At 41.3% G+C, this 268,045-nt stretch overlaps 1 protein-coding gene across 6 annotated transcripts; it reads right to left on the bottom strand.

The window, feature by feature from the left end:
- Nucleotides 1–27,760: 27,760 nt before the first annotated feature.
- MICU1 (mitochondrial calcium uptake 1) lies at nt 27,761–260,085 on the bottom strand. Of its 6 annotated transcripts, none has more exons than XM_030568415.1 (14): nt 259,992–260,085; nt 235,541–235,702; nt 196,573–196,753; nt 186,338–186,500; nt 175,383–175,426; nt 166,031–166,042; nt 149,587–149,592; nt 148,531–148,645; nt 131,594–131,676; nt 123,059–123,256; nt 68,447–68,584; nt 61,969–62,077; nt 40,591–40,680; nt 27,761–34,006 (listed from the first exon to the last, which is right to left on the bottom strand). In XM_030568415.1, exons 2-14 carry the CDS (start codon nt 235,699–235,701, stop codon nt 33,846–33,848), a joined length of 1,461 nt encoding a protein of 486 aa, XP_030424275.1. In that variant the 5' UTR covers nt 235,702; nt 259,992–260,085; the 3' UTR covers nt 27,761–33,845. The 6 variants fall into 6 exon arrangements, with proteins under 6 accessions (XP_030424275.1, XP_030424276.1, XP_030424277.1 ...); XM_030568416.1 differs by lacking the exon at nt 259,992–260,085 and adding an exon at nt 259,903–259,981; XM_030568417.1 differs by lacking the exon at nt 259,992–260,085 and adding an exon at nt 244,598–244,712.
- Nucleotides 260,086–268,045: the final 7,960 nt, after the last annotated feature.

Genomic DNA, 268,045 nt, shown 5'->3' with positions numbered 1-268,045 from the left:
TTATTCTGGATGAAACCACACCGAGCCATGTGGTAGAAGTTACCAGAAGGTCGGAGCAACTGATGAGGGTTAAATTGTGTTGGCAAGAGGTAACTAGCTACATAGTAAATAGGTAGGCACCACTGTTAGGAAAGGATCAAAAGGTAAAAGAGGAGTTTCTTAAATTAATTGTGCCTTATTGGAAACGTACCCTGCAACAAGAAGATAATTATTGGAGCAGACTGAAATGCACATGTTTAACTGTAAAAACTGGATCTGAAACAGTCCATGGAGGGTATGGCATCGGAACCAGAAACTCCAACGGGGAAATGGTCTCACAGACTTGTCTGGCACGGGACATTGTGATTGCAAACTCACACGTTCAGAAGAGGGAAGTCTTCTCATAACTTATGCCAGTGGAAGACACAAGTCCCAAATTGATTTTTTTTAATAAGAGGAAGAGAGAGATCATGAATAATCAGCTGTAAGATAATACCTGGCAAGTGCATTGTAAGTCAGCACAAACTTCTCCTTATGAACTTCAGCATGCAGAAACCTCAGAAGCATCTGAACCTCTGGACACTGGAGAGGCCTAAGTGGTGGAAAACCTTTCAAGAAGCAGTAATGCATAGACTTTCTGACTACACAGGGATGTGTAGAGAATGGCTAGTTCAAAATAAAGTCAACTTTGCTGGAAACAGCACGTGACGTCGTAGAAGTGATGAAACCATTGCTGAACAGGATAAGAAGAAAGGCTTGGGGCTGGAATCCTGAAGTTAATGAATTTGTTGAGGAAAAGAAAAGGTAACCTTAAAAACAAGGGAGGCAGATAAATGGCTTCAGCAGTGATAAGATGGCAACATGGAGGCAAAAAAAAAAGAGGCCAAAAGATGTGTTGACAGCTAAAAGCATAGCCTGTGTCAAGTTGTAAAACTGAGTAGGAGGATATAAGGGAGAGAAGAACATCTATAGATTCACCTGGGCAAGAGGGAAAATTATGAGGAATGTGAATGAGTTTGCTTACATTAGAAACGAATATAGTCTATTGCAAAGAAAAGGTGAAACAATCAAAGTTTATAGTGATTATTTTGAAAGAGTGATGAATGAGTAGAATGCAAGGGGGGAATTAAGAACATGTATGCCAGACCCGGTTGTGATAGATTATGTGCAGGAGGAAGAGGTTGCAGCAGATGTACTTAGGAAAATGAAAAGAGAGCACCTGGCCAGATGAAGGACTAGTGGATGCATTGAAGTCTTTGAGAAGGGAATGCATTAAGTATCTAACATGTTTTTTCACTTATCTTCTTAAGAAAGGGAAAATGCTGGATGAAAGGTATAAAAGCTTTGTGGTGCCTATTTTTAAACATAAACAAGATATTACACTATGTGATAGTTGCCCAATTAAGTTGACATTACATGTGCTGAAAGTATGGGAAAAGTTCATTGAAAAACATCCATGTGGAATAGTTGAAATTTGGAAGGGTCAATATGGATTCATGCCAGGAAAGAGCAGGTTTTGTGATGCCCTATTTGCACTACAAATCCTCATGGAGGAATTAAAAGAAAAGATATGACAAATGAATGTGGCTTATGTGGACTTTGAGAAGGCCCAAGATTGTGTACCAAGAGAAACAGTTTGTGTACCAAGAGAGCTGATATGGTGTGGAGCGATGTAGCAGAATAAGATATGTCTGACTTATCCAGGACACGTATGATGGAGTGACTATGGTAGTTAAAATTAAGTGCGGTTACAGTATAGAATTTCCCGTAAATGTTGGCCTGCATCGGGTTGGCATTGAGTCCTTTTAGTCTATAGTTGTCATGGATGTGATAAGTACTCCGGGGGCGATTCTGAGTGACTCTGTGCCCACAGAAAACAGCCCTCCCGCAAAATTCCTGTGCTTCCCTGCTGAAAATGGCAGGTAAGCAAAGAGAAGACGGACAGGGTGCGTGGGGGGAATGACCATGGGTGCAGTTTTATCAGGGGGATTGCTCCCCCCCAAACAGAGGTGAGCCATGGAGGGCTATTGGGTTATGTGCCACTATCCCCCTCCTCATTTCTGCAAGCATGGAGCTGCCCAACTGAAGGAGGCTGCCTCTCCCGTCCGCTGACTCTGCAGTTTAATGCCTCCTGGGTCCTAGTGCCAGTCTTGCTCCCATTCTGTGTGCTGGAAGCCTTCCTGTTTTCTGTGCAACAATGAGTGCCCACAGTGGGCTGGGTAAGGAGGGGAGGGGAATGGAGAAGAAAAGGGAGTAGGGGAATCGTGGCAGGAAGCGGCATGTGGTGTCCCCTTGGCAGCAACTAGGGCTCCCCCATTAAGCAGGCCCATCAAACACTCATCCTGACAAGCCCCACCTACTTACACCCGGACCCCTCTGCTGAGTTCCAACCACCTTCATCTGGCTCCTCTGCAGAGTCCCAATGCCCCTGCATCCAAAACCTCCCAATGAGGCCTTGTGCATCCACTGAGCCACCCATATCCAGATTGCCCCACACAGAAACCTCTCACCCCACACCTGGATCCCCCCACACTTGGATACTGCTGGGATGAGCCTGCCCACTCACACCTGATGCACCTGGCGCAGAGGGACAGGACCCCAGGGTGTTTCTGGGGCAGGCCCAGCGCTTGCACTGTGTCAAGGTCAGGTACAGCCTCACGGCCAAGTCCCTGTACTGGGGGAGTTGGGGGATTCAGAGTGATCTCCCACCTCAATGCAGGCAGTGGCCTGTGCTCCCCGCTGTCATGCTGGAGCCACATATATTTATTGACAAATAAAATTTGCAGAATTTTAAAATATTGTGTGCATAATTTTTAATTTTTTGGTGCAAAATTCCCTCAGGAGTACAGAATACATCTTTTGGCAGTCACTGTCCCCAGTGATGTATTCCCTCTTAGAGACTTTGCTTACCCATTGGCTCATTATTTAAGGGCAGGATTGTTGATTCCCTTTGCAGTATATTAAGCCTGTTAGCGACTCAGCTATTGACTGTTGACCCCTGACCTGCTCTTGGCAGCTCTATATTTTTGAGTAAAATATAATCTATCTGCTAAGCATACTTATCAAAATAATAAGGGAAGTTATTGAAGTAATAACAGCAATCAGAAGAACCAAAATATATGTATTAAAAATAGGCTTGGCTATAGGGTTTAAGCATAAAGAACTTAGAAAAAGCCTAGTAGAAGATCGCAGTTGGCATAAGCTACCATGAGTGATGAGTATTGTGTGTTCATCTGAAGGCTACGAAAGGGTACGTGTTTGACCTAAAGATACATAATTTAGCAATATATGTCTCATGATAGTTTAGTAATGCATCCTGTGATAAACAGGTAAACCACAACCGAACTTATGCTAGTATATTACGGGTTTTTCGCAATACGAGCTAACTACATTGACATATCAGAACTTTTGGGAAAGGGACTGATACAAATGGTTGGGTTAACTGTTGGAAATATAATCATGGTCAACCAAATACTATATATGGAGAGTTGGAACCGTAAAATTGGTCTCCTGCAATACCGAATATGAACAGGGGCTGAGACGTGATCAGATATCGTCCTGTCATTGTATAATTCCCCACTCTGAACCTTAGCGTCCAAAAGATGGGGTACCAGCATGAAGTCCTCTCAGCTCAATTACCTGCTTAGTACTTGTAGCGCTGCCACCAACCAGGAATTCCAGTGCCTGGTACACTCTGGTCCCCCCAAAACCTTGCCCGGGGACCCCCAAGACCCAGATCCTCTGGATCTTAACACAAGGAAAGTAAACCCTTTCCCTCACCATTGCCTCTCCCAGGCTTCCCCTCCCTGGGTTACCCTGGAAGATCACTGTGATTCAAACTCCTTGAATTTTAAAACAGAGAGGAAAATTCACCTTCCTCCCTCCTTCTCTCTCCCCCTCCCAGACTCTCCCTGAGAGAGAAAGTAATCCTAACACAGAGAGAAATTAACCTCTCTCCCCCTTCCCTCCTTTCTCCCCACCAATTCCCTGGTGGATCCAGACCCAGTCCCCTGGGGTCTCACCAGAATAAAAAAACAATCAGGTTCTTAAACAAGAAAAGCTTTGAATTAAAGAAAGAAAAACAGTAAAAATTATCTTTGTAAATTTAAGATGGAATATGTACAGGGTCTTTCAGCTAGAGACACTGGGAATACCCTCCCAGCCTAAGTATTCAAGTACAAATTAAAATCCTTTCAGCAAAAAATAAATTTGAATTCCTTCTAGCCAAATACACATTTGCAAATAAAGAAAACAAACATAAGCCTAACTCACTTTATATACCTAGTACTTACTATTCTGAACTTATAAGAGCCTGTATCGGAGAGATTGGAGAGAAACCTGGTTGCACGTCTGGTCCCTCTGAGCCCCCAGAGTGAACAATAACCAAATACTAACAGCACACACAAAAACTCCCCTCCCTCAAGATTTGAAAGTATCCTGTCCCGATTGGTCCTCTGGTCAGGTGACAGCCAGGCTCTGTTCTTGTTAACCCTTTCCAGGCAAAAGAGATATGAAGCACTTTTGTTCTATTAATTCTTACTTATCTGTTTATGACAGTCCCAGAGGTAGGTGGGTGGAATGGAAAAAGGTGAAGAAAAAGGTTGTCAAACCCATCCCTACTTGGAACACTGAGATGATAACATGGGGCAGCTGGTCCAATGCTTTCCTCCTGTGGCATGCTCCACTGACTGTTTTTCCCTGCTTGAGTCAGATGATCTCCATAAGTTTGTAAGTATGCACAATGTAAAATTTTAAGTATGAACAATCAGGACCGTCCAGAGGGGAAGGCAAGTGGGGCAATTTGCCCTGGGCCCCGCAGCGGTGAAGGGCCCTTTAGTGCTGCCGAAGATGCGGAGTGACTGAAGGCCCCCCCGCTGAAATGCTGCTGAAGACCTGGACCACTGCTGGGTGAGTACAAGCTTTGCTCCAGGCCCCCAGAATCCTCTGGGCAGCCCTGTGAACAATGCAGGAAACCCCTTTACTGTGCTTATCTTATTCTTATATATATATTTCCTATTATTTGCATTATATTGGTCTGTATTAACTAAGGCTCAAAATTTCTGTGTGTGCTTCACTGCTCTGATCTTCTTAATTAACTTAAGTAGCTGCCTAAATAAAGACTCTGTTCTGTGTGACAGGTGCACTTTGCACTCTAGACTAATCCCTGGCTACGCAGCCGGCTCTGGTTATTTCTAGGGGAAAACCAGAGTAGGGGACATGTGATGGGGCCCCACATTAGCAGCAATGGAGTTGATGGATGATGCAGAGAGGCTCCACACTGGGGACATGAGGCTTAAGGAAATCAGTTGTATTAATGTAGATAGACTAGACAGGCGAAAGGTGCTGGCATAACCCAGTTACAATTCAACATTTAACAGAGTTAAACAAGGTTTGGCCTACAGAGACCTTAGCCTGCTGAGTACTATGGCAAACACATCATAAGAAATCCCTTTAACCTTTTATTAAAGAGACAGGAAAGAAAAACAATTAAAGCATTTGAAATGTAAAGTAAGGCTTTTATTTTAACAACATTGCATATTCTCTTTCTCTTTAGCTGGAGAGAGTTTTAGAAGGAAAACCTCCTTTGTTTGACAGTATCTTAGACGGTATCAAGGACAGTAATAACTGTCCTTTGGGGTAAAATAGAAGATGTTAGTTGGTATGAGCTGGAACTGTTGCTGCTGCTCCCTGATCCCTTTTCATTCAAGGTGGTATTTGGGATTTAGCGGGAGCTGGTGCTGATGGCAATGTCATTTGGATCCTTTGGATGAGGCCCAAGGTCCCAGGAGTTGGTGTGGGTGGCAGATATGATATTGAAGCTTGCTTCTGTAGCCTCTCTCTGTTATTCCTCTCCATCTCTGTTTTTAAGGACCCATAAAAGGAAATGGTGGGGTGGAATAGCAAGTCACCTCATTATTTTGTCCACCAGTTAGGCCTAATATCTGACACACCAATTTTAGGTCATTAATTTCTGATTCCGTGTCTTCTGTTGTTACCAAGAATGATTTCAACATATAATTTAAGGACTATCAACATGGCTCTTTGTTTGGACTAATTTAGTCTCTGTGTCTGGTTTTCTTGTATAGGGTGACCAAAAAAAAAGAAAAAAAAAAAGTAATTGGAGCTATATCTATCTCCTAGAACTGGAAGGGACCTTGAAAGGTCATCAAGTCCATCCCCCTGCCTTCACTAGCAGGACCAAGTACCTATTTTTGCCCCAGATCCTTAAGTGGCCCCCTTGAGGACTGAACTAACAAGCCTGGATTTAGCAGGCCAATGCTCAAACCACTGAGCTATCCCACTCCCCCAGAATACCCTGTCAAAAAGGGACCCTGGTAGCTCCGGTCAGCAGTGGTCCAGTCGGCGATGCTGTGGCACTAAGGCAGGCTAGTCCCTACCTGTCCTGGCTTCGCGCTGCGCACCTGGCCAGCAGGTCCAGCTCCTAGGCAGGGGGTCATGGGGCTCCGTGTGCTGCCCCTGTCCTGAGCACTGGCTCCAAATGCCCATTTGGTGGGAACTGCGGCCAATGGGAGCTGTGGGGCCACCTGCCACGCCTCTGCCTAGGAGCCAGGCCGGCTGGCTGCTTCCGGGGCGCAGTGCGGAGTCAGGACAGGCAGGAAGCCTGGCTTAGCCCCCCCCGCTGTGCTGCTGACCAGAGCTCCCTCTTGCACCCCAAGCCCCTCATCCCCAGCCCCATCCCAGAGCCTGCACCCCCAGAAGGAGCTCTTACTCCCCTGCACCCCAAACCCCACCCCAGTCCAGAGCCCCCTCCCACACCCTGAACTCCTTTGCCCCGCCACCCAGCCTGGAGCCCCCTCCTCCACCCCAAAACCCCTCATCTCTGGCCCCACCCTAGAGCTCGCACCCCCAGCTGGAGCTCTCACCCCCTCCCAGATCCCCCTCCTGCACCCTGAACCCCTCATTTCTGGCTCACCCCAGAGCCTGCAGCCCCAGTTAGAGCCCTCCCCCCTCCTGCACCCCAGCCCAGTGAAAGTGAGTGAGAGTGGGGGAGAGCGAGTCTGTCATAAACAGATAGCTAAGGGTTAATGTTCTTTTACCTGTAAAGGGTTAACACAGGGAACCAAACACCTGACCAGAGGACCAATCAGGAAACAAGACTTTTTCAAATCTGGGTGGAGGGAAGTTTTGGGTGTGAGTTCTTTGTTCTTTGTCTTGGTTCAGTGACCCTCTCGGCTCTGAGAGTGATCTTTCTATCTCCAGGCTTTCTAATCTTCTGATTCCAAGTTGTAAGTACAAGGATAGTAAGACAGTAGGTTTATATTGTTCTTTTGTATTTACATGTGTGTAGTTGCTGGAATGTGTTAAATTGTATTCTTTTTGGATAAGGCTGTTTATTCATGTTTTCTGTTAAGCAATTGACCCTGTATATTGTCACCTTGATACAGAGACCATTTTATGTCTTTTCCTTTCTTTTTATATAAAGCTTTCTTTTTAAGACCTGTGGATTTTTTTTTAGTGGGGGCTCAAGGGGATTGTGTCTGCAGCTCACCAGGGAATTGGTGGGAGGAAGAAGACATGGGGGAAGAGAGAATCTCTTTGTGTTAGATTTACTAAGCCTGACTTTGCATACCCTCTGGGTGAGGGGAGAGAGAGATTGATCTCTCGGTACTTGTGTTTCAAGAACTTGAAGCAGGGAATATCCTAGAGTACCCAGGGCGGGGAAATCTGGGAGGAGGTAAAGAGGGGGAAGGGAAGTGGGTTATTTCCCTTTGTGGTGAGACTCAGGGCATCTGAGTCTTGGGGGTTCCCCAGGGAAGGTTTTGGGGAGACCAGAGTGAGCCAGACACTGGAATTCTGGCTGGTGGCAGCGATATCAGATCCAAGCTGGTAATTAAGTTTGGAGGTTTCATGCTGGCTTCTCATGTTCTGAACTCTAAGGTTCAGATCTGAGTAGGAGAGTTATGACAGAGCCACTGAGGGAAAGGGAATGTAGTGAGTGGGCCTTGGGGAAGGGGCAGGGCCAGGGTCTTCAGTTTTGTGCAATTAGAAAGTTGGCAACCCTACTCTCGTACCTGTTGATAACCTTTCTTTATTGAAATTAACTTGACCTACCTTCCGTGGTAAATTCCAAAGTGGGTAAAAGTTATAGACCAATTGTCACAACAGATCCTGTGGTACCAACTGATTCTGTCCTTCTATAGCTGCAGCCAGTGTCAGGTATGGAGAGGGGGAGATAAAAGAAGGCCTAGCCCAGTTCAGCACTGATAAGGGAGGAGGACAGAATTCTGCCTCTCGTGGGAGAGAAGCCTGAATGCAGCCCTGAGGTGGAACTTGCAGATCAACTAGGGATGACTAGACCTTGAGAAGGGAATCAGCAGAAGCACAAATTGTTTGGGAGAACAAGCCTAAAGAAGAATGCCAGCGCCCAACTGAAAGTGTATGGGACAACCCTGTTTCTGAGTTACTTGTTTTGTTCCTGATTCCTGGGAACCTTACTGCCCTGAAAGGGGTAGGACTGAATGGTGCTTTGGCCAGAGGGCACAAACCACCACTACACCAGCCATCTTAGGGACAGAGACATACTAGTGGAGACCTGCAGCTGGGTGAGTTCCCAGAAGGGCCCCAAGGGAGTGCCGCCACCCTGGCAAAACGGATCTCTTCTCATTTCTGGCTGTCAGGCTAGTGTAACTCCACTGATTTCAACTGAGTTGTTTGGATGGCTCAAAGGAGTTTCTAGACCCCTCTTTTTACTGTTAGAGAATTAAATGGGTAATTATAGTACATGGGTTCTTGATGAATCATTATTCATCTTGGAGAAGTTCCCAATTTTTCTCTTCTACATTCAGTGAAGTCCTTCAAAGGGAATCACTGTTTTAAAAGTCTCTTGCAGATATTGAAAGTCTCTTTGGGGGTGGAGGGAGGGAAGGAGGGAAGTGAGAATCCACAGTATTGGACCTTGTCCAATCTGCTGGATTTTGGTTCAACAGTTATTGTTGCTGCTCTTCAGACAGGAGGGGATGAGAAGATAGAAAAGAAAGAGAAACTTCTGTCACCCGGATGCTTGCTTTATTCCCATGCTGCAGACAGGTGAGTCATGAAGAGCTGCAGTTTAGAATCTAGATTCCAGCTCATGTCTCTGGAGTAAGATGACATCTGCTTGGCATGCTTTGATCCCCTCCCATCAGTTCTCCTAGGCTCATGGTCAAGGGTGCTTAGGCTGTCAGCCTGTCATGCTAGTTGTGGCAATTATATCATAGAATTGAATTAATTTAAAAGCTGGTCAAGCTTGGAATGTATTAGACAAAAGAGGTAGGAAACAGGAAAAAAAAAGGTATAGTGAAGTGACAAGCACGGAAGGGGATGTAGCAGGAATATTATCTACTCCTGGGGAATTCTGCACTATATCATGCGCATGATTAGTGAGCCACACACATTTTTAATTTTTTGCGCAGAGATAAGCTTCTGCCAAAATGTTGCTGCAGTTCCACCTTTTGCCTACCAGAAGGTGCTGTGGTGATAGAGCAGAACAGCAGCTTTTGGCCAGTGAGGGAAGAGAAAGAGCCCGCAGATCCTTCGCAGTGGGCCAGGTCAGGACACTGGCTATGAGGAGACAGACAGCATGGAGTGCCGGGGGGAGTCAGACAGGGGCTCATAAGGGCTAGTGGGAAAAGACAGACTGGGGCAGGGGCTGAATGGGAGTGGAGGCACAGGGTCATGGGGGGAGGGAGGTACAGGGACAGGGAATGGCTGGGTGGGGGCACAGACACACATGGGGACAGGGGGAGGGTTACAGGGACACATGGGGACAGGGGAGTGGCTGGGGGGGCACAGACACACGGGGACAGGGAGAGGGGGTACAGGGATACATAGGGATAAAAGTGGCTGGGTGGGGGCACAGAGACATGGGGAAGGGGGTACAGAGCCACATGGGGATGGGGGAGGGGTACAGGGCCACATGGGGATGCAGGGAGTGGGTATCTGAGTGGGGGTGGAGGGACACATGGACAGAGGGTGCAAGGACACATGGGGTGCAGGAACACAGGGATGGGGGGCAGATGTCTCTGAATGGGAGAGGTTAGGGGTCAGCCTGGGTCCTCATGGGGGAAGCTCCCTAACAATTCCCCCCCCCCAAAAAAACCCCCAGTTCCATAGTTTTCCCACCCATACCCAACAACCCTCCAAGTTCACAACAGATTCCTTCCCAGCATTTACTTCTCTCTCCCTCAGCTCCTCCTTTACCCCTGACTCCCTCAAGCCTTTGCACTGCTTTTGAGGGGCGTGGGAAATACGGTTCTGTATTGTAGATTAGATTAATTATTACTCAGAGTTCTGTATTAATATACCTACTAAGGCATCTATTTGTCAAAAAACATTTCTTGAATCTTTGTCGTCTGTATTGTTACAGACATACTTGGTATTTTGAAATAAATTACCAAAATAATTGAAATTGGTGTGATTATACTGTGTTGTTTTGACAAATAAAATATGCAGAATTTTAAAATATTGTGTGCAGAATTTTTAATTTTATGGTGCCAACTTTTTAATTTTTTGGAGCATAATTCCCCCAGGAGTATATTATCCTAGAAGTTGCTTAGGATCCAACATATCTGATGGTTTGTGGCCTGGACATATCAGAGAACTTCTCCCAGAATTGTCCCACAGGCAAAGGGATTATCTCTTCAGTGAGATCCTGAATCTGAGGATCTTGAGGCCTCGTCCATTGTGCCTACATACTTCTCTCAGAAGAATGTCCAGCATGGTCATCCTTCCCTGTCTCATCAACATGTTCAATCAAGACCACATCTAATGCTCCCCAACAGTTCCCTGTCTATCCTGGAATATCTGGCCTATTTCCGTGCCAACTTGTGACCTGATAAGAGTTCCTGGAGGTCGTGTCTTTTTAGGCTAAACAGAAGTTCAGTCATTTCTTTTTAATCCATTTTGTGCTTATTTTTTGGCAACAATTTTACGACATGTTTCGGGTTGAGAGGGCCCTTCGCTGCCTTTTAGCCACTTTGGCTTAGCAAAACTCCTTAAAATCTAGCAGATCTAAAATCCCCAAGATACAGGTTTCCACACGAGTTATTCCTGACTTACCTTGATATAAGTGAAAAGATTCAGGCCTTCATCACTTACCAGAACTCATCTCTATCACTGGATCAGTTCTCAGTAGTCAATATCTCAGTGTTTGCTTGAGAGTAAGTTTTGATCCATTCAGAAATATCAGGAACTGGAATGTTGTCTAGGAATAGACTCAGATAATTAGCAATTGTTGCAAGGCAAACACAGAATCCCGAATTCACATTTTGGCAGGCGAGTGAAGAAGGAACTGATTTTGAGATATTTTGATGTGAAATATGGTTGGATTTGTAAACTTTTAACTCTGTACATATAATTGGTTAATAACTTTTAATCTATTTTAAATTTTTTTTGTTATAACAAAGTTTTGCAATTCACTTTCAGTGATGCTCTGTGTGTGTTTTAAAATGTTATTTCCCTCCATCAGTTACTGTTGCAGTTGTCAATATTTTTTTAAATACACCAATTATTACTATCTCACTCACTTCAAATAAGCCAGTGCAGGTGATGCTCACTATGGATGAAATTCGTCTTTGTGCCAAGGGCTTAAGTGGGAGTTCGGTGATGCATAGGCCTGGGCTGGCCATCTGCACAGTGGGGCATTTCACCCTGTATGAATGAGACCTACTAATTCAGTCAGGTGCCTTCTTTGGTGCTTTGCATTTAAATCTGTAAAAGATTCTGCTCTGCAAGACATGCATGGTTAACTAATAGAGTGGGATGGCCTTGTGTGCGTATTTGTTCTAATGCTCTTGTATGAGATAAGAGCTACTATAAGAGCCTTGCAAACGTCTATTCATCTATTTATTCTGGGCAAGTAACTCAGTGAGTCAGTAAAATGTTATTTTCATTAGCTTCATCATCTTGGTAAAAGACAAGTGTGTAGATTAGATTCCTGGGAGCTGTCAATTTTTCATGAAAAGTATGTAATGCTGATATAGTAGTTCTCTCTCCTGGATGAAGTAGTCAGGCTACTGCTTTAGTTCACTGCATAGAGTAGGTGCACATCCTGAGTTCAGATTCTGTTGATAATTGTTTAAAATGCTTAAGAAGTCTGGAATCAGTGTGAGTAATAAATAAGCAAGTAATGATTGGTTATTCTAAGGTCAGATTAAATTACCTAGACACTGAAGATTGTTGACATTATGGACACCTACTATGTTGGGAGATTTCAAGAGCATGGGTAGGGTTGCCAGAGAATAGTCTTGTGAAACAGAAAATGGATGCAGCAACCTCGCTGAAGACCAGGTGGGGAACAATTCAGCCTCCTACCTCCACCCGCTGAGAGACAGTGTTGCAAAGATGGATAGTGCTCCTCCAGTTATACTGTGCAGGCAGCCACCTGCAGCCTTCCAGTACCAATTCATAGTCAGGCATAGCAGATCACTTCCAAGAGCACAGCAAAGTCAGAGGAAATTGTTGACAGAGGCAAGAGCACTTAGCAGCAGATTTTAAGCACTGATGGATCCATAATGTCTATCATCTGTAATTAGAAAGTAATGACTTCTCTTGATACCTTGGCAATGCAAACCCAGCTCCTATGCCCTTTACCAAGGGCTTTGTTAGAAGGTCATCTTTAGCACAAAGCCAATTTTTATTGCCTGCTAGCGTTCCACATGTGGCAAGGGTCCTACTCATCTGCCCTCTTTAAAGCATTGACCTTCAGAGCAGGTGACTCTGGAAGATGCAGAGCTAGCACATTATATAATGGTAGTAAAGTGCAAAATGTTAATCCCTTCCTAGCCAATCCACACACCAGTGGTGTTTCTTCACAGTACCACCGGTCTTTCGGAATGTCGGCAATCTGGCAGCGAAGAATTTAGGACACAAGTAGGACTGAAGATGCATTCTCCCCGATACGTGAGGCAGCAAAAAACTGGTTAAATGTTCTTGGAGCCGCTTTACAACAAACAGAAAATCATGAGATGGCAGCAGCATAAATCAGGCCATCTTCTCCTGGCGTCTGTAGTGTTGGAATGTGCAGTGCCATAGAAATTTTATTTTCCTCTCAGATCAATTGTTCTTTTATTAGTGAGATTATTTGACCTCCTCATTATTTTAACAATTTTCTTCCTTGCAGGCCACTATATTTGTACTCCACGCAAATATCTCCCTTTCCTACTCTCACCTGTGCAATTCCTAGGGCGACTGTCATGGTATAAACCCCTACTCTGAACCTTAGCGTCCAAAAGATGGGGTACCAGGATGAATTCCTCTAAACTCAATTATCAGCTTAGTACTTGTAGCGCTGCCACCAACCAGGAATTCCAGTGCCTGCTACACTCTGGTCCCCCCAAAACCTTACCCGGGGACCCCCAAGACCCAGTCCCTCTGGATCTTAACACAAGGAAAGTAAACCCTTTCCCTCACTGTTGCCTCTCCCAGGCTTCCCCTCCCTGGGTTACCCTGGAAGATCGCTGTGATTCAAACTCCTTGAATCTTAAAACAGAGAGGAAAATTCACCTTCCCCTCTCCTTCTCTCTCCCCCTCCCAGACTCTCCCTGAGAGAGAAAGTAATCCTAACACAGAGAGAAAATTAACCTCTCTCCCCCCTTTCCCTCCTTTCTGCCCATCAACTCCCTGGTGGATCCAGACCCAGTCCCATGGGGTCTCACCAGAATAAAAAAACAATCAGGTTCTTAAACAAGAAAAGCTTTGAATTAAAGAAAGAAAAACAGTAAAAATTATCTTTGTAAATTTAAGATGGAATATGTTACAGGGTCTTTCAGCTGTAGACACTGGGAATACCCTCCCAGCCTAAGTATACAAGTACAAATTAAAATCCTTTCAGCAAAATACTAATTTGGAACTCCTTCCAGCCAAATACACATTTGCAAATAAAGAAAACAAACATAAGCCTAACCCATCTTATCTACCTAGTACTTACTATTCTGGACATATAAGAGACTGTATCAGAGCGATTGGAGAGAAACCTGGTTGCACGTCTGGTCACTCTCAGAACCCAGAGAGAACAACCACCAAAAACTAACAGCACACACAAAACTTCCCTCCCTCAAGATTTGAAAGTATCCTGTCCCCTGATTGGTCCTCTGGTCAGGTGACAGCCAGGCTCACTGAACTTGTTAACCCTTTACAGTCAAAAGAGACATGAAGTACTTTTGTTCTATTAACCCTTAACTATCTGTTTATGACAGTGACCCTTTCTTGTAATGAGCAGTTATTCTGAAATACAAATCAACCTTGCCCTCAGTCTGGTGACTCTGGAAAAGAGGCAGCTGACAAGAGAGGCTCAAAGGAAAAGAGCTTTTACAATTCAGTTCTGGTTTTACTACAGTGCTAGTATATACAGCAATTAAAAGTAATGGGAGTAGATGAAAGGAATCCAAAGCACAGAAAGAGAGAGGGTTCTCCCTCTTTCTTCTAAACTCAAAATCTGTGTTCTGTGTAACAGACAGACATGCACACACTCTCTCTCATTATAGGCAGGGCGGGTAGCACTGCCTGTTAAGGCCACTCAACACTTCTCATAAGACCCTGTTTTCAGTTGCTTACAAAACTTTGCCAAACATGGACTGTCTGGGCTGAAGTTTTTCATACTGGATGTCTGCTGCAGGCTAATTTTTTTTCTGGAAAATTTCAGCCATTTAAAAAAACAAGGATAGGAGGAAGAAAAAGTGGTTAAATTCTAGTGATCTTTCTTCTGAAAAGCTCTAGAACTCCTATACTTTGAAGCAGAGACTTGAAATTTGGCTGTGGGACAGGGTGGCCTTTGTATCATGGATGTGCCTTTCTGCATCCATGTGAAAATCCACCTAAATTTGGCCAAATTATAAGCCTTTGAAAAATTGCAGTTTGCATATGCTCAGTATGGACTATGTAGCTTTTTAACAACTAAATTCCCCAAAGACTTTGTCCCCACTGAGCATGCTCCATGCCCTCACGGTTTCTAGAGCTGACCAAGTTCTGCATGCTCCCCGCACTGCATCTGAGCATGCTCCCTGCTCTGACAGTTCCTACCTGTAACTGGGCTGTGCATTCTCCTGCCCAGGGCTATGGGGCAAAGCTGGATTTTCCTTGTAGTTGCTGTTCCCAGCTGCTGCAGGCCAGGGTAGGGCCAGGCACTGTAACAGAGCAGGAAGTCTGTCTTTCCCTGGTTATGTCTATACTGCAATTAAAAACCCATAGCTGGCCGTGTCTGCTGACTGGGGCTCAGGCTAAGGGGCTGTTTAATTGTGCCCCTTCCTGGGTCAAGAGAAGGATCTCGAGGAACTCTTGGGGTGGATCATTGCTCCCTCTCTGTAAGGGGGGTAATCTCACCCTTGATTGAAATTAGCAAAGGGAACATGTAGGTGTGTGTATGTATATAACTGATATGATTATATATATATATATATAATTTTAAATGAATTGACACACTTGACTCTGTTAGTCCTGGAGTAAATCCAGTGTGAGCAGTAGAGTTACACCATGGACGAATCTGCACGAACACCAGTAAAAAAAGAAGTCTCTCCAACCACATCTCTGCTTTGAAAAGAAACTCAGCCGCCTTCTTCCCCAAGAGCTCCTCCAGAGACAAATGAATCCTGCACTGAAGCAAAAACCTGTGCAAACTGATACTATGGGCTTGAGTCTCCACACAGAGCTCAGACATCTGAGAAAGGGTAGAACTCCCTGATTCAGAGCCTCTCAACTTCAGCCCAAGTTAGGGACCTCCACTCTGCCATGCCCTTCCGTTTCTACTCACAGCCTGCTCCCAAAATGCCCCAATATGCTTTCTCCTTCTTATGCCAAGGGTGAGGCAGTTGGCACAAGGGGCAGCAGAGCTGCCTCCACCAGATACCTTCTGGTGGAGAGTCCCCTTTCACAGTGGAGTGAATTCCCCACTGGCCATCTCCAGCTGTTTTAAGGCCACTTTTCATTGTATAGCAGACCAAAGACTCCATCTTTTTGTCACAGTGGTTTGTATTCTTTGAGTCTTATTGGATCCATCTCCGCTCCTGGATTCCCAGAAAGCAGCCATGGCCTGAATACCTTTTACCTCTTTCAGCTGGCCCAGATATTGTGCTCTTTCCTTTGTTATGCCAAACTCACCATGATTATCCATATCTGTGTACTATTCTTTCTGGATTCCTATAAAGTGCTGTGCCTAGACTCAGGCCATGTCTACATCTAAAATTTTGCAGCGCTGGTTGTTACAGCTGTATTAGTACAGCTGTATAGGGCCAGCGCTGCAGAGTGGCCACACTTACAGCAACCAGCGCTGCAAGTGGTGTTAGATGTGGCCACACTGCAGCGCTGTTGGGCGGCTTCAAGGGGGGTTCGGGGAACGCGAGAGCAAACCGGGAAAGGAGACCAGCTTCGCCGCGGTTTGCTCTCTTGTTCCCCGAACCACCCTGCAAACCGCAGGGAAGGAGACCTGCTTGCTCGGGGGTTCGGGGAACGAGAGAGCAAACCGGGAAAGGAGACCAGCTTCGCTGCGGTGTGCTCTCGCGTTCCCGGAACCACCCTGCAAACCTCAGGGAAGGAGACCTGCTGGTTCGGGGAACGCGAGAGCAAGCCGGGGAAGGAGACCAGCTTGATTACCAGAGGCTTCCTCAGGTATGCTGGGATACCTGCTTATTCCACGGAGGTCAAGAAAAGCGCTGGTAAGTGTCTATACTTGATTACCAGCGCTGGATCACCAGCGCTGGATCCTCTACACCCGAGACAAAACGGGAGTACGGCCAGCGCTGCAAACAGGGAGTTGCAGCGCTGGTGGTGCCCTGCAGATGTGTACACCTCCTAAGTTGCAGCGCTGTAACTCCCTCACCAGCGCTGCAACTTTCTGATGTAGACAAGCCCTCACTCAGACTTCAGCTAGTGCAGAATGTGGCTGCTCTCTTTGTCGTGCTGGCCAGCAGAGCAACACTTAGATTCATAGATTCCAACACCAGATGGGACCATTGTGATCATCTAGTGTGACCTCCTGTATAACACGGGCCGTAGAACTTCCCCCCAAAACCCTGGAGTGTATCTTTTAGAAAAAACATCCAATCTTGATTTAAAAATGGTCAGTGATGGAGAATCTACCATGACCCTTGGTAAACTGTTCCAATGGCTAATTACCCTCACACAATTACAGTCTGAATTTCTCTAGTGTCAACTTAAAGCCATTGGATCATGTTTTGCCTTTCTCTGCTAAATTGAAGAGCCAATAATTAAATATTTGTTCCCCATGGAGATACTTAAAGACTCTAATCATTCCACTGCTTAACCTTCTCTTTGTTAAGCTAACAGATAGAGCTCTTTGAATCTATCACTAGAAGGCATGTTTTCTAATCCTTTCATCATCCTTGTGGCTCCTCTCTGAACCCTCTCCAATTTATCAACATCTTGAATTGTGGGCACCAGAAGTTGCAGCAGCAGTTGCACCAGTGCCAAATACAGAGGTAAAATAACCTCTCTGCTCTTACTCAATATTCCCCGTTTTTGCATCCAAGGATCCCGTTAGTACCTTTGGCCACAGGGTCACACTGGAAGCTCATGTTGAGCTGATTATCTACCATGAACCACAAATCCTTTTCAAAGTCACTGCTTCCCAGGATAAAGTGCCCCATCTTGTAAGTATGGCCTATGTTGTTTGTTCCTAGATGTATACATTTACATTTAGTTGTATTAAAACACATTGCTTGTGCCCAGTTTACCAAGTGGTTCAAATCACTCAGTATCAGCAACCTGTCCTCTTCATTATTTTACACTCCCCTAAATTGTATGTCATCTGCAAACATTAGTGATTATTTTATGGGTTTTTTTTTTCAGATAAAAATGTTAAATAGCATAGGACCAAGAACTGATCCCTGCAGGACCCCACTAGAAATACACCTGCTCAATGACTATTCCTGATTTACATTTTGAGACCTATCAGTTAGCCAGTTTTTAATCCACTTAATGTGTGCTACGTTCATTTTATATTATTCTAGTTTTTTAATCAAAATGTCATGCAGTACCAAGTCATGTGTTCCATACCTTCTGTCCAGGGCCCCAGTCCTCTTTTACTTGCGCTGCAAAGTGTTTATTCTCATCAATAGAGCCCTGGATAACCTGGAACCAGGCTTTTTCAGAGACCTCCACTTTCTCTCTGGCTCATCTCAACAGATGCACTCTGCCAGAACACTCTTGCAGTCTGTCCCAGTCCTTGGCTCTGGAATTCACTTCCTCTGGATCTGCCTAAGCCAGCATTTGGTGATTTGTAGGACAAGGGCTAAGACATTTAGTCACTCTAGTTATTCGTAAATGGGCCTATAATAGAGTACTCATCTGACCTATTGGTGGAGATGGAAGAGAGTGAGGGGAAGTTGATTTGTGTCAGCTGTTGGCAGCAGCTCATTTTAATTTCTGTAGTATACACAGATGATATGATGGCCACAAGAAAATAAATGTGCTTTACTTAAGCAAACAGTCAAACAATACACAAGGCAGGTAGTAAATGTTCTGTGTTGCAGGAAAAATAGATGCTATTTGTATTCATAACATTTGTGTCTAACATAAAATAGAAACTATATAAACAGATTTAGCCAGCAAGTTATATGGACTCAAGATCTGAAGCTCAGGCTGCTATTACTAACGCAAAAACCAAAACAACCCACCACCACCACTTTAAAAGGAGTGCTCTTTTCCTCCCTTTTTGAAAGGATTGTTTGTGAAGATGTTTCAATCAGTGTTTACAATTCATCTGATCTCAGTGGGGACAGCATGAGGCTTGTAGGATTTCAGGAGACCAGTAGGACATGTGAACTGCACTCTTTTTAAAAAAGTGGTGGCATGCTGGACATTTTTCTTCTAGCTCTGATAATACCATTTGAGTTTGAATGGGCTTAGAGCAAGTGAGATAGGCCATGCTAGAGGATAGCCAACCTACATTCAAATGACTTTGCTATTTTATTTTATTTTTTTACACAAATAAATCTTTATCAAACACCCATGCATCATTCTCACAGACAAAGGCTCCTTATTTATATTCTGAATATATAAAACAGTCCCTGTCAGTGGTAATTATGCATGCATTGCCATACATTATCTATCTAAAGCACTTGTCATAAACAGATAGTTAAGGGTTAATGTCTCTTTTACCTGTAAAGGGTTAAGAAGCTAAGTGAACCTGGTTGACACCTGACCAGACAATCAATAGGGGGACAAGATACTTTCAAATCTTGGTGGAGGGAAGTCTTTGTTTGTGCTGTTTTTTTTGTTGGTTGTTCGCTCTCGGGACTGAGAGGAACGGGTCATCATACCAGGTTCTCCAATTTTTCTGAATCAGTCTTTCATGTTTCCAAATAGTAAGTAATAGCAGGCAAGGCGGATTAGTCTTATGTTTGTTTTCTCAACTGGTAAATGTGTCTTTTTGCAGGAAGGATTTTTACCTCTGTTTGCTGTAACTTTGAATCTCAGGCTGGTGGGGGTGGGGAGTCCCTCTAGTCTATATGAATCTGAGTACCCTGTAAAGCATTTTCCATCCTAATTTTACAGAGATAATTTTTACCTTTTCTTTCTTTAATTAAAAGCTTTCTTTTTAAGAACCTGATTGGTTTTTATTGTTTTAGAATCCAAGGGATTGAGTCTAAACTCACCAGGGATTGGTGGGGGGGAAAGGAGGGGGACGGTTAAATTCTCCTTGTTATAAGACCCAAGGGGTTTGGGTCTTGGGTTCCCCAGGGAAGGTTTTGGGGGAACAGAAGTGTGTCAGACACAGACTTCTGGCTGGTGGCAGCGTACCAAATTTAAGCTAGTAATTAAGCTTAAAAGTGATCATGCAGATCCCCACTTCTTGAACCCTAAAGTTCAAAGTGGGGAAAAAACCTTGATAGCACTCATCATCATCATAAGTGCTGATATTATTGCAGTAAATTGCTTTCCCTTTCCATATCAAGAAATGCCTTCTGCTAGTTTATTTACTGATAGTAAGCATCTGATATGACACAACAAAGACATCACGCCTCAAAACTCCAGGAAAATCACAGCACCCTATATGTATCTTTTGTTAAAACTACCATCCATATCTCAGTAGCAGATGGCTAAGGGGCAGCTTTCAAAGTGAGTATCCCATTGCTGGGCCTGAGGGGGTCATTTTCAATTTTAGTTCCATTTATTATTGGTAGTGTTTATGGAGACTTAAAGTGATAATACTAAGCAAGTGGGGTGCACTAGTATAGCTCCTTTTGAGGATCTCAAAAGTGCTGCATACATGGTTAATTGAATCTCATAACAGCTCTGAGAGACAAGTACAATCCACAGTTTACAGAAGGGGAAAAAAGAGGTGAAGTGACTTGCTCAAGGCTGTAGAGGGAATGGCTGCGTGAGGGAACAGAATTCTGGAATCAGGACACACATTCGTTACAAGCAGCAACAAGACCATGGAGAGTGAGACCGGGGATGGAGAGAGAGAGTTGTTTAAACGTCAAAGCATTCAGATTAGATCTTGAAGGAAAAGCTTTGGCTAGGGAGAGGAACTAGAGAGGAGAAGATACAATTGAAAGAAATCAAAACAATGTTATAACTTACATTTTAATTGTAACTCCCAAAACCTACAGAGACTAATAGGGACACAGAGAATACTAATAGTGGGACATGGCTCAGACTGGGAGGACATGACAACAGACAACGCTCTCAAGCTGATGTCTCATTTTCCAGCATCTTAGCTTTCATTTTAAAATAACCCCCTGTGCCTCTAGTTGTTATACTGGTGATGAAAACCTCAGAAAACCTGAGTGTAACTGATGCAGAAATTAGTCTTCAGAGAGGCTAGAACAGGGGTTGGCAACCTTTCAGCAGTGGTGTGCCAAGCCTGCATTTATTCACTCTGATTTAAGGTTTCAAGCGTGCCAGTAGTACATTTTAAAGTTTTTAGAAGGTCTCTTTCTATAAGTCTATAATATATAACTAAACTATTGTTGTATGTAAAATAAATAAGTTTTTAAAAATGTTTAAGAAGCTTAATTTAAAATTAAATTAAAATGCAGAGCCCCCCGGACCAGTGGCCAGGACCCGGGCAGTGTGAGTGCCACTGAAAATCAGCTCCCATGCGACCTTCGGCACACGTGCCATAGGTTGCCTACTCCTGGGCTAGAACAATAGCTCTGAGAAGTGGGAGCAGCTCCATATGTCTCAGTGGGGGTGCTAGCTCAGATGCCCACGGACGATGATTTAAACATCAATATAATTAACTATTTCATTGCTCAGGTAAGACAGGAGAGAGAGAGTCACAAATCAATACAATGTACAATAAATTGCATCTAATTTTGCTGTCACAATTGGGTGACAATCGGGGATACCACTAATTTCTTCCCACCCCATTCAAGGCGCTAACTGAACCAGCCTAGCAGTAACTATGGGCACATTCAAGTCCCACAGGGAGGGGCTGAGCCCAATGGTGTGTGTGATCAATGATTTGTTGAAAATCTCTGTGAGCCATATTTCATTTTGCCAACTGACATGGCCAGAGCTTATTTTGTGCGTGGTATTTAGAAAGCTACCAGCACTTTCCCCTCTCCCAGTTCCACCCTTGGTGTGATTTGTGGGTGACTATGGCTTCATCTGACTAAGCAGATAGCCCGGCTCTGATGGGTTTTTCCTTGGGGGAATGGGGCCATCTTCATGCAAATCAATTCTGATGCTGACTAGCCTCTAACAGAGCAACTGAGATATTTTAAGATTTAAAAATGGAGATTGAATTTTACTATTTCTACTGGAAAGGACTGTCCTCAGCATTTTATACTAAAGGGGTTTAACCAGTTACCTTAACTTTGCAACAAAGAATATACAATTAAGGACTAGAGCAGCTGCAGAGACATACTATGATCAGACAGCATAAAAAGCACAGCTTCTCAGGGTAAATCCACTCAGTCTATTTTATTTAACTATTTTTATAACTGCCTCGGCAGTCAGACACTTTTTTGCTTGTGAAAGAAAAATAGAGGAATGAAAAGTGGATTACCCAAGTATATTCCTATCCCCATGCTTCATACAGAGTAGCATAAATTACTTGTCTTGATCCTTCTTTGGGTATAGCTCACAAGAAAATATGTAAACTGAGCTTTATTGGAGAGTAGGGATGAAAGATGAGTAAACTCCCTGATCTAAACTAGCATCACTCAGCATTCCTCTCAATCCTGCCAATATTGGACCCAAGCAATTGAATTCCATGACAAATGACTGAAATGCAGAACACCAGTGTTTTGCTGCGTCATGCTATAACTGATTATTTTAAATTATAAAAGCGGTTTTTAAAGATGCTTTCTCAGTGTGCGAATTAAATAAATCATCTTTAAAAGAGGAAAATTGGAAAAACAAATTTGCCACTGTAAGCCTCCTCCCAGCAATGGGTCATCAGGCGGGTTTGAATCCTGGATCTTCAGAGCCTCAGCACAAACCTCGCCTATTTGCACAGAAAGAGTACCACTTGTTTTTTCTTTGCGGACACACCACATGCTTTGTCAGTGTTTTATACAACCAGTTGCTGAACACCAATAAGCTATTGGAGATAGTCTGGGGTCTGCTCCTGGCCCTGGGTGGGAGTGTTAGCAGGTGTTTACAATAGTAGTAGCAGACAGGACAGTTGAGCCCATAGATTTGGCATATTCATTCTGAAATGCAGTGCAGCTAGAAGGATAAGATTTGGATCTGTTATATGAAAGATTTGGGTTTTATTCCCAGCTCGCTTTAAAGTGACCTTGAATTGCCTCTTAGTTTATTTGGAAAACAGGTGAATGATACTTAATTGCTTTCCAGAATGGGATGTCACCTTGCTCACTAAGGTGTGCACAAAAATAGCGTCAGTAGGTGTGAGACCAGAACTCATTCTCTTGTGCCTCCCAGCTCAGTGCACCATCCCTTAGCCGAAAGACATTTGGATGGGGAAGTGTCTTACTTGGTCTTTTGATCAGTCTGATCAGCATGTCTCACAAAATCCAGTCTATGTGAGAACTCTGTCATTAATGCACATTTTCTAGTGTTTGATCATTTCAAAATAACCCTTTAAAGATATGTACAAGGCAGACTGCGTTTGCTGGCTCCTTCTGAGACATTGCTCCAGGTGTGGAACAGGTATACCTAAGAATATTGGAATGAAAATGAGCTAAAGAAAATTTGGGCTGCCTAACAGGAAGTTGTTCCTGACTGAGCTCTGTCTGGTTGTCCCATCATCAGTTTAGTGAAGTGATGGATACCCCTTGTTCGGGACACTAGAGTACACTGGACAAAGTAGGGAACAATCCTGGATGTGCAGGACGAGGGAGTAGGTGATCTAAAAAGTCTTTCCCGCTGCTAAGTTCTGTGGTTTAATGTTGAAGTTATTTACAGTCTGCTGAGCACACAGGTCAACTGCACCTTATCATACATGGTCCATAGCTGTACAGAGAAAAACTCAGGCTCTGTTTTAAGATGCCTGCATTGTTTCAAGGGTGAACTAAACAAGGTGCTTCAACTGCTCAAAGGCCCTCAAGCTGTTTCTAAACTGTTAGTTCAATCTCAGATTTAAATTGATATTGATGTTATCAAACAACTTTGTACCTGGCCAAGAAGTGTCCTGGAGGCATGTGACAATGTGATTTCATTAGGCCATGCACCATATTTACAAGTAACACAAGCCTCTTAAAAAAAATAAAGGGAGAGCTATTAAACTTAAAGAAAAGATGCTTCAGTTTTAGACTCTCTCAAATGAGCATGTAAATACTCTTAAACTAATGAGGCGGGTGAAGGAAGACAGACAGCATGGTCCAATGAGTAAATACTTGACTGCAAATAAGTAAATATGGATCCTATTCCCAGATCTGTCACAAACTTGTTATCTAACCTATGGCAAGTCAGTTTGCCCTCTGTGTCTCAGTTTTCCTGTATATAAAAAAGGGATAACAGTGCTTACCTTTGGAAAATGCCTTAAGATCAACAGCCAAAGAGTGCTAAGTGTAAAAAATATAAACACCTTCATGCTCTCTCCCTTGCTGCCCCACACACAAATACCCACAAAGCTATCTCACCCACCAAACTCTCCTTTGCTCTGATGGCTACATAAACCTTGACAACTGTTAGGCTGCTAGTGTGCAGAGACCACTGCCTATTGTACTGACCAATACTGTCCCACTGTTTACTTGTTCTCCCCCATCTGTTGTCTCATCTTATACTTAGATTGTAAGCTATCAGGGACAGGGACTGTCTTTGTTTTGTGTTTGTACAGAGTCTAGCACAATGGGCTCCTGGTTCAAGATGAGGGCTCCAAGGCATCATGGTAATAAAAATAATAATTAATAATGATAATAGCTTTAGACCAGAGATTACGTTCATCCAGCAGAAGTCTCCCCAGATTTGTGCTAAACAGAAGAAATAATGAAGGCTAAATACTAATTTTAGAAAATGTTATTTATGCTAAAGAAAGGTGGCCTTCAGAATTTCAAGTTGCTAATTTTCCTTTGGAGCTTTGTCTCACCCTTATACATTGAGTAGTACAGAGCCAGGTACTCCTGACACCTAGAGAGTGATTAGTGTATTTCTAGACTAATATTTCCTCTTCTGGCTCTGCTGAGTGAATGAGGACTTCTCTACACTTTTTATGTTTGGACCAATTTAATTGCATGGATATAGAAACAGATCATAGAATCATAGATGATTAAGGTTGGAAGAGACCTCAGGAGGTCATCTAGTCCAACCCCCTGCTCAAAGCAGGACCAACCCCAACTAAATTATCCCAGTCCTGGCTTTGTCAAGCCGAGCCTTTAAAACCTCTGAGGATGGAGATTCCATCACCTCCCTAGGTAACCCATTCCAGTGCGTCACCACCCTCCTAGTGAAATAGTTTTTCTTACTTTCCGACCGAGACCCCCCCACTGCAACTTGAGACCATTACTTCTTGTTCTGTCATCTGCCACCACTGAGACAGCTGAGCACCATCCTCTTTGGACCCCTCTTCAGGTAGTTGAAGGCTGCTATCAAATCCCTCCTCACATTTCTCTCCTGCAGACTAAATAAGCCCAGTTCCCTCAGCCTCTCCTCATAAGTCATGTGCCCTAGTCCCCTAATCGTTTTCATTGCCCTCTGCTGGACTCTCTCCAGTTTGTCCACATCCTTTCTCTACTGGGGGGGGGAGAGGGCAAAACGACGCAATACTCCAGATGTGGCCTCACCAGTGCTGAATAGAGGGGAATAATCACTTCCCTTGATCTGCTGGCAAGGCTCCTACTAATACAACTCAATATGCCATTAGCCTTCTTGGCAACAAGGGCATGCTGCTGACTCATACCCAGCTTCTCATCCACTGTAATCCCCAGGGCCTTTTCCACCAGTTGCTCTCCAGCCTGTAGCAGTGCATGGGATTCTTCCATCCTAAGTGCAGGACTCTGCACTTGTCCTTGTTGAACCTCATCAGATTTCTTTTGGCCCAATCCTCCAATTTGTCCAGGTCACTCTGGACCCTATTGTTAAAGTGGCCCAACCTCTTATTGTGGACACAGTTATGGTGGAATAAAGGTGTGCTTCATAGATTTTAAGGCTTGGCAGGACCATTAGGCTCATCCATTCTGACCTCCTGCATCACACAGATCATAGAAGCCTCCCCCCTAATTTTTGCATCATGTCCAAAGCTTTCATTTGAAGTGCAGATTACCCTATAGAAAGGCAGCCAGTCTTGATTTAAACGTTGGGGAATTGACTATGTCCATAGGTAAATTGCTCCAATGGTTAGTTACCCTCATTGTTAAAAAATTGCATCTTGTTTCTAGTCTGAATTTGTCTAGCTTTCACTTTCAACCACTGGATTTTGTTATGCCATTTTCTGATAAATTAAAGCACTGTCTACTGTCAGAAATATCTTCCCCATGTAAGTACGTCAGCTCTGTGATCAAGTCACCTCTTAACCTTTTCCCAGATCAGCTAAATAGCTTGAATTTTTTTTTATAAGACAGGTTTTCTAGACCTCAAATCATTATCAATATGGCTTATTCCCCTGAACAGTCATTCTCTCCCTTTTTGGGGCTCAGTGTGGTGCCTACAGTATTTCAGAGTTCCTGTTAATCTGGGGCCTTATCCAAACCCCATTGCAATCAATGGGAAGATTCCCTTTTATTTCAGTGAGCTTTGGTTCAGGCCCAGAAGAAATTGGTACATGAATTAACAGGTCTCCAATCCCTTAAAATGCTGGCCTGTGTGCACTCCCCCGGCTTATAACTCATTGTTTTAACCAGGTTCTACCTCATCCACCAGCCATCCCCATCTCCAGGCAAGAGGCCAGTTGTTGGCAGCAATAACATCGTGCTAGGAAAAGGGATGAAGCAAAGTGGAAGGGGGAGTGGGAGATGAGGAAGTCTGGGAGCAGAGGTGTCAAAAAGAAGTTCCATGATGTTATTTGAAAATTAAATGTGTTGTGGCAAAGCTGAGCCGGGGAAATAAGATACATCCTGTACTTTGTCCTGAAGGTGCTAAATCTGTGTCCATCTCAGCCTGTGGGCCAACTGCCCAGAAACCTCTGCCTAATTCTATCATGAGCCTTTCCTTTGTTGTGGGCACTTCATTTTAGAGGAGTGTAGTGTAGTGGTCATGGGAATCTTGATTAGAGAGAGATCGTCCTTGAGATGAGAATGTTGGGATAGTTCATTTGGCCTTGGGCTGAGACAACATGTGATGTGCTCCAAGGTGTGTAGATGAACTGTCTTAAATGTTCTTCTGGGCGGGGAGTATCCAAATACTGTTTTTTTAAAAACAGTACCATCCAAGCTATCATTGTGATACAGGCAATACTCAGTTCTCCCTCTCTGGCCTGCAAGAGAACAGAAATCAGCATCCTAGGCTTCCTAGTGTTTGACAAGAACTTGCCTCACGAGGCTAGGACAAGACTCAGCATGATCTTGGAACAGGAGGAGACTCAGCCATTGTCAAGACAGCTTATTAAAAATACATCTTAATATTAGCAGACTGCAGTCTCTTGGTCCTGAAAATTTTGTGTGGCTTTTGTGCAGTTTTGGATTATTGCAATGCACTAAGCATGCAATAGCAGGAATATTGTAAGGTGTGGACAGAGAAGATTCCATCTACATGCTGGTTTGCTGGTTTCTGGCAGGTAGAGTTTAAGGCTATTGATTTAATTTTTAAAACCTTTGGTGAACTGCATCCCAGAACCTTACCACATTTGACATACTGGATAGGACTTGGCATTGTCAGCTTAGATATTGCCAGGCGTTGACAGATAAGGACAGAACAGGTTTATTCAGAGAGTGTAAGGTTAGAAGGGCATTTAGATCATCTAGTTGGACTTCTTGTATATCATAGGCCCTGAAATTTCACCATCACCTCTGCATTAAGTCCAATAACTGGTGTTTGACTAAATATCTTCTCAAAAGGCAGCTGGTCTGGCATCCCAGCCATTAATCACTTCTCAGTCATCCTTTTGATAGACTAGAGCACAATCGGTTTAGCTTAAGTCTCTCCTTGCAAGGCATTTTCTCCAGAACCTTGAATAACTTTTGTGGCTCTTTTCTACATCCTCTCCAATTTTTCAACATTTTAAAAATGCAGACACCAAAACTGCACATAGTATTCCAGGATTGGTCTCGCCAATGCCACACACAGAAGTAAAATCCTGCTCACTACTCCCCTGTTTATACGAACAAGGATCGCATTCATCCTTTTGGCCACAGTATGGGACTGGAAGTGAGGATCTTCAATTTTTCCTGTTAGAGAGGCCTTTCACGAATGATAAAGAGAGTCATTGCCCTTATCTGATGAAGAAAATAGTAACAAAAGCATTTTGTCACTAGACAACGTGTCTTACTTATTTTATTCTCTGTGTTTAAACTAAAGAGCATGGATCTCTTCTTAAATATCTACATAATCACACTTCTGTACCAATTGATAGATTATCTTCCTTATGGAAAAGAGTGGGCACAAAGGCAAATCAACACTGGTCACCCTTTATTCTATTTAATTTACTTCATTAATATTACCAAAAATATATTGTCAAGTCATGTACAGTATCCCGCAATGCACCACAGAACTGTACATGTTTCTTTTGTTTGGACATGTTATATGTGATCAATTAAATAATTAAAGTGGTTTAATTAGGACTATATGTATTCATTGGTTGCATGCAACTTCAATGGCAACTACAAGCATATCTGCAAGAAATGACTGTCTTGTGTTACTTGGAAATCTTTATATCCTTATATAATAAAAGACGTAGCCCCACACTATCGGACAAAGCATCAAACATTAAGCCACGTCCAGGATTTGGCATGGTGCAATCTGACTGAAAAGACAAAAAACTACGTATTTACCCCAACTCCACGTCTAGTTAGTTTTGGTTACAAGAACAAGCTCTTTCTGGCTGAATTATAGTGAACAACAAGTATTAATCAGCCCTCATTACATTTCTATTACGTAAATGTTCTGAAGCAATTTTGTTTTGAAAACACAATATTAAAAACATTTAATATTACTCATGTCTCTGAATATATATTTTTAGATGTGAGCAAATTGATTGCATTTGCTTCATTTAACTTATTTGTAATATAACCAAGCTTTCCTGTTCTTTTACACTGATGTTTTCTAGAGTAGAAAATGCTCTTTATCGCACTGCACACTATGATTTATATAGTATTTGAATTGTTACATCCAAGATTTACTTATGTTTTGGGGTTTTCTTTGTTTGTAGTCACTCCAATGAACATACTCATTGGAGAAAAGTTTTCCCCCATGTAATTCCCATAATGTTTGTGCAGTAAAATAACCTCTTTTTTCATCTTGTTCATAATTCCTGCTTCTATACTTGGAACTTATAAGTATACTAAGCAACTGTTTAAGGCCCAGGCAGTTTAAGGGGGCCTTGATTTAGTATTACCCCAAAATATTACTCATCTTAACGTGAACTGTTTAACTTAGTGTATTATGATGTGCAGTATTGGGGGTTTTGTTGGATTGTGAAAATAATAAAATTAGTATTTTTAGGAGGTGATAGAGAGTTGGGGCAGCATTCAAAATATTTTTGCTTAGGCCTTTCAGCACTGCCCTGTGCTGGTTATATATTTGCCTCTGGACTGAACCTCTCTTGACCAAAGGGTTACAGAATTCAGCCCTTTTCAAAAGTGTTTGAAACCCCATTTCCTAAGTTCTAGGCCACATTTTAAATGTATAAGTTTTTAGGACACAAATGTTCTGGCCGAGAGATGTTAAATCATTTACAGTTTTTCACTCTTATCTGTAACTCTGGCACTGATTTATGACACATAGACAAGGCAATATGGGGTGAAAGGCAAAGGCTCCATGACTCACATTCAAAGGAACTTGAACTGCAAAGACTAAAAAGATCTCCCAGATTCACTGCACCTTTGAGTTTGAAATCAGTGTGGGCTGCTTTAACTCCCTTTGCACAGCAGATGGCAGAATTGTTCTCTTAGCTATAGGACTAGGTTTACCTTTTAATATCCTGACTGAAGAAAGCTTTTAGCTGCAGTGGAGATTTGTTTTCTTTTCTTCTTATACTTTTGGCTTATGCAATCTGCACCTGGCACTGTAGAAGCCAGTTGTGGCAACGGCTTTTTTTAAACCATTTGCTAGTGAGGTCTCAAGCACTGCAACTACCAGGTCTCCCTTCTGGGTCAACACCAAGCACCCAAGGTAGATGAGTTTTCACCCTATTCTTCACCCTGGGGTTGCCACTGATCCCTACTTTTGTTATTACTCCACTTTTCTCCCACATTTCATCTTAGAATGTGAGTATCCTGCACTGCATGGTTATATTGTAATGCCTGTTTGCCTAATTGTTTTATATTAAATAAAATCTTCGGTTGTATCACTCATGTTGCTCACTGTCCTCCACTAAATTAAATGATCTGTAACTGCATTGGAGACTTGACCCTTAAAAAAGTCAGTTTGGTTTTATGCCTTATTTTAACCATTTAATTGGGAATACATAAATCAAAGGTTAGAGGCAGCTGAGCTCCAGAACTTCAGACAATTATTCTTCACTGGTCTAGCAAGTCACTGTTTCTTTTAGATACCCAGTTTGCTTTCTTCATCCAGGCAGGGATTGCGAAAGAACACATCTACCAACAAAAAAGTCCTAACAGTTTCTCCTGCTCATTTAGTGGGTTTACGTCCAATTCAGCACATATGAAACAAACTGCCGTATGGAATTCTAGGAGAAATATAGGTGCTCTAGCCTTTAGGAATGAATGGATCCCATACATGTTAACCATTTGGAGGACACACAAACAGTTCCACATTGAATGAGAAGCAGTGGCTGCACATTCTTTCCTCCCATCCCCATGCTCACACCGAGCAGAAAGCATAACCGGAGATTCTGCTGCAATTTTTAGAGAATGCTCACCTCTGTGGATTTTAGTTCTAGTCTCCTTACATCAGCTGTCTCACTATGCCTTCTTCTGCAGAGCTCCTTATTCTACACAAACTAGCCCTGGGGTGTTGAAGAGCGGACAAGAGGATGGTATGACATAGAAAGGTGGCCCAATTTTGGGGCCCTGCACTTGGTTTCCAGCCTCAATAAGGTCCATCCTATTATCTCCTGTCCCTCTTGGCTATTAAGACCTATGGCTCAGACACAGGACCTATTATTAGCAGAAAGTGTCATTTTCTCTCTTCAGGATGGTAGGGTCACAGCATCTGTTAAATAACTGTTTGTTTCTTGATGAAGCCTATCTTGACAGTGGGATTCCTGCTTACTATCACTCAGTCACCAATCTCCCTTTTGAGACAATTATAAAGAAGGTGGCATCAAAGCAACTCAGTACCTGAAGTCCTCAGGTTTTCTCAACTTCATCAGTCCAGCTTTAGAGCTAGGGATGGCAGAGACTGCACTGGTCTCAGTCAACAACCTTCAGACAATGGATAAAAAGAGTGCTCATATTTGTGTGTAGATCTTTCAGCTGCCTTTGATACCACTGTGCAGCTTGATCAACTGCAGATGGCTCTGCTCTTTTGTCTCCAAGAGGAGCCACACTAGTACTGGATGGTTGTTTAGCTGTTCTGAAGGATCCTGCATGCGGTTCTTTCTTTTGCTTTAAATTCTTCTGCTTCTGATTGTTCTACGCACCCAGGAATGTGTTTGTTGGAGTAAAAAATCCAAAATGTAGGACAGTATAGCTACTGCAACTGATCAGGCTAGCTAGCTCTCAGTAGAATTGGATCTTTGCAATTCATACTTGCCATGCATTGTTCTTCATATTCACAGCAGAGGCTTTTTGGTGAATTCAGTTCTGTAGTGGGCTTTAACATGCATTTAGTTTTGTTTAAAAAGAAAAAACAAAGAGAGTGCTGAAGTACTCAGAGAAGGTTGCACAGCTGTCAAAGATCGCTGGTTGATAAGTTTATACACAGAGTGGGTAGACCAGAGGCAGCAGCAGCAGCATAAGTTCCCATCCCCTCTCTGCTAGAAAGACCAGGAGTAAGCAAGTGGTTGTCTTCATGCCCGTTCAGTCCTTTGTTTCTTGGTGGAAACTAGCAACTACGAAGTCAGTTATGATGTGGATTCCTTTTGACACCAACACCTTTCACAAGGACAACAGAATATCCACGAGAAGGTGGTGACTCAATAACTGCAAAAAAAATTAGTAAAAATAAATTTAAAAGAATTTGAAAACTACTACTGCTTTCACACTAGAAGGCAGCGTAGGGCTGAGACAATGGACATGAAAATAGATATCTGTGTGTTGTTGCCATATTAGTCCCAGGATATGAGAGACAAGATGGGTGAAGTAAAATCTTTTATTGTATCAACTTCTGTTGGTGAAAGAGACAAGCTTTCAGGTTCCACAGAGCTCTTCTTCAGGTCACCTGAGCTCTGTGGAGCTCTCTCTCTTGAAAATAGATTACATTAATGCTCTAGAGTTAGGATCTGTTAAGTGAATTAGGAGCACTGTAACACTCAGTTATGCAATGTGGTTGGAGTTTGATAGTTTACAGACAATCTTTTTTTTTTCCCACATACTTGATGTGAATGTAGAGAGGAGTTATATCTTTTTATTTGACAACACTTGGATTTGTACATGCTAAATTGCTAAATTATTTGCACCCAAGACTAATTCAACAAAAGAAAAGGAAAAAACATCTTTCATGTGAACCTGTTGAAACCTGGTGGGAGTGGGAAAGTTTCCTTGTCAATCCAGACAAGATGCTACATCTAGGTCCTAAGTTTCTAGGGCCTTTGGCACTGGATGAAATGGTTTCTTCTGAGAGCTTAACAGAATAACAAGCCCAGGAACTAATATGTTGTTAAGATGGGTTTTCATCAGCTTCAGGAAAAACTATTTCTCATCATACTTGTACCAACCCAGAAAAAAATGCAGGAAGCAATTGCATGGGAAGTTTGAGAGATGCTCAAAGTAGGTATCACAAAGGTGTCTCAAAGTGATTGGTATAGCCCGGTTGTACTGGTGCCCAAACCTGACGGGACAATCCATTTCTGTCTTGATTTTCATGGGGTTAAATAATGCTATTTCCGATCTGGATGCATACTTAATGCCACACACAGACAAGTTATTAGATTAGCTAGAGAAGGCTAAATATTTAACCATGTCAGACTTAGAGTTGAAGTGTGGAGGTGAAAGGGGGAAGGTAGCTTTCTAATCAATGTACTTTAGGGTACACTGTGTTATCAGATTTTTTGCCAAACACTGGCCACATAAAGCCTCAGTCGACAGATCCTTACAAAACAAGCAGCAAATTTACCAGTGAGTGAGAACGGACGATGCACAGAATTCCACCCTCCAGCCTTCTCTAAAACTGATGCTTTGTGTTTTCTCCTTTTACATTTAGTAGAAGTTCATTTTCAGCAGAGAGAGATTCAGATTTTTGTTGACTTGCTGCCAACAAAGTCAAATGTGACTTAAAGTCACGAGGCTTCCCATAAACACAGATGAAAGATGAGCATTTGCTTTTGTTGTGAACCAGTGTAATTAAAGTAATATTTTACAATGTTCAAGCTTCAGTAAATAGCAGCCTTAAAGCCAATACCCCATATAGAAGGACAGTCTCAGAGAGAGGAGCCCCTTATTAAAAAGAGAATTACTAAGAGCATATATGTTAGGTTTCTTATGCAAGGCAGGGTTCTTCTGAGGGAGGAGAAAGGTGGGAAAAAAATTAAGCCATTTTAAACTCCTTATATCCAAGGCAGTAACTAAGCCTCAGACAGCCCCCTGCTTGACCAGGCATATCCCTATTTCACACCAAGCTTGCAAGACACCCCTGTGCCCTTAATCTTATGGACAGCTTTCGTAATAAACAAAGTTTGATATTGTTTTCTATAAACCCAGCTCTCTTTCAAAAGCTCATTCTAAACACTTTTTTTTTTTGGTAAATAATGCTTAAAATCTAAACTAAAAATAATTCAGGAGCAAAAGACTAGGATTTGCTACTAGTAGATTTGCTAGGCATTTCTGTCCCACTGTTTGACACATATAGGACTGTTCCGACCAAGATTGTTCTCTGAAGCTATCCGTATTCAATTCTGCATAAAATCCTGGTTTTGTTGGACACTGGAGCATACCATGGAAATGAAACTGGTGGCTTCAATACACCGAACTAATTATTCTTGTAATTTTCCTGAGAGATTAATATTAAAGAGGCATCAGCAGTGGAAAAATTAAAGTAGAATATACAATAGGCTCTAATTTCTGTTCTGGTGTTTGGAAAAACTCCAGTTGTTAATAGTCTGTGTCTTTTGGGTGGGTTTTTTCTAGTTCAATGTAGCAATGGGTCTGTTATCATTCAGTAGATTTCTGTGTGAAGAGTGTTCATCTGCAGAGCACTGGCAATGGCATGTTTTGCAAGAGCAGTACAGATAGATTTATGGCCCCAATAACATGTTGTAAACCAGGTTCTTCCATTTGCTGCAGTTATTGTTTGGGCATAGCAAAGTCCCAAGCTGTCTCCTGCGCACATTTCCACATTGCCCTCATGAGTCGTGTAAATCCCATGTCTTTGGGCTTCTCCAAACCTCTCATAAGTCGCTGCTTCATAATGGCAACAAACTCCTTGTTACTCAACTCTCCATTCCCTAAGAGAAGAGGGAAAACAATTTCATTAACTTGAAAGTACAAAAATAAAAGGCCTAGAAATCTTTGGAGGGAAGTAGCAAAAGCTTGGTTTCCTTTATAGAAGAAAAAGAGACTGGTTCATGTTTTGCTTTAGTCTCCTGACAGGTCAGGCCATGAAAAGTGCTGGTAGCAATGTACAAATTTTATATTTTATATTATATTTGAAGTTAAAGTTTTTGATTAAAACAAACACTTCAGAGTTTCTTGCTGACAGCCACTGTATGGCTGGTGTCACAATAGTGCTGCTTTTCAGCACGATGGCATCTCCCAGCAGGAAGCTTGGAAATAGCAAATTGTAAATTAACTCCAATTTCATATGCAATTCACATTTTACAAAATGTGAAAAATGCTTCTCCCCATGGGATCATTTCAGGACAATCAGCTGAGCAAAATGATTGCAGGTTCAATGTTGACAGTATTATATCACCAATTACAATTCTGCATCCTTTCCGGACAAGGCCACATTACTAATTGAAACAATGAATGCTTTTATCAAAATGTTTACTTTGTGATTCATTGCAGTCAGGAACTCTGACACAGTGGTCTTAAATGAAAATGCATGACAGGTTCAACGACTTATTTTCCAAAGACCCAACTATTGTCATAGCAATAAGGAAAATTTCACATTTCATATGTTGACATTGGTGAGATTCAGAGGTGGCAAAAATCTTTGACACTGCAATGCAGCCCCATTTGTGATCATTTACAATTTGGCAGATTTTTTTTTTCAACCTATGTCAAGCAGCATATGACAACATCTGACTGTTTCTTGGAGCAGCTAGTCCTGGAACCCACAAGGGGCGTGGCAATCCTTGATATAGTCCTAACTGGCACACAGGGTCTGGTCCAAGAGGTGAACCACTCAGTAAAAGCAACCAGGATGTAATTAAATTTACCATTCTTGTAAGGAGAAAAATACCCAAGAAACCCACCACAGCAGCATTTAACTACACAAAAATGAGGAAGCTAGTTAAACAGAAATTAAAAGAACAGTCACAAAAGAGAAATGCCTGCAAGCTACATGGAAACATTTTAAAATCACCATAATAAGAGGCTCAAATTAAATGTGTACCCCAAATAAATCAGTAAGAAGACTAAACAAAATGCCACCATGGCTAAATAACAGAGTACAAGAGGGGTTAGAGACGAAAAGACATTCTTTTAAAATTGGAAGTCAGATCCAACTGAGGAATATATAAAGGAGCATAAACTCTGCCAAGTATAATTAGGCAGTCCAAAAAAGAATTTGAAGAGCAACTAGCAAAAGACACAAAAACTAATAACAAATTGGTTTAAGTATATCAGGACCAAGATGCCTGCCAAACAGTGAAGACTATCAAAGTGCTATAGGAGCACTCAAAGATGACCAGGCTGTTGTGGAGAAGCTAAATGAATCATTTGCATCAGTCTTCACTGCAGAGGATGTGAGGGAGATTCCCATCCCTGAGCCATTCTTTTTAGGTGACAAATTTGAGGAACTGTCCCAGACTGAGGTGTCAGTAGATGAGATTTTGGAACTAACTGATAAATTAAAAAGCAATGAGTCATCAGGACCATATGGAGACCCAAAAGTTCTGAAGGAACTCAAACTAGCAGAACTACTAACTGTGCTATATAACCTATTACTTAAATCATCCTCTGTACCAAATAACTAGCAGATGGCTAATGCGATGCTGATTTTTAAACAAGGTTCCAGAAGTGATCCTGGCAATTACAGGCCGGTAAGCCTAACTTCAGTACCAGGCAAACTGGTTGAAACTATAGTAAAGAACAGAATGATCAGACACATAGATGAACATGATATGTTGGGGGAGAAGTCAATGTGTTTTTTGTAAAGGGAAATCATGCCTTATGAATCTATTAGAATCCTTTGAGAGTGTCATCAAACATGTGGACAAAGATATCATGCATTTGAACTTTCAGAAAGCCTTTGACAATGTCCCTCAACAAAGGCTCTTAAGCAAAATAAGTAGTCATGGGATAAGAGAGAAGTTTCTCTCATGGTTAAAAGACAGGAAATGGTCAATTGTCACAGTGAGAGGGAAGTAAATAGTAGGATCTGTACTGGAACCTGTGCTGTTCAACATATTCGTAAATGATCTGGAAAAAGGGGTAAACAATGAGGTGGAAAAGTTTACAGACAATACAAAATTACTCAAGATAGTTAAGTCCAAAGCTGACTGTGAAGAGTTACAAAGGCTTCTCTCTAAACTGCTATGTTAAGAGTTTGACTTAAACTGACTAACCCAATGAAACTTGGGGTCCAATCTGCAACTCCAAACTCATCCTGCACTACTGAACCTAGCTATTGCACCATACGCAGAACTGGCACTTGGGATCTGAGATGGAAAAATGAACAGGGACAAATCTACCAAGATGGGAGACTTATCAAAGGAAATATGGAAGATACTAAAAAAAGAATAATCACAACAAAGCGGAATGTTTATAAAGTTAGAAGTGGAGCTGGGAGTATTGTGAACGTGGAAACTTCTTGAGAGGACTTTTTTGCCCGCAAGTAATTTAGGAAGTGTCACAGGGTTTGAAATAGAAATATATTATTTAAAAAAAAAAAAAAAAAACTTCCTAGACTTAGACTCATTTTGGCAAGTTTTATTCCACAGCTAATTTTTATGGGTAATTTATAATCCCTAGGATTTTTAATGATAATACTGACAGACTCTGAAGGGACTATTCCCAATCAGATTCAGAGACACAACATGATGCAGTGCCTTTACATTCCAATTCACTGGAAGACATCCAGGTCTCTGAAATCCCTGTCTAGTTTACTATCAGTTTTGTAAGCATATGTTTGTTTCCCCAAGACCATTTGACAAGGAAAGAAGAAAGGATTCCTGACAGTTCTACGCCCAGTGCTTCTTCCTGTTTCGTGTCTGTCATTTAGACTCTTACTTAAGAGACAACCTGTCTCTTCCTAATTGTATGGTTTCTACAGAGTTTGTCCCCTGCCCACTCTGCATGTAAATCAAGAAATACTCCAAGGAAGCAAAGCTTTCAGACCATCCTGATTTAAAAAGCTCTAGCCAACACTGTTTTTGTTTTAAATAATCTGGCTACAGATATTTCAACCGATTTCCTGTGGCTTTATTGGTGCACTGGGCAGAGGGGCCCAATAAAATCCATTAAGCAAGATATTATTCTTTCCGACTGGTTTTAAGAGGCTTGAAAACTGAAGGCTTTTTGGAAATATAACTCTCTCAACAAAGCCCTCTCATGTTCATTCTGTACTTTGTGTACATACATACAAGGAATTAGAAAACCCCGCTAATTATTCCTAAAAACAGGGTCTCATTGCTAACTTTATTTTCTGCTCTTTGTGCTGATTTAGAACAATCCTTTTCTCTATATGCAGTCCACTTCTTAATCCAGTATTGCCATTTTTAGCTTCTATGTTATCTGATAGAAAAGCAACCACATAACTACTTCAGTATGAAACTCTGGAGTCTCATTTAAGACCACAAATTTATCCTTTTCTCAGCACTCCCTCTCCCATCACTCACCCACCATCAGGACTTGCTACCATGTTAAAAAAAATTTCAGCAGTTTCATTCCTTAAGCCATATTTAGGAAAGTCTCTATACACAGGCTAAATTAAACTGAAGAGATCTGTCTGCTTCTATACTACGTTCCTATCTTTGAAGAGATTTCTCTAACAGAACAGTCTTTTCCTCTAAAGATTTGGTATCAAAACATTCAACAGAATCTCCTCAGAGTATGCAAACGGAGACCATTTGGATACATTTCAGTTCACTCTAATTACAGATCAGAATATCTGGCTTGCAGATCCAATCAGGAATCGCTAGTGAACTACTTTGGAAAAACGTGATTCAACTTTCTTTCACCAAAGGTACAAGGAAGAATATGAAGCTGGAAGAAAGAGGGGAAATAGACACAATTGCAAAGATGCATTTATCATTTAATCAACAGTGAATACAAAACTATCTATTTGCGCACACACAGTTATCAGAGGATGGACAGCATATCAAAATGGGTGATTTGAGAGCCCTGCTGGATATCTAGATAGTGAGTACATTTACCCCTTTGAGGACACAATGGACCTACTGTATATTAAAAGAAAACATAAGCAAAAAATGATGAGCCATTAGTCACCAATATTTAAAACAGAGGCACCTGATTTAGCATTGAATACACTGGATAACTAGAGATACAGTAAATTCTCCTGGGTTATGTTCTTGGTTCTGCCAATGATTTGCCCTGTGGATTTAGGCAAATACTTAACTCAGTTTCCCTGGATGTAAAATAAGGATAACAACTCTTATTTATTATTATGTACCTCAGAGAAATACTATGACAATTGGTGTTTACAAAGTACTCTGAGGATGTAAAATGCCATTTAAGTGCTAATTACATGAGGACGCTATGTTTTGTGACAGTGCTGTCAAGAAGTGAAGTGATGTGATGAGTTGGTTAATCAGCTTCTCCAGTTGAGCAACGGCATTTCATAAGAACATAAAAATGGCCATACTGGGTCAGACCAATGATCCATCTAGCCCAGTGTCCTGTCTTCTGACAGGGGCCAACACCAGGTGCCCCAGAGGGAACGAACAGAACAGGTAATCATCAAGTGATCCATCCCCTGTCATCCATTCCCAGCTTCTGGCGTGATTTCCAGCCATGATGTCATAGAAAAGTGTAATGTCACAGGAGGGTAGGCTGGTTAAACAAAGTACCCAGTATACTCACTGAAGGGCAGCTACTGAACTTCCATATTCAGAGTTACAGTGCTTGAAGTAGCCAATCTCACTAGTCTCATTACAAACTGCATTAGTCTTGGCTCGCCACGCATTATTCCGACACGATCACTGTGACTCTGTAGTTAAGTATATTCACTTTCACAATACAAGTGTGACTAGCACTCATTGCTTACTCCACAAAATGCCATTGCACAGAGGATACTCTTAGTTTGCACCGTCCAATTATTACCAGAGTGTAATGTTTCACTTGAATGTCTGAAGGCATGGCATATATACTGCAGTTTTGAATGTTTCTGCTACTGTTCACAGAGGCAGGGCTGCCCAAAGGATTCAGGGGACTTGGGGGCAAAGTGGGGAAGCTGTGGCACTTGTACTCACCTGGCGGCAGTCCAGGTCTTCGGCGGCATTTCGGCGGCGGGGGGCCCTCCAGTCGCTCTGCCTCTTCGGCAGCACTGAAGGGCCCCCCGTCGCCAAAATGCTGCCGAAGACCTGAACTGCCGCCGGGCCAGGGCTCACAGGGCCGCTCTGGGGCCCAGGACAAATTGCCCCACTTGCCCCCCCACCTCCAGGTGGCCCTGCACAGAGGACAACATCCAGCCCTGAGTTTCTATCCACAAGGGAAAAATTAAACTAGTTAGTGGGATATTGAAAAATCACCACAGCAGGAATAAAATCCTTATATATGAGATCTGCAAAACCTAGTTTAGCATTAGAGACTATAGTTCTTAGTTTCTTTAACTGAACTTTGGTTCTGCTGTGTAGGGGGCACAGTGCATCTATTCGTTGAGCTGGCCATTGAGTTAACCATTAATTGTTAATTCAGCATCCTTGCTGGAGGAGCTTGGAGCTTTTCAACTTCCATTTTTCAGCTCCCACTTTTAAGACCTGCACTGCAGTCATCATCCTTCTGAGCTCAGTAATTTTCCTCCTTAATCAACCTGAGATTGCTTTTGACTGACAAGAGCAGGCCAGAAAAAGCAAACTACTGGGAATAAATTCCAGGCTTCTTGCATGGCAATGCACATTGCTACCATTAATTAGCTAGTATTTGTACAGAGCTGTAAATGTAAAGTACCCTGTTAGTGCTAAATATTCTTATTACCAACAATAGGCCATAATTGATAATTTTGTTAAACATTAATGTTTCTGAGAACAGAAAATAGTCTGTCTTCTCTCTGCAGTGAGCTATTCAGTCAGAAATCTGACCTACAGAACCCTCAAATTTTTAAGTTAGATATATGAAAACTTTCAGAGAGCACTGAATGCCATTAACGAAACCCTCTGAAAAGTATAAGCTTTTAATACAGACCACAACACAAACAGCAAACTATAATATAGGGTGAAGGGAACAGTGAATACCACCATGAAATGGATAATAATGCTATGGAAGGCCAAGTCTAGCAGTATTTTCATGTTATTGATAAGCTGGAGAGCAGAAATGAAAACAATAGATAAAAAGCCAGTTAGCCTGGAGGTGGAGGGGATGGGGAGGGAGAAAGCCTCCAAATCTCACTCATTTTGACTGCCTCTGGTTATTGATCTTACCTTTAGTATCTCTCTACATTATAAATTGCAAAATGGGGAACAATAGAAGAGTGCTCTGATGAGGATAAAAGTTTGTCAGATACAACCAACTCATCCCTTGAAAAGAAAATATTATCGAAATGCTCAAACATATTTAGCTTTTATAGTTTGATTCTTTCAGGTTTTTTTTTGGGGAAGGGGGAATACAGATAAACTATACAACACACTGGGCACATGCTGGGAATATGAAAAGGTCAGACCTATTACAGTAAATTAAAACCACTCACCGTCACAATCAAAAAGAGCAAACACCACATCACACACATGGTCTGAGAGCTCCACTTTTGCCACTGTCCTGGCTACCTGCTGCATGGTAACTGAAATAAAATAAGGATACATTATTAATAGAATGCAGTAATCTTAAAAAAGTGTTATCTTTCATCTTTCACCTTTTGTAACTGTTTTTCTTCAAGATGTTGTACTTATGTTCATTCCATTCTAGGTGTGTGCACAGCAACATGCACAGTTGTTGGAGACTTTTGCCTTAGCAGTATCCATAGGGTAGGCTGTGGCGCTCCCCTGAGAGCCACGCTCATGCATCAGTATATTAGGCGCCGCCAACCCCATGCCCTCTCAGTTCCTTCTTGCCAGCAACTCTGACAGACGGGTGGGGGGTGGGGTGGGTAATGGAATGGACATGAGCAACATATCCTGAAGACCACCAATTACAAAAGGTAGGTAACTGTTTTTTAGTTCTTCAGGTACTTGCTCATGTCCATTCTATTTTAGGTGACTCACAGGCAGTATTCTCAGAGGCGGGCTCAGAGTTCACAGTTTAGCAGCCTATAGTACTGCCATACCGAAACCAGCATCGTCCCAGGCCTGCTGGGTAAGTGTGTAGTGGGACAAACTATGGCCACCCTACAGATGTCCTGGATAGGCACCTGGGACAGAAAAGCTGCCAAAGAGGCCTGTGCCCTGGTCGAGTGGGCGGTTACAATCACTGGGGATGGCACTTTCCCCTGATATTAGCAGCAGCAAATACAGGTGGTGATTCAAGAAGAAATTCTTTGAGCAGACACCAGGTGACCTTGCATCCTGTTAGCCACAGCAATGGACAATTGCATCAACTTGCAGAATGGCTTGGTCCTTTCAATGTAGAAGGCTAACATCCTCCTGACGTCTAGGGAATGCAACCTACACTCCTCCTCTGACTTATGCGGCTTCAGAAAAAAGACAGGTAAGTAAATGTCCTGACCTTCATGAAACAGAGACCACCTTGGGCAGGAAAGCCAGGTGTGGGCTCAGCTGGATCTTTTCTTTGTAAAAGACCCTGTAGGGTGGTTCCGAGTTGAGTGCCCTAATCTCAGAGACCCAGCAGCCAGATGTTATTGCAACCAGGAGAACAACCTTCCAGGAAAGGAGAAGGAGAGAGCAGGAAGCTAGAGGCTTGAAGGGGGGTCCTGGGAGCCGAGACAGCACCAGATTGAGGTCCCATGGAGGAACATGGGGGTAGAGGTGCTCAAGGCCCTTGAGGAACCTGGCAGATGCCCTGGGCAAAAATCAACCTTCTCTCAAGCAGATGGAAGGCCGAGATAGCCACCAAGTCAACCTTGACAGTTGAAAGGGAGCTTGATATGCAGAAGATAGTCCAGGATTAACTGCAGTGAGGCTTGCAGTGAGGCTTGCTTAATGCCTTTGTCCGAGGTCCAGCAGGTGAACCACTTCCACAATACTCCAGATGTGACCTAATCAGCACGAAGTAGAGCAGAAGAATTACATCTCATGTCTTGCTTACAACACTCCTGCTAATACCTCCCAGAATGATGTTTGCTTTTTTTGCAATAGCGTTACACTGTTGACTCATATTTAGCTTGTGGTCCACCATGACCCCCAGATCCCTTTCTGCAGTACTCCTTCCTAGGCAGTCATTTCCCATTTTTTGTGCATGCAACTGATTGTTCCTTCCTAAATGGAGTACTCTGCATTTGTCCTTACTGAATTTCATCCTATTTACTTCAGATCATTTCTCCAGTTTGTCCAGATCATTTTGACTTTTAATCCTATCCTCCAAAGCACTTGTAACGCCTCTCAGCTTGGTATCATCTGCAAACTTTATAAGTATACTCTGTATGCCATTATACCGTACTCTGTATGCCATTATACCGTACTCTGTATGCCTGTTTACCATTGCCCTTCTGGCTTCCAGGGCGGAGCCACTGAGGCCTGAGTCTACCGACTGACTCTGGTTGGTGACCAGCGAGGTGAGGGCGAGGAATGGTGCCTACCCATTGAACAGTACTGGGGGGAATGGGAACAATGCCTTGACAAGGAGCAGCCCTGCCTGGGTAGTGACTGAAATCTGGGAAGACTGTCTGGGTGAAGGTGACCTGGGTCGTGGTGATCTTTGATGGGAAGCTTGCCGGTACTGGTGGTATGGGGACCAGTGTCTTGACTCTGGTTTCCCATGTCTTGTAGGGGGAGAGTGCAGCGAAGACCTCGGAGACCTAGGATACAGTGCCAGGGTCCAAGGCTGTGGAGATGGAGATCTGTGCCTGTGGTCTGGTGACCAAGGGTGCTCCACTGCTCTGTGAGGCATTCCCATGATCAGCTTCCCCTTAGCCGAATCTGCTGCCTGTTGCGGCATCTGCGGTGCCAGTCAGCCTACTTGTTCTTTAGCTGCCAGGGCCGCTTTGGGCAATGAGGGTCCTGGGAGAGACCAGAGTCCCCTGCTGCTCCCCAGAGTCAGAGAAGGATTCCTGGCTGGGCTGGGGAATCGACCTCTGTGATAACCCCGTGAAGCCCCAGGGCAGGTACATGGCCTGACTTCTGTCCTTTCCAAAAGCCCCTTTCCCTTCTGGTGCCAGTAGGGCTCCTCTTCTTTTGCTGCTTCTTAGGCACCGGCGAGGAGGAACAGTGCAGGGCGGAGTCCAGTGCTAGCATTGTGCTCTGCACTGAAATCGAAGTGCTCGGTGTGGGGTCCGAGTGGGAGGGCTCTGATGCAGGATGAAGCGCAGCCTCCATGGAGGGCCCTCACACAGATATCCTGCTCCTTTGGGTTCTAGGTCAAAAGTTTTTACAGATTCAATACTTGTCCTTTCTATGGGACACTCCCAAACACTTCAAACAGCTGTGAGGGGGGTCACTGATAGGCATTGGCCTGCTGCATGACAAGCATAGTTTGAAACCAGGAGAATGGGGCATGCCCTGCTCTGAGGCGAAGTCCCAGCTGGAACTCTAACTACCAAACTAACCTAACACTTAACTTAGTACCTGCAAACCATATACAAAGAAGATAAACAAAGGCTGTAAAGAACCGCCAATGCTCTTATGATTTGCAAGACAAGGTGCTCCAACCATCATGGGCAGTAAGAAGGAAGTGAGAGGACATAGGGTCATCGGCACTTAATATACCAACGCATGAATGCAGCACTCAAGGGGGCACCACAGCCAACCCTATGGATACCGCTAAGGCAAAAGTCTCCGACAACTGTGCACATTGGGCGCGCACTTAGAATGGAACTGACATGAGCAAGCACTCGAAGAAATAGCATTTTACAAAAAGCTACCGTCCAAAGTATTTTTCTCAGGAAGTTTTAAATTAAATTTCTTCCCCACTCTGTTCAACTCTCTCCTTGAAATCAGTCTCCTCACTACACTACACTATACATGCACAGTGCTTTGTTGTAAGGATGCTGATGAACCTTGAAATGTTGCTATTATTTTTAATGAAGTAAAAGCATTAAGCACTAATTCTGGAAATAAAACAAAAGAAAACCACCCACCAGCCAAAACTACCGTTTCTTCTTTGTTTGCAAAGTCCATGTAACTGGAACTGTGGGTCTTTTAACTTTTTGCTCCTTGAGAGGAAAGCATCAGAATGAGAGCAAACCCTCCACATATAATTTCCCACCTCCCCTGCTCACAAACTCTCTATTCCTTGAATGGTCAGTAAGATGGTTTTCCCCCCTCCATGTTGAAAAAACATATGAATAATCATCTTTGCAACACTTGGTTCCTGCAGGCTGAATATTGTTTTCCTGCTAAGCAGTCCAGAGCTGATACAAACTCAAAAAGGCAAGTTCCAGTGTCTGTGAAAATAATACATCTTGCATCATCACTGACCAGGCTTTGTAGAGAGGTTTGTGATATTAAACTTGCAATATGCAGTAATGAGAGTTCATGGCAAGGTTAGTGGCATCTCAGTCTAGAGGGTGAGTTCAGGCCACAAGTGAAAAGGCATTTGGTAGTTTCATCAGAGTCCTTAGTGGCCAATGATGCATATCACAACACTCTCAATTCAGCATGGTTGCTATAGTAGTTCTTGCTGTACAAAAATCAATGGTTTAGCATAATATATAACCATTATACATTCACATTGGTAGCATTCAGCTACCTCCCTCTATTTTTTCTTTTGGGGTTGATAATTGGATTATAGAGGACAAGGTGAGGTGGGTTAACTGGTGGTCATCTGTGCTGACATATGCTGATATTTATTAAGGATTTGTTTTCCAGTTCTAACTTTAAAAAATAATGATAGAAAAGAAGTGCAGAAGTGGAGTAGGAGTGATGCAGATTAGGAATGAAGAACACTGACAGTTTTCATCTCTCTGTATTTTAAAAGGATGGGTTTCAATATAATGATAATATATGGTTTTAATTTGTCCTTATTATGTTGCACAGAACGTCAAGTACTTGTGGCAAAAGGGTGCTTTATAAATTCATTTGTTATCGTCAAAAGTCTTTAGGGAAGTTGAACTCCTGCAAACATACTATGCCACAATTTATTCTTAATATTTGTATTCAGATAGTGCCTTTATCCAGGCTACAAGTCTCTTGTTTTCATACAATCAATTTAAATAAAAAAATTAGCACCTCTTTACAATAGACAGAGCACTTGTGACCCTACACTTTCCAATAATTCAACAGCGGTGCTGTGAAATCTTTTGTCATCTAGAAAAATTTTTGATCCTGCACTGTGGGATTTTGCAATCTTCAATAGAACGGAGAACACAGAAGGCTTTGCACTAGAAGGGGAACTACTGCATATTGCAAATATGTGGTCTAGGTTTTGCAAACAAATAGTAATATTTCCCCTCAAAAAACATTCCCTCTCTCTTCAAAACACAAAACAACTCCCCCTCCCAATTCCAAATGCATCAAAAGTCATTGTTTATGACTTCTAATCTGGGTGTCTACATGTTACTAACAAAAAAGATAAGACAATATTCCTAAATGCAGAGTAAAATAAATCAGCTTACTAAGTGCTTTGAGATCCACGAATAGGGATGTAAGAGCTGAGTATTAATATTAGTCATTTGCTTCATATAAAGCAATATGTGAGTTTGGTGAAGGGTACAAGAGGTGAAATCAGCAAGTAATTTCTAGTTTAAGTGCTTCATTGATGCCAATTGCATTAGATACAGGCTGACATTCTATTACAATCATTTTGATATAGTAGCAGAGGAACCTGAGAAGGGAGGAGTATGCCTATCGGTGAAGTAACAAAATACAAGCTTTAGGAGAGTACCAGTCATGGGCCATGTTTTCAGATGAGCACATGTAACCCATGCTCTGTCCCCCTGCAGTGGTACCTAGACCACCTAGAGATTGATGAGTCTGGCACAGAATGTGTATGGAGGGGGATGGGGGGAGGAGAAGGAGAAAATGCTAGCAAAATCATTTTAAATGCCTTTTTTAATGTAGCAATACTCAATGAAAAACCATCCACATTTGCATGGTTTGTTAGCTGTAAGTCAAGAGTTTAAAAAGGGCTGATTTTTAAAAGAGAACCCAAAGAAATTAAGGACAAGCAGTGAAAATGTGCAATTCTAAAGAGATTAATCTGACTGAGAATCTTGTAGACACCACTTGAGAGAAAAGCAAAATGGCAGAAAGTCAAAACCATCACATTTCAAACACACATGAATTCCTCTGCCTCCCTCGTTATTCCCCAAAATTAGGTGTATTTTATAAATAAGAAAAAAAACTATCGGAAATATTAATTAGAGAAAGGAAAAAGCAAAAAGCACTAAGAGACCACTCAATTAGTGTATAAAAGCAGTTTCTAGTAAAAGTCAAAAGTTTTTGTTTTTTTTTAAATGAGTGTTATGGTATGCTAAAGGGATGATTCTGTATAATACCTGCTAGGTTCTTTTTACCCAGGTTCTCTTTTATTCCCCAAATCCCTTCTCTCTGTTTCTGCTCTCTCTAATTAGCTTCCACTTAAACCTCTAGACACCTGCTGTGCTAGCCAGGCAGAAATACTGTATCACTGCAGGTTTCACCACAGTGAAAGCCCAGCAGTGCTGACTGTTATCTGTTGTCTTTGATTCTAGTTCAGTGATGCAAAGTTGATAAACACTTTCCCTGGGACTAACGATGTGGAGAATAGCTCCTTTCCTTGGCACTGAGAACAGCCAACCTGTCAATTAACATGATGGAAGTTCCTGATCTGACTACCAGTGCTAAAGATCAAAAAGCTGCCCCTGAAAACAAGTAAGCTGCCAACAGGCCCACCACAGTGGGGTTCACAGCTTTATAATAATTCTGGTTTCTAGATAAGGCTGCTAAGATGAACCTTACACAACACTTTATTTCAATGGTGATGAAACAGTGGCACAGCAGGCATCCTCTGTTTGTGGTGCACCCACAATTTGTGTCTTGCAACCACTTTGCCTACCTCCCAAGGCAAATGTCCCCCCTGCCCTGTTTGTTATATTTTACGAGAAAACTAAGAAATTAGATAATGTGCATGAACATTCTAGAGATAGCCACATCTTTTTTTAAACTATAATTATACCTTTCAAACCTACAAAAGCCCCCAAATATCTTAGCACTAATTCTCTTCTGTGACTGTGCTCTGTATATCAGAAGTAGCCTGCGTACCATGTGATGTGGCTGCTGTCTGCGTAAGTGCTCTTTAATTCCAGGGGTCAGAATTTACTTAGGAAAAAATGAGGAATCATTCCTAAGTAGATTTTGTAGAGAAACTGGATCAATTGTGCTAAACACCTTTGAATCAAGCCCTTGCCAACTGAACAACAGGGGAAACTCACTGTATGTAACTTATACCCACATCTAGTCATTATGAATTATACTGCATCTTACAAAGAAAAAGGTTTTGAAGAGCGCCTGAATGCGCTGAAACAGTCAAGTCCATTTAGAATTCTCTGATGTCTAAGCTATTAAAATAATCTCTCTCTCTCTCTCTCACACACACACACACACACACACACACACACACACACACACACACACCCCTTGTTTTTCAACCCTCAAACACTCCCTTCTTCAAAATAGCCCCGTTGGCATAAGTTAGTTTGGAAGATACAAGGCATTCACATTGATAATCAACTGCAATTCAAGCTAATGGGTGCATCTGATGAAGGCAGTCTGTAGTCCTATGAGAAGTGCTCTATAACTGCATTTATGATTTAATCCATTCACACTTACATCTACCATCCATGAATCATAATTAAATTACAGCAGCTGAGTTCATTTCCACCTCTCCCCCTACACTCTGAGGGATAATCACGGACAATTAATCCCAAAGTGCCTGCAAATATTGCAAGTGTTCAGTGCTGTGGGGATAAGCAGGTTTCACTTTCCTATCTAGTTCAACATGGACAAGTTCAGCTTATGTTGGGCCAAAAGATCAACAGGGCCAGATAAAATCTGAATACCCCCTATATCCTGACAGTCCTTCAGCATGCCTCTGCAGAGCCTGAAATAACTGTTGATTATTGTTCTGCGGCCTAATAAATCCTGGCCCAAGCGGACACAAAACAGATGTCCGAGCATGCCCCATATAATGTTGTTGACATTCATAGTTAATAACCTGGCACACATCTGCTTCCTTCCTCTCTGGATGACTCCTGCAGAGTCTGGGCCAATTAATTCAGGTCACTGGCAAGGTGCTCAATTAATCCTAGACCAAGCAACTACAGCCCATATAAAAGCAGCAAAGAATCCTGTGGCACCTTATAGACTAACAGACGTTTTGGAGCATGAGCTTTCGTGGGTGAATACCCACTTCCTCAGATGCATGTAATGGAAATATCCAGGGGCAGGTATATATATGTGTGCTAGCAAGCAAGCTAGAGATAACGAGGTCAGTTCAATCAGGGGGGATGAGGCCCTGTTCTAGAAGTTGAGGTGTGAAAACCAAGAGAGGAGAAACTGGTTCTGTAATTGGCAAGCCATTCACAGTCTTTGTTCAATCCTGAGCTGATGGTGTCAAATTTGCAGATGAACTGAAGCTCAGCAGTTTCTCTTTGAAGTCTGGTCCTGAAGTTTTTTTGCTGCAGGATGGCCACCTTAAGGTCTGCTATAGTGTGGCCAGGGAGGTTGAAGTGCTCTCCTACAGGTTTTTGTATATTGCCATTCCTAATGTCTGATTTGTGTCCATTTATCCTCTTCCGTAGAGACTGTCCAGTTTGGCCGATGTACATAGCAGAGGGGCATTGCTGGCATATGATGGCGTATATTACATTGGTGGATGTGCAGGTGAATGAACCAGTGATGGTGTGGCTGATCTGGTTAGGTCCTGTGATGGTGTTGCTGGTGTAGATATGTGGGCAGAGTTGGCATCGAGGTTTGTTGCATGGATTGGTTCCTGAGCTAGAGTTATTATGGTGTGGTGTGCAGTTGCTGGTGAGAATATGTTTCAGGTTGGCAGGTTGTCTGTGGGCAAGGATTGGCCTGCCACCCAAGGCCTGTGAAAGTGTGGGATCATTGTCCAGGATGGGTTGTAGATCCTTGATGATGCGTTGGAGGGGTTTTAGCTGGGGGCTGTATGTGATGGCCAGTGGAGTCCTGTTGGTTTCTCTCTTGGGTTTGTCTTGCAGTAGGAGGCTTCTGGGTACACGTCTGGCTCTGTTGATCTGTTTCCTTATTTCCTCGTGTGGGTATTGTAGTTTTGAGAATGCTTGGTGGAGATTTTGTAGGTGTTGGTCTCTGTCTGAGGGGTCAGAGCAGATGCGGTTGTACCTCAGTGCTTGGCTGTAGACAATGGATCGTGTGATGTGCCCGGGATGGAAGCTGGAGGCATGAAGGTAGGCATAGCGGTCGGTGGGTTTTCGATATAGGGTGGTGTTAATGTGACCATCACTTATTTGCACCGTGGTGTCAAGAAAGTGGATCTCCTGTGTAGATTGGTCCAGGCTGAGGTTGATGGTGGGGTGGAAGCTGTTGAAATCATGGTGGAATTTTTCCAGAGTCTCCTTCCCATGGGTCCAGATGATGAAGATGTCATCAATGTAGCGTAGGTAGAGAAGAGGTGTGAGTGGACGAGAGCTGAGGAAGCGTTGTTCCAGGTCAGCCATGAAGATATTGGCATATTGTGGGGCCATGCGGGTGCCCATAGCAGTGCCACTGATCTGGAGATATATATTGTCATCAAATTTGAAATAGTTGTGTGTAAGTATAAAGGCACAGAGCTCAGCAGCCAGTTGTGCTGTGGCATCATCAGGGATAGTGTTCCTGACAGCTTGTATTCCATCTGTGTGTGGGATGTTTGTGTAGAGAGCCTCTACATCCATGGTGGCTAGGATGGTGTTTTCTGGGAGGTCACCAATGCATTGTAGTTTCCTCAGGAAATCAGTGGTGTCACGGAGATAGCTGGGAGTGCTGGTGGCATAGGGTCTGAGTAGAGAGTCCATATATCCAGACAGTCCTTCAGTGAGAGTGCCAATGCCCGAGATGATGGGGCGTCCAGGATTGCCGGGTTTGTGGATCTTGGGTAGTAGATAGAATAACCCTGGTCGGGGCTCTAGGGGTATGTTGATTTCTTCTGGTGTTAGTGTAGGGAGTGTCCTGAGTAGATGCTGTAGTTTCTTAGTGTATTCCTCAGTGGGATCTGAGGGAAGTGGCCTGTAGAATTTGGTATTGGAGAGTTGTCTGGCTGCCTCCTTTTGATAGTCAGACCTGTTCATGATGACAACAGCACCTCCTTTATCAGCCTCTTTGATGATAATGTCAGGGTGGTTTCTGAGGCTGTGGATAGCATTGCGTTCTGCACGACTTAGGTTGTGAGGCAAGCGATGTTGTTGTTCCACGATTTCTGCCTGTGCACGCCGGCGGAAGCATTCAATGTATAGGTCCAGGCTGTCATTTCGACCCTCAGGAGGAGTCCATGTGGAGTTCTTTTTCTTGTGCTGTTGGTGGGAGGGCACCCGTGTATCAGTGCACTGTTCAGTGTTGTCCTGGAAGTATTCTTTGAGTCGGAGACGGCGAAAGTAGGCTTCCAGATCGCCACAGAACTGTATCATGTTGGTGGGGGTGGCAGGGCAGAAAGAGAGTCCCCGAGATAGAACAGACTTTTCTTCTGGGCTGAGTGTGTAGTTGGATAGATTGACGATATTGCTGGGTGGGTTAGGGGTACCACTGTTGTGGCCCCATGTGGCAGGTAGGAGTTTAGACAGCTTACAGTCCTTTTTCCTTTGAAGAGAGGTGAAGTGAGTAATGTAGATCTCCTGTCTTATTCTAGTGAAGTCCGTTTGTATAGAAGTTTGGTTATTAATGAGAGTCTCCAGGTTGGAGAGCTCTTTTTTGATGTTTTCCTGTTTGCTGTATAGGATGCTGATCAGGTGGTTCCTCAGTTTTTTTGATAGAGTATGACATAATCTCTCACTGTGGTCTGTGTAGTATGTAGATAGCAGTGGATTTTTTACCTTTAGTCCATTTGGTATGATGTCCATCCGTTTGCATTTGGAAAGGAAGATGATATCTGTCTGTATTTGTGCAAGTTTCTTCATGAGGTTGATGGATTTCCATTCCATACGGCTAAATGCAGTGCCTTGCATGGTGTCAAGTATCAGGGGGTAGCCGTGTTAGTCTGGATCTGTAAAAGCAGCAAAGAATCCTGTGGCACCTTATAGACTAACAGACGTTTTGGAGCATGAGCTTTCGTGGGTGAATACCCACTTCCTCAGATGCATGTAATGGAAATATCCAGGGGCAGGTATATATATGTGTGCTAGCAAGCAAGCTAGAGATAACGAGGTCAGTTCAATCAGGGGGGATGAGGCCCTGTTCTAGAAGTTCTAGAACACCTCAACTTCTAGAACAGGGCCTCATCCCCCCTGATTGAACTGACCTCGTTATCTCTAGCTTGCTTGCTAGCACACATATATATACCTGCCCCTGGATATTTCCATTACATGCATCTGAGGAAGTGGGTATTCACCCACGAAAGCTCATGCTCCAAAACGTCTGTTAGTCTATAAGGTGCCACAGGATTCTTTGCTGCTTTTACAGATCCAGACTAACACGGCTACCCCCTGATACTTGACAGCCCATATAGAAAGCTGTGCCTCAAGAATGCCACTTATTTGCTGTGTGGAGAACACCTCTGACTATACTATGCCACAATTTGGACTACAGGGGTGTATATTGCAGAGTGCACCCCTACAGTCCCCACTTTGGCACAGCGTAGACAAGCACTAAAATTTTATGAAGTCCATCAAAGGTGCTGTATATATGAGGACAGATAAAATAACCACTTAAGAAAATATGTAAATTTAAATCCCCTGGCTCATTTCACAATACACTTTCCTACATATATGCTCACATAAGCCAGGTCAGCAGGTAGTGCGAAGGCTGGAACTGTGCATTACGAATGCTTAATTACTGCAAGTGGAGCGTGCAAAAAATTACAGGCAGCAGCATGCAAAGATGGTAAATCCTGCTTTCTGCACAGGCTTGGTCTTAATTTTGAAGTGTATCTTAATAGAGCCAGTCACCTTAGAAAGACAGGCCCATTTCAGGCACTCTTCTGCATAGGCTATTTAGAAAAGGGGGGAAAAAAGCAGCAACAGAATGAAATTTTGAAGTGAAGATGAGAAAAAGTGGCTCCTAGAGAATTTCTATGTAATTGCTTTTTATGCAAAGTCCTTTTCCATGTTGCAATGCCAGTGGTGACAGAGATTCAAATAACCTGTCTTACTACTGGAGAAGTGGTCAAAAAACTGAAAAATTGTGGTCATTGTACAGATGTAGCTGTTCAAGATTATGATTTTGGACTGCTGTGAAGAGAGATCAGATATATCCCTTTTATCTGCCGAGCAATCCTCAAGGGCAAAGGGGAAATTTTGAAGGCAACTCGCAGCTAAAGTCTATTGCTGTTTCTATTTGGTTGTAAGTACAAACCTTGAATATTATATGCAAAATGACCATTACAGACTTTCTCTCAGTTTGCCTGCACTCTCTTCTCCCAAAACATCATGGCTTTTAAAATAACTTCATTGTCTCTCAACACACACGTTAATGTACTATGAAAGAGAGATATATTATAAATATTGTGTGTATATGCATGCAGACCCTCTGCCTCCAGACCACCATCCCTGCACCCAGACCACCACCCACTGAGCTCCCTCCACTCAAACTCTCCACCCTGCACCACCCTGAGCCCCCACATCCAGACCCCCAACTAACTGCACCCAGACCCCCCGTCACTGAGTCCCCCATGCCCAGACACCTCTACTGAGCCCCAACCACCTTCACTTGGAAGCCCCTGCAGAGTCCCCTTGCCCCTGCACCTGGAAACACCCCCCCCAATGAGCTCTGTGCATCCAAATCCCCCCACACCTAGACCCCCCCCACTGAGCTGCCTGCACCCAGAATGTTCCACACAGAATCCTCTCACCCCACACCTGGATGCCCCCACACTGAGCCCCTCCACACTTGGATCCTGCTTGCCCCACACCTGGTGCGCCTGGCGCAGAGCCCCATGGTGTTCCTTGGGAAGGCCCAGGCCTTGTGCTGCGTCAGGGGTGCAGGCTCACCGCTGAATCCGTGTCCCGGGGGCGGGGGGCTGTAGGGTGATATGCCACCTTCATGCACCCAGTGGTCTGTGTTCCCCACTGCCATGCTGAGCCTCTGCATTTATTTATTCACAAATAAAACTTGCAGAATTTTAAAATATTGTGCCCAGAATTTTTAATGTTTTGGTGCAGAAAGGCCTCAAAAGTAATATATACACAAAAAAACAGAGGCATCTGTAAGCTTTTCAGACCATGGACTGTATCTTCATATGTTTGTACAGTGCCTAGACACTGTAGGGCTCTGATCCTGCCTGCAGCCTCTGGGTGGGAGTAAGTTGGATTATTGTATTCAGCATTTCTATGGCCAACAGGGTGACTACAGCAAAAACCTCCTTAGATCAGCAGACAGGGAAACCATGTCTTCTTTTAACACTGTAAACCAATGACACTGCCTCGTAACCATTCAGAACACATAACTTGGACTACATGATAATAATTGCTTTGGTTGAGCTGTCCTAAAGTCTTATGCAATCAATTTGGAAATAGCAGCAACTACAAATGCCAAGATATTGATTATGTATTTTGCAATAATTTGTCTATGTCTCTACGCAATTGCTGTTTCCTGAGTATTTATACAATATTCAGAAAAATCAAGTGGTTAAGGTATGGGAATTCAGATCCAATAAACAAGTATTACCGTGGCTTTGACTCGTAATTCTGATAAATGCTTTATCAGCATTATTCTGTAATGATTAAAACACAGTACAGGGAGTCAGGAGATGAGAGTTCTATGCCTGGCTCTAAGCTTTAAATGACGTGACCTTGGAACAGTCACTTATCTTTGTATCTCAGCCTTTAGCCATCTGCAATGCTTATCTGTCATATAAAGTTGTTGTGAGATATAGTTCATTAATGTATGGAAAGCTTTTTAAAAATAGTTTGGGTGAACTTATTTCCCAGATAATTTGCATTTCAGTTTTATGCAAGTCTTCTATAAAACTGTCAGCGTACACATTTTAAAAAGTTACTTTGGGAAGGATATATATTTTAATTGCTATAATTTAACTTTTGTGCAAGATCTTTAATTTCTGAGTTCAAATGAGACCTACATTTGCTGTAATAGCAGTATATAATTTAAGTCAAGTTCTTCAGGAATATGTATTTCCAAATGAACTCTGTCTAGGCCTTTTAAATTTAAAGAGTTCTCTAAATATGCCTGACCAAAGTTAGCTATTCCTATCAGCAATATTTCTGATATACTGCAATAGTTTTTCATATCTCTATTTGCACGCTTATGCAGAGGGAATTCAGATACTCTATATTTAGGGTCCACAGTAGCACCTGGCCAGCATGCTTGGTCCCAGATACTGCTTGGTGAAAGTCAATGCTAATAAGAGGCTGCACATGTGGACTGAATGAAGTCAGTATAAGAGCTGTGCTCTAACAAGGAACTGCATAAATAGGGTTGGGGAGGTCAAATAGACTAGATTTAAGCTCTATTTTCTGACAAGACTACATGGAGAGTGCAGATACTTTGGATTTAAGGGCTTTCAGAGATAGCCAAGAGTGGCTTGGCTAGTGAAGATTTAAGGGTTTAACTGATAGAGAGCTAGCTGCTGTTAACTAGGGCTGACTCCAGGCACCAGTGCAGAAAGCAGGTGCTTGGGGTGGCCAATGGAAAGGGGCAGCACATCCAGATCTTCGGTGGCAATTTGGCGGACCAAAGAATGAAGCGGTGCGGTAGAGCTGCCACCGAAGTGACACCAATTTTTTTTTTCCTTTTTCTTCCTTCTTCGCCGCTTGTGGGGGCAAAAAAGCTGGAGCCGGCCCTGTGTTTAACATCTGTTTTTTTGATAGGGACAATTTGACTCTAAGGTAGGTTTAAGGGGGCAAATATGCAAAATTTGGATACTACACAAGCCCAAGTTTGCTGACCTTCAGAGCATACAAGGAAGACCTGCCTCTTGTCTCAGTCTTCTTGCCTGCAAAGAGTGATTGTGGGGTCAGCATGTTTAAGGAGGGAGCATCATTTTGGTCTTTTGTATTTTTCAATATTATGATAGTGCCATCAGTTTTCGCCTAATTTAATGACTTTTCCTGGCCTTTGTGGTTGTAAAGAAAACCTTCTGAATTTGACAGGATGCCGTGCAGTCTCTGCAGACAGACAAAATTAATAGCTCTGAGAGCGATGAACCAGCTCATTCTTCTAAAGGGTGCATTATCTCTGAAGCTTCCTGGACAATAACTTAAATGTCAACACTACTACATAACTCTGGGAGTGCTGATGGAGTTCAGCAGATGAATTCACTAGTGAGGTATGCTTTAGATACACAATCTATCAGTGTTTCTGTGATCACTGGATGTCCATCTTTGTGAATATTCCATGTTTTGAATAAATACTCAAGCCATACAAATTAGCTATGATCCATTAATATAGGCATTACTCTGTAGACCAGCTAGCCAATGGCAACAATCCTGACAGAACCTGAGAGTGTTGCCATCGGGGTAAATTAAGCTGGGACAAGGCAACTGACTACTCACTCAGTGATAGCCAAAGCCTTCAGGAATATGACAGCACTGAAAAGGCAGTGGATACAGAATGGTTTTTGTTTCTTGTTGTATGAATGATAGTATTTTAAACAGCTTATTGAGGAAAAATCTAATATTCTTTTGGTCATGGACTGCTCTATAGCATTCCAAATTTCTAAGAGGATCACAGAGTAAGTGTGGGACATGCATGCGATATGATCTGAGAGGCTGTTTGCTAATTTACTGTACAATAAGATACTGTCTCAAGTGAAATATTTTTGCTCTTGCAAAATTTTAAAAATCAGGTTATCAGGGATATAAGAACAAGATTTTTCTGGCCACTTAAAGGCTGAGAACTGCGGCTCTAGAACCTGGCTAATGGGGGCAGGAAATCTTGGCACACTCAGGGGTGCAGGGAGCAGGGCTCTGACACCCCCCGATACTTAATGTCCCCCATATCCTAGCTCACATGAGGGCAGAGACAGACTCCTCTAGAGGGGTAGGGAGTCCCAAATCCCAGCAAACACACACTAAGTAGGGAGAGAGTAGGGAGTGGGGCTGCGGATGGAATAAATGGGGCAAAGGTGCTAACATAACCCAGTCACAGTCCAACATTAAACAGCATTAAATAAGCATTGGGGTTTGGTTAACTGAGACCACGGCCTACTTAGTACCATGGCAAACACATGATTTAAAGAAAGCTTGTAGTAAAGATACAGAAAAGAAGAAACAACAATTAAAGCATCTGAAATGTGAAGTATTAAGTAAGGCTTTCATTTTAACAGCATCCCTTGTTCCCTTTCCTTTAGCTAGACTGCTGGAGAGAGAGTGTTTAGGAGGAAACCCCCCTTGTTTAACTGTCTCTGGGATGGTATCAAAGATGGCAATAACTGTAGTTTGGGGAAAAGAGAAGGAATTAGCTAGATGAGCTGGAGCGGCTGCTATTGATGTTAAAACACAAACTGTCCTTTTAGGGAAAAGAAAAGTTGAGATGAGCTAGCGCTGTTGCTGCTGCTAAAACCCAATCCCATTTCATCCCAGGTGCTGTTTGGGATTCAGATGGAGCCAGCAGAGGTGGCCATATTATCAGGGTCCCTCTCTCTGGCCTGGTCTGGTTAGGCATCTTTCAGGATTACAAAGAAGGAGGTCTGGGATCCCAGAAGACAGTGGAAGTGGCAGCCACAATGGTGAATTGTGCTTCAGCCTCCATCTCCTCTTTGTTCTTCTTTCTCTCCATCAGTTCTTTTTTTTTTTTTTTTTAAAGGATCCAAAAAGGGAATGATGGGTGAAATAGCTCATCCACTCACTATCTGGTCCACTAATTACACTCTACCCTGATATAACGCTGTCCTCAGGAGCCAAAAAATCTTACCGCATTATATCGAACTTGCTTTGATCTGCCGGAGCATGCACCCTCCCCCCACCGAGCGCTGCTTTACTGTATTATATCTGAATTCATGTTATATTGGGTCGTGTTATATCGGGATAGAGGTGGTCTAACATCTGACACACAAACCAATTTTGGTTCATTAATTTCCAGTTCATGTCTTTGGTTTTTATTAAGCACCATTTCAGCATAGTCCTTGAACTATATGCTGTTATGTTATGTTTCCGCTATTTCAGTCTAACTGTCTGGTTCTCTTGCACCTGTTTATAACATTTTTTACTGAAATTAACTTGACCTGCTTTCCATGGTAAATTCTTAAGTAAGCAAAAGTTTCAGACCAATTGTCATAATAGGGCTCTGACCTCCCATATCTTGGCACATACTAAGAAGGGGAGAATGTGGGACTCACAGGCAACCCCTCTACCCCTGTTCTTCTATAGTCCCCCTGCCACTTACCTACATGTTCCCTTCCCAATGTCCCTACCACCCATCTCCATTTATCCTTCTCTCCCCATAATTTCCCCTCGCCTTGATTCAGTCTGAAATCGCTCCCCTCTATTCTCCCCATTCCTCCTCCTAAAATGCCCCTTCATATCAGCACAAATTCACGTCCCTTTTAAAAACAACAAAAAGTTTGTTTACATTCCTCCAAACCCTCTCCCCAACCCTGATAGATTTTAGCAATATGACTCTCAGCCTTTTCCAGACTTCTGCTCAAGGTAGGACTTGAACTGTTGCTGGGGAGGAGAGTGGCCTTTAGAGTCTGAACTCCAATATGAGCCACAATATCTACACTGTTATTTTTAGTGCCAGGGCATGAGCCCAAGTCTCTGACCTGGGGTTTGAGATGCTCTGCTGTGGATTTTAAAATGCAACATAGACTTATCCTGTGAGGCTTCTGACCCAGACAGACACTGCTCCACTCCTGAGCTCATTTGTTAGGTACAATTTCTGTATATGATTTTTGCTTATTTGCGATTTAAGAATTTGTTGCCATTGAATTTCTGGTAGCATAACAGTTATTTCTAGAAACACAAGCTTGAATGAATAAATTAATGCATTATTCCATGGTTCATTAAAGTACGTATCCTACCATTCTTTTTAAAAACAAGGTCTAGTTTAAATTAAGGATGAAAAATGTCAGTGAAGCAGGAACCTGCTGTGTCTATTTTATGCTACTAATTTTTTCCCCTTTCAGTTTATAAGACTTCTAGAATCATAAAAACGGGTCAGTCTGCTGCAGTAGAATAGGAACAATTTATTTAGCATATAAGGCTTACGGTCACCTTTTAACATTTTAATTTTAATAGTCAAAATAATCCCATTCTTTAGGCAGTCAGATGAGTGACTTTCCTGTGGTATATTAATAGAGATCTAAGCATCTTTATGAGAGTTCAGCTATTGGAAAAGGTGGAACAAGTGTATCATTTACTCTGTGTGGACTTGATGCTCTGGCTAGGAGAACACATTTTTATGCTAAGAACCATGTAATGTGCAGATCATTTGAGCATAAATTCCTCATTAACACACTATCCACTTCTAACTCTCTCAAATCTCAAGCCACCTGCAATGAATTCCTCTTTCATTGTCAAAGCCTCATCCAACTTCTGAGTGCCATCACCCTCTCCATTTCCCCCGCTCCAACCTCTCTACATACTTTTCTGGATCAAACGTCAACAATACTCTATCCAGCTGCCAAAACATACAGCTTTCCCCAAAGGTCTATATTAACTAATATTTGGAGGTAGCATAAACATTTGTAGGTTAATACCAACACAGACAACGCTGTAATGATTGCTTTACTCATGTTCATATTTAATCTACCACAGTCCTCCAGATTTTAATCTACCTGAGCCTGTGGCAGAATTTCCAGTTTGCTGTATCACGGTGCAGCAGAAACAGAGTTCTTTGGCCTGTATAGCTGATACCAGTTCTCAGAATGATATTAGCTATACTTGCAAAAGGAAATTTTTGTCAATGTAACTGTCTACACTGGAGCTTTTGCCAGCATAGCCATGTCTGTTAAGGGTGTGATTCTTTCTCACTCCTAGCCAACATAGCTATGCCAGCAAAACTTTCAAGTGTAGACCAGGCGAATATGGGGCATGCTACTTTCCAACCAGGGGATTTCCAGGAGGAATGTTGCAGATTCAACTCTCTAACTGGTTTCTAATCTCTACCAAGCTATACCTATACTACAGTTTGTGACCCTACTGCAAGTCATGTTAATTGTCAGTTAATTTGAGTTGGCTAAAATTTGTGCTAATCTAGACACTCCACAAATATTAGTTACAGGACACAAATGTTTGTGGTTTACCCTAAGCAGAGTCCTAGATGAGGCACTGTCAAAATATAGGATTTTTCTGGACCATTATCAGATCAGAGTAGGTTGGTGAGTAACTAAAAGTTTTACTTGAAGTTAGTCTGTATTTCAGTAACTGCACACGGCTATTTTACACACCATGTTCCAGTTAAAAGATCTTTCACTATGCTCATTCTCTTTATTCATTTTTTTAATTCCAAGAAGATGTTCCCACCTGTTGGGTCCAATTTGACTTAAAACACCTAAAATACATGATCTCAGCTATAAACTAAGGCTGATCTCAGTTAACAAGAGCATCTAAGAGCAGAGATGCAAGTTGAATTAGAGCATGTAATTGTCTTAAAATCTTTCAGTATAAGCCCCCATTCACACCTTAATGCTGCCAGAATAGTAATGGCTCAAAGTTATAATTTACTGGTACAAAGTTTCACCTTGTAGCTGATTAAATAATCTATAGCTTTTATATACAGAATGGGAGTTTTCATTAGGATTTGAAAACATTAAATTAGTTTGTGACATGGTATGTTCCCAGTCTTACCAATGAGTTTTACAAAAATTACTAATCTGAAAAAAATTCAGACTCAAAACAAGTATGCAATTGTAAAAGATTAAAAAAATTAATATCTTTTTTATGGGCAATACAGAAACGATGAACTTCTGTTTTACAGTGCAAATTTTAAGATCATTTGGTGGATTAGTTAAGCATTGAAGGAAGGTGAAAAAAGAAGGGGATGGTTATGCATGTTTAATAAATTACATTGTTATAATGGTTCTCAGCTAAGTACTGTATTATTCATCTGCTATTGCTGGCTCCTTCTGGAAGGCGTTTTCCATGTGATGACATGGTAGACATTATTTGATTAGGAACTATATCACTGTGTGCCCTCTCTTAAAGATAGTCTACACAAGGACTGGGCCTTATACTTGGTCACAAGTAAAAGTATGTTCTATCTGGACTTTAAAAAAAAAAAAGCCTTTGAAGAGAATCTGCACTGAAGTTATTTTAATTCTCTGACTCAGCTTTGAGGGATTCAGAAGTAGAAGGCAAAAGTCAGCACTGGGTCAAGGAAGGGAGAAGAAACTAGATTTTTACATATATTTATGAAAATTCATATTTTAAGATCATTTGGTGGATTAGTTAAGCATTGAAGGAAGGTGAAAAAAGAAGGGGATGGTTATGCATGTTTAATAAATTACATTGTTATAATGGTTCTCAGCTAAGTACTGTACTATTCATCTGCTATTGCTGGCTCCTTCTGGAAGGCGTTTTCCATGTGATGACATGGTAGACATTATTTGATTAGGAACTATACCACTGTGTGCCCTCTCTTAAAGATAGTCTACACAAGGACTGGGCCTTATACTTGGTCACAAGTAAAAGTATGTTCTATCTGGACTTTAAAAAAAAAAAGCCTTTGAAGAGAATCTGCACTGAAGTTATTTTAATTCTCTGACTCAGCTTTGAGGGATTCAGAAGTAGAAGGCAAAAGTCAGCACTGGGTCAAGGAAGGGAGAAGAAACTAGATTTTTACATATATTTATGAAAATTCAGAGATATATCCCAAACTGAAATTGAATGGTCAAGTTTCTTTCCTTCAATATGATTAACTCTGCGGGGCCCCTTTCCAATGCTCACCAATAGCTCCCTCCTTGTCTTGGATGTTGGAGAAGAAATTATAAATATTGCAAGAGTGCATGGCAGCTCACAGACCAATGCAGAGTCCTTGCCCAGCAGAGCTTATGATCTTTGTGGTTCAGATATTAAGGTTTCCAAAAATTGCCTGGGTAGCGTTATTTCTTCTTTTCCTCTCTCCACTTGTGGCTGCAAAGGGGGGCTGCTTTTCATGTTTCACTATGCCCCAGACCAATAAGAGCAAGATGATCACTAATTAAATCTGTACTGAGGAGTTCATAAGAGCATGAAATGACTTTAATGCCAAAAAGTTGAGAATCACTGATATTACAGTGATCTTGGTTCTTCTGTTCCCATTGGAATGAGACTGTCTGCACATCCCTACTTTCAGGAACAATTTTCCTATCTGTTGTAAAATATACAAAAAAATACAGAATCCCAAGTCCCAGCATCATGGCTGAAAGTCCTATAAAAGTGACCCCCCACCCCAAATGCTCCAAGTCTATCCCTGTTGCAGGTCTGGAGGATAAAATGATACTCACCCCAAATGTTGATTTCTGAACATTAAAAGTAGCATTTAACAAATTTATAAGATTTGTATAACGAAGCCTAAAAAGTTGAAAGCAACCATTTGCTGAATGCACTGAATCACGACATAAATTACGTAGAATACTATGCAGGAAATAAGTAAGGTAGAAGGGAACACACACATTAGATCTGAATATTATCTTAGTCAATTTGTGATGTTTAGAGCCTGAAGATTTGTTAAAACAGCCTGAAAAATTCAAACAGGAAGTAAATTTCAGCATATTTTTCCTTATACTTAACAGAGGACAAATCCAAAATCTCTCTTTTTCCACAAACAGCTGCAAGTTAAAACCTTCTCATGACAAGAGAGGAAACATATGATTTTAGTGCACTTTTTATCTGTCAGAAAAGCCTTGCTGAACAGCTTCAAGTTTGAACATCCTGTTTTAATGGTAAAAACACCAGAAAAAAAAATCCAGCAAGCTCACAAGCGTTTAATACCTTTATCAAGAGAAGCTCCAGCCATGTGGTAAAAGCTCAAAGCTGTGTCCACATCATTTATATTCTTCAGAAAAGTAAAAAAGCTTTCCACTTCTTCAAACGTCAGCCCCTGCAATAGAAGGAACAAATTTTTTTTTAAATGGTTAAAGTAAGGAGACCAATAATGAAATAATTTTGATAGGAAAAAGTCCCAATGAGAGCAAAGATGATAGGTATGCAGGAGTGATGCCAGGGTTTTTGGTGCCCTAGGCGGGGGTGCTTCCGCGCTCCCGGTCTTCGGGGCACTTCGACGGCGGGTCCTGGGTGAGTGAAGGACCCGCTGCAGAATTGTCGACGATGACCCAGAGCGGGGAAGGACCCCCTCGCCACCGAGGGTGGCAAAATGCCGCCCTCCCAAATCCTGGTGCCCTAGGCGACTGCCTAGGTCGCCTAAATGGAAGCGCCGGCCCTGTAGGTATGTCCAAATGGGAATTCATGTATGACTCTCCATAGTGCATTATATTAAATCATTATTTGGGATTATATACAATTTAAAGTCTACACTTGCAGTAACTGAAAAGTCAATTAGCTACCGACATTCTTACTGCCTCCCTTAATTGAAATTTCTCTTTCTGCAGTAATCCCCATTACAGTCCGATTGGCTCCTTACCAGGAAGTTGATGCCAGCTGAGGGGGATAGGCTTAATACAGCTATTGTAGGTCTCCCTGGGCCTAGCCATTATTTGTTCTGATCAGCATTATGGGCCTGATTCTCATTTACACCACCCAGACAGTATAAAAGGGCCTTAGGGTATAAAAGATTCAGGCTCGGTATGTGGAAGAGTCAGTGGTGATAGAGAAGTTGAAACAAAAACCACCACCATTCGCCCTGCTGACAACCACTTGCCCAACAATGTGATCACATAGCCAGTGCACTCTCAAAATCCAGGAACTTGCTGCAAGCATATCAGTTTATACCCTGTATGGTGGTCAAACTTGCACCAAGGAGATCAGATGGTTGACACTAAAAATAGAGCCTTAAGGACAAATTTAGAGGTCTCAGTGGGGTAAGTAAAACTCCCCTAACACTTCAAGTCACTTAGGGTATGTCGACACTGCAAAGAAAAACCCACGGTGCCGAGTCTCAGAGCCCAGTTCAATTGGTTTGGGCTTGTGGACTCAGGCTGCAGGGCTAAAAACAGCAGTGCAGACATTCAGTCTTGGGCTGGAGCTTGGGTTTGAAATCTGGCAAGTAGGGAGGGTCTTGGATCCCAGGCTCCGGCCTGAGCAGCTACACCTACACTGCTATTTTTAGTTCCACAGCCCAAGCCCCTGATGACCTGGGCTCTAAGACTCAGCATCGTGCATTTTTCTTTGCAGCATAGACATACATTTAGACTCCCTTACATATAATCAGAGGAGGCGTACATTAGCGAAAATTACATGCTGAGACAGAGACCAAAAGCGAAACTAGTCTCATCATACTTTAACTTCTTCTGGCTCTTCGGTATGTAAACTAAATCAGATGATATTCTCTACATGTTGACAGAGTGGTTGTGTCAGGTCTAAGGCTTGATTCACATTAAGAATTTTGGAAATTCTCCCATAATTGCTCTAGCATTGAGGCAGCTCCACTGAGGCTGGCAACCAGGTAAATACTAGTATAGAGTAGTTACTTGTCTTTTTACCACTGTGTCTAGATTTGTTCAGAGTTGGAGGACACAGTCAGGTGATAAACATAACCAAGCCCTATCTATATTAACCCTCATATTATTTATTGCTACCACCAGTGGAACTGCATCAATGATAGAACAACAGCGTGGAAGTCTCAAAATCTTCAGTTTAAAAGCAGCCTAAGTGAACCTAAATGAGCACAGGTCTGACAGTAAGGGGCTCTATATTTCATTACCTTACCTATCACCTCTGAATTTGGCTCTTAACATGATGAATCACCATGCCAGCCTAAATTCAAGTTTCCTTTCTATTCTACCCAGCAAGAGACAGAATGCTAAAAATGGGGTACCTATAAAATAAATATATTTTCGCTGTTATGATGAAGATAAAAATGTCAAAATGAATACATTTCAGCTGGTGAATCCAAATTAAGCTGTAAAATCTATCTTAACACTGTCTGAAATGTCTTCAGTAACTGCAGCTATTAAAGCCTTTAACAACAATAAGGGCAGATTATTGGACTAATTTAAAACAAGAAATGCATTGTAAGATACTCTGACTGAAAGGGAGTTTAGTGACAAAACTCACTGTAAAGAAGATAGCTCATTTTTAAGGTCTGGGATCCAAGAGAACAACAGTGATTAGTATAAACACACCACCTTTTCAGCACGACTGCTAGCTTCTGACTCAAATATAAGAGAATTGGGAACCAGACACTTCTGCAGATGTTGTAAATTACAAATGAAGAGCAGGAAGCAACACTAGGGTTAAGCTTAAGTTATTTCAAGTCCAAGAAAACTTTTATGCTAACACTGAACTCATTTACAAAAAAAAAAATGTTGCAGGTGCATTCCTATATGAACTTAGCTAGCAAGCTCAAAAGGAATGTAAGTGAAACTCTCCATCACACTTCATTAAAAAAGTGTAAGGATTTAAACCACATAATGTTAAGGCAGCTGCAATAGAGTAATCCAATAAAAACAGATAAATGTCTTTGGGAAATGAAGGTATTACATACAAATCACCAAAGGACACTGTGTTCCAAAACATTCCCACTTCAGACGGAGGGAAGATTTAAAAAAGCAGCCAGTCTTGTATGAGGATGTTCTGAAGTAAGATACTGGACTGGATTGACAAGAAGTGTATGTGGGCTACAACTGCTTGTAATAGATGATCCTTCTAACTTAATTAGTCACTGTATAGCCAGCTGCCTGGAGTCAACAAAGCTGCCAAGAGTTTCATCTGTGCCAGAAGGGAAAGAGAAACTGGCACCCCCACATCCTTTACCTCTTCCCCAAAAAGCTCTTTATTATTTGCCTTTATTTGCTATTGCTGTAATTAAAAACTTTTGGCTTTTCATCTGTCTCCAGACTTGGAAATCATCTATCGCTTTTCTTCTTGTAAGTGTAAAATTCTGAATTCCTCCTCTTCTCCCCACCTCCCAAAGTCCTTGGAGATAAAAAGGGTGGTTATGAATCTGGTTAACAACCATAACCATAAAAACAGCCTGGCAAGAGAGTTACCCCTAGAATCTGGACATCACCTGGACATAACCTGATAGAGAGGGACATGTTTAAGAATTTTTTTCTTTATCCAGTGAAGAAACAATAAGATGCTAACACAAAAAAATCAGGTCCCTCCAGTTCATCTCTTAGCATCCTTGGCTATTGTTAGCTAAATAATCAAAACTAGTTACAGAAAACATTACAGCAAATTGGAAAATATGACATTAGGATTTGGTATTTTCTGCTAGTCACATACCCAAACTTTATGTATCTATAAGTTGTTATTCCTGAACCAAAAACTTTCAGATAAAATTACAAATATACAGACCTTTAAAAACAATGTTACTAGAACATCCAAGTCCAACTGGAACTCTGTCCTCATATCCATACTCACGTTCTATCTCAAGGCTAGAGATCCTCACACACAACTTAAGTTCTCCCTAAATGGATGCCAGTAGTTTGCTCTTTAAGGTTACATCTACATTAGAATATTTGAGCAAGTCTTCCCCCACTGCACTACCGCCAGTGCAGCTCTGCCACTACTACTGTAGACAGGGCTCAGTGTGTCACCCAACTCTACATGGAGAATTTCCAAAGCTTCTAGTGTTTACTTTTAACTATACATTCTATCTGTGCTTTAAAGAGAAATTTATTCTCAAACTTGGCTACAGCTCAATGAAGATGTGTGTCTGGGAATATTCTTAGTTTTCATTCATGTGGAGAAAAAAAGGTGGGTTTGTGCTTATACAATTCTAAAACCAGGGTCCGGATTTAGCTTGCAACTTTACTGAAGCCTGCATTTTATCAATGGTGCTTGAATATGCCAAGCTTTGCATGTTACGCTCATGGAACTCAACTTCTGTGAAAACTCAAATACAGTCCACGGAGAAACAGTGAAGTCTCAAAGGAAGTTTGTACCTAGCATGAGCAGGACCCCACTTGGGATATCAGGGAAGTATGAACTTTGCAAAACCATTGGAGAATGTGGCTGACGTGAACATATTTCAGGCCTCACTGGCCTCTACCAGCGTGGTTCTAAAATGCTTGCATGATGAGGTGTCTGCCCGACACTGGCTAGTAAGGGGTTAATACAACTGGGGAGGCCATGTGAAAAGCAGCCAATAGGAGAGGATCTGTGAGCAGCAGCCAATCAGGACCTGGCAGGTCCATAAAAAAGAGCCTTTGGGCAGAGTAGGGTCAGTACCTGCCTAGAGTTCGAGGAGAGAGGACTGTCTGGAGTAGGTTGCAATGCTGCAGCACTTGGACAGAGTGGTGCAGGCAGAAGCCTGGTGAGAAGAGAAGGAGGTCCGGACGGGCTGTTGAGACCGATGAGGGTGTTGTGCCCATGGGGAAGTGGCCCAGGGAAATGCAGTGATAGTAGTGGGCAGGCCCGGGAAACACCCTCCCCCTACTGGGGAAGCGGCAGGACAATTGACTGCGGTCGCCACTGGGGAGGTGGCTGGACTAGGAGCTAAACTCCCTCGGAAGAGGGGGAAACACAGATAGTGATATGGCCAGAGGGCTGAGCCATGAAGAGGACGTTACAGTTTCAGACACTGCGAGAGAGTTTACAATTGGACTGCGGACAAGGAGTGATGGTATACAGACTGTGAATTGCAGCATCAGCTGTGAGCTAATCCCCAGAATGACCAGGAGGAGGTGCTAGTCTGGCAGTGAGTGGCATGGTCTGTGACAACTTGAATTATGATTTATTGACTCATTAAGGAGATTTCCATGTTTATTTTTTAACCTTTAATTAATATACAATTTAAAGGAAAGCAAACTGACAAATTAACCCTGATACGCATACAGTAATAATCAGGTTGCTTCTTTCATAATATCCAAAACATGACAGATGTAGAAGTTAGCACTAATAATATAAAACATAATGGCGTAATTGTCATTGTCATTGACATAATTGTCAGCTGCACCAGAACAGGGGCCAAACTGGCCCCTGAAGCAAGTTAGAGGAACCCAGTGGTTGCTTTAGTTTTCACTGGCCTTGAATGTCACCTAAGAGCCATTACACCAGAAAGAACTACTTGAATAAACTGTGCTTTGGCTCCTCAAAATACCCTAGTTCTTCCAACACATTTTTTATGCTGGGTGCAGGAGGCACTGATGCAGGGGTGGCTATGCTGGATTTATGCCAACTGAGGATTCCTTCATACCAGTGGAATCCATTTAGAGCAGCTTTAAGGAGCAATGTAAAGGGATCTTAAGGTTGGTCAGAATCTGGTCCAGGATTTCTTAATATTTTGCATCACAAAATGGATTAACGAAATTAAGAAATAAATGACAGTTCTGCTGCTAAGAGGAAGTAGTTCTACAACAGTCAGGCCTACTAACCACAGAAGCAGAAGTCTTTCATTAGTTCCTGTTTTGGTTGATTGCTATGTTCACAAACTAATTAATAAAAAAGGAGCACTATCAATCTCTATAGAAGCAGACATGAAATTCTAACACTACTGTAATTTAGCACCCCATAATTTCATCATCATATTAAAGATGTCCTTTCAGTTTAGGTGTTTTATTCCAAGGTCTCCTTCCCTTAATTAACTACTGCAGGGACTGCAACCTTTCCCCCTACAAATTTTGAGTTTAAATCCATTCCCATAACACATTTTTCTCATAATATCATAATAAAATGATAAACTACCCAATCATACTGCACAATTAATCCAAGGTCAAGCCAACTGTTGGATACAAGTCTTCAGTGTTTGTTCAGGTTAAACTTGGGGCTTAACCAGAAAGTGTTTTTTTTTTTAATTTTAAATATTAATTAATACATTAATTTTTTAATGTTAAGTATTTCTACACCCACTATTGCAATGCACTCATTTTAAAATGTGTAAAACAATCTTTCATTATACACACAGCCAGATCTTGATCACTCGACTTATGCATTCTTTGACTCCTTATTGCTGGTAATTTTTTGACCATCTGAAGTCAGTGTGGCTCTTAGGGCCTCAAAAGGTTTTAGAGGGTCAGGTGCTTTTCTTCAAGAGTTGGAGCATATTTATTTTATGGTAAGCCCAGTCTGTGCCAGCCCACCGCTTAGATCTATAATTTCAGAGCAAAATATGAAATGGCCATTTTTTTTTACTCCAGCCTGTGACGTATTCAGCTATCAAGCATTATTTAACTTCTGAGATATATTTTGGACAAGTAAAAGTCAATGGCAATATTTATCAGCACTGAAATGATTCATTCTACAAGTTGATTCACATTTTAGACTTCATTTCACAGTGCAAAGCACTATGGATGCACTCATCAGAAAGGCTTAAAATTTCTCTTTTGTCTGCCTGAAAGCCACTAACCTCTCCTTCTTGAAAATGTTTCCTGAGTTGCTTCAGCATGAGAGTGAGCTTCTTTGACTGCACTCCACTATAGGCCAGCAGCATGCTACCAAACTGGCGCTCAGTGATCCGCCCATTCACAGGATCATGCCTTTCAAACTGGAAGAGAAAGAAGATTAAAACAAAACACTAATATTAAAGCAATTCTGCTTTAATAGGAAGCTGATAATTTATTCAGGAGGTGCACAACATTTACTGTAATGCTGAGCTAAGTGTGGTTGACAGTATTTCCAGAAGCAGCTCTAACTGTGCTCAACATCTCCTCTTCACCGACGTCAGTGATTATTTATTTATCTATTTTACACACACGTCCCAGTATCTGGACAACCATTTAGGAATGTCCTTTATCATGATCAACTTGTTCCATTATACAGGGGGACAGCATTTGTGGGATTAGTTCCCAACAAGCATTGATTACAACCCAGAATAGACATTTCTAAATGAAAGTAAACTAGATTTTCACTTAAAGGCGGTTCAGAAATGGTATAAAACTTGCAATCAGAGGTTTCTAATGGGGAAACTGTCAGAAGACAGTTTGCCAGTACTAGAAAATACATGCCACACACTGCGGGCAACAGAAGTGCGACTGTGTGTTATGCAGAGAACAAACCGCTGTCAGTAACCCCTCCTCAGGGCTCAGTCCTGCACAGATCCTTCAATAAAACACAGTAAGCATGACTTAAAAACAACAGTGGGGAGAAACACGGCTGACAAGCGGCTTGGTCAGTAAATTAGGAAGGGAAAATCCTCAAGCTCTCTGTAGGGATTGTCAGTGAGAGAAGACTCCTTTCCTTGCTCCTGATTTCCCCTGACAATTGCCAAGTCTTGGTAAACTCTTCATTCGACAGCTACCAATCTCTAGCGTCTGAGAGGCTTACAAAGATTGTTGGGGGACACTTCCACCCCAACCTCCCTTCACAAGCCTTTCAGAGAGGGAAAAACGTTGTTTTTCCACTGAATAGCCTCTTTAGTGATCAGGTTAGATGCTAACATCAATCTCTGCTAGTAAAAAGGCTAGCGACTTACCACAGCAAAAATAAATAAATACAAAAACAAATCACAAATAGTCAAGGATCTAACATGACATTTGCAAATCATCAGTCTGTTTACTCTGCTTATAGGTTGTACCTCTTCACCCTCACCCATTGTTAGTGTTGTCCATTTAGATTCTAAGCTCTTTGGCCAAGGACTATTACTTCATTTGTGGATAGTGCCTAACACGGGGGACTCCAATCTCAGTTGCTCCCTAGGCACTACCATTAAAAAAAAAAGAAAAAAAAAAGTGAAAGCTCATAAAAAACATTTTAACATCTTATATCAAGTTTGCCAGAGCTGATATAAGAAATCCAACAAATACCATCCCTTAACTACCTAGCCCCATTAAACAACCACCCCCATCAATCTCCTGTCTCCGTACAAGCTGACATAAATAGATAATCTTGCAACATGACCTGAAGGTCAACAAGCTCAAACTATTTTGGACAAAAGGATGTGTATGAGTGTTCTTTACTAACAAGTAGGCAGCTTGTAAACAAGCCATTACAATTTGCATGGTAATGAAAAGAGCTGAGTAAATAATTCTTAGTAATAATTTACTTGATCAATTTCACTGCTTTTCTTCTCCCTGTTTACGAACTGTATGGAGAGATTAAAATTTTATTTGAAATTCGCAAAGTAGTTATTGGTCTGCAGCTTGACAGTGAGACATTGGTTGCGAGTACTCAACATTCAAAATTTGAACTGTTTGAATTGAACACATAGACCATGCACTAGGATTCACTTTTCTGATTGGGTATGAGAACTTTTGGGTTTCTGATCTGAATGACTTATGGATTATGAATTCCATAGTTTGTTCCCTGTACTGTTTAGTCAAAATTAACTATCATAGCAAAATTTCTGACCTTTGAAGAATCAATTTTTGGAAGAAAATTAAACAACTATGTCTAATCCCAAGATGCAAAAAAATACATATATTTTAAAAAAATACTAATTTGATCGTCAGTCTTTCTCTGAGCTTAAATGGTGTGTGCAATATCTGGGAAGTCATGTAACCTCTTAACTGTAGTTTGCTAAAGAATTCCACTTATTCTGTACCCAAAACACTGAACTCTTTCCTTCTCATTTGCTATAGGAAAAACCCTATCAAAGTCAGAGGAAAAATACAGTCTTCATTAACATCAGAAGTAAGGAACTTAACTCGTTTCTTTGCTGTTTCTGAGAAATATGGAAAAATGTTACAATACTTTAAGGCATAAATTTCACATCCAATGTAGTTTTAAAACCAGCAGCAAGGCTTTCTTGTGGAGACTCTCCGTTTGCCTCTCAATTAACCCCCAAACATGCAAATTGGTATTTTTACTCATGTTCTTCAAAGACCTCAATTTTGCAGGAGCGTGAGACATTATCTTTAATTAGCACACCTGAAAGCGCTTTAAAATTTTCAAGCTCAGTTTATAATTAGTGACCTTTCTCAGACAAGTTTAAAATAAGTGTAATGTGCATTATTCATTTCCCCTACCCCACTTTAACAACGTGATGATGAATTTATTCATTTTCTATCTCCATGCCCTTAACAGGATTAAGAACTGTACCCATACAAGTTTCGTCAGAACCAGCTATATCTGGGATGTACTTTTTTGCAGTTGACCAGGAATGAGAGACTGTACTAGAACATTAGTTGTGATAGTACTTCATCTCCGAAGGGAAACAAACTTACTGCACCCACGCCAACCTCTCTTCTGCATTCCTCCCCTCTCAAGCTATCTCACCTCAAGCTTTTTGGTGCCATTTATTGGTTAGGTTAACCAAAGACCAAGAGTCAGCCTTTCACCAGGAACCATGGGTCCCCAGTAAGAAGAAGTGTATCAGCCAGCAAGGCCATCTTGCTCTATCCCCATTTTAGGATATGATCTTCAAGTATTTCATATGCTCAAGGATAATTACCATATCATGATCACAGATGTGATCACAGCTCCTCCTCTCCTCCCCCATGCTAGGATCTCCATCTCTCCTTAATGAGATGTCCCTTAGTAGCAGAGAGACTACTCAATACTCTCATACACTGGATAGATTAAAGACAACACTATAATTTTCACTCAATTTCAATGGATTTATTGGTTCTAAGACAGTCCTGTTGAGAGTGAATGACAGTAAGGGTCCATGCAAGAAGAGGGATTACTTTAAAAATATATGTCAAGCTACACTATTTGAGATGCAAATATAGATGCAAATAGTGTCACTTTAAAATGTGTTAGCTGGTTGTGGTCAATTTAGCCTAGATACAGCCCTACAGATTCTTTGGCACTGCAGAGAGCAAAGATTTCTGAGACAGAAAAATCACAGGAACTTTTACAACTTAATCAACTATCAATGAAATGAAAAAACAGGATGGAAAAGCACTTATGGAATCAAAGTCTAACCTTCATTGCTGGCACCTAATAAAATTAGCACAGTCTTTAAAGTACAAGAATCTCATCAGTTTGTAACTGGTGGATCCCAAAGGTGTATCAGTAAAATTTGATTGCTGGTGCCCATAATCCTGCAAAAATTTGTCAAAAATGAAATAAGTGCAGCATTATGAGTTGAATGACTCAGACAAGAGGCAGAGGAGCATTTAGTACAAAAACAATTCCCCCATCCTACTGTGATGCCGCAGCCTGTACCAAACTGTGAGGTTACAACTACAATGGCAGTGTACTGGAGAATGAATCAAAGGTGAGGTGAAAAAAATGAGTTTTTTACATTTTATTTACAGCAGGGTTTTGGATTTTTTAAAAAAACTATCATCCTTTTTGGTTTTTTGATACAAAGACTACTTCATAAATACTTCTTACCTTTAAGAAGTAAAATAATATATTCAAGGGGGAGTGTTTGGAACACAGCTCATCATTATCCATCATTATGGACCCAAATTTGGTTCCCATTTTAAAATTTCTATAAATCGTCAGCAATGATCAGTCATAAAACTTAGATAAAGTTATTCATGTAAAAGGATTAATTCACATTATTTCAGGCTTTTTTATTCTCTTTATGTTCCTTATTTTTGTTTTTCTTCCATATTGTACTTTTAAAATTAATGTCCCTTACCTATTCTCAACAAATTGACTTAATACCCCCACATCCACCAATCAATTACTGTACCTGCAGCAACTCTTACTGCGTAAGTTAACAGAAATATTCACCAATACATCTTCATGCTGCCTTTAAATACTAACTGTGAGTTTCCAAAACTAACAGAATCATTTAAAGCTCGGAATGAGAAAAGTAAGCACTTTCTCTTAGTTTTAATCCACGCAACAATGAAGTGAGTCAAGAAAGTAGCTATTTTTCCAAACTCTCACTCATCAGGTATAAGTTATATTTAAATTACTTATGAAAGGGATATACAATATACAATAAAATAACAGTAAAAAGATACAGGATGAGAAAACTGAAACAAAGGATAAGGAGAGAAAAAGGAAATAAGTATATACAAATGCTTGAGATCTGTTGCTAATCACAACAGATCATACATGGGACTTAAAAGAAAGTGGAGTTGCTACAGGTAGCACCACAATATGATGCAGAGAAAACTTAACAGAAGATCAAAATGTGCTCCATTGTCCTTTATGCTTCAGAGGAGGACCAAAAAATAAAAAAATAAAAAATAAAAAAAAATCAACCCCCTGGAATACACCTGGCCAACTGTGCATTGGGGGAAAAAAATCCTTCTTGACCACTACAGGTGACCAATGAATGCCATGAAGCATGAGGATTTGACTTTAGTCATTATCTTAATGCAGAGCTGCAATTATTGTGAACAGGTTGAGGGCAATGCTGAGCTACCTCTTTTCTCCATGGTCCGTGAAAGAAGGGAACAAACAGGTGTATTCACTGATTCAGACACTCCAAAGCCAGAAGGAACCACCACACACAGCTAGCCTGACCCCTCACATGTACAAGGCCATAGAATTTGTCCTAGAAGCTTCATTAAAGCATATAGAATCATACAAACATAGGGCTTCAAGGGACCTTGAGGTCCAACCTGTTTCTAAAAACCTCCTATGATTCCACAATCTCCCTTGGAAGCCTATTCCAAAGCTTAACTACACTTATAGTTAGAAAGATTTTCCTAATATTTAACGTAAATCTCCCTTGCTGCAGACTAATCCTATTACTTCCTGTCCTTCCTGTCATCAGTGGACAAGGAGACTAATTGATCACAATCCTCTTTGTAACAAACCTCTTAACATATTAGAAGACTTATCAGGTTTCCCTTCACGTCTTTTCTCAAGACTAAACAAGCCCAGTTTTTAATCTTTCTTCATAAGTCAGGTTTTCTAAATCTTTTAACATTTTTGTTGCTCTCTAGACACTCTCCAGTTTGTCCATATCTTTCCTAACATTTGGCGCCCATAATTGGACACAGTACTGCATCTGATGCCTCACCTGTGCCAAGTAGAGCAGGACAATTACCACCCATGCCTTACATTCAACACTCCTGTTAATACACTTGAGAACAACATTAGACTTTTTTGCAGCTGCATCACACTATTGACCCATATTCAATTTCTCATCCTCTATAATCAGCAGATCGTTTTCAGCAGTACCACCACCTAACCAGTTATTTCTCATTTTGTAGTTTTGCATTTGATTTTTGCTTCCTAAGTGAAGTACTTTGCACTTTACTGAATTTCATCTACTTGATTTCACACCAATTCACCAGTATGTAAAGGTTGTTTTGAATTCTAACCCTGATCTCTAATGTGCTTGTAACTTCTCCCAGCTTGGTGTCTGTGACAGTCTATAACCTCATGTTCATCTTTTTTACAAGCTTATGATACCTCACAAGGCATACTTTGTATGAAATGTATCACTGAAAACTCATAATTTGCTGATCATTATTGTCCTGGTAAAATCTGTGGCAACCTTGTATGGAAAGTTATAAAATTCTACTGTATAAGATTCATTTCTAGTCTGGGGAAACAGCTTGAACTAGGTCTACAGAGACAAAACACTAGCCAAAACCTCAGCCAGGTGTTAACATAATCAAATGGATTGTCACCCAGTGAAGCAGCCATTCTTTGGCAGGAAGAAGGCTGTGACCGAGAAATTTACATCTTGGCAATGGAACAGCTGGAGGTTCCTGTGCAAACAGATTTTCTGTCACCCGAACCTCAGCTGGAGATGATTCTCAAAGCAGAGATCTGCTATCAGAAAGGGAAGCAAAATCCTCATGTTATCGTTTCTCCCTTTTTTTCTGCCCACAACATCCACAATGCCTGAGGGACAAGGAAAAGATCACTGGACTGGGGGATGGGTCCTGATTGAAAGGCATCGAACCACTAAGACTGCAAGAGCATGTGGTGAGAGATACATTTTGCTTTCAATTCACTTAGCTTGTTAAGATAGGTATTAATTTATGTTTTATCTTTTATTTCTTTGCAACCAGTTCTGACTTTTATGCATCATTACTTGTAATCACTTATAATCTTTCTTAAGTTAGTAAACTTGTTTTATCTAAACTAGTGTGTTTGTACTAAAAAGTGTTTGGGAACTTCACTTGGGATAACAAGATTTGTGCATGTCATTTCTATGACAGACTTTGAGCTTGTTTTGTCCAGAAGGAAAGAGCTGGGCAGTACAAGACGCTCAATTCTGGGGATAAGCCTGGGACTGGGAATTTGCTGATGTTGCTCTGTAATATAATTAATGGGTGGCTGGCTGGCTATAGTACTCATTAGTATAACGTGAGGTGATTTACGTGCTGGAGGCTGTGTGTGTGAGGTGGCCAGGAGTGAGATTACTCTCACAGTGAAACTGTTTAAAAGGCACCTCACATTGGAGACTTGAGGGGATGCAGCTGTTCAACAAGCCAGATTGTACCCTGGGGAAAGTCCATGTCATCTGCAAATTTTGTAAGCGAACTCTCCACTGCATACTCCAAGTCACTGATGAAAACATTGGATAGTACTAGACCCAGGATTGACACCTGTGGGACCTCACTAGATACAGCTTCCCATTTTGACAAGTGAACCATTCATAACTATGCTTTGAGTACAGCGTTTCAACCAGTTGTGCATCCACCTTACAGTAATTTCATTTCTAGACCACCTTTCCCTACTTTGCTTATGAGAATGTCATGTGGGACACACCTTTTAGCTAGATTTCTAATCTTGCCTTAAAGACTCCAACCAATGGGGAGTCCACTGCCTGCTCAGGTAAGTTTCCCCAATGTTTGTATTATCCTCACTGCTACAAAACTGCCTCTTATTTCAAAGGTTGAATTTGTCTACTTTCAACTTCCAGCAACTGGATCTTGTTATGCTTCTCAGCTAGACTGAAGAATCTCCCACTACCAGTGTAAATATCTATAGACAGTAAACAAGTCACCTCTCAACTCTTTGATAAGATGGTTAAGTTGAGTGACTTAAGGCTCATATTGGAAGGCTTGTTTTACAGCCCCTGAATCATTGTGGCCTTCCTTTGACATCTTTCTAGTATTTCCACATCTTTCTTGAAACGTGGACACTAGAAATGGACACAGTACTCTACTAACAGTCTTACCAATGCTATGTATGGCAGCAAGATCACTTTCCTACTTCTGCATGACATTCCTCTTTTTAAAGATCCAAGGACTTCACTAGCCCTTTTTGCCGTAACATTGCACTGAGAACTCATGGTGAGAATTACCTACAATGACCCTTAAGTCTTTCTCCGAGTCCCTGCTTTTCCAAGACAGTCCTCCCATCCTATAGGTATATCTTGCGTTCTTGGTTCCTAGGTGCATTACCTTGCATCTGACTGTATTAAAACACAATTTGTTGGATTGTGATCATTTAGCCGGCAATTCAGATAGTTAACAGCAACCTTTTCTCCTCGTTATTTACTATCCCACTATTCTTTGTATCATCAGCAAACTTTACAAGCAGAAAGTTTATATTACCATCTAGATTGCTGATAAAATATTAAATAGCACTGGACCAAGAACTAATCCCTGGAAGACCTTGCTAGAAACAGCCCTGCTTATTGATGGCTTCCCCATGACAACTACATTTTGAGATCTGTCAGTATGCCTGTTCTTAATCCATCTAATGTGTTCCCTGTTAGTTACATATAATGCAAGTTTTTTAATCAAAATATCGTGTGGTACTTTGTCAAATTCCTTGGAGAAATTATAACTGTGTCAAACAGAATTGCCTTTATCAACTAGACCTATAATATTTTCAAAAAAAGAAAATAGGTTTGCTTGACAAAACCTACATGCTATGAAACAGTGATTATGTTTTAGCTTCTAATTCTTTGTTGATAAGAATCCTGAATTAACTGTCCCATTATTTTGCTCAGGATAGATATCAGACTAACCGGTCTATAGTTCCTTGGATCATCCCTTTTACTCTTTTTAAATGTTGGTTCTACATTAGCAGTTTTCCCCGTTCCTTTGGAATCGCTTCAGCCTTCCAAGATTGGTTAAAAATTAGTGGTTAGAAATGTGTCAATTCTAGTATGAAAAATCCCAGAACAACTGCCTGCTGTGTTCATCAAAACAGAAAAGTGTTTTTTTTACCTTCATAATTGAAAAGCTGCATGCATTGTGCACTTAAATTTGAAATCTGTACTTTGTAATTGACATGGGTTAACAAGAAATCCTAGATTACACAGAATACGTCAGAATTCTATTGGTCTGTAAAACAGGAAAGATCTTCACCATGTATGTATACCCTTCTGATTCTTGTGGTTGGCTAGTACCTATACTTCATCATACAGACCCAAGGCTTAAAAGTGAACTGTAAAGGAAAAGTAATTGAGTTTGTGCCTTTTTGGCTTTTGTGGAGTAGGGGTGGCTTGTATGTTGTTAAACCTTCCCTCCATCCTCAAAATTGGGTTTAAAGTCCTGTTCTCCCTGAATTTGCTTGATGTCTCTGGAGAAGAGGAAAGGGGATTGGTTGGGAGCTCTCAATCCTAGCTAAAGGAACGTGCTAAGTCTATTATGGATTTTCTTCCAATATTCCTTTGGTGTTTGAGGTAAATAGGTATTTTAAGAGCCTAGAGAGTTTTAAACAATCTGAATAAAAAGAACTCCCCCTTCTCAATTAAGCAGGTTTCTCTTCCTTCATATCTGTGTTATATATCATGCTAGTTCTCCAATCATTCACAGTCTTTCATGAAAAACAGTGTAGAAAACACCAGAAATTCTAATACAATCAAAAAGTTTTCTTTAAAAGATTTTTTAATACATGATAAAGAAAAAAAGACAAGTTTAATGATTTTTCCCCCCATCAGGAGTCAATCTTTAAGACCTAAAGTGTCCTGGGGGCAGGCAGTGTAAGAAGGGGATAGAATCTGGTTAGTTGTGGGAAAGTGCAGTTGTAGTTTATTTCTTTAGTAAGAAAGAACTGACATAGGCATGAGGAAACTGGGGAGGGAGAGCTCTGGGCACTGGGATTGTTGCTTAGGGCCCTAAACTACAAATCCCATTCCCTTTAACGCAAGGGACAAAAACGTACCCAATGCACCTTGAGCTCAAAAGGACTAGCCTTTAAAAAACTCAATCTTTAGAAAAATGCTGCCAAAGGAACTAAAAAACATGACTGATGGCCTGCTATTCTGGACTGCCATGTTGGTTAGTTTTCCACCTTCTGAAAAATGTCAAATGTTTAGATGCTGTGTGTCTTTGTTCTGAAATCGGTTCCTTCTGACAGTTCATGACTAACAACATATTTCAGGTTATAAATCAAGACTTGGGACCCATTTATTTGTCCTGTCATACACTCAACATTTAAAATGCAAACTATAATTTTATAATGCAAGCTGCAACACATAGCATGAAACACATTAGAGAAGTGCCGCACTAATCATTACCTCCAAAATAGTTTCCAGTATTAACCACTTGGTGAAAGCAGTGGCTAGTGGACATATCCATTAATAAGACTACAAGAAATCGTACATAATGTTCTAAGTGCCTCTCCCCCAAACCAAGGTGTGTGGGGCACTGTAAAAATAAAGCCAAACACTTAAAATATGATAGACACATTATTGTGACAATTAGTAAATGTCAATTCGTTGTGTGATAGGAAATACAAAGGTTCTCTGTCTAAAAAGTTAATCAAAGCCAGGCATAATGTGACATTTTTGAACCCTGGGCATCATCACTTCATTGTTCAAACATCAATATTGATTAACAAGGCCCTTGCTATTATTAAGAAGAATTTAACTATACATGATATAGTATGTAATGAAGATTTTCCCATCACATTAATGCAGACTCCACGAGGTGACTGTTTTTTTTTTTAAATACCACATATAGAAGGGGGAAGCGTTAATGGAGATCTAGATTTTCAGCAGTTGTACTGGAATGGAAAGGACCAGAAATGTGGTGAGGGGAATTCTGCTCCATTCCCTCCATCTCAGAAGCAGATTGTATTTATGCATTTTGAGCCTTCTGGTTTACAGTTTACCTCTTCAGGGGTATGTGACAATGAAAGCCAGCCAGCAAGCCAGACTTTGCAGAAGATTCTAAGACACTATTACTCTTTACTTAGTAGCATGAAACATACACAGATCTGTACTAAATAATAAAGACACCTATGCATTTTCCTGCCTCAGAGCCCTCACGACTCTGGAATTTTTTGTGCTTGGACAAAGCCCTCTGGGGCAGCCAGGGTCCTTCCCTTGCAGCTCATAAATTCTCCTCAGAGTCACGGAACCTCTCCAGTTCAGCTTGCATTCTCTGACACTGGCTGGCCCTGCAGTTAAAGCAGGACACTCCCAGGCCCATTGAAACCATGCCTGTCTCTTCCCCTTTCACAGTCTATATATTTTTATGAAGTCTGATATGAAAGGTAGATTAATCTTCAAAATCTGACCTACCAGTAATTTCCCTGTCTGAGAATTAAAACGCATAGTTTCTCCCACATATCTGACTGGTAGATAAAACTGTCAGCTATGTGGTTATAAATTAGGCAGCCTAAAAAAGAAAACATGAAATTTCATTCCATTTTAAAGTCAACTATTGTATGCAGGATGAGGCAATATAGGGTGAGGAAAACCAGTAGGTACGTGGGTGGAAATTTTCTGTTTTCTCACATACCTTCTCTCAGCTCAATAAACTTTTGTAGCAAGACAGTTGGAGGAACTGACCAGAGAACATTGGGCCCTTCTCTCTTCACTTCCAGGTTTAATTGTTTTTGGCTTGCCCCCAGTTTGTGTGAGAAAAATCAAACATCACTCTGAAATTATACAGACTAAATCAATTCAAAAAATAATAAAATGAAAAATCTCTCAGAGCACTGGAGCTACCTAAATATGAACACCAAAATTATGAATTTCGTTTCTTCTTCTCTTCTGCTGCCACCAGCTGTAACACTTCCTCTTCCCAGGAAATAAGAAAGCTCTAATGGCTATACAACCATCTGTCACGGACAGCAGGGTACATTCCTTTGGGATCTTACTCACTCTTAAATAGTGGGGGCGGTGAAGAGTACAAATTATACCTTAGATTTAAGTCTTCTAGATAGTTTATATACTAAATACACAGGCCCAGACTACTGCATTTTAGGCATTAGAAAAACTGGGGAAATATGTAATAATCCTTTAATTCACATATAACCAAGAGGTGGGGTGGGAGTGTGCTTCTCTACAATTATACCTAAGGAAATATGGACTTGCATTTTTTTAAATAAAGAAAATTAACTGCCATTTAAAGTTCAAAGTAAATGGAGCAAAATATGTTGCTTTGACTGTGATACATGCAAGTGCTGCATACAAGCATTTTAATCTTAGGTAAAATTTGCTAGTTGTCTCTTTTCCCCTCAGGATAGTCCTCCTTCAGGAAGGCTCAAATACTGTGAGTTTCTCAAGGGAAGGTTCTTCATTTCAACCACCTCTCCTCCTTTTTAACCATACCTTAACAATAGTGTAAAAAACCAGCTAACGCAAAACTCACTCTTGAGATCCATTCTCCTCTGAGATTTTAAGTACAAAGAACTATTTAGAGACCAAAAACAGTGCATTTTCATTGGTTCTTCTACATCACTGAAACCCAAACAGACTGAACTTCTTGGAGATAAAGCACACGAAGAGCCAACATTTGCTGGGGAAGGATGCTGGTGAGCTAACAGTCAGGAAGTGGTACAACTATATTCTGTTAAAATTTAATAATATTCTCTTAGTTTCTAAGCTTGGAAAAAATTATTTCCACACTGACTTTTGTCCTTCTCAGACTAACTGAATTTTTGACCTATATATGGAATGGTACTTTTGTATTAAAAAAAATAGAAAAATATTTACATTAGTTTACTTCCTTTTTTTACATACTAGCATTGTAAACGTGGTCAAAAATGTCAGCATACCTCTGGATATAGGATTTAACTTATGCTTTTCTTAAGTAAACAGAAAAGAAGCAGCACAGAACACTGATACGTGTACATAAACAGTGATTACTGTGTTTAATATTTCTCATTTCCAAGTTGGTGGATTTTTGAAATATAGACTTTTAGAATCCAGAACCATTTAAATAATTTGGGTCTAAGATTTATTCTGTGTCCCATTAAGTGACCTGGTAATTCTTCTAACCCATAGGATAATATGAGATGTTAAAAAAAACCAAACACACACCATAAAACCCCAAGAAAAAACCACGGTGTGATGGGTTGGATAACAGAAACCCCCTTGGGAGCTGCCAACCGATGTGCCAAGACTACTTCTACCCCTGCTTTCCCTGCCAGCTCAGGACTCCAGCACCCAGTCTTGCTGAGCCAGACATTCCTGTCTGCTCCAACACAGACCCAGGGTCTGAATTACTTGCCCCAAAGCAGCAGGTTTTCCTGAAAGCAGCTAACAGAAGTGTGCTTGTCTTTAACACTCAGATGCCCACTCTCAGTGGGGTCTAAACCCACATAAATCCGTTTTACCCTGTATAAAGCTTATGCAGGGTAAACTCATAAATTGTTTGCCCTCTATAACATTGAAAAGAGAGAGAGATGCATAGTTGTTTGCTCTCCCAGGTATTAATACATACTCTGAGTAAATTAATAAGTATACCGTGATTTTATTAAATACAGAAAGTAGAAGTTAAGTGGTTACAAGCAGTAACAGACAGAACAAAGTAAGTCACCAAGCAAAATAAAATAAAATGCGCAAATCTATGTCTAATCCAACTGAATACAGAATCTCACCCTCAGAAATGCTTCAGTAAGTTTTTTCCTCAGACTGGACCCCTTCCAGGCCTGGGCACAATCCTTTCCCCTGGTACAGCTCTTGTTCCAGCCCAGGTGGTATCTAGGGGATTCTTCATCATGGCTCCTCTCCCTTCTTTATTCTCTTCCACCTCTTTGTATATCTTTTGCATAAGGCAGGAATTTTTTGTCCCTCTCTGGGTTCCCACCCCCTCCTTCTCAATGGAAAGACACCAGGTTAAAGATGGATTCCAGTTCAGGTGACTTGATCACATGTCACTGCAAGACTTCATTGTCCACTTACCAGCACACATGTATACAGGAAGACTTACAGGTAAAACAAAGCCATCTGCAGACAATTGTCCTAGTTAATGGGAGCCATCAAGATTCCAAACCATCATTAATGGCCCACATTTTGCATAATTACAATAGGCCCTCAGAGTTACATTTCATATTTCTAGTTTCAGATACAAGAGTGGTACTTTTATACAAATAGGATGATCACACTCAGTAGATTATAAGCTTTGTAATAATACCTTACAAGAGACCTTTTGCATGAAGCATGTCTCAGTTATATTATATTCACTCATTAGCATATTTTTATAAAACCATATAGACCGCAGTGTCACAAGCAGTTCCTCTCAGGGTATGGCTACACTTGAAGGCAGCGCTTTGAAGTGTGAGTGTAGTCAGAGCGCCAGCGCTGGGAGAGAGCTCTCCCAGCGCTGCATGTAAACCACATCCCTTATGGGTGTAGCTTGCAGCGCTGATTACACTGAGGCTTTACAGTGCTGTATCTTGCAGTGCTCAGGGGGGTGTTTTTTCACATCCCTGAGCGCGAAAGTTGCAGCGCTGTAAAGTGCCAGTGTAGCCATGGCCTGAAAGAGATACTGTTGAAAGACACACAGACATCTGAGTGGCTCACAGATTGTACTCCATTAACACCAACTAGATAGGGCCATTCAGAGGGTAAATATTTAAACCAAAACAAAATGATCTTCACCAAAAGAATGAAGCACCTAAAAACCTGCATAAAGGAAGCAGCAAGCACACATACTGTTATAATGTAACATAGCATGATGCAAACAGTCATCTTGGATTTTCACACACACACACACACACACACACACACACACACACACACACACACACACACACACACACACACACACACACACACACACACACACACACACACACACACACAATGACTCTTCCAAGGTGTTTGCTGATTACCTGCCAACTTCAATTCCATAAAAATAGCTAAATATAAAATATGTTTTGCAGCAGGGGAACCCAAGCAGTTATTGCCTTCAGCCAGCATGTTGAATCCCATATTGGCTGAAGCAGTGACTCAGGATAATACATGTTTATAGAAGACAGATTTACACACACCCCTTTATTCTGAGTTATTCCGGGGGGGGGGGGGGGGAAGAGAATAGCTCAGTGGTTTGAGCATTGGCCTGCTAAACCCAGAGTTGAGTTCAATCCTTGAGGGTGTTGGGGGGTGCAGGGCTCCAAGTAACTGGCAATATGGCGTGGGGTCAGAAGTTTACATTCTCAGGCCTACGACTGCCTTTCGAGCTAAACAATATGTTCCTTTAAAGTTAGCATGAGTACATGTAATCATTTATCATTTTCTTGTGTTCTTTTGTTTATGGTACAAGATGTAATCGATCAAAGGGGGGAGGGTTAGTAGTATGGGTTAAGGATATAGTTAATTAAAAGATCCGGTAGTTAATGAATTGTAAATGATGAATTGTAGCACCTGTGAACATCTTTGTAAACAAGTAAGGTATATAAGACATGGCAATGAATAGTGATGTGTGCATGATCTGAAATTTTATATCTCCTTGCACCTTATTTGACTCTGTCATAAACAGATAGCTAAGGGTTAATGTCTCTTTCACCTGAAACACCTGACCAGAGAACCAATCAGGAAACCGGATTTTTTCAACCTTGGGTGGAGGGAAGTGTGTCTCTGAGTCTTTTGTCTGTCTGCCTGTTTCCTCTGAGCTTTGGAGAAGTAGTTCTATTTTCTAGTCTTCTGTTTCTAAGTGTAAGGACAAAGAGATCAGATAGTAAGTTCTATGGTTTCTTTTCTTTGGTATTTGCATGAATATAAGTGCTGGAAATGTTTTGATTTGTATTCTTTTTGAATAAGGCTGTTTATTCAATATTCTTTTAAGCAATTGACCCTGTGTTGTATCATCTTAATACAGAGAGAACATTTGTATTTTTTCTTTTCTGTTTATTTTCAAGTTCTAGAAGGAAATTTGTCATAAACAGATAGCTAAGGGTTAATGTCTCTTTCACCTGAAACACCTGACCAGAGAACCAATCAGGAAACCGGATTTTTTCAACCTTGGGTGGAGGGAAGTGTGTCTCTGAGTCTTTTGTCTGTCTGCCTGTTTCCTCTGAGCTTTGGAGAAGTAGTTCTATTTTCTTCTCCAAAGCTCAGAGGAAACAGGCAGACAGACAAAAGACTCAGAGACACACTTCCCTCCACCCAAGGTTGAAAAAATCCGGTTTCCTGATTGGTTCTCTGGTCAGGTGTTTCAGGTGAAAGAGACATTAACCCTTAGCTATCTGTTTATTTTCAAGTTCTAGAAGGAAATTGCCGCCAGTGAGCTTCCCCACTGTCTGCAATTTGGGGGGCGTGTCATAAACAGATAGCTAAGGGTTAATGTCTCTTTCACCTGAAACACCTGACCAGAGAACCAATCAGGAAACCGGATTTTTTCAACCTTGGGTGGAGGGAAGTGTGTCTCTGAGTCTTTTGTCTGTCTGCCTGTTTCCTCTGAGTTTTGGAGAAGTAGTTCTATTTTCTAGTCTTCTGTTTCTAAGTGTAAGGACAAAGAGATCAGATAGTAAGTTCTATGGTTTCTTTTCTTTGGTATTTGCATGAATATAAGTGCTGGAAATGTTTTGATTTGTATTCTTTTTGAATAAGGCTGTTTATTCAATATTCTTTTAAGCAATTGACCCTGTGTTGTATCATCTTAATACAGAGAGAACATTTGTATTTTTTCTTTCTTTTTTATATAAAGTTTTCTTTTAAGACCTGTTGGAGTTTTTCTTTACTTCAGGGAAATTAAGTCTGTACTCACCAGGGAGTTGGTGGGAGGAAGAAATCAAGGGGAGAGCTGTGTGTTGGATTGCTAGCCTGATTTTGCATTTCCTCTGGGTGAAGAGGAAAGTGCTTTTGTTCCAGGATTGGGAACGGAGAGGGGGACTCACTCTGCGTAGTTTCACAGAGCTTGTGTCTGTGTATCTCTCCAGGAGCACCTGGAGGGGGGAAGGGAATCAGGATTATTTCCCTTTGTTGTGAGACTCAAGGGATTTGGGTCTTGTGGTCCCCAGGGAAGGTTTTTCAGGGGGACCAGAGTGCCCCAAAACACTCTAATTTTTTGGGTGGTGGCAGCAGTACCAGGTCCAAGCTGGTAACTAAGCTTGGAGGTTTTCATGCTAACCCCCAGATTTTGGACGCTAAGGTCTTCTGTTTCTAAGTGTAAGGACAAAGAGATCAGATAGTAAGTTCTATGGTTTCTTTTCTTTGGTATTTGCATGAATATAAGTGCTGGAAATGTTTTGATTTGTATTCTTTTTGAATAAGGCTGTTTATTCAATATTCTTTTAAGCAATTGACCCTGTGTTGTATCATCTTAATACAGAGCTCTGTATTAAGATGATACAACACAGGGTCAATTGCTTAAAAGAATATTGAATAAACAGCCTTATTCAAAAAGAATACAAATCAAAACATTTCCAGCACTTATATTCATGCAAATACCAAAGAAAAGAAACCATAGAACTTACTATCTGATCTCTTTGTCCTTACACTTAGAAACAGAAGACTAGAAAATAGAACTACTTCTCCAAAGCTCAGAGGAAACAGGCAGACAGACAAAAGACTCAGAGACACACTTCCCTCCACCCAAGGTTGAAAAAATCCGGTTTCCTGATTGGTTCTCTGGTCAGGTGTTTCAGGTGAAAGAGACATTAACCCTTAGCTATCTGTTTATGACAAATTTCCTTCTAGAACTTGAAAATAAACAGAAAAGAAAAAATACAAATGTTCTCTCTGTATTAAGATGATACAACACAGGGTCAATTTGTCATAAACAGATAGCTAAGGGTTAATGTCTCTTTCACCTGAAACACCTGACCAGAGAACCAATCAGGAAACCGGATTTTTTCAACCTTGGGTGGAGGGAAGTGTGTCTCTGAGTCTTTTGTCTGTCTGCCTGTTTCCTCTGAGCTTTGGAGAAGTAGTTCTATTTTCTAGTCTTCTGTTTCTAAGTGTAAGGACAAAGAGATCAGATAGTAAGTTCTATGGTTTCTTTTCTTTGGTATTTGCATGAATATAAGTGCTGGAAATGTTTTGATTTGTATTCTTTTTGAATAAGGCTGTTTATTCAATATTCTTTTAAGCAATTGACCCTGTGTTGTATCATCTTAATACAGAGAGAACATTTGTATTTTTTCTTTCTGTTTATTTTCAAGTTCTAGAAGGAAATTGCCGCCAGTGAGCTTCCCCACTGTCTGCAATTTGGGGGGCGTGTCATAAATGTCATAAACAGATAGCTAAGGGTTAATGTCTCTTTCACCTGAAACACCTGACCAGAGAACCAATCAGGAAACCGGATTTTTTCAACCTTGGGTGGAGGGAAGTGTGTCTCTGAGTCTTTTGTCTGTCTGCCTGTTTCTGTCATAAACAGATAGCTAAGGGTTAATGTCTCTTTCACCTGAAACACCTGACCAGAGAACCAATCAGGAAACCGGATTTTTTTCAACCTTGGGTGGAGGGAAGTGTGTCTCTGAGTCTTTTGTCTGTCTGCCTGTTTCCTCTGAGCTTTGGAGAAGTAGTTCTATTTTCTAGTCTTCTGTTTCTAAGTGTAAGGACAAAGAGATCAGATAGTAAGTTCTATGGTTTCTTTTCTTTGGTATTTGCATGAATATAAGTGCTGGAAATGTTTTGATTTGTATTCTTTTTGAATAAGGCTGTTTATTCAATATTCTTTTAAGCAATTGACCCTGTGTTGTATCATCTTAATACAGAGAGAACATTTGTATTTTTTTCTTTCTGTTTATTTTCAAGTTCTAGAAGGAAATTGCCGCCAGTGAGCTTCCCCACTGTCTGCAATTTGGGGGGCGTGTCATAAATGTCATAAACAGATAGCTAAGGGTTAATGTCTCTTTCACCTGAAACACCTGACCAGAGAACCAATCAGGAAACCGGATTTTTTCAACCTTGGGTGGAGGGAAGTGTGTCTCTGAGTCTTTTGTCTGTCTGCCTGTTTGACATAACCTTATTCCCAGATTCTGGACCTTAGCGTCCAAAATCTGGGGGTTAGCATGAAAACCTCCAAGCTTAGTTACCAGCTTGGACCTGGTACTGCTGCCACCACCCAAAAAATTAGAGTGTTTTGGGGCACTCTGGTCCCCCTGAAAAACCTTCCCTGGGGACCACAAGACCCAAATCCCTTGAGTCTCACAACAAAGGGAAATAATCCTGATTCCCTTCCCCCCTCCAGGTGCTCCTGGAGAGATACACAGACACAAGCTCTGTGAAACTACGCAGAGTGAGTCCCCCTCTCCGTTCCCAATCCTGGAACAAAAGCACTTTCCTCTTCACCCAGAGGAAATGCAAAATCAGGCTAGCAATCCAACACACAGCTCTCCCCTTGATTTCTTCCTCCCACCAACTCCCTGGTGAGTACAGACTTAATTTCCCTGAAGTAAAGAAAAACTCCAACAGGTCTTAAAGAAAACTTTATATAAAAAAGAAAGAAAAAATACAAATGTTCTCTCTGTATTAAGATGATACAACACAGGGTCAATTGCTTAAAAGAATATTGAATAAACAGCCTTATTCAAAAAGAATACAAATCAAAACATTTCCAGCACTTATATTCATGCAAATACCAAAGAAAAGAAACCATAGAACTTACTATCTGATCTCTTTGTCCTTACACTTAGAAACAGAAGACTAGAAAATAGAACTACTTCTCCAAAGCTCAGAGGAAACAGGCAGACAGACAAAAGACTCAGAGACACACTTCCCTCCACCCAAGGTTGAAAAAATCCGGTTTCCTGATTGGTTCTCTGGTCAGGTGTTTCAGGTGAAAGAGACATTAACCCTTAGCTATCTGTTTATGACAGACTCAAATAAAGATACTTGCTTCTCCACTCCGGTGTGGTCATTGGGGATACGCACACCGGGCAAACGAACCCCAACTGTTGCACCCCCCTGCAACAAGGGGGTCGCGTAGGGATCTGGGGCAAAAATCTGTCTGGGGATTGGTCCTGCTTTGATCTGAGCAGAGGGTTGGACTAGATGACCTCCTGAGGTCCCTTCCAACCCAGATATTCTATGATTCTAAGAACACTACCAGATTCCTCTATCCACCATCAATTGCTGCACTTTGATTACAGACAACCTCCTACAAGACAAACACCAGTTTTCTCCCACCAGAGGCAAATTACATAATCATGTTCAGCTGTTCCAATAAAAAATATCAAAAATGCTTAGTTACTCTTGGTTCTATCCTGCCAATATACATTTTTTGCCTTTTTAAATAAAGCACTTTGAGATCAGAAGCATTATTTAGATTGATGATTTCTATTCAGAAGCATGAATAATTTCCTGTCTCCAGTGATATACAATGAGAAGATCAGAATCTGAGTTGAAGAAACACTTGCCCAACTCACATCAGAACCAGACTGCAAAAAAGCAGTTTGTCCAAACAGAGCTTTAGGTGCTCTGTTTAAAGAGGGATATAGAGGGGACTTCCCAAAGGTTCTAAGCTCAACACAACAGGGTGGGTTTGACAGACAGCTGATTTATTTTCATTGCTGTCAATACAAAAGGGAGGGGAAAATGATAATTCAAGCAACGTTACTATGAGACAGACTTGGAGGGCTATCAAAATGGCAGTTGACTTCAGTGCTACACTGATCAATAACAGCTAAGAAAACAAATGCAATGCAGGGTGAAGAAACAAAATTCCTTAAGACATCCATGGAATTGTCACTAGGCAATGGGCTTCCCAAGCTGTCACTTTTCATACTGTATCAGGTGCATAAATGAATTATTTTTCAGTGTTTTCCAAGGACATAATGATGTCACAACAGGACAATACAGATCACTACACATCTGAATGTAAGTTTAAAAATAATTTTTCATTAAACATTTAGGAGATGCCATTACCAACCATAGCATCTGAGTGCTCCTTAACAAAATGTAAAGGCAGCCAGACTCTCCAGTTTGCTCAGGCCACTGTGTGCTTAATGCACAAAACTGGTTGGAAACAATCAATGAAGTTTCTCTGTCCATGAGAGCTTTGTCAGTACATGCTGCTAGCTCCCCTATCCTCCCTTGCACGCTGGGAATGGGACTTGGCAGGAGGCAACTACGCCCTGTCTTCCAATGATGCAAAGAACGTCTGTCCCTATGTAGCCCTAATTTGCACCAGAGCCAGGCAGCCCTGCATTAGGGAGCTGCAATTAGCTCCCCTAATTCCCCCCCTTTTCACTATGTCAAGAGCAGCTTAGATGGAGTGGAGAATCAAGACCATAGTACTTACGCAAAATAGAGAGTACATTCTCTGCACCCTCCACCTTTATTCTCAATAGAATTGGACTGTACTAACAATGGAAAAAATTCCAGAGGGATACCAGCATCTGGATAAGTATAAGACAACCAGTGGAGAGATCCACTCTGTGCGAGTGCCTTCACTAGGAAAAAAGGCTGTTTTAATATGAGGTGACTATTATGAGGTAAACTCCTATTGAAGACAAGTCAATCTGTACTTTGAACACAAGTAGACAGGTTGAGGTAAAGATTATAGGGAAGCTGAGGGTTTACCTCAGCCTGCTAACATGTCAGAACTACAAACTGCTGTGTCTTTATTAGGCATTTCCCTCCTGTTAGTTACCAGGTATTGGCTCACACAAGGACACACCTTTTTTTCCTAGTGAAAACAAGGCCTGAGCAATTGCCTGAGGAAGCAAATTCCTAACAGGATGAGGAGCTACTGAGAGGGCCCTTTCCCTAGCTCCAGGGAGCTCAGCTCTGGGGACCAATAGCTGAAGCTTCCCCACAAATATCAAATGCTGCAATGAGACAGTCATAACTAGGCTCAGTTTTATTTTAAAACTGGAATCTATTATTCCACTTTCCTGCCAGATCCCTACTGAACAGCAGCAGCGTTCTTCCCTCTTCACCACAAAATTCAAAATGAGGTGCATAGCTGCTATAACAGGCTTTGCACAAAAAATTGTGTGTCCATTTTCTAAGCCATCCAACAACTGTGAGAAAAATAGGCTTTCCAGAATCCCCAGTCTAAATATACATTTTCCTACATAAGTCAAAAAAGCAAGTCTTCCAATATCAGTAGTCGTAGTAACAAAAGTAGGGTAAATACCTGACTATTACTACATTAATGAAGGCTTCTTTATCCCATATTGGTTAGGACAGTATATCTTTTTAATGTAGGGAACATTCTCACATGTATTATTATAATGTAGCCAATGCTGAGAACAAGCAATTTCTCCTCTGACATTAAGATAAAAATAGACTTCTGTCAAACAAACAGCAAGATGCCAAAGGAATCACGCCTTAGAGATTCCGAACATCATTTCCATAAAGATGGCTTACTAACTATAGCTATATCTGGAACAGGGAGTCCCAGTCAGATCCTGTCTCAGGAATGCAAGTTTTGTGAACAGTTACCATACACAGTTGAGCAGAATCAGGGCTCTCTACATTCAAGGATGTCTCAAGGCCAAGCTTGAATCTAAACTGGTTGTTAGATCATATAGTCATTCAAGAGTGGGGAATTCAGTTTAAAGCTGTTACATAAACATCCACACAAATTATATCTAATATAACTTGAAGCTGTTCTATAAAACATCACAATAGCAACAAAGCAATGCTGGTTAGAGGAAGCTGCTAATGGAACTAGGAATTGGTTCTGTCCAGAACCCCTCTTTCCACAAAAAAACCCCAACTTCTGAGTTACTTGGTGAGTTCCTGACTTACCTCCCCTTAGCCTGTACATTCAAAATAAATTCTGTTCCCCAAACAAATGTAACTACTGTGAGCATAAGGGATTCCTTTGCAATAATTCCACTAGCAGTTATGGTAGTGAAAATTAATAGATAAATTATTTAAGTATATTGGAAGCAGGAAGCTTGCCAGAGAACTGATGCCCACTGGACAACAAGGGAGCAATTAATGAGGATAAGAGAAGCCAAAAAATTTCTTTGCATCTGCCTTCACTACAAAAGATGCTAGGGAGATACCTACACCAGACTTAGGGTGAAATTCTGACTCTGCTGCAGTCAATGAGTTTTACTATTAATTTCAATGGGGAGTGTGTGTGTGCAGGGGGGTGTTTAAGATTTTGCTCTTACTCTTTTCAGTTGATAAAGATCAAATATTGTCTGAGATGGAGGTGTCCCAAAAGAGTGTGCTGGAACAAACTGATACTTTAAAGAGCAACACACCACCATGATCAGATGGCTATATCCAAGAGTTCTGAAGGAATGAAGTGCTGAGCTACTAACAAATATACACAATCTACACAAAAATGCAATGAAATCAAGAGCAAGGGGCCATTCAATTAAACTGAAAGGCAACAAATTTAAAAAAAGAAAAGGAAACTTCTGCAACACAAGTGAGGAACACCTTGCCATGAGGGAGTAATGGAAAGTGTAGCTTTCAAATGTTCATTTAGAAAATGAGAATTCCACATTTACATTAGAGTTCTAAATCCTCATACTTCAGAATAGAAACCCAAGATTTAATCAATAGGGTTATGAAGAAATTTCCTCTGTGGGCAGATTATCCCATAATTTCCCCCATAGGGTTTCTTATAACTTCTTCTGAAGCATCTGTTACTGGCTACTGTTAGGGACAGGATACTGAACTACATGGATCACTGGTTTGATCCAGTATGGTAATTCCTTAGTAAAATTTCAAACTGTTCTGCTACTCACCTCAAAGCTAGAGAAAATGAATGTAGTCTGGTTCATGGGAGGCCTGGCAATCAGCTACATTCTTGATTTCTTACCACCACCAGGATACACAAGACAAACAGTAAAAGCTTGTGTGCTATATTTGTAAAAACAAACAAACAAAAAAACCTGCAAAGAGAATACAAAAATCTTTCTGCTCCCTCTCTGAAATATTCTAGTTTTATGCACTTCATAGACAGAGTCTTTTACAAATTCGATACTATAGTGTGAAAAAGTCAATAAAATAATTTGGTTTCATATTGTGGCTTTCATATTGAAGGTATTCAGACACTTTACAAAACAACAAGTTAAGAGATTGGTGGTAGAGCAATTCCTAGGAAAACAGAAAAGCTTGTAAGTCACCAGCAATAGTTCATGTTCTCAGAAATCAAAACTGGTTTTACTGAAAGGGAGTTTGATGGTCAGGACCTGTCATTGAAAATAAACAGATTAATACAACACATGCACCTTTACATATACCCCTAAGTATATAACTAACAGACTTCTACATTTTAAGAACACTATTTAACTACTGAATTCTGGGAAACTCTCACGGGAGAGTGCATCAGCTACTTTGTTAGAAGCTCCTGTGATGTGCTGAATTTCAAAATCAAAATCTTGGAGAGCTAAACTCCAACGAAGAAGTTTCTTCTTGTTCCCCTTGGCAGTATGAAGCCACTTTAGTGCAGCATGGTCAGTTTGTAGTTTGAACCGCCGTCCCCAAACATATGGGCGTAGCTTTTCCAGGGCGTACACAATGGCATAGCATTCCTTTTCACTGACTGACCAGTGACTTTCCCTCTCAGACAGTTTCTTGCTGAGAAACACGACAGGATGGAAGTTGTGATCTGTTGCTTCCTGCATGAGCACTGCTCCTATACCACGCTCAGATGCATCTGTGGTTACTAGGAATGGTTTGTCAAAATCCGGGGCCCTGAGCACAGGGTCAGACATGAGCGTTGCCTTAAGTTGGGTAAAGGCCTTTTGACACTCATCAGTCCACTTAACTGCATTTGGCTGGGTCTTTTTGGTCAGGTCAGTCAATGGGGCAGCGATTTGGCTGTAGTGTGGTACAAATTGCCTGTAGTATCCGGCCAAGCCTAAGAAGGATTGGACCTGCTTCTTGGACCGTGGGACAGGCCACTTTTGGATAGCATCCACCTTGGTCTGTAGGGGGTTTATGGTTCCTCGACCCACCTGGTGCCCCAGGTAAGTCACTCTGTTTTGGCCTATTTGACACTTTTTGCCCTTAACAGTTAGTCCTGCCTGCCTGATGCGCTCAAAGACCTTTTCCAGGTGTAGTAGGTGTTCGGGCCAGGAGTCTGAAAAAATGGCCACATCATCGAGGTAGGCAACTGCAAATTCTCCCAGTCCAGCTAGTAGACCATCTACCAGCCTCTGGAAGGTGGCGGGTGCATTTCGAAGGCCGAAAGGAAGGACACTGAATTCATACACCCCCGCATGGGTGACGAATGCTGACCTCTCCTTGGCAGGTTCATCTAGCGGTACTTGCCAGTACCCCTTGGTTAAGTCTATTGTAGAGATGAACTGGGCACGTCCCAACTTCTCCAATAGCTCATCAGTGCGTGGCATTGGATAGTTGTCCGGACGAGTTACCGCATTTAGCTTACGGTAGTCCACGCAAAAGCGTATTTCCCCATCTGGTTTGGGTACTAGAACCACTGGAGATGCCCATGTACTGGTAGATGAGCGGATTTTACCCATCTGTAGCATGTTCTGGATCTTGCGTTCTATAGCAGCTCGGGCATGAGGAGACACCCGGTATGGTGGGGTTCTGATTGGGTGAGCATTACCTGTATCAATGGAGTGGTATGCCCGCTCAGTCCGTCCTGGGGTGGCTGAGAACAATGGGGCGAAGCTAGTGCACAGCTCCTTAATTTGTTGCCGCTGCAGACGTTCCAGGGTGGTTGAGAGGTTCACCTCTTCCACGCCACCGTCTTTTTTCCCGTCGTAGTAGACACCGTCAGGCCACTCAGCATCATCTCCCTGGACTGTAAACTGACAAACCTGTAAGTCTCTGGAATAGAAAGGCTTGAGAGAATTAACATGGTACACTTTAGGCTTTAGTGAGGAATTGGGAAATGCTATGAGGTAGTTTACAGTTCCCAGGCGCTCTTGGACCGTGAATGGCCCTTCCCATGATGCTTCCATCTTATGGGCCTGTTGCGCCTTCAAGACCATAACCTGGTCTCCTACCTTGAAAGAACGTTCTCTGGCATGTCTGTCATACCAGGCCTTTTGCTCTTCCTGAGCATCCTTTAGGTTCTCTCTAGCAAGGGCTAAAGAGTGTTGGAGGGTGCTTTGTAGGTTGCTTACAAAGTCCAGAATGTTAGTTCCTGGAGAAGGCGTAAACCCCTCCCATTGCTGCTTCACCAACTGTAATGGTCCCTTAACCTCGTGACCATACACAAGTTCAAATGGTGAAAACCCTAAACTGGGATGTGGTACAGCCCTGTAGGCAAACAGCAACTGCTGCAACACTAGGTCCCAATTATTGGAGAATTCGTTGATGAATTTTCGTATCATGGCCCCCAAAGTTCCATTGAACCTTTCCACCAGGCCATTGGTTTGATGGTGGTACGGGGTGGCAACCAAGTGATTCACCCCATGAGTTTCCCACAGTTTTTCCATGGTCCCTGCCAGGAAATTAGACCCTGAATCTGTAAGGATGTCGGAGGGCCAACCTACCCTGCAAAGATGTCTGTTAAGGCCAGGCACACAGTGTTAGCCCTGGTGCTGCCTAGAGCTACTGCTTCTGGCCATCGGGTAGCAAAGTCCACTAAAGTCAGTACGTACTGCTTTCCTCTGGGCGTCTTTTTTGGGAAAGGGCCCAGAATATCCACAGCTACTCGCTGAAATGGGACCTCAATTATGGGGAGTGGCTGGAGAGGGGCCTTGACCTGGTCTTGAGGCTTTCCCACTCTTTGGCATACCTCACAAGACCGGACATACTTGGCAACATCCTTGCCCATCCCCTCCCAGTGGAATGACTTCCCCAACCGGTCCTTGGTTCTGTTCACCCCAGCATGGCCACTGGGATGATCATGGGCTAAGCTTAAGAGCTTCCCCTGGTACTTAGTTGGAACCACCAACTGTTTTTGCGGCTGCCATTCTTCCCGGTGTCCACCAGAAAGAATTTCCTTGTATAAAAGTCCTTGGTCTATAACAAACCGGGATCGATTAGAAGAGCTGAGAGGCGGTGGGGTGTTCCGTGCCGCCGCCCAAGCTTTCTGAAGGCTGTCATCTGCTTCCTGCTCAGTCTGGAACTGTTCCCTTGAGGCTGGGGTCACCAGTTCTTCCTCAGACTGTGGACTTGGGCTTGGTCCCTCTGGAAGCGATGTAGGTGATGGGGTTGTTTCCGTTGCTGGTGAACCGCTCTCCGCTGGTGCACCTGAGGGTATTTCAGGCTCTGGCTGAGCCTTTTGGGTATGGCTGTCTGTTGCTTCTGCCAGTTTGGGCTCGCTGGCGCCCTCTGGCGTTGAGTTTGAAGCTGGGGTTGCAATTGCTGGTGCTGGTTGCTGTTCCAGTTCCGGGCCTGGGACTGGAGATGCTGTGGCTGTTTCAGTGGTAGGCATGGAATCCGGGTCCACTACCTCTGTCTGGGTCTCTGGTAACACAGACGGGGCGTCTGTGGACGGCCCAGGAACAGAAATGGGTCTGGAAGCTTGCCTCATTTGGCTACGTGTAACCATTCCCACTCTCTTGGCCCGCCTCACCTGGTTGGCCAAGTCTTCCCCCAGTAGCATGGGGATAGGATAATTGTCATAGACTGCAAAAGTCCACATTCCTGACCAGCCTTTGTACTGGACAGGCAGTTGAGCTGTAGGCAAGTCTACAGCTTGTGACATGAAGGGGTAAATTGTCACTTTGGCCTTTGGGTTGATGAATTTGGGGTCAACGAAGGATTGGTGGATAGCTGACACTTGTGCCCCCGCGTCTCTCCACGCAGTAACCTTCTTTCCGCCCACACTCAAATTTTCCCTTCGCTCCAAGGGTATTTGAGAGGCATCTGGGCCTGGGGATCTTTGGGGTGATGGTGGTGTAATGAATTGCACTCGCATGGTGTTCTTTGGACAGTTGGCCTTGATATGTCCCAGTTCATTACACTTAAAGCATCTTCCATCTGATGGGTCACTGGGCCGAGGTGAGTTACTGGAGACTGGTGAGGTGGAAGGGTAGGGTGTCTGTGGCTTTACTTGGGTGGTATGTGGGGTCTTTGGCTGTCCTCGGTTGTAGGGTTTATGGTCTGTGTGCCCCCTGGGGTAATCGTTCCCCTTGACAGTAGCTTTCTTGCTTTCTGCCAGTTCCATCCATTTGGCTCCAATCTCCCCCGCCTCAGCGAGATCTTTGGGTTTTCCATCTTGTATGTACCGTGTGATGTCTTCAGGAACACCATCCAAGAACTGCTCCATTTGTATGAGGAGGTGCAGTTCTTCCAAGGTTTGAACGTTGTTTCCTGTTATCCAGGCCTCATAGTTTTTTGCAATGTAGTAGGCGTGTTTGGGAAATGACACCTCTGGTTTCCACTTTTGGGTTCTGAAGCGCCGACGGGCATGATCTGGGGTTATCCCCATCCTGTATCTGGCCTTGGTTTGAAAAAGTTTATAGTCATTCATTTGCTGCTTAGGCATTTCAGCTGCCACCTCTGCTAAAGGTCCACTGAGTTGTGGCCTTAATTCTACCATGTACTGGTCTTCGGGGATGCTGTACCCAAGACAGGCTCTTTCAAAATTTTCCAAGAAGGCCTCGGTGTCATCACCTGCCTTGTAGGTGGGAAATTTCCTGTGCTGTGGAGCAATAATGGGCGATGGGTTGTTAGGATTGGCTGGAGTCTGTTGCTTAGCCTTTTCTAATTCCATGGCCTGTTGGTGGGCTTCCCTCTGGAGTTCTATCTGTCTTCTGTGGGCTGCCTCTTCTTCTTCGTGCTTCCTTCTGTGGGCCAACTCTTCTTCTGCTTGTTTCCTTCGGTGGGCCACCTCTCCTTCTTCTAGTTTTCTTTTGTGGGCTGCCTCTTTGATTTGTTCTTCTCTTTCTTTCATCTCCATTTGTCGCCTGTGTTCAGCTTCTTTGAATTGCTCTTCGGCCTTAATTTTTGCCTTAGAAGTCATGATTCCTGTTTTCTTGTGTTGGAGTGCCCTCCGGTGTTTATCCTCTGAACTGCAGGTTCTCTGTTGCCTCCTGAAGTCTGCCTAGCAACAGTGCCTTTAGCTAATCTTCAATGTTAAGTAAACCTGAAAAACCACTTTATTTGCATTTATATAGTGCTGGTATGACTCTCAATGGGAGTGCTATTGCGTGACAAAAGACTCGTGATAGCCCTTAACGACTTCTTGCTTAACATGCAAGCCACAAACTGCCAGAGAGAGCAGAAAAAAAAAATTCTCTCTGGTTCCCTTTTAAAACCAAACTGTTTCTCTCTGCTAAAAAGCCCTTAGCAGAGAAGAGAAAAATATAATATTCCTACTGGCTTCTGGATTCTGTCTATCTCGCAACCGCTGCTACACCATGTCATAACCTTAGTCCCAGATTTGGACCTTAGCGTCCAAAATATGGGGGTTAGCATGAAAACCTCCAAGCTTAGTTACCAGCTTGGACCTGGTACTTGCTGCCACCACCCAAAAAATTAGAGTGTTTTGGGACACTCTGGTCCCCCTGAAAAACCTTCCCTGGGGACCCCAAGACCCAAATCCCTTGAGTCTCACAACAAAGGGAAATAAATCCTTTTTCCCTTCCCCCCTCCAGGTGCTCCTGGAGAGATACACAGACACAAGCTCTGTGAATCCAAACAGAGTGACTCCCCCTCTCCGTTTCCAGTCCTGGAAACAAAAGCACTTTCCTCTTCACCCAGAGGGAATGCAAAATCAGGCTAGCCAATTCAACACACACAGATCTCCCCCCCCCCGATTTCTTCCTCCCACCAATTCCCTGGTGAGTACAGACTCAATTTTCCTGAAATTTCCCAGTAAAGAAAACTTCAACAGGTCTTAAAAGAAAGCTTTATATAAAAAGAAAGAAAAATACATACAAATGGTCTCTCTGTATTAAGGTGACACAATACAGGGTTAATTGCTTAAAAGAATATTGAATAAACAGCCTTATTCAAAAAGAATACAAATCAAAGCACTCCAGCACTTATATTCATGCAAATACCAAAGAAAAGAAACCATATAACTTACTATCTGATCTCTTTGTCCTTACACTTAGAAACAGAAGATTAGAAAACAGAACTACTTCTCCAAAGCTCAGAGAAAGCAGGCAGACAGACAACAAAGACTCAGACACAAACTTCCCTCCACCCAGAGTTGAAAAAATCCGGTTTCCTGATTGGTCCTCTGGTCAGGTGCTTCAGATGAAAGAGACATTAACCCTTAGCTATCTGTTTATGACAGGACCGCAGTGTTACTGCTTATTTTTATGAAAAATGTCAAAGGGCTTTTAACTTCCCCACGCAGTCAGAACAGCTTGGCGAAGCAACCTCTGTTCAATCTCTCTTCTACATGCTGGCCCAGAGGCTATGAACTGAAGAAATCAGCTCAGTTTCTAGCGCTGAACTCCAATATGTGACTTTCTTAGCCAAGGCCAAGAATACTAAACCATGCTAACAAGGCCAAACTAAACCATGCTGACAAAGTAATGGAGTTGCTAAACATGACAGGATACTGTATCATAGAGCCTAATTCTGCAAGCTGCTGAACTCCCTCGACTCCCAGCGATGTCAGTGAATTCCGCACAGTTACATCCATACTCACTACTGTGTCATTTCTCACATGTAAATGCTGCTCTAATGCAAAAGCTACTGAACCAGAATATTTTATAAAAGCAAGAAAATGCACGTATGTTCATCAGGCAATTTTAAAAAGGATATTACAGATACAGATATCAGGAAACCTAGTGCTCACATATATACAGATTTTTATTTGCATGTTCTTTAAACTCCAGACGCAGTACCGAAACCTATATTTGTTACCTACAAATAGAATGTATTCCTTAACTTTTGAACATCAAAAGTAATGCCAAACACACATCTTAGTTTTGTAATTGGCACCCCTTCATATTGAATTAATCCTATATATGAACATTTCAACTTTTGTGTTTCAAAAGGGCTTTTGGTTTTGTAAGACTTCCCCTGACATCACAAGCAAAATATGTATTTAAAGATTCATGTGTTGCTTATTTGCGGATGAAAAAGAAAAATGAAGCTACATTAGGCCTTTTAGTTTGTAGAGAAAAGCTCAGAGAATTGTCCCTCGACCATGATCTCAGGTAATCAACCAGCAACCATAAAGTCAAAATATTACTAATGCTGTGAAATTTTCGGGGTGTGTGGGGAAAAGAGCTACAAACACAAAACATGTGTAACAAGCAATCAAAGAGATCTCACGGATCATTTTTGTGTTTTTACCTGAACTTGTGGAGTAATAGCCGAACTTGCAACATATGACATTATAAAGAAGCATTTACTCAAAGCTTTATTTGACCGGCTGTAATATATTATTTATCTGCAAACTGCTGCAGAACTGGCTTTATTTATTGTTCTGGAGAAGCAATCCATTGGAGTTTTGTAAAGGTGCATAGTTAGTATGCATGAAAAAGGTGAAAAGACTTTCCCTCTTTTCCTATCATCCTCAGCCTCATCTCCACCAAAAATTAAATGTAAAATAAGAGGTTTTAACGTTTATAAGGGCACCAAATTATTAATAAATATCCTCTACAGCAGGAAAGAGGAGTTCCTAAAGGCTATTCCATCTTTCAGGTATGTAAATCTGTATGTAAAGAAGAGAAATTAGCACTAACACTTGAATTGAATACTTCAGAGTATTTTTAAATGGCCTGGCTGGGATGGGGCAAAGGTGACAAAAGACGGTTACTCATCTTTGTAACTGTTGTTCTTCGAGATGTGTTGCTCATATCCATTCCAGTTAGGTGTGTGCGCGCCACGTGCACGTTCGTCGGAGAAACTTTTACCCTAGCAACACTCGGTGGGTCGGCTGGGCGCCCCCTGGAGTGGCACCGCCATGGCGCCGAATATATACCCCAGCCGACCCGGCCACGCTTCAGTTCCTTCTTGCCGGCTACTCCGACAGTGGGGAAGGAGGGTGGTTTGGAATGGATATGAGCAACACATCTCGAAGAACAACAGTTACAAAGGTAAGTAATCGTCTTTTCTTCTTTGAGTGATTGCTCATATTCATTCCAGTTAGGTGATTCCCAAGCCTTACCTAGGCGGAGGGGTCGGAGTGAGATGTGGCAGTATGCAGAACTGCTGCGCCAAAGGCTGCATCATCTCTAGATTGCTGGACCAGCGTGTAGTGCGAGGTGAAGGTGTGGACCGATGACCAGGTCGCTGCTCGGCATATCTCCTGGATAGGCACGCGCGCCAGGAAGGCGGCTGATGACGCTTGAGCTCTAGTAGAGTGTGCTGTGAGGTGGCCCAAAGGGACATGAGCTAGGTCATAGCATGTGCGGATGCATGCAGTCACCCAGGAGGAGATCCTCTGGGAGGAGACTGGCAGGCCTTTCATCCATTCTGCAACAGCCACAAACAGTTGGGGGGACTTTCGGAATGGCTTTATTCGCTCAATATAGAAGGCAAGAACCCTGCGTACATCTAAGGAGGGTAGTTGCTGCTCCCGCTGAGAAGAGTGGGGCTTCGGAAAGAAGACCGTGTGGAAAATGTCCTGGTTGGTATGGAAGGCAGACACAACCTTAGGGAGGAACGCCGGACGAGGGCGCAGCTGTATCTTGTCTTTATGAAAAACAGTGTAGGGCGGGTCCACCGTGAGTGCTCTCAGCTCGGAGACCTGCCTGGCCGATGTAATGGCCACCAGGAAGACTGTTTTCCATGATAGGTACAGGAGCGAGCAAGTCGCTAGCGGCTCAAATGGTGGGAGCATAAGTCTGGTTAGGACCAAATTAAGATCCCAGGTAGGGGCAGGGCGATGTACGGGGGGATAGAGACGCTCTAGGCCCTTAATGAACCGAGAGACCAAGGGGTGGGAGAACACGGAGTGGCCACCCTCACCTGGCCGGAAAGTGGATATGGCCACTAAGTGCACCTTCAGAGAGGATGTCGCCAGGCCCTGTTGCTTAAGGTACCAGAGGTAGTCTAGGACCGTGGGAATCGAGGCCTCCGAAGGAGCAACACCCTGAGTTGTGCACCAGCAAGAGGAGCGTTTCCACTTTGCCAAGTATGTGAAGCGGGTGGAAGGCTTCCTGCTGCTGAGGAGAATATGCTGAACCAGAGTGGAACAGCTCAACTCCGCCGTGTTTAGCCATGCAGGAGCCACACCATGAGGTGGAGGGCTTGCAGGTCTGGGTGACGAAGCCTGCCGTGGTCTTGCGTGATCAGGTCTGGGAGGAGAGGGAGGGGAACTGGGGTGTCCACGGACAGATCTAGCAGGGTGGTGAACCAGTGCTGTCTGGGCCACGCAGGCACGATCAGGATCAGATGCGCTTTGTCCCTGCGGAGCTTCAACAGGACCTTGTGCACCAGGGGAAATGGAGGGAAGGCATACAATAGGTGGTGCCTCCGCGACAGGAAGAATGTGTCCGTGATTGACCCTGGAGAGAGACCCTGAAAGGAACAAAACTCCTGGCACTTCCTGTTCGAGCAGGAGGCGAACAGGTCTACGCGGGGAAATCCCCACCTCCGGAAGAGTGAATGGATGACGTCCGGTTTTACTGACCATTCGTGACATAGAAAGGACCGGCTGAGTCGATCCGCCAGAGCGTTCCGGACTCCCGGAAGAAAAGGACGCCACTAGGCCTATCGACTGGGCTATACAGAAGTCCCAGAGTTGAATGGCCTCCTGACACAGGGGAGATGAGCGGGTCCCTCCTTGTTTGTTGATGTAGTACATGGCCGTTGTGTTGTCCGTGAACACCGAAACACAACGGCCGTGAAGATGTTGTTGGAACGCCTGGCACGCAAGGCGGACTGCTCTCAACTCCCAGACGTTTATATGGAGTGTCAGCTCCTGGGATGACCAAAGGCCCTGGGTGCGCAGGTGACCTAGATGGGCCCCGCAACCGAGGGATGACTCATCCATTGTCAAGGTCATCGAAGGTGGCTGTGGATGGAACGGCATCCCTGCGAATACCAGGGATGGAGTTAGCCACTAATCGAGGGAGCGGAGGGGGCTGGGGAGAACTGTCACCAGGATGTCTATAGGGTCCCTGCCCAGGCGGAAGACCGAATGGAGCCACATTTGGAAGGGTCTCATGCGGAGTCTGGCATACTTGGTCACATAAGTACATGCGGCCATATGCCCCAGGAGTCCGAGGCAGGTGCGAGTTGAGGTGATTGGAGAGGCCTGTAAGCTTCGTATGATTGATACGATCGCTTGGAAGCGGGGCTGAGGCAAGTAGGCCCTGGCTTGAGTGGAGTCCAGCGTTGCCCCTATGAAGTCCAGCCTCTGTGTGGGGACCAGGGTGGTTTTCTCGGTGTTGAGTAGACCCAACCGGGAGAATAGGTCCGTAACTATATTGACATACTGCCGTACCTGAGACTGAGAGGTCCCCTTGAGGAGCCAGTCATCCAGATACGGGAACACATGTATCTGTTGCTGGCGCAGGTGGGCGGCGACGACGGCCATGCACTTCGTGAACACCCTCGGGGCTGTGGAGAGGCCGAAGGGGAGGACTGTGAATTGGAAGTGCTGCTGGTTGGCCATAAAGCGAAGGTACTTCCTGTGCGGTGGAAAGATAGCAATATGGAAGTACGCATCCTTCATGTCGAGGGCGGCGTACCAGTCTCCAGGATCCAGGGATGGGATAATCGTTCCCAGGGAGACCATGCGGAACTTCAACTTGAGCATCCATTTGTTGAGTTCGCGCAGGTCTAGGATAGGTCTGAGGCCTCCCTTGGACTTGGGAATCAGAAAATAGCGGGAGTAAAACCCTTTTCCTCTCTCGTCTAAAGGTACCTCCTCTATAGCTCCCGCAGCGAGGAGAGATTGGACCTCCTGTAGGAGGACTTGCTCGTGAGAGGGGTCCCTGAAGAGGGACCTGGAAGGGGGGCGGGAGGGTGGTGATGAAGCAAATTGGAGGTGGTATCCTTGCTTCACTGTGCGCAGAACCCAAAGATCCGATGTCAATTGGGACCACGCCGGGAGGAAGTAGGAGAGATGGTTGGAGAAGGGAGGGAAGAGATCCTGTCCTGAGACTGGTACGCTGTCCCCGGGCGCACCTTCAAAAGTTGGACTTGGGGCCCGGTGGTGCCTTAGAGGGCCCGTGGTTTTGGCCCCCTTGGGGACCGGGCTGGCGTCTGCGGCCCCCCCCGCCCATGCCTTCTACTGAGGTCCTGCCTCTGCCGAGGTGTAAAGTATGGGCGGTGTGCTTGGGGCCTGAAGGGTCTATGCTGGGTTACGGGGGTATGCATCCCCAATGAGCGCATGATGACTCTATTATCCTTCAGGCTCTGCAGCCTGGGATCGGTCTATTCCAAGAACAAACCCTTGCCATCAAAGGGTAAGTCCTGGATGGTGTACTGCAGGTTCCAGAGGTAGGTTAGAGACCTGGAGCCAGGAGATGCGCCTCATGGTAATTCCCGAGGCCAAGGTTCTGGCCACTGAGTCGGCCGCATCTAGGGAGGCCTGGAGAGAGGTCCTAGCCACTTTCTTTCCCTCCTCCAGGAACGCGTTGAACTCCTGGCGTGAGTCTGGGGGTAGCAGATCGAAGAACCTACCCACTTCTGCCCAAGTGTTGTAATTGTATCGGCTCAGTAGAGCCTGTTGGTTGGCCACTCGGAGCTGTAGGGCCCCCGCTGAGTACAGCTTACGACCCAGGAGATCTATCTGTCTGGCCTCTTTGGAGTTTGGGGCCGGCGCCTGCTGGCCATGTCGTTCCCTTTCGTTGACCGACTGGACAACTAAGGAGGAGGGAGAAGGATGAACGTACAAGTACTCATACCCCCGAGAGGGTACCATGTACTTTCTCTCAACTCCCTTTGTCGTCGGTGGAATGGAGGCTGGAGACTGCCAGAGAGTGTCGGCAGTGGCCTGGATGGTTTTAATGGATGGCAGCGCGACCCGGGTGGGAGCATCAGCAGTGAGGATGCTCACTATGGGGTCCTCGACTTCCGGGACCTCCTCCACTGGGAGGTTGATGTTGAGGGCCATTCTGCGCAGGAGGTCCTGATGGGCCCTGAGGTCTATCGGCGAGGGCCCTGATGACGAGGTCCCTGCCACAGCCTCATCTGGTGAGGAGGAGGAGGAGGATACCAGGGAACGAGGGGGTCCTGGACGGCCTCCTGCTCCTGGGACGGCTCCTGCTCCAGCTGCCCCGGGGAGTCCAGAGGATGTGTCGCGTGCTCTTCCGACTCAACCGCGGGGGGGGGGGGGCGGGAAAATGGTGGCCTCTGGTGCCCGATGTTCTGAGGCAGCAGAGCCGGTCTGGACCAGGGGGGGCACCCTGGGCTTGGTGGTATGCCCAGGGTGTCCAGAAGGACCACTGCTGAGGTCCTATGTCCTGCGAGAGTCTTGGAAAACCTCCGTAGGCACCTCTGTATCCCGGTCCCGGTCATAATAGCTGTCCGCCTGGGAGGATACGGACGTGTGTCTGGACGGCCATGGTGGAGCAGAAAAGCCTGGAGCTGAAGTCCCGACTGATCTCGCACGCCTTGATCGTGGAGACCGGTGCCGGTATGCAGAGCGGTACCGAGAGCGAGACCGGGACCTGCGACTGGCCCGGTGCCAGGAGGTCGACTGGGATCTCGAGTCTCTACGCCCTGACCTGCTCTCGGAGGGACGGTGCCTGGGACGGTGCCAGGAGCTGGAGCAGTACCGCAAGTAGCGGGTTGGGGAGCGAGAGACTGACCAGTGCCAAGAGTCCGAGCGGTGCCGTGGCGAGGACCGGCGCCGGGACCAAGAGCGACATCGAGAGCAGGAGTGACGTTTCGACTCAGAGCGCCTGCGGGACCGTGATCTTGATTGGTGCTGGTCCGCTACGCTGACAGACGGCGGTCTGGTCAGGGTCGGCTTGCCCATGGACTGCAATACCTGCACCGGCGGTAGGGGCGGTGCCGCCTCGGTGATGGCGATCACGTCCCTCGCAGCGGAGAAAGTCTCCGGGGTAGATGGCAGAATGAGCTCTACCACGGCCGGTGCCGGGGAGCTGTCAGATGCCGGACTCAACTGCCCTCATGGGGCTGGAGTTGACGGTACTGGTTTTGGCTGTGCCGCGGCAGGTATTGGTGCCGGGCGGTCAGACTTAGGTGCAGTCTCTGGCTGCAACGCTGGTGTTGCCATCTGACCCTTCGCCATCTTTGACCTCGGGGAGAGGGAGCGGCGCGGAGTCGATTTCGGTGCCGGTGGTGGCCGGTGCTGGGAATCCTTAGGTGTACCGTTGATGCCCGGTGCCGTAGGGGTGCCTCTGCTCACCGACTGGCTCGTGCTCGGTGCCGAGGGCGATGGTGTCAGGGCCGCTTCCATTAGGAGCTGCTTCAATCTAATGTCCCGCTCCTTTTTAGTTCTTGGCTTAAAAGCCTTGCAAATTGGGCACTTAGCCGATAAGTGCGATTCCCCTAGGCACTTCAAACAGGAGTCGTGGGGAATCTCCTGTTGGCATCGGCCTATGACAGGCCGAGCACTGCTTCAGACCCGGTGAGCCAGGCATGAGCTCTGGCACTGGGTGTGGGGATGGGGCTACTCCCTGAACCCCGCAACACTTACTAATTAACAACTATAACTATGAACTGTAGCTAGGGTATGTGGAGGTCAGCTACGAGTAGCTAGGGAAGGTGGAGGTCAGCTAAGCCGCACTCCATTGTTCCAACGACCGACATGGGCAGTAAGAAGGAACTGAAGGGTGGCCGGGTCGGCTGGGGTTTATATTCGGCGCCATGGCGGCGCCACTCCAGGGGGCACCCAGCCGACCCGCTGAGTGTTGCTAGGATAAAAGTTTCTCCGACGAACGTGCACGCGGCGCGCACACACCTAACTAGAATGCATATGAGCAATCACTCGAAGAAGAACAAGGATTTTCAAATGGCAGTTAGATTGACATTCAGTGGAAGCTACGTGCCTAACTACCATTGACAATCTCCCCATGGCATGTTTGGTTAAATTAAAAGACAAATTTATTCCAAACTTTAATTAAGTGGTTCAGACAAGCTTCATGTCCCAGAACTCATTTGCAACACTATTTGGAAACCCACCGTACCATTAGAGACAAAACGTATCCTGGCTCCATATATATTAAAAATGGACAAGTATTCTGTTTTCAACTGTCTCTAGTGCTTTGTTGAGGGAAAAGATGCAGGACTTTTACCTTAATTCTCTTCTATGACAACAAGGCCTCAGGAAAAGGGGAAGGAGAGAAAAAAGAAAAAGCTTCCTCCTACCCAGAAAGGAAACACAACACACATATAGCTATAGTAAGTAAAAGTCATCTTACAGTCAGAAGTTGAACACATCACATGGCATTCACTATAACAGGGGTTGGCAACCTTTCAGAAGTGGTGTGTTGAGTCTTCATTTATTTACTCTAATTTAAGGTTTCGTGTGCCAGTAATACATTTTAACATTTTTAGAAGGTCTCTTTCTATAAATCTATAATATATAACTAAACTTTATTGTTGTATGTAAAGTAGATAAGGTTTAAAAAATGTTTAAGATGCTTAATTTAAAATTAAATTAAAATGCAGAGCCCCCCGGACCAGTGGCCAGAACCTGGACAGTGTGCGTGCCACTGAAAATCAGCTTGCGTGCCGACTTCGGCACGCGTGCCATAGGTTGTCTACTCCTGCACTATAATAAAACCCACATTCCTACTTACAACTCTTTTGCTCCCACTGTCTTCATTTACTTATTTGGAACTTTTAAACCATAACAAAATGGAACACTGTATAGTTTCTAGGCAAGAAGACGACACTCCACATCTACTACTGTATTAATTTATAAAATATTACAGTGAAATAGCTCTGCAGTCACATTTAGTTCTTAGAATAGAATGGGCATTTTGAGCTCTCCATTCTACTAGCTTTCAATCTGGAAGCGCAAATAATATTCTTCATGCAACAGATACATAAAACCATTTTTAAAATATACAGAACCTCTGCTGCCTGTTACTTAATTTATGTTTTCTCTCCATTTGACTTTGTTGCTCAATTTACCAAGGAAACTAAGTTTGTTTTTCAAACTACTTCCAATACTTCCAAGTTCAACCTAACAGTGAGAATCAAGTTGACATTCTGCTTCCTACATCATTACTGCAGCAATATTAAAATCAGTAGCTAAAACGGGTACTTTTAGTGAAGATGTAGGAAGCAGACCAAGGATAGCTGCGTCTTCAGAATGTAAAGTGAATCTGTAAAATGGAAGAGAGAAACATTTTATTTAAATAAAATAAAGATGACAATGGATGTCAAAGAAATTTCATATATGAGAGTTTATTCCTTTCTAAAGCTGGATGCTTCAAATTTTGGAAACCAAAACTGCTGGTTATTTAAAGACATGACAATCTCTGATCAGGTTTAAAAAAAACGAATCCAGTTGTTTTGTTCAGTATTTGCTCATCAGTTTTCAGCAATTACTAAAATACCGTGGCAGATTTGTGAATCCTGCATGGTCTCCACGTAGCAACCATATTGGATTTCCTCAGAAGCTGAAAATCCTGCAGCCTCACTGGAGCTTTCATAAGCTTTGTTTTCACTTAAATATCCTAATTTGGACATTACGAATGAGTAAAAACATATTTCAAAATAAAAATGAAATCTTTGAAGCTTCTAAAATTGCTGTGGTGATTCCTTCCCTTCACAGAGTCTGGGACTGTCATAAACAGATAGTTAAGGGTTAATGTCTCTTTTACCTGTAAAGGGTTAACAAACAGTGAACCGGACACCTGATCAGAGGACCAATCAGGAAACAGCTTACTTTCAAATCTCGGTGGAGGGAAGCCTTTGTTTGTGTTTTTTGGGTTTTGCTTTGTTCTCTATGGGTCCTGGAAGGGACTAGACGTGCAACCAGGTTTCTTGCCAATCTCCCTGCTACAGTCTCTTATATATTCAGAATAGTGAGTATTAAGTAGAACAGGCGGTTATAGTCTTTTGATTGTTTTCTATATTTGCAAATGTGTATTTTGCTGGAAGTATTTTAAATTGCATATTGCTGGGGGGAGGCTTTTTTCTAGTGTCTATAAGCTGAAAGACCCTGTAACTTTTACCATCTAAATTACAGAGATAATTTTTACTTTTTTTTTCCTTTCTTTTTATTAAAAGTTTTGCTTTTTAAGACCTGTTTGATTTTTTCCCCTTGTTGAGGCTCAAGGGTATTGAGTCTGTACTTAACAGGGAAGGAGAAGGGAGGGGGAGAGAAGGGGAGGGAAATGGTTTATTCCCCTGTGTTGTAAGACTCAAGGAATTTGGGTCTTGGGGTCCCCAGGGAAGGTTTCTGGAGGGACCAGAGTGCCCCAAAACACTATATATTTTTGGGTGGTGGCAGTGCATCAGATCTAAGCTAGTAATTAAGCTTAGAGGAATTCATGCTGCTACCCCAATTTTTTGGACTCTAAGGTTCAGATTGGGGAAAGATACTATGACAATGAGTAAACATGTATTTCAAAATAAAAATGAAATCTTTGAAGCTTCTAAAATTGCTGTGGTGATTCCTTCCCTTCACAGAGTCTGGGACATGTGACAGCAGCTGGGAAAAGGCTGATGATCAGTACACTCCGGTCTTCTGCAGTTTTACCATTGCGATTACTGAGGTCTTCAGTTAGTAAACTAAAAGGGGTGTGTGTGTGTGTGAGAGAGAGAGAGAATGAACAAAGGTGCTCTATTCTAATTAGCCTGCTCCTCCTGCTTCATTCAGTCAATAATGTTAAAACCCACTGTTTGACAATGCCATTAACCAAAAGATAAAATCTTTGAGTTATATTTTCAGAGGTTCCAAGAAACTGCTACTACCATTTACATTAGCTGGAGTTGTCAGCGCTCAGTATCTCTGCAAATCGAGCACCATATGTCCTAAAAACTGAATTTGCAGCATCCTTTCATAAATCAGCATAAATGAGGTTGGTTTTATAACAACAAAAGCTTTGATTTACACAAATGATTTAATAAAAAAAGGAAGCAAGAAGTTATTAGTATAACTATTTAGATGTCAATTTCAGCTGGACACAGAACTCTTTACTTCCCGCCCTACCTTCTTCTGTAATTTTGCTAAATATCTACAATATCTAGTCTAACATACAAAGATAAATAGATTGCATGATGGTTGGCCTGGTATAAAGATTATCACATTAGTAATACGTACAACACAAACTCATGAGCATCAAAGTTACAAATGAATTGTAGAGTTCATCACAAATGAGAACTTTTAAGCCACTCTATCCACTACGTATTTTGTATAAAACATGTTTAAAAGCTTCTCGGGAAGTTCCAATTACGTGTTTTGAAATTATTTTTGTACCTCGCAAACTGTGAAGCCATATTTTGTATATCTTAGTTACTGTGAGCCCAACTGTACAGGACTTCTACAATTTTCTGTACATATAAGTGTAATGATTTTAAGATCCAATATACAGGGCTAGAAGATGTCACTGTCTTTCCTGACCTAAACATAAAAAGTTACTGAAATTATTATCAGCAAAATTCAGAATCCACAACCTGCCCCAAACATCTTAATTTGACATTTAGTAAAGTAGCAAACTAATAATTATGATTTGAAGTATAACTTCCAAAGGATTAAACTAAACAACATGTAAAAATGTGTGTTGCCCATAAATTTGTTATCTCTGCTGTGTGTTTGAGTAAGGCCATGTCTACATTAGAGAATTTACAGTGGCGCAGGTGTACTGACACAGCTGCGGTGGTGTAAGATCTCTTGTGTAGCAGCTCTATGCCAACGGGAGATAGCTCTCCCGTCAACATAATTAAAACAATGAGTGGCAATAGCTCTGTCGCTGGGAGAAGCTCTCCCACCAATATAGCACTGTGCATACTACCACTTATGCCAGTGAAGCTTATTTCGCTCAGGCACATCCCCTGAGCACCATAAGTTTTGCCAACATCAGTGGTTGTGTAGCCATAGCCCAAGAGTTCTGTCTGTCTTCTCCTTAAGGATTAATTTGGGTGGGAAGAGGCCTCTGGTAGTCTGCTAGACTGAGACTGGATTAATGGAACTGTGTCCTCTGATAAATTGATGTAAAGTATCTCCAATAAAGGTAAATTAATCACTCAAATGGCAACGTCCTTTCCTAATGGTTCTGAACAGTTATAGAAGTTTTCTAATATTTAACTTAAGTTTTTCCTGTTGCAATTTAAGCCTATTACTACTTGTTCTACCTTTACTGATTGATTATAATTAGCGGTCCCAGTCTTCTTTATAGCAAGTCTTTATGTTTACTGAGAGAATTATGTCTCCCTTCTGTCTTTCCTTTAAACTGCACATGCCCAGGTCTCATAAATTTTTCTCAGTCTTATTTTTAAAGCCTTTAAATCAGTTTTGCTTTCGACCCTGAATTCTTTCCAGTTTTTGGTTATGTGGTACAAAAACTCAACACCAGGCTCCAATTAATGCTTAGCCAAAGCACAGTAATTATTCTGATTGTTTCACATGATCCTGTCCACTGATACAACCAAATACAGCAGTTGTCTTTCCTGACAACAAATTAATACTTCATACAGCTGATGCAATAATAAATACCAAGACCAGACCCTTTTTACAACTGCTGCCTGGCTAGCATTCCCCAATTTCCACATTTGTAGGTTTGGTTGCACCTCCTTACAAGAAGCATTTCATAGCTGTCTGAAATAAACCTAGTTGTATTTAGTACAGCTCATTTTAACTGGTAGAGACTGTGCTAAATTCTAACTATCATTTATGACATCTCCAAATCTGATTAGCATGCTCTCCGTTCAGTCCTTTAAGACCATAACATGTTGCAATGGCATTGAAACTACTATGGAACTCTGTGGACCTCCCTCCGCAACTCCTCCCAGCTTGACACTGAGTCATTAATAATTGATGGCCTGAGCCACCCCCACCTGCGGGAGCTGGTTCTGGGAAGGAAATCTCACAGACTCCACTCCCTCCCCTACTGATCCTTGTGGAACCCAAGGTCAGGCGTCTCCACATAAAAGATAAATCAACCTTTTACTGGGAAAACCTGAGATCAGAAGGGGAGAATTCTTCAAGACCTACCACCAGTCTACCCACTTCGGCCCCCAGCCTGCCCAATCTCTGCTTCCTCGAGTATAGATCCTGAACATGGGGAGTGACGTCAGGAGGTCCAGGGTGGGACTGGACAATCCATGATAAGCCCAGAGGACTTTCCCATTTCATGTGGCAGAGGACAATCCGCATGAACAGTCCTCTCCACACACAGACCTGTCCTCCCCATAAGCATATATTCAGTTTTCTTCAGTGTTGTGTCATCCATGTTGTAGCTCCAACTAATTCATAATTGATTTTTGTTATCCACGCTAAGAGAAAAAGCTCATAGGCAATATAACAGTAATTAAACAAAAAGAACAGGAGTACTTGTGGCACCTTAGAAACTAAAATTTATTTCAGCCTGTGTTTTCATGAGCTACAGCCCACTTCTTCGGATGCATAGAATGGAACAAAATAAATTTGTTAGTCTCTAAGGTGCCGCAAGTACTCCTGTTCTTTTTGCAGATACAGACTAACACGGCTGCTACTCTGAAACCAGTAACTAAACAGCCATACCAAATGGTCACTTTTCTTCCCTTAGGTGCTTAAAAAAATCTATTTAATTAATTGTCCTATCAACATATCAAGTATTAAAATTCAGCTTACTGCTTTAATTCTCTGGCTCTCACTCTTAGAATAGGTACTGTTTGCCCTTTTCCACCCCTTGGGACCTCTGCTGTCTCAGCAATAATTATCAGCACAGGCACTAGCTCTGCATGTTTCTTTAGCACTCCAGAGTAGAATTTATCAAATTCGGCAGACTGAAATACATTCAAATAGCTACACATAATTTAGTCTATTTCTTCCTGATTCTTTGCCAGGATCTCATCCATTCCACTTCTTAATCTGCTGCTGCATTTTGTTTCCTCCCTGTTAAAAATGGAAGTTAATTTAAAGATTTCTGTGCTTAATATCCCTCCCACTAACTAAACCATGGTTGGAATACTGTGCACTTTAAAACAACATTTTTAATATTTGTTTTTCCCTCCCCTACATAGTCCACTGGCATATCTGAATTGACCGAAAATATATCAGAATATTTTTCTGTATCATCACGGATGCCAGCAGCTGACATCATAGGATGATGGGTTAGCATGATTTGGGTCCCGTCTTCATTATCAAATGAAAGCTCTGTAACCAGGTTAGGGGACAGCTATGTTATCACTGAGCACTTCGATAATTTACTCATAGCACAGATGGCCCTAACTCACTTCCTCATTAACTACCCAGTTCAATTTTAATAGAAAGTAAAGCAAAGATAAATACATTATAGATTCTTTTGCACTTCACACTTGAAGAGCAGATCTACACTAGCTTTACTATTCTTTCTTCTTAACAGAAGCAATCTAAAACTTCAAATATCTGCAGAAGAGGAATTCTCCTGCACACTTGGGGCTTGGCTACACTGGTGCTTTACAGCGCTGCAACTTTCGGGCTCAGGCGTGTGAAAAAACACCCCCCGAGCGCTGCAAGGTATAGCGCCGTAAAGACTCAGTGTAATCAGTGCCGCAGCGCTGCTACACCCGTAGAGGATGTGGTTTACGTGCAGCGCTGGGAGAGCTCTCCCCCAGCGCTGGTGCTTCGACCACACTCACACTTCAAAGCGCTGCCCCGGCAGCACTTTGAAGTTTCAAGTGTAGCCATACCCTTGGGCAAGCTCTAGAAGGGAGTGCTTGGTTATAGCTCAGTCCCTAAACTGGTGAATCTCTTAACTGGCTGAGCTGTACGGCATTCTCTGGTAATTCATCCTGAAAAAATACATTATATGACCCATTCTCCACTGCAAGTAATTTATGCAAAATCATTTATATACAGGATATTCATAAAATAAATGTTCTGATAAATTAATGTGACCTAAAACATTGCAGGAAAAACATCACAATTTATATACATACTGTTAAGACTAATAGTGTTCATAAATCCAAAATTTGCACTCTAATAAAATATAACCCTTGCCTTAGATTTTGAAATAATCTACAAGGGATACCAACACTTTCATCATTTAAAGTTTCAGTCATCAAAACTTTAGGTGACAAATGATTTAATCACTCAGCCAGCAGGGCATCAAGTACAAGTGTCAGACAGATTTTACAATTAAGAGCCCATCAAATTAATTTGTCATCAAAACTATCTGTAACGTTAGCTGATGTTTCTACTAAAAGGAACCGTGGTGAAATAATGAATAATGTTGAGATTTAAATTATTACGCACTGGCTTTCAGAGTTTTAAACACTATTGACAGACGAGGCAGTTCACAACTCTCAGAATCACTTTTCCAGGCCACCTGCAGATTCAGGAGGACAACAATGTTAACTTCTCTCATGGTTTACTTCATAGCTACCACAACATTAGTGATTTAAAGAATATTAATAGCAATCATCAGGGCTAAAAGTGATTTTTTTTCTTTAAATGAAAGCTTAAATTCTAGAACATTTGACAACAAATATATGGAACTACAAAAATATTGAAGGCAATCATTGCAACAGAGACAGAAAGAGTTAATACTCATTATGTGGACAAATGAAAAAAACCTGACCCATAAATAAATTTAACATTCTCTGAATTGGCTACAACGTAGAAATGAGGAAGTTTTTCAATCAAAAAACAAAAGAACTGCAAGAATTTATTTTCTGGAGCAATCTAAAAAAAGCTAGAAGCACCACAACATTTTTGTAGGTGTCCATTTTAAACTGCTTACAACCTGGGCTAAGAGATGTAACTTTAAGATTATCTGAAAATTTGTTTTATATTCAAACAGTAAGTGCCATCAATTGGGGAAGAATATACTGTTTAATCGGATATAACACAAAAGGTTTAACTTCTGTGTGCAAATCTCAGCCCAATCTAAGGCTTTGTCTACACGAGCACTTTTGTCGGTAAAACTTTTGTCAGTAAAGGGGGTGAAAAAAATATCACCCTCCCAACTGATGTAAGTTTCACCAACAAAAGCACTAGTGGACAGCAATGTGTCAGTGGGAAATGCTCTCCCGCCGATATAGCTACTGCTGCTCGTTGGGGATGGTTTAATTATGTCGATGGGAGAGCTCTCTCCAAGCAGCTACACGGGAGATCTTACAGTGGTGCTGCTGTAAGGTCCGTAGTGTAGACATAGCCTAACTGTGCTAGTTATAAAGTATAAATTAGCACTTATACAGCATCTTTATGTCAAACCACTTTTATAAATGCCCTGGTGAATTAAGTATTATATTTAGTACTGTCGATTAATCACAATTTAACTCATGCAATTAACTCAAAAAAAATTGTGATTAAAAAAATTAATCACAATTAATAGCAGTTTTAAGTGTACTTATAACAACAGAATACCAATAGGAAATGTATTAGATATTTTGGGATGTTTTTCTACATTGTTGTAATTGAAATCAATATATTTGAAAATGTAGAAAATATCCAAAAATATTTAAATATATAGTAGTATCCTGTTATCGTTTAACAGTGTGATTAATCACGATAAATGTTTTAAATTGCTTGACAGCCCTAATTATATTCATGTTATAAATGGGGTAATTGAGGCAGTTTATGAAGCTTGCTCAAGGCCATGAGTGGTGTATGCCAACACTACAGTTAGAACACCATTTATTACTAACATACTTTCTTGCTCATTCACATTCTTGGATAGCATCTCATTTCCCTTTTGATTGTGTTCTCCTTTCTCCCTCTCCTCTATTTTTTAACTATTTCACTTCATCAGGAGGTGAAATTAAATCTATGCTGATGACTTCATTTCCACATAACCACCATCTGTGCACCAGAATTAACATTCTTATTATTTATATTACTGTAGTGCCTGGGAGCCTTAGTCATGGTCCAAGACCTCCTTGTGCTGGTACTGTACAAAGCGGTATTGTACAAATCTGACTGCAACATAAGAACACGAAAAGCAGACATGCTGCAAGATTGATCCTTGCAATTAATTATTTAATAATTAGCACATGGAGAAGAAAACAATTAAAATATGGAAATTAAGTGGATCTAGTTTTAAGAAAGATAGATTTACACATTTCCTGCCCCTGTACCTTCAGTATTCAGGTTTCACTTTAAGGTGTCTGAAAGTAACTGAGACACTTCCTTGTAACTCTGCAGCAATGATTATCATAGAGGGGAGAGGAGAGGCAGTTTACTAACACCATCACCACCACCACACATCTACTGCTGTGACCTAGGCCAGCATACATGAGTTTCTATCCATTTGCCAGTCACAGGTGAGCACCTGATTACTTCAAGGAGGGAAGGGGAGACAAAGGAAGGAAGAAATGGGTGAAACTGGGTAAACATATGCCAGAGTGAGTGTTTATAAATGAGAGGGAATAGATGTGGCAAAGATAGAGAGGAGAGATGGGCAAGAGTAAGAGAGGGACATGAAAAAGGAAGCAGATTAGACTGGAGATGGAGGGAAAAGAAGACAAAAACTACATAAGTATATGGACAAAAATCTAAGCAGCAGGAGAAGTGGTATACATACAGATGGACTGGGTGGCTCATACAACTGTTGATAGGACAAAGTAATCCAGTAATCCTTTTCTTCTTGCTCACTAGTTCAAATACTGTCCTGGTCAGTAATGACCAATAGCTGTTACCATTTGACAGTTCAACGACTCACTCCATGTATTTAAGAATAAGAACGGCCATACTGGGTCAGACCAAAGTTCCATCTAGCCCAGTAGCCTGTCTTCCAACAGTGGCCAATGCCAGGTGTCCCAGGGGGGATGAACAGAACCTGTAATCAAGTGATCCATCCCGTGTCACCCATCCCCAGCTTCTGGCAAACAGAGGCTAGGGACACCATCCTGCTCATCTTAGCTAATAGCCATTGACTGACTTATCCTCCATAAACTTATCTAGTTATTTTTTGAACCGTTACAGTATGAGCCTTCACAACATCCTCTGGCAAAGAGCTTCACAGGTTGACTGTGCACTGTGAGAAGAAATACTTCCTTTTGTTTTTTTAAACCTGCTGCCTATTAATTTCATTTGGTGACCCCTAGTTCTTGTGTAATGAAGAGTAAATAACAGGCAAATATGAGGTAGGCTCCATTCAATGCATAGTCTGAAGACCATCATATCACAGCTAAAACCTTTATCAACAGAAGCACAGCAGCAAGGAAAGAAGGGGACTGATGAATAAGCTTCGACCCTCACCCTCAAGTGGTCCCTCTAGATCAAAACTGAGGCACACTGGTGGGGCAACACGGGAAAGTGGTCCCTACTACTACAGATGGTGTAAGTTATAAGGATAAACAGACTTACAGATATGAACATCAACCCTAGCACTTGTATTTTACACTACAGTATACTTCCTTGGCTATCTTTCTGAATGTAAATCACAACTAAGTTACAAAAACAGTTTATACACAATTTCTTTGAAGCTACAGCTAAGATGCAAGCTACTTCAGTAGTAAGTTACACTGCAAAACTTTTTCTCTGTGTTATGGGGTATCTACCCCACACAAGGCTTGAAAAGGTTAAGGTGGCCTAGTAGGCCAATTAATTCCCTGGGCTACACGTGGAGGAGGAGTCAGGGAGCAGGGGTTGATTAAATAAGGCTCAGCTGGGCAGGAACAGGAAGGTCTTGTATAAAGCACAGAGGCAGAGAGCAGAAGGGGGCTGCAGAAAGGTAGGCTGCCGTCACTCCCTGAGAGGAAGGAGCTGAGAGGCTGCAAGTCAGAAAGATAGAAGGCTCATGGGGAAAGCAACAAGGAACAGGACTGCAGACCTTGGCTGCTGATTAGATGGCCCCTGAGCTGGAACCTGGAATAGAGGATGGGCCCGGGTTCCCCTATCAGCTACTGGGGACATGGCACAGACCAGGCAGAGGACACTGGACTGGCTGGGACAACTTGACCTGGAAAGACTCTGGTACTGTTGGAAGGGGAAACCACATAGTGACCTGGCCAGAGGACCGAGTCACAAAAAGGAGGCTGTGGTTCCTGGAGCAAGAGAGGTCTGCAGGATAAGAGGACAATTGGAAAGACACCTTCCGAGAGGAGGTGGGTACAAAACCTGGCAGAACTAATCCCCAGCATGGCCAGAAGGCGGCACCACAAGCAGTGAGTGCATCCCGTAACAGCTTGGTAGATTCAATTTGAAAAGTTACAACTGGCCTTCAAAAAACCTTTTCTTTAACTGTTTGATTTATAGATTCTTGCTGTGGCTTATGGAGCTTAACCAATTTGACATTGCTACACTCTTATTTCCACCACTGCTGGTCAGTAGTCAAGAATCCAATTGAAATCAATTATCTTTTCATCCACATAAATTATAGTAGTAGAAAAGCTGACATACCGTCACTAATTGTGCAGCAATCTTATTTCACTATGGTAACCATGACTGAACATTTGTAGTAGTCTGCAGAGTTTTACAAAAAACAGGATGAAATAGTTGCCGAATTTAAAAGGTCTGAAGGGACCACCAGATTTTTCCAGTTTGACCTCCGATATATCACAGGTCACCAGTACCACCTAGCACCTGCACACTAAATCCAAGATGCAAAATTAGGCCAAAATATTACAGCCTACAGGAGACTAAATTGTCATGTGCCATAGACAATGGGAGGGACCAAGGTGCAGCAGTGCCTGAGGCCTCTGCAATGGCAGGGAATTCTTAAAGTGAGATGCATCCTAAAACTCCCAGCAAGGATGGCAATGGATCAGCGTTTTTGTGGCACCAGCTGTCAGTACCCAGCAAAATTCAGGGAAACTAATGATTGTCCTAGAAAACCAAATTCCATAAGTTCATACTTGAAGAATCCCAGTATCGCCACTTCCAGTAACCCTAAGAATGTGCAATCCCGCAGATTCCATATCACTGGGCCCACATGCAGAGTCTTACAACTCATCGCTGAGGGTTTATTGACAGCCAAGTGACACTTAATCAGTGCTCTTGTTCAGCAACATGCTATCGATATGATCTGCATACAAGAAATCCCAGCAAGTGACCTCCAATCCATGCTGAAAAGGAAGGAAAAATCAACCCCAAGGTCACTGTCAATCTGACCTGAGAGAAAATTCCCTTCTAATCCCATGTGATTAATTAGACCCTCAACATGTGAGCAAGAACCAGCCAACTAAGCATGTGATAGAGAGAATGCTCACTGACACCTCAGAAAACTGGCCCTCTCTGTTCAGTGTCATGTCTAGTCATGGCCATCTCTGATATTTCTGAGGAAAGAGACAGACAAACAAAAAACCACACACCTAGGATGCATTGGGGGGAGGGAAGGAGGAAAACATCCCTTCCTGACTTTTAGGTGACCATCTGAAGCATGCACTTTAGGAACACAGGACACAGGATGAAATTCAATAAGGCAAATGCAAAATACTACACTTAGGAAGGAACAATCAGTTGCACACATACAAAATGGGAAATGACTGCCTACGAAGGAGTACTGAGCAAAGGGATCTGGGGGTCACAAGCTAATATGAGTCAACAGTGTAACACTGTTACAAAAAAAGCAAACATCATTCTGGGATGTATTAGCAGGAGTATTGTAAGTAAGACATGAGAAGTAATTCTTCTGCTGTACTCCACACTGATTAGGCCTCAACTGGAGTATTGTGTCCAATCCTGGGTGCCACATTTCAGGAAAGATGTGGACAAATGGGAGAAATCCAGCAGAGAGCAACAAAAATGATTAAAGGTCTAGAGAACATGAGAGAAGATAGAAAAAAATTGGGTTTGTTTAGTCTGGAGAAGAGAAGACAGGGATATGAGAACGTTTTCAAGTATATAAAAGCTTGTTACAAGAGGAGGGACAAAAATTGTTCTCCTTAACTTTTGAGGATAGGACAAGAAGCAATGGGCTTAAATTTCAGTTTATTCCCGTTTTTTCTTGAGCCAACATTGTCCTTTAACTTAAATAACTCTTCACTCTCTATGGTGTTTACTCTCCTGATGTATTTATACAGAGTAACCACATCCCCCCCTTTCAGCCTTCTTTTTGAGAGACTAAACAAGCCAAGCTCTTTTGGCTTCTCACAAGATAGGCCCTTCATTCCCTTGGTCATCCTAGTAGCTATTCTCTGCATCTGTTTCAGTCTGAATTAATCTTTCTTGACCATGGGTGGTGAGAATTGTGCACAATATTTCAGATGACATTTAACGGGGTGGGTCATTTGTAAGACCTGGCAAAAGAATGAATAATTCATCTGAGTCATTCTAACTTCAGGAACTGGAACCTTGCATAAGTATTGCTTCCGATTCAAGCTGGCTTCTTGTTAGAACCAGCCAGGATATAAGGTTTTGAGTATCTTTCTGGGACACAGGCAATCCAACAGGAGAGCCCCAAGAACAGCTGACCTTGTGGAGAAGTCTGTGGCTGAAGTTTGTTGTTGTTGTTAATGGAGTTATCAATAAAGCCAAATCCTAAAAAGAGATAATTTAGGACTCCATGCAGTGTGTGCATGCTCTGTTCAGAGCAGGGTGCCAATGGCGCCTCTTACAATTCGTTTTTATTAAAAATAACCCAAAAAAAATTTTCTTGAGTGCCAAGACAGGCCCTGAAAACAAGGATTGTTTCAGGGACGCATAGTCATCCTACTGGCTGCTGACTCCCCCCCCCACAGCAACCTCTTCCCTGCTAGAGAAACAAGATTTTAGGACAACAAAAATGAGGCCTGGGGTTGTAACACCATTTTCAGAAAATCCCATTGCTATTCACTTTGTATCTCTTTTCTCCACTACTAGACGAGAAGTCTTTGACAGGGAGCAATCCTGGCGCTTGCCCCAAGAGCCTATGCTGGTCCCACATTAAGTGCAAGGCCTGGAAATAACTTCCATGTACATCTGGCAGACTAATTCTGAGACACCAAGCCTATGGAACAGACTGGGTGACTCAAAATTGGATTCCATCACAAGTGTTAGGCCATCAGGAAATAATGGCCAGTAAATTTTCCTAAAAATACCATATTATAGCAAATTGGTGTTGGTATTCTCAAGCTATACTTCACCAATGTTTTGCTGCTAATAGCAACATCCCATTGCTAGTAATAAGGAACCAGTTGGAAGAGGGAAGGAGGAGACCTTCTGAAATATTAATAATAAAATGTAACACTGGTTGCGAGGATCTTACCAATCTCCCTCTTCCTCTTTACCCTGTCCTCAGTGGCATCTATAAGAAAAAGCTAAGAAGCAGAAGTAGTATAAAGTATGATGTGAAATTGCCTCTATTTCAAATGAGTGGAACAAAATCATCCATATGGTATTATACCAGCAAAACACTGCATATCCCAACAGGATAGAGTACACAGTTACACCACTGCTCAAGAGTAAACAGGGATGGCTCAGCTTGCTTATTCAAAGGAGAAACATTTCTTACAACAGCACTTGTCTCTTGCAGAGTGACAACAAGTGAGGAAATATGTGCATTAACTATCCAGTAAGAAAAAGCAACATCCGGAGGGCAACCAACCAACTGCATAGTTCATACATGTTTTAATTTATACAGTGGGAACCATAAACTACATTGCATGCCAATTTCTGATTTCAAAGGCGGTAATTAAGCAGCAAGGTACAAGTGGAGAAGAAAATAAATCACAGAAGTACCCAAACCACAGGAGAGTTCTATTATGTTGTTAAAGGTTCTGTTTTTCCCCCGGTTGTGGTTACTTTTACTCTTCACAGCCACGATGGAGCAAATTGCTGAAATTTTAAATTATGGGAAATATAATTATGTTTAAAAAAAGTAAGCAAAAGGAGGAAGTAAAGGACTTCACTATTCCAGTGTTTCTTTAGTGTCATCTTAGAATTTCTCCTGTAGAGAATGAGAAAAATATTCAGGCATTACCTGATACAATCCTATTCAGAGGGTGTTTCAGCTGAAACTGTCCTGAAACGTGTGAACATTCTGATGATAAAAAAAATTCATTAAAAAAACACTACCACATCAATAGGGAAGGCTGTTAACCTAGCTAGAAAGAGTTCTTTCACCTTAGCAATCAGCGAAGAAACTGACCACACAGTATGTTCAATACAATAGACCAGGAGTTGGCAACCTTTCAGAAGTGGTGTGCCGAGTCTTCATTTATTTACTCTAATTTAAGGTTTCATGTGCCAGTAATACATGTTAACATTTTTAGAAAGTCTCTTTCTATAAATCTATAATATATAACTAAACGATGGTTGTATGTAAAGTAAATAAGGTTTTAAAAATGTTTAAGAAGCTTCATTCAAAATTAAATTAAAAAACAGAGCCCCCCAGACCGGTGGCAAGGACCCAGGCAGTGTGAGTGCCACTGAAAATCAGCTCTCGGCATGCATGCCATAGGTTGCCTACTCCTGCAATGGACTGTTTTCTGTTGGCTGAACCCAGAGGAAGATAATGTCCCTTTTTGCATTTTCCTGGAAGAAAAATCTGAGCTTCCCACTGTGAGAACAGCTGCTTTATAGAGTTTCAAATCAGTAGTTGAAACATACATAAATCCAACCCTTTAGAGAAGTAAATAGTTTTTTCAAAAATTATTTTGCAGTTATAGCACTCAAAACAACCTTGAGTATTATTGATAGTGATTTTTTAAATTCACTCACTCAAAAAAAAAAAGCCACCAGTTGATTATATATTGAAAAAATTCCTCAGAATTGCTTGATTTCTCCTCCTCCTATCTCTTTTTCAAGTGGGCAGCAGTCATGGATAATTACGTCCATATGAGGGAGTGACCCATTAGTGGACTGGTTTCTGATAATGCCATAATGTGCTAGACACTTTCTAAATAGAATAAGGAGGAATATGCCCTGCCCAAAAGAGCTTACTACCTAAAGACAAAAAGTCAGTGCAGGGAGAAGGGGTTCAAACATTACATCAGTGATCAAGGCGGTGATTTGCAGGGCTTTGGTAATACAAGGTTCAGTTATACTACTACTTTTAAAATTAAAGACAAGTTATTCATAATTACTCTTCAAACTTATATTTACAAGTCAGCTAGAAACGCCATCCGCTTCATTGCAGAAATGGGTCTTTGGGAAATACATGAATGTGAATAAAGCAATGAATGAACTCAGAAGAATGTTCCTCATATAGGAAAGAACATGAATGAAGCCACTGAGATATGTGTGCAAGAAGCTGATGAATGAATGGACAACACTAACATCATTCGTGGAGCAGAGGAGGCAGTGGGGGGGAGGAGGGATGACATGAAAAAACAAAGGCAGGTAGTGGAAAGGACCTAAGTTATGTAAGGCTTTGAGAAGTGTGATAAGCTTGAACCCGAGGCACTGGGGAAGAGGGAACCAGTGGAGGGACTACGTGGGTTAAAACAATAGACAAGGAAGATATTTCAGAGACAATTTTTGCATGGTGTAGAGGGGGCAATGTTGGTGTTTGGAAAACTCAGGGAGTATAGTGCTGTTGCAGCCACTGAGCATGAAATAACCTTATTTATTTATAACCCTCATTACTGCGAAACTAGTTTCATTTTTCCACAACTCAAAGTTTATTTTTCTCATTTCCAATTGCAGACCACCGAGGAACAAAAAAATGTAGTTAGTTCTAGTCTGAAAAATGCCACTTTAAAAAAAAAAAAAAGGCATATTCCTAACTCAATCAGTCTGCTCCCAGTGTGTGTCCAGAGTCACATTTGCTGACTTTAAGGATTAATTATCTGTAATGATTAATTTAATGAGAAATTGATTCCTTTTTACTCCAGTTAGCAGCGAAGAAAGAGCAACCGGATTTTGTTCCTTCTTATACATCAAACAGAATTGTTTGAGTTCATTACTGGTTTAGCTAGTTACATGTGTGCCACCTTACTGAAAGTAACTGAGCCACACAGGTTTAAGGGAGGAGATTATTTAGCTCGCAAAATAGTTATTTCTGGCTGAAATGTAAGATACTACACTTAGTCACTTAGAGCCCAGGTTGAATTTGCAGGACTGCTAGTCAGAATATGAGCGTGTGTTGACTGGGAGCTTCTTAATGCTCTCATATAATATAAGAATGGGACAACACTAGAAATCCCGGGAAGTGACCTCCAATCCATGCTGGGTAACTTGCTGTCAACAAGATACTGAACCACTAATCTGATTCTGTATGATAATTCCTATGTCTCAGCAGCCGCTATAATACATTTATAGCACCAGCTCTCCCTCCTTGCCCACATCCACACTCACCCTTATGAAGACAGCCTTCAGGTGATCTCAGTATACCACAGTAGTGCACTCCATGACTGATCTCAGTCAGCCCCCCCACCCCCCCAAAGTCAACAAATTCTCACCTCAAGCTTTAGAACATCATGCTGAAGTTTGCGCTGGAACTCTAAGAAGTTTGAGATTGTCAGCTTTCCTTTCAGATCTGATCCAAAAAAGTATGTCGTCAGGGCAGAGCTGAAGCCAGTCTTTAGAGTATTTCCTGTAGTAGAACGATCTCTGTGACGCATGCCCATGCTGGTTTGGGAGCGAATAATGCTCTGGACCTAAGCAGGAAAAAAAATAGTTAGCTGGGAAAATGGCATCATAAAGAAATACTTGTGTTGGCCAATGTATCACTGTTAATTGTGCCAACTGGCTGAAGTGTTACTCTCAACCATTTCATGGCTGTTAAGTCTGTAAAGTGGTTAGCTGTACAAAGAGGAGTTACTCTGTTACTTCAGAGCATAGGGTGGCTGGATCTAGATTTTTTTTTTCCAATCTTCAGTTTAAAAAAAAATCAATCAGTTACATACATTAAAAACATGGTTGTTACCTTCATATTTTAACCAGTTTGGTGCCCCAGCTGACCCTGTCCTGCAGGGAACAATGTTACCAGCAAAAGCATTAGGGAAGCAGAGTCACTTGTAAACAACAGGGAGCTTATCTTTTGAAAAACAGCAGGCAAGAGCCCAAGAAATATTGCATGGGATATGGGGAAGGAAAAGCTGTAAGCTTGCCTGCACCCACCAAAGAACCTGGTTTCTTGGCTGGGAGAAGTACGTCCCAGCCCTCAAGAAAGATGACCAGAAGGAACACTCCTGAGAAACTCTGTAGACCAGTTACAATGAAGCCAATTGCGTGCTGCATTCAAAGACTGTCAGAGCGGTAAATAATGAGAACAGGGCAGTCATACAGAGCGACTTGGATTTCTAGGGTATCTGGACCCATACAAACAAAATGTTTTAATATAGCCAAATGTGAGGTCAGACATCTTGGAACAAAGAATGCATGCAATGCCTACAGAATAGGGAAGTATTCTGGAGAGCAGCAACTCTAGAAAAGATTAGAGATGGTAGCAGAAAAACTATTCAATATGGGTTCTCAATGCTGCACTGTAGCAAAAAGGACTACAGGATTCTTGTATGATAAACAGGGGAGTAGGAAAGTGATTTTATCTTTGTATATGGCATTTGATGAGACCTAATACTGGTGTCCACATTTTCAAAGGATGCTGAAAATTGGAAAGGGTACAGAAAAGAGCCACAAAGGATTAGAGGGATGGAAAAAATGTCTTACAGCATGAGACTTAAAGAACTCAATCTGTTTAGCTTATCAAAAGAAAGATCAAAAAGGTGACTTGATTATGGTGTATGAGTACCATGCCTGGGAGAAAATACTGGGTATTAAAAGGACTCTAATTCAGAGGAGAAAGGCATAACAAAAACCACTGGTTGGAAGTTAAAGCCAGATAAATTCAAATTAGAAATAAGACAGTTTTTCAAGAGTTATTAATTATTGGAACAAACAATGAAGTGGTGGATTCTCCATCTCTTGATGTCTTTGACCATAGATTGAGTAAAATCTAACACAAGTTCCTAACTCAATTCAGGGTAACTGGGAGCAATTCTAGGTCAGATTTTATGGTTAAATGGTCCCTTCCAGCCTTAAAAACATTATGCATTTGTAACAATTACAATTACTCCAAGGTCCTCATACCAATTTAAGGGGAGGTCTCGTCTATTTAGACAAAACTCACTATGTGCATATAATATAATCAGCATAATAATAATACCCAGCTCTTACACAGCACTTTTCATCCATAGACCTCAAAGTGCTGTACAAAGGTCAATATCATTCCACCCATTTTACAGATTGGGAAGTGGAGGCACAAGGAGGAATGTGACTTGCACAAGGTCACTAAGCAACACTGTGGCAGAACTGGGAATTGAACCTTCATCACAAATCCAGTGCCCTGTTCACATTGTCTGGCATTTCCTACTCATGCAATCTTAATCCTGCCCCTTTGTGCAGAAGTATTGAGATAGTCTTTAATTACATGACCATATGCTATTTTCTCCCACATGGACAGGCAGCAGAGTTTGAACTCAGGACCTTCAAATACAGAATACAGATCTCTTGCACTTGAACTAAACAAGCAACTAGTATCAGAAGTAGGTTGTTATCCTCTGTGTGGAATAGTCCCTAGAGGTGGAGAACACCCACTTTCCCAGTGGATTAAACAGATGTTTTGGAGGCAGCAGTGGGCTGTTGGATATACAGATCCCTAGGTCTTGATCTTGTTTCTGGAAGGAAAGTGCCATCTAATGGTTAGGGCTGTGCTTACAGAGAGGTCAGCCACATTCACAGATTTAGCATGTTCAGCCTAAAAGGCTTGGTGGCCCTGCCTGCTGTGACTTTGTTATTTGTAGAATGGGAAGGGGGAATGATAGTTGCTGACTCCTGGGATAGGAATCTGAGGCTTTGGTAAATGCTAAGAGCTGTGAACTGTACAGAAAATGTTAACAGCACTCAATTGAAAAGGAAACCAAGAAACACAAGGTCTTCTAAGCTCCCAACCCAAATCCCCTTCCTCACATAGGCAAAGGCTGTTCAGTGGAGGAGCCTCAATCTCTGTGAAACGCATGACACTTTACCTGAGATACACATACGGTTGCCAAATGCATGGTGTCATACAAGGTGTATAACCCCTCACACACCTACTTCCTAGCCCTTTCACCAGCCTGCCCTATGACAGCCTTCTGCTGCTGGCTCCACCCTCTGAGTCATGGAATAACGTCAGTAGGAAAAGGGCTTCTTTGTGTTGCCAAGAAGAAAAAGGGTAAGAGTGAGAGAGAGGGCCCAGCCACTCTCAAATTAAAACAATTTACCAGGTTTGACCATTTGCTGCGTCTGAAAATCCCTTTTTAAAAAGCAATGTCAAGGGAGTGCAACTGCTATGATATTCAGAGTATGCCTGCATCCTCTGTCAGCCCAAGCCAAGGGACTCTAGTGGAGCAAAGCTTAGCCTCAATAGGAAAGGGATACTTTGAAAGGAGGAAGTGAAGGGCTATTCACCTCTCTCTCCTTGGAAGACTTCTGGAGGTTAAACACTGTCTGTACTGCTGGCAATCCTCTCCCTCCTCCTCCTCATGCTGGAAGGGGGAGGAAAGCAGTGCAGCAGCTGCAAAAGGTTTTAAATATCAAAATCACATAGGACCCTTGTTATAAGTGGATGTGGAATGCTGGACCTAGGAAAGTGGTGAGCTAATACTGCCCTGCAGGAAATATTCTAAAGGCTAATGTCACATGCTTGTGGAGAGAACCAACTGGGGGGAGGGGGGGAAAAAGCAGAGGTACAGGCTTAGCTGCACCCTAAAAATGAAAAGCAGACAGGTCTCTCTCTTTTAAAACTTCAATTACCCCAAATGATTTGCTGTGCTCCCTACAACCTAAATGCTTCCCCCAAATTACAGACATTTGGATGTGCTTACAATACAAGAAAAGTCATTTAAAATAATTTGGAAAGAAAAACGTAACAAAAAAAAGAATGAAACCAGAATGAGGATTCACATTTTTAATGTACTAAAATATAAATCGAAACATTTTGCCTTTAATAGCATTGAACATAGTCATCTCATTTTCCATTTGTCAAAAATGTCAATATTAACAAGAGTTTTGCATACAGATATAGGTGATGGTCTCTAAGTAATTATGTATAAAGCTATGTAATTTATTATTGGTTTGGAACACTGCAGCTGAATCTTTAAGGACTTTTTCCTGCAGAAGCTAGTGCTCAGCTCATGGCAGACTGTTACATATGAAATAACGCATTCATGGAGATAATTTATATCGGGGTGACCAAACTTACTGGCCCTCCAAGCCACATATGACAATCTTCAGAAGTTTGAGAGCTGGGGCTTCAGCCCTGCTCCTGCTGAAGCCCCGAGCCCTGGCCGGTGTTCCCTGTGAGACTGAAGCCCCGAGGCCCCTCATACCCGCTGGGCAGAAGCCCTGAGACCTCCCCTCCCCACTGGGAGAAGCCTCTATTGCACCACCCTGCTGCAAGGCAGAGGTTCTTAGCTCCCCCGTCCCCCAAAGACTGGTAGGTGAAAAACAGGAGGACATGGGGGGCTCCGTGAGCCACAATTTAACGGTAAAAGAGCTGCAAGTGGCTTGCAAGCCACAGTTTGGCCACCCCAATTTATATGATAGCAGTGCTTGCAGGCCCTAATAAGGATCATGACCCTTTTGCTTGTCTCAATCTAAAATAAATCACACAGTCCAAAAATATATGCATGGTTTGTGTGTATGGAAGTATAAATATTTCCGCCTTGAATCAAGTCTAGTTTGTTAAGTTTTAGTACTAGGAAGTATTTTATCTTAATTTCTCTTGTAACCATTTTTGTCTTTAATGACTTATGTTTGTATTGCCTTGAATCCTATCTCCTTGCAGTTAAATAAACTTGTTTTATTCTTTAATGAAAACTAATCCAGTGTTGTGAACTGTGTGGGTAACTCTGTTTAGCGTGGCAAACTGTTATATATTGATCTGCTGAGAGGGGCAATAGACCTAATATATATGGACTGGCCAGGAGAGGCTGGACAGTTCAGAACACACATTTTGGAAGAAAATCCAGGATTGGGAATGTGTTGGCATCACCCTGCAAGTGGTAACCAAGGGTGCTGTAAGCTTGTGTGTGGCTGGTGTTTGCTGCCAGACTACCGGAATCAGAGTTGCTGAACCAGGGCTATGGCTATACACAAACACTCAGGGTGCAACCTACATGCTGGTAGGCTGAGAGAGGCCCAGGTTGGAGCTACAGCAGCAAAGCATCGAGAGGCACCCAAAGGTGCAGTGCAATGGTGACAATGGAATATCATATACCTTCTTGGGTATTTGCATAAATTCTTGAAAGATTCACATATCCCTACGAAAGGAAGCACAGCGAGGGTTTTTGTTTGGTTTGGTTTGTTGGGGTTTTATTTGCAAAGTATATCAAATCATTTATACTGATATCTAAAACGAGCTGAAGCTAGGAATGTTCTTTGGATAGTCACTGGAGTCAATGTTGTTGTTCTTAAATAGTTGCATCCATTTAGATATTTTTGACCTCTTCCCACTTTCCACAGACAGCTCCTTTCAACTGCTGGCTGGGAAGCTGTGGATTTAAGTTTTGGGGAGATTACAGTCTTCTTCAAAATATACTTTATTCCTTTGTATATGCACAGAAGCATGTAAGAATCTTCGTATAAATATATATTCATATCCTTAACGGCTTGTAAATGTCCTCTTAATGCACCTGAAACATCCCTTTGCGTATCATGTGGACTGGGATTACTTAATAGAATTTAGCACTTTCATTTTAGAGTACTTTATAAATATTGATCCTCAAAACTTATTTTGTATAAAAAACCAAAATAAAAAACAGTCTTGATTTCTGTTAAATATTGTCTTAGCTTCAGCCTTTTTTTTGGCAATCAATTCTCTATTTTCTCTTTTTCTTAAGGTACTGTAAATTAATTTATCAACATTCAACAATGATTCATTTTAGCTGGATGTAAAAATTCTTAAATTGACTGATTACTAAATGTAGTGTAAGAAGCTTTTTGGAATGATTAAATATGGTCAAATGACTAGGAAGTGGTATATTCTGGAACTATATGAATGGTCAGAAATATGTTTCTGATACATATGGGCTGATGAAAGATGAGGGACCTCAACACTTTTGAAAACCAGGCCAGTAGTATTTAGGGATACAGTAGCGTAATAATATGTTCTCATGATGCTGGCACCCCCTTCTCTCTGGTCACAGCATTGCACAACAACTAGTTTCTGGAGCCCCCTCCTGGGACCTTCCCTGCCCTGCAATGGCCTTTCCCAGCCTTTGTCTTCTCCCAGCTCACCTCCAGCCAAGTCACATGAAAGTCTAAACCTCTTCCGGGGTAGCACAAGCAAGTCCAAATCAAAGTCCAAACAAATCGTTAAACTAATCCCCCTTCTGCCTTCCTCTTGTTGGCCCTATCTTAGGGATTCCCCTGCAGGAACCTAGCCAGCTCAAGTAGAGTTCTTCCTCCTGTGTTTCCTGTCTGTTCAACCCTATCCTATGGTTCTCTACACCAGAGACACCTATCTCCGTAACTGAGCTCCATTAGTGTAGTTATAAGAAATAGTTCCACTTTCTTTGGCCAGGAGGTAACTAGTTAATCATCTCTCAGGTGCAGAGTCCGACCAATTGAAGTTCTTAACCTTGCTTGATGGGGCTTAATCCCCCTCCTTACCTATCACAAGTGGTGAATGGAGCCATGACTTGGGTAATAATTCTCAATTCACATTTCCACTCTGGAAAAGATGGATTGATGCAATGGTCTTGTAGTTTCATTTTATAAGCAATTACCTCACTCCATATCAGTTGGAAATTATACACACACTATTGTGTGCATAACTGTAACAAATGAATTAGATGGAGGAAGTAAAGCATGTTACACAGCTCTTCCTTTGAAGTAAACAAATAGCAGTCATAGTATACGCATAAGTAATATGGGGCAGAATGGATCCCAAAGATTTCCTTTACTTTGAGAAAGCAAAGTAAATTAAAACAAAGTCTCGCCTGTTCTGGCCCTAGTTTTCAATGAATAATACATACCATCAGCATATTGTGTAACAGTCTCTCTAAAATTAATCGATATATGGTAAGAATTTGTAGCTATATTATTCCAAGATACCTTTATGTTCTCAGATATCCATGGACATTCTCTGTTGGAGTACTATTTCACTAGCATACATACTTTCCAATTGTTCTCTATTGAAAAGACTCAAACGTAGGGTCGCTTAGTCTGACACCAAATCCTGTGTTTCCACACACAACTGGTAGTTTCTGCTTTTCATTGTTATAAAATATTCCGGCGACGCGTAGAGCTATAATGCGTAGAGTTATAAAAGTATGGTAAAAATTATAGATTGCTCATACAATGCTTCTGTGTCACCTTTAGAGTTGCTTGCTAAATTAATTTTCATTATACACCTCCATAGTTCAGGGTTGGCTTAAATATTGTACAGGAAAAAAATGACATGACTCCCAATTGTCACAATGAAGGACTATTTGTTATATGCAGTATTTTACAGCACAGTAGATTAATGCATTTGGTAACTAAATACTAAAAAGAAGAAGCAAGGTAATCTTAGAAAATGAAATTGAAAGATCACTAATCAATTGTTACTTTGCTTTATATAACATTGCTTTGGAAGTTAAACTATTAGTAAGTATAAAATATTACTCTTACTATTTTTTTTTGCTTTTCTTAACATACCTAGACAGGTAAAAGATCAAAGGAACTCTTCCAATGGAGAAGATATATTATTCATCCAGGAATTCAGCAGAAAATGCCAGAATGTCTGCAACGTCTGTAAGAGCTTAAAATGTTCTTCCTCTTGTTTAAAAAGTGTGGAGTTTGCGGGGAGAGGACTTGGATGAACATTAGATCTTAGCCTAGTTTTTCCCATAAGAGATGCAGGCCAGCACTCAGACGCTATGATGAGAACATAAACATACTGCTGAAATAGGATATGGTTGATATTTGTTTAAGGGAGTCTGTTCAGAACACTGGCCACGCCACTAATTTGCATTCTGTGTATCTAATTATAACTTTTGAATATTTTGGTTGTGTCTTCTTGTTCTGGAGGAAAATGAAACATTTGAAGTACAATCCAGTATATTATAAATAATTAATGTCGATATAAATGGATAATGGAGACAAATGTAAAACAACATTTTTTCCTTCTTTTTCCTCTGAATCTATTCCCTTGTTTTGTACTGTGCCTCATTATTTAGCTAGCTAATTACCTCCTTCTCTTTGTGAATGCATTCACCTTTCTTTTTCATCAGTCTTAAAACTCTGGAGGTTTTCTATTATTTGGCAATTAAAGATGTTTTTTGAGTTTCAGAGCTCTTAAGCCGTTTCCCACACGAATTGTGGTCCAAGAAAAAGCAACACATCCCTAATCTGAGAGTGAACATGTGTACATACACATAGCAGAAATCAGATCTGTTTTGTCTCACTCTACCTCCAATGAACGATACCAATGCTAGGCTATGATTGTGGATTGAATGTCACTTTGGTTGGGGAAAATTAACATAGGAAAGTAAATTCAAAGCAGTCAAGAAAAGATGCTAAAGTAGATCTAAGTAAATGGATAAAGTCTTATGTTTCAGACAGATTAAGCACAGTTATTCACTATTATGACACAACAATGGCTTCATAATAAAAATATGAGCAGGCAAGGTCAGAATCCCTAACACTAGTTACACTAGCACGGCAATTCATTTCTTCTGCTTGTGAAACTAGGGTTGTCCATGAGACCTTCGCAAGACTCAAGGTCATAGAACAATGATGGTGGCTTTGCGGATTATTGTGCATGTAATTCTCCTGATTTAATTAAAGGTTCCCTACTGGAAGCTGGAGTGAAAAGGGTGTGCTGTGGTGCATAGAAAGAGCATGTATGAACTATCACCTATGTGCCAATACCTACTAGTAGCAAACCATCATAACTATGTTGTATAGTAAGCATTACAATTAAGTCTTAGGTTTTACATCTTTAAGAAGTCAACCTCCCAGAATTTTACCTGTTCAAACTCCTCCATGTCCACTTCACCATCACCATTCAAATCAAACATCTTGAAGGCAATTTCAAAATTCCTCTGGGGAGCTACATAGGAAGAAACATAATTAAAATGAAAAATATTGACCATTAAACAATATTCATTTGAATTAAGAAAGCAGCAGAAATTAGATTAGAAAGGAAGATTTGCTGCTAGCTGATCAAAAATGTATTATTGTATCTAAGAGTGAAACCTGTATACCATGGACTGCAATATCCAGTGGGGTGAGAAAAACTGCTGCATCTTGGTGTTACTCAGTCTAATAGGGTTGAGAGTTTAGACTGCGTGCTTATATTTTATTTCTTTTGGTAACCACCTCTGGCTTTTTGCCTAATAAACTTCTTTTACTGTTTATATTTACCAATGAGTTTACCTGAAATGTGTGGTAAATCTGCTCAGGTTTACAAAGGCTAGTGTATATATCCACTTTCCATTGATGAAGTGGTGAACTAATTAATAAATTTGCACTGATCGTCTTGAGCAGTGCAAGACATCATATTCCTGAGGTACAAGGCTAGAAGCTGAGGGTTTTGGCTGGTGCTTTACTCTGTGTGATTCATGAGTGGCTCTGGGAGCATTCATGAATCTAGCTGGATGTGGGGGCTCAACATGCTGTTGTGCTGAGTAATCACAGTGCCTGGAGGGGCTTGCTGCTTGTCACTAGCAAAGCATTATGAGAGATAGTCCAGGCTGGATAGTTAAGGGGGCACAGTGGTCCCATGGTCCCAGGCTGCACTCCGGGGATCCTATTGGAGTCTTAAAACAGCAACACTCATGAGGAAACTAATGAATCTAAACAACCAAAAAAGATAATCAACCTTCTGGTGGTGACATCTGACTCAGATGATGAAAATGAGCATGCACTGGTCCGTATTGCTTTGGATTGTTATCGAGCAGAACCCGTCATCAGCATGGACACATTTCCTTTGGAATGGCGGTTGAAGCATGAAAGGACATATGAATCTTTAGCGCATCTGGCACGTAAATATCTTGCAATGCTGGCTACAACAGTGCCATGCAAATGCCTATTCTCACTTTCAGGTGACGTAAACAAGAAGTGGGTAGCATTATTTCCTGCAAATGTAAACAAACTTCTCTGTCTTAGCGATTGGCTGAACAAGAAGTAGGACTGAGTGGATTTGTAGGCTTGAAAATTTTACATTTTTTTATTTTTGAAAGCAATTTTTGTGTACATAATTCTACGTTTATAAATTCAACTTTCACGAAGACATTGCACTACAGTATTGTATTAGGTGAACTGAAAAATACTATTTCTTTTATTTTTTACAGTGTAAATATTTGTAATAAAAATAAATATAAAAGTGAGCACTGTATACTTTGTATTCTGTGTTGTAATTTAAATCAATATATTTGAAAATGTAGAAAACAGCCAAAAAATTTAAATATACAATATTCTATTGTTTAACAGTGCGATTGTGATTAATTTTTTTTAATCACTTGATAGACCTCTTGCTAATATTCATTTCAAATCAAAGGAAAAAAGGAAAGTAAAAATAGGTCAGACGGACCCACTCACTCCACAACAACATTGAGCTGCCATTCAAAAATAACTCCAGATACAATCTTATTTGGTTGGCAGGGTCTGGATGTTTTGCACTCAGCGTAAAGAGAGAGAGTGTGATGCTCAGTGTTATACAGAAATCTCTTCTGTTCAATTTCTAAGTGATGTTAAAAAATATGATGGGAATACCATTGAACCCTGCTATAATGGCAAGTTCTGAGCGGGAGGTGAAAAAACTACTGAGAATCTTCATGAGGCATGCAGGACATCACCCAGGCAAAAAAGTTAATGTGTTTTATAATCATTGAATTGTGTATGTGACCTTCGGCTAATTGCACTACAGCCCGCATTCAAGGCTAGAAGAGTTTCATTATGTCCTTCTTCACTAGTATAACAAAAGCATCTGTGCTTTACTGCTGACAAATTCAGTAGGCCAAATGTAGAGAATGTGTTAAGATAGCTTTCTGAATAACATTTAAGCAGATGTACACCACCACTAAACTTGACTTCAAGGATACCCTGCCATCAGGCCACCTGATGTACACAGCATATATACCGGCTGCAAGGACTTCTAAAAGAAACAACCAATTCTCAATCCATCATTACAAAGTCATAAAGGGATGTTCAGCCAATTAGATGGACTGATTAAGCACGTTCAATCCAACCATGTCATTTTGAACAGAAGGTACCATTATTCAGTGGAACAGTTTCCATGTTTACATTTGCAGGAAATAATGCTGCCCACTTCTTGTTTACGTCACCTGAAAGTGAGAATAGGCATTTGCATGGCACTGTTGTAGCCAGCATTGCAAGATATTTACGTGCCAGTTTCCACAGAATAATTGTTCTGACCCAGTATGGCCGTTCTTATGTTCTTATTTAAGCATATCCTCTTGAATGGTGGCTGAAGCACGAACGGAAATATGAATGTTTAGCATATCTGGCACATAAATACCTTGCAAGGCCAGCTACAAAAGTGCCATACAAAATGCCTGTTCTCACTTTTTGGTGACATTGTAAATAAGAAGAGGGCAGCATTATGGCCTGTACATGTAAACAAACTTATTTGTCTTAGTGATTGCATGAACAAGAAGTAGGACTGAGAGGACTTGTAGGCTCTGAAGTCTTGCATTGTTTTGTTTCTGAGTGCAGTTATGTAACAAAAAAATATATATATTTGTAAATTGCACTTTCACAAGGAGATTGCACTATAGTACTTGTTTGAGGTGAACTGAAAAATACTGCTTTTTGGTTATAATTTTTACAGTGCAAATATTCGTAATAAAAATAATATACACTGATTACAATTACAACACAGAACAGAATATGTATAAAAATGTAGAAAAACATCAAAATATTTAATAAATTTCAATTGGTACTCTATTGTTTACCCATGCGATTCAAACTACGATTAATTCTTGAGTTATTTGCAAGTTAACTGCAATTAATCAACAGACCTAACGTACTCAATTTAAATGATCAACAACTATGCAAGAGGTGGAATTAAAAGAATACAATAGTAGGCAGTTAAAAAAGTAACTGAGTACCCTCCATTACCAGACAGTAATGCATTGAAGGCTAAATCAATGAAGACTACAGGAAAGAGGGGGATTTTACTTTTAAAAAAAGATTCTTTGGCCCTTTTATTTTAATTTAAACACAGACTGGTAGAAGCTATATTTAAGCAAGCCCTTCATTTAACACTTTTCTTGTGTCGTACCTGTCTTTTCTGTAGTTGTGAAGCAGCCATTATTAACTGAAGCGTGCAAATTTGTCTCAAGTGCTTTCGAATATGGAATTCTTGTCAATTCCAATATACTTGCTATCCACACGTATGGAACAAAAACACTACATAGGAAAAGTGTCACCTGCCTAGGCACATGCCCGTAATCCAACAAATGCCTGATATGCCAAATTGTTGACCGAGCAGTCTGAATAATGTCCCTTTCAGACTTGTATGAATATGTTCCTCAAGTAGTTTTCTTTTCTGTGATGTTTCACATTTAGGTAACTTTACCTGTTAAAAGGGGAAAAACTTACTGCTTGCTACTCCTTTGAAAGCCCTGAAGCATCTCATTTTTCTGTTTGAATTTCAGCATGGTGTACAAGCAGCTCAAGACTTCAATATTAGTTTTGAAGTTTAATGACTCTATAAGTGACTCTACTAAGGAACTAGAGTGTTTTATTAGAAATTATTTCCAGAAAAATGACTCATTTGTAGCTTAATATTTGAATAGCTACTCCCTACCTTTGTCCCTCTGCCCCAAAGTGAAAAAATGCAAGTTACAAGGGCACAATATGTAACGTTTATAAAATATTTGAAGTTTATAATCAGTCTCCAAAATATAAGATCCTTCAACACAGAAAGAATGTCACAACCACAAGAGAGGGCTGTTTTAAATCTAAAACCAATAGCACGCTTTTTCTTTTTGCTATCTTTGGGTTCAAAAACATTAAAAAACATCTTACCTTTCTCCCCACTTGCCCCCAACAATGATTAATAGAGATTTATATTTTTTAAAAGCCTGTGAAACAGCATGCTGATTTTTCTGTATGACTCAGCATGCTAGCTTCTTGGCCAAACTTCCAGTCTTTTTTGTGTGAGAGAATTTCAGCAAGGACATTATCTCCAAGACCGAATCAGGGTCACATAAAAGTTCACCCTCATAAGACTGCCCTTGGAGGCTGAGCAATGGCTTGCAGATGATTAAAAGTTTCCATGATAGCAGGGAAGAAACAGATTACAGACCTTTATATAATTGGGAGCTAAGGGACAGCATGTTATGTCTGATAATGGAGTAACAAAAACCTTATAATTATATCCGGAAGGATTAGATTTTTATTTCACTGTAATCACACAAACGGACAAAAAATATTTCCATCATCAAAATTTACAAATAGGCAACATTAAAAAAAAAAGGGCTGCTGGAGAACTGAGCAGAGTTTGATTTAAGGGCATATACTTCATATATTTTGACATCTGGTGTTGACAATTTGTTTGTTGTTTTTCGTGGTTATAAAGCTTTAACTTTTTGAATCTCAATGTCTACTGTCACTAAATTATTGTCTACCCTGTCCAACAATTTCCTGCAATTGTGAACATTTAAATGAAAATAGAAAAAAAGTTTAAAAATAATTAATATTATCTGTCAAAACTATATCAAAATAAAAATCAAATTCTGCCAAGCCTACTTATAATAAGGCCGAAATGTATACTTGAAGCATTTAGTGTCTGGGGGGAAAAAGCAAGGCAAATATGTGCTATATAGTACTGCAGTGAAGAATGTAATTTAATAAGCAATTACAAAAGCAATGACTGCAAAGCTAGTCAAAACTAGGATCAAAACACTAATGAGGAATCAGACTTCTCAAGAGTACATGAAATATATTAAAAAACATTAGAACATTTAATAGAAAGTTGTCTTCAGGAAGGATTAGTTCAAGAAGAGAAGCACAGAAGAGTTAAGATTCTTCTCTATGAATAAAAATATGAGCCAGACCTTAAAAGCAGGATTCTACAGCTTAAAGCTAGGAAATTCACTAGTTTGAATAGGATTAGCTGCATATGTTCAAGATACAGCTGTGTTAACACTCACAATATGTTTTCATTTTCAATGAACACTCCTGCCAGCGAGGTGATATGCTGGTAAACCAGGTCCCAACTCTTGCCAAGGCTGTAGGTATCAGCTAAGCACTGATATATTCAGACCTGGAAACCAGACCAACTCACTATATGTTAATATTATTTAAGATAGGTGTTAGTCTTGTTAAGCTGCATTTAGTTTTTAGATTCTATAAAATGCTTGTAAGTTGGTGCATGCATCAATCGTATTTGTAAACTTTATAACCCATGCTATAAGGTAATATGTACGTTTTGCTTTATTACTGTAAAAATGCCTGTTCTGAACTTCTGAATCTAGTCAGGAAATGTGGTTCCCTCGCCCATCATGAAGGACTATCAAGGATAAAAACTTTGTTGATTGCCCCATCCAACCATGAAGAAGTTACGTGCAGGAGCCCTTGTCGCATCGATTTAAACTCTGGGCGGGGAGAGCATATAAAGATCACAAAAAGAAATAATTATCTCTCTGCTATTTGGATTCTAACAAGGGCTTGAGCTAAGAAACAAAAACAGAGATCCCCAGGGTCAACTTGGGTTAACCCTAAAAGACATTCAGTGGACTGATTATTACATCTCTGTCACCTTTTAGAAACAAAGACTAACTCATTTGTGCATATATGTTGCCTGCTTTAACCTGTAAAAAACTCCCTCATTTCTTTTTCCTAGTTAATTAATCCTTAGTTAGTTTACTATAGGATTGGCTACCAGGATTGTCTTTGCTGTGAGATCTAAGGTACAAACTGATCTGGGGTAAGTGACCGATCTCTTGGGACTGGAAGCAACCTAAATATTTTGTGATTTTTGGTGTAAGTGACCATTTATCACTGCCTGGGTGGCCAGACAGACTGGAGTGCCCAAGTGGACTGTCTGGGACTCCATAGTAACACTTGTTTAGTGCTTCAGGAGGTCACATTTGTTACTGGGTTGGTGATATCTAATTATAGAATATACTGACAGTTTGCAGTGTCTGCCCTGCTTTTTTACAGTCTTTCCTGAAACCGGAACTCATGGTTGTGAACCACTCCACACAGCGTGACGTGAGGTTTTGTTCACATGCATGTTTGTAGAAACTAAGTCTTGGGAATAAATCTGGGTGAAGGTTTCTGCCAGGACCATTCACAAGTAATCTTGAAATCTCTGAGAGATTGGAAGAAAAGGAAGACATCACACAATCCCCAACAGGAGAACTGGCAGCAGTGCCTGTAGCTTGAGGCAGTCTATGGTCAGGGAAATACATGGCAACCTGGCTGTGTTGCAGAAGCATGACCAGGGGAGGATGCAGGAGAAAGTATACTTAAGGATGGATTCTATCGGGCATCCTCTGGAATAGCATCTTGCACAGACCATTGCTGGCTTATCTAAGAGAGCAGCAACTACCTATGCAATGTAGGACTGCTTTGATATACAAAGATGGCATCACAAGGCAGTGCGCATACACATAAAAGTGCAATTACTTTGTGTGAACGTGAGCAAAAAAAATGGAAAAAAAACCCCTTCTTCGGAAAAAGAATCCTATTGAATTCTATAAAAAACTATCTTTTCTCAGCATTTTCAACTATCCTCTTGAATTTAATAGAGGATAACTAAACTTAAGATTCTGTCACAGGTATTTTTACTAAAAGTTAGGGACAGGTCACAGCCAATAAACAAAAATTAATGGAAGCCTGTAATGAGTCTCTGACCTTTAGTAAAAATATCTGGGTGGTGGTGGAAGGGATTAACAATGAGAGCACTGCCAGTGGCTGACCTCTGGCAGCTGTTCCAGTCCCGCTGCTACTCTGGCAGCCCCGGGGCCGAATGCCAGTCAGCTGCTCCTGCAGCCTCAAGGCTGACTGCCAGCCGCAATTCCAGCCCCGCCACTGCCCTGGCCCTAGAGGCCATGACCCAACCTCAGCCACTACTTCAGCCCTAGGGCTGTTGCTCCGGTAGTCTTGGGACTGCCAGCAGCTCCAGCCCTGCCCTGGAAGAAATCAAGAGGTCCCAGAATGTCACAGAATCCAGGACCACCATGACAGAAGCGTATCTTTAATTATAACCCTTCTAAAGGATAATTTAAAAAACGTATGAAAGGGATATCACTATTAGATTTTATAAAATCCTATTTTAAAATTCTACAAGAATTTTTCATACAAGACTGCTGTAAAAAATTGTCCACTGTTCTTGCTTCCAGTGTTTTGGGTCCTCCTCTCTCAGTCAGAAATAAACGCTGGCATTCTTAGATTGGGAATCCATACATGTAGCCAAATATAATGCTTTTCCTTGTGGGACAGACGGTAAGAAACGCATTAAAAATTTCCTAACAGTCTCGAGGCCTGCTTGTCTCCTGCTACCTCTTCCGTGAAGTGTCCCCACAATCACAGGGCAATCCAAATCACAATGAGTTAGTCCTTACTCATGTTTGTAAGCATTAGGCCATCCAACCAGGAAAAAGAAACAAATGTTATGTGATTTAAATGACAATTACATTGCTTGGATATTTATCTGGAATATTATCAGCTGCCTAACAAGTGAAACATGTTCAAATAGCCATTGGGGATTTTTTATTACCAGGAACTGATTAAACCCACTGATCCCTGTCTTTAGTGACAAGCAAAGAAGCTGTTGAGTTCCCACTGCCCAGAACTGCCTCTACATAGTGGCCAGCATATTACTGATTACAAAATGATAGACCAGGGATTGGCAACCTGTGGCACACGGCCTGCCAGGGTAAGCCCCCTGGCAAGCTGGGCTGGTTTGCTTACCTGCCGCCTCCACAGGTTTGGCCAATCGCTGCTCCCACTGGCTGCGATTCGCCGCTCCAGGCCAATGGGGGCTGCGGGAAACTGCGCAGGCTGAGGAATGTGCTGGCTGCCACTTCCCGCAGCCCCCATTGGGCTGGAGCAGCGAACCGCGGCCAGTGGAAGCTGCGATTGGCTGAACCTGCAGACACGGCAGGTAAACGAACTGGTCTGGCCTCCCAGGGGGCTTACCCTGGTGGGCCGCGTGCCAAAGATTGCCGATCCCTGTGACAGAACCTAAATAAAAGCAACATTAAAGATTAGTCATGTTAACTAATTCAAGCATATGGGCATTTTAATATTTTAGTTCCATGGCAGAATTGTCAACTTTTACATAACACTAGAAAAAAGCCAACATAGTCTAAAATTTAAAATTGATTTTAGCTTTCAATAATCAGAAATTATAATTGCATTATTCTACTTCATTTTTAAAATAAAAATTAAGAAAACTGGACAGTACCAGCCCTTTTTATAGGTGTGGAAAGGAGTACTTCTATAAATCAGAAAAGTATCTCCTACTGCAACAACAAAAAGAAATCTTGTGTACACTATTTTGGGCGGGTTATTTTGTCCAAGAGCCTTGTAAAAAAAGAATGTTCATGGTTAAGATTTTGTCATGGCTATTTTCAGTAAAAGTCAGGGACAGGTCATGGGCAATAAACAAAAAATCATGAAAACAGTGACCCGTCTCTGACTTTTATGAAAAACTGACAAAATTGGGCTGAGGGAGGGATGAGAGCTTGAGCCCTGCTATGTATGGGGGGGTGGAGTGGGGAAGGGGCTCTGCTGCTGCTGTGGCTGACAGCTCTGGAGTCTCCCTGCCTTGGAGCTCTGGGTTCTCCCACCACCCGCAGTGGCTGGGAGCCACAGGGGGCCCCTCCACCTGTATTGACTGGGAGCTGCGGGTCCCCCCCATGCTCCACATGGCAGCTGGGAGTTCCGGGTCTGGCAGTGGAGAGCTGCAGGGGCTCCCACCACCTGCAGTGACTGGAAACTGTGGGGGCCTTTTACGAGCAGTAAATTCATAAACAAATTGCTTAGGAAAACAATCTTTTTCTTTTAAGTGTCCAATCTTGTTTAATGGCTTTAAGCCCTTAAAGATTTGTGAGATTTGAGAGATTTGTGGATTTGTGTGCACTTAACAACCTGGTCATAGGAGGTAGCATCTTTCCTCACAAGCGGATCCACAAGAGTACCTGGGTATCACCAGCAGGCACGACAGAAAATCAGTTTGATCATGTCTGCATTAGCAAGAAGTTTAGAAGATCCTTGCAGGACGTTAGAGTTAGAAGAGGAGCAGACGCGACGTCCGACCATCACTTAGTGGTGGCCAGATTGAAGCTGAAGCTGAAAAAGAACTGGATAGACACGTCAGACAGAAGAGTGAAGTACAACGTCAGCCTTCTGAAGGACCATAAGACCAAGGAAGATTTTGGACTAAGGCTGAAGAATAAGTTTTCAGTATTACAGGATCGGTCTGAGGAAGAGGAAGACAGTATACTAAACAGATGGTAGAAAGTGAGAGACACACTTAGGTCAGTATGCCAGGAAGTGCTTGGAATTAAGAAACACCAGCAGAAAGAGTGGATCACAGCACAGACCTTGATCAAGATAGAAGACAGAAAGAAGAAGGCAGCAGTCAACAACAGCAGGACTAGAGCAGCAAAGGCCAAAGCTCAAAAAGAGTATGCTGAAGCCCACAGAGCAGTGAAGAGGAATATCAGGAAGGACAAGAGAGAGTATGTGGATGAACTGGCAGCGGAAGCGGAGCAGGCAGCATACAGCGGTAATATGAAACAGTTGTATGATACTACTAAGCGACTGTCTGGAAAGTTCAGCAAGCCAGAACGTCCCATTAAAGACAAGCAGGGAAAGTCTATAACAGGAATAGAACAACAGATGAACAGATGGGCGGAGCACTTTGAGGAACTCCTGAACAGACCAGCACCACCAAATCCACCAGATATCAACTCAGCTAACGAGGACCTCCGAATTAATTGCAATAAACCAACCAGAGATGAGATCAGAAAAGCCATCACCATGATGAAAAACAGGAAGGCAGCTGGACCTGATGACATCCCAGCTGAGGCCCTGAAAGCAGACCTGGATGCTTCAGTGGAAATGCTGTACCCCCTCTTTGAGAAGATATGGGAAGAAGAAGTGATTCCGGTAGACTGGAAAGAGGGATCTCTCATCAAAATCCCCAAGAAAGGAGACCTTAGCAACTGTGCAAATTACAGAGGAATCACACTCCTGTCGGTGCCAGAGAAGCTCTTCAACAGAGTCCTCTTACAGAGAATGAAGGATGCCGTCAATCCACAGCTACGAGATGAACAGGCAGGTTTCCGGCGGAACAGATCATGCACGGACCAGATAGCAACGCTTTGCATCATAGTCGAGCAGTCTATAGAGTGGAACTCCTCGTTGTACATCAATTTTGTTGACTATGAGAAAGCGTTCAATAGTGTGGATAGAGATACCCTTTGGAAGCTCCTTCGGCACTATGGCATCCCAGCAAAGGTGGTCAACCTGATCAAGAACTCATATGACGGTATACACTGTAGAGTGATCCATGAAGGGCAGCTTACTAACAGCTTCCAGGTGCAAACTGGAGTCAGGCAAGGATGGTTGTTGTCACCACTTCTCTTTCTTCTCGTCATCGATTGAATTATGAAGACATCCATCTACGAGCGTAGGAACGGAATCCAGTGGACGTTGTGGACCCAGCTTGGTGACCTGGACTTTGCTGACGACTTTGCACTCCTTTCGCACAGTAAACAGCAGATGCAAGAGAAGATCAATGTAGTGGCAGCCATGTCATCACAGGTTGGCCTCAACATTCACAAGGACAAGACCAAGATCCTTAGGATTAACTCCACTAGCCATGACCCAGTCATACTGAATGGAAGCCCCCTGGAAGAAGTGCAGTCCTTCACCTACCTGTAGCATCATCGACCAGCAGGGTGGCACAGACGCAGACATCAAAGTAAGGATTGGTAAGGCAAGAGCAGCCTTCTTACAGTTCAAAAACATCTGGAGCTCTAGAGAGCTGTCTTTGGCAATAAAAATTCGACTGTTCAACTCCAGTGTGAAATCAGTCCTACTGTATGGAGCTGAAACCTGGAGGACAACCAAAACAACCATCAGGAAGGTCCAGACTTTCATAAATAGCTGCCTCAGAAAGATTCTCCAGATCCGCTGGCCAGACACCATCAGTAACATCCACCTCTGGGAGAGGACCTGTCAACTCCCAGCAGAGGAAGAAATCAGAAGGAGAAGGTGGGGCTGGATAGGGCATACATAACGCAAGCAGCCAGCTATCACCACCAGACAGGCACTACGGTGGAACCCTCAAGGCAAGCGGAAAAGAGGCCGTCCAAGAAACACCTGGCGACGTGACCTTCAGGCTGATAGCAAAAAAATGGGCTATACCTGGAACCAGTTAGAACAAATGGCCTAGGATAGAGGACTCTGGAGATCTGTTGTTGGCGGCGCAGACCCCGATTGGGATGACGGGCATGAGTGAGTGAGTGAGTGTTAACTTGCCACATTTTGTTTTGTTCTCAAACGACAATTAGTTTTCTGTTAGTTGGTGGTAAGTTGTCCTCAATATTGTTTTTTTCCCCCTCCAACTGTTCCAAAATATCAGCTGTCAAAAAGCAAATTTCTTTCAGCTGTGGAAGCGAACTTTTAACTTTTACCTGACATTTTAAAGAAGTGAAGTTAAAGCACATCTAATTCTGCTTGTCCTTGTACCTCTGCACTGAAATTCAAGTTTTGCTAGTAAGATTCAAATTCTTCTACTTCGGGGAGCAGCTGAAGCAGTAAAACTGGTGCAATGTCCTCAGAGCCATTTTGCTGTTATTGCCTTTGAATATGAGACTGAGTTGCTGAGGCATTTAAATGTTACTTTATCATCTTTGAAAAATATATTTTCACAGAAGCACAGAGCAAATTATGAGAAAAGACATTCCTAGAGCGAGAAATAACTTGTAAATAAAATATGGTGACAGACTTCATCTTCTATGCAGTATGCAAACAGCTATCTCCGCTGGTAATATGCAAATTAACTGCACTTTAATCGAAGCCACTGACGTGCACTGCAGCAATACGGAAAGAACACTTGAATTCATTTACTGCAGCCTATTAGAAATATCTTCATAAATGGAATTCAGGAACTGTGAATGATACCCATTAGGTCAAAGTAAAAAACCATAGCAAGTAGAGTTTGAGTGATTAGGATGGGCACAGGGTGATGTTTGGATGCCTGAGGGGTCAAGCTGCCTGGCTAAAGAGGTAGATAATAGTACGAAGCACCTTAATTTTCTTCCACTTCAATTGGTTTTTGAAGATTCTCACTAATAGTCAGGGATGAGTTGAGCAAAGTGATCAGAACCTGGCTGATCTAACCCCAATAACAGTTTTAAGTATAGCAGTGATGGGCTCCCCCCATACTATTTAGACTGGATTTCAAGGTTTTATTCCACTGGTTATATTAGTAAAAATCCATTGCAGAAAGCAGCAATTGCAAATTTTTAGTACTTAGTAATCTTTTTACTTTATTTAATTGTAAGTTCAATTTGTCTTATGTTGGGAATTTTTTTGAACTCTAAATTATATTGTGACTTACTGTAAATGAGCTTTTTATTGGACTAAGAATTTAAAATTATATTCCATATTTTTGTTCTATTCTGTTTGCTTGATTAGAGAGCATGTCAAGAGCTAGTTAGATTACTGAAGTACAATGCAAATTATCAAGAGACAAATAGGGCCATGCTAAATTCATGGTCAATTTTGGTGAATGTTATGGTCATAGGATTTTAAAAATCGTAAATGTCATGATTTCAGCTATTTAAATCTGCAACTTCAGGGTGTTTTAATTGTCGGGGTCCAGATCCAACAAGGATTGCAAGGTTATTGTAGGGGGGTTGCGTTACTGCTACCCTTACTTCTGCGCTGCTGCTGGCAGTGGCTCTGCCTTCAGAACAGGGCAGCTGGAGAGCAGCAGCTGCTGGCTGGGAGGCCAGCTCCGAAGGCAGAGCCAGCAGCGGCAGCGGCACCAAAGTAAGGATGGCCTGGCATAGTATTGTGCCCTTACTTCTGTGCTGCTGCCTGCAGAGCTGGGCCCTCAGTCAGCAGCTGCCACTCGCCAGCCACCCAGTTCTGAAGGTAGCAGCACAGACATAAGGGTGGCATGGTACGGTACTGCCACTCTTACTTCTGCACTGCTGCTGGTGAGACATTGCCTTCAGAGCTGGGCACCCAGCCAGTAGCTGCTGCTCTCTGTCCGCCCAGCTCTGAAGGCAGCAGTGAAGTAAGGATGGCAATACTGTGACCCCCACTCTAAAAGAGCAACTCCATTTTGGGTCAGGACCCCCAGTTTGAGAAGCGCTGGTCTCTCCTGTGAAATCTGTATAGTATAGGGTAAAAGCATGCAAGAGACCAGATTTCACAGGGAGAGACCAGATTTCATAGTCTGTGACACATTTTTCATGACTGTGAATTTGGGAGGGCCCTAGACATAAAGGATACAGAAAGTGACATAAACACTAAGTTTTTTAACTTGAAACAGGGTACATAGTTTGTTTGAAAGAGGTTTAAAAAAAAAAAAAGAAAAAGAAACCAAGTGCTAAAATCTTGAGGGTTTATGGTAGTTGGTGATTCCTTGGAATACTTTTTTTGTATTTAAGCTTAACTCAATGTAGGCCACATGGCAAAAACATGCCTTGTATTACCATAAGCCTCCCAGAAGACATTTTCCCAAAGCTTTCGTTTTCTTCTTTTCTACAAACTCTGTTGCCCATGACAAAGTGACCCATAAAACCACCTGCGAATACACCTAAAAGACCAACAGTAAGGGAGAGAGGAAATCCTTTCCTTTTACTCGAAACATTTATCATCAGACCCACTGGTTGTCATCAGACCTCCTTCTACCATCCCAAAGATTGATGGGCATGTTCATTTGCAGGTTTTATTATCAAAAAGAAAGGAATTTAAAAGTAGAAGAGTTTGCTATGCCACTGCCTTTTTCCTAGGCTACTTTCATTGAAGCAGTCACAGGGAACTCCCATGAGACCTCCCAAATGTCTGATCATCTACAGATAGGGTGACCAGACAGCAAGTGTGAAAAATCAGGACAGGAGGTGGGGGGTAATAGGAACCTATATAAGAAAAAGCTCCAAATATCAGGACATCTAGTCACCCTATCTACAGACCACATAGTTTGGAAAGGACACAGAGCATACATGATCTGAGGAACTTCCACCTCTGTGTAAGTACTGTATTTGGGAGCACTGTGCTATGAAGCAAAGGGGGCAGCTTCTCCCAGCCTTGGTTTGCCCCACCGCTGTGCCTCAACTAATCTATAGATCACAAAATTGTTCCACTATTTCTTCCACTTTTTACTCCCCCAGATTTTGCAGGATACAGTATAATCACATATAACATTCTATATGCTGGACACAAATTTGCCCCTCCCAGAATTTTTCTGAATGACACCAGACTGTATTCCAAGATGTAATGTGTTAGTTGTATAAGCTTTTCACTTGTAAAGACAAGAGTTGAAATCCTTGCTGAGGTATGAAGTTAACATAATTTTGGTGACCCCATCCTAGTCTTCTATTCATCCAAGACAGGACTGGCAAGAACGATAAAGTCAGGACTGAACTTCAGTAAAAGACAAGTAGATGAAAACTGCACAGAACAGTCTCTGGCTCAAGCTAATGTTATTTACTGATGTTCACCTTTATAGGCACTATGGTCACACACAGTTTCTTAAGTCAGTTTGGCAACAAAATAGATCTTGAATTACCTGTATAACTTATACTCTGGAAAGATCATATTTAATTTACTAATTTAATAGCCATCATTTTCATTTTGTAAGAGCAATGTTTCAGAATGTAACATGAAAAAGCTATGCTGTACTGTTCCAAAGGCTCTACGCCTTACACACATTTGTACAGTCTTTTTTCCCCCACCTAATGACAACAGTCATTGACTGATTGCAACAAAACAGTTTTTAAAAGTGTGTTTAGAATAAAGTTTGAACTAAACTACTATTTTTTCTTCTCACCTCATCACATATTAGGCAAATACAAGGATTAAAGAGGGACAGTTTTATTTTTTAGTGTTTATAATTACCTCTCTTGGAAGTCTTAAAATAAATTCTGTCTCATTTCATTAGGCAAATAATAATGTTCCTCCTTGTGTTTTTCACTGAAAATTAACATAGAATTTCTCTTTACTTCCCCCTTTTATGCACCAATATTATCAGAAGAGATCAGTACAGCTCTGGAAACAAAGTCCATTATTTTTTGCTCCACAGCTACAAGAGGACAGAAATATTGTCCTGTATTAAGAGTGGCTATTGTTTGTATATTTCTTGCCAATAGAAATAATAGAAAGGCTTTTATTTTAGCTCTTGTTATTTAGAACCAAGGGGACATTCTTTGAGCAGATTACAAGATGTCATATACTGAGTTTGGAGCAGGGTGAATAATACAAAAAAGATTACTGCGATTATTCGTTTAAATCTTTGGACAATTCTTTTCAGCTGTTTTTACACTCCTTCTGGGTTCTCTATCCACTAGAATTCAGGTGACTGAGTTTACAAGAACAAATGCACCAGGAAAGTGAATTTTAAGCTTGCACAATTCTAATACTTACAAAAAATGAATTGCAAATGTCATGCTGCGCATCCATTTGCACATAAACCTGAAAATACAAGAGTTATGTTTATCTAGACCAGAGGTGGGCAAACTACAGCCCGCGGGCACATCCGGCTCGTGGAACTGTTCTGCCTGTCACCAAGCTCCTGGCCCAGGAGGCTAGCCCAGGGACACTACCCTGCTGTTCCCCCTCCCCTGCAGCCTAAGCTTGCCCTGCGCAGCAGGGCTGTGAGCTCCTGGGGCAGCACAGCTGCAGAGCCCGGCCTGACCCAGTCTCTGTGCTGTGTGGTGGCAGCAACATGACCCGGCTCCAGCCAGGCAGCGTGGCACAGCTATAGTGCTGCTAGCCACTGGTGCTCCAGGCAGCGCAGTAAGGGGGCACAGAGCAGGGGGGGTTGGATAGAGGGCAGGGGAGTTTGGGGTGGTGGTCAGGAGGCAGGGGTGTGGACAGGGGTCGAGGGAGAACGGGGGTTGAATAGGGGCAGGGGTCCTGGGGGGGCAGTCAGGAAGGAGGGGGGGTTGGATGGGGTAGCAGGGGGCAGTCGGGGCAGGGGTTCTGGAGGAAGTTAGGGGACAGGGAGAAGGGGTGGTTGGATAAGGCAGGTGTCCTGGGGGGAGGTGGGGGAGGGCAGCATCAGGAATGAGAGGAGGGATTGGATGGGGCGGCAGGAGTCCGGGGATAGGGAGCAGGGGTGTGTGGATGGGGCAGAGGTCCCAGGGGGGCTGTCAGGGAACAGGATAGGTTGGATGGGGCAGGAATCCCGAGGGGGGACACATAGGAGATGGGGGCCAGGCCACGACCTCTTCCCCTAACCAGTCCTCCATACAATTCACGAAACCCAATGTGGCCCTCGGGCCAAAAAGTTTGCCCACCCCTGATCTAGACTAATATGGTCAACCACAAACCAGGAACTCCGCCAGAATTTTTAATTTTGAACAGCAAGCCAAAAATAATCAATATTCATAAAGTTATGCCCAATAATTTAAAATAATGAATAAATATGAAGAAGTCACAATTTGCTAGTGGACATTCTGCAAAATCCTGGGCTAACTCTGAAAAAGTTTCAAAGTGGTAGTCATGTTAGTCTGTATCAGCAAAAAGAATGAGGAGTACTTATGGTACCTTAGTGCCACAAGTTGAATTTGTTGCCAATTATTCATTCAACTCTTGATTCAAGTAGTCAACAGAATCCCTTTTAGAAAAAACTATCCAATGTACATGTCATAACAAAAAAATTGCATCAGTGGTAAACATTTAAAAAATATAAAGGAATCAAGTGATAAGAGAGTACAGAAAAATAGACTATACTTACTGGAGAGAACTGTAGTGAGGAAGATGTAGTCAGAGAAAGAGATGAGTCCACATTCTCCAAGTGTATAAAATATACTGTCTTCATTAGCAAACTTCTCTCGTTCTTGAGATAACTTCTATTTTACAGATCCAAGCCACACACCCCAAAGAAAGAAAATAAAAGAATCAATTAAACACTTAACAAAGAGGATCAGTATCATTTATATCATTGCCAACAACAAGTTTTTTTTTATGAACATATCCCTCCTATTGCCATTCAAATTCAATGGACCTTTTCCAGACTTCAAATCTACCAGAAATAGTGTTTTTTGTTTCAAGTAAAGCACAAAATGGAACTGGCCAATAAACTTAGCATCTTTAGTCTAGTACAGAGATAGAAACAACATATGATGTGCTTTTTGTTTAGTGTTGTCTAAATTCCCTAGCTAATAATGGTACTATATATTCTAGGCTCTTTACAGCAGAATTAAAATGACAGCCACAATGAGTTTTATCCCCAAGTGTTTTATTTCTATTATAGTTGTCTAGTTTAACAATAGCTTAAAGCAGTTTGGTTTTAATATCTGATGTGATGATAGTTTCCCAAAAATTTAGTTACCTGATAGAACGTTAGTATAACCCAAGCATTTGTTTGGTAAAGACAACTACTAGAGTCAAAATTCCTGAATGAATGCATGCAACTTTTAAGATAACGGGAAATGTTTTGATTAGAAAAGCACACTACATGTATTTTATCAGCTGATCTCACTTCTAAGCTGAAAGCCATTGGGTAACTGATCCACTGAAGCTTTAAAGACTGAAAAGGATCCATAGAACTGTGTTAGAGGCTGGATATTGAATTTCATAGTGGTGAACCATTTAGAAAATGCACACGCACATACAGCGGAAAAGAAAATTAATATAAAAACATTAAGTACAGTTGAGGTTAATCCATATCTGATCATGCAAGCACAGAAGCAGAAACAATGCAAGCTTAATTTAGCAACAGTATTATGAAACAGAAAACAACAAACACCACCACATGAAGGTCCAGCTACAAACTGCCCCCATCTGTTACCTCTGTCTAGCGAAGATCCCATCATATTCAAGATAAAGGAAAGAAAATTGGTTAACCAAAAGATAAGTTCACAAAACATCAAAACGAATTGATCTGTTAGACTTGCAAAACCAAGAAACATTTCCAACAACTAGCTATTTGCTGAAACTGTACACTGCTAAGAAGTCTAGGTATAAATTCCAGCAAGAGTTGATACTGAGTTGAAGGTTCAGACCCACCATCTACAGCTGTCTCTTGTTCAGTTATATTTGAAAGAACTCACCATTCTACTTGACAGCAGATTGGAGATTAGTTTGCCTAATAATTTAGATGAAAATTTGACAAATATCTGGCTTGGAAACCACAAGTGAAAAAAAGTCATCATATTGATCAGCAAAAATACAATTTCCAATTAAGCTCAGATCTACTGATCAAATATAGCAGTAGCTCTTATTTTGAAGACTTGGAGTTGTTAAGAATGTGAAGAATGTTAAGAATTATCACAGTACATTGGGCTGTGTTTTCCTTTCATTAAAGAAATATTTTTGCTATATATACAAACTTGAGTCAAACTCTACCCCAAAACACCCACATAGTGCTGATTATGTTGAAGACAAATGAACAGCCTCTAGTTCTCTCTGAACACAAAGGAAGCTCGAGTTAAAAGCTAGTGAATTTTTTTGCAATCATTTTCTTGGATTATTGTCATGGTGGTTGTATCCCTCAATGGTATAGCCCACTCATGTTATTTATTGGCTCTGTCTTTGCATTTATCTTTAGCAGAGCTCACTATAAACCAGCTACCGACACCTCGATAAATGTGGAGTATTTACAGAGAAAGGATTAACAAACACTAAATACTGCATGGGGTATATTTGGAGATAGATTTTAATTGTTATGAGTATTATGAATTTATTAATTTAAAAGTTGCCTTTATTTTTTAATACTAAAGGCTGGGAAAGATCCTTATACATTAAAAGTTATATGAATGGGCTAAAAGCACCCGAAAAAAATCTAGTTTTAAGTTAAATCTTCTTGGAAATACAAATGTTTCAGATAGAAAGGGTACAAAAATATTCTCACTTGAAGAACATATCTATTTTTAAAAACCTGCTTAATCTACTACTATTTGTCAGAGGTTAGGTATAAACATGGGAGACTAATGCATGCTACCATCACGAGGCCTAATTCTGATCCTATTCAAGCTTTTGGGAGCTTTAACACCAATTTCAGTAGAAGCAAGAACAAAGTCCATTTGCCAAAAAGAGATGTAATTTTGTATAATGGGATGTTCAGACTGTTCCATTGTTACTATTTTGGGGGAAGGAATGCGCATATTAAAAAAACACTGCTGTTTTTTTCAGATTTGTATTTTTGTTCATCATGTATATTTTATCGTCTTCCACAAAACATTTGGAAGATATTCTCCAAAGAGGTGCTGAAAGTTTCAAGTTATTTTAAATGAAAGCTTATAACCTGCAGAAGTTGCTTATACACGCCTAGGAAAAACTTCCTTCTAACTTTGAGCAAGTGGATTTTTCAAGAGACTAACGCCAAACATAGCTCCCCAACTGTAGCTGAGCTCTGTTGTTCTGCAGGCACAGACAGGGTAAGATTGAAATACCCATTTTAATTAAATGCAGTCAACTGGTGCTAGAACAAAGGGTAGACCACACTAAGTTAAAATGGGTTTTAAAATGGCGATCCCATCCAAACCAGCAGGGCAGAGTTTAACACAACCTGAGGGTAGGAGAACTGCACGGACTATCTGTTGTGAAGCAAGATACAGCCTATCAGATGTGCCAGAAATGAAACACTCTCCAAGGACTGGCTTTCTTGTACTGTTAGAGTTTAGCCACGTATGTACATTGAAGATAAAAGGTTGAAAGTTTAACTGAAAATTACCGGTGAAGTTAATAGAGGAACGTGTAAGACACAAATAAATGGAACTGTATCCATACATTTTACAATGTGACCTAACAGAGGATTTTACTGGGCCTTTTTTGCATTTGTTTGCTCACCTATAGAAGAAAAACGTATCAGTATCTAAAACTAATGACAATACTAGATTCAAAGTTGCCTCAAGGATTCTGAACACCACCAGCTATGAAAAAGCATCACATGGACTGTTTAAAACTCTTTCTGAAATGCTGTAAAATCTAATGACGTTAAAGGCACAAAATCAATACCCAATTCTCTCTTCACCAAAACATACTTCCTCTTGTCTATAAAGCTTTGACTTCTAGTCAATGCCATCAACACCTTTTGTGCAGTCTATTTCTTCTGCTGTTTCATTTCAACATAGCATGAGTTATATTACAGCTGAAAGGTTAACGTGAGGAATTAAAACAGAAAGAAAAGCAAAACTAAAACTCTTTAGGCAATGAGTCATCTTTACAATTGGCATGATTAGTTATCACACAATTTCAGTAGAACCTTCAAATGTATGTGCTTGAGTTAAAATGATTAACCAAGAATTTTCAAACAAATTAAAAAATGTTTCACCCTTATGTAAAATACATTCAAAAAACTGAGCAACCAGTTAAGATCATACATTGCCTAAAGAACATTCACAGTTGGAAATTCACAAGTGAGCAATGCACTGTAAAAATATTTATAATCATTTTTATCAAGCAGTGAATCACATTAGACAAAAGCACACAAACAAGCATACATACACATATACATGTGCAATCAAATACATAATTTCATTACAAGCAAGTCTTTGTATATTCAGTGAAGATGTGTCAAACTCAGTAATTTCTATCAAACAGATTCATATCGTCAATTGATCTTACAAACTTTGCTAAACATTGACCATGCAGCTGAAAGGTTTATCTACACTTAAAAAAGGAAGCTCAGTCTATCCCATAAAATTTAGGCTTTCTAGCAACAAGCAGATTCAAGAATGACAATTTAATCTAACGGAAGAAAAAACAGTCATTTTAAGGCAACTATTAATACTGATGTATGTTCCTGCTTTCCAGAGTGTTGTGTGTGTTGCAATAAACACCACAAAAGCAATCCCATCATTTAGCCAGGAGTTTTGAGCAGTCATTTTGGTAGTTTTTTCCCCTAAGGCGCAAACAGAAAAATATGGAAATTGTTTCCCCACCTTTATAAACTCAGTCAAAAGCCTGACAAATATAAGGTCAAGAAAAAATGTTTGATTTTTCTTACTCTGATCTCAGCTAACGAAAGTGGAGGGGGGCAGGGATGTTGATTTTTTTTCTTTTTTTCCTTAAAGGAATTTTTGATTGTTAGCCCACGTCCAGACTAACCCGCGGCATTGGCGGGTTAAAATCGATTGCTCGGGGATCGATATATCGCGTCTAGTCTGGACGCGATGTATTGATCCCCGAGCGCGCTTACATCGATTCCGGAACTCCATCAACCCGAACGGAGTTCCGGAATTGACACAGAGAGCCGCGGACATCGATGCCGCGCCGTCCAGACGGGTGAGTACCTCGATTTTAGAAATTCGACTTCAGCTACGTTATTCCCGTAGCTGAAGTTGCGTATCTAAAATCGATTTTAATACCCTAGTCTGGATGTGGCCCATGTTCTCAAATGACACATAACAGAGGCTGCAACCAAGCAAAGCATTGAGAAGTATTACACAAGCTTCCTCTCATATTCTGCCAGTGCCTCTTGATGCTGACTTGCCACACAGCTAGGCCCTGGACGGCTCTGGCCCTCTCTTGAGCAACGACTGCCAAATAATGGGACAGTTTTCAGCTGCAGACATTCATGTCAGCTAAACCAAATCTGAACTTAGGTTTCATGTAAAACCCAGCTTGGTAACTTTCCCCCACCTCATTTTCTATACCCTCTGGAGCTTTTTGTTTTTTTAAGTTAGGAGCAAAAAATCATATCCATCAGGAGAGAAGTCCAGAATGTTATATAAAAGGGACTTGGTGGTGAAGTCACAGTACTTGGAATCTTCTGGCTGACTGCCCAGCATAGGCATCTGCACTGCCACCCTGTTAAAATGTCAGTGGAGGGGCAATAAGAGAACTTAGTGCTCTGGCTGTTGCCAGGTATAATTTATAGTTAAAAGATCAAAGTATACATGTCATCTAATATTGAGGGTATGGCTACACTGGAGAGTTGTAGCGCTGGTGGTGGGTTTACAGCGCTGCAACTTACTCACTGTCCACACTTGCAAGGCACATACATCGCTGCATCTCCCTGGCTGCAGCACTGGCTGTACTCCTGCTCTGCCTGGGGAATAATGATTGCAGGGCTGGTGATGCAGCGCAGCTCCGCCAGTGTGGCCACCAAAAGCGCTGTAATTGTTCTCCAGAGTATTCTGAGGTATCCCAGAATGCCTGTTCAGCCTCTCTGCTCATCAGTTCGCACTCTACTGCCCTGGCCTCAGGTGACCCGCCCTTTAAATGCCCCGGGAATACTAAAAATCCCCTTCCTGTTTGCTCAGCCAGGTGTGGAGTACAATCAGAATCTTTCCAGGTGACCATGCCTCCACGTGCCAAACGAGCCCCAGCATGGAGCAATGGCGAGTTGATGGACCTCATCAGTGTTTGGGGTGAGGAAGCTGTGCAGTCACAGCTGCGCTCCAGCTGTAGGAATTACGATACCTATGGGCAGATCTCAAGGGCCATGAGCGGGACGCGGTGCAGTGCAGGGTTAAAGTGAAGGAGCTGCGGAGTGCCTATTGCAAAGCCCATGAGGGAAACCACCGTTCCGGTGTTGCCCCTACGATCTGCCGTTTTTACAAGCAGCTGGATGCGATACTTGGGGGTGACCCCACTGCCAATCCGAGGACCATGATGGACACTTCAGAGCGGGGGGGAGAGGAGAAGGAGGGGGAGGAAACCGAGAGTGAGGGTACTGGGGTGGAGGGAGACACCCCAGAGTCCCAGGAGGCATGCAGCCAGGAGCTCTTCTCAAGCCAGGAGGATGGTAGCCAGTCACAACAGCTGGTACTTGGTGAAGGACAAGCAGAGGAGCGGGTTCCCGGTAAGTGGCTTTTATTTTCAGGATGGAAATGTTTCGGGAGAGGAGGGAGAGTTAGATGTGGAATAGCCCATTGATGTGGTCTATCACGTAGCGGTAATCGGCCTCGGTAATCTCTTCAAAAGTTTCAGCCAGAGCGTGGGCAATGCGCTTGCGCAAGTTTATAGGGAGAGCCGCTGTGGTCCTTGTCCCAGTCAGGCTAACGTGTCCGCGCCACTGTGCCGCGAGGGGTCGGGGGACCATTGCTGCACACAGGCAAGCTGCATAGGGGCCAGGGTCGAATCTGCATTGCTGCAGAAGACCCTCCCGCTCTTCCCAGGTGACCCGCAGCAGCGAGATATCTTCCAGGATTAACTCCTGTGGAAAATGTTGGGAGACTGTTCAGTGTAGATGCCCCCTGCAGCAGTTTGCTTTCCCCAACACACAGAAACCCCTGCACATCCCTGAAGCAATCAGTCCCCCTTACTCACCATTTCGTGGCTCCTGTGGGTTATGTGCGCTCTGTTTGGTATGGGAAAAGTATGCTAAAGTGAAGACTGTAAACTCCTTCACTGTGTGGGGATAACTGTCTGGGTGAGATTACAAACAATGCAGCCTCTGTTAACTGTTGCCGTTTTTGCCTTTTGAAAAGTGTCCTTGACTACTAGACTGCCCGTATCATCCATTGCTCAGAGGCTACAAAACCTCAGGAAGAAGCCACGAAAAAGCAAAGACATGCTGAAAGCAGTTATCGATCACTCTGCCAGAGAGTAAAAAACTGCAGGACTGGAGGGAAAGGGAAAGCAGGCTCTGCCAGAGAAATGCAGCGGCTAAGAAGAAAAGCACAAAACAGCTGATAAGCATCCTGGCGCGCCAAGCGGATTCTATCCAGTCACTCGTAGCCATGCAGGCAGAGCACTACTGTGCTGCCCTCCCCTCCATCCCAAAGCTCTTTCCCTTGTGCCCCAATGTCAGCTCCAAACCCCCTTCTCCAGCATCCAGGTTCTTACCATCACCAGCTGCTCCCAACACCTGTACGCTCACCCACCAGCCCTGAGAACTACAACCCTTACCCTCTGCACTCAACCCCCTACCCCCTGCACTCAACTCAACTCACCATGCAGTATTTTCATCCTGAAGTGCAGCAGTCATTGCACAGGACTCCAGACAGGACATATTCAAACCTCTGATTGTACAGTTCACCACCTCACCCCCCTACCCTTTTAGGTTCCCAAAATGTTGTGTGTCTGTCAAGAAAGTTATTTTCTTTTCAATAAATGAATTCTTGGCTTTGAAAACAGTCTTTATTATTGCAGAAAGTGAAAGATACCATAGCCCAGGAAAGAAACAGGCACTGCAAATCATTTCAGGAAAAACAGATTCCTAATAACATTGTAACCACTGCACTTCACCAAACATTACTGTTGGTTTTCAGCCTCAAATTCCTCCCTCAAGGCATCCCTAATCCTTGTAGCCCTGTCCTGGGCCTCTCTAGTAGCCCTGCTCTCTGGCTGTGCAAATTCAGTCTCCAGGCGTTGAACCTCAGAGGTCCATTCCTGACTGAATGTTTCACCCTTCCCTTCACAAATATTATGGAGGGTACAGCACGCGGATATAACCACAGAGATGCTGCTTTCCCCCAAGTCTAGCTTCCCATACAGAGATTGCCAGCGCCCTTTTAAACGGCCAAAAGCACACTCCACAGTCATTCGACACCGGCTCAGCCTGTAGTTGAACCGGTCCTTGCTCCTGTCAAGCTTCCCTGTATACGGTTTCATGAGCCAAGGCATTAACAGGTAAGTGGGGTCTCCAAGGATCACAATGGGCTTTTCGACGTCCCCTACTGTGATCTTCCGGTCTGGGAAAAAAGTCCCAGCCTGCAGCTTCCTGAACAGGGCACTGTTCAGAAAGATGCATGCATCATGCACCTTTCCAGGACAGCCTGCGTTAATGTCAATGAAACGCCCACGGTGATCCACAAGTGTCTGGAGAACCATAGAGAAATACCCCTTCCGATTAATGTACTCGGATGCTAGGTGGCATGGTGCCAGAATAAGAATATGCGTTCCATCTATCGCCCCTCCACAGTTAGGGAAACCCATTTGTGCAAAGCCATCCAGAATGTCCTGCATGTTCCCTAGAGTCACGGTTCTTCTTAGCAGGATGCGATTAATGGCCCTGCAAACTTGCATCAACACTATTCCAACGGTCGACTTTCCCACTCCAAACTGGTTCGCGACCGATCGGTAGTTGTCTGGAGTTGCCAGCTTCCAGATTGCAATAGCCACCCGCTTCTCCACTGGCAGGGCAGCTCTCAATCTCATGTCCTTGCGCCACAGGGTGGGGGCAAGCTCAGCACACAGTCCCATGAAAGTGGCTTTTCTCATCCGAAAGTTCTGCAGCCACTGATTGTCATCCCAGACTTCCATGACGATGTGATCCCACCATTCAGTGCTTGTTTCCCGAGCCCAAAAGCGGTGTTCCACGGTGCTGAGCATTTCCGTTAATGCCACAAGCAATTTACTGTCATACGCATCAGGCGACTCGCTATCATCTTCGGACTCCTCATCACTTTGGAGCTGAAGGAATAGCTCAACTGCCAAACGTGATGTGCTCGTGACACTCATCAGCAAAGTCCTCAGCAGCTCGGGCTCCATTTCCCACAGAAATCACGCTGCACAGAAACCATTGGGAGACTCACAATGGTGCCAAACATGGACGGAAAAACAGTGACTGCTGGGATGTGAAGCGATGCACCACGGGGCGTTGGGACAGGAAGTGGAATGACCAGCACCCTTCTGCCCCTTCCCACAACCCACGGCACCAAAATGGGACGAGGTGCTCTGTGGGATAGCTGCCCATAATGCACCACTCCCAATAGCGCTGCAAATGTGGCCACACTGCAGCGCTGGCAGCTGGCAGTGTGGCCACACTGCAGCGCTTTCCCTACACAGCTGTACGAACACAGCTCTAACTCCCAGTGCTGTACAACTGTAAGTGTAGCCATACCCTTAGATAAATGAATATATAAAGCTATATCTTTTGTCAGATTTACTTATGTCTTCTCCACAAAGTCAGAAAATTCTGTGAATTTCAATGTTGACCTCAGCTGCATTTAAAAAGCTAATCTAAATAAACCCCTGTAGCACCATTTCATTTTGCATTTCAAAAACAACTTAATGAACAACATTTAATGTGCTGCTTTTGGAACGAAGTAGTTTGGCAAATCATTTAAAATGACAGTTTGTATTTCATCCTGGGGGATGGAGACATACATTCAGCAAGTTTATCCATGCAATTAATGCTTATGTTTCAATACCCACTTTGGGCCCATGTGCATCAAAGCATCAAAAAGTTGTGAATCTCAAGCAATCACTTCACAGTTTCCCCCTTCCAAAATATGGCTTGCTATAAAGCAAATTCCCTTTCAGTCCCAACTTGACCACCTTTAGTTCTATGGACTATTCAACATACACACTAAAATGTAATAACCTTTTCTTTCACAGACAGCTATGAATATTCATACAAGAAAAAAAATGACTTAGAAATGTTTTGGTTTGAAGCTTAACAACAATCAGAGTATTCAGGATCAAAACCAAAACAGTATCTCTCATCTGTCTCAGAGGCCTACATATTGTAGAGATATCTAAATCTGTATCAATTTTGATGTCTATCAGGATAAATTACAGCATACCAGCCTTTGCTCTGAATTCCCTGGATTTTGCAGGGTTAAAGTTAGACCTTCAGCATTTTTGCATTTTAATTTATGATTTTCTGTGTTTTAGTTTTAAACTAGTACTACAAAAAAGAAAGCAATCTTTCACAGATATTTATGGGAATCAAAGGGACATTTGTCAAACAAACTTCTTTTTAATGGAAAGCAAAATCCCCTGCAGAAATCCCATGGGGATGATTTTCTCTTTCATTTTCTTTTTAGACAAATTGCCTGTTTTTTAAAGTCACCATTTAAGGTTCTCTGAAATCACATCCAATCAATACCAAGGACTTAAGGTTTCTCAATTTAAAAAAAAATCACTTACGTTTGTACATGCCCAAAGTTCCATAGCAATATACCTGTATGCTGTACACAATTAGTTGTGGGGTGCTGCATGGTATTTTACCTTCCTAGGACCCTACTGACTGGCAGCGTCCGTTTAAATAAAATGGACCAATAGTGATCCTGCTGTGAGCACAGCTAGATCAGGAAAATAGGCAATGTTTTAGAATCATGTTAGTTAACACATTTTAATTAGCACATTTTTCATTTCTACAAAGCATCTAGTTTAGACCAGGATACACTCCTTAGACCAAGTAAAACTCCTTCATAGCCAGTGCAGCCCTAGATCTGCGTAACCTTATACTAAGGGAGTTCTTCTAAAAGTGAATTTGAGCAGATATTCTGTAACAGTGCCTCTCTAAGGGCATGTACAAAGCTGTACATGTACATAAAGGAACAGTTATGAAATTCCCATAAAAGTGATGGGTTAAATACCCAGTAGCCATGTTTTCAAATATTAATACCAAGGACATATTATTTCTATTTTCAAAATACCGAAAGACTGATACTTTATCTGATATCATCAGATAAAATGCTATTCAAATTCTAAAACATCAAAGCCATTTAGAGATTTATAAGTGGCATCCATCACTTTGGGGCCTGACTATCCAGTTAAAACAGCCATTAAAAAAAGTCCTTCAGATTGAAGAGTCCAGAGCACTGCCTTGTTCAGTCAGTCAGAGGCAAAACTAAACAGATAGATCCTGCAATGTACCCTGATGCAAGTACAGATGAAAAAAAAATCCCAGTAATTGTTTTTTTCCTTTTTATTGACTTTTTAAAAAGCAATATACTTCACAATCAATGTTACATAAGGATGGTCTTTTTTTTTGTTTTAAGCCTGAAAATAAAAAAAAATTGCTCAAGCTTAAGTCTTATGAAGCATTTCATTGCGTAGTGTATTTTGTAGTTTGGTTTTAAGCCTCTGTATGTAGTGGAAAAGTTTACTATAGTAGCACTCTCTGCAGGTTCCAGAACACTCATACTGTATCTTCATATAAGCAAAAATGGGTTCTGAATGTCAAATTCAGAGGTATCAGAATATTAAAAAGTAGCTTAGAAAAGTTAGGAAATACACACTCACGTGTTCTTTATTTTAGTCAGGAAAGCACTTTGGCTTATCATCTTTGAGTAGCACATACTAACGGAAAGAATTTTAATGTAAATCTTTTATCTTTAGGATATATCTGAGATGAGACAAAGCCTTTCCCTGGGCTTTCTTCCTCTAAATGTTAATTTAGACATTTTCAGGAGAATCAAGAGTTAAACAGCTACCATTACTATTGGTGGTCTCCTGAGACTGGAGAAAGAAATTTACAGATACTCCTCTCAGCAACACAGTAAACATTCATCACTGTTAAACAAACCGCCCCTTAAATGCAAGGCCAGCATTCTATGCAGTCAAGAGAAAAAACACAAACTTTCCAAGACGTTCACAGGCAGCAGGAACTGGACATGCAAGGGAGAAACCCCTGCTAGAAAAGCAAGAAGGAAATGCCTCTGAAAAGGGACAGTCTATACTTCTATTTCCCACTGGTGGAGGTCTCCAGGACTCAAAATTGATGCAAACTTGTGCCATTTTAACAAGGCTTATATTAGTATATCAAATACATACTTCCTTTTCAAACAAAGTAATATACTCTTTGGTTTAGAGCTACATTGTGCCATCATTGCAGTTTAGCAATAGTTCCTTAAGAATAAAGGCTAATTTAATTTTCACCATTAAGCTATTTTTTAGGCTACAAGTGCCAACGTTTTCAACGTACCACACGGTACTGCAAAAACATTACACAAAGATCGTAACAAATAAGATCTTTCATCTGTGAAGGGCTATTATTTTTCACCATCTAAAAGGGCCAACAACTCAATGCTGAAGATATGGCTGGGCTTTCAAGATTCTCGGGAATGATCAAAAAAGCATTGATTAGTGGTGACAAGTTCTAGTTTTATCAATTACAGACCTGTCTTCATAAGTCCTTATTAATAAAAATTATTTAATTATAAAAATGATACAGACCTTATCAGAATGTGTGTGTAGAACTTTGAGGTGAAGAGTTTTTCTATTGCCAAGAATAAAAGTTCCAATTCCCCAACTCCTTGCTTGGTGCATTAAAGAGAATAAGCCCACTGGCCTTTCTGGCCTCCTCCTCATGGTAATTTGGAAAGATATAAAGAAAGGTGTAAAGAGTGTCTCTGCTGCCTAATGTAAAATGTGCTAAGCAGTATCTCAGAAGTGGTCTATAGATAAATTACATCCAAAAAGTATGTTAGAGTTGCAAAATCACACACTCAGAAATTAAGAAATGAAAGTAATAAGGTTGACTGTGCAACCTTAGTTTGATCCCCTTGTGCACTACAACATAGTTGTAGAAATGTCAGTTCCAGGATATTAGAGAGACTAGGTGGGTGAGGGAGTAGCTTCTCTCTGACCAACTTCTGTTGGTGAGAAAGACAAGTTGGTTCAACAAAAAACTATTACCTCGCTCACCTTGTCCCCCTTGTGCATTTGATTAAGTCTTCAGTTACGAGATCATATACAGTTTTTTCCAGCCTCATTCAATGCACAGGACTGGGCACTGCTCAGGGAATTAATCCTGCTTAAGGCTAAAATTTTGTCATGGTTATTTTTAGCATAAGTCACGGACAGGTCCATGGGCAATAAACAAAAATTCACGGAGGCTGTGACCTGTCTGACTTTTGCTGCTGCGGCTCCATGGTTCCCCCCACCACCACCCAGGGCGGCTGGGAACTGCAGGGTGACCATATTTCCCAAAGAGAAAATGGGACACCCACAGACGCTTGTCTGATGTGTTCCCCTCCCCGAGGCTGTTGCCCGTCGCTGGAACCTTGAGGAGGGCCCCCTTAGGAGTCTGTCACCTGTTGCTGGAACCTTGCAGGGAGCCCGTCGCCTTATCACTGGTGTCACCTGTTGCTGGAACCCTGCCAGGGCCCTGCCAGCTGCCAGCTCCTGAGTCCCACAGCCCCAAATGTCATGCAGCCTCAATCTGTGACTTCCATGACCTCTGTGACATAAATGTAGCCTTAATCATAGTTGGATAGTGACTAAGCTATTGTCTTTAAGATCCCTGCTTATTTTTAGTTGGGAGATGAGTATTCAGTGAGAGGGAACTGCTGGAAGAGAAAGGATAGTTTCATGGTTAAGGAAGTTGAAGGCTGCCCTGGAGAACTGGATTCTATCCACGCCTTTGGCACAGAGCTCCTTTGTGATGTTGGACAAGTCACTTCAACCCCACTTTTCAGAGGTGGTGGTCACGTGCATGTTTCTTATTCTGGATTCCCAGTGTGAGACACCTGAGGCCACATCTGCAGACATGCTGAGCACTCACAGCTGCAATTGACAGAGACTGAAGCTGTGCTCTGAATATATATGGTATAAAATGCAAAGTGCTCAGAAAAACCAGGGTGTATGTAGATCTCAAGTTGGCATCTAATATTGACATGTTTTACAATACTGACCTTAATGTGTCTGTGCCTTAGATTCCAAGATGTAAAATGGGGATGATAATACCACCACTTTACCTCATAGGGGTTTTGTGAAGATAAATTCATTAATGTTTGCAATGCAATGTGTAGTGATGCATTTCCTGGCTACAGTGATGACCACTATAGGAAAGCCAAAGAGGAAAGCCAAAGAGGAAAATAATAATTCTGTATTGAGAGCAGGAAGTGAACCATAAATGGGACTGGGAGCCACACAATGAATGCAGATAAAAAGAAATACTGAAAAACTACCAATTCACAGAACATGACAGGATAAAAAACAGTGTGTGATATCATTAAAGACTACCATAATGCATATACACAAGTGGACTGAATTGCATATGAAACCTTAATTCTGGCATTTGCTAGCTTTTGTATGCTTGACTTTGCCATCTTAACATTCATTTAACAGTTTTTTAAATGTAATTTCCTTTACCAGTGGATTTCACAGCTATTTGCTGACAGCAGAGGAATGTAGTGATTCAAGACTCCTGGATTCAACTGCAGGCTCTGGAGGAGAGAGTGCACTCTAAAACCTTCTGCCTGTGCCCCCAAGCTTGTATCTGTCCCCATCTCCTCTTATCCAACCTCTGCCGTACCTCTTGTTCCCATGCCTCTCTGTACAGGGGCTCAACCAGAATTTTCCTAAGGTGGTGATCTAGGGGGTGGTGATTTGAGGAAGAGGTCTCCCTGGGACCCAGCACGTAATTGGGAGGCAGAGCATGAGTCTCTCTCCCTGGGATTGTCAGATGTTCCTGAAATTCTCATTCGGAGATATTTTGTGGCCAGCATTTCTGGGGCAGTGGCCAGGACCTCTCTGTGCCTGGTATGGAGGGGGTTCAGGGGTACATAGTGGGCACCCCCATCTCCAGGGGCACAGATGAAGCTCCACCCAATGCACAGAGATACAGGAGCTTCACCTTTTAGGAGCCATCATCTCCTTGAGTTTCTATCTGTCCAGGGCTCATCCTACTTATCCCAGAGGTCACCACGCTAGATGAGAGGATTGACTGTATTGCTCCAGCAACTCTGCATTGCCGAATTTGTCATCCTCACAACAGCAGAGTAAGCTCAGCAGCCTAGTCTCATTCAGTGGCTCCACGAGCTGGGCCAGGGCAGCCATGAGTAGGGCCCAGGGCACATAATCATGTGCTCAATGCCTGCTCCATGGAGCTGCCCATCTATGGGAGGGACCAAGATACGTCTCTGCAGTCCCATGCAGGATACAATTCTGGGGAGGCTTGAGCCCTAGACAGTGTCAGGCAGGGCTAGGTAGACTTGTTGAAGCCTCTGTCCCAAACTCTGGATGTGTTGGTGATTCCTCAGTCACCAATTCGGTTCCAAGGAGCAGGCAGCCTGGATCTGGTTTATGTATTACTACATGCTCAGAACTCTTCCTGCTTCCATTCCCACCTGAAAGACCAGGATCCTGAATTTGTAGTAGCGTTTATGTCTGGGGGGTGGGGATCTGTGCCCCTCTTCCTATCTATTGCACCCTAAACTCACAATTGTCACCTGGCTCCCAGTACGCAATCCTCCTCCCCGCTTTCTAGCAAAGCCACACATCTCCACATCCAGATCATTTCCCTTCTGCACTTAATAAAACTGAACATCTGCACAAACACCTCTACACATACACTCACTAGCTCCTGCTCTGCTCAGTCCTCTCCCTCTATGCCTCCTGCTGCCCACTCCACCATCCTGCTCCAGTTCACCCTCTTCTCCACTGTCCTCTATATTCAAACCGAGCTGCTTCCTCCTCCTCCTCAATGCAGCTTTGGGCCAGGCAAGGAGAACACAGGGAGTCTCCCCTGTTCTGAGTTCCTGTGCCTGCACCACAGCAGCCCTCAGCAACCTGGAGGAGCAACCTAAAGTTCTGCTCAACCTATGCAGGTCTGGGATGGAGCATGCCCAGTGCAGATGGCATCTTTGGAGAGTTTAGTAGCCAAACGCTAACAAATCTCTACTGAGCATGTGCAAACTGAGAATTTTCAAAGCTTGTTACTTGGCCACGTTTTAGCAAATTTTCAAAGAGATGACAAAAGGCCTATCCAGGGCAACACACCTGCCAGATTTCAGGCCCTTGCTCCAAAGCATGTAGGTGTGAGGGCTTGTTAGTGAAAGGGCTGGAAGAACTTTTTTTTTTTTTTAACATTGAACAACATATTTCCCTCAGTCTTGTTCTCAGAAACAGCTCAATGGTTTTTGCAGAAACTTAAAAAAAAATAAAAAAAGAAGAAGAGGGAGAAGCCTGAGGCAGCCCACCAGAATGGTTAGCTCGGCAAAGTTATAAGCCATTGAAAATAATGGAAAATGTCAAGCAATCTTAACTACAGGGGGCATTATCAGCTCCACCTATAAATGAAAAGCTAAATTTATTTTAGGGTAAGAAGTCTGCAGCTTAATAATTTATAACTGAAATACAAGTTATATCAGTACAAAGCTCATTAGCATTGCTAAGGGGTTGACAAGATTTCCCTCCTTAACACTTGATTCAGGGGCTTGATAACTCAGCTGGTTTAGATTGCATAAACAGAACAAAATAACTTAAAGCTAGAAATTAAAGTCACCTAGACTCTTCTCCTGATAAGTAATCATATATATATCAGTTGTACCTATTTCATAAAGCATCATCTTAATTTATTCAAGCAAGTCACCACACTGTCCCTATACACAGCAATTTATGTAGCCCAGTTTCAGACTAGTGTAAGCTAGTGTACTGAGAGACTACTTTGTTTTCTGGGAACCCTATGAACGAGAAATCTTCACTCAAACACTAGGAAACACAAGTGTTAGAACCTAAACACAGATAACTGCACTTAATCAGAGACATTCTTTGTTGGTAGGCAGCTGTAACTTCTTCTGTACCACGCCACTGAGATCAGAATGATATAGGGCACAAGGAATGCATTATAATAAGGCACAAATAGTAACTCAGCAACAGAACACTCTTCAATGGAGTGTTCTTCCCAATTCACCTCAGAAGGGCTCTCCTTGAAATCTGTAGCTGGCTGCCACCTGAATACCAAGCATGCTATTACTCTCTTGTTCTACCTGCTCATTCCTATTATGGGTATGGGTCTCTCTTTCACACATGCTAAGTAGAACAGCTCTCTGTTGTCTGTCATTTCTTTTTCCCTTAAGTAATTTTATAAAGTGTGGTCTTTTTTATGAGTTAGTCTAGTTAATGTTGTAGCTACATTTTATAATAATAATAATATGGAGATATACCTATCTTATAGAACTGGAACAGACCTTGAAAGGTCATTGAGTCCAGTCTTCTGCCTTTGCTAGCAGGACCAAGTAATGTCCCTGACAGATTCCCCCCGCTGCAATCCCTAAATGGCCCCCTCAGGGATTGAACTCACAACCCAGGGTTTAGCACGCCAATGCTCAAACCACTGAACTATCCCTCCCACCCTGTTAAAAATTCATGGAAGTCTTTCCAAGATCCTTGCACATTCAAATGCCTGCAATTTCCACCTTAAAACATTTTGCAATTTACTTTTAATTTGAGAAATGCCTGTCCATGATCACAGAATGAAAATTATTCCATGCCTTGGAAAGGAAATTTCATTTTCACCAATGTACTATCCCAGTGAATTCTAATTAACAATGTAAGTAAATCCTAGCCCGCAAGAAAAGGTATCATAAAAGTAACATAACAGGCACCAATATCTTCTGGTTCTTCCAAATGATCAGCTTCCATGAATAATGACACTTATTAAAAAGTTACCTGAGGGACTGTATTCTCATTGACATGGTTTAAATTTTAATATTTTGAGATAAAAATATCTATTATTTATGTACTAAGTAAAAAAAACAAATTAAAAATACTTTAAGGGAATAGGGGAAGGCAGAAGTATACACTGTCCCTTTTTACAAAAAAGGTGCATATTATGGATTTTGAAGCACAAAAATTGTTTAAAGCACATGCTGACAAGTCAGTACCTGCCAGAAATCCTGATGAGGGAAGAGGGTTAGAAAGAGGGAAGAAAATCAGGGAATGTTGGTTACACCAAAAACCAAAACCAAAATTAAAATAAAATACCCACAAATATTACATATTATGCAACATTGCACACAGCAAAACCAATTAATGACATCAGGAACAAAGAATCGCTCAACACCTAGGAACAGGAAGTAAGGAGCACATATAGCAATCAGTAACATTCAGGAATATCTGCCAAACAAATCCAATGAAAATGAATAACAAAGTTGTTAGTACAATAAAGTAATAGCAAATATTTCTAGTTTCGGCAGAAAGTAATTATGCCACAGACTATTGGTGGATGGGGTGGGAGAGGAAAGAGGGAGCACACACTTGACCCGTACATGGATGCAAAGTAATCTTCATAATAAGGGATTCCACAGGGTTGTTTATGTGCCATGCATATAAAATTTAATATAAGCAACCAAGCATTTTCTTAGCCTTAAAGATTTTTTTAAAACAAAAACTGAAATACCTGAACCTACAGATTCATACATTTCAATGAAAGGATACATCTTCCAAATACAGTGTACAAGCAAGAGAATTCACAGGTCAAGATACACAAAGGACACATCAACTGGAGACCTTATAACTACATGACTAACTGATTCAGCTCAGAAAGCATCAAAATTTGGCTTATTTCAGAGCTCTGTACTGATAATGATCTCGAAGATTATTGAACAAAACATAACCAGCTCCTCCAGCTAGAAGCATATTGTGGTCATTTGTGCATATAAAAGCATTGGTGTTTGATACTTGGCCCATAAGCATTTCAGGAGAAGGGCCGTGTCTTCTGACATGTCTATACCAATGTGTGCATCAAACATAATAGTAATTATAATGTTAGAATAAAAAGATTTAGGGGTTTGGTTTTGGAGAATGGAAGAGGAGAAAGGAAGTAACGGGGCAAGTGAAGAAAACTTGTGAACACACAATAGTATGAGGTTCATTACAGTAAGGATAGAAAATCACAGTGCAGGATAGAAATATCTGCCAGTGCCACTATTAGAGACTTTCTGATGTTTTAAGTCAAATTTTCTAACCTTATCTGACCCATCACAATAGGATTCCACTGATCCTGCTGTGTTGATGGTCCTCCTTGCCCACAGATGGCTGAGCAAAATTTGCTGCTTTCACAAGGCAGACAAACACCCAGCCAGCCAGTGGCAGAGCCAGGAACCCAGATCAATGCACTATCCACTGCACCATGTTGCCTACCTACTCATTCATTTATATTTATCACTCTAATCAGAAGTGTGTAGACGATTTAGGAATCTCATTTTCAAAAGTGACTTTAAATGAGACTTAGGCTATTAAGTGCTTACGTTACTTTTGAAAATGAGACTTAAGACTCCTATTGTTAAGGGCTTTTGAAAACATTACCTGTTGTATTTAAAGTTATTCATTTTACCGCTTCATTATATTAATCCTATTTAATCTAGGTCCTGGGACATGTGATCTGAAAGAGGCAGTTTCTTTGTGGTGCTGATGTCTTTTAGATGCTGCGTAATTCCTTATTTTATTCTCCCACTTCCCACCCTCTGAAGCCCTGATTCAAGCACTATTATACAATCCAATACAAAAATAAAAATGCTTCAAAAATGCAAACAATTATATTACAAGGACAGAAATGAGAAGGGAAAAATATGGGGTAGGAGGGAAAATACGTAGTCAATAGCAGTCATACCCCCAAACCCTTTTCAAAATAAACTTTGATTTAAAAACAAAAAGGGGTGAGATTATCTGAGATTGATGCCCCCCAGCACAGCAAAAGCATGACTGTTTGCCAGTATAAAATGAGAGGATGCATAGAGACCTCTCCATGTGAGACTTAGGGGAGTACTTCAGATATAACTGAGTGCTGCATGCTAGGACATTGAATTTTCTCCTACATAGCAGTAAGCACTATTGCTTCAAGATTTGGTCAAGAAATTTGCTCAATATTTCTAAAGCTAATGTTCAACTTCAAATTTAATTTATTATAATTTCCCTGTAAAGCATCCCAATACAGTATTTGAAAAGGGTGCTTAGAATAACTACAAGTAATTATAATGTTTAATACCAACAGCAACTTTCCTATCACATGAAAGTAACTAATTAGAGGGTGTCTTACTTCTATACTATTGATCAATATAGAACTGTATCTGGAGACTAGAGAACATGGAAATATGAATCTGGATAGGAGTTACTTAATTCCAAAGTAAAATTAGAGTCTGTAAAAGCCTTTGTAATTACTTATTGCCTCTTTGGTCAATGATAATTAAAGGGTATACCATCATTGACAGCCTGCAAGCTTTTGTTTATATTCAACTACACATGGCAATTTTCCCCACAGGAGGGAAAAACCGCTACTCAAGTGTATTCCATACTAAAGCAATATTCTGTTTAATTCTTCCCCTAAAAAGACTAACAGTTTCTCAGAAGTGTTGCAATTTAGCCTTGTCTCCATGCATCTGAAGAAATGAGGTTTTTTTATCCACAAAAGCTTATGCCCAAATAAATCTGTTAGTCCTTAAGGTGCCACCAGACTCCTCGCAATTTAGTCTTATCAGTGAAAACACTTGATTGCAGCACAAAATCTACAAGTAACTGAAAGTCAAATGCTTCCGCAAAAATTCAGTAATATTTTAAGATCAAAACAATTAATCTGAAATATCACAAACCCTATATTTTTGGAAAGAATTTCCACTGATGCTGTCCCTCTTGTGCTGACTCTTCAAATCTGTCCCATCACATTAGGATTCCACTGATCCTGCTGTGTTAATGGTCCTTCTTGCCCACAGGTGGCAGGGCAAGATTTGTCCTTGTCATAAGGTAGTAGGGTGACCAGACAGCAAGTGTGGAAAATCGGGACAGGGATAGGGGTAATAGGAGCCCATATAAGAAAAAGACCCAAAAATTGGGACTTTCCCTATAAAATCGGGACATCTGGTCACCCTATAAGGTAGACCAATATCTTCTACCCTATAGGCACACTATCACAGAGTTAAATAGTATCATACACTTTTCTCTTTGAGAGTTGGTAATTTGGCATGAAGATTAATTTGAGCTTAATTAAAAATCTCTCTCAAACAGAACATGAGAAAAAATGGAAATTGTATTTCAAAGAAATATGTTTCTATGAATGGTCTGTTAAAGTGCATGCCTTGGTGCCTTCATACAACTACAGACACTTTTTACGGGAAGGAAAAATGTCCTCCTCCAATAAGTATCAGAGGGGTAGCCGTGTTAGTCTGGATCTGTAAAAGCAGCAAAGAATCCTGTGGCACCTTATAGACTAACAGATGTTTTGGAGCATGAGCTCCTCCAATAAGAATTTGTTTTACACAGACACAATATAAGACAGGAAAAAGAGATACAATGAAAGAGCCAGGTGACCGAGCAGTTATGGTTATATATGTTAATTCTAAGTGCTTTTATTAAATTACAGATTAGGCTATATTCATATTGTAATTTGAGCTAAATTATGAGGTGAGGCCTGAGAGCAAAAGTGAATAGCAGCAGCAGATTAGCCAAAAGAAATAAAACTCACGATGGGTAGTGAGAGGGAGAGAACATACACACCCACATGTCACCAAGCCAGCTTCTCCACTCCCTGTATAAACACTCAGTAGGCTAACTCCCTGAACACTTAGCCCTGTTGTAAGTGAAAGAAAATTATGCATTTGTGGTTGGCAAGAAGGATGGACCAAGGCATTTTGCTGAACAAATGTCTCTAGGGTTGTTGGTCTCCAGGGAACAATGTGTAGATTCAAATTAAATGCATTTTGCTCCTGTTACTGAAGAGTTATGCTTGTCTCTCTCCCCCGCCCTTCAATTCTCTGAAAAATTACCCCTAGTTGGGAAGAAGTATACTGCACTCACTATAACATTCAGCTCTATGAACAGGAAGACACTTAAGCTTCACAGAGCTTCAACAAAATACATGGTCACTATCAAAGACTTCTGGACTTGACCTGTGTAGCGGAGTGAGCACTCACTCTGGCCCTGGAGGGGTTGGAAAAGCCCTGCAAAGGGCGGGGCCTGGGCAAGGTAAAACCCTGGCTGATTGGGAGAAGTGGCTGCAGCTGGGGCCATGCCCCAAACTGAGCAGCAGGGCCTCATAAGGCGGGCAGGGAAGCTAGAAGCAGCAGTCTCTCTCTGACTTGAGAGGGAGACAGGCCTGGCTGCTTGGGAACTCACCCAGGGGACCTAGAGGAAGGCAGGGCTGGGGAAGGCCTTAGAAGCTGGGAAGCCCTAGCCAGTAACTCCCCAGGCTGCAAGGCCTAGTTCTAGGCCTCCTAGGTATTGGGCTTGCAGGCAGGCAGCTGGAGGGTGGGTAAAGGCAGTCAGTCCAAACCTCTTGTTGCCTGTGATGATTGGCTGATACACTTCAGTCTGCCCCACGGCACAGCAGAGACTGGCAATAGTCATGACTGAGGTGATGTGGGGATAGGGAGTGAGAGTTCCCCTGGGGTGGGGAAACCCAGTAGGACTGGGTACTGGAGGCAGAACCCTGAGATAAAGACACTGGGGTCCTGGGAGGGACATGGGGGCCAAACAGCAAGCGGATCACTGGCCTGCAGAAGGCACTCCTGGGTCAAAGAGCTAATTCCCGAGGACGACCAGCAGGAGGCGCCGCAGGGGTGAGTGAGCGCCGTGCTACAACCAGTTCCAGTCATTCCAAGTGGCCTATCAGGATATGTCTACACTGCTGTCAAGAGGTGTGATTCCCAGCACAAGTAGACAGATTCATGCTAACTCACTGCACGTCAGCACTTGCAAAGACTTAGGCCAGCCATCCAAGTTCAAGCCTGCCCAACTCCCAGGGTCTGAATTTGGGTGGCTGCCACCTATGCTACCTATTTTTATAGCATGCTACCTTGACATGAGCTAACACTAGTCTACCTGCACTGGGAATCACACCTGCCAGCTGCAGCGTAAACAAACCTTACAGGATTGACTTCTAATTTTACAAGAATATTTGTGAAAAAACTGCTGATACAGATGATTTCCCAGTGCAATGATATTTATCTGGAACATACATACAGAACATTTACACTGAATCCTTAACCTTTGTTTTACAGTATGTAATTAAAACGCATCTGACAACACAGCTGGGTCTATTCTTTTTATTGGCATTTGCTCTAAATTAGTATTTACACAGAGCATAGCATAAATCTTTGTTTATAACTAACAATAGTTCTATTTTCTACTTTTGTTTAGCCAACCTGTAGTTTAGAGAGTATCAGTACTTTGGTACCACTGCTGACTTAAACCTGATTGCTCATTTTCTCCTTTCATCTCAAAGGAAAAAATACATTTCAGGTGGAAAAAGTCTATTCTCTCCTCAACATGTCTATATACTGTAATTCCCATTAACATTAATGGACACCATGCAAGATGCTCAAGGGAACAATACTCCTCTCAGCCTTCTACTCAAATTTCCCATCTCCAGCAATGCACAAAAATAATTCAAGTACACAAAGCCATGGCTTCACTGAGTTAGAACAGTATCTAAGGAGAAGATTGTGTCCAATTATAAAAAGTGCTTTGATATTTCTTGGGAAGCCAATGAGGGAGATAAGTGAATGGAAACAAAAGATGAGAAAAGATGTGAGGACTAATTTTATTCCTTAACCGATACCAACGTAACTAAACATGAATGAGTGCAGTTTGTTTTATGATGCCTGAATCAACGTTTGAATGTGTTCGAGGCGACAGTGCTTTCTTAACTGAAAACAGATGAAGACAGGGGCAGCTCTAGTCATTTTGCCACCTTCGGCAGCTTGCCTGCAGAGGGTCCGCTGGTCCTCCGAAGCCGCGGGACCAGTGGACCCTCCACTGGCAAGCTGCCGAAGGCTGCCTGCCTGCTGCCCTCGCGGCACCAGCAGAGGCCCCCCAGCGGCTTGCCGCCCAAAGCACGCGCTTGGCCTGGAGCCGCCCCTGGATGAAGATAATATGAGAAACTACTCCTAGAAAACAAGATCTAGGAGTGATTTCACTCCTTATTCAGGCTCCTCTTCATGACTGAGGGAGCTCCAATATCACCTTGCTTTAACCACACCCCAAACTTGCTGCCATTACCACTATCCTCATAACCAAAGTCTGTTATTAGTGCTCCTTAGTCAGAGAAGTCTGACAAACAACATGAGCCATTATTTTCTCCTTTAAAATAAATGATCCAGAAGCAGCATGCTATATCAGCCCCTGCAATATAATACCATAAGATTTATGTGGTCTGTTGTTCTGCACAGTACTACTACTACTAATAGTAATCCACTACACTCTCCATTTTAAAACTCTAATGACTGACGTTAAGACTTATTCTACCATCCAGTGTATTTTGCATATATATCTAGGTATAGCAGCTATACAAACATTTTTATATACACAATTTCAGTCTGCAACAGAAAGTCAGAATGGAGGATGGTCAGTGCAGGGAACAGATGCTAAGCGCCAGCATAACTCAGAACATTTCAGCCTGCACTGAGACCACCAGTTGTCACACATTCACCATGCTGTATGGCAAGATTAGGTGTGTATATTTTGTAAGAGCAGAAGCCATGTCTCAAGTACAGCTAGTCTGAAATTTCCTGACTTAAGTTTGTTGGAAAATGCCGATTTCTTGCGTTTCTATGAAACATATCAGGTTCAACAAACTTCTGGCAAATCAAAGTCTGGAAAAGCTAGCGTCCCCATCCCGCAGGCATTCTGCTGAGCAGCTTGAGAGACCTGTCTTCCAGGTCCATGGCTCCAGAACAGCCTCACCATACACACTGCCCCAAGACTGGGGAACCAGGTCTTCAGGAGGTCTGCAGCTCCAAGGCAGTTGCACCATGCCAGTGCTTCCAAGCTCTTTCCCATGAAACAGGGAGCCTGAAGTCCTGGGGCAAGCTGGCCCAGGGGTCTGGATGGTCTGGTGTCCCCAGCCATCTGGTGTCCTATGGCCGTCTACAGAGCATGGCTGCCCTGGACTCACAGACTCCGAGAGCCCTGGCAGCTGCTGAGTGAACGTCAGATTCTTCTCAGTTTCACCACATCTACTAGTATGACTAATAATGTCAATTTCACTCTCAGCTGTCAGCATTCCAGGGAGCAGATTTTGTTTTAGAAATACCATAGGTCAGTGTTTCCAAAATGAACCTTTTTTTCAAAATTTCTGGTTCATGGAAAATTTTGAATCGTTTGTATTTGTTCAAATCTAAACAAACCCAAATTTCAACATCACAAAATTTCCCGCAAACTGGAAATCCCAGCAATGAGGCTCAGCAGAACAAAAAGCTGAGTTTAGCAAACAAACTGCTGCTGCTTTGAGACTTTTACCCACTATGATGGGAATAGAATGTACAGTACTCAGGAACAAAGGAACGATTATCCAAAATTGTGTGGCACTCAGGGCTTGTCTACATCAGAAAGTTGCAGCGCTGGTGAGGGAGTTACAGCGCTGCAACTTTGAAGGTGTACACATCTGCAGGGCATCACCAGCGCTGCAACTCCCTGTTTGCAGCGCTGGCCGTACTCCCATTTTGTCTCGGGTGTAGAGGATCCAGCGCTGGTGATCCAGCGCTGGTAATCCAATGTAGACACTTACCAGCGCTTTTCTTGACCTCCGTGGAAGGAGGAAGCCTCTGGTAATCAAGCTGGTCTCCTTTCCCGGTTTGCTCTCTCGTTCCCGGAATCCCGAGCAAGCAGGTCTCCTTCCCTGCGGTTTGCAGGGGGGTTCGGGGAACGCGAGAGCAAACCGCGGCGAAGCTGGTCTCCTTTCCCGGTTTGCTCTCTCGTTCCCGGAACCCCGAGCAAGCAGGTCTCCTTCCCTGCGGTTTGCAGGGTGGCTCCGGGAACGCGAGAGCAAACCGCGGCGAAGCTGGTCTCCTTTCCCGGTTTGCTCTCTCGTTCCCGGAACCCCGAGCAAGCAGGTCTCCTTCCCTGCGGTTTGCAGGGTGGCTCCGGGAACGCGAGAGCAAACCGCGGCGAAGCTGGTCTCCTTTCCCGGTTTGCTCTCGCGTTCCCGGAACCCCCCTTGAAGCCGCCCAACAGCGCTGCAGTGTGGCCACATCTAACACCACTTGCAGCGCTGGTTGCTGTAAGTGTGGCCACTCTGCAGCACTGGCCCTATACAGCTGTACTAATACAGCTGTAACAACCAGCGCTGCAAAATTTTAGATGTAGACATGGCCTCAGCATTTCTTTCTAAGAAATGTTGGTTGAAACGAAGACTGACAAAAAGCAAATTACTTACTGTCTATTTTAAAGTAGAATAATACTCTGATGCTTGGGTAAACAAACACATGTATGCTCTAAGGAACAAAGACCATTTATTTGATTACTTGGTTTGCTTTTTGTTCATCCACTTCCTCATGAAAAATTAAAATAAAAATGAATTCAATTGAATGCAAAACATGAAAGTAATTTAGATTGATTTAATCCCCAATTGTGCAGGGTTTGTTTGTTTTGTTTAATTATTGATTTGATCCAGGACTTTCTGGATATGTTTGGTCACATTTTAACATTACATGCCAGGTATATCACTCAGTAATGAAAGGGTCAAAAGTTACCTTCTTTGACTCAAAAATTCAAGGAATTTTGTTGCAGATGAGGTGACAATTTTGCTAAATTAGTGATTGTTGTAGAGTAAGTTCAGTTAATAGGAAGCTTGTGTGCTATTTCATTTTTATGCAGCCACCAACTATGGTAGTATAGAGTGCTCAAAATGATATAAAGGAATATTAAACCAGATTATTTTAGATTAACTTTCCACCTAAGTATATCTATGTTAGGTGTTTGTTTTAGATAACACAGCTTGGCCCTCTCTGTGTTAAAGGTTCAAGCAGTCTTTTAAGCATGTTGCTTACTTGTGTTACAGCTCTGGGCCAAATTCCTTCCTGCTATAATTTCACTGATTTCTGGGGATTTACAGCAGGAAAGAATATGGCTTCAGAGCTGTAAAAGGGCTAGGTTACTGTGTGGTTCCATCCACACCGGCAGATCAAACAATGTTATAATATGATCAGCATATAGCAGGTTTCCCTCTGAAATATGGTACTCCCTCACATGAAGGGTCTCATACCATATGGCTAATGCTATTAAGTTTGGTTTTTACACATTACAATTCCCTCTCCCACCAGCAGGGAGGAGTTATTTTGGTTCTATGAGCGTTAAAACAAATCTTTATTCATTCCTTCCTATTCAGCTATATAATAAAAATATACCGCTATGTTCTAGCTCAAACAAAAGACAATATTTTATTGCATTTGTACTTAAACACAACTTTAAATAGAAACTCAAAGAGGTTATAGGTAAGAAGATATTATAGATTTCAAGTCTACTCACCTTTCCATCATATCGCTTCACTACAAACTGATCCAGACCTAGGTCTGAAAGAAGAAAAAGGATAAAAACAATGCTTTTAGAGCAGTGCTTGAATATAAAATCATATAGTTCCATGCTTCTTTTTTGATAAGGCATTTACAAAATAGATTATGTGAAGAATAACATGATTAGAAAGCACAGGGAGAGGATAGGAAATTAACCGTTATCTACATGTTTTTTCTTAGGGCTCAAGAAACGTGTCTGATTCACAGTATTGACAAGGAAAACCTATTTAAACACAGAGAAAATACAAAAGGGACAGTGATACCACCACATCTACCACTATGCTCTACTAGTCCTTTGGTACTACTGGCCTAGAATAAAATGATTTCTACCCCATTACCAGTCCGTACCCAGATATCAACTTGTTTCCATGAGACTGGCACTTAGAGTGTAATTAAAAAGAATTATATTTAGGCTAAGCAATCATTTTTTAACAGATTAAAAGGGAAGGCCATTGAACTGAAATCAGAAGTGTTCCTCCCAGAATTGAAGGTAGACCTCAACCAAAATTCAACGTTGCCAGCTCTTGTAGGGTAAAGTGGCATACAAATGGTCTTGGACATAAAAAGAAAAAACACAGCCGCTATTGTACATTCAGGAATAAGTAAGTGCATTAACTAGAAGGTTTTTATATTAAGATATCCCTCACATTGTATTACCCCAAAACAGAAGGCTCTCATTCTTAGAAGGAAAATAATATTTACAGGGCTGAGGAAGAAGGCATCTTTCAATCTACTCCTACAGCGTAAAGAAGTCTATGCATAACAATGAAAATTTAATAGTCAACACGGAAAGACTTGCAAATGATTTGTACAACAATAAAAAAAATACATTCGGTAAAGAGATCTAGTAAGTGGAACTCCTGAATAACTAGGTTATTGAGAATTGGCAGTAATTCACACAAAAGTGCAGAGACTAATTTTTAACTCTTGGTTTGACAAACATTTGCTACAAACCACACATTGTCAGCTAGTGTTTTAAATAGCTATCAGATCTTCCTGTTAACCAGATTGGGAGAAGGGAGGGATTGGAAAAGAAAAAAAATAACTTGTCCAGGAAGATGAAGATTAGATTACTGTCACCTGTTAATGAGTAAAAGTGATAAAATGCTTCCCATCTACTCATGCCAGCGGACCCTCCGCAGGCATGCCGCTGAAGGCAACCTGCCTGCCGCCCTCCTGGCGACTGGCAGAGAGCCTCCCACAGCATGCCGCCCAAGCACGCGCTTGGCGTGCTGGGGCCGCCCCTGTTAGAGACATACATACAGCATGATTAATGCTTATGAATTTCTACAAACCCCTCCTTCAGTAAAAGTCTTACTTAACTGGATATGATAATATATGGCTGCCATTGCTCTTTTAGTTGTTGCCAAGCTCAGAACTGAGCCAGCAGAGTTCTGTGTTGGAGACCTGTTGAGACACTGATGACTAAAACCGCATAAGGAATTAACTGCATCCTGTAAGTTGCAACAATGGTAGCAGAAGTTGACCACTAGCTCCACTTTTAGTGTTACGCATTTTCAGTTTTTTCCAATTTTCACTAATAAATTACCAAGTTTTTTATTAATGGAGTTCGATTTTTACCGATTTACACCTGTTTATCAATCCACTCAGTATATTTTGAGTACTTCTTTTTGTTAAACACTAATGCTTTACATGATTGTTGCGTTCTGAAACACTCAGATTGAAGCAGTTCTACAGTGTAAAACACAGAATGGAAAATACCAACATTAATATGCTATGATTGGCTCACAAGGAGATGTTACCTGCCTATTTCTTTGCATCTGGCTAGCATAGCACTGAATTTAAAACAATCAGTCCTCCACAGATAAAGATATGTAATGCCCCCTATCCACCTGGATACCTCCTTTTGTGCCAACCTTTTATGGGGTTGGATGGATGGGCCTGGGTTCTTCTGGATCCCCATACAGCCAGTCCTGCTCTTTCTGTGGCTGGCTCCAGACTACTCCCAAAATGGCTTCTCCCCTCTCCAAGGCTCCCAGAGGAGGCCATCTCACCCCCTATTGTCAGGCTAGCTCTTCTTCCTGGGCTTTCCCTTGCCAATCATTTCTCTCTGCCCCTTCTGAACTGGCATGCCTGCAATCCTTCCCCAAACCAACAGGGGTCCCTGTTGTTCTACGCAGTGTCTCTCCTCTCCCCCTCTTGGTTGCCCAGCAGACTCTGAATCTGCCCTTAGCTCCCCCTTCCCAAGAGGGACAGTGTGCTTCTTCCTGAACTACCAGCACACAGAGCTCCAGGGACCTAGGTAAGTTCCTTGGGGGTTACAGATAGATAAGGTAAAAAGGTAAACATGCAAACCTATGCCTGAATACCAGCAAGCAAATCAGTGCTCAGAAATTTAAGAAAAGCAAAAAGATGGGAACAAAGAGGATGCATTGCACTGCAAGTACCACAGCACTGAGGTCAGTCCTCGCGCTGACAGAATAAAGGAACATGTCAAAAGCAAGCAACATAAGAAGCTTAAAGAAGAAAGTGAGCTTCGGGATTAACAGTATCAGGAGCTTTCACCAGGGTTTTAATGAAAGAGGACACAGCACGATTGTGTTAATAAATTGTGTATGCTCTGTGTTTCGCCAGACAACCACTGTTAATTGCAGAGGGGCCTATTGGTGACTTTGTATGACAATATGGTCCAGCAGCAAAAACCCTTCCTAATGCAGACAAGCTCACTGGTAAGTATCTGACAGAAAATGACAATGCTTCAGTATCCAAACTGACAGAACGAATTGATGGAAATGTGGTGTCTAGTCTGATTTTTGACAAGTCTCTTGATGCTTTCAACTGTCCAATTCTTGGCCTTTTGTTGTTGTTTTTTTTATTTCAAAGCATTGTTTTGTGTTGTGTGACATTAATCCCCTCTGCTGATACTGGTTTTGTCAACGCAGCAATAACTGACATGTTTGAGATGTACCGACTAACTTGGGAAAATGTGGCCACAATTAACACAGATTCTGCTTCCTACATGGCTAAATTTGCATGGGAGATTAAACTCAATCAGAAACTGGAGCTGCTAAGTATGAGCTGTCCTGCTCATCTGATTAACACTGCCTTGTCAGCAGCTACTGCTATGGAAGAAAAGACAGACATGAAATCTTGCATCATTGGATTCGGGACCATTTTCAAGCATGAAAACAAGTATAAGGCCTTGTTTTACACAGTGTGAGATAAGTGCAGAGCTGGATGTCCATTACCTACCCTTGTTGTGCCACATCTATGGATGAGCTTGTATTTCGCTGCCTGTCATGTAAACAACATGTGGATTGTGCTAATGTGTCTCCTAGGTCATCACTGAGTTTGTTTGTTGTTCTAGCAGAACAAAAGCAAAGCAAAAACTCTGAAGAGACTGTCAAATAACCAGGTTTTCGACCTCTTCCTCAAAGTGAATTTTGCAGCAGACTATGACAGTTTTGCCACTAAAGGTGAAATTTCAAATATGAAAGGAGAATTTACCACTGACATGAACTTATCTAACCTTGACAATGTGAAACTGGATGTGCTGGCTTTTTGGATCAGTCATCAAGGCACACTTCCCAATTTCAGCAAAGTGTCAAGGCGAGCTTTGAGTATATCTCCTGGATCTACTGATGCAGAGCAGCAAAGAATCCTGTGGCACCTTATAGACTAACAGACGTTTTGGAGCATGAGCTTTCGTGGGTGAATACCCACTTCCTCAGATGCATGTATTCACCCACGAAAGCTCATGCTCCAAAACGTCTGTTAGTCTATAAGGTGCCACAGGATTCTTTGCTGCTTTTACAGATCCAGACTAACACGGCTACCCTCTGATACTTGATGCAGAGCACTTATTTTCAAAGTTGGACTACCTCCAAGACAGCACAAGGCTCAACACGAGTGAGGATACTATGAAGAAAATTATGGAAGCGTACACAAAAACTAGGATTTCTGGAAAAACTACTAGCTCTGAGAGAGAAAAAAATATACCTGTGTACATTAAAAAGGTTTCAATTATACTGTAGTAAAATGTGTATATTACAAAAGTTGTTTTGTTTTTGTTCTCCCCCTGATTTTTCAATTTTTATTATTCTTAATCTGATTTCATCCCAGTTTTAATGTTTGGAAAATAAACAATAAAAAATTCACTGTTTTTTTTTTAAAACAACTACAGAAAATACAGAACACTAACTTTATTATTTTGCCAAAATCATATCATATATAGCTAATCCATGACAATCCATGCGCACATCTTGTAGGTTGAGGATCTTCTTGCTCTAGAGCTGGAATAATGTCTGCTAGTGTTATCATCTTGAATGTCTGTGCCTTCCTGTATTTGTTAACTGCTCCTAGATCTAGAATTGGCCTCTAACCTCCCACCACCTTGGGGAGGTGTCAAGAAATCATGGGAGTAAAAACCCCTTGCTCCTGAGTTGCACCAGGACTGGTTCAATGGCCCCAGGCATAACAAATGATATTTCCTGATGAAGTAGGTTCTCATGAGAAGGATTCCTGAAGGCGGATGGAGAAGGAGGGTTGGAATGGGGGAGGGACATGAATTGAATGGCGTAGCTCTTTGAAATAATCTCCAGGACTCATCTGTCAGATGTGATATTCTCCCAACTGCTGTGAAGAAGGGCCAGGCAAAACCAGGGAAGAGTGAACTTAAAGGGTAAAAAATAGTAGAGAAGATAACTTTATAAGAACAAAACTTCAAGTTCTCCTTCAAGCAGCAAATAAGGGTATGAGCACAAACTATTTGCAGGTCACCTTTAAATATTCCTATGAGTTAGTAAATCTTTAAAAAACCCTGCAACATTACCAAGATCCTTCAGCAGCAAGGCTGCCATGAAGTGGAAATAATAATTGTTCCCTTCATTTTTATCAAAAGTAACTCACTCTCCATAATTCTACATCAGTACCTGTACAGTTTTACTTTCTGCAGCATAGCCAACTATATTCTATTTCAGGAGTAAATAAAAATAAAAATTTAAATTTCCTTTTGTATCCCATCTTTTTGTTACTCAGCAGGTGATTTATGAAGACAGAAAGAAACTAACTTTAAGGCAATCACAGGAATATCTGTAAACCATATGCTGGCCTGCTCATAAAATAAGTGCCTGACATCTGGACAGTCACTAAATAGCTCCAAGTATGGAAGTTAATAGGCATGTTTAACAGTAAAAGGGACCATTTCATCTTTCACTACAAAGCAGTTATAACTGAAGTGCCATATTTCCAGAAACAGATGTAAGGATCTTCTTTAATGGGTAGCATGTTGTACTGTGTAAAAATACTGTGTAAAGATATATAGCCTTCTACGCTGCCTCATTAAACTTTCCAGTGATACAAAGGTGACCACACCATAACATGAACCCTGCAAAAATTCCAGACTGTGAACTGACAATTTATGTGCTGCTTGCACAACATTTTAAGATCATAAGGCTTGGAAGTTTATTTATTAGAACATAAGTCATCTTCCCCCATACAAACACCTAAAGCCTGAAAGCAGCATATCATACACATTGTCTGAATTCTAAACTAATATTTGGTACAAATATAGATTAATAAAAACTTGCATGTCTGGGTTTTCTGTAATAGCCTGTATTTCCAAAGACACGTATGCATTATCCACAAAATACGTACTACACACAGCACTGGAAACTGAAAGCTTCTCTTCATTAACAGGAAAGCAAAGAGTATGAATAATCGTAATCAAACTACTGTCCCAAACCAATGTACTTCAATCCTCTAAAGAAGGGGTCGGCAACCTTTCAGAAGTGGTGTGCCAAATCTTCAGTTATCCACTCTAATTTAAAGTTTCATGTGCCAGTAATACCTTTTAACGTTTTTAGAAGGTCTCTTTCTACAAGTCTATAATATGTAACTGAACTATTGTTGTAAGTAAAGTAAATAAGGCTTTTTAAATGGTTAAGAAGCTTCATTTAAAATTAAATTAAAATGCAAAGCCCCCCAGACTGTGGCCAGGACCTGGGCAGTGTGAGTGCCACTGAAAATCAGCTCGTGTGCCGCCTTCGGCACCCATGCCAGAGGTTGCCTACCCCTGCTCTAAAGGTAAAAAGAACAACTGCACATCAATCCCTGTTGATGTAAACACAGCAGTGAAATGTGGACAGATACATGATTGGATTTTAAGCAGCAGGCCACAACTTTTATTAAACTGAAACACAGTGGAGGGCTGCTACCTACCCATCACTTATACTCTCCTATATCAGACAGATATTTCACTGGTTCCAGTGCGGGGGTTAGAGGGCTACCACCACAGAACCCATAGTTCAGGGTAGGCTCTCCTCAGTTTACCTCCACGCCCAAGATTCAGCTCACCTTAAGTCCTACTCCCACACACTGTTAGGGCCACAAGGTCTGACCTTACCCTATAGGAATCTGCCAGGCCACTGACTGCATCCCTGTTGGAAGACCTATGAGCCCATCCCCTACTGGAAGCAGGAAGGAAGATGTAACCTGACAAGGAGCAGTGCACTGCTGAGGCCTACCCTCCCACAACCAAGGTGGGGGTGGCCATGGATGAAGGTCCAACCTGTGCTTCACTGTCTCATGACCCAGCGGTCCCATCAGCTTACCCAGGCAGCTTGTGGCCTCCCCCACCACTCGAGCAAAAAGGACTGGTGGGAGATGGCATAGACTTCTTCTCTAAGGGGGCTACTGCTGTCATGGTAGACAAAGCCCCATGCAAGATGGGGGAAGGGGTGCAACCCCCACAGAAAGGCAGAGACCCTCCTCCCCTGCCAGAACTGACACTCCACCCAGGAGAGAGGAGATCTTACCTGTATTCCTCTGCATCCTCAGGACAACTGCTGCTTTTGGAATGGAACTAACCTGGATTTGATTTAGATTTTAAAAGAACAACCAACCAGTTATATATCCTCTTAACTTGTCCTATTTTGGCTTGCATTCCTTTCTCCTTGTTGTTAGTATTAATTGTGTTGAGCATATAGTCACCATTAATCTTCTTAGCAAAGACTTCTGGTTTCAAAATTAGTCCATATTTCCTTCCTCCTATTAGTTTTTAAAACATTTGAGAACAAAATTATACCTGGTTTGATTATATTACATGAATACATCTCCAATCTTCATTACATATATCAAATCATTCTTTCAAATAATTTACATACTAATATGCTATCGTGATTTTGAACACTTAATGAGGAAGAAAAAACCTAATTATACTTTGCCTTAAAAAAAAACAAACCTTGAAAGTCATGTTAAAATATGTTTTCAGACCAGCAAGGTAAGGCCTAAGGACAGCTTTCTGCCCTGCTCAATTTAAACCAAACAATTTTCATTCAGTGTTTTACTCTACCATATAACAAGGGCCATAAGCTTTACAGGAGATATCCTTAACCCTTGTAGCACACTTCATGTCACTGAATAGATAGCCTTGCAGACAATTAAGCTGTGCCAATGATAAACTTTGAAGGATATTCCAAGCAGTGCTCCTTGCCAGAAAGATAATAGTTACAAAAAGAAAGGCAGGTCTATACTAGAAGCTTGCAGCTGCACCACTGTAGCTCTCCTGGTGAAGATGCTTTAAGCCAGCGTTTCTCAAATGTGGCCACCATGGCAGCATGTGGCTACCAGGGGCTTTTTTTGTGGCCACAGCTTCCTGAGTGGTGATTGGAGGGGAGAAAGCAGGAGCCCCTCTCCTGGAGCCACCAGAAGGGGTTGGGTGGGTCCTGTCCTGCTCTGGAGCCAGAAACGCTGGAGGAGCAGGTAGCTGGTGTGAGTTCCCCACCTTCCTTGGGGCAGTGGGGATTGGGCTTCCGGCTTCAGCCCTGGGGTGGTGGGCGGCAGGCTCCAGCCATGAGGCTTCAGGCTCCAGCTGCGTGGTGGCAGGCTCCTTCTCCTGGCCCTGGGCTCACAATTCCCCACATCGCTCCTGACCTCTGCTGCCTCCTTTGGCCCCCTCATCCATCACCCCTGGCCCCTGCTGCCTCCCTATCTACCTCCCCATCCAGGGCTTAATTTGCCTCCAGCTTTCCAGGGCTGAGTAAATCTGCTGTAAAAAGTGATATTTGTATGTTTGCTAATATTACTCTTCACTGCCTCCCACCTAGCTAGCAAGTCTGATTCTGTGAAAAATGGTATTACACATATAAATATAATTTTTCACAGCAGCAGACTTACTAGATAGCAAGTCTAAAAAAAAAACAAACAAACCACACCACCACAAGACAAGCACATGCAAAGCACTTTATTTTTTTATTTCTATTCTGTTAAGGTGCAGTAAAGAATAGAGACAACTGTATGTTGTTATTAAGTTTGAAAAAAAACAACCCTACATAAATAAATTACAATGATTTGGACATGTATATGTGCATATGTATTTGTTTTTCCTAAAGTATTTTAGGAAAAATTGTCAGAGCGGCCACCATCAAGAGTTGGCCGCTGCGCTCTGAAGTCACCAAAATATTTGTTGTGAGAACCTCTGGCCTAAGCCAACAGGAGAGAGCTCTAGCATTGGCTCAATAACTCTACCTCCACAAGATGCAGTAGCTGTGTCAGCAGGAGAACCTCTCCCACCAACATAGCACTGTCTACACAGGGAATAAGGTCGGTATAACTACGCTGCTCAGAGGTGTGGATTTTTCATATCCTTGAATGATATAGTTATATTGAATTAAGTGTTAGTGTAGACCTGGCTGAAGCCAGTGCTCCTTAAAAATACAAACCGCCACTCACCATCCTGAAAGTAGTATACATACACTTTCAACCAAACCATATGACTATATGATGCAGAATACACTAGAGATTGCTAGCATTGTTACAGTTATATGCCTGACAAAGTTTCCATTTTTAAAGGCACTGACACTTTAGCATCTCATGTCTCAACAAGGTATTACATTTTTTAAAATAGATTTGTAAATAGAATTAATACCTTAAGATAGTGGAATTAAAACCATGTTACTAACATTCAGACTACTAGCTAGTAATGCACCCCATTTTCTTTTACTATGTACCAAAAAGACAACAACTCATGTACTTGCATTTGAAAATCCACAACCAGTTCATGACATTTTAAATAAGGAGTCAATATTAAGTTATCTGATCATATAACAGGACAGTATTCATTTCTTTCTTGCCTCATGCATATAGTTTATTCTATCACTTTACCAATTTAAATATATATGTTTCATTTGGTGGTAGTCACTTTATTTAAGATGAAAATGTGGTTATAATTGAAACTATTTTGACATTTGCTTGTGACTGCCTGAAAAATTAACAATTTGAGGCTAAAGTTTTCCAAGTGCAGTCACAACTAAAAGGTTATTTTTTATATAATTTTTTTGAGAAAAATATATTTGTTCCATTGAGTTACATATGATGTGGGCGGGGATAGGGGGAGAGAAGTACCTTTTCCCTACTTTTTCCCACATATATAATTTTAAAAACTGAGCTTTGAAATTCAGCATGTAAATATTCCTCAAAGGGATGCACATCCACAATGACTTCTGGAAGAAAAAATTGTTTGGACAATGAAGTTAACAATTTTGGGATGGAGAAATACATTCTGAGCACGTTCAGACAACATCTGCCAACACTTTTTTTTTTTTTTTAGTTAGCAGTGGAATGAAGTCCTGCCTTCCTGCAATACCACAAAATAGACTAGCCTGACAGACTATGGGGCTGCTATTCAGCTTTACTTTTAATTGCTGCCACTTCCAATGTTTTCACCATTTGTAGGTTTAGGACAGATCTTCACGTTCATTTTAAATGGTCTTTCACTATTAAAACATAAAGGAAGATAATCTCCTCTGTTTGACAATGGCATGTACCACAGAGACACTGATATTTCCTTAGATAAAATAAAACAGAAATCCATTTTAGACAACAATTTTCAGCTTCAAGGTATGTCAAAATGTATTCTTAGTTACTCTAAGTACAGCATTTAACTAGTGTTTTGTAATGTAAACAGAATGACACTTCAAGATTTAGCATAAAATTATTAAGACTTGTTTTGAAAAAGGAAATGTTTGCAGAACACCAAAAGCGCTTAACCTATCTGAGGAGTGATACCATATCTAACTTTTAACTGGACAGCCACAAGAAATGGGCAGAAGGAAAATAGATGGATTTTGTAAATGCTGTTTCCTGTAAAAGCTGTCATGTCTTGTATTACATCACCATTATCCTTAGGCTTGGATGGATTAAAATGTTATCAGTAAACGTCGATTTCACTATACACACAAACTGATGAAAAATATTTCCATCGGTAACAGAAATTTATATAGATGCAAGTAAGAAAAACACTGCTTGAAAACTAGAGTTCCTTTAAGTATATTTACATTTTATATTTTGACATGCAATGTTGATAATTTGTGCTTTAACAGTTATAAAGATTTAAATTTTGAATCTCAAACTTTACTGTCATTAAATTATTATCTGGCATAACCCCCCAGTGTACTGCAACTGTGAAAATTTTTAAAGTTAAAAATAGGGAAAAATGCCTAAAATGAACATTGATATCTGTTGAAATTCTAAAAAAATAAAAATTAAATTCTGCCATGCCTAATTATCCTCCAGTACTCCACTGCAGTGAGAGTACTGGATACGAACCCAAGTGCTGATACGAAATTTAAACTTTATAGTCTTCTGATGAAAAGCTGAACCATATTACCTGCTGAATTAAATCATTACTTTTTTACTCTATTACTACTTTGTATAATATTATGCATCCACAAGTACATGCATTTAAAGGAAAATATTTATTTGTATTGCAGAAGCATCTACAGGGCCCATTGTGCTAGGCAATGTAAAATATACAAATACAAAGCAATTCCCTGCCAACCTATTGGTACAATGAGATGTAAAAGTTGACTTCAGAGAGACTGTAAAGAATTTATTCTGAATTTTTCATTACATATATCATCCCTAAACATAATTACTGTATATATTACTTACGTTCTGGTTGTTTTTCATTTGGAGTAATGGATCTCACAAAATCTTGTGGTGTCATAAACACCTCCGATTCTCCATGCTCATGTATTACTTTCAAGGTGGCAAAGTATCTGAAGATTTTGTCTGGAGTGGAGTAGGCTCGTATCCTGTTCTCATACTCCATCACCTAGAAATTAAGTTAAACACGTGTCACTGCATACAAGAGTTTTCCAACTTTCACTCCATATTTAATCCTGGTAAAACTCTGCCATATTATGACAAGTTCTAAATGTAATGGCTTCACAATGCCAACAGTGGTTAGGCTATGATTACACTACACCAGCACAGCTTCACTGCCTGTAGTGTAGATGCTTCCTACAACAATGCAATGGTTTTTCAGCCACTGTAATTGATCCATATCTCAGAGGCAATAGCTATGTTGCAGAATAATTCTTCCATCAGTCTAGATGCATCTACACCAAGAATTAGGTCAGCTTAATTACATCACACAGGGATGTGAATTATTTTTATTTATTTATTTATTTACACACTTGAGTGACAACCAGGTAGATCTAAATTTTAAGTGTAGACCAGGCCTTAGTGTTGCCAACGCTCAAGATTTTATCACAAATCTTGTATTTTATCTCAAGTCTCATGTTCTTCTAAGCCCTAGCCCCTGGAGTCATGTGATCACTTGAGAATTTCAGCATTTATTTTTTTAAAACTAAGTTTCTAGCCCTCATGGTTGTGGAGAAAAATTTAACAAGAACCTTCAATATTCAAAAATCAGAATCTAAATAAAGAGCACAAAAATATTATTTAAAAAAATCTCGCTATTATTATGCCAACCTCAATTTTTTGGGGCCTGAATCATGATTTTAGAACACTTGGGCTGGTGTCATGACCAGGACATTGGCAGTCTGACTTAGCGGTCAAAGCAGGAGTCAGGAATCAGGACAGGTCAAATACTGTGAGGACAGAGTCCAAGACAGGGCACAGAGTAAACTGAGAATTGAGTGTCACGAGGAGTCAGGAAATCAGAGGCAGAACACAAACTTGAGAGCAGAACCACAGATCAATAGCCAGAGTTTGGGAGGGTCAGGACATCAGGAATTCAATCCAGGGGAACAGAAAGCACAAAGTACATAATCCAGAGCAGGGTGGATCTCAGTTGGATGGACAACTTCCTGTTCTTGTGATCAGTTTAAAGAGAGGCTGTGGACCAATCAGGGTTCCCAGTGTTCTGCCAATCAGCTCCCACAACTGGGGCCCTCTCTCTGAGCTCAGTTCCTATTCTGAAAGTAGTTGGCAGGCCCCTCGGTGGCAGGTTGCACCTCTTAGCGCCAAAGAGCCCTGAGGACCAGGGTTGAAGAGCCACGGTCCCTGACATCTGGGCAATACTGAGTAAAAGCTCAGTTTATTCCCTACTTTAGTTTTGGTGTAAGAGAGGGAAAGAGATGTGGAGAGAGGGGAAGGGGGGCGGGGGGGCAGGAGGATATGAGTAATCCTTCATTTCTGGATTGGAGTTGGGCATGATTACTGTTCGCCACAGTCTGACCCTCATAAGCAAAGGCATAATTTTGCCTCAGCTATTCCTCTAATTCTTTTGCACTACATATTTATAAGATTCTGCACGGGCCCCATCAGGGTTGATAAAAATTATTTAAATCTCTTTTTTTTAATAAAATGCTTTTTGAGGCAAAAACTATCTAAAGATACATTATAGCTCAAAGATATTTCATCATGGAATAGGGATTATAAATCCTAATTCTATAGTATGAGACAATATATTCATGTAATGTTTAAGAAAAGTTTTGTAAATTAGTTCCAATAATTCATGGATTAGGGACCCAATCTTACGGGGCTCCAGGGGCTTCTGCATAGATTATTTAGGTTAATCTTTCTATCTACCCAATGGGACTCAGTGTTCAATCTAAAAGATACCGTCAGAGATGCTTAGTTTTGCATTCTCAAACTGTGGACTTGTGTCTCCAGAGGTAACATGCTTGTTAAGAGCAAAAAAAAATTTTAAATAAATAAATAAATATATAGAGGTGAGAAACAACAGACCTCAACTCTATTGTCCCTCTGCAAATTTGTGTACACAGTCAATCCCCTACCTCTCTCTAAAAGTGCAAAGTTTTAAAAAGTTCAATGAATAGAAGATTGTTGGGGGCAGAACAGATCTGAACATGAAGAAGAAGCCTGGAGATAAATGTGAGAAGCGAGGGACATATGCTTGTTTTGTTAAAATATTATGTGTCTGCTGTTGAAGAAAAAAATACAGAATACTTAACATTGTTGTTTTAGTTACATAAAACAATTTAAATGTCTGTCTGGTGATGTTCTTCTCCTAATACAGCATGGCAAGAAAATCCTCCAAATATTAATATTAACCTGTTGAACTGGAGATAGATATTTATGAAGTCATTGGGAGGGGAACTGCTTCAATTATCTTTGGTAAATGAAATAACCAAACAATCATTCATTTTCTGATATAGCTGTAAAACTATTCTGCAAAGTTTTCAAAATAAATCACTGTTTAAAAATGTATAGTATGTACCTTCTAAAAATGAAACCTACATCTATCTCTGAATTGTGAAGAATATGTAGTAAGGTTGTAACAACCAACAAGAATGCACTTTTATGTAGAAAACCATGATGAAATCGAGTCTTCCTGACTAGTGATTTAAATCAAATTTATTTAAATCATATCCACCCTGGGCCCTATTCTCAAATCTCTGCCCAGAGCCAGTTTATCATTTGTGAATCTTGCAAGCAATTGTTATTCTAGGCATATAAGTTTTTCCTCAAGCATGCAGTCAGAGTTGATCTAAGTCAGCAGAAAGCCTAAATGATTACAAACTCATTAAGGTAATGGTAGCAGTATGCAAAAATATAGATTTGTATTCCATTGTGTCCAAGAACAGTAAGTCTTTGCTCAGCGGCTTTTATTTCTACATTATCATCAGCCAAACGTACATGTGCTTTTGCAAACTATTACCTACATCTTGGAATAAACACTGATCTCAAAGCATGGCCTGGAGTACACAGAGAAGACTGTCTCATGTCCTAGCACTTAATGAAACAGACCATCAGAAAGCTTCTTTAGATCAATACCAGATTTCACAGGAATTCAATTCAGAACACATAGCTTCAGAGTAAACGGACTTGAAAGTTCAGCCTGTGTCAGCTTCCAGATTGCTGTATTCTGATTAGATTGCAGTTTAAGATAAGACATCAACAAAAAAGAAGAGGTGATAAGGAAGTGAGCAAGTATTTCAGTGTACCATTTTAACTGGACCCAAAGTTGGTAATATTTTGAAAAAATAAAGCAAAAGCTGACCTAGCAGTTTCTTGAAAATCAAGAAGGATTTCTGAATCCATCTACATCTTGCATATGGATTCTAACTGCAGATAAGAGTCCACTGAATTCAGAATCAGGATAGAACACGTATGCAATAAAGGATCAATTCAAAATCTTGATGGAATCTTGTTTTGTTTTTGTGATTTACATTGGGATTAAGAAGTAATATACACAGGACCAGAAAAGAACAAAAATATTACAAGCAAGGAGGAAATGTCTTTTAAAACAGTGAGTTTAGTAAATGTGATATAAAAGAACTTAGTGAAGGATAATGTTAGCTGTCATTATTACAAATTGGAGACGTGCAAACTGTTTTTCAAATTCTAATTATTACCGCAACAAACATCAAGGGGCAAACAAATATCTGAAAGCGACAACTGACGACAGGTTAACAAAACAGGGCGTTTGAGCCAAATATGGAATTACAAAAAGAATCCAACTAGTTCAATATCTAACAGGTTGTTCTCAAATCCAATCTTCCAGAAAAACACATTCAACATTGAAATTTTCTAATACATCAACGAACAAAATGAGTTATATTCTTCTCTGTTGTACACAGATCTCTGTTCACAACTGCATCAGATCAACTGAAGCTATTTCATCACTTAACAGAGGATGAATAGGACAGAGACAATAGAATACACAAATAGTAGTAGTTATATTGTACACACAGATTGCATGTGTGTGGATTTTTCTTGGTCATTTCAACAGGGAAAACATTAATACCTATTCAAAAGTATCCTTAAGAACCAGGACTAAAGTCAGTCCTAGTAGTTACTTCTGGTGAGAAAATTATTATTATTTTCTGGTTTTGGAATACAGCAGGTTGCAAGGATTTTCAAACATTTCTTGAGACGGTATCCTTTTGACAGTATCCTTAGGTTCTTCCTATTTCTGAAAGGTTTTCAATAATTTGTATAAAGCAGGCTAGTCAAAAGATATTGTGCAGTCTAAAAAACTAAACTCTAGCCAAAACCTAGACTCTGAGAGCAGTTATCACCTGGCTCAAAGGGGGGAGTTTGCATTCTGCTAATTAATACAAATATTCATAGATTAGGGAGATGGTTTGAAAAAACAGTAGTAAGGGATCCCCCATGCCCAACAAGACAGAACCACTGTTCTGGAAGCTTAGAAAGGCTACTCTATATGACAGGTTGAAGGAAAAGAATCTCTTCTGTTGTCATGAGAAAGAAAACTAAATAAACAAAGGTTCCCTGTAACTAACATTTCAATCACTTCCAAAGTGTCATCAGGCCCCTCAGATCATCATCTGATAGAGCAGAAACTCTAGCAGTTTGGTGTCACACAGACTCTGTATCGTAATAGTGCAGGTAAATTAACATTCATTTACTTTAAGATGCTTACTGCAATGCATATTGAAATCAAGTCTCAGCATAATTAACCCTCATAATGCAGAAAACCTGCCATGACTTAATGACAGTTCCCAAATAGATCTTAGTGAAGCAGTCCTAATGCAGTACAAAAATTCTTTCAAATTAATTAGCAAACAAGTTATACCATTCATGTTTTGTTATTGGTCATTAACCTTCAGCTACAATGGCACTATCACCGTTTCCTTCTCTCTCATTTATAAACAAATCTAAATATTACTCAAGTTACACATCTACACAAGAGGATATTTGCCCTAGAATCATCAGTTTGTAATAACAACAGCCCCAGGCTCTAATTGACACTGAGCGATAATATCCTAGCTTCCTTCTACATTGGTTCACCATCAAAAAAAACTTGTGATATGCTTAATTTATTATTTCATCACTAATTATTGCATTCATTAACAGTGCTGGGATAACAACCATGTTTCAAAATTCAAAGATTTCAACTGAAGTTTTTTCCCCCTATGCTAGGACATCACACATACGACCTTTTGGTTTATTATAGGAAGACATGAGAAGAATTTATATGAATGGGGGAGGCAACATAGTGACAGATGATGTGGAAAAAGCTCAAGTACTCAATGCATTTTTTGCCTCAGTCTTCACCGACAAGGTCAGCTCCCAGACGGCTGCACTGGGCAACACGTGAGCAGCAATCAGTAGTGAAAGAACAGGTTAAGGACTATTTAAAAAAGCTGGACATGCACAAGTCCATAGGTCCAAAACTAATGCATCCAAGGGTGCTGAGGGAGTTGGCTAAGGTGACTGCAGAGCCATTGGCCACTATCTTTGAAAACTTAGAGAGATCGGGAGAGGTCCCAGACTATTGGAAAAAGGCAAATATAGTGCCCATATTTCAAAAAAAGGAAGAAAGAAAACCAAGGGAACTACAGACCAGTCAGCCTCACTTCAGTTCCCAGCAAAATCATGAAGCAGGTCCTCAAGGAATCCATTTTGAAACACTTGGAGGAGAGGAAGGTGATCAAGAATAGTCAACATGGATTCACCAAGAGCAAGTCATGCCTGACCAACCTGATTGCATTCTATGATGAAATAAATGTCTCTGGGGATACGGGGAAAGTCGTAGATGTGATATATCTTGACTTTAGCAAATCTTCTGATACGGTCTCCCACAGTATTCTCGCCAGCAAGTTAAACAAGCATGGATTGGATGAATGGTCTATAAGGTGGATAGAAAGCTGGCTAGACTGTCAAGCTCAACAGGTAGTGATCAACGGCTCGATGTCTAGTTAGCAGCCGATATCAAGTGGAGTGCTCCAAGGGTCGGTCCTAGGGCCGGTTTTGTTCAACATCTTTATTAATGATCTGGACAATGGGATTAATTTCACCCTCAGAAAGTTGGCAGATGACACTAAGCTGGGGGGAGAGGTACATAGGGTCCAGAGTGACGCAGACAAACTGGAGGATTGGCCCAAAATAAATGTGATGAGGTTCAACAAGGACAAGTGCAGAGTCCTGCACTTAGGAAGGAAGAATCCCATGCACTGCTACAGGCTGGGGACCGACTGGCTAATCAGCGGTTCTGCAGAAAAGGACTTGGGGATTACAGTGGACGAGAAGCTGGATATGGGTCAGAAGTGTGCCCTTGTTGCCAAGAAGGCTAACAGCATATTGGGCTGTATTAGTAGGAGCATTGTCAGCAGATCGAGAGAAGTGATTATTCCCCGCTATTCGGCACTGATGAGGCCACATCTGGAATAGTGTGTCCAGTTTTGGTCCTTCCACTATAGAAGGGATGTGGACAAATTGGAGAGAGTCCAGCAGAGGGCAACAAAAATGATTAGGGGGCTGGAGCACATGATTTACGAGGAGAGGCTGAGGGAACTGGGGTTATTTAATCTGAAGAAGTGAAGAGTGAGGGAGGATTTAAGAGCAGTCTTCAACTATCTGAAGGGGGGTTCCAGAGAGGATGGAGCTAGGCTGTTCTCAGTGGTGGCAGATGACAGAACAAGAAGCAATGGTCTCAGGCTGCAGTAGGGGAGGTCTAGGTTGGATATTAGGAAACACTTTCACTAGGAGGGTGATGAAGCACTGGAATGGGTTACCTAGCGAGGTGGTGGAATCTCCTTCCTTAGAGGTTTTTAAGGTCAGGCTTGACAAAGCCCTGGCTGGGATGTTTTAGTTGTTGTTGGTCCTGCTTTGAACAGAGAATTGGACTAGATGACCTCCTGAGGTCTCTTCCAATCCTAATCTTCTATGATTCTATGTGTCAGAAACTCCTGAATTGCTACAGCAGACCAGTTTTCAGAGCAGAGCATCCTCCTATAATTTCATCTGACTACAGTATTAAATGTGAATGGGTTACGTTGCTCCAACATCAGAACACAGAACCTGAGTCTGTGTCCAAACTCACCTACTTCATGTGGCTGACTTTACAGTAATTACAAAAATAATACAACATACATCCGTTAGGTAGGTCATCCACTACTGTAACTGCTGACTACATACCAGAGATGGGACTAAGCCCACAAATAAAGGGTTCACTTAAACAACAGAAACATGGGCTCCGGTGCTTGGTGAACTGCTGGAAGACTACCAGTTAGGCTTACTGTCTCATGCAGGACTAGACTTCAGCATCAGGCTCTGAGGAGACATGCTTACCCCTGCGCTGAGGAAGAACAGGATTTATTGTTAGTAAAGATGCTGGTAAACCTTCTGTCGAGATGTCCTGCAGTGGCTCAAGCTTGTGAGTACCAATCTTTGGTAAGACTGCTAAGAATCAGGGCACAAACCCCAAACTGGTTGTGAGATCTACATTTAGGAGTTCACCAACAAATTACCCAGTGTGAACTCCTCAAGCACTATAACAGCCCAACCATGGAATCACAGACAATTCCCTTGGATACGCCAATCTAGCCTGCCACTCAGGCAAACCTATTTTTGTGACAGTTCATCCCTTATACCAAGGATTACAGCAATATTCAGGTTACTCCCAGTCCCAAAGTACCCGTCACTTATCACAAGTAAAATGCACTTTAGATCTCATACCAAAGACACTTGTAGATAATCCTATAATAAACTAAAGATTTTATTATACAGGAAAAGGAATCAAGAGAGTTATTTACAAGATTAAAGCAGATAAACATATATACACACAAATGAGTTCAATTCTAAAGTTCCAAAAAGTAATAGAAACATCTATAATAAGCAAGCTCTATATGTCCTTTAGCAGTAACTCAGGCTAAGCACTAGGGATTGTTTGCTTATGCCTAGTAATCCTTTCCTCCCAGTGCCCAAGTAGCATAAAGAAAAAGTTCCTTCTTGTTAGTGTTTTTCATTCCCTTCCTTCCTTCTGCTCTGAGCTGCACATTCAGCTGATGGGATGAATTCACTTGCATGACTCATCTTCACTGAAGGGACAAAGCAATGAAGACTTTTGCCTTCTTGAATGTTCCATACTTGTCTCTCTGGTGGTGATGAGCCTTCCCTGATAGGCAGGACTTATCACCTCTGGTTGGAGACCTGCATTTCACACTAGTTAATGTCTCTCTTCTGTCTGGTGACTTACAGTTACAGGAGGTTTACAAATAAAATGTTCTATTACCACCTTATAATATGGCATACAGATGTTAAAAATGAGATTAATACATGCAGCAATTTACAAGGGTTCCAATTGTGTATTTGTCAGTGTTCAGTGGAGAAATGAGGACATTGGCATGAGTTGGCACCTGGTCTGCCAGTATCACACTTTAATCAGAACAAACTGTTAACATTGATTCTACATGGGAAATAACTCAGCTAACCAATGGGCCATGCTGCAGCAATCTACTTATTGTTGCTCCCATAAAGTCAGGAGGCTGGCAAACTACTAATTTGATTAACCACCATAGGTTCAGTGATTATCATTGAGTCAGAAGAGAGAAATCCAGTTCTAGTGTGGACCTGATGACTTGCAACTATAATCTATTATAATCTTATAAACTAATTTACTCTACGATTCTCACTGCTGAAATATCTTACTTGTGAAACCTGACCATAGCCCCAGCTTTCCTAATTTAGAAGGGCGAGAGGTTGGTAATTTTAGGAATGGCTCCTAATTACTTAAAATAAATATCCATACTAGCCAACAAATGTATCCTGTCTTCAGCAGCTGGAAGCAAAGCAGACGGAGCCAGCAAGCAACCCCATTCCTCATCATCATACCTATCATAACTTTGCACCTTCCTGGTAGTGAAAAATAAACCTATTTGTCTAAACTAGTATAGACGAGGGCTGAGATTTTCAAAACTGCCTAAGAGATTTAAACACCTGATTCCCATTAAAATTAATGGGTACTGGGCATCCACATCCCTTATACAGTTGCGAAAATCTCAGCCTAGTATCTTAGAATGGAACTTCACTTAAAATCCTCATCAACATACCAGCAGAAGGGACAGTCTGTAAACCCCAGCAGACACCTTGAGATACATGGAATTTAACTGAGTTGTCTAGCCTAACTACTGAGATCAAAAAATAATTCAGCATCTCCAAACAAAACCTTTACAGCATATGAAAAGTTACTGAGCCACTACATACTAATCACTTACAATTTAGCAACTAATGAGATGCAGCCTCCAGCATATGGACTTAAACAATAATTATCAGAAACAAATTATAGAAATGGAAATGCAAAGAAAATACACTCTTGTTCTTCTGTTGGGTACTGCATAGACCCTTAAAAAAAACATAACCCAATGAAACAAGCATCCAGAGAGGTTAAAAATATACAGCCATCTGCTAAGAATGAGTTATAGGACTTTTCCTCAGACCAAACTGTAATCTTGTAATATTGACAGTAACAGCTATTGACCAACTAATGTTGCAGATCATTCTAAGGAGTCCAAAACACTCATGACTTCCCAGAAATGAAGGTAGGTCAGAAGTACCACTTTACTGTTAGAATGCTTTTTTCCTATTTAAAAATAGAGGGGAGAGCGAGTGAAAAACCAAACAGAAAAATAAACATAGGTGCACACTTTCTATGATCATCATGGCCTAAATAAATGCAGAAAAGACAAAAGTTGTGTTTGAGTAGCCACAGTGAGAGGGTAACCACATGGAATAAAAAGGGGCAGCCCCTTCTTACCCAACCCCTCCACAACTGGCAAGACACTTTAGACACAGTTTTTAATTATGTCAGGCTTCTCAGATTTTAAATCACTGCTTTTTAATACAGAGCAAGGTAGAAGGCCACTAGCCTAAATTTTAAAAAGGAACTAGTGATTGAGTAACTCACTTTTTAGTTACCCAACTTGAGATATCTCAAAAGGGCCACACTTCCCTTAAGGCATCTCAAGTTGAGCACTCAGAAAAGGGGTGACTAAAAGTCACTAGTCCCCTTTAAAATGAAGGCCAGTAAATGTAAATACCAAAAGTCAGCCCATGAGTACTCACAGTATTTAAAGTTTTAATTTTGTGTCCTGTATTTTCTCTCCCTGTTTCATTACTGTGCAACTGCAGCAGTATAGAAGAACATTCTGTGCGACAAGCTTTTGTACCTTACGATCTCTAAATCCAGAACGTTGTTTCTTCTTCTTCTCTTCGGGCTGAGCCCCTCCACCACTTGACTCAACAGTCTTTCTATTATCGTCATTCTCCTCCTCTTCTTGGTCCTTCACTTTTTCATTAGTTTCTGTCCTTGCATTGTGTTTTACAGATGACGGTGCTTCTGCATGGGCTCTGTGATAGGCAGGAAAACAACAATGATCAATTTAGGAACTTTAGAGGGTCCATATGTAACAAGTTAACCAATTTTTAACATTGTATTCAACCAAACAAACAGATTGGAATAACTGCAGATTTCACTGTAAACAGCTAAGGTTGTAAAATGCTTGAGGCAGGGATTGTCTCTGACTGTGTGTCTGGTAAAACAATTAGTACAACGGTGTCCCGATCCTGATTGGTGTCTGTGGATACTACTGTTGTAACAACCACCACCACCAGCACCCCCACTTCAATTAGCGTACTAGTATGGTCCAACCATCCAATGGTAGCACCCTGCCAAGATAAATTTCCACTTCTCCCTCTCCAGACACAGTTAACACCAGGTATTTAGCAGGTGGGAAGAGAAAGCACATCAAGTGATTTAACATTGACCGTGAATGGATGACATCACTGAGCTCTAAAATGGAATCCTGCACAGACTTCCTTGACTGGAACACTCGCTGAAATTCAGAGCTTTGAGGATTGAAGAATAAAAAGTGAATGAAAGTTAGGATATTTAAGAATCTGCAACACATACTGATATTTCCCCCGCCCCCAGGGTGGAATTCACCCCCCTTGCGAAACAAACTAATATTAATTATTCATTTGTTTGTTCCCAAGAACCTAGCTAAATATATGACACTCAGACTGAATTATGCAAGTTCACATGCCTGCTTATCTTCAAGCCAACAAAAAACAAACACCTCCCCCCGAGATGCAGCAAGTGCTATTTTCCAGAAAATATTCTGACTTTAAAAGTGTTTCTCTCATAATGCCTTTAAAACCTCTACCAAAAGAAAAAAAGTAAGACAAAGTGATGAAGGAAGCAGAATGTCTGTTGTATCTTCAGTACTGTTGTGATCAGAATAAACAGCCTTTTGGTCTCAGCTCAATTGATTTATTTTTTATTTCAAGCAGACAGACTGTCGTATTTCGTTCATAGATGAATCTAGTGAATTTGAAGGGTGAAGGAATAATGACAATGAAGGGTGAAGTTGGTTATCCATAAATTAGAAATACTGCACACAAGCAGAACACTGGGGCTCATTTCTTGCTGTGCAAGAGCACCTCCCAGTAATCCTCTCTGCAGATGAAAGTTCAGCCTACCTCCACAGTCAGTCTTATTGCCAACCCACTACGAACAACGAGCAATGAAAGCTACTTGAGGCATCAAAGTTGTAGGCTACAGTTTGTACACAGAGCAAACTTCACAACAGAATGCAACAGAGCTTTAATACACAGCACTTTTAATCCAATCTATCATATAAAAGCTCAGTCATAAATGCCACAAATGAAAAGCATAACATCTCATATACAACGACTGCCCTAAAAAACACAGGATCTTTGTATCTCCTAAACTTCAAGCAAAAATATATTTGGCCCCCATTTTTAACAACAAAATGTAGAAGTGGTGTATCAAAAGTTCCTTATGTTTTAAAAATAAAAATACTAGTTTTACTGATCTTTCACATGGGTAAACACAGCCACGTTTGTGGATAGTCTCCATGCATTACATAAAGAAAAAGTAAAATAAAGAGGACAGATTACTTCAAAATTAAACACCACAAAAAAGTACAGCTCCATTGCTGATGCCTCATAAGTCATTAACTGCTATTACATGTGATAGATTTTGAAGTAGTTAAGTCTTCTACATTGCTTAACAGAAGAAAGTACCAATTCTACAGAAATGTTTCAAAAGTTACCTTAAGAACAGAATTATCATTATGAATGCAAGTTTTCTTCAGGTTCTGATAAGCATTTAAGCAAAATATCTAAAATGTGAAAGCAATAAAATAATAAAGTTCCTAAAACTGATTTTAAAAGTTGGTGTGGTTGGCCCGGTGGCCAGTATTTTGTATTTGCATATTCTGTACCCACTGTCACCTAGAGGTGTAGCTGGCAATGGTTTAAGTACTTATATAGCCAGGACTAAACCATTTTTCAATTTGTTTCAAGATGACCTGATCTAAGCTGGTCATCTTTACACCCCAAAACTGTCCATAGTAGCACTCAAACCCACAGTTAAAAACAGCACAGCTTCTTCTGTACTAGACTGTCTATACTGGTAAAACTGGGACCTACATTCCTTTATTGGTGGAAGCAGCCTCAGAAGATGTAGCAGAGACCAGTATCACATATTTTTCACTATGTCAAATAGGTTGCTTTTACCGTCATGTGTGTTGTCTAACCAAGTCCTGCCTATACTACACTCACTTTTCACCATAGCTACCAGTAGCTGAGATCTATGAGCCTAAATTCTCCCTCCTCCTCTTACAAAACTTTACTCCCCAAACGAACAGAGGTTGATTCTTACATGGAAGCAGGCTGAGCCCAGAGGAAGGAAGTGTGTACAGTATGACAGATACCTAGTTCTTTGGTTAGAGGGATAGTAGCTGCCACACGAGGCCTCAAAAGTGAGGAGGAAATAAGCATGACATTACAGTCTAATGCTCCAGAAAGATGTGGAAGAAACCAAAGAGGAGGGGATGGGGGAGGAAACATTAAAATCAAAGCAGATATAGCAGCAGCTCAAATGGGATTAAAACATGGCAAATTATTTAACTTCAGGTCCACTGAACCATTTGGCTGTTTGCTAAAAATAGGCAGTCTCCCCACCACATGGGCAAAGTGAGCTCTGGGAAGGGAATTTGGTATCTGTAGCCCCGTTCACCAACAAGGTGGATAAAAATCAATTATTTAAATAAAATAAATAAATAAATCTGATTTTTTTTTTTTTATTTAAAATTGGATTTTTTTGGATAGATTTTTTTCCTCAGAAAGGATTTTATCTAAAGATAGTTTTAATTAAGATACATTATAGCTCAAAGATATCTCATCATGGAATAGGGATTATAAAGCCTAATTCTATAGTATGAGACAATATATTCATTTAATGTTTAAGAAAAGTTTTGTAAATGAATTCCAATAGTTCATGAATTAGGGACCCAATTTACAGGGTTCCAGGAGCTTCTGTATAGATTTAGGTGAATCTTCTATCTATCCAATGGGACTCAGTGCTCAGTCTAGAATAGCTCATTAGAGATGCTTAGTTTTGCAGTTCTCAAACTGTGGATTTGTGTCTCCAGAGATAACATACTTGTTAACAGCAAAACTATTTTTAAATAAAAATATAAAATAATATATAAAGATGAGAAATAACAGACCTCAACCCCATAGTCCCTCTGCAAATTTGTGTACACAGAGTCAATCCCTTACCTCTCTCTAAAATTGCAAAGTTTCAAAAAGTTCAATGAATAGAAGATTGTTGGGGGTGTTATGATGTTGCACTCCATATGATTTTATAAAAAATTTGCTAATGAGTGTGAATATAATGTAACTGAAATAAGCTTCATGCAAAAGGTCTCTTGTAAGGTTGTCATAGTATCTTTCCCAATTCTGAACCTTAGCGTCCAAAATATGGGTACTAGCATGAATTCCTCTAAGCTTAATTACCAGCTTAGATCTGATAAGCTGCCACCAATCGGGAATTCGAGTGCCTGATACACTCTGCTCCCCCCAAAACCTTCCCTGGGGACACCCAAGACCCAGACCCCCTGGATCTTAACACAAGGAAAGTAAACCCCTTTCCTCACCGTTGCCTTTGTCAGCCTTCCCCTCCCTGGGTTACCCTGGAAGATTACTGTGATTCAAACCCCTTGAATCACAACACAGAGAAATTAGGTCTCCTGGAGAGAGAGAGAGATTCACGCTCTGTGAATCTAAAACAAAGGGATTCCACCCTTCCCCTCCCTTCTCCTTCCCTGTTAAGTACAGACTCAATTCCCTTGAGCCTCAACAAGGGGAAAAAAATCAGATAGGTCTTAAAAGCAAAACTTTTAATAAAAAGAAAGAAAAAAGTAAAAGGTCTATCTCTGCAATTTAGATGGTAAAAAAGTTACAGGGTCTGTCAGCTTAAGAAATTGGAGAAACAGCCTCCTCCAATAGAAATACAATTTAAAGTACTTCCAGCCAAATACACACTTGCACATAGAGAAAAACAAACAAAAAGACTATACCGCCTTTCTACTTTTATACTTACAAAATTGGAATAGAAGATTAGAGAGCCTGTAAGTACGTGTGGTCACTCTCAGAGCCCAGAGAGAACAAAGCAAAACCCAAAAAACACAAAGGCTTCCCTCCACCAAGATTTGAAAGTATCTTGTTTCCTGACTGGTCCTCTGGTCAGGTGTTGCAGGTCACTGTTTGTTAACCCTTTACAGGTAAGAGAGACATTAACCCTTAACTATCTGTTTATGACAAAGGTATCATTACAAAGCTTATAATCTACTGAGTGTGGTCATGTATAAATCACAGAATATCAGGGTTGGAAGGGACCTCAGGAGGTCATCTAGTCCAACCCCCTGCTCAAAGCAGGACCAATCCCCAACTTTTCTTTTTTGGTTATTGCCCCAGATCCCTAAATGGCCCCCTCAAGGATTGAATACACAACCCTGGGTTTAGCAGGCCAATGCTCAATCCACTGACCTATTCCTCCCCCCCTTGTATCTGAAACTAGAAATATGAAATATAACTCTGAGGTCCTATTGTAATTATGCAAAGTGTCAGTCATTAATGGTGGTTTGGATCTTGATGGCTCCCATCAACTAGGACAATTGGTTGTAAATGGCTCTGTTTACTTGCAAGCCTTCCTGTAAGTCAAGCCAGGAAGAATGAAGGCTTGAAGTCTCACAGGACGTGACCATATCACCTGGTACTGAAATCCATCTTAAAGCTGGTGCTTTTCCATTCAGAAGGAGGGGTGGGGACCCAGAGAAAGAAAAGATTAATGTCTTGTGCCAAAGCTATATAAGGGGGTGTAACAGAACAAAGGAGAATCCAGTCATGAGAAATCTCGTAGTTACCATCTGAGCTGGAGCTAATAAGAACTATACACGGAGAAAGAATTGGACCCACACGAGAAAGGAGTCCAGCCTGTAAAAGGTTACTGGAACATCTCCAAGGGTGAGATTTACCTGTAGGCAGTTTCTTGCGTGTTTTGTTTCATTTTGCTTGGTAACTTACTTTGTTCTGTCTGTTATTACTTGGAACCACTTTTTATATTTAATAAAATCACTTTATTTATTATTGAGCCCAAAATAAGTAATTTGTACCCAGCTGTGCATCTCTCTCTCTCTCTCTGTTACAGAGGGTGGACACTTTGAGTTTACCCTGTGTAAGTTTTTTACAGAGTAAAACTGATTTATCTGCGGTCTGGACCCCCTACTGGGAACTGGGTATCTGGGTCCTGGAGACAGGAGTACCTGCAAAGTGGTTTTCAGTTAAAGCCTGCAGCTTTGGGTTACGTGGTTCAGACCTGGGTCTGCGTTTGCAGCAGGCTAGCATGTCTGGCTCAACAAGACAGGGTTCTGAAGTCCCAAGCTGGCAGGGAAAACAGGCTCAGGTAGTCGCAGAACATCAGGTGACAGTCCCAAGGGGATCTCTGTGACCCAACCCATCACAGGCAGAATAGATCTGGACAAGGAGAAGAAGTCTGGAGATTAATGTGAGAAGGGAAGGACAGGCAGTAGAAACAAAAGTGAAACTGTTTGAGCAGCATATTCCAGAAGTCTTGAGGTCTTTCTGAGCATAGCCTTCATTCATTTGAGATCTACCATACCATTTTCTTACTAGAAGGGAAAACTTATAATGGCAGCAGGCCGTAAGAGAGACCCAGTTTGGGAATATTTTAATGAAGTTCCTCTACCTGTGGGTAAGACAGGCATGCGTGCAAAATACAAACAGTGCAACAAAGAAATGCAAGGCCTGGTTGCCCAAATGAAACAACATCATGAGAAGCGTTCCTTCCTAGGACGAAGCTGCGTTGAAGACAATGAAAGGAATGTGTCTGAACATGCAGGATCTTCAGGTTGATAAACTATTTTATTTCATACTTTCTCAAGGACTGCCTGTCTTCCTTCTAGACTATTCTTGAATTCTCATGTTTGAACAAAAAATACAGTTGTTACTCTGTGGTACTATCATTTTAGATACAGTTGTGATAAAAAAAATAGTTGAAATAGGTAGATCTTCCTTTTACAATTTCACCTTTAAAGTAGTACTGAGTGTCAGTGAATGCAATGAGTAATACTAAATGAGCATTATGGGAATAATAATTAAATAACTGCATTGACCTATTTTGTTTAGGAGAATCCATCTCAACATACAGGATTCTGAAGACTATCCACTTTCAAGATCACCATCATTTTCTATCGTTTCAGAGAATTATCTGCCAATGATAGTGTTTCGGTCACATCGTGTATGTCACATAGACCTAGAATATTATCTGAAGCAAAAAGAAAAAAAAATCTCCATCATCCAGAAACAACCATAGATAAGTTTGTGATAAGAACCAGCAGATTACAAAAAGAGGTAATTGATGAAAAAATTGCCCAGTATGTTTATGCAACAAATTCTCCTTTCCGTATGATTGAGAACCCACATTTCATTAACATGGTTCATTCATTAAGACCAGGATACAGTCCACCCAACAGAGCAGATCTCACAGACAAATTGCTGGGTAAAGTGTATGAAAGAGAAATTGAGCAGTGTGCAAAGGTCTAGAGAGTGGAATTGTTAACCTGAGTCTTGATGGGTGGAGCAATGTTCACAATGATCATGTTGTATGTGCTTGTGTGACAACAGAAGAAGAGAATTTCTTCCTTACAGAAACAACTGATACATCAGGATACAGTAATAATTGAAACATTAATGGCTATTAGCCACGATGGGTAAGGAATGGTGTCCCTAGACTCTGTGTGTTAGAGGGTGGAGATGGATGGCAGGAGAGAGATCACTTGATCATTACTTGTTAGGTTCACTTCCTCTGGGGCACCTGGCATTGGCCACTGTCAGCAGACAAGATACTGGGCTGGATGGACCTTTGGTCTGACCCAGTATGGCCATTCTTATGTTCTTAGGAAATGCACACACAGCAGAATGCTTACAAGAAGTAGCAGGAAAAGCTATAGCAAACTGTGGAAAAAAATTCAAATGTCTTGTATGCAGCTTGGTCACAGACAATGCTGCAAATACATCCAAGATTATAACAAATTATTTAGGAGTGAAGAGAATCAGTCTCAAGCTAATAATATATGGTTGCAGGGCTCATGTGATGCACCTCCTAGCCAAAGACTTCAGTGTTCCAGAAATAAAGGCTAATGTTGTTGAAATTGCAAAATACTTCCGCAACAACCACTTTGCAGCAGCTGCTCTGAAAAAAGTGGGAGTGACCAAGCTAACTGTTCCACAAGACATGCGATGGAACTCAGTAGCGGATTGTTTTGAGCATTATATCAAGAACTAGCCTAATCTGATGACAGTTTATGAACAAAATCATGAAAAAAAAGAAGGCATTGTCACAGCCAAAGTTCTCAACACTGGGCTTAAGAGAAATGTTGAATGCATGCTGAATACCCTGAAGCCTATTTCTGTAGCCTTGAACAAAATGCAGGGAAATAGCTATTTTATTGCTGACGCTCTTGAAATTTGGAAGGAACTGAGTGAGATCTTAAAAAGAGAAATATGCAATGACAGTTAAATTACAAGCATTAAAAAAACAAATGGGACAAGCACTATCTCCAGCTCATTTTCCTGCAAATATTCTCAATACTCAGTACCATGGTCATAGAATCATAGATTATTAGGGTTGGAAGGGACCTCAAGAGATCATCTAGTCCAACCCCCTGCTCAAAGCAGGACCAATCCCCAAATGGCCCCCTCAAGGATTGAACTCACAAACCCTGGGTTTAGCAGGCCAATGCTCAAGCTACTGAGCTATCCCTCCCTCCCCAAGGTCAAACCTTAACTGCTCAAGAAGAGGAGTTGGCTATGACATGGACATCCAGCAATAATCCCTCCATAATGCTAACTATAATAAACTTCAGAGCTAAGGGTGAACCATTCAAGAAATATATGCTTGCTGATGATGTTTGAAAGAAAGTCACACCAGCAAACTGGCGGAAGTCACTTAAGCACTTGGATTCAAAAAGACTGTTGAAGTGATAATCTCGCTTTTAATAGCAGTAGCTTCTTCTGCCAGTGTAGAAAGAATATTTTCTTCCTTTGGACTAATTCATTCCAAATTGAGAAATCATTTGGGACCTGAAAAAGCAGGAAAATCTGTTTCTTTTCCAGATTATGAACAAAATAGGAAAATGAAGGTGAAGATGACTGAGTTAGCTGCAGAAGCCAAGTATTTTAATTTTCTCATGTTGACCTGGATGACATAGTCAATTTAGTTTTTTTGTTTTTAAATATTTCATTTAAAATGGCTTTTAACTAAAATAATTAACAAAACTAAGTTTTAAAAAACTTGAAAATTTACCTAAATTCAAAAACTCATATCCTTGTTTTATTAAAATATTGTATGGTTGCTGTTGAAGAAAAAAAATCCAGAACATAGAATGTTGTTGTTTTAGTTAAATAAAACAATTTAAATGTCTGTCTGGTGATGTTCTCCTCCTAATACAGCATGGCACGAAAATCCTCCAAATATTAATGATTAACCTCTTGAATTGGAGATAGTTCACCTCCCAATGACTTCATAAATTTCTGCTTCAATTGCCTTTGGTAAACGAAATAACCAATCACTCATTTTCTGATATAGCTGTAAAACTACTTTGAAAAGTTTTCAAAATAAATCACTTAAAAAATGTATAGGGTGTACCTTCTAAAAATGAAATCTACATCTCTCTCTGAATTGTGAAGAATATATTAAGGTCAAGGTTATAACAACCAAAATGAATGCGCATTCATGTAGAAACCCATGATTAAAATCGAGTCTTCCTGACTAGTGATTTAAATCAAACCCACCCTGCTCACCAAGCAATAGTTTAATTACATTATTCTCAGCTATTCCATATTTAACAGCCACAATCCAAGCCACCTTTCTGATGCTAGCTCCATCTGAGGGAGGGGTTCCCAATTTTTAAATGAAGTTTAACACTAAATCCCTGACCCCTAAATCCTCTTTCCACTATTCCATCCGTTTGTCTTTCCCCTACACAACCAGTCCCTGCAACAGTTCGTGTCTTTACACTCTCTCACCCAACCGCTGACCTTTCTGTCCACATTAACGAGTCTTTCAAAGCTGATGGCAGAAGGTAGCAAGGAGAATTCCGGAGCTAAAAAAGATACCTATTCTACTACTTCTCTAGCAACAACTGGAATATATCTTTCCATTCTCAGGCTCGATTTCCTGTTCCCTCCATCCACCAAGACATCTCGTCTGTACAGTAACTTCTCATTTAATGTTTTCTCACTTAACGTTATTTCAGTGTTTCGTCCCTGCTCAATTAGGGAACATGCTTGTTTAAAGTCGTGCAATGCTCCCTTATAACGTTGTTTGGCTGCTTGCTTGTAAGATTCTGTGGAAGAGCAGCGACTTTACAAGGGAGCACTGCACACAAGTTCTGCTTCTCCGCCTCCTCCTCCTCCCTCCCAGTGCTTCCCTGACCACCAAACAGCTGTTTGGTGGCTCTTAGGACTTTCTGGGGAGGGGAGGGGCAGGAGTGGGGAAGCGCCGTATATCTGCTCCTCCCAGAAAGTCCTAAGCACCACCAAACAGCTGTTTGGTGGCGCTTAAGACTTTGGGGGGGGGATGTAGTGTGCGCTGGAGAGGAGGTGGAGTGGGGGTGGGAAGAGGTGGGCCTGGAGTGGAGAGAGGACAGGAAGAGGTGGGCCTGGACCATTCCCCGCAAAATCCAAGCCTGTTCTCCAGGGAAGCTGCCGCTGCTGTTGCAAAGGTGCTTCCTAGTGTCCTTGCCTGCAGTGGGCTGCGCCTGTATGGGGTAAGACAGGGGCACTTCCCAACCACAGTACAGTACAGTATAATGCCTTTTGTCTGCCCCCCAAAATTTCCTTGGAACCTAACCCCCCACATTTACATTAAATCTTATGGGACAATTGGATTCGTTGAACATTGTTTCACTTAAAGTTGCATTTTTCAGGAACATAACTACAACATTAAGTGAGGAGTTACTCTACTTAAAATCCAAGCTATGCTGGGCAGGAACTGTGTGCTTATTTTATAGTCTCTTTGCATACCTAGCACATTTGTGGGTACTATAAAATACCACAACATATTCCTAATTGTTGAAGTATCTCAAGTGATAATAGCTTTCTATATTTTTCAATTTAAATTTGCTGACCAGATAAAAGTCACCTTGTGCACCACCAGCAGTAGATTGCATGCTCATAGTTTGTAGAGGTAGATATAAATGCATGTGAATTCCTAATGTAATGCTTCTTCATTTGTAAGCTTTTGAACATACAAAAGTAGCCTTTAGTCCACCTGGTAGAAAGTTTTAATTTGTAATAGCCTATGCAGCATGCAGTACTAGCCTTTGAAATGTTTTAGAGACTAGCTTTTTAATTCAGTGACACTTATGCATAGGTCAGTATGAGTGGTTGAGATGATAATGCACAACTTCATTCTGGGCTTTAATATAAGTGCTCACTGAAAAAAAATGCAACTTTGCTATTGACATATGCATCTAGTTTATGTCTAATTTAGCACAAATTTGTATACTTGTACAAAACAAAAACCAGTGGTAGTAGTGGTAGTAATGCTGATAATATATTTTGGGAAATTAAACTCTACAGGGAAGATACAGTATATGAAGACATGAAGGATACTAGTGCCTTAAAGCTTACATCAGAGAAAAAGACTCTCCACAAACTTTGAAAAATGTGCCATTAAGAAAATGAAAAGAATACAAAACTATCAAAAGCCACCAGTCTGGACAGAATTCTGTGATGCCGGATGCAAAAGCTAGGAAAGATGAATTATATTGGCAGCTACTGGATAAGTTTTCTAGTTTAGATGATGTGCCACCAAAACTCTACCACAGGGGTTGCTTTCAGAAAAACATAAGCAAATCAAATTTGGCATATGTCAGAATTGCACTGAACCAAGGAAAGAAAATAGACTCTGAATCTGATCGGAGAGCATCCTATTCACCTGCTTCTAGAGAGATACCAGAGCAAGCATGTCATCCTGCTATTGGTCTTGTTTCATTGTTTGCTTGAGAAAAAAAACCCACAAAACAAAAATATTTGAGACAGCAACCAATCTAAGGGAGGTAGCACTCTCAAGAGGAGAAGACCACCATCATAGGACCTAACCACATCAACCACACCATCAGGGGCTCATTCACCTGCACATCTACCATTGTGCCATCAAGTGCCAGCAATGCCTCTCTGCCATGTACATTGGCCAAATCGGACAGTCTCTATGCAAAAGAATAAGTGACACAAATCAGACATCAAGAACTGTAACATTAAAAAACCAGTAGGAGACCACTTCAATCTCATTGGACACTCAACAACAGACCAAAGTGGCCATTCTTCAACAAAAAAAAAACTTCAAAAACAGACTTCAACTAGAAACTGCAGAATTAGCATTCACTTGCAAACTTGACACCATCAAATTAAGCTTGAATAAAGACTGGGAGTGGCTGGGTCACTACAAAAAGTAATTTTCCCTCTGCTGATATCACATCTTCTTGTCAATTGTTGGGAATGGGACACATCCACCCTGATTGAATTGGCCTTGTTAGCACTGACCCCCAACTTGGTAAAACAACTCCCATCTTTTCATGTGCTGTATATTTATACCTGCCTACTGTATTTTTCACTCCATGCATCTGATGAAGTGGGTTATATAGCCCATGAATGCTTATGCTCAAATAAATTTGTTAGTCTCTAAGGTGCCACAAGGACTCCTCGTTGTTTATGTTGTGCAGAGTATCTGTAGAAGACCCGATTGCCACGGATGCAGTTTATCACTTAACATGCCTTTCTTCCTACTTGAGCAAAACAAATCTTAAAGTAAAAACCATCTACATACACTGCAATAATACAGTCACCTATGACATTGCATTTTATCAGCTGATAGAAAAGATAAACAGTGATCTCATGTACAAGGCTCTTCTCATGTCCAAGCTACTACAAATATATAAAGCTCTATTTTCCTCAGATGTCAAAACTACAAGATATTCCACTAGCAATTACAGGCAAAATTAGAAAAACATTATGGTTCTGCAATTCCATTCCTTGCACCTCATGGACAAGCCAAATCTACTATTGTTCTATGCAGCACAATAACATTAGCTGATGCTATCCAAGCTACTAGTAATCTGATGCAGGAATTTAAGGCATCCAAATGCTTTGTCGTGTTCTTCAGGCAAGTGAGCCTGATTAAGAGCTTTCAAATGAACAACTGGTTTTGTATAATGCCACTTTAATCCTTCAGTCTGAAATAAACAAAATTTAAGTCTCAGAATATTACCCGAAGCCAGATGGTTGTAGTTTACAAAGATCAGCTACTTTTGTGCCCCAGTTGGTACAGGAGTTTGTCCTTTGGTTTATAAGGAGGCATATAATTCAGCCAGCAATTAATATCATCCTTTAGAACAGTAGTTCTCAAAGTCCGTCCGCCGCTTGTTCAGGGTAAGCCCCTGGCAGGCCGAGCCAGGTTGTTTACCTGCCGCGTCCGCAGGTTCGGCCGATCGCGGCTCCCACTGGCCATGGTTCATCATTCCAGGCCAAAGGGGGCTGCAGGAAACGGCGTGGGCCGAGGGAGATGCTGGCAGCCCTTCCTGCAGCCCCCACTGGCCTGGATTGGTGAACCATGGCCAGTGGGAACTGCGATCAGCCGAACCTGAGGACGCAGCAGGTAAACAACCCGGCCTGGCCCACCAGGAGCTTGCCCTGAACAAGCGGCTAACCAACTTTGAGAACCACTGCCTTAGAAGACATTCCAATAAGGTGCCTCTCAATTGTGGAGTGCACAGTATTTAACAGTTACAAAACTGTAACACCACTGCACATTAGCCTTGCTGCACAGCTACACCATGAATATGGGTCTCACCATTTAATTGCCGTTCTATACCTTCATGGATTCTGCATCAATTATGATGAGATGGGGCAGATCATCAATAATGCAGCAAAAACTAAAGTAGAAAGACTCCAGGGTGGTGTGTTCTTCCCAAATGGAATTGTACCACTTCATGCTGGTGGAAATCTCATCCATGAAGATGATATAGACAGACATCAACGTAGAGACCTTTGATGGTAAGAATACCTTCCATTCAATAGCTAGAGTGGTGTTTGAACACTATTCTGCAGATAATCCAGTATCACAAGAAATATCACTGCAGTGTCAGAAAGAAATGTCAGTTACTCTCCCTGAGAATGAGTCTCTTATGGCATGTGCCGCATTTGGAAAAAACCTAGAACACATCTAGAACCGACTCACTGTATGATGAACAGATGGATAATTACGTTGAATAGAAATGTCACCAGCGCTACTACACTTCAATGATACCTCTACAAAAATTATTAGACTTTGTTTTAACCTTTAGGTTCCTGTTGAGATGCTTCGAGGTGACAATGAAATCCAATTTTATGTCTTGAAATAATAACAGAAATGAATGCAATTATTGCAAAGTGGTCATTTTAACATGTTGACAATGTCATTTTATATCAATTTCTATGGTAACAGCACCACTTGGCAGCTTCACATCTTATCTCATCTTAAAGTAGACATCATAAGCTTTCAAATGATATATGTCATGCGAGTGGGTAGACAGGGAAGGGTACATCACACTGACCAAATAAGTGGTGTCTGCCGTTCACTTAAAAGCCCTAAGGGCAACAATATTGTCCGAAGAACAATATTTATTATCTAGTCTCAGTTTCAGCATTCCCACTTCTTAAAGGCATCAACTGAAACTAGATATTAACCATGATCTTGACATCATCCAAAAACCATCTCTCTAGGTCTTCCTTAAAATACCATTCTAGGACTACTTTAAGACATCTTTGGACCTCGTCAAAGAACTATTTGGGTGAGGTAAGAATATGCATGCTCAAAGCAGCTTGCTCTTTTTATTTTTTATAAAGAGGGGGATGTGACAATGGGGCGCCATGGGACTCATGTCAGGGGTTAACAGGAGTTTTTCAATTATAGGAATTAAATTAATTTTTTTAAGTCTTTTTGCTCTAAGATACTCTGAGCAACACATTAAATAATGTAAAAAGCTTTACATCCAAGATAGTAGTGCTCACTTTCTCTAATCCTAAAGCCAGTAGAGCTGAACCCTGCTATCATATTGCTCATTCAGTCTCATGACAAGTATGGTGGATGCAACTCTCTCATTAAAGGGATGCCACAGAAACAATATTTGCATGTCAACAAGGACCATAATTGACACAGTACAGATAAGTATTAGTAGTATGCTGGGTTGGGTGACTAAAATTGGGTCCTTAAAGGTAAATCCCATGTAGCCTTCTCATAGTTTGCCCTTTGTGTATTTAAAAGCTACCTTAAATTTCACAAACTCAAGATTATTTGGGCTGTATAGAATGCATATTATATACAAATAGAGGCAGGACAGCCTTCAACAACAAGTACCACCTTTAAGGTAATTTTTTTTTCAGCTTCAGCAGGTTTAGCAACCCACTTAATTAGGTGAACGATTTATCAGTGTGCTGAAAAAATAGATCATAATCCACTAACCAGCTTTTGAGACCACTTTCACATTTTTTAAAAGACGTGTCTACTGCAAAAATACCATTTCCTTCATTATCTTTCACACTACTTGATATTGCTGAAGTAGAAGTGCTGAATTTGTGACACTCAACCATTTTCCTGTCTGTACAGGGATATCAAATACAGAATTCAGATCACTGCATAATGAACAACATTCAAAGGTTAAAGAAAAAGACAACTCTGAGTCTAAACCATATCTTTAAAATAGTCTTGCGATGTAGAAAGAAGTTACTGGCCAAGTTATAAAAACACTTGTGTTTTATTTTACCAATGTTACCTAGTGTCAATATCTGCAGATGTTAAGATGGTAAGCCATTATCTGGTGTCCTATTAATCAGACTCCTTTTAATCTGAATTCCCATATTTTGAAATATGGATTTTATTCCAATGCATATGGAATCACTGACGCCTGAAGAGATGGTTTCAAAGACTCATTTAAGGGTTGCTGAACCAAAACAAAACTTGATTGCTGTGCTGACTGACATTTCATGCATTCATATCCGATGAGATCTAGAAAAGAAAGGCAAAGGTGGTGGAGTAGCCTTGTACATCAATGATGAGATTAACTGTAATGAAATAAGAAGCGATGGAATGGATAAGAGAGTCTGTCTGGGCAAAAATCACACTGGGTAAAAAAGCAACTAGAGCTTCCCCTGAGATAGTGCTTGGGGTGTGCTATAGACCGCCGGGATCTGATTTGGATATGGATAGAGACCTCTTTAATGTCTTTAATGAAGTAAACACAAAGGGGAAATGTGTGATTATGGGAGACTTCAACTTCCCGGATATAGACTGGAGGATGAGTGCTTGCAAGAATAATAGGGGTCAGATTTTTCTGGATGTGATAGCGGATGGATTTCTTCATCAAGTAGTTGAAGTACCTACGAGAGGGGATGCCATTTTAGATTTGGTTTTCGTGAGCAGTGAGGACCTCGTAGAAGAAATGGTGGTAGGGGATAACCTTGGTTAGAGTGATCATGAGTTGATTCAGTTCAAACTAGATGGAAGGATAAACAAATGTAGATCTCGGATACGGGTTTTTGGTTTCTCGAGGGCTAATTTTAAAGAGTTAAGGAAATTAGTTAGGGAAGTGGATTGGACGGAGGAACTTGCAGATTTAAATGCGGAGGAGGCCTGGAATTACTTTAAGTCGCAGCTGCGGAAATTGTCGGAAGCCTGCATCCCAAAAAAGGGGAGAAAAAACATGGGCAGGAGTTGCAGGCCAAGCTGGATGAGCAAGCAACTCAGAGAGGGGATTAAGAGAAAGCAGAAATCTTACAGGGAGTGGAAGAAAGGCGGGATTAGCAAGGGAAGCTACCTTGGTGAGGTCAGAACATGTAGGGATAAAGTGAGGAAGGCTAAAAGCCGCATTGAACTGGACCTTGCAAAGGGAATCAAAACCAATAGTAAAAGGTTCTACAGACACATAAATAAGAAGAAAACAAAGAAAGAAGAAGTGGGGCCGCTATACACTGAGAATGGAATGGAGGTTAAGGACAACCTAGGCATGGCCCAATATCTAAATAAGTACTTTGCCTCAGTTTTTAATAAGACTAGTGAGGAGTTTAGCAATGATGGAGGGATGATAAGCAGGAATGTGGATATGGAGGTGGATATTACCGCATCTGAGGTAGAGGTCAAACTTGAACAGCTTGATGGGACAAAATCGGAGGGCCCGGACAATCTTCATCCAAGGATATTAAAGGAACTGGCGCGTGAAATTGCGAGCCCGTTAGCGAGAATTTTTAAGCAATCAATAAACTCGGGGGTTGTGCCGTACGACTGGAGGATTGCTAACGTAGTCCCTATTTTTAAGAAAGGGAATAAAAGTGATCCGGATAATTATAGGCCTGTTAGCTTGATGTCTGTAGTACGTAAGGTCTTGGAAAAAATTTTAAGGGAGAAAGTAGTCAAGGACATAGAGGTCAATGGTAATTGGGACAAATTGCAACATGGATTTACTAAAGGTAGATCGTGCCAAACCAATCTGATCTCCTTCTTTGAGAAGGTGACGGATTACTTAGATAAAGGAAATGCAGTAGATCTAATTTACCTCGATTTCAGTAAGGCGTTTGACACGGTTCCGTATGGGGAACTGTTAGTTAAATTGGAAAAGATAGGGATGAATATGAAAGTTGTAAGGTGGATAAGGAACTGGTTAAAGGGGAGACTCCAGCGAGTCGTACTGAAGGGTGAACTGTCAGGCTGGAAGGAGGTTACTAGTGGAGTCCCTCAAGGATCAGTTTTGGGACCGATCTTATTTAACCTTTTTATTACTGACCTTGGCACAAAGAGCGGGAATGTGCTAATAAAGTTTGCGGATGACTCAAAGTTGGGGGGTATTGCTAACACGGTGAAGGACAGGGATACTATTCAGGAAGATCTGGACCACCTTGTAAACTGGAGTAAGAGTAATAGGATGAAATACAATAGTGAAAAGTGCAAGGTCATGCACTTAGGGATTAATAATAAGAATTTTAGATATACGTTGGGGACGCATCAGTTGGAAGCGACGGAGGAGGAGAAGGACCTTGGGGTATTGGTCGATAGCAGGATGACTATGAGCCGCCAATGTGATACGGCTGTTAAAAAAGCAAATGCAATTTTAGGATGCATTAGGCGAGGTATTTCCAGCAAGAATAAGGAGGTGTTAGTACCGTTATATAAGGCGCTGGTGAGACCCCATATGGAATATTGTGTGCAGTTCTGGTGTCCCATGTTCAAGAAGGATGAATTCAAACTGGAACAGGTCCAGAGACGGGCTACTAGGATGATACGAGGAATGGAAAATCTGCCTTATGAAAGGAGACTCAAAGAGCTTGGTTGTTTAGCCTGGCCAAAAGAAGGCTGCGGGGGGATATGCTTGCTCTATATAAATATATCAGGGGGGTTAACGTTAGGGAGGGAGAGGAATTATTTAAGTTTAGTTCTAATGTAGGCACGAGGACGAATGGGTACAAACTGGATATTAGGAAGTTTAGACTTGAAATTAGACGAAGGTTTCTAATCATTAGGGGAGTGAAGTTTTGGAACAGCCTTCCGAGGGAGGTAGTGGGGGCAAAAGACTTATCTGGCTTCAAGACTAAGCTTGATAAGTATATGGAGGGGATGTTATGATAGGATAGTTTAATTTGGGCAATTGATCTTGGATTATCACCAGATAAGTCTGCTCAGTGGTCTGCGGGGAGATGTTGGATGGGATGGGAAGTGAGTTACTGCAGAGAATTCCTTCTTGGGTGCTGGCTGGTGAGTCTTGCCCACATGCTCAGGGTTTAGCTGATCGCCATATTTGAGGTCGGGAAGGAATTTTCCTCCAGGGCGGATTGGCAGGGGCCCTGGAGGTTTTTCGCCTTCCTCTGCAGCGTGGGGCATGGGTTGCTTGCTGGTGGATTCTCTGCAGTTTGAGGTCTTCAAACCAGTTTTGAGGATTTCAATAACTTAGTCCTGGATTAGGGGTTGCATAAAAGTGGATGGGTAGGGTTCTGTGGCCTGCCTTGTGCAGGAGGTCAGACTAGATGATCATATTGGTCCCTTCTGACCTATGAGTCTATGAGAGGGAGGAAGACAAATACTATTTGCAGGACTACCACCACCAACACTTCTGAAGAAAGGCACGTAGTTCTATCCTAGTTAATCAAATAAATTTACATTTATGACATGTCTCTTCATGCAACTATCTCCAAGTGCAGTACATATTCAATATAACATGGTGTCAGTTACAGGATGAACTCCCTTTGGTCCCCTTTAAACCCTGGAGTGCACTTCTTATGATGACAGACCTAGCTTCCTGCACGTCACTTGGTGTGGAATCACATGGTCCAAACACTTTGGGATTGGGTCTCTGGGAATCAGTCCCCATTTCCCCACTGTGTTAATGTGACAGTCCAAACTGCATTTGGCACCTGTAGCCCTTTCACTTTGGGGGCCTCTGACCAGCAAATTTAATTAAAGTGACTCAAAGAGAGCATCTTCAAAACAAAATATTGTTTATTCATTCACCGAAAGTTACAAGGCCAGTACAGGAAAGGGTAAAAACAATAAGAGGCCTAAACACATGGATCTTTAATCTTAATCTTTCCTACCCAGCTTTTGTAAATTCCCCTCAGTCCACCCCAACTCCTCTGTCTGTTTGAAAGATACAGATTGTCATGTGTGTCTTCCCAGTCAGCTCTCAGCTCTCACTGACATTCCTGGGGCCTCATCCTCTTCTAAGCCTCCAGGGCTCTCTTCCGCGCCTCAAAACAACTATATTACCCAGTTTGGGTCCAAGGAGTCACATCTCACAGCTATAAGCCTAGCTATTGTGCTCGAGTGTTTGCAGAAATGCTCCTTATGGAGGCCACTGTTTTACCTTCCTGTTGGCTCCTTTAACAATCCTTTTTGATCTAAATCAATACCCAGGAACCCAGCAAATACTCAGAGGCATGCACAATATTCATAAAAAATACAGATATTCCCCAGTTTGTTATGCAAGGCCAACCACAAATCACATTTAAAAGAGCAAAATAAAATATGCAGTTCAATTTTGAAATCAGGACATTGATACCAAATTACCGATTCACACTTTAATCAAATTTAATTCCTGTCAATTTTAGTGTCTGAAGTTTCACAATTCACAAGATGCATTCCTGTGCCATTTAGAGGCAAATGGAGACAGGCCTTTCGGAAAGCTGAATGACCCAAGACAGAAAGTTTACTGTTTTGAGCATATCTGATTGCCTTGTAGGCACTCAAAGTTATTTAAAAAAACGACAAATATTTTTCTGCGACAGAGTAAGAGAAAGGGTGGATGGGTGGAGACAGTTATGTTGACTGAGATCCTGGAGACTAACCATAGAAAGGGATCTCTCTAAAGTATAGGCCTTAATACATTACAGCTACAAGATCATCCTTGTTAATGGACTCCCCTTCTGTGACCACAGAGCTTTGTGTTTCTATACTTCACTTTACAATAAGGCAATGGGAGACTGGAGAAGACCCTAGAATTCACCACACCAAGACATTTAGTGAAAGTTCTTCCTTGTCTTCAGGATCTTTAACTTGGATTTAACACTGATATTTAATAGAGCTCTCCCTACCAAAACATCTAAGATACTGACCCTGTATTCAGGCAAACCTACTGATTTTGCTGGAAGTCTGAGTAAGTAGTGTAGGACTGAACCATAATTACATTTACTTAAAAGTATTAAACATTGAAATCAGATGGGATATCAAGATATGTGCAGCTGCTATATGCATGCAAAGCACCATAGCCACGGGAATTATTTAAAAGGCTAGTAGGAACCAGAATATCATGCACGGCAACTACACTATTTGGAAATGACTATAGCTGAGGTACTAGCAACGTGTGCCATGGTAATTCTATATTTCGGTATTCGTTATGGCTCTGCTAAGATTTCCATGTTTTCTGGAGAATTTAAGAATACATTTAATAGCCCTTCTGGTCGGAAAGATATTTTCATGAATGAGAACCAACCCAGTGCTGCAACAAACTAAAAGAACGACTATAAAAGCCACAAACGTCTCAGATTAATCGCAATGGCATGCTGACTTTTAAATTATCATTGGACTTTAAGGGGTAATATTTTATAGCTGAACATTTTTATTAACATGGCCAGCTAATGTGCTTATTTTTAGATCCCTAAACACTTACTAAAACGTAAAATTTGAGTAATTAAAAATTCTATCCAATATTTGTTTTTTCTCTCTCAAGACATGTGTAGGAAGAAAGGAAAGAAGATCATTTAAGGGATTGGGAAGGAGAGAAGATGATGTAGAAGGAGAAAGATCTCAGAGGTTTAGGGATTATGTAAGGAGGGAGGGAAGATTTTATACATTTTTTACACATACAGGATGGACTAAATTAATTTTATTTACAACTTCTAAACAAAAAACAACAAGTTGTTTCTGTCAAGGGTGGTGACAGAATCTACCACCCTTATTCAGCAAATATTTCCCTGACTTCAGTTGGACTTCTTGTTAAAGAAGCTACAACATAAAAGTAAGGGCCTTTGCTAAGCAGTGCAAGAATTGGACGTTGGTAAGCACTGTGTTGTTTCTCCATGTGTTTTGAACTGATTTGTTTTAAAATCCTGTGATTGCCCAAAAGTTCCTGTAAAATTAAGGGATAAAGTTTCATAGACTAGGGCAATTATATCCAGTGTCCATTTAACTTTGAAGAAATTGAATTTACAAATAACTATAGTATATCAATATCAGGGCTTGACTAGATTAATTTCAGATTTCTTAAATGGAATGTACACAACTCAAAAAGTAGATTGGAAAATTTTATCTTGTTACAAACTATTTTGTCCTTCAAACAGATTAAATGAATTTGATCAAGCTTTCAGAAAAATGCTCATTCATGGGCAGAGAGGAAGAATCCAAGTGGTAATATTTTTCCTAGAAAATTGGGAGTTGAACACAGGCATTTATAATCTAAATATCATCTCAACTAGTGCTATTCTGCATTGGAATTTATTCTGAATTTTGAAAGCAATTCATGAAGTTAATAAATTGATGCCCATACAGTACTGCACATTCCTATGATCATCTGATACTCATAACTGAGATATAAAAAGACATGTTTTCAAGTTCTGCAGAGTCTGTACCAATGAAGAGGATTCTGCTGTAGAGAGTAGCGCTCACAAAAACTGCTGAAAGCCAATACAAAAAAATTAAAACAGGACATCACATTTTCTCCATTTAAAGACATTTTGTAGAAACTCAAACAAAGATTCACTCTTTCACAGTACTTTTTCTGAAATAAAGAAATGCCTTTATCCAGAGAGCTTTTAAAAATGAATCAAATGAAGGACTATGCAGACAATACAAAAAACTGAACCTGTGAACAGCTTCATTACATTCTCAGACAAACAATTCAGAATAGCTATATATTAAAGGGACACAGATTCTATTCAGAACGCCAATATCATATATGTTAGGTAATGTTCTCTGATTATAGATGTTTTCTTCAAAACCCATTATTATGTAATATGATTCATAGATTTCAAGGTCAGAAGGGACCATCGTGATCATCTAGTTTGACCTTCTGTTTACCACAGATAACTCCCAGAATACATCTTTTAGAAAAATATCCAGTCTTGATTTTAAAATGGTCAGTGATAGATAATCCACCATGATGCTTTCTAAATGGTTTAAATGATTAATTACTCTCTGTCAAAAATGTATACCTTATTTCCAGTTTGAATTTGTTTAGCTTCAACTTCCATTTTCTAATTTTCTAATCATTCTCGGGGCTCCTCTCTAAACCCTCCTCAATTTATCAACATTCTTCCTAAATTGTGGGCACCAGAACTGGATACAATATTCCAGCAGCATTTGCATGAGTGCCAAATACACAAGTAAAATAATCTCTCTGCTCCTACTTGAGATTCCCCTGGTTATGCATCCCAGGATCACATCAGCTCTTTGGGCCACAGCATCACATTGGGAGCTCATGTTGAGCTGATTATCCACCATGACCCCCAAATCTTTTTCAGAATCACTGCTTCCCAGGATAGAGTACTCCATCTTGTAAGCATGGCATACATTCTTCGCTCTTAGATGTATAATTTACATTAAAAAAGTGTTGTTTGTGCCCAGTTTATCACGTGATTCAGAAAGCTGTGAATCAGTAGTCTGTCCTCTTCATTATTCACAACTCCTCCAATCTGTGTTATCCCCCAATTTATTAGTGATGATCTTGTTTTCTTTCAGGTCATTGATAAAAATGTTACATAGCATAGGACCAAGAATCGACCCCTGTGAGACACCATTGAAAACACATCAGCTTACTAACTCTTCCCCGTCTTTCCTTTTGCTATTCCTTTTCTCTCTCCCTCTTATCCTCACTTTTAAAAAAGTGCATCTAACTGTGAAGACTTGGAAATATATCTTGTCTAGTCTTGTCAGGGGTTCTTTTTCTCATGATGGAGAAGCAACGCACCATGCTGAGGCAGAAGATACCCTGCTTTCCTGGATCCTGATAGTTCCCCAAGGACTCGGAAGGGAAAGGTGAGCTAGAGAGTAAGGGACATGAGTTTAGTGTTTTTTTTGTTTGTACAATCTGTACTTTCCTGTGCTTTACATGATTAAGCATAAAAGTGCAAAACGGTGTTAGACTATGTGCAAAATATATGAGTGCGTGCGCTGAGTGCTTCATAGGTATTGCAACCCCCTGAGAGATACTAAACATACTGGGCAATGGGTATGTTTAAATTACTGCGTTATATCAGGGGTCACCACTGGTCATTGACCTGGTGGCCTAGGGAGGTGGACTGCGCAACTCCATTTCTAAGAAGTGGTAGCAGACAATCAGTAACCAGGAAACGTGCCAGAGAAGCCATCAGAGAAACCTGTGCTGCAATCTGCTGAGGTTCCGGAAGCTTAACATACCCCAGAGAATCCAAAGCACAGAGGCATGGATTCCTCTCACAGTAGTCCAGTGAGAGCTAGGATCTGTGACAATATCTAAAGAAGTTCTACCAGTTCTTCACCAGATTCATTTGCTTTCCCTACCTCTACAATTAAACCCATCATATTCTAACTCCAGCCCCTACTCTTTATTGGTTTGTATCTTTTGACAATTCAGGGTAGGAATTGTTTTTTCTAGTCTTTGTTCAGCATCCACTACCATGGGGCCCCAATTAAGATTGGGTCCTTTGTGCACTACCATATTACAAGTATTTAAATTATAATACTATGCAAAAAATACTTAAACACAAAAAGACTGGTTTTCCATCTCATGCCAACAAAAATAAATGACTATTAAAACCACCACAGGAAGATGAATGTTGTTACACTACATTTTGTGCCAGTAGCCATCGGCATATGTAAATTGGATCCCTGCACAGACCCTACAGAAGACCAGTATGTAGTCATTACGTTCTGTATGATAACATGCATAACTTCAAATCAACCAGCAAAATAAAGTTACTGAATGTGCTTAGCAGACTTTGTGGAGAAAGGAATAATGAGAAAATAAAATTTCCTTGAAATACCCATCTGTTTTTTCCTCACTTAGTATTTCATCCATTTTTTTCTACTCTTCTGTGTTTCAAAATGTACATTTATTAAACTTTACACTTCCTATATTTTGATTTTACTCAGGTTTTTAGCTTCAGGCTACTCAGCTGCATTTGCTCCTCCAAAATAATAAATCAGCGTATTGTATGCAGTATTACCGTAACTGTGTTGGACCCACGGTATTATAAAGACAAGATAGGTGAGGTAATATCTTTTATTGGGCCAGCTTCTGCGAGTGAGCGAGACAAGCTTTCAAGCTTACAAAGAGTTCTTCTTCAGGTCCAATAAATAAAAAAAAATTTAGCCACCTTGTCTCTCTAAATCAATATCTTGACAGTACATGCACTATAAAGCAAGACAGCCTACTCAGTTAACAGTGAATCCAAAGCTGTTAAAATTTAAGTTACTGAACCTCACCTGAGATTTCAGCAGCTGTAAAATTGGACTGAAGTACTATTAAGCCACTACCCTCTGCTCAAGACCCATTTCTACAATTACATTGTTACCCGGGGTTCTTTCAATCCAAAAACTCTTTACTAGCTTGCCAAAGTCTGCCCATACAACATCTACACAAAGTTATCCAACCAATATCTAGCTACCAGACAATTTGCATATAGTTTATATGAACAAAAAACAAAAAAAAGTTTGATAATATTTTATCCTTACCTGACCCTTTCGTCTTTTATTATAAGCTCCTCAAGGAAAGGATTTTGCTTTTCTCCCCACCGGTGGCCAGTAACTAAGTGTGAGCATTTACCACAATGCAAATAATAAACAATGTAAGACTGTGTGTGCAAGTTACTGAATTGAAAGTGATACTTTTCACTAAGGCCAGGTCTCTACTTGGAAGGGTTTACCAGTATAGCTATGTTGGTGTACTATACCATCAAATCACTCCTAGCATAAACACAGCTTATATTTGCAAAACTGTGCTTTTGCGGATACAGCTTATTCCAGCCACCCAAATGAAAAACTATTGTCAGTGTAAATGTCCCAGATAAGGGCTTTTGCTAGGAAAGCTTTATCTGTCACGAATCATACCCCTGACTGACAGCCATCCCAGCAAAAGTTTGTAGTGTAGCCTCAGATTTTATTGTCTTGACAAGCTACACAAGCATTAACTTATTTTTAAAAAGAGAAACTTCAAGTATCTGTCAGAGGTGGGACATTAACTCTGAAAAGCTATTCACCATGCATCACAGATCTTTCCTAGATTATTCAATAATGACACTAATCTCACAATGTCAGGAAATAAAGTCATTGTAGCATCTGCTACTTGTTACTGTGCAGACTAGGGACTCAATCCTGCAATGTAGCATGAAGCCAGTAGAACTACTTACACATCTGGCAGGGCTCTTAAAGTACCTCCCACATCAGGCCTATTGCCAGAAACAGGAAGGGGATTGAGAGTAGGTTAGCAAGGTGGTTAACACATGAGACCTACAAATCACTCAAGGAACCCAGATGACCATGGACATCTTAAGTAGAACCCAACCTAACAGACTATCAAATGACATTAAAAAAAACCAAAAAAACCCAAAACACAAACCCAAATCCAGTTAAGCCATATAAAACTTGTGATACTAGTACACCTCTACCCTGATATAATGTGACCCAATATAACATGAATTCAGATATAACATGGTAAATCAGCGCTCCAGGAGGGCGGGGCTGCATGCTCCGGCAGATCAAAGCAAGTTCAATATAAAGCAGTTTCACCTATAATGTGGTAAAAAATTTTGGCTCCCGAGGATAATGTTATATCAGGGTAGAGATGTACAAAAATAAAAAAAAACAGAAAGAAAGTTCAAACTTCAAATATTCAAGTTAAAATTAGCACAGTTAGCTTGACTTTAGTAAAGCTTGACTTTTGATACCATCTCACATGACCTAGGGAAATGCTACTATAAGGTGGGTGCAAAATTGGTTGGAAAATCATTCCCAGAAAGTAGTAATCAGTGGTTCACAGTCATGCTGGAAGGGCATATCAAGTGGGGTCCCACAGGGATCAGTTCTGGGTCCGGTTTTGTTCAATATCTTCATCATTGATTTAGATAATGGCATAGAGACTACACTTACAAAGTTTGTGGACGATACCAAGCTGAGAGGGGTTGCAACTGCTTTGAAGGATAGGATTAAAATTCAAAATGATCTGGACAAACCGGAGAAACGGTCTGAATTAAATAGGATGAAATTCAATAAAGACAAATGCAAAGTATTCCACTTAGGAAGGAACAATCAGTTGTACATATACAAAAAGGGAAATGACTGCCAAGGAAGGAGTATTGCAGAAAGAGATCTGGGGGTCATAGCTGATCACAAGCTATGTAGGTGTCAAGCGTGTAACACAGTTGCAAAAAAAGTGAATATCACTCTGGGATGTATTAGCAGGAGTGTTGTAATCAAGACACAAGTAGTAATTCATCTGCTCTACTCCACACTGATTAGGCCTCAGCTGGAGTATTGTATACAGTTCTGTGCACCACGTTTCAGGAAAGATGTGGACAAATTGGAGAAAGTCCAGAGAAGAGCAACAAAAATGATTAAAGGTCTATAGAAAACATGATCTATGAGGGAAGATTGAAAAATTGGGTTTGTTTAGTCTGGAAAATAAAAGACAGAAGAGTCATGATAATCGTTTGAGTACATAAAAGGTTGTTATAAGGAGGAGGGAGAAGAATTGTTCTTCTTAATCTCTGAAGATAGGACAAGAAGCAATGGGTTTAAATTGCAGCAACGGAAGTTGAGGTTGGATATTAGGAAAAACTTCTTAACTTTGAGGATGGTTAAGCACGTGACTAAATTGCCTAACGAGACTGTGAAATCTCCATCACTGGAGATTTTTAAGAGCAGGCTAGACAAACACCTGTTAGGAATGGTCTAGATGATACTCAGTTCTGCCATGAGTGCAGGGGTCTGGACTAGATCACCTCTCGAGGGCCCTTCCAATTCTATGATTCTATTTCTTAACTGTTAAATCAAGAAACTAGGAGCAAGGTTACTCAACAACCAGTATGCAAAAAATGTGGTTATATTTTCCTTCCAAAAGAGGTTATTTAAATATTACTGAGAAATGCCAAGTATTTTGGGGTGATACAGTTTCAAACTCAATGCTGACAACGTTTGTCAATGGTGGAGGCGGGAGGGAACAAAAATGCCAGCAGTATTTCAGCTCAATACCACATAAATACCATAAAATCTAATCACTGACACCACACTACCATAGTTAACATCAGAGGAAACTACAGGTGTTACATTAGCCACCAGAGGGCATCCATATTGTTTCAAAAACATAATAGCCAAAAGTAAAATGTAAAGTGACATTTAAGAACCAAAGTTGAAACAGTGAATTCCCTAGCTCAGGGGTCGGCAATCTTTCAGAAGCGGTGTGCCGAGTCTTCATTTATTCACTCTATTTTAAGGTTTTGTGTGCCGGTAACACACTTAAAAGTTTTTAGAAGATCTCTTTCTATGTTGATAATATATAACTAAACTATTGTTGTATTTAAAGTAAATAAGGTTTTTAAAACGTTTAAAAAACTTCATTTAACATTAAATTAAAATGCAGAGTCCCCCGGACCGGTAGCCAGGACCTGGGCAGTGTGAGTGCCACTGAAACTCAGCTCACGTGCCGTGCCATAGGTTGCCTATCCCTGCCCTAGCTCAGACCAAGATGTGTGCATGCAAAAATTTATTCAAATACCTCTACACTGGGAGGATTTGTGAGGATAACTATACAAGCAAAACTTTTCTAGCATAAACAAGGCCTGAGATTATGAATCTGTATGATTGGGAAGATGATGAAGCTGTTGAAAAGGAGTGAGAGCAGGGGAAAAGGGTTTGTGAGGACAGATAATGTTCTCCAGTGTACAATTTTCAGGAAGATATCAGGAAGACAATGTGAGATTGCTCAGGGAGAGGAGGTTGGAGAGGCAGAAGGGAAGAAGTAGATTTGCAGGACATCTGAATAGAGATGATAGCTGAAGCTATGAGAACAGATAAGCTTACCTAAGGAAAGCAGAGAGAAAACACAGGTGGAGAAGAAGAGAGATCAAGCACAGAATTCTAAAAGATATAAAGACAGTGAGAGAGGGACCAAACAATTAAACAAACACCCTGTATCCAAGAAGACATAAGAACCAAGACAGCACAGAATAATGCCAGGGTGGAAAATGAGAACGAGATGGAGTGATTGAGTCATAAGCAGCAGAAGACAGACTGCACAGGATCTGCTTGCAAACCCACCTTTAAAGATATTATATGGCTATCGATTAATCTAAATTAATGCACGCGATTAACTCAAAAAAATTAACTACGATTTAAAAAAGTAATCATGATTAATCGCACTGTTAAACAATAGAATACCACTTGACATTTATTAAATATTTTTGAATGTTTTTCTACATTTTCAAATATATTGATTTCTTTTACAACACAGAATACAAAGTGTACAGTGCTCACTTTATATTTTTTATTACAAATATTTGCACTGTAAAATCAAAATAGTATTTTCAGTTCACCTCATACAAGTACTGTAGTGCAATCGCTTTATTGTGAAAGTGTAACTTAAATGTAGATTTTTTTTATTACATAACTACACTCAAAAATGAAACAATGTAAAAAACTTTAGAGCCCACAGGTCCACTCAGTTCTACTTCTTGTTCAGCCACTTGCTCAAACAAGTTTGTTTACATTTACAGGAGATAATGCTGACTGCTTCTTATTTACATCACCCGAAAACAAGAACAGTCGTTCATGTGGCACTTTTGTAGCCGGCATTGCAAGGTATCTATGTGCCAGATATGCTAAACATTCTATGTCCCTTTATGCTTTGGCCACCATTCCAGAAGACATGCCTCCATGCTGATGACACTTGTTAAAAAAAAAAAAAAAAAAAAGCGCGTTAATGAAATTTGTGACCGAACTCCTTGGGGAAGAATTGTATGTCTCCTGTTCTGTTTTACCCACATTCTACCATATATTTTATGTTATGGCAGTCTCGGATGATGACCCAGTACATGTTCGTTTTAAGAACACTTTCGAGGCAGACTTGACAAAATGCAAAGAAGGTATCAATGTGATATTTCAAACGATAGCTACAGCACTCCACCCAAGGTTTAAGAATCTCAAGTGCCTTCCAAAATCTGAGAGGGATGAGGTGTGGCGAATGCTTTCAGCTGTCTTAAAAGAGCAACACTGCGATGTGGAAACTACAGTACCCGAACCACCAAAAAAGAAAAATCAACCCTTTGCGCTAGTGGCATCTGACTCACATGATGAAAATGAACATACGTTGGTCCGATCTGCTTTGGATCGTTATTGAGCAGAACTCGTCATCAGCATGGATGCATGTCTTCTGGAATGGTGGCTGAAGCAAGAACAGTCATATGAATCTTTAGTGCATCTGGCACATAAATATCTTGTGATGCTGGCTACAACAGTGTCATGCGAATGCCTATTCTCACTTTCAAGTGACATTATAAACAAGACATGGGCAGCATTATCTCCTGCAAATTGTAACCAAACTGGCTGACGTAAGACTGCGGACTTGTAGGTTCTAAAGTTTTACATTGTTTTATTTTTGAATGCAGTTTTTTTTAAAATGTAATTCTACATTTGTAAGTTCAGCTTTCATTCTAAAGAGAATGCACTACAGTATACAGTACTTGTATTGTGACCTGAAATAATATTTTTTGTTTTTTACAGTGCAAATATTTAATCAAAAATAAATATAAAGTGAGCACAGTATACTTTGTATTCTGTGTGGTAATTTAAATAAATATACTTGAAAATGCAGAAAACATCCAAAATATTTAAATAAATGGTATATTATTGTTTAATCGCTCAGTTAATTTTTTTAATCACTTGACAGCCCTAATTTGTTATATTATTGTTGTCAGTGTAGTGGACATGAGAGATTTAGAACTAAATACTTCAGATATATCATGTACACTGCTCATAAAAGATTGTTACCAACACTCCTCATAGCCATCTATGCTTATTTAGGAAAAGAGATAATATTCTCCCCCTTGCCCCACCCCAATTCACCAATCTAGTCGAGAGTATCAGTCTATAGCTCCAGCCTTCTTGTGAGCTTCCAGTTTTGTAATATCCTCCAAGTGCAGCAACTGTCACAAAAGAAATTTGTGATCCAATCAGATTTTCATGACTTCTAAAAATCATTGGGGGTGTGTGTGCGTCTCTCTCTCTCTCTCTGAGGATATCTCATACTAAAAACATACATAAATATTTCATTATTTTATTCCAGAACTGATTTACCAAAGGTGCATAGCCAAACAATATTTAACGATTACTATTCTTCCCTTCTCAACTCCAACAAGTATCACTCTTTTCTATTCTTACTGGTATCTAGTTAAGTCCTAAAAATTTTACCAGCTGAGCAATTTTTATCCTAAAAGTACGCACAGATTTAATGGTACAAAATATCTTGTTTAATCCTTTATCATCAGTGTGGACGGACTTCCTAAGCCATCAGAAAGAAAATATACCAAATTTAATGTAAAGCCTCTTATCAATGTACCACGCACACATTTCTTATTTCTATTTTTAGAGCTATATTATCCCAAAATAACCATATTATGTGAAAAATCAGACTGAAAGGTAGCCGTTTAAAAAGTGATAGCCATATGTTCCTTGCTAGCTGTGTGTTCAAGAATTTGGGGTAGTTCCTATTGTAATACTGTCTGCCTAGTACAGCAGGAAGGGGGAACCACCAAAGCAGCCAAAACCAGACAGACGTTTGTATTTCATTCAATATCAGGTCTATTTAGTTACTTTAAAAGTAATGAAAAAATCCAAATTAAGGAACTTCAATTCTTCATTGTCTTAAGGAGAGAAATTAGCAAAGCAGACTATCTGGAACAAGGTAAAGAAACCTATTTTCAGATATCCTAGTGACTACCCCCTCCTGGCCAGTCAATAGGACTGCTTTGAGCAAAATCAAAGCCTCTGCTGCTCTGGAACCAAGTCCTGGGAGCCTGACCAGAGCTGAGCCACCGTCCACTTCTGGGGTTGCTAGGCATATTCCTACAGCACAGACCTTCTATTTGGCACCACCTTTCTGAGAGTTGAAATCCACTGTCCAGCAATATTGCCCCTCTCCGTGCAGTGCTGAGCCTTCGGAATCCCTAGTACTTAAGCGTGCCCTCTCTCAGAACTCCACCCCTAAGGTGTGGAGCTGCTAAGCATTTGGTTACATTTTAACTCTCTCAAGGCCAAATGTTAGTTGTAAAACAGTTAAACATTCTCTGCATAGAGAGTAACACCTTTATGCTCTTCAGTACTTAATCATATAAAGTACAGTGAGCACAGATCATACTAAACACACATCTGAAACCACGATGTCTCTCACACTTCCTTTGTGAGTCCTTGGGAAACCATGTGGGTCCAGGGAGGCAGACAGGGTGTCCCTTTTATTGCAGGCTGTTCCACACTGGCTGGTCTCTGTCCTTCATGGAGTCCCTTATCCAGATTGTGTGACCTTCTCCTCTCCTGGACCTTGTGTCCTCTTCCTTTCTCCACTGTCTTCCTGTGGGATCTCTTATTTGAACCCCTCTTGGTCACTTGGCTGTCTTTGTTCTGCTCCTGATAAGTTTTTACTGCTCCTCCCTTCCCCGTTTCCTTCAGATGAGTTAAGCTAAAATTGGTTTTCTGTAGATGCAGTTCACCCATTGTCCCAGAGGCTTACTGAGTCCTGAGCACCCTTCATTATATCTTTCTAGCGTGTATCTGCTACAGGCCCGGTCAGCAATGGTGAAGCCACATAAGTACAGGCCTGTGTGTTAGTATAATTATGATGTGCATTAGACTTATAACAATGTAGTTAACATTTAGACTTAATGATATGCTCCCAAGTTGCTGCATATGTTAATCTCAATTATAATTGATCACACAGTATTTACATAACATGTTTGCTCTGAAACAGTGAATCCAGTCAGATGGGGTCATCTCCTGCCCCTCACTAAGGCCTATACAAACTAAATGTGCCACTGTGGGACATCACGATACAAAGACTTTGTTAACTGCCCCTTACATTCATGATGAGGCTACATGCAAAAGGGATCATCTCAACAGATTGAATTTTGGAAGAAGGAAATAAAAACTGCTGACAATTTTTTTCATCGCTTTTGCTGTCTGGAATCTCACAGGGTCAGAGCTACAAAATGGAAGCAAATAACACCAGGGTCAACCCAGGTTAGCCCTAAAAGACATTCAGAGTTGACAGATTTCTACAACTCTGTCACCTTTTGGAATACTGATTAACTCATCTGTGTATATATGCTTGCCTGCTTTAACCTTGTAATAACTCATTTATTTTCTTAATAAATCCTTAGACAGTTTACTATATGATTGGCTACATGTATTATCTTTGGTGTGAGAACTAAGGTCCAAATTGACTTTGGTAAGTAGCTGGTCCTTTGGGACTGGGAGTAATCTGAATACTGTTGCCATTTTTGGTGTATAGTAACCATCACTAAGTCCACTTTGGACTGCCTATGACTCTGTGGAAAGACTGTTACAGTGTTTTAGGAGTTCACACTTGTTACTGGATTGGTGAAATCTAATGACAGAACATACAACCATTTGGAGGTCTCTGCCCAGCTTCTTGACAGTCTACCATGAAGTTGGCATTCATGCTTGTGAGCCACTCCAGATAGCATGACTGGTTGAAAGGGCTCTGTTGAAGAGGAAAGATGGGGCCTGCCTGGCCCTGGAGCAGCGGGGAGTGATGCAAGGGGAAAGGCCTTTGGGCCCCTGCAGCCTGCTTTGGTCAGGGGAATAGCTTTGTTTTGGACTTCCTTAGGGAGTCTAATTTTTATTCTTCCAACTGTGCCCTGAAGGAAGAGCCTGCACAGATTTTTGGATAAGGCACTAGTTCTTCCTGCGCTGGCGGAGACAGCCAGCAGCCTACATTAAAGTTGTTTGAAATCATAAGGACTAGAAATGTTTGTTTTTAAAGGCAAGTTTAAATTTGGGGCGAAGGAATAGAGTTCCACCCTATCTAACAAGATTGTACTACTAATGAATGGAAAACTGTGAATGATTTTTTCAAGCCCTGAATTCCATCACTTCCTCTGTACTAAGATGCCTAATGAAACATCAGTATTAATGACGTAATCACCAAATTATGTCATATACAGAAAAATATAATATCTGCCAAACCTTCACTGTAAAAATTAATAGGCAGCATAGATACTAGTCCAGCTTTTCAAAACGTTCTCATTCTATTTTTATGATAAGGCCTTTTTAAGTATTTCTTTCTCCACATTGCCATGTGTGAATCATCTGACAAGTTAGCCAATTGACTAGGAAAGTGACATTTGAAAAATATTGTGGCTACATCTTAGATAGAGATATAAAACACATTAGATTAATAATTAGTAGTTTAAGGCAATTACTTTTAACAAATGTGAGGATACTCTGCCCTTATGATATATTTAAGAACTATGATTTTCCTAAAGAGCCAGTAGAATTACTATAGGAAAAACCCACACAGGATTCAGAGATACAATCAACAATCATTTCTCTGATTACCTCTATCTAGTTTGTGTTAATTTTATCAGTTCCTTGGGGAAAAAAAATTAAAGCCTTGGCATACTTGGGAATGCATTAAAATACTTGATCTCTAATTATCTCTTTGTATAGCTTTTATTTCGTCCTTTATATTTTTGATGGGGGAGGGGGTTGTCCAGGCCCCCAAGGTATGAATAATCCCTTATCTACTGAACAAAAAACATTCCAAAAGGATTTGCTTGCATTTCCCACATATTCAGTAATTCAACACAAGAAGGCAGTTGGGTGGGGGATTCTCAAATGATTAGATTCACTTCCTTATCCCAATTATAGCAAAACTATTTCCTATACAACACATGCCTCACGGAAACATGGAATAATTCCCATAGTCAGCAAAGGCTATCTCCAAAGATGGAATGTCACAAAGCTACTTTCAAATTCTAGAAACTGTTGCAGGTCAGATACCCTCCTTTTCTCCACTGTTGTCCTTTCTCAATAACTGAAAACACCACCTTCAACATGCCCAACTTTCCAAAGGGCTGATTTATGCGTAAGATCTTCCTTCAGTCGCTACCAGATCTGAATACTCCGACATGGCAGTACCACCAAGCACTGATACACCTTTAAATAGCTTTTCATTTTTCTAGGAGACTAAATAAATCTTTATAATTATGGAGGAAGCACACTGAGCTCTAAAAAAATCTTTCAGGATATTACAATTTACATGTTCTATACTGCGTGCTGTAATAAAAAAAAATAGCCATCTTTTTTAAGAAAGACCTTACAGCTGACATTTTGCTGACAAGGATCACAATGGGGCATCTCATTTAGTTCATGATGAAGTGTCACGGCCTCAAGCATAGATCATTCAAGGTTAATCAGAATATTAGAAGCCACACACTCTTTATTAGTGTCACATAACAAAGAAGCATGCTGCCTTTGATGGTATGATAAAAGAAAGATCCGGAAACCCCCTGGAGTCTTCAGTTTTGCAGCACAGTAAGGTTTCATATAACAATGAAAGTATATTTGCTTAACTAATTGAAAGAAAACAAGCATTGTATTAGATCATCTCCACAAAAGGCTAACTGCCTTACCAGAACAGTTTTTGCAACAAAGCACTTTAAAAACAACTATTGTTCCCAGCTTGGAGGGTGTTCCCTTAAATCTTACATAATCTTGATTTGCTTCATTAATTGCTTATGAATTTATATGTATACCATTTGTGAAAAAGTAATTTTGTATATAAATGAATGCAAGTCCTAAATTGTTTCAATGCACTGTAATGTACAAACTGCAATCGCTACCATGAAACATTGCTTTGAGTGAAATTCTTCTATGGGAAGTCTCACTGCATGCATTATATATAGAATTATAGAAATTTAAGGCTGGAAGAACCCTCAAAAGGTAATCTCATCGATCCCACTGTCCAGAGCCAGGACCATCTCTGACAGGTATTCGTCTAACCCAGTGGTTGGCAACCTGCGGTCCATGGGCTACACGTGGCCCATCAGGGTAATCCATTGATAAGCCGCAAGACAGTTTGTTTACACTGACCATTCGCAGGCACAGCCACCCACAGCTCCCAGTGGCCACAGTTCGCCATTCCCAGCCAATGAGATCTGCACAAAGCGGCGGCCAGCACATCCCTGCGACCCGTGTAGCTTCCCAACTAGCCATGTTTAAAGTTTCCTCATAGGTCATGTTATCTAAACTTTTTATCCTTTGAGTTGTTCTCTGGACACTGTGTGTCCATGTCTTCCTCAAGCTGTCAACCATACTTCTGCTACATCATCTCCATCTGTAATGTTGTTGGTTCCTTCAGCTAAACATCTTATTTAGATAATAATTTATGAGCAATTCTAATATATTTATTCTATGATATTCAGTGGTATGCACAACACAGCATGTCATTAAATCTATTTGTGTTCAAATATATTCAACTGAACTCACTTTTTGAACTTGCCAAGCCACCAGCAAGAACCGTAACTGTGAAGTGGTTCAAATGAAAATGATCAATAAGATTAGCACCATAGGGATTTGTCACCAAGAACTGAAAAAAATGTTTTTATTACATTGTAGGATTTCTTTTCTTTTCATTTATTTCTTTTTAAACACAAGATTAAAATGTTTTTATTTGAAACAGTCTATTTAATATTTTGTAGCATCAGTATAAACTATTTTCTATGCCAAAACAACTTGTCATTGTGATGGTAATGTGATTTCTTGGGTTAAACAGCCAAGTACATAATTAAGTAGAATCACAGAATCATAGGACTGGAAGGGACCTCAAGAAGTCTCCTAGTTCAGTCCCCTACACTCAAGGCAGGAATGAATATTATTTAGATCATCCCTGACAAGTGATTTTCTAACCTGCTCTTACCCTCCAATGATGGAGATTCTACAACCTCCCTAGGCAATTTATTACAGTGCTTAACCACCCTGCAGTTAGGAAGCTTTTCTTAATGTCCATCCTAAACCTCCATTGCTGCAAATTAAGCCCTTTGTTTCCTGTCTTATCCTCAAAGGTTAACTAGTAAAATTTTTCTCCACTCACTGAGTTACAAGCCTACCCTATATGAATGCCATGAGCACATATCTAATTATACAGTGCATCAATAAACTCCTGTACAGAATATATGTCTGTTACCTAACACTTTACAGTGAAAGGACTTTACAAACATTAACTTATCTGTGCTAGTTAAGAAACAGAAAGAGGAAGAAAAAAAATCAAAGAAATTAGCAGCATATCTGGGATTATTAGAACTCAGGGAATCCTGGGCCCCAGACTGCACTGTTGCCCGTATGCTACCAAACCACTTACGTTTGCGATTTTGTCAGCTCTCTGTGTGCTGCTGCAAGTGCCATTCTTCCGATGAGATATAAAATTTAATACTTGACAGCTTAGTTATTTTTATGGCATTTCCACAAAAGAGCAGAGATGTGAACTTCAGTGTCCTAGACCTAATTTAGGTAATTATGTTATGTGCACCTAAAATATTCTCACTGTACTTTTAAATGGTGAGATTATTCACTCCCCACCCAAAAAGGAGATATATAACAGTACAGTCATCTTTGTTATTGGCACAGAATGGCTGCAGCATTCCACCTCACTGCAGGCTGCATGATTTTATAACGTCTGTAAAGTGTTCTGGGGTCCTTCAAATTGAAAGACACTACATAAACGCAGATTAATTGTAACAGGTATCATCAGAAGAGACTGTGCTGGATCCTGGTGCTTTCCCCCGGGTTCTTGATGACACCTTTTAGCAAGGAGCTTAAGTCTTACCAATTATAGGAATGGCACAAATAATGAACAACTTCTTCTGTTTATGTTAAGTAGGCTCCCTTGGCGAAAACAGAAAATAGTATGCAACAACTATGAGACATTACATCACTGCTTCTCACAGCTTGCCATAATTCCAAATAAGAGGCAAGTGTACCTACTGTGTTGGAAATAAGATCATAAAATAATACCTAAATATTAGAAATGAAAATAAGATATGTTCTCAATAATGCTATCACCTTTGGACTAATCATGGTGTTTGCACTGTAGTGAGCCTGAGCATACAACGATAACAGTGGCTTCCCACAGCTTTCACATTTAATTCAACTGGAAGCTGATGGACATTTACTGCTTGCTTTGTTTAGAGCAGGGGTTGGCAACCTTTCAGCAGTGCTGTGCCGAGTCTTCATTTATTCACTCTGATTTAAGGTTTCACATGCCAGTAATACATTTTAATGTTTTTAGAAGGTCTCTAAGTCTATAATATATAACTAAACTATTGTTGTGTGTAAAGTAAATAAGGTTTTTAAAATGTTTAAGAAGCTTCATTTAAAATTAAATTAAAATGCAGAGCCCCCCCCAGAGCGGTGGCCAGGACCCGGGCAGTGTGAGTGCCACTGAAAATTAGCTTGCGTGCCGCCTTCGGCACACGTGCCATAGGTTGTCTAACCCTGGTTTAGAGTATGGAACATAACCAGTCAACTGAGGCTAACTTAGTGCCACCCTGAATATTTCTACACACTGTTCACTATTATGAAAATGTAATTTCATGGTGTCTTACACTGGTCACAAAGTAACTTAGTGCGTCATCTGAATCATGAATAGAGAGGAGTATTTAGTGCTACAGCTGCAGTTTGCACTATACATTTTCAGCTAATACTCCTCAATTGAAAGGTAACATGGTGCAAGAGGGTACACAAATCTCTCAGCATTAAGCAGCAAGTAGGCTTTTTATTTATGCCTAAAGTTCATATTTTATGAAACAAGACTACATCCTACTAGATTTTCTAAGAGGTGAAAGCACCATATACAGCACAGACCCATTTACACGCGAATCCACTTAATGCGCAGTAGCGCCATGCCTCCCAATGCTACCTATTTAACATGTGAGACTCGTTAATATGCAGTACAGGAACTTTCTATGTAGCGCTACATATTTGCTCACTAACTCACTGACATAGAAATCGACAGGAAGCGCGGAGTGGAAACGTGTTGTACGTCTTTACCACTAATGGGAGGGGAGCAGGGGGAAGGGGCAACAGGGCCGCCGACAGGGGAGGCAAAAAGGGCAGGGACATTAAAGTGCACTTTAAGGACACCTTTGCCGCAGCAGCGCTGGGCCGCCAACAGGAGGAGGAGCGGGGAGGGATGCAGCAATGTTACAATGCTGCCACGGCAAAGGACCCTGCAGCACTTTAAGGTCTCTGCCCCTTTTGCCCCCCTTAGCCAACGGCTGGGGGGGGGGCAAAGGGAGCAGCTTCCCTGGGGTCAGCAATTTAAAAGGGCCCCGGGCTCTTTAAATCACCATGGAAACCCCAGCGGCGCAAACCAGGCGGCGCAAACCAGGCGGCATGGAAGGGCTGGCAGGGGGATGCTGACCCTTAGCCCTATCCCTTCTGCCCGAGGCCCCACCCCTTCCGGGGGCCAGAGCCACCCCCCATACCGGTAAGTGTCCTCAGTTAGTTACTTTCACCCCTATGTAGTAGCAATAATGTTTTTATTAGATTACACATTTGAATTTATATTCTTGCAAAGCGCCATTAACAGATAGGCCTGTAGTATTTGGGACGCTGTGAATACGTATGTAATCCTAGATAATTATATATGTATATATAGATATCTTAAGATATTTCAGCATGGCCTTCTTAACCCGCAGTCCGTTAACACGCGGTCATGACAGCTTGACTCCCAACATCCGCATATAAATGGGTCTGTACTGTATTAGTTAGACTTTGTGCCAGAATACATAATCTGCTTCCCAGTTAGTGGGCAAATTATGAGAGCTCCACAGCCCTTCTGTAGCCAGAATAAGGGTGACAACTCTTGGAAACCTCACAGGGGTTGTATCCAATAGATCCATGTAACCACAGAATCTAGTCAAGCTCCTGCTCATCTACCAAACACCCTCTGAGCCTAATTCTATTGCATGTAGGATATGGGGACCAGATGCAAATATGGATATGGGGTCCACTCAATAGCTGCTCCCTTCCACATAATGGAACTCAAGGCAGTGATGCTGCCTTGCATAGTCTACTGTTGCTCCTATGATCAAGGTAAAATTCACTCCACATTAATTTCTCTGGAGAACCAAAGCAGCAGAAGGTTGAAGTTCTGTTCAAGAATGACTCCTGAGAGCACCTACCTCTTCCATAGGAGTCCAGCACTCGCTGTTGCTGCAGTTGTTCCTATGAAAGCTGCCATCATAAGTCTTTGCCTGTTTCTGGTGGGATGTGCCATTCCATGGTAACATCGGGAAACAGCCTCTAAGCCTGCCACAGCAGCAAGAACTCGAAGGCGAAACATCCTATCAAGTAAGGGAAACAAATTACTATTGTAAACAGAGCAGCAAGTGCTGCAGCACCAAAGCAATTCAATTTTTCATTACTTTCCTTCTTCTTCCAACTAGGTATTCTCCAAGCCAAAGAATTTCACATCTCATCCTTATTTCAGTCCACCAATTTGCAAGACTATCACTCTAGCAAAGGAAAGGTGACAGAGCTCCCTTCGGAACTTGTCAATGACATACCTGAGCCAACCAAAGGTGTCACTGCAGTGCAACATGAGACACTTCTCCTTTCCAAGGACTCACCTACACTAGGCAACTGTCTTGCATCTGACAAGGGATGTCAGCAACAGTCCCCCTGAAGCAGTGTTGAAAGTTGCCATACTATTATTCTTTTATATGTATGTTGAGGTAGCACCCAGCGTCCTCAATCAGGATAAGAGCTCCATATTGATGGCCATTAAACAAACCCCAGTGGAACAAGTTTCCAACAATGCAATGGAAATGCTGATTGAGAAACTTTTGTCCTTTCTACCCTAGCAGTTTTACCAGTTCATGGAGACTGTTTGTTGGGAACCTGTTTCACTCACCAGTCAATTTCGTACAATAGGGTAGACAGGCCTCTTGAAGCAGGCTCCAACTAGATGCACCCTTAGTTTTTAACAGAAACAAATAAATCATGCAAAACCAGCATATTACCACAAATCTTTTATGATAATTTGTTTCAAAACAAATTATCCCTTTCAGAGAGCTACCGCTACATTACTTAATGAGTGGTTGTCCTAATTGCAGATACTTCTAATTTGCACAAGCCCAGCTGACATACTTTGCAATCATGACTCAGTTGTCTATTCGGTTCTTCTTATAGCAGTTTTTACACCAGTAAGTTCTCCAAAACATTTCATATATTAAGTGAAAACATTTGTTTATTTCTCTTCAAGTATCATAGTGTTACAGATGGAAATAGGGCACAGAAACAAGCACTGCAAGTTAATACAATTCATTCTGCCTAAGACACAATCTTAGAAGGCAAGCTAAAAATGAATATAAATTTTACTTTACTGAAAAAGCCAGAAGGCTCTTCATTGCATTTTTTAAATGACTGGGGAGGAGAGGGTTATCTAGCCTGGAGCTCAAAACTCAGACTCTGCTCTAACTAAAACATTACACAACCTGAAGTATGTCTTTTAAAACACTATGTGTACTTCACCGCCCTGCATAGAAATAGCTGTGCAGAGAAAAACGGAAAACTGAGCTGCCTATCTAATGCTATTAAAATAGTAAAATCGATAAACTGCAAGGATTGCATCTGAGAACAAGACACCCTCTAAAGGAGACAGAATCACAAAAATAGAAACATTTAAAATAAAAATGACTTTTGCACTGTGCAAGCTCACAAAAAGCAAGTCTGAATTACAAAGGAGAAATGCTACAGGATAAAAGTGTTGTGTCTTTCAGTGAAGAAAAATCCTTGCTGATCTAATTCACACTCCTATAAAATCTCTCCATACAGATTAATGCATTATAAAATTCAGAATATGAAAAGCCTTTATCATATTTTCAAGGAGAAAACCTCCTGTTGAAGCAGCTCATAATTTCTTAAGGCAACTTCATTCCCTCTCCTTAGCTTTTAACACACTCTTACTACCACCTTTCACAAATGTTTACTGACCTGCTCAAGATCAAGACCAACAGCAGTCAATGCAACGTACTGCCTACAGATACAATTAGCGTTTTACAGTGCAAGCAGCATTATACTCCTATAGACCTGCACTTCAGCTTTATCATTACTAGCAGCTCACAGTTTAGTAATGTCGGGACTAGTTTGCACAAACAAAACTTTATGCTTGAGAAAACACACATACACACACCTCTGTTCCAAAAGCCAGAGTTAATTTAAATGTATTTACTTTTCCCCTCAAATTACAGTAGTATATAGTTAGGGACCTACCAATTTCATGGCCGTGAAAAACATGTCACGGATCATGAAATAAGCCCTTCCCTTTGAAATCTGATCTCTCCGACATCAGGTGGGCTGGGGAGGGACAGGACTTGTCATCCCCCTGCATGGCTGTTATGACAGGAAATCAGACCCACCTCCACAGGCAGTGCAGAAATCAGAGTGGCACACCCGCACTTCTGCGCTGCAGCCGCCCCTGAGCTGGGCTCCGGGCTGCCGCCCCCCACAGCTCTTGCCTGGCTTTGGGGTTCCCGGGCTTGTGGCTGCCGCTTCCCGCAGCTCTTGTGTGTCTCAGGGTACCCTAGTCTCAGGCTTCTACCCTCCCCCTGCGGCTCAGACTTTTGCCCGCTATCGCCGCCGCTGCCACCTCCACACAGGCTCTGCGCGTTGAGGCTCCAGGATGCTGCACCCCCCTTCCCCTTCAGCTCCTGCCAGGGCTGGGGGGGTAGTAGCTGCAGCTCTTGCCAGGGCTCAGGGACCCCAACTGAGTGTTGCCCCCACCCCACAGCTCCTGCTGGGGCTGGGAACATCTGGGCTCAGGGACCCGGGCTGGGGGCTAACACTTAAGTTCCCTCTAAGCTGCACAGCCATGCAGCAGCCTATTAAGCATCATGCAGATGCTAAGGATTGCAGTCAGGGAGAGGCACCCCTCCCCCAGCCCCAACCTGCCACGGCCAGAGGAGAGGAGCCTATCCTGCGACCCCAGCCCAGGACCTGCTGCAGCGGGGACACAGAACTGAAGGAGGGCAGAGTCCTCTCTCCCCACCTTAGCCCCAGAGCAGCCTGCACCTCCAGCTGGAGCCATCATGCCCCACACACACACACTTGAACCCTCTGCCCCAGCCTTGAGCCCCCTCCCACACTCTGAACCCCTTGCCACATGAATTTTCTAATGTACATCAATATGGAGGTGATATGTCACACATCACCTCCATACTGGTGCACATTACAAAATTCATTCCACACATTCATGGGAAAAGTTAGAGGGAACACTAGCTGTCACCTCCCGTAGCTCCTACCCCCACAACCCTTCCCCGTGGCTCCTACCTGGGCTCCAGCCAGGACTCGAGGCTTCCACTCCCTGCAGCCACTGCCAAGGGCTCAGGAAACCTGGGCTGGGGGCTGCCACTCCCTGCAGCTCCAGTTGAGACTTGAGGCTTTTGCCTTCTGCAGCTCCTGCCCAAGCTCCAAACTTCCCCATGGCTCCATCCAGGGCTCATGGCTGCTGCCCCCCACGGCTCATGCCCAGGCTCCAGGCCACCCAGGCTCGGGGCTTCGGTCCCCCTCCCAGCTTCTACCCAGGCTTGGTGTGCCTGAGTTCAGGGCTTCAGCCCCCACAGCTTCTGCCAGGGCTGGGACACCCATTTTTCAAATTGTCTGGTGGCCCTGGTCATGGGACCCATAGGCCCATACATTAATCCACCACTGGCCCCAACTAGCAGCTAGGAGCCCCCAGTTGGGGCACTCCCACCAGCACTGGGGAGATCAGTCCTAACTCCACCTCCGGGAGCTTTCTCCTGCTGCAGGAAACTTGGCAGCTGCTGACTTCAGAGGCTCTGTCTTTACCTAATCTGTTTGTTCTTTATCAGAGGTCTACGGACAACATATTTTAAGGTCACGGCCCTCTTTAGTACACCTCTTAGGCAGGACATTCTGTATTATAACATTACTTTCAAAAGCTCCTTGTTTTGTTCAGTAGAATATTTCATACACTATTTCAGTAAACACTAACAGTTTATGTAACATCAACTTCAACAGTACCTAGAAGACAAATATCAGGCAGAAGTGTAGACAAAAGTTTTCAATCTGCTGACATCAAACATCAGATTTGAAGGCAACTTCACTGGGAAATCAAGCAATGACATTCAGCTGTTATTTCCTAATTTAGGTCAGAGTTCTGTAACAGGTGGCTCAAGACATAGGCAGCTATTCTAATATCCCCTAAAAATCAGAGTTATGGGCAATTGCCTTAGCATTTAGTACTTCCATTGGCCACTGAATTTGAATAGTTATATTTTTATGATCATTTATAAGCACAAGCCAGAAAGTAAATTACTTTGGGATTAATGTTGTTTTATTTATTCCTTTTAAAAAAGCTTTTAAATGTTCATAATGAAAACTCTCAGGAAAATACTAATGCAACAATGGCCATCACATATCATCCCGCAAATCTTTCACATGCACAGCATAAAATGGCCCTGCATTATGAAGGATGGCCTTCATTTCAGATTCAAAGTTACTTCCATCCCACACTAATCTAAATTCCCACTTTCTCTCTTGGGAATTTTTTCCATTACAATGCAAACTCAGAAGTTATACAAGTGTTATTTCTTCTAAAAAAAAAAATCAGTGATACACAAGTAGAAAAGCCATCTACTATTTTTCTGTCCTCTTATTTGGGTCTCTCTCCTTCATTCCAGCTGTACAAGACAGAATTGTGAAAAACAAACAGAAGATAGCCACATTTTTCACTATCGTTATAAAATGTTCTGAAGACTTGCATCAAGAAAGTTTGGGGTGACAGGGAGCCTTATGTTAATACAGAATTATGCCTGCCAGTCTGAAATGCTTAAATTTTGCAGAACTATTGTACTCACAGAAATGCTAACTCATCTCCCTTACATACAGTAATCAGTTACTGATATATTGTTATATTTACACAAAAGAGCATAGTATAAAGTTTGCCTAACAGCATCAGCTAGACAGAGCTAAAGCAAAATATTTCCCACGTTAACTCACTGTTTTAAATACATGTATTTTTTTTTAAAATGCACCTTTGGGACTGAAGCTTTCCATGCTATCCATCTGAAGGGGTTGCCAACTAACTCTCACAATTTTATCACAAGCCTCATGGTATTTTCTCTCTAAACCCCAGCTGCTAGCATCAAGATTGCATGAGACTCTCAGGGTTCATTCTGTGTTCATTTAAAAATATTTTTAAAATAAAAGTTTCTGACCTTCATGATTGCAGTGAAAAGTCAGAAAATCTGACTTAACACAACCTAAAGGCGTGGACCAGAAGGCAAATAAAGAACCCAAAAGGTGTTTTTAAATGACTTATAACCAATCATGACTAATAACTTATAACCAATCATAATTTTGGATGGCCTCATTCATTCTTTTTAATGTTTGTAACTGGCAATACTGCATATGTCAATACTAATTTCTTTGTGGCATAAAAATGGTGGTGAAAGGGCAGTTTGAGCAAATCTTGTTGCATCTGAAGAAGTGAGATTTTTTACCCACAAAAGGTTATGTCCAAATAAATCTGTTAGTCCTTAAGGTGACACCGGACTCCTTGTTGTTAAACATCTGAGTCACTTAAAATAGGGACCCCAGCACTAACTACTGTTTCTGTCATACTATGATACAAATCATCACAGGCTATTACTATGCTGAATGAACAAAAACAACAGCCACGTTATTACCGTTTAGAGGAGATAAACCAAACAGCTTTACTCTCAACTCTGCTCAGAAGAACCTGATAATTACAATTGCAGAGCATGTCTAATTAAAGGATTTTCCTAGGTCAGAAGATACATCTCTGATAGATAAGGGAAACTATAGCTACTTGTACTGCTTTGAGAAAGGAACAGATTCTCACTAGTAGAAAAAACAAATGAAACTGACTTAGCAGAAGACTAACAGAGCTTTATCATCTTCTCTGTTTATCTTAGCAATTGGCTGAACAAGAAGTAGGACTGAGTTGACTTGTAGACTCTAAAGTTTTACGTTGTTTTGTTTTTGAGTACACTTATATAATTTAAAAAAGTCTACATTTGTATGTTACACTTTCACAATAGAGATTGCACTACAGCACTTGTATGAGGTAATGGAAAAACACTGTCTTTTGTTTACCTTCTCCACATCAGTCTTGATTTTATAGACCTCTATCATATCCCCCCTTAGTCGTCTCTTTTCCAAGCTGAAAAGTCCTAGTCTTATTAACCTTTCCTCATATGGCAGCCGGTGCACATAGAGTGGATGTTTTCAGAGAACTATCCACAATGAATCCAAGATCTCTTTCCTGGGTCATGACAGCTAATTTAGACCCTACCATTTTATATGTATAGTTGGGATTGTGTTTTCCAATGTGCATTACTTTGCATTTATCAACATTGAATTTCATCTGCCATTCTGTTGCCCAATAACCCAGTTTTGAGAGATCCTTTTGTAGTTTTTTACACTCTGCCTGGGACTTAACTATCTTGAGTAGTTCCGTACCATCTGCAAGCAATTTGCAAGCACATGGAGGAGAACAGGGTTATAAGGAATAGTCAGCATAAATGATGCTATATCAACTTAATTTCCTTCTTTGATAGGATTACTGACCTAAATGGATGGAGGGGAAGCAGTAGACACAATATACCTTGATTTTAGTATGGTTTTTTGACAGAGTTCTGCAGGACATTTCCACAAGCAAACTAAGGAAATGTGGTTCAAATGTACAACTACAAAATGGGGAATAACTGGCTAGGTGGCAGTACTGCTGAAAAGGATTTGGGGGTTATAATGGAACACAAACTGCATATGAGTTGCCAATGTGATGCAGCTGCAAAAAAGGCTAATATGATTCTGGGGTGAACTAACAGGATTGTTTGTAAAACACAGGAGGTAATTGCCCCCTCTACTCAGCAATGGGGAGGCCCCAGCTGGAGTACTGTGTCTAATTCTTGGCACCACAATTTAGGAAGGACGTGAACAAATTGGAAAGAGTCCAGTGAAGAGCAACAAAAATGATAAAAGATTTAGAAAAGCTGACCTATGATGCAAGGGTGAAAAAACTGTGCATGTTTAGACTTGAGAAAAGAAGACTGAAGGGCGATCTGATAGTCTTCCAAATATGTTAAGGGCTGGTATAAAGAGAACAGTGATTAATTGTTCTCTATATCCACTGAAGGTAGGACAAGAAGTAATGTGCTTAATCTGAAGCAAGGTAGATTTAGGTTACAGGTTAGGAAAAACTTTCTAACTATAATTCTAACTATAAGGATAATTAAGCCATGGAATAGACTACCAAGAGAGGTCTTGGAGTCTCCATCATTGGAAGCTTTTAAAAACAAAATTGGGACAAATACCTCCCAGAGATAGTCTAGGTTTACTTGGTCCTGCCACAGCTCTGGGGGCTGGATCTGATTTCTGGAAGTCTCCAGCCCTACATTTCTAGGATTTTATGAAAAACCAAAAATGTGTCTATTGATGCACAAGTGGAAATGAAAGACATCCCTTTGTGCCTCTGTGGTGAACATCCGATGAAGTGGGTATTTACCCACGAAAGCTCATGCTCCAAAACGTCTGTTAGTCTATAAGGTGCCACAGGATTCTTTGCTGCTGTTGTATAACAGAGCAAGTTACCCCACAAGTAGGTATGAATGAGAGTGCTAAAACCCCATTAAAAAAAAATTCAGAGCTAACCTTGCAAACCCCAAATAAAAATCCTAAACATTTTCCAGGTTTTTATATAGAGCAGACCCATGTCATCCATCCTACAACTATTTTACAATCAGCCACACCCACGCACAAGAGGTTTTGTGTGGCATTAACCACTTCAGAAGGTTCCTTCTTTTACAGGCTCACTACTAACCCAGATTCACAATGATTAGTATGATCCGCAGTATGCTAGCACCCAAAAGTGACAACCAGGAATAGGGCACTATGGTGCCAAATGCTGTAAAAATATATGAAAGCAATAGCCCCTGCCCCAAAGAGTTTACAATCTCATTAGTGTTAGAGACCTGCAAACACAGTTCAGACTGCAAAACCTACTGCTCAGTTACTAGACCGAATTTTCAAACAGAACCCCAAACCAAGAAAAAGAAATGTAAAATAGATTTAGGCAAAATGTTGCTCTAAAGCGAAGGCCACAAGCTGCCAGGCAATACGCTGACTAAAGAAAGTGCCCTCATGTTCAGATATCACACCAATAGGATGTTGAAATCTTTCAAGTTCAATAATTCTTTACTGTGAGGGCTGAAATATAAAGAGATTTTAGGAAATGTACGTCTTGCTGAATTGCCATTGGTTCATTAGTATAGCACCTCTGAGAACAATTTAACTAATTTTAAGCCTCTTAAGTGAAAGTTATTCATTTCAATTACACTGAAAAGTGCACCAACACAAATGTTTAAAAAAAAAATGCGCAATCTGAAGTTGCTTAAATGAAGCCACAAGGCAGATGATTCAACCCAATCACATATGCTGGGGAGCCAGAAGACAGGCCTTACACACCTGCATCTGTGCTTAGGTTTCTGATTCTGTAATATTAGCTTGTTCATCACCAAATCATTTGTATTATGGTAGCACCTAGAGATCCCAATCAGGCAACACAGCCCCACAAACAGAAAAGACTTCTCTCAACTAATATAATACAAGCTAGTGAGAAATAAAGGGTCAGTGTTAATACACTGCAGGTTCAATTTTGGAAATTCTATAGCAGCAAATTGTCCACGACCTTTGAAGTTCTTACTACTGCTAGGATTAGTCTCATTAAGCAGATAGTTTATTCAGCTTTACCTTTATTCTTTGATATTTTAATTATTTTAGTGATATTCTATTATTGTAGTGCCTAGGAGCCCTAGCCAAGGACTAGGACAGGGATGAGCAAACTCCCTTCCGCGGGCTGGATCCGGCCTGCGAGCCACACCACACAGCCCGGCCCTGCTCCGGACCGGGCACTGGGTCAGGGCCGTACCACACGGCTCCTGCAGAACTAGCCACTCCCTAGTCTGTAGCGGTGCATGGGATTCTTCCATCCTAAGTGCAGGACTCTGCACTTGTCCTTGTTGAACCTCATCAGATTTCTTTTGCCCCAATCTTCTAATTTCTCTAGGTCCCTCAGTATCCTATCTACCACTCCTCCCAGTTCAGCGTCATCTGCAAACTTACTGAGAGTGCAATCTACGCCATCTCCCAGAACATTAATGAAGATATTGAACAAAACTGGCCCCAGGACTGACCCTTAGAGCACTCCGCTTGATTCCAGCTGTCAGCTAGACGTGGAGCCATTGATCACTACCCGTTGAGCCCGATGATTTAGCCAACTTTCTATCCACTTTATAGTCCAGCTTTCATCAGGTGTGTATGGCTTGTGCTTTTTAGTATTTGCAGATTAAAGAAAAAAATCACTGCAAAAGACCACAAATTAACACAAAGTGATTTTTTTAAACAAATAATTTGTCCTTCTCTTAATAATTTTCATGTACTAATCACTCTTTCACTAGTAGTGGTTTGTGGGGGATACAGAGGGCCTGTTAGGGGATTCAGAGTGTGGGAGTTACTGGAGACTGGGAATGCAGGGGACGAGATATGGAGACCACACTCTGGCAAATGAGAAATGACATGTTTCTTGCCAAAATGGACATAGAAAAGGAATACACATTTTAGAAGTAAGATATTGCTTACCTTTTTTCAGGATGGATAAAAAATCAATGGTTTTTACTAAAAAAATTCAGAGTTTAATTTAAATTGGAGGTTTTTTTATTTAAATTGGGGGGTTTTCCCCTCAAAACTCCATCTAAAGATAGTTTTAATTAAGATAACTTATAGCTCAAAGATATTTCATCATGGAATAGGGATTATTAATTCTATAGTATGAGACCATATATTCATGTAATGTTTAAGAAAAGTTTTGTAAATGAGTTCCAATAGTTCATGGATTAGGGATCCAATCTTATTGGGTTCTAGGGGCTTTTCTATAGATTATTTAGGTTAATCAGTTTCTAAATGAGTGATGCTGAACAGTAACTTGCTAAGTGGAAATCTTGTCTACCCTAAAGTATGTTAGCATTACCATTGAAACCTTCTAGCATGCTACCTGTAACACACCACCTATGCATAAACACAGAATACTTGTGTACCATTGCAATAATACTTATTCTGGGCAGCTGGGTTGAAACATTTTGATGGTGAAACATGAGTATAAAATTACAAGCAGCACCACTGGTGGAAAAGTGGAAAATTTTAAGGAAAAAAAAAAATCTATGTTCTGATACCTGAGCCCCGTCCAGTGGGACAAGTATTTGACTTTACTACAATTACACTGTAATGTATGCAACAGTATGTCTCATCAAATTAATCCAAATACATTTAAAACAACTTCTACCTATAAATTTAAGATTAAATTCTTAAGACAGTGATAATTATGTATCTCTCTGATGTAAGGAATGTAAGGACCAAGATATGAACACTATCTGAAATACTAACCTCCTTAAATTTTCTTTGAAAGTAGGTTTTATTCTATTTCCTTTCAGCAGAAAGAAGTCAGTTGAAACAAGCAGTACTGATAAATCTGAAATGTAACCACACTCCTCCCGCCCCCCCCAAAAACAGAAAAAAGACTGATTTGGAACTAAGTTCATATTAAAGGGACATTGTCGAGCAGATACAGACCTAAATTTAAGGTCTAGGCTAGGGGGGTTATTTTCAAAATCTAAAATCAACTGAAATATTTCCATGATGTTTTCTTTCCTATTAAAAAATATTTTGTTGGATTAAAAAAAAAGGATTGCCCTTACATGCAAGCCAGCCACTGCAGGATTGTGCTAGTGCATGACAACAAGTAAGTGAAACTCAGAGGGAACAAGTCAGCATTAATGGAATAGGAAGTCAGATTTTTTTTCTTGGATGTTTCCAATTTCCTAATTTTCTAGGATATTTGTTATAAGAGGTAAAGAAAATTCAGTCTTTAAAAAATTAGTTTTAAACCTGACAGTGTCCCTTTAAACCACCATAATTTGAGCAATACTAATTAGGTACCCTACTGCGGAAAAGTTTGCTGATGTGTCTTTCTAAACCAGTGGATTCTATGAACCTGGATATCAGAAAGGCAAAATGGGAACCCTCCAGGAAGAAATTCTACTAAGAGTTTAATATGATGTTTAGGGAACTCCAGAGACTCAGTCAGTAAAGAAATGATTAATGAGGTAAGTGAATCCTATCATTCATTTTCCTTCAGAGCATGAAATTAAAATTTCTTGTTCAGAGTAAGGGGGGAGAGCAATGAATAGTACACAGACTTTTGCAGCCAAACTGATGATTCAGAAAGCAAGCAGTTTTAAACCATAAATCAAGGGGGGCGGGGAGGTTGCATCAGCACACAGGCTGCTGCAAAATACTTTTTAATATGCATTAAGATAGGACACCAGAATACTCAACAATTTAAGGGGGTGTTTTGAACCATGAGACTGATATAAAATGAAAATATAGTGAAGTTATTTGGACAGAAAAACTGGACAAATACATAAAAAGTGTAATAAGAAAACTAAGACTAAAGGAGAAAGAGAGGCAATAAACAGGATTTTACACATACAAGTAGTATTGTGGTTTGGAATTCCTGGCAAACACGTTCCTCGCCCCATATTTGCAATATAAGATATTGGTTTCTCAGTTACAGCATATTATAAGCTTTGCAATATTGATCAAGATCCATTGCCACATAGTGATCCGTCTGATAAGACCTGCTGAATTACGATCAGAGCATATTGGATGACTGAAGAACAGAACCTCTCCTTGGTTAGGTTTTACCAGTCCTGGTTATGAGTCCAGATAACTGAGTTGGTACAGCATCTGACTTTTAATCTAAGGTTTAATCTAAGGTTTCATGGTTCAAGACCCTTTTTATGCAGTATTATTTAAGGAAAGATGGTCCAATGGCACTAGTATGGGACTCAGGAGATGTGAGTTCGATTTCCTGCTCTACCAGACTCCCTTGTGTGACCTTGAGCAAGTCACTTAGTTGCTCACCAGGGAGTTGTGAAGATGCAGACTAAAGATTGTGAGCTCAAATACTCTGGTGATGAGGGCAATATAAGCACAAAAGGTAGGTTAGTCTAGTTATATGCATATTCTCAGTCTCTCCTGTGTAATATGGTCATGCAGCCGAGTCACTTGCTGCATAATTGCAGCATTTTTTAGTTGTTCTATTGTAGGGCTTAAGAATCGAAACTTCCATGTGAAAAAAATAAAGTCTCTATTCCTTATCACTGCTTATTAAACAGAATCAAGATAAAAGTACAAATCATCAGGTATGCCTAAACTCTACTTGGTGTATCTAAGAAGGGGTAAGTATAATTGACTTTACAATCTCTAGTCCCTCACCCCCATCTTGAGGAAGCCAGTGTCTGGATTGGTTCTCTCTCAGCACAAGTTAGAACCCTGGGACATCACATCAATCCCAGATGACCAGAGCAGACGAGTGCTTCAGCAACAACCCTAACACACTCATTACACAGTGGGGTGAAGAGAAGCAGTAACAAGTGGCCTAGAGAACAGTTGTTCTTCCAACACAAGGGGAATCCTCAGCAACCCCATTAGGGTAATTCCATCCTGCAACACAAAAGGGAATGGAGCAGAAAACACATGTGCTTACATGTGTTGGAGTTCTTTTTAGTTGGAGTAGCAAAAGCAGGGGCAGCTAGCTGCAGTGGTGGGCAGGGGAATGAAGAATTCCACAATGCAGTTACTGTGCAGCAGCACTAAAGTTAGAAAATAGAGCTGAAGGGGCGGGGGGGGGAGAGGGGAAGAGAAGAGGAGTGAGAGTTTCCTTCTTGACAGGAACTTAAGAGGGAAGACTAGGACAGCAGCAGGAGGTAGCAACAGTAGACACCTGAGGAATGAAAGAGACAATGAAGATGACTGGGTATAAAAGATGTGGCATGTACATGATTCTGGAGAGGGTACCTAAAAAGCGATTCATTTGTATTAAGTGCCATCTGATAGGTCTGATGCAAGAGAAGATTTGAGGTTTGGAGATGCAGTTAGAAACTACAGCTGAGTTTTGAAGGGGATTTGAGTGGATAGAGGAAAGGAAAGGAGGAGCCTGAAGGGAAGCCTCAAGACTTGCAGATGCATGCTGGACCAGAGAACTGTGAGGGTAAACTTCTGGATTAAGAAAGTGAACAGTGGAAGCATGTAACTATGAGAACAAAGGCAGAGGAACAGACCAACTAGTGAAGAAGAAAGAACTGAGGAACAGGTTTGCTGATTTGGAAAAAGAAGGGGAGAGGCAGGTAGTAACAGAAGATGGGAGAGAAGAAAAAAGAGTGCTAGTCCTACAAGAAGAGGGGAAGACACAATAGAGATAGCCAGAGGATGACGACTCACTGAAGATTGCAAGTGAGAACAGAAGACAATGACTTGCAGCCAGAAAGAACAGAAGGGGGAAGGCCAGAGAATTGTACCAACACTGGAAGAAGCAGCTCTACATGACTCAGACCTCCCTACTAAGAACATACAGGCCTGTCACCAGAGCTTATCCGGAGAACAGAAGGACGTACTGTTTGCCAGGAGCAAAGATACAGTATGCGGACCCGAAGCTGAAGAGGACCCTAATGGAAGCTGGAAAAAATCCAGACTGCTTCCCACATGAAGGACAATGATATTACTAGATTCTTATGGGATGCATCGCCAAGGAAGACTAGGCTGAGGAAGATGCTTAAAGAAATGGAGGTACAGGTGATTGTCACTGGGATTCTACCTCTCCCCGAGGAGAAAAGTGAAGACAAGACAAAAATATGTTGATCAACATATGGCTCAGGCAATGGTGCTATAGGGAGCAGTTTTGTGGTATTCGACTACTGGCAGACATTCACAGAGGACTGTTCTTATGTGATGGATGCCACCTGAATAGGGAGGAAAGCAGTCTTCTGCGATGGAGGTTGGCCCAATTAATTAAAATCTTTAAACTAGGAATTTGGGGGAGACAGTTGGGAGATGCTCATATAACCACCATGCCTGATTCTACTGTGGAGCAAGAAGAAAATCAAGTGGGAGGATACAGCAATGGAGAAAGGAACAACAGAGGGTAGGAGAATGGTCAAGAGGAAAGATAGTGCCAATACCACTGATAGTAATAGTCAGGTAGGCGATACTAGCAATAAAATGACTACACCTAATTGGACAAGGAATCTGGCTGAGATCAAAACAGAAACAGCTAAGGTGTTAGTACACAAATTCAGGGGGCCCTGGTAAAAAAATATAAGAGAGAACCAGATATTTTAGGGATAACAGAAACAGTATAGTAGGGATAGTAGTCATGACTGGAATACAAGTGTTGAAAGATAAATGCTGTTCAGGAAAGGCAGAAATAAAAGGTAAAGGTGATGAAGCAGCATTGTAGATTAAAAATGAAGTAGACTCTCAAGAAATTACAAGTGATGGAATGGATAAAACAATCTGTTTGGGTCAAAAATCGCTTTGGGGAAGAAAACTAACAGATACTCTACCAGGATAGTGGTTGGGGTCTCTGATAGACCCACATGACCAATAATATTTTTAACTAAATAATACTGTTGGGAATTTTGTGATTATGGTAGACTTTAATCTCCTAGAAATGGAGTGAAGGACAAGTGCTACTAATAATGGTAGAGCCCAGATATTGCTGGATGTGATAGCCAACAGATTTCTTCACCAAATAGTCACTGAACCAACAAGAGGTGATACCATTTTAGATTTAGTATTGGTGAGCAGCAAAGACATCCTAGAAGAACTGGTTGTAGTAGATAGCTTGGTTTGAGTGATTATGAGTTAACTCAGTTTAAACTACACCTCTACCCCAATACAACATGGCTCTCAGGAGTCAAAAAAATCTCACCGTGTTATACGTGAGACCGCGTTATATCAGGGTAGGGAGAGGCACCACTCCCCGCCTCAGTTGGAGGTCAATAAATGTAGGGGGAAAGTGAAAACTGCCAAAAGCCAAGCAGAGTTGGCCATTGCAAAGGAAATTAAAACCAACAGTAAAAGGTTCTTTATCCACACAGATACAAAGAAAACAAGGAAAGAAGAAGTGGGGCCACTAAGCACTGAGGATGGGATGGAGAGTAGATATAATATAGGTATGACTCAACACCTAAACAAATACTTTGCCTCAGTTTTTAATAAGGGCACTGAGATGCTTGAGATAGTGGCAGGGTAGCTAATAGGAACAAGGATATGAAAGTAGAAATTACCACATCTGAGGTGGAAGCTGAACTCAAACAGCTTTATGGAGCGAACTGGGGGACCCAGATGTTCTCCATCCAAGAACGTTAAGGGAACTGGCACATGAAATTGCATGCCCAATAGCAAGGATTTTTAATGAATCTGTAAACCCGGGGGTTATATCCTATGACTGTAGAATTTCAAATAATACCCATATTTAAGAAAGGGGAAAAAAATGATCCAGGAAACTACAGACCTGTAGTTTGACCTCAATTTTATGCAAGGTCTTAGAACGAATTTTGAAAGAGAAAGTAGTTAAGGATATAGAGGTAAATGGTAATTAGGATAAGATAGAACATGGTTTTACAAAACGTAGATCATGCCAGATCAACCTGATCTCTTTCTTTGAGAAGATAACCTCTTGATGAAGGAAACGCAATAAATCTAATCTACCTGGGTTTCAGCAAAGCATCTGATACAGTTCCACATGTGAAATCAGTTAAATTGAAGAAGATGGGAATTAATAAGAATCAAAAGGTAGATAAGGAACTGGTTAAAGGGGACACTACAATAGATCATGCTGAAGGTGAATTATAAGAATGGAGAGAGGTTACTAGTGCAGTTTCTCAAGGACCATCTTGGGACTAATCATATTTAACATTTTCATTAATGACTGTGGCACAAAGAGTATATGTGAGCTAATAAAATTTGCACATGACACAAAGTTGGGAAATATTGCCAATATGAGGAGGAGCAGCAGAATATCATACAAGAAGATCTGAGCAACCTTGAGAACTGAAGTTAAAAAAAAAATAGGACAAAAATCAATACTGCAAAGTCATGCACTTAGTCTAACAAACATTTTTTGCCAAAAGTGGGGGACATATCAGTTGGAAGCAGCAGACGAGGCAAAAGATCTGGATGTATTGGTCAACCACTGGATGACCAATTGTCACCAATGCGATGCAGCTGTGAATAAAGCTACTGCAATCCTAGGAAGCATCAGGTAAGGTATTTCCAGTAGAAATAGGGAAGTGTTATTAACATTATACAGGGCCTCACTGGTGAGACCTTATCTGGAATACTGTGTGCAATTCTAGTTAAAACTGTAATAAGGGCAGAAAAGGGCTATTAGGATGATCAGAGGACCTTGTGAGAGGAGACTTAAGGAGCTAGGCTTGTCTAGTCTAACAAAACTAAGGATCGGGGGTGAGTGATATGATGGATCTCTATAAATACATCAGAGGAACAACACCAGGGAGAGAGAGGAGTTATTTAAGGTAAGGGCTAAGGTTGGTGCAAGAACAAATGGATATAAACTGGCCATAAATAAGTTTAGGCTCAAAATTATGTGAAGGTTTCTAGACATCAAAGAAGGAAAATTCTGGAACAGCCTTCCAAGGGAAGCTGAGGGGGCAAAAAACATAACTTGTTTTAAAACTTATCTTGATAAGTTTATGGAGGGGATGGTATGATGAGGCTCCCTAGAATGGCATATGGCCCATTCATGATTGCTATTAGCAAATTATCTCCAGCTGCTGAAGATGAGACACTAAAGAGGGAGATCTCTGAGTTACTACTGAGAATTCTTTCCCAGGTATTTGGTTGGCAGGTCTTGCCCACATGCTCAGGGTATAACTGACTGCCCTATTTGGGGTCAGGAAAGAATTTTCCCCTGGATCAGATCGGCAGAGACAGTGGGATTATTTCACCTTCCTCTGAAGCCTGGGACACTTTCAGGCTTGAACTAGAGTAAATGGTGGATTCTCTGTAACTTGAACTTCTTTAAATGAAGATTTGAGAACTTCAGGAACTCGGCCAGAGGTTATGAGCCTGCTACAGGAGTGGGTGGGTGAGGTTCTGTGGCCTGCAACATGTAAAAGCTCAGATGGATCATAATGGTCCCTTCAAGTCTCTAAGTCTATGAGTATGAGAAAATACAGAAATCTGTAGCACATTTAAAAGTGTGCAAGTGTTAAGATTAAATTTAATTTTATACCAAAACGCATAGATAATATTAGGATTGGGATAAACTAAAGCTAAAATCCCCATATAGGGCATAAGGCCTCATATGATGTATGCGCTTGAGTAAGCAATTTGCTTTTTAAACTATTTCAGAACTTGTACATGAAAATAATAACGAGTCTGGTGGCACCTTAAAGACAAACAGATTTATCTGGGCATAAGCTTTCGTGGGCATAAACTTTCTTCAGAAGTGGGGGGGTTTACCCACAAAAGCTTACGCCCAAATAAATCTGTTAGTCTTTAAGATGACATCAGACTCCTCACTGTTTTTGTGGATACAGATTAACACAGCTACCCCTCTGATACTTGAAACTTGTACATGGCTTCTCTTTTGCTGGGTAGGTGTATTTTTTTTTTTTTTTAGTATCTAAGGGTATGGCTACACTTGAAACTTCAAAGCGCTGCCACGACAGCACTTTGAAGTGCAAGTGTGGTCGCAGCGCCAGCGCTGGGAGAGAGCTCTCCCAGCGCTGCGCGCACTCCACATCCTCATGGGGTTTAGATTGCAGCGCTGGGAGCCGCGCTCCCAATGCTGCGGCAGTGTTTACACTGGTGCTTTACAGTGCTGTATCTTGCAGCGCTCAGGGTTTTTTTCATACCTCTGAGCCAGAAAGTTGCAGCGCTGTAAAGCGCCAATGTAGCCAAGGCCTTAGTTTCTCAGTACTGGAAATTAGCCATACCGAAGGCTGCCACATATAATTTGGGGAAGAAAACTCAAGTCTGTTCAAGTAACATCTACACACAGAATTTTAAAAATAAATGAAGATAGCTGAAGCTCACATATATGCTGAAGATGAGAAGGTTCACCCAGACCATAGCTGGAAAATATCACCCACACAGCTGTTCAGTTTGCAAAATCAATTTCCTTTTGTGGTGGATTATTTGAAAATATATTTGTAAATTTTCCATAAGATATAGCCATTATGAATTGTTAACACAATACACAATATAATAAAAACTAAAATCTTGTATTGCATGTTTACATCAAATTATGTCTTGAATTTCTTGAATAAGGGCTTGAATTTTTGGTATTCATTTAGAATCTGGTTTAGACTGAGTTTGAAAAGGAAAGAATTAATTTTCAGTCACTGAGTTTTATTTCAGTTTTTTTCCGTTTAAAGCATGGCACAGTTGTACACAATGAAAGCTTAATCCAGAAAAGTTGAATTCTGTTTGTCACAGCCCAAGCTGTTTCAATGTGTTATTATGGAAAAAATCTCTAGTGAGAAGACAGCCTTAACTGGCCAGATGCTACAAAAAATTGTTGTAAGCCTCTGTAAAGCCAAAAACTGCTATATGAAAGGTGTCTTTGAAACTGATTTTTTGCATTTTAGTCCATATTTCACTCCACTATATTAGCATATACTCTAAGGCACAAGGTTTCAAAAGAAGACACAGAAAATATCATACAGTGGCAGTCCACCAGAGTCTGTTCTATTATATATATGGCTGTACTACTCTCTGGATTGTGCTGATGCACTAGACACTGCAGTCAAGTTGCAAGAAAGTAAAGAATTATTTTTAACTTTTGAGTGACTATAAGGAAAAAAATTAAAAACTGAGAGACTAACAACACTAGATTGGGTAAGACAGTTCTGGAACTTCTTTCCACTTAATCCTGTTAAGGCAGGTTAATGCTCACATGAAATATCACCTAATATTCTTGTCCTGGATCTCTCTCAAACTGCCAATTAAGCAAAATCATTGTTGGAGCAGGAGAGAGAAAGGTGTTGTGACCCTGACAACCCAGGAAAGAGTATGAACCTAGATGTACATTCTCTCTAATCTATAACAGAATTTACACCCAGGTTTCCAGAGGAAAAGCTGAACGAAGACTACCTTGTTAGTTTTTGCACCTCTCATCAGTAATCTGATAAGACTGTCTTTTTCCGGGCCCAACAGTTTTATGCATTCTGTTTTGTCAATGCCTAAGTAGTGTTTTAATTTTGTAACCACACTAATAGGAAATCTGCCTCTCCAAAGGAGCATGGGCTGCAGTAGCCACACATGTGGTAAAACAGACCAAAAAAATCAGGAATAGCAGAGCTCATTGACACAAACTCTTGTTCTCTGAAGCATCTCTGCCACTCCCCACTAACATTAAGACATGGTCTACACTTCAAAGATTTGGTGGTGTAGCTATATTTATTAGGCATCTGAGACGTGGGGCAGGAAGAGGGATGGAAATCACACTCCTAACCAACATATCTGTACTAGGGTTTTTGCCAGCGTAGAAACAGTTTTACAAGCAAAAAGGCCAGTACAGCTTATTTTGCTTGAGGAACTGGTGTAAGTTATACCCGCCAAAGAGTGCTGTTGCTGGTACAACCTGCATCTCCACTAGCTAGGCCATGGCTACACTAGAGAGCTTAAATGACAAAATCGTAGCCTTAATTCTAATGACTGTTTATGATTGCAAATGAGATGACTGCATACTTACAAGTCTGTCTGCAAGGATTTGATTGTTCTTTCCTCTACAAAAACGTCATCTTTATTTTACCTGCTCCTTTTCAAAAAGCAAGTCTAAATGCAGGCTGGGTGTGTGACACAGTCACATGAATCTTTTTTAAAAAAAAAACCTATATATTACAGTATATAATAGCAGTTTCAACATTTTGAGGGGGAAAAGAAAGCTTGTGTCAGTGACCATCTCATCTTGACAGCATATCTATCAGTTGCTGTAAAACAACTAGTTTGTGAATGTGTAGTAAGATGTAATAAAGCAGCACAACAAACTAAACACTCAACCACTTTTCCATATTAAAATATCATTTATATTGCAAAAACTCCTAAAGGGGACATATTGTGTAGGAAAATCAGATAGTCAATGACATCCATTAGATTTTACTTTTCTAAAGCTTTAAAGTTTGGTTCTACTCTGAACTGTGACTATATAAAAGTAACTTCTTATTCATCAGATCTGCTTCCTGTGAATATTCAATACCATATATGCCTACTTTACAGATCAAATTTATTTTGGTGCCACTATCCCAGCAAGAACCAACACAGCTATGAGATTGAGCTGCATTCTATTCCTTCTTGTGCATCAACCAAAGTATTTACCAAATACTAATTGCAGAGCACACTTATTATGGTGAACAACCTCAATAAAAAACTATGGGTTTACACAACTGTATGACACCATAATTTAGCCCCAAATTTTTTAACAGCTGGTAACATGCAAGAAGGAAATAACCACTTTCAGATCTTAGGCTGAGTTTATAGGGTTGGTGGTTTCTCATAGCTTTTTTACTTGTACACAGAGTACATCTAATGTGGAAGCTTTGAGGATAGATAAAGATTATTATTTAAAAAATTGATTTTTAAATGTAATAATATTTTTAAACAATCCTTTAAGTTGCCAAAATAAATGTTTGCTTGTGTCTTAAGTTTCCTAGTTGTTAGTGTAATTTCAGATTTTACACAGATTCTTTTCTATGAATTGTCACACTTAAAAATGCCCATCTGTGCTGAAAATGGCACATTCAGAGTCTGATTAACATCTTTACTGAGAGAATACAAACTCAAACACAAAACTGATAAGCAAATAGCCTGGTCTTTATGCACTGCCTTCTAATATATGGAATATCCACAAGTCAAGAAAGCTCAAAGTCTCCAACCAGGCTATACTCCATCAGGGTTTGCAGTTTGAAATCAATGGCACTTCTGCTCTTAAGCCGCTAGAGTGCTGAGAAAGTCCCAATCTTAGGATTTTGGCCTGTATGTACAAAAAAAAAGTTCAGAACAATTTTGTTGCAAGTCTAACTAACTTGTTATTAACACTAAGGCAATTTCATTTTCAAGTATTAAACATTTTATGCCACTAAGAAAAGTCTGAAATAAAAATACAATTTTTGCCCCTGCTGCTGCAAACACTTATTCACAAGCATGAGTAATCCCACTGAAATCAGTGGGACTAGTCACACAAGTAAAGTATTTGCAGAATCAGGACCTTAATTTTCAATATTTTGTTTTGCACCTATAGCAGTTCTGTAAAATTCAAATAAGATACCTTACCAGTAGTGTTTGGTCATAAAAAACAGGAGGCATTATATATTTTAAACTAAAGGCACAATTGCAAAAAAAATTCAACTTGTGTGTGTGAGGTTTTTCTTTTAAATCAAGATATTTAAATGATGGTTTAATAACTGATTTAAAGCACTCTATTCTGACTGAAACACAATAGAGATGGAAACCCACATCATTTTTTTTACAAAGTCACTTTTTAGTTTCAAATGTGTATATTTAGTTTGTGTTCTGGAGAGAGTATTTCAGTGGGTGTCAGTCTTAATGTTACTTACAATTCCATAACAATCTTATACCGTAAATAGATCAATGGCATTATCCAGTTTAACAAACGGGGTTTCCAAGCAAAAGGAAAGTAGGAATCTAGTTTTATTCCAAGTTAAAGCACAAAGTACCCAAAATGAAGCCAGCACAGTATCATCTCATTTAGATTAAGTCAGAACAGAAGTGTTACAGAAGTTCCCATTCTGTGCTGAGGGACACCCCCAAAATGATTATGTAATATAGTGGTATTTAGTGGTGGCATTGGGGGTTGTAATCTCTTTGAAACAGGACTGTGTATTCCTATGTGTATATAGCACCTGGAACAATACAATACAATTCTGATGAACACAGTACCCAGAGTCCTCATTATATTAATGTTGACAAACTACCCTAATATAAAAGGCAAAATGTACATATCCCTAAATAATTTGAAAGGAAAATGAAAGAAACAAAAAAGTTACTGAATATAAGGTTTAGCCAACTTTCTTAAAAGGGAATTACTACTACCTTGGCAGTATTGTGGACCAAAGGCCTATCCATTAAAATTAGTGCAGCACTGACAGAGACAAGCTAATTTTTTTCCCCACCCTATGTGCCCTTGTTACAGAATGACTATCTCCAGGTTTTGTCACTCATCCTTTCTGATAAAAGATGTTAGTTATGATGCTGAACTTCCATCACCAGTTCATTTTACATTAACAACTGAGTAATCAAAAGATGATCATAACTTCTGATCACTTGCAGTCTTGACCGGATATGCACTGATTAACCTGCTTCCCTTACAGTAATTTTTGCAGATTATGTTCTTATTGTAATGCTAGGTTTGGCTAGTCACGACTCGTAACACTGTCCAATGGTGAAGACTTTCAGGAAGTAGGGTTGGGTTTTTTTCCTTCTACTCTAGAGTTGTGGCATGAACCCTCCATGAAATCCCACGTCTCTAAAACTTCAATATCAGCATCTTTTTTCCCCACAGACTTTTTTCCTTCTTTATCAATACTCACTTCTCTGCTCCTTGAAAACCAAGCTTATTAAACTAGATAATGCCATTGACCTATTTACACAAGGGCTCTCAACCTTTCCAGACTACTGTATCCCTTTCAGGCATCTGATTTGTCTTGTATATCCCCAAAGTTATACCTCACTTAAAAACTAATTACTTATAAAATCAGACATAAAAATTGCTTACTTTCTCATTTTTAACATATAGCTATAAAATAAATCAATTGGAATATAAATATTGTACTTACATTTCAGAGTACAGTATATGGTGCAATATAAACAAGTCATTGTATGTATGAAATTTTAGTTTGTACTGACTTTGCTAGTGTTTTTATATAGCTTGTTGTAAACCTAGGCAAATATCAAGGTGAGTTGACACACTCCCTGGAAGACCTCTGCATACCCCCAAGGGTATACATACCCAAGTTGAGAGCCACTGATTTATAGTACAAGGTTGATATGGAGTCGTAACTAACATTGAGGCTGAAGCCCACTCAAATACTCTTCCCAGAATACAAACAAAATATACTCATTATTTAAAACATTAAAATTAGTGGCCTCATGGGCCAAATATGACTGTTATTCTATTGGCCAGTGGTCCCCAAACTGTGGGGCACAGAAGAACATTTGAGGAAGGAGGAAAGGGAGCACCACCCAGCCACACTCTGCTCCCAGTGTCACTCCCGCCCAGGCCTCTGCCCCCCAGCTCCTGACTGCAGCTCCTGTCGGAGTTTGGGGGTGCACAGATTCCATTACGAGTAAGCAGGGTGCAACAAAAAATGTTTGAGGACCACTGCTATAGGCAGCATTCCTTGAAAGAGCTATATACTATATTTGAAGATGGAGAATAAAGGGAAGTTTTAGAACAAATAGTTTATTTTCAAGATTGCCTCAGCGGAATAATCTTGGACTTCACTCATACCAGGTCTGCAACATGAGTCATTTTTCTGAATGCTGTTGAGTTACCTATTCAAGAGGCACAATATGAGGAAAAGATTTCTTACAGGATAATTATTCACATATCCTCTAAAAACAAAAAGTTCAGACTGAAAATGTTAGAAAAAATTTGGGGTTATATTCTACATAAATAACTCAAAATATGCAATTTAATTAAGGAGTGCTTGGAAAATCCACTCACTCATTTACCCTTTGCAAGCAGGAAGTGTTATCTGTCAACTATGGAAATCATGCATTTCTAGAGCATAAGCTTTCATTTTTAAAAGAGCTTCTATAACTTATAGTTATAAAAAGTTATCTTCCAATTACATGGGCCTCTTCCCCGTCTGAAGGTGAGTGTAGGCAGTGCTGCCTTAGATAACTCAGTGACTCAGCTGATGATCAGAGGTTTCCCAAGGAGCAGAGTGAAGCTGTCTTGTTAGTTTCCCTTGCTGCTCACAGGGTTTTTTAAGAGGGGCAGTGAAATTGACCAGTCTGGGGTTACTTTTGCAGCTTCGAAGGGCTAAGCAGCAGAGACAGGCACTGGAATTGAGGGAGAGACCCCCCAAAGTCCCGAGACTGGGACAGGCAAGAGGGAACGTGCTCCTTTCTCTTCCAACCCGCAGCTGGGATGTGGGCTAAGGGGGTATGGCCAAGTTTATCCCTAAGTAGGAAGAACCCCTCTATCCTCCCACGTCCCACTGTTGTCCTCTGCCCCAGCGGCTGTGGCCCGCCTCTGACACTGGGCTGTGTGCAGAAGGGCCAGCCCCCACCCCAGCCCCGCATTTAGTCCTCTGTCATTCACTCGAAGGGTCATGGCTGGCCTCTGCTAAGTCAGGATCCCCAGCACTCCCGAGGGCAGCCCCCGGCCGCTGACCCAGTGCGTAGAGGGAGCAGAGCCGCCTCCCCCCATTGCTGACACACGCCGAACTTCCACTGCAAACGCTGCGGCAAACCGGGCTCGCAGACTGGGATGGGGGGGGGGGGCGGAGCAGCAGAGGGTAACGAGCCACCCGGCCCGCCACACCGCGGAGGCCCGCAGAGACCCCCGTGCCCTCTCCCTGACGCTGAATGCGCGGCAGGGACTCACCGGCACCTAGGTGCGTTCGGCTCTGGGGATAAGGCCCCTGCCTAAGGAGGCTGCAGCGCGCGACAGGTGCGGGGACCAACCGCTCTTACCTGCTCTCCCGGGCTCCGCAGCGACAGCGCTACACTCCCCTGCCCCAGCAACAAGCTCCGCCTTCCCTACTACACAGAAACCTGGAGCGGGGTACAGAAAGGCCCCGCCCCCGCCGCTCTTCCGGAGGCAGAGGCATGCTGGGATGGTGGCGGACCGTAGCCGGGACGGGAGGGTCCCTCGCTGTGATGTAGGGCTGTGGCGTTCTGCCCTTCCCTGCGCCTTGACCTCCGCCTCTCTGTGACGGCATTGTCAGGGCGAACCCACACGTGATGACGACTCCATGTGATGTCATAGCGTGTGCTGTCTGGGCCGGACATGAACATCGTTATCATGCGTCTGACGAAGTGGGTATTCACCCAGGAAAGCTTCCAATACCTCTGTTAGTCTGTGAGGTACCGCAGGACTCTGTTCCTTTTTACAGAACCAGACTAACACGGCTGCCCCTCTGGATCTTTACCTGAGATCCTGGCTGTTTCCTTTGGCTTCCCTGGCTGCCTGGCCCTCTCCCTAGAGGTGGATGCGTTTAACTGGCCTGGGGCTGTGTGTAGTGATGGTAATACCTTGCAGTTCTACAGCATCCTCCAAAGAGAGATCCCGAAGCCCAATAAAGATATTGCTTAACTTAGGGGACAGTCACCTTGAAATCTAATCAACTTCAAAAAAATTAGTAAAACATAATTTCAGGTACTAATCAGCCCCCAATCTTGCATGCTCGTTTCTGTGCCTTTTCAATCATATTTTTCTATTGTTTTTTTTTAATCTATCCTCTGTTATTGTGTGACAGATGCACAAATGGACCAGGAGAAACTAACACTGCAGTAAGCACTACATCTGCATGGTTGGACCCCTGAGCCCATGCAGAGCTCATTGCAAGATCAGGCTCTAACTGACAATATATAAAGTGTGTCAGAGCTTTGCAAGGTTTGAATTTCTAAGAATTACTGTGTTTCTTCTTCCCATTTTGCAAGTCAATGATTTCTTTAAAAAACCATTCTAGGCCACAAGTAGTTCAGGTTAGCACAAATCAATTGCAAACACTGAATATGACTATACACAAAGTGCTGTCAAAATGTACAGTGAAGAAACTGGAAGAAATAGGGGAAAATATGGGAGGGCAGGATGCCAACTGTCCTTAAAGATACAAGTATGAGGCTTCTGCTTGAGAAACAATCTCTTGACAAGAACTACCTTATTTCAAAACTCCCTTTATCTATTGCAGAGTTTTGTACTAGCTCCAATTACCAGAGGTAGTACTGTATCTGAGCTCCTTGTTATGAAAAGCATTGTTCAGAAGGTTACAGGAAGCAAGACAATGCTAGCAAAATCTGAAGTCTGGACCTCAGTAATTTTGATTTCAGGCCTGGAAAAGATACAGGAATCATAGCATAGTTTCACTGGTTAACCATCTCCTCCTTACAGTGGATAAAGATCATGTGTCTGTGCCATTCTTTTAGCTCTATCATCAGCTTCATGTACCATTAACCATAAGGTATCATTCACACACCTGTGGTCCCAAGTAGATTAAGTCACACTTGAGTGGCTGTGTTCCTTCATTTTTTGGAAGATCCAGGAGGTATTTAGGGGTGATAATTTATCTGCTTTGGGAGCTCACGCATGCAGGTTACCATCTTGTCATCCCTCTTGTTCCAGGTATGTGAGACCATTAAGAGGGTTAGGCTACAATCCTGAAACTGCAGCCATATGGCTGGATCCACTGCACCTGTATGGAGTCACACTGGAGGATTTAACTCTCCTAACAGTCTAGCATATATGTTAAACAAGAGGGCTAACAAAACAGAACACTGGTAATATCATTAGCTTAGCTCAGGGATCAGCAGCCTTAGGCACACAGCCCATCAGGGAAATCTGTTGGTGGGCCGGGACGGTTTCTTTACCTGCAGTGTCTGCAAGTTCAGCCGATCGCAGCTCCCACTGGCTGTGGTTTGCCATTCCAGATCAATGGGGGCTTTGGAAAGTGGCAGCGAGCACATTCCTTGGCCCATGCCGCTTTCCGCAGCCCCCATTGGCCTGGAACAGCGAACTGTGGCCAGTGGGAGCAGCAATCGGCTGAACATGTGGACGCTGCAGGTTAACAAACCAGCCCGGCCTGGCACAGCAGAGGACTTCCTTGATGGGCTGAGTGCGAAAGGTTGCTGATCCCTGCCTTAGACCAAGGTAAAGATAGCACTCCTTTCAGGGGAAGGAATAGAGTGATAGAAAATGACAGCAGGGTGGAGCCAGGGCCAACATTACAGAGGCGCAAGCATGGCAATTGCCCAAGGCCCCACGCCACAAGGGGCCCGGTGTGGTGGGGCTCGGGCTTCAACCCTGTGCTGTGGCATTCGGGTTTCAGCTTCAGAAATGTTGCAGAAATCCAGTGTGTGAGCAGGTAAGGGATGCGAGGTGGGAGCCCACTCCTTAGTTTCTGCCCTAGACCTTAGTGAGTCTAATGCCATCCCTGGGTGGAGCCATACCATTTAGCGTTGAAGGGAAAAAGCTGCCTTGGTCTGATTTCTAGCTCCTCAATATTTATTCTTCTCTCCCACACTCGCTCTTTTATTTCAAGACTGCAGTCACTGGGAAGTTTGCCAGTGACATCCAGGAACACAGCACTATCACTGTTTTTTATATATATAAAATACATTTTTTCACAAAGTACAGTGATTCCTTTGTTGTCTAGGCAATTACATATCTTTGCTTTGCATATATTGTAAAGTGTACCAGCAGCAATTGGCAGTACATCACCAGTACAGTTTTAAGGAAAGAAAAGACTTTTACAACCAACATTCTGATGTGAATGGTGTTTTATAATTCCTGAAACACAGATTCTTCATTTTAAAAAATGCACAATATTATATTAAATACCTCGTATTTCATTGCTGCAACAGATTATTTCATATCTTGGGGTGCCTTTTTATATAGTTTTTCAGTATATACATCACCCAGTACAGGTTACAGAAAAGCAGCCATCCTAAGCCTTTTGAGCCATAATTATAGCCACAGTGAAGACATTTTTATAGCAATGTCTAGGGTAGGTGCACTGTCTACCCTAGAAATAATAGTCAAAAAATCTCCAGAAGAGTTAATTAAAAATATAAAAACTCTGGGTTGTTTTCTAAAATTAATTCAGCAAATCTAGTTATCTTTTCTATGGCTGAATGCTGAGAACGTAGAAAATGCTACAATACTATGTCAAGATAATTCAGCCATTCATAGCCACTTAACATATATGCAAAACTCGGGATGACATCACAACTTTAAAATCAATAAGCAAACTGCTACAAAATGCCTCCAGATGAAATTATGACTCAAAGACTTCTGGCCAGAACACAGAACAAACTTCTGAAAAACCAGACAGGTGTCAACTCTGTATGTGACAATGTAGCAATGTCTATTGGTTTAGGCACCCTGCCACTCAGTGGAATTCAGAGCTCCAAGTTAGGCATTTAAATTCCATATACAATACATGGGAAGATTTAGAAGCCTAACAACAGGATTCACAGAAAACAACAAGGTGAGTAGGGAGCTGCCTAAGCTAGCCCATAGGAAATGCCAAAGAGAAGGCTGCTGTAGCGTAAGCCCTTCCCTTCCTCAGAGAGTTAGGCACTTAGTTCTGGGTTGGAGGGAAGCATCTCCATCTACTCAGAATGTACAGCTGTGAACCATATTCTGGAGTTAGGCACCTAAGTCAGGTCAGCCCTTCCTCAGGCAAAACTAAGGCATCTCCACTCTGCCTGCCGGGGAACAAGTTCTTAAACCCACTTCTTCCAGTACTGTATAACTTCCTGAGTTATACAGTATTCTAGGGTGGGGCACTCTCAGTCTCTCCTGTTGAAGCTGTTATAGCTATATGCATTACTTAAGTAGTCCCTGGGCCAAAGAGAGAATGGCTATCGTCTAGTGAAGGGGCAGGCAAACTTTTTGGCCTGAGGGCCACATCGGATTTCTGAAATTCTATGGAGGGCCAGTTAGGGAAGGCTGTGCCTCCCCAAACAGCCAATTGTGGCCCAGCCCCTGCCCCCTATCCCACCCCCCCCTTCTTGCCCCCTGACGGCCCCCCCAGGACTCCTGCCCCATCCACCCCTCCCTGTCCCCTGACCTCATCCCGGAATCCCTGCCCCTGACTACCCCCAACCGCCACATTGAACCCCTCCTCATTCCTGACTGCCCCCCCTGGGACCCCTGCCCCATCCATCCCTCCCTGTCCCCTGACTGCCCCTGTACCCCCCACCCCCCCATCCAACCCCTCCTCTCATTCCTGACTGCCCCCCCCTGGGACCCCTGCCCCATCTAATCACCCCTTCTGCCTGACTGCCCCTGGAACCTCATCCAACCCCCCATGTCCTTCCTGACTGATCCCCAAGGACCTCTGCCCACATTCAGCCCCTCTTTTCCCCACCTTCTGACCACTTTGACCCCTATCCACACCCCTGTCCCCCAACCACCACCCTGAACTCCCCTGCCCTCTATCCAATCCCCCCCTGCTCCCTGCCCCCTTACTGTGCTACCTGGAGCATCGGTGGCTGGCGGCACTACAGCCATGCCTCCCAGAGTGCCAGGAGTCCAGGACAGGCAGCCGTGACGCCCAGCTGGAGCCAGCCATGCCACCACGCAGCACAGAGCACCGGGTCAGGCCATGGCTCTGCAGCTGCACTGCCTGGCAAGAGCTCACAGCCCTGCCATCCAGAGCATTGTGCTGGTGACGCAGTGAGCTGAGGCTGTGGGGAGGGGGACAGCAGGGGAAGGGCTGAAGGCTAGCCTCCCAGGCTAGGAGTTCAAGGGTCAGGCAGGAGGGTCCCGTGGGCCGGATGTGGCCCACGGGCCATAATTTGCCCACCTCTGGTCTAGTGGGTATGGCACTCACCGGCGAGACCCAACTTCCAGTCCCTACACCAATTAATAGTTAAATAGTTATTACAAAGTTGAACAGCTTCAACAAGAGAGAATCCCACCATGTCAGAACACCCTATAACACACTGGTTAGGACACTAATGTATGAGTTAAGAGATTTGGGTTAAAATTCCAGTTCCACATCAGGGAGAGTGAAGATTTGAACTAATATCAGACGGATAGCCATGTTAGTCTGGATCTGTAAAAGTAGCAAAGAGTCCTGTGGCACCTTATAGACTAACAGATGTATTGGAGCATGAGCTTTCGTGGGTGAATACTCACTTTGTCGAATGCATGATTTGAACTGGGTCTTCCACATCCTAAGTAAGTGCTGTTGTTACGAGGCTCTTGGGTTGAGCACTATCTCTAACTCCTATTTTTTGTGCTGATTAGCCAGGCTCTGAGAATGCCTTTTGGATTGGGCCCGCTGGGGAATGCCTAATTTAGGGCTTAGGTGTGAGCTAGGCACTGCGCTGCTCAGTGGCATCTGGCGTCAGGTGGCTTTGTGGCTTTGTGCTTGCACACTGGCAGAAAAGTTGGCACTTTGGAGAGTTTATTGGCAAATACTTAGACTAAGGCAATTTAGGTGCTTAGCAGCAGCTGAGCAGGGCTTTTGACGGTATAAACGTTGGATTTAGGGACCTAAGGTGGCATTTAGGCACCTAAGCTTTGTGGATCTAACCCTGAATGTCTTGCACAAGGTCAAGATGAATGAAGTCATGTCTTTTTTTGGACCAACTTCTGTTGGTGAGAGAGCCGGCTACAACTACACTGTCAGGCAGAAAGTCTGTGGCAAAACTTTGCTTAGAAACTAGGGTCCTGTCTACACTAATGAGCTGACAGTGGCACAGCTATAGCAATGCAGCTGTGCCTCTGTAAGATCATTTGTATAGCCGCTCCTGTAGAGAGCTCTCCCATCAACATAATAAAGCCACCTCAATGAGCGGTGGTAGCTATGTGGCAGGAGAAGCTCTCCCACCAATATAGCACTGTGCACACTACCACTCATACCAGCGAAACTTATGTCACTCAGGGGTATGTTTTTTTCACACCCCTAAGCAACATACATTTTTCTGATATAAGTGGTAGTGTAGACATGGCCAAGAAACCCTAGATGACAGCCACCTGCCCTCATCACTAGTCAATGGCCTAGAAACAGAATGCAAATAGAAGCTAGAACCTTAATAGGATGATATCTTCTTAACCAAGATAGAATACAAATGTTATGCACCAATGCTGCTATGCCAGCCCATCTCTCATATTTATTTCACTGCTTTTCCCCAATGTAATTTTGTTCCTCTTAAAAATTCACAAAAAATAAAAAATCGTTGTCTAAAAAATAGCATATAATGAAAAATGAAAGACTAGTTCAAGTTCACTTGCATACCTCTCAACAGACTTGTTTTATCTTATAGTAATATAAGATATATAAGCCTCAATCCTGCATCCTGAGCCCAATCCTGTCCCCTATGACATCAATGCCAAAATTCCCATTGCCTTCAGTGGAAGGATTGAGAGTTTAGGAAATTCAAGACTAGTCACAATGGAATGTGTGTGTATCTCTCTCTCTGACTCTCATTCTCCACACTCATCACCTTCCCCCACTATTTCTAGCTAGCTAGCTATAATTTTATTGATTATAAATATGTACCCCAAACTCTAAAAACACAACCAATACATTTTCTAATAATTTTTAAAGACATACATGTGCAAGGTTTGTGGGGAAAAATTACCATTACAGAACCTTAACGAATCCGACACCTGCTATTGAATTAGAAAAATATTGCCATTGTCTATGGGTGTGTAGTGTAATGTTGCTATTTAAAATTCATCTTTGAAAAGACTTGAATTTGTAGAGTGTTTCAAATGTAGGCCTTGCCAAATTGCTTACCATGAAATCTGAGATCTCATACATATGAAAATGAGCAGTGAAATATATCTGTTTCCCTAGCTATCATTACACTACTGCATAGATTCATTTTTATTATAAGAAGGAGAGAAAATGGACTAAAATTCTTCTTTGTTTAGTGAGTAAAGTTCTCTTGCTACTTTACTGACAAACAAAATTATCATAACAATGATCACATTTATTCAAGTTTATAAAATGAGAAACCAAGTTGCTATAACCCACGGTTTGTTTAACTTGATTTTGATTCAGGATAGAATTATGATGGTAATAATTCAGTAAGAAAATGAAACATAATCTCAGCTTTCTATCAGCACCGTATATTTCAGTATCTGTATCAGTATTGACACTATTTTTGTTTCCTCAGTTTCATTCCCGTTTTGTGTGGGTTGCACATGTGTGGGTTGCATGTAAGGACAGGGCAGTCGATGTTAAGAACATAAGATGAGACAACATTAGGAGTGCTGTCACAGGAAATAATCCTTTAAGAAATGTATTTTTATAGGATACTTCAAAGCAAAAATCCAAATTGGTAACTATTTTTTAAATCACTAAGACAAGTTATATTTAACTTCTTATTTACTCTTCAGTATAAATTTTTAATTAACATGGATTTTATTTCATGTTTCCATACAGGTCCTCATTCATGTACTGTAAGGTAAGTGATGGCTGTCTGTTTTTTAGCTTACAAAATTAACTATTGAGTTGTTTTCCAAAAAATGATAACATATTTCAGCTTTTATATCAAAAGCATTTATTTTCTATCATATGAGATTTGCAAGTAGAGGACATGGAAAAAGGAAGGACCCCATATAATAACGTCTAGACAAATTAGCCCGTCAGGCCCCCATGACTAGAATCAATACAACTGTTTTTGGCTTCCAGCTGAACCACAATGAGATCAATGACTTTTTCTTTTAATCATGCAAAGTGCTTAAAATCTATTTATTTGAACATAACACTTAGCAAGCAGGTGGCATTCCCATCCTGCCCCTGATATCCAGAATGAGTTTGGTCCAAACTCACCTTCTTTACAGAGCTTCCCTTTATTGTTAATTGAGGTTAACAACAACGAAATAAAAACCTTGTCTTAAGCTTTTTCCTGGGCTTGGATATAACTAAGTTTTTTTCCTGCAGGCCCTTTCTGCCTTTAACCCTAATTCAACCTACATCAAACAGAGCCCCAATCCCTTTTATACTCTGAGTTGGAGTTAATAGGACAAACCCATTCTGATTGGCACCACAGGTCAGTGCGTC

This window comes from Gopherus evgoodei, chromosome 7 (genome assembly GCF_007399415.2).
Source record: "Gopherus evgoodei ecotype Sinaloan lineage chromosome 7, rGopEvg1_v1.p, whole genome shotgun sequence".
NCBI lineage: Eukaryota > Metazoa > Chordata > Testudines > Testudinidae > Gopherus > Gopherus evgoodei.
This window is presented reverse-complemented; position numbering and strand designations above follow the sequence as displayed.

Coding starts and splice junctions, on each gene's coding strand:
- MICU1 (XM_030568415.1), bottom strand. CDS start 235,701: ATGTTTCGCCTTCGAGTTCTTGCTGCTGTGGCAGGCTTAGAGGCTGTT. Junction 62,078..68,446: donor AACATTTTCAAGAAGGAGAG/GTTAGTGGCTTT, acceptor CTTCTATTGCAG/GGGCTGACGTTTGAAGAAGT. Junction 40,681..61,968: donor TGGAGCTTCTCTTGATAAAG/GTATTAAACGCT, acceptor ATTTTATTTCAG/TTACCATGCAGCAGGTAGCC.